Source organism: Pipistrellus kuhlii, unplaced genomic scaffold (assembly GCF_014108245.1).
Source record: "Pipistrellus kuhlii isolate mPipKuh1 unplaced genomic scaffold, mPipKuh1.p scaffold_m20_p_27, whole genome shotgun sequence".
NCBI classification, from domain to species: Eukaryota; Metazoa; Chordata; class Mammalia; order Chiroptera; family Vespertilionidae; genus Pipistrellus; species Pipistrellus kuhlii.
Window position 1 is genome coordinate 1,098,898 of NW_023425526.1, and position 265,916 is coordinate 1,364,813.

At 40.1% G+C, this 265,916-nt stretch overlaps 2 protein-coding genes and 1 long non-coding RNA gene across 12 annotated transcripts; 2 read left to right on the top strand and 1 right to left on the bottom strand.

The window, feature by feature from the left end:
- The first annotated feature begins 8,259 nt into the window (after window positions 1-8,259).
- LOC118727941 (testis-specific gene 10 protein) lies at window positions 8,260-100,400 on the top strand. Of its 2 annotated transcripts, XM_036454002.2 has the most exons (18): window positions 8,260-8,332; window positions 26,507-26,572; window positions 36,178-36,298; window positions 36,660-36,815; window positions 41,050-41,220; window positions 41,311-41,388; window positions 42,345-42,496; window positions 63,403-63,518; window positions 66,310-66,464; window positions 70,316-70,371; window positions 71,467-71,635; window positions 74,170-74,280; window positions 76,816-77,001; window positions 84,084-84,293; window positions 88,189-88,391; window positions 92,541-92,645; window positions 92,825-92,974; window positions 99,689-100,400. In XM_036454002.2, the coding sequence occupies exons 3-18, from the start codon at window positions 36,248-36,250 to the stop codon at window positions 99,711-99,713; spliced, it is 2,094 nt and encodes a 697-aa protein (XP_036309895.1). In that variant the 5' UTR covers window positions 8,260-8,332; window positions 26,507-26,572; window positions 36,178-36,247; the 3' UTR covers window positions 99,714-100,400. The 2 variants fall into 2 exon arrangements, with proteins under 2 accessions (XP_036309895.1, XP_045443203.1); XM_045587247.1 differs by lacking the exon at window positions 36,178-36,298 and having other exon boundaries at window positions 8,283-8,332.
- Window positions 8,277-230,306, top strand: LOC118727939 (testis-specific gene 10 protein). Of its 9 annotated transcripts, none has more exons than XM_036453995.2 (20): window positions 117,643-117,696; window positions 125,371-125,499; window positions 139,412-139,627; window positions 146,191-146,256; window positions 147,546-147,713; window positions 148,077-148,232; window positions 163,071-163,241; window positions 163,332-163,409; window positions 164,016-164,167; window positions 179,302-179,417; window positions 184,586-184,740; window positions 188,264-188,319; window positions 189,417-189,585; window positions 192,657-192,767; window positions 196,369-196,554; window positions 216,183-216,392; window positions 220,736-220,938; window positions 222,556-222,660; window positions 222,846-222,995; window positions 229,373-230,259. In XM_036453995.2, the coding sequence occupies exons 5-20, from the start codon at window positions 147,663-147,665 to the stop codon at window positions 229,395-229,397; spliced, it is 2,094 nt and encodes a 697-aa protein (XP_036309888.1). In that variant the 5' UTR covers window positions 117,643-117,696; window positions 125,371-125,499; window positions 139,412-139,627; window positions 146,191-146,256; window positions 147,546-147,662; the 3' UTR covers window positions 229,398-230,259. The 9 variants fall into 9 exon arrangements, with proteins under 9 accessions (XP_036309894.1, XP_036309888.1, XP_036309884.1 ...); XM_036453991.1 differs by lacking the exon at window positions 117,643-117,696 and adding an exon at window positions 117,839-117,935 and having other exon boundaries at window positions 229,373-230,306; XM_045587245.1 differs by lacking the exon at window positions 117,643-117,696 and adding an exon at window positions 117,839-117,935 and having other exon boundaries at window positions 125,371-125,457.
- On the bottom strand, window positions 28,142-42,517 carry LOC123653032. Its single transcript, XR_006742665.1, has 3 exons — window positions 42,508-42,517; window positions 38,880-38,882; window positions 28,142-28,255 (listed from the first exon to the last, which is right to left on the bottom strand). It is a non-coding gene; the product is annotated as an uncharacterized LOC123653032 (long non-coding RNA).
- Window positions 230,307-265,916: the final 35,610 nt, after the last annotated feature.

A 265,916-nucleotide genomic window follows, 5' to 3' on the forward strand; every position in this document is an offset into this window, starting at 1 on the left:
AAAGACATCAAGTGGATATACCCTTACTTAACCAACGTAGTTCCCAATTATTAGACAGTGAGATTGGATACTTTTGCTATTAAAAACAATACTGCATAAAAATCTTATATTTTTTTACTACTCCCTTAAGATACCCCCAGAAACATTTCTTAGAATGTTGAAAATAAAGTAAAATTCAATATCTTATTTATCCCTACAGTGAAAATCAATATGAACTCTATTTTGGACATTTGTGGTAAAAAAAAAAAAAGAAGTCAAATTCTGTGTGTGTTTTAAAGTAAACCACAATAAAAATAGAGGATGATTTTATCCTCAATTCACTGCAAAATACTGTATAATGTCCTCACTTGTTATTAAAGATGGATTCCAGTTAAGCAATTGATTAGTATACTGTTATCCAGGTTCACAATGAAAACTGGGTTTATTTTAAAGTGTTCTCCCAGAACATTTAGGTTTCAAATATCTGTGTGTTGATCTGACCATTCCAGGTGCTCTCTGGATAAAACAACTGGTGCGTTACATGGGTGAAAGATCATTTCTAGCAGATTAGAATGCATTTTTAAATGCTACATTTTACTGATGGAAGGAAGAACAACTGAGTTAATGTCCCTTGTTGTCACCCAGATCCATGGAACCTCCATTACAGTCGGGGACAAGCTTTTAGGAGGAAATCTCGGGGCATCCAGTCCAACCTCATCCACAATACTTTCCTATTGGAATCATCAGAGAAGTGTACCTGAAGCTGTGTGCACATATGAATCTGAAGCAACCAGGACTGAAAGATGTCTTTAAAAAAGAGCCATCTAGTAACTAATCTTTCAACAAAGCCCTCCTCACCATGCCAGACAGTTACCAGAACGTTTCTGAAGGATCTGCAGGATGGTGCCTGTACTTTCATCTTGGTAACCGTCCTTTCTCAGGTGTGAAGGGACTTCTGAAGTCTACCTAAATATCTCTCCTGAACTGAGTCATCGCTGGTTCACCCCTCCCCTTTGATCTCTCTATAAGGTGCGGGGTGCAGGGTGCGGGGGGCAGACAATAAATAGAACTCATGCTACCTAGTCAAAGACTCGTTTTTATCAATATTCAACCTAAATCTACAAAGTAATGAATAACCTGATTTTTAAAAGCAATTGAAGAAGAACATTTTTATGCACAATTTTTGAAAGTCACTGAGAGCACTACTAAATCCCAGCAACACCACCACCACCACCACCACCACCAAAAGCCCTCTTGGTCAAGTGAGAATGTTTACATTTTTTTATCCTCACCTGAGGATATGTTTATCTTTTTTTTAGAAAGAGGAAGGGGGAGGGAGAGGGGTAGAAGGAGAGAGGAGGGATGGAGGGAGAGAGAAAAGAGAATGGAGGGAGGGAGAAAGAGAGACATAGAGAAAGAGAGAGAAATATCCATGTGAGAAACATTGATCAGTTGCCTCCTGTACACGCTTGAACCTGGGATGGAAACTGCAACCTCCTTGGTGTTCAGGGTGTTGCTCCAACCAGAGCTGGCCCTAGTCCACGGCCCCCAATCCTCGTTACAACAGACTATTGCCAAGCTGGGAGTCTCTCTGAGGAAAAGAGGTCTGTTATTAGAAGAGCTGGGGCATCCCGTTAGAAGTACACCTATTTTGAGTCTATGTTAGCCTAAATAAAACTTAACTGCTACTCCACACCTAATTTTGAGTCTTTCAAATAGCGACAAATATGTTTCCTCTAAAAAGTTTGTTAGATATATTTTGGGGACTTAAATTCTCTATGCACTTTAATTTCTGCAAATTTCAGAAATTTGGCTTGAAGTATAGCTATATAATAATAAAAGCATAAACAACCATTCTGGTGGAACAACTAGAATGACTGGTGGCTATGATGCGCACTGATCACCAGGGACAGATGCTCAATGCAGGAGCTGCCCCCTGGTGGTCAGTGCGCTCCCACAGCGGGAGTGCCAATGGGCCAGAAGCCAAGCTCACAGCTGGCAATGCAGAGGCGGTGGGGGGCGCCTCTCCTGCCTCTGTGGCAGCGCTAAGGAGCAGCGAGCAGGTGGGCAGTAAGGAGTGAGGGGTCCTGGGCTGCAGGAGGGATGTATGACTGCCTGATGGCTGAGGCCCGCTCCCCACGTGGGCCTAACCAGCAGAAGGTCATCCCCCAAAGGGTCCTGGACTGCGAGAGGGCAGGGCTGGGCTGAGGGACACACCCCGCCCCCCACCCAGTGCATGAATTTCATGCACCGGGCCTCTAGTTGTACAGTGTGTGTCTTTGTAGCCTTTCCACTTTGCTTCTATTAAAAATACACACAACCGGCCCTAGCCAGTTTGGCTCAGTGGATAAAGCGTTACCTTGTGGACTGATGGATCCCCATTTGATTCTGGTCAAGGGCACATGCCTGGGTTGTGGGCTTGATCCTCAGTAGGAGGTGAGGAGCAGGAGGCAGCCCATCAATGATTCTCTCTTGCCATTGATATTTCTATCTCTCTCCCCCTCCCATCCTCTCTGAAATCAATAAAAAATGTATGTATTTTTAAAAATATATACACAACCCTTAAGAAAGCAATGAAAAAACCACCACCAAAGGTATATCAAAACAAACATGTGCAATATGGACACTATCTTTTCTGAGAAACTTCTAAAATACTATAAACTTTAAATAAGTCCTACCTACATGTCATGATATTTAGGGTAAGGTTATGATATATCTTGCTTGTTTAGTAACTTCACTAGTTCCTCAAACTCAAAAATCCCAAACTTTGTTTAGACTTTTCATTAGTTAAGCAGGAAAATAAATGTACACAGATTTAAAAGAAAAATTAAAACTTATAAATCATAATAATCTGGCCACTCGGTGTATATAGGGTTAAAATGCATAAATATGGGCATCTAGGTGGTGTGGGGAGACCTCCGTGGTAGTGACATGGCGCCTGCTACAGTGTCATTGCTGGTAACAAACCAGCACAGGACCTCGGAGCTGTTCCTGCCACTGATGGACACAGTTCCAAAAGCAGCTAATTCAGTAGCCCTGAAAGTGGCAGTGATTATCAGAGTTTTAATGTTCTAACTTCAGACAATTTTGAATATCACCATAGATAAAGTAGTATTAGAAAACATTTATTTACATAAGTTATAAATGTACATATGACTCTACTAAACCATTTGCATATCTATAATTGCAAGTATTAGGTGCAGTAACTTTCTGGCAAAGGGTGCTGCTGCTCTAGTCTTATTCTCTATCACAGCACTTTAGTAGGGGGTGAAGGTGGGGAGGGGAGGGGCTGAGAGCAGAACAACATATTCCAAGAAAAGGTAGTAACAATCACCAGGCACATTTATTGCTCCAAAATTCACAGAATAATTAACACATTTCTCACCACATTTAAAACCGCCTTTAGGGTTTTTATTCTGCATGATTATCTAAAATTTTTATCGTCAAGTCAATTTTTTAAAAAGGGCTTACAGCATAAAAATTTGCTAAACAGTAGGGGGAGCAAGTGGCCAAGGGATGTGGGAGGGGAGATAGAAGGAGGGCTCCCAATCCGGTTTTATCTGGTTCTCCCACTGACCCTAAAGCGGGTCCGAGCAGGTTGGTACGTATATTAAGAATTGTGTACAAATTGAAATGTCTGTGTATTGCCGAAACCGGTTTGGCTCAATGGATAGAGCGTCGGCCTGCGGACTGAAAGGTCCCAGGTTCGATTCTGGTCAAGGGCACGTACCTTGGTTGCGGGCACATCCCCGGTGGGGGGGGTGCAGGAGGCAGCTGGTTGATGTATCTTTCTCATCGACGTTTCTAACTCTCTATCCCTCTCAATTCCTCTCTGTGTAAAAATCAATAAAATAGATATATTTTTAAAAAATGTCTGTGTATTGATCCTCAAAACAATAAAACCTCAATTATGAAAGAAAAATACATTTGTTAAACAGTCAATAAAATTAATATAAACATTTCCATTTTCATAATTAAATATCCAAAGAAGATACTTAAAATTAATGTCCAGAATAAAGACATGCTAGAAATAAAGCTATTAGGGGAGATATTTGAACTATGAATTCTTTGCACTTTTACTTCAATCATCTATAATTGAATTAGAACTAAATAATTTCAAAATCCCTCTCTAACTTTAAATTCTTTGATTAAAAAAAGTTGAGCCCAGCTGGTGTTGCTCAGTGGTTGAGCATCAATCCATGAACCAAGAGGTCCTCATTCAATTCCTGGTCAGGCACATGCTCTGATTTTAGGCTCAATCCCCTTTAGGGGGTGTGCAGGAGGCAGCTGATCAGTGTTTCTCTCTCATTGATGTTTCTCTCTCTCTATCCCTTTAAAAACTTCAAAGATGTGAAGAAATTGGAACCCTTATACACTGCTGGTGGGAATGCAGAAATGGTCCAGTCACTTTGGAAAACAGTTCCTCAACAAGTTAAACAGTTACCATATGATCCAGCAATTCCACTTGTAGGTCTGTGCCCAAGAGAATTGAAAACATGTGTCCACACAAAAACTTGAACACAAAAACTTGCTGCATTATTCACAATAGACAAAAAGTGGAAGCAACCCAAATGACAACTGAGGAAGAGGTAGAAAATGTGGTATAGTCATACAATGGACTATAATATTATCCTATACTAGAGGTCCAGTGCACGAAATCTGTGCACTTGGGAGGGGGGTCCCTCAGCCTGGCCTGTGCCCTCTCACAGTTCAGGAGCCCTGGGGGGATGTCTGACTGACGACTTAGGCCCACTAAGCTATAAGGCCCACATCCTTAGCATTGCCACAGAGGCGGGAGAGGCTCCCACCATTGTTGCTGTGCTCACCAGCCACAAGCCTGGCTTCTGGCTGAACGGCACTCCCACTGTGGGAGCACACTGACTACTAGGGGGCAGCTCCTGCACTGAGAGTCTGCCCCCTGGTGGTCAGTGTGCATCCTAGTGACCAGTCATTCCACCATTCCACCATTCGGTCATTTGCATATTAGCCTTTTATTATATAGGATACAGTGTAGATGAGGCCCCCTAGAATCATAAGAAATGCAAAAAATTCACCATTATCTCATTCTTGAATTGCCCCCAGTTAAAACCAAATTGCCTCCCCACTCTCGCATGGGGCATGAGTTGCATCTTGGGAACCATTGTACTGGCCGTTTCGCAGCTGTACGTGCTGAGGGCAGGGCTCCAACCTCCTGGAGCGGGGGTGGGGGGGCAGGCCAGGGCAGGGCCAGGTGGGCTAGGAGGGCAGGTTCAGTCGTGGCCCGAGGTTCAGTGCATTTCCACTGCAGAGATGGCACTGCTGCTGCCAGGGGCAGGGGGATGGGCCTGACCCTGGGGTTTCGCTCAGGCCAGCCTCCACCTGGGTCTGGAGCTGTAGGGAGGAGATGCATGCCCGGCCCCAGTGGAGGGGGTGGACAGTGGTGGGCCGTGGGCCCCAGGTGCCGGGGGAGGGAGGGGGCTGACGGGTTGTTGCCAGCATGATATTGCTGTGGGCACCGCTGGTAGAGGTGGCAGGGAAAGAGATTGGGAGTCAGGGTACGGACTGCAGCTACCCCAAGGCTGGCTCTTCTCCTCGTCAGGTCAGCCTCCCTGTCCCCCGGGGGTGTGGGGTCTGGGATAGGGTGTTGTGCAGGGGGATTGGAAGAGCTCCCATGGCCGCTTTGTGGCTCCCTGCCGCCCCCTCCCGACTGAGCTCTCCCCGGCCACCGGCCTGTCATGAGGCTGCCGGGCACTCTGCCGTGGGCAGCAGATCCTGGGGCGTGAGGCGGGGGTGGTGAAGGTGTGGGGAGCAGCTCCAGTATAGTTTAGTAAACCCCATGTCTGCATCAAGATTTGGCTGCAGGGCGAGGGGAGTCTGCCAGAGCTTATGGCTGCGAGTGCAGCAGCAGTGGCAGGAGCCTCTCCCACTTCCTTGGACATCCCCTGAGAGCTTCCGGGCTGTCAGAGGGATGTCTGACTGCCAGCTTATGTCCAGTCCCCTGGGGAGTAGGCCTAAGCTGGCAGGTGGACATTCCCCAGGGGCTCCCGGACTGCAAGAGAGTCCAGGCCAGGCTGAGGGACCTCCAGGGTGCATGAATTCTTGTGTACTGGGCCTCTAGTCTTATATAATAAAAGCCTAATTTACAAAGTGTCCAATCATCCACTTTCAACCAATCAAAGTGTAATATGCTAATGATATGCTGAGGGTGCTCAACCACTTGATATGATGTGCACTGACCACCAGGGGGCAGATGCTTCAACCAATTAGGTTAGCTTACTGCTGGGGTCTAGCCCATTGGGACTAAGCAAGACAGGCCAGACACACTCTGGAGCCCTTTTGCGGTCCCTCCCCAGCTGGCTAACCTCCCGCTGTCCCTCCCAGCCCCGATCATGCATCGTTGGGGTCCCTCAGCTTGGCCTGCTCCCTCTTGCAATCTGGGACCCCTCGGGGGATGCCAGAAAGCCAGTTTCAGCCTATCCCACAGGCCAGGCCAAGGGACCCCCCTGGTGCACAAATTTGTGCACTAGGCCTCTTGTTCAGAAATAATAAAGAAATTCTGATATATGCTACATATCACATGGATGAACCTTGAAAACATTATGCAAAGTGAAAGAAGCTACATATTGCATAATTCTATATACATGTAATATTCAGAATAGGAAAATCTATAGAGACATAAAGGAGATTAGTGGTTGCCAGGATGTAGTAGGGGATGAATGGCCTTGATAAAAAAGATTCTAAAATTACATTGTGTAACTACAAAACTGGGTTACAGAACTCTGTGAATATACTACAAACCACTGAAATGTATACTTAAGTGGGAGAATGTTATGATATTGAATTATGTCTCAATAAAATTGCTTTCTAAAAAAGAAGACACTTAAGAACAAATGAAGTAAATGTCAACATTTTACAGAAGATTGAGGTAAAACAGGTTATTTTCCACTTAAACTGCATTCATACTCAGTGGCGATTACTTCTCATATCAAAATTTCCTGTGATGACATTAAGATGAAAATAAATAATGCTACTTTATAAGATGCTTTCTGAATATTAATAATCTCAAATAATTAATAATGAGACATAGAGAGATGAGAAGGGCATATTTCTTGAACAATCTACACAATATGTTTACCAAAATCTTAAGTTTATTCAACTCATGGATTAGAAGACTTAACATCACTAAAATGTCTACACTACTTAAGCAATCTTTAGATTCAGCTCAATCCCTATTAAAACACCAATGGCAGATCTAGAACAAATAATCCAAAAATTTATATGGAACCAAAAAACACATTGAATAGCCATAGCAATCGTAAGAACAAAGTTGAAGGGATTGCAAAATTTAACATCAGATTATACTGCAAAGTTTCTGTTATCAAAACACCTAGGCACAAGAACAGGTATATAGATCAATGGAACAAAATAGAGAAATCAGAAATCAACCCAAGACATTACAGTCAATTATTATTTGACAAAGGAGGCCAGAGCATATAATGAAGTAAAGACAGTCTCTTCAATCAATGGTATTGGGAAAATTGGACAGGTTCATGCAAAGAAATGAAAGACCACAAACTTACACCATACACAAGAATAAACACAAAATGGATAAGAGACTTAAAAGTAAGCTATGAAGCCATGAACCATAGGCAGTAAAACCTCAAACATCTCATGGATCAGTATTTTAATGGATACATCTCCAAGGGCAAGAAAAAAAATAAATGAATGGGAGTACATCAAACTAAAAAGCTTCTGCACAGCAAAGGAAACCTTCAACAAGATGAAAAGGAACCCATTGTGTGGGAGAAATATTCATTATTGACACATTGGCTAAGGGGTTAATTTCCAAAATATATAAAGATCATAGAACACAGCAACAGGAAGACAAACAATCCAATTAAAAAATGGGCAAAGGACAGGACGTATCGATGGCCAGAAGACATATGAAAAAGTGCTCAATGTCACTAATCATCAGAAAGGTGCAAATTAAAACTACAATGAGATATCAAAAAGCCGCAAGTGTTCCAGAGCTTTGGGAACACTGCACACATAGGCCTGCGCATGCGCGTTACATGCAAGTGCCCCCAGGGCTAGCCCCTGGTTACTAGGAGACCGGACGCTCCTGTGGAAACGCTAGGCGCTGGGGGGCATGCGCCTGCGCGGCGCGGATGGACCTAGAGGAGGCCTTCCCTAGGCACCTGCTAGGCCTGGCACGTGAACGTACGCGACGCCACGTGCGTGGCTGCGCGCGCAGGGCTCGTAGTCTCTGTGAGAGGGCGGGTCAAACCAGGTACGCGTGCGCACAGGGACTAGGGGCACGCGAGGCCACAGCGGAGCGAAGGCGCCAGGAAGATGGAGGACAAGCGCCCCTCAGGTACAGAGCGTGAGGGCGGAGTCGAAGGCGGCGCGGGGCGGTGCTAACCGCTCCGCCTCCTTCCCGCCAGGTTTCCTCTTCCACCACCTGCACCCCCGGCGGGGCGGGGCCGGGCCATTGCGGGTGGGAAGGGCGGGGAAAGGGGCGGAGGATGGGGATCGGGTGGGACTGGAGCCCCGGCGGGAGGCGGGGCCTGGCAGTCCAGGATGAGCTCCGAGGAGGCTGCGGGGCTGACAGGTCCAGGGAGGGACCCGGAGCTCCAGGTAGAAGCGGTGATGGCCGGGCCGGGGCCCAGCAGTGTCCGGGCCGGAAGGCTCTGAGGCGGCAGCTGCAGGAGGCAATGTTTGGGGTCGGGCGGGGTGACCCCGAGGCCGGCGTTCACCGCCCGAGGGGCGGCGGCGGGCGGAGCTGCGGCCCGGGAAGCCCGGGAGCCACCGTGGCTCCCGCTGCCCTGTCTCCGGAGCACAGGCTGAGCCAGTTCCTATGGTGACCGCTTCGCTGGCCGCCGCCCTGGCCTGGTTGTTGGGGGGACTGTTGGGTTTGGAGACGCTCTGGAGCTGAGCAATTGGAAGTCAGATCTGGGACTTCACCCTGGCTCATCCTGGTCCCAGCCTCCACTTCTAAGCTCTTTATAGACCGCGGAGGCCAAGGGCTGAGATGAGGTAGCTTTCCCCTGAAAATCTCATATAAGTTCGGTGCCCAGGAGAGGCAGGGTAAGCTGGCTTTTGTCTGAAAACTAGTGGAGGCAACCGAGTAACTGAGAGTCATGGACCTGATACCTAAATACGCTCAAGAATACTAAACAAACTATAAGCAACAACAAGAATAAATCTTAAAACAATTTCCAGTAAAGAAACAAAATGCAAAGGAATAGGAAATTTTCATTTATATAAAATGTCATAAACCAAACTAGAATGTGCATGTTGCTTATAGTTTGTTTAGTGTTCTAATGTAAGAATTTATCTACTCTTCTCTTTAAAAAAAAAATATTTTATTGATTTTTTACAGAGAAGAAGAGAGAGGGATCGAGAGTTAGAAACATCAATCAGCTGCCTCTTGCACACCCCCTACTGGGGATGTGCCCGAAACCAAGGCACATGTCCTTGACCGGAATCAAACCTGGGATCCTTCAGTCAGCAGGCCAACGCTCTATCCACTGAGCCAAACCAGTTTCGGCTATCTACTCTTCTCTTGAGTGAACACTCAAGATTTTACAGTTTTGGTGATGTGAAGAACACTATTGTGAAGTTGCTTATACATGTTCCCCATGATACCCTTTTCATTTATCCACGGTAATCTTTTGATTACTAGTTAGTAAGGCAATTCCATATCTTAGTTCTGCTATAAAATCACTTTATTTGTTATTAAATTCTTTTAGTTCAGAAAAGCCTTTTGAAAACAGCTATTTTAACCCCTTATGTTTCAAAGAGTTCTTGATAAGTGGTACCTCCCTTAAGGCCTTTTATTTATGAACTTTTAAAACACAAGTTATTTCTTTACAGTATAATTTGATTTGAAGAGAAGTGAGAACTTTGGATTTGAATGCAATGCCTAGGAGAGGTTATTTCATTTTCATAGCAAAAGTTAACTATTGTGCCTTTACTATTTTGTTTGAAGTGAATTCCCAAAACGTTTATTATAAACACAATTGTTTATAATATCTCAAAATTGTCATAAATTTTTGTGTGCTTTCTCTATATCTTTCTGTTAGTGAAGCTATTCCTACTTCAAAATGTCTGTATAAACATTTGGGGACAGTTTTTTTAAAAAACAAAACACCAAGTTGACCTTTAGCAAAATCAGAATCTCATATAAAATACTCCAGTATTTTTAATTCTATCAAAATATTCAGTAGAGCCGAAACCGGTTTGGCTCAATGGATAGAGCTTCGGCTTGGGGACTGAAGGGTCCCAGGTTCGATTCCGGTCAAGGGCATGTACCTTGGTTGAGGGCACATCCCTAGTAGGGGGTGTGCAAGAGGCAGCTGATGGATGACTCTCTCTCATCGATGTTTCTAACTATCTCTCTCCCTTCCTCTCTGTAAAAAATCAATAAAATATATTAAAAAAAAGAAAAAAAAATAATACAAAATATTCAGTAGAGATTTATTGAGCACATATTATATACCTGATATTTTGCTCAGCATTGATGATACTTTTTAGCACATGACCTTATCTCCTTTTTTACTGAAAAATTAAAATTCTACCAGGCAGGAACTTCTTAAAATTTCTACCTCTATCTTAATCTTTACCTGACCTTTTTTTTTGTTTGTTTGTTTTAGAGGAAAAAATTTCTACCCCTTATCTAACCTTTCACCTGAACCTCCTTTTCTTTTTCTTGTCTCAGAGGACAGTGCTGGTGGCTGTTTTTATATTGTTTCTTCTTTGCAGAGTGTCTAGGGAGGAGATGTGGCCACGGTTTCCAAGGCCAACTTCCAGGAGGCCTGTGGCATTATTGGGATTGTGCTGGGGGCACTGATCCATCGGTGCCTGGCCAGTTCTCTGGAAATTGGACCTGCAGGACTGAGGGACTGAGTGGCTGCCGCTGGGCTGGTGGGCTGCTGGGAAGGGTCAGTCAGCTGAGCAGCACTCTGCTGTGGGAGCACACTTACCACCAGGGGTAGCTTCTGCGTTGAGTATCTTTTCCCTAGTGGTAAGTGCACATCATAGTGACAGTCATTCACTCGCTTAGGCTTTTATATATATAGAAAATAGGCCTGAGACCCTGCATGTCTTAAAAGCTTCTCAGCAATCTTTATTTGGCTAGTACAGAGACTAGACCCATAAAAAGTTCCATGAAATGAGCAGTGAATTAATATTTACTCTTCATCTTATTTTAAAATAGGCCTCAGGCCCTAGCAGGTTTGGCTCAATGGAAAGAGTATTGGCCTGCTGACTGAAGGGTCCCAGGTTCAATTCCTGTAAAAAGCATAAGCCTTTCCAGGCTCTATCCACAGTAGAGGTCATGCAGGAAGCAGCTAATCAATGATTCTCTCTCATTATTGATATTTCTATCTCTTTCTCCCTCTCCCTTCCTCTCTAATATCTATCTATCTATCTATCTATCTATCCACACACACACACACACACACACACACACACACACACACACTTTAAATAGGCCTCAGCCCAAATTAATTCAGGGAAATCAAGTAAAGTCTAAACCTGCCTAATACTGAGTTCTTCATAATTCGATCCCTTCCTACATCTCCAAATTTATCTCCTCTAAGAGCTCCCCTGTTAAGGACAAACTATTCCAAATTACTTCACATATTCTTTATACATTCAGAATCATGTCATCTTTTATTCATAAGCTTTGCCCTTACCCCTTTCTCTATTTAATTAAAGATACTTCTAAGGTTCAGCTTGAATTCTATATTTTCTAGGAAGTTGTCTTTGTCTTCTCCATCAAATAGTAATCATTTCTTCAATGGTTCTTTGGTATCCCGACTACTGGCACAAAAGTCAGGGGGGTGGATCCCCGGCCTGTAAGGGCATCCCACCACCTGCCTAGAGGGCTGATTGTATCCCACACCCTTCCTCACCCCCTTGGGATGGGTGCCACATTCAGGGCTCGTGGCTGGTGAGTGCTGCTGCTGCTGAGGCATGAGTCTCTCGTGGTCAGGACTGACTGGGCACGAGCCTGCAGCAGGCGGTGCGGGACCAGGAGGAGCAGGAGTGGCAGGCAGGAGCACTGGCAGCGGTGGGTTGCCAGTCCCCACAGGCCATGTCAAAGGACCACACGCATGCATGAATTTGTGCACCGAGCCTCTAGTTGTGGGAAAAAATCTGCATTTTAACAAGATTCTCAAGTGACTCGTATATTCACTAAAAACTGAAAAATATGGCTATAGTGAGGAATCATTTGATTTTGTTATTCTAAGTGAAATATTTATAACATATTTTTCAACAGAAACTGTGTAAGGAATGGTAATTTGGATTTCAGCTAATGCCATAAAGGCCTAAATAATTCATAATTATAAATGCTATGTGGGAGCTAAAACTTAAGTTCCAAATGAGGCAGCAACTGCTGAAATGAAAACCAAAAAGCACACTTGTATTTTGCTTAGGAAAGGGAAAGAGGAAGGTTAATTTGTCACACTGCTAAGAGATTGGACAAGGTGTGACTCAAGGTCAGTGACTAGGGAATCCTGATCCTGTAAAACCTGGGGCAGAGGATAACAGCTGCATTGCTAGGAGAGACCTAGGACGCTTGTAGCAAATTCTCTCTTCCATAACATACAGGCAGCCTTGATTTAGAAAAAGAACTGATTATTTTCCTAAATTACGCAATCTCTAAGATACATTGTCAAGTAAAAACAAGCACAGTGCATAGTAATATGTATAATATGCTAAAGTGAAATATTTGGTTATTTTTCACATGAAAAAATGTACACACCAGAAAAAAATTCTAGAAATGGAATTATTGTTATGTTGCTAGATTTTATATAATTGTTTTTCATAAATTTTGTGTCAATTTACACTGCCACCAAGGACATATAACAATGCTACATTATATATCCAATTATTTTATCTTTGCCAAGGTGAGTTAAAAAATGGTATCCAATGTTGTTTTAATGTGTATCTCTCTAAATGGTGAGATTGAGTATCTTTAAATCTATTTAAAAGCCATGTATGTGAAATATCCATATTCTTTGTCACTTTTTCTATTCGGGTATTTCTTTTCCTTTCTTATTTATAGGAACTATTTATATATTAGAGAGAAGTCAGCCCTTTGTGATATGTGTAGCAGACTTTTTTGGGAAACACAGGCCTAGAGATAGACTACTTAATTTGCTGCTGACCCAATATTTTCTTAGTACAGTGATTACCAAGGGGATAGGTTGGGGTATGTCTGTTTTGAAAAGCGTGTTCATATTATAGCTTTATATTTGGAAAGCACACAGAAAAAGTTTTATAACATAAAGTGTTAAGAAGGTGAAGCTTGCTAAATACTCTTTGCTGGTGTGACAAGGTTAAAACCAATTGGAAATGTATCTAAGAATGTGGTTAAATTAAAAAAATTATTGACTGTTGTGAGAAATCACAAAGCTGTTTTAAAAAGTATGTCCTGGTATTATTTCTGTTTTTTCCACTAGGTTACCACCAAAGAACATGATTTTGGTCTAGGGGCTCCAGTTTCCAAAGCTGGAAAATACCACAATACTCTCCAGCTAGAACAACAAGTGAGAACTCAAGATAAATTCATCTCTACACTGAAATTACAGGTTACATTTAATTTACATATGTATTTATTTCCCTAAATTAATCTTGGCTGGGGCCTATTTTAAAATAAGAAGACGGAGAACATTAATTCAGTGCTGGCTTACGGTTTTTATTTTATGGGTCTAAAATCACTTCATTTTTATCTTAGCCATTTTGATGCACAGAGTCTGAGTCAGTGAGTGCAAACGGTGTGCCAGGTGCTTTATTATTTGGTGCTTTCAAGTACATCATCTTACTTCATCCCAACCTTGTGAAACCATGTCGTTACTTCTATTTTACAGACATGGAAGCTGAAGTTCCAAGAGGTTAAAGAATTACGATACTGGACTAATGAATGACAGAGCTAGGATTTCTCTGAATTCTTGAGTTAGTTAGGATTTGAATTCTGTTCTCTGAACTCCAAGTTCAGCATTGTTTCTCTTCTGGTGCCTAATCTGTGGGGTAGCTATTAATTAAGGTAATTGAAAGAAATTGCCTCTGGTAGGAAGAAGGAGTAGACTTACTTTTCTATAATCCTCTTACTAAGTACAGCTAAAAATCCTGAACATTATGTATAAAACAAGCATAGAACACTGAAAGGCGGGAAGAAGAAGGAAGACTGACTAGGGACCCCAACACACCAAGAATGACACGTGACACAAATTAAGTAGTCTATCTCTAGGCCTGTGTTTTCCAAAAACACAAGAATGACACAAATTTAGTGAGTTCCTAGATTTTCTTTTGGCCCCACATATTCCAGACAGAAAGCGCAGAAACAACTATGGGTGCAGACAAAGAACAGTCTCAGAAAAGCGGTCTGTCTCTAGCCAGAGGACTAGGAGAGGGACAGCCTAGTAAGGTAGACTCCTTTTAGACCACAACTGTCTGCTCTAAGCAACACAGTGGAAAACCTATAGCCCCATTCCTGCCCGCAAAGGCTGAGTAAAGAGCCTAGCCTGTTATCCTTGCCCGGCTGTAACAAGGAGCCCCAGCTGCGCCTCATACCGCCCTCTTCCCCACCCCCCCCAACTTCTCCACCCCCACAGGTGGTGGCAAAGAAGAAGGCTGGTGCTGGGAACCACAAGGCAGTAAGGGAAGTTCCCAAGCCCATTGTGTGTGTGAAACACATGGGCAGCCTCAAGCACCAGCCCCACCCCCACGGGTGGTGTGAGTGCCCCCTCTCCTCCCTGCTGCATGGTGCCCCAGGAGAATGTGCAGTTAGGGCATCACCGGGACCCAGCAGGAGCAAGCCCACCGCCCACAGGGGCAGTGGTGGACACATGAGAGCAGTAACGGGGCAGCTCTGCTCTTCCTGCTGCTGTGGTTTCAGCAGAGGCCTAGTGAGGAGCCTGAACGTCCATCCTGCCTAGCAGGAACAAGGAGCCTCACCTTCTCCAGGAAAAACTGGACCAACCCCCCACCCCCCCACCCCCAGCAGGAACAAAGCAGTGTCCCCCTTTTCTAGCTGGAGCAGTGTCACAGGAAACCCACTAGAACACAGGATCCAGAGTCTTAGAATGCCAGGTTTCAATTGAAAGAAAAAAAACCAAAACACTCCTTATCCTAAGAATCAGGAAGATTCTCAATTTCAATGAGAAAAGACAAGATATGCCAGGACCAATATGAGTTAGATATTACATTGATCTGACAAGCATTTTTAATCAGGTAAGAATTTTATGAGTGCTTTAGCAAGCAATTTTGGATATTTCTATGGCACACAAAGGAAAATAGAGGTAAAGGAGAACCAAATGGAAATTACCAAGTTGTTCTTCAGTAAGTGAATGGATAAGCAAACTGCGGTGCATCCATAGAATGGAATTATAAAAAGAGATGAGTTGTTAAGCCACAATAAAACACAAAGGAACATTAAAAGGAGAGAAAAGCCTATCTGAAAAGGTTACATATTCTGATTCCAACTATATGACTTTCTAGAAAAGACAAAACAGAGAGATATTATAGAAAGAACACCCACTGCTAGTGACTTGGGGGGAGGGAGAGATGAGTGGAACACAGGTGATTTTTATGACAGTGAAACTATTCTGTATGATAAAATAATGATGGATATATGTCAGTATTATTTGTCAGAACCCAAATAATGAACCCTAACATAAGCTATGGACTTAAGTTAGTGATAATGTATTGATTTTGGCTTATCAATTATAACAAGATGTAAATAAGAGGGGAGAATGGGTGTGCATCTTTGAGGTGGGGAAACAAAAGGTATGTGGGAAATCTGTAATTCCCTATCACATTTTCTATAAACCTAAAACTGCACTAAATTTGTGAGTACAAGTCTTCTACCTCCTTGGTTAAGTTTATTCCTAGGTATCTTACTTTTTTGTTGCAGTAATAAATATGTGTGTGTTTGTTTTTTAATTATTCTTTCTGATAGTTAATTATTGGTGTGTAAAATGCTCCCAATTTCTGAATTTTAATTTTGTATCCAGCTACTTTGGGAAATTATTTATTTTATCTAGTTTTTTGGTGGAGCTGTTTCTATGTACATCTAATGTGCAAATAATGGAAGTTTTACTTCCCCTCCTTTCCAATTTGGATGCCCTTTATTTCTTTTTCTTGTCTAATTGCTATGGCTAAGACTTCCAGTTATATGTTGAATAATGTGGTGAAAATTGAAATCACTGCCTTGTGGTACACTTTTAGTTTTTGCCCATTGAGTGTGATATTGGCTGTAGGTTTGTCATATATAGACTTTATTATATTGAGGTATGCTTCCTCTATTCCTATTTTGCTGAGAGTTTTTATCATAAACATGTGGCCCAGTGCACGGATTCATGCACATTGAAAGGAAATTAATTAGAAGAAATATTTTAATATTGTTATTTGCCCTTTCTCTATAATACAAGTGTCAGAAGTGAAAGAAAATTAGTAAAATATATATGAAAATAATATATAAATTGATTAATAATTAAACAATAACAACATGATATAACAACACAAAGACATGATATAGAAACAATAAAACATGATATAAAAATAACATTGATAAAACCCATGACTGATAAAAAAAAAGACTGATAAATTGATTAAATTTATCCTAATATCTCCCTGTATACCACATTAAGAGTAAAAACACTTCCAGAGTGCTTGACTAATTTCCCTTGTGATGAACTTTTACAACTTTAATTTTAACGTCACAGTTCTTTGAACTCAAGAAAAAGCAACATATAACTGACCATGTCCAAAAATGGGTTCAGGTAGGAATATTTCTACTCTGTCTAGATTGGCGCCAGTGAGAACTGTATATGTACCACAAATGAGTAATCAACTTAGCCTTTCATAGATATAGAATAAAAACTTGCTTAAGTAGACATGCTTTCTGATTTAGCTTAACTTTTTCCAGCCAGTGAAGCATCCCAACTTCTCTTTCAGGTATCAGGTAATTGTCAGAAACACAGCAATAAATATCAACATGAAGCAGATTATTATTGTAGATCATGCAGGGAAAACATATTTAACTGCAGCAGTGTTTGACTGTATTCTGCACAGTGAAAAAACTTGACATCATTTTCAGAGTCCACCATTTCTTACTTCTTTTCAGTCAGGTCACATTTCTAAGCTTTCTAAATCTCCATTTTCTGGCTAATGAAAAGAAAATAGGATTCCATTGAGTTTCCTATCTACCTACTTCAGGACTTCTGTGAGGAACAAATGAAATGAGGCAGGGAAAATGCTTCACAGACATTTGGTTGTAGTGTAAAATGTTCCCACCTGGCTATGAAGCAAGTCATATTCCTGGGCTGCAGAAACTCCAAGGAGGCTAGTTGCTAGGGACAGGAAGCTGGGCTTTGCTACATGATATCTACCCAGATAGACACTGAGAATATTAGCCTTTTATATATATTCTAGAGGCCTGGTGCATGAAAATTCATGCACTGGAGGGGTGTCCCTCAGCCTGGCCTGCCTCCTCTCACAGTCTGGGAGCCTTCAGGGGCGGGAGGCGTCCCAGTGATCAGGGGAAGGGATGCCCCATCACACCTCTGCTGCTACCACTGATGGGAGCATAAGCCTCAGCTGGCACTGGTTACTTGAGCCTTGGGAGGCTCTGGGCAGCTGGGGAGCCACCATCTGAGGCTTGTTTACACCTTGGGTGGGCCCTGGGCAGCTGGGCAGCCAACATCTGAGGCTTGCCTGTGCCTTGGGCTGGCCCTAGGTGGCTGGGGGACTGAGGGAACTGGGGGACTCCAAAGGCAGGCACTTAAGTGAGACTGAGGGGACTGGGCACTGCCATCTTGTGGCTGTGGGCACTGCCATCTTTGAGGGTGTGTCAGTCAATTACAATAGTCCCTCCTTATTGGCTGTGGGTGCCACTATTTTTGAGTGCAGAGCAGTCACTTAGCATATTCCCTCCTTATTGGCTATGGCTGCCACCATCTTTGCGATGGTGTGAGGGTCAATTAGCATATTCCTTCTTTATTAGATAGGATAGACTGGTGCTGGATTTCATCAATGTTTTTTCTGCATCTATTAATGTGATCATGTGATTTTTATTTTTCATTTTTTTTTACATGATGTATTACATTTATTGATTTGCAAATATTGTATCTGTCTGCATCCCTGTAATAAATCTTACTCGACTATGGTGTAGGATCTTTTTAATGTATTGTTGGATCCAGTTTGTTAATATTTTATTAAGGATTTTAACATCAATGTTCATTGGTGATATTGTTCTATAATTTTCTTTCATAGTAGTATCTTTATCTGGTTTTGGAATTAGGATAATTCTGGTCTCATTAAAAGATTGGAATACTTCCTTACTCTTGAATTTCTTGGAACAGTATCAGGATAGGTATTCTTCTCTGAATGTCTGGTAAAATTCCCTTGTGAAGCCATTTGCTCTAGGACTTTTGCTTGCTGGGAGTTTTTTGTTTGTTTTTTATTACTGCTTCAATTTCATTAGTTGTAATTAGTTTATTCAGGTTTTCTTATTCTTCCTAGTTTATTCTTGGAAGGTTGTGTGTTTTTAGGACTTTATCTATTTCATCCACATTGTCCAATTTGTTGGCATAATACCGTACTTTCTTACAATCTTTTGTATTTCTTTGGTGTCAGTTATTACTTCTTTCATTTTTGATTTTTTAAATTTATTTGTGTCCTCTCTCTTTTTCTTGATGAGTCTAGTTAAAGGTTTGTCAATCTTCTTTATTGTTTCAAAGAATCAGCTTTTAATTTTATTGATCTTTTGCATTTTTTTTTAGTCTATTCTGTCATTTATTTCTGCTCTAATCTTCATTATTCCCTTCCTTATATTCTAGGCTTTGTTTTGTGTTTTTTCCTAGTTCTTTTAGGTATAGGGTTAGTTTGTTTATTGAAGAATTTTCCTGCTTCCTCAGGTTAGATTCTAATGCTATAAACTTCACCTCCAGGACTGCTTTTGCTGTGCCCCAGAGATTTGGGGTTGATATGTGTTTATTTTCATTTGTTTCCATATAATTATTTATTCCTATTTCTCATTGTTTAATAACATGCTATTTAGAATCCATGTATTTGAATGTTTTTCAGTGTGTTTTTTTGTATTACAATTGAATTCTAGTTTCATGTCTTTGTGATCCAAGAAAATGCATAATATGATTTCAATCTTCTTTAACTTGTTAAGACTTATTTTGTGTCCCAACATGTTGTCTATCTTTGAGAATGTTCCATGTGCTCTTGAGAAGATTGTATTTTCTGCTGCTCTGGGATGAATATCAATTCAATTCATTTGATCTAGCTATCATTTAAGGTTGCTATTGCCTTGTTGATTTTTTTGTCTGGAAGATCTATCCATTGATAGTGGGGTTTTAAAATTTCCTCCTATGACAGTATTGCTATCAATCCCTCCCTTAATGTCTACCAAGATTTGCTTTATATATTTAGGTGCTTCTATGTTGGGATGCATATATGTTTACAAGGGTTATATTCTCTTGTTAGATCGATCCCTTCATATTATGTAATGACCTTGTTTGTCTTTTTTAAAAATATATATATATTTTTATTGATTTTTACACAGTAGAAGGGAGAGGGATAGAGAGTTAGAAACATGAATGAGAGAGAAACATCAGTCAGCTGTACACCCCCCACTGGGGATGTGCCTGCAACCAAGGTACATGCCCTTGACTGAAATCGAACCTGGGACCCTTGAGTCCGCAGACCAATGCTCTATCCACTGAGCCAAACTGGTCAGGGCTGTCTTTTTTTTTTTTTTTTTAATGACCTTTGTTTAGAAGTCTAGTTTGTCAGATATAAGTATTTTTTATTTCATTTTTTTATTAAGGTATTATATGTGTACATATCTTACCAATCCCCCCACCCCCACTCCCATACATACAGATAAAAGTACTATTACTCCAGTTTTGTGGTGGTGTTTTTTCTATTGGCATGAAATATTTTTTCCATCCCTTCACTTTCGGTCTATGTTACTTTTATTCTAAAGTGGGTCTTTTGTAGACAGCATATATGTTTTCTTAGTAAAAGATATGCTGTATCTTTTTATTGGAGTGTTTAATCCTTTTATATTTGAGTTTATTATTGGCTAGAGGCCTGGTGCACAGGATTCATCCACCAGTGGGGGGTGTGGCCTGCGGGGATCTGCCTGCTGTGGGAGCACAGCTCATCCTGGTCAGCTGAGCGGCTGTGGACCCGCCCTCTGAGAGGCTGCTCCTAGGTCTGGCATCTTCCATGGAACCAGAACACTTGCCTCTCCAGGGGACCCGGTCAGGACTGGGCTCAGGGACAATAGCACTGAGAGGAGATGGAGTAGGCCTCAGTCCCACGGCTGCCACAAGCTGCCTCCCAGCCCCTGGGGTCAGCTCTGCGAGTCTGGTGTCAGCACTGCACAGCCTGTGGGCATCATGAGGAGGTAGCAGGGAGCAAGGAGGAGGAGCCTGGGGTGAGAAGGTGATGATTGCAGCCTGGATTCCTGCCTGTTGGCCAGGGGTTTGCAGCAGGAGCAGCCACTCATCCTTGTCAGCTGAGCTGTGCTCCCACTGTGGTAGCACACTGATCAGCAGGGGTCAGCTCCTGCATTGAGCATTTGCCCTCTGCTGGCAGCATGCATCATAGTGACTAGTCGACGTCGTTCTGGTTGTTCCACCGTTCAGTTGCTGGGTTTTTATTATATAGGATAGCTACTTATTTATTGCCATTTTATTCTTTATACCTATGTTTCCCCTCTTAATTTTTTTCCTTTCTTTTTCTTAAAGTAGGCCTTTTACATTTCTTATAATACTAATTTGGTGGTAATGAACTTTTTTATTTTATTTTGCCTGGGAAGATCTTTATACTGACTTCAATTTTAAGTGATAGCCTTGCTGGGTACAGTAGTCTTCTTTGTTGGTCCTTGTTTTTTATCACTTTGAACATTTGATGCCAGTCTCTTTTGTTCTGAAGTGTTTCTGTTGAGAAATCAAGTGATAGCCTTATGGGAGCCCCTTTGTAGGTCTTTCTGATTTTTAAGATTATCTCTTTGTCTTTAATATTTGGCATTTTAATTATGATGTGTCTTGGTGTGGGGATCTTTGGGTTCACCTTGATTGGTATTTTCTGTGCTTCCTGAACTTATGTGACTTTTCCCTTCACAGGTTATGGAAGTTTTCAGCTGTTATTACATCAAATAAGTTCTCTATCCCTTGTTTACCCTCTTATCTTTCTAAGACCCTCATTATGTGGATATTGTTATGCTTGATGTTATCAGAGAGGTCACTTAGACTTTCTTATTTTAAAAAAAAATTCTCTTTTCTTTTGATGCTCTGCTTGGGTGCTTACTGTTATCTTATTTTCTAAATCATAGATTTCATCCTCTGCTTAACCTAACCTGCTGTTTATTCCTTCTAGTGTATTCTTTATTTCAGATAATTGTATTCTTCATTTCTCACTGGTTCTTTTTTAAGGATTTCTTTATCCTTTTTAATGCTTAGGTTTCTTTAAGTTCTCACTGAGATCATCCATTCTCCCCCTAAGGTCTTTGTGCATCCTTGTAACCATTGTTTTAAACTCTGCATCTAATGTTTTGGTTGCTTCTTTTAATTTAATTCTTCTCTGGTGATTTCTCTTGTTCTTTCATTTGGAACATATTTCTTTGTCTCTCCATTTTGTTTCTGTGTATTAGGTTGATTTGTTATGGCTCCCAAATTTGTTATGATGGCTTTATGATGAAGGTGTTTTGTCAGGCTCAGTGGCACAATCTTTTAAGTCACCTGAGCTCTATGTTTCTTGTGGGTTATGTGTATCCACCTATTGTAATTGAGTCTTGAATATTTTTGGGCCCTACATGAGTGGAGTTAATTCTTCAGGCTGCCTGACTGTAAGGGGAAACCTCAATCATCCTGTGTGAGACATTGTGCAGAAGTGTCCCTCTCAAAATAGAGTTGTTCCCTGTAGGTTCTGGTACCTGCCCGAATCCCCTTTTGTGTATGCCACCTGTATGGCTAGTTGGGACTTGCTCTGGTGTGGTCTGATGCTCATTACTGGTTGTGTTGGTCCTGGGTCCTCAGGCGAGGTTCACTTACAGGTACAAGTCAGACATGGTATATAACTGGCCTTGGTCTACCTGTCTGGAGTTACCACCCAGTTAACAGTTTGTGGTTGTGTCTACTGGGCCTGGGTGTGTATTGGAGGGGCCAATCTGAATATAAGGTTTGGTGTCCTTTAGTTTAGAGTTGGGGGCAGATCCGTAAAAGGCCTGAGGCTTCCTGAGTCTGGCTTCGCCTGTCAGTTACTCCAACTACTCCTGAGGTTGCCTTGTCTTCCTCCTGCCAAAGAAAGACTGTAGTGTGGGCTCAGACTGGCCACAAACTAGAGGCTCTTCCACAGATTGCAAGCCTGGTATGGTGGTGGGAGGACAGGACCAGTGGGTCCCCTACTTGGAGGTCATGAGGTCAGGCAACTAATGAGAGAAAGTGACCCTTCCTCCAGAGCCAAACCACTCAGTCCATACCAGAGTCTCTAACTCCAGTTCCCCCCAAAGGGGCATGCCACAAGTTCAGGTTGGATGCAGCCAACCCGCCCGCCCATCCACACGAGCAAACTGGACTCAGGGGGACAGATCAAAAGTCTCCCATTGGGGGTGATGCCAGCAGAGTCCACAGGAGGGATCTAAGCACATCATCCTGGTCCCAGATAACAGCCTCCAACTTCCTCAAACCTAGAATGTTCCAGCTCTGAACCATTCTCCCTTCCCTCATCAGAACTGAGACTAGCTGGGCGGGGTATCTAGGACTTGGCAGGGATGATCCAAACAGTCACCTTTTGGGGGTGGTGCCCACAAACCTGTAGGAGGGGGCAGGTACTTTTTCACCTTCTCAGGGTAGTGCAAGCTGAGCTAGTAAAGAGAGGGGAGTGGCCCCTGCCCTGGCAATGTGGTGTGTACCACAGCACCCAGCTGTCCTGTTGCTGTACAAAAACTTCCCCAGGAAGCATACTCTGAAGTTTCCAGCTCTGAATGGCACTCCCGTTTTCCCATGTAGGTAACTCAGCAGGACCGGACCCACCCAGTGATTCAGCATCCGGGGGGAAGGGCACCAGCTTTGCACTCCAGATGGGGAGACCTGCCCTCTTTCCAAAGCTGTACATTTTAGTCACTGTCTGGGTCTCCGCTGAGAACCCCCTAGAAAAAGAGGACCCTAAAGTCGGTGCTGGCTGCTGACACCTCCAGATGGCCTGAGTTTGGCAAAGTGCCGCAGCTAGCTCTTGGGGCCAGACAGTGCACTCCCCAGGCTAGTGCTGTAATAACAGAGGTTCTCATTCCTGGGAAGGTGGCATCTGGTCTCCCAGGCAGACTGAAGCCCCACTGGTTTTCACCACCAGATGCTATGCGTGCTCCTCTTCCCATCTTGGTTGCTCTGGGTTTGGGATCCCTGTGTGTGTGTTTGAGCGGGGGTAGGGAGTGGGGGGGGCGCATGCACAAGTTTTGCAACACAATATCCTCTGGCTTCTTACCCATCACACATGGGTATGGATGCTAGCCCTTTCCTTGCCTCTGCCCTTCTTACCAGTCTCTATGTGGCTTATTCTGTAAATCCTTGGTTATAATATTTCATTTGGTTATTCAAGTTTATTGCTCTACAAGTTAGCTGTAAATCTGGTTTGTGGCTGGGAGCAGGTGAATGTAGCTTCCACTTATTCTGCAGCCATCTTGGAATCCACTTTTAGTCATTTTTTAAAGGTCAACTTTTTAAAGAGTAACTTCTTCCATTATTTATTCCATAAAAATGTTTTGAATATTTATTATTGTGTTATCTATTACTATGTATCAAATATTCCCTAAACTTTAATAGCTTTAAATGACAAACATTTATATCTCGCAATTTCAGTTGCCACTTAGCTGAGTGGTTCTGGTTCATGGTTTCTTGGGAATTATCATCCAGATGACAGGACACAGTCATTGCTTGACTGTCCTGGAAGATTTGCTTTTACGATGCCTTACTCAGCTGGCCATTGGCTTGTGGCAGAAGCCTCAGTTGCTCACCAGGTGGACTCTCCCTCTGGCTGTTTGATATAGTCGTCACAGCGGCTGGCTTGTCTCCAAGCCTGTGATCCCAGAGAGACAGCAAGGAGGAATGGGTAATGCCTGTGCACCACACTCCCACCACATCCTGTTCGTTAGACGAGTGTCTCTGGGTGTAGCCCACACTTAAGGGGAGGGCAGGTAAGCTCCATTTTTTGAAGGAAGGAGTATTAGAGTTCATGGACGTTTGAAAACCATTACAACTATATGCCTCCTTTTATCTTCTCATTTTGAGGTGTTTGCCATTTATGTCTTAAAACAGTGTTTTCCAGATAAGTAAAAACACAATTTTTTGAAATATGGAAAAGCAGAATTGCAATTTCACCATTACTAGTTTATTTTGATACAATTTACATATATATATTTTAATATATTTTATTGATTTTTCACAAAGAAGAAGAGAGAGGGATAGAAAATTAGAAACATCGATGAGAGAGAATCATTGATCAGCTGCCTCTTGCACACCCCCTACTGGGGATGTGCCGGCAACCAAGGTGCATGCCCTTGACCGGAATTAAATCCGGGACCTTTCAATCCGCAAGCCGACGCTCTATCCACTGAGCCCAACCGGTCCCGGCACAATTTATATTTTTAATTAACTTAGGAGCCATTATTAGATACACACACACACACAAATATGCACAAGTCTCTTTGTCTTCTGCTTGCTTTATTTTTCTCTGTAGCACTTTCCTACTACTTTGTCCCTCCCTCTGCTCCAGCCACACTAGCCTCCTTATTATTCCTTGGAATTTAGTAGGTGTCTCTTATCTTTAGGACCTTTGCTGGAGGCTATATCTGGAGTTTTTTTGTTTTTTTTTTTTTCCCCCAGATTTTTATGTCTTTGCTCAAAGGACTCCTTTTCATGAGGACTTCCACAATCACCCTATGTAAAATTCCAACCTGTTCCTTCATAAACACCCCAGGAGCCTTAACTCTGCTCTTTCTATTGTACTATATAATTTATTTGTTACGTTTATTTTCTACCCAGCTAGAATATAACTTACCCAAAGGCAGGGATCTTGATTTATTTTGTCCACTTTTTTATATGTCAAGTGAAAAGAACAGATGTGAGTGCTCAATATATATTTTTTGAAGAACGCACTCACTATCTGACATATATTTTACCTAATATCTTTTGTTTTTCTCTTTTTAAGTAGAATGTCAGCTTCATGAGGACAGAAATTTCTGTCTATTTCATTCACCACTAGATCTAGCATATAGCAAAATGTCAAGCACATGGTCCTCATTAAACATTTGTCAAGTAAATGTTTTCATTTTGTTTTTCAAAGCAGAATCAGCATTATGTGTTTTATATGTAAAGTAATACGTATCTATTAAAATTTTTTATCTATATAAAATGACATTGACTGTAATCATACATTGTAATAACTAGATAAAATCCATCTTCCTTATATGTTATTAGTTTTCTTCCATCTGAATATGGGATATTTGTATATAAATTTATTTTTTACAAGCGTGTGTCATACTAAGTAAAACTTTTGGCCTTGTGGAGTTTTAATACTAATTTAGTATGGATATCAGTACACACAACTCAAATTATATCCTTTTTTTTAGTGTCTTCATAATAGTATAATTAAAGCACTGAAAATTATCTACACAAATAACTATACATAAGCTTACCCAAATTGTATATGATATGTCTCATACCACAACAACCCTTAATATTTCATAAAAATATGACTTCCAGAAACACCTTAGAAAAGTACTTTAGTCAAAAGAACAAATGAGGTACACTAATCCTAGAATATATTTAAAAACAGTACATTTAAAAAAGTTAAATAAAATATGGTACATTTAGAAATACACTTTAAAAATAGTACATTTTAGTTTAGAATAATGAGAGGTTTATAAATTGAGAAATAAATTTATTAAACTAGCTTACCATCTTTCAGCAGAGAGCTTTACAACTTTGCATAAAAACATAGTCACTGGCCTCTAGAAACATACAATTTAGTTATATACTAAACTATAACTATGGGGAACTATACCACGAGACTGGATATGTTTGATGTCATAAATCTACAGAAAGTTTTTGTGGGTTTGATTTAACTAAGCTATTAAGAATTCAAAGGAAAAGATAATCATTTATGAACATGGGTGATCTGGGAAAACTTTTGAAATCCTAGTCATTCTTTTATTTCTTCCATTTTATTATCTTCAGGATTAGTATTAACATTTTTTCTAGTTTGTGGGGAGTAATTTAAAAAATATTATCAATATTTTATACAAGACATTAGCTAATTCAAAGAAACTACTATACATATTCCTAGGTTCTTCTACCATCAAAAGTAGGTAAACAAAGCGGTAGAATATTGTTTCTTTTGTAAATTATTCACTGTCTGCATATTTTTATTTTTGAGTGGCTTGCTTTTTATATTCTCTTTTTCGAGTTAAATCAGTTTACATATTTAAAATCCAAATAACTTTTTTTTCTGGCTTGATTTTCAGATTGAACTCGTTTGCCAGCAAAATAATATAATAGTATTGGAAGATATAAGAAAAAGACTCAGATCTGTAAGTGCCTTTTATATGTTAGATAATTTTTATTTTTGTTAATATAGTAAAACTACAAAAAACTGTACATATGTCATGATTTTACGAACAGTCAAAAATGTTTGTGTTCTACAGTCAACCCTCTGCTTGGTGCACAGGGTACTCCCATGTGTAAAAGCAATGCTCTTCTTGCTCCATTTCATCATTACTCCTTGCTCTCCTAGAGAACTTATGGTTAGTTTTATTAATGCCCTTTGCTGTTAACTGATTTAAAATAACTGTGAGTAATTTAATTCTCAATATGTAAGATGCATTTGTCTACACATTTACTTTTCTTTTTCCTAGTAAGAAATATCTGTTATGTCAAATTTTGTTGTTTAATTCTAGGATATATATATATATATATATATATATATATATATATATATATATATATTTTTTTTTTTTTTTTTTAATTTTTATTGTTTAAAGAATTACATGTTTTTCCTTTTTCCCCCCACTTACTTTCCGCCAGCCTCCCCTACCCCTTGTCGCATGCCCTCAACCCATCTCCCTCCTCCCCCCGGGCAGTGTCTTGTGTCCATTGGTGTGCTTATATGCATGATATAAGTCCTTTGGTTGATCTATTTCCCTCCCTCCCCAACACTCCACAGCCTTCCCGCTGTAATTTGACAGTCTGTTCAGTGCTTTATTGCCTCTGTATCTATCTTTTTATTCATCAGGCTATAATGCTCTTTATTGTCCATAAATGAATGAGATCATGTGGTATTTTTCTTTCATTGCCTGATTTATTTCACTTAACATAATGCTCTCCAGGTCCATCCATGCTGCTGCAAATGGTAAGAATTTCTTCTTTTTTATAGCAGCATAGTATTCCATTGTAGATGTACCATAGTTTTCTAATCCAATCATCTGCTGATGGGCACTTAGGCTGTTTCCAAATCTTAGCTATGGAGAATTGTGCTGTTATGAACATAGGGATATATATATATATAGATATAGATATAGATATAGATATAGATATAGATATAGATATAGATATAGATATAGATATAGATATAGATATATAGATATATATCTCCTTTCTGATTGGTGTTTCTAGTTTCTTGGGATATATTCCTAGAAGTGAGATTACTGGGTCAAATGGGAGCTCCATTTTCAGTTTTTTGAGGAAACTCCATACTGTTCTCCCCTGGTGGCTGCACCAGTCTGCATTTCCACCAGCAGTGCACGAGGGTTCATTTTTCTCCACACCCTCGCCAACTTTTGTCGTTTGTTGATTTGTTGATGATAGCCATTCTGACAGGTGTGAGATGATACCGCATTGTCGTTTAGATTTGCATCTCTCAGATAATTAGTGACTTTGAGCATGTTTTCATGTGTCTCTTAGCCTTCCTTCTGTCTTCTTTTGAAAAGATTCTATTTAGGTCTGTTGCCCATGTTTTTTTTTTGGATCATTTGTCTTCGTTTTATTAAGTTGTATAAGTTGCCTGTAGATGTTGGAGATTAGACCTTTATCAACGATAACATTTGCAAATATGTTCTCCCGTACAGTGTTCTTTCTTGTTGTTTTGTTGATGGTTTCTTTTGCTGTGAAAAAGCTTTTTATTTTGATGTAGTCCCATTTGTTAATTTTCTCTTTAGCTTCCATTGCCCTAGTAGTAGTATCGGTGAAGAAATTCCTTTGGCATATATTTGAGATTTCTCTACCTGTGATTCCTCTAGTATTTTTATGGTTTCCTATTTTAGGTTTAATCCTGTATCCATTTTTGAGTTTATTTTTGTGTATGGTGTAAGTTGGTGGTCTAATTTCATTTTTTTGCATGTATCTGTCCAATTTTCCCAACACCATTTATTAAAGATTGTCTTGACTCCATTGTATGTCAATGCCTCCTTTGTCAAATTGAGCGTAGTGTTTTGGGTTGATATCTGGATTCTCTATTCTATCCCATTAATCTATATGTTTGTTCTTGTGCCAATACCAGGCTGTTTTGAGAACAGTGGCTTTGTAATACAGCTTGAAATCTGGTATAGAGATCCCACCTATAATACTTTGTTCTTCTTTCTCAGGATTGTTGTGGCTATTAGGGGTCTTTTTTTTTTTTTTTAATTCCAGATGAATTTTTGGAGAGTTCTTTTGAGGTCTGTGAAGTATGCCATTGGCATTTTAATGGGGAGTGCATTGAATCTATAGATTGCTTTGGGTAATATGGACATTTTAATGATGTTGATTCTACCAATCCATGAACATGGTATGTTCTTCCATCTGTTTATGTCTTCCTCTATCTCTTTTTTCAGCGTCTTGTAGTTTTCCACATATAGGTCTTTTACCTCCTTAGTTAAGTTTATTCATAGGTATCCTAATATTTTTGGTGCGATGGTAAGTAGGATTACATTTTTAGTCTCTCTGTAAATTCATTATTGGTGTATAGAAATGCCATAGATTTCTTGGCATTGATTTTTGTATCCTGCTACATTGCCAAATTAATTTATTAAGTCTATTAGTTTTTTATGGAGTCTTTTGGGGTTTTTATGTACAATGCCATGTCATCTGCAAATAAGGACAGCTTTACTTCTTTTCCAATTTGGATGCCTTTTATTTCTTCTTCTTGTCTAATTGCAATGGCTTATTCTTCCAGTACTATGTTGAACAGGAGTGGTGAGAGTGGGTATCTCTTTCTTGTTCCTGTTCTTAGGGGAAATAGTTTTAGTTTTGCCCTTTGAGTTTGATGTTTGCTGTGTGTTTACCATATATAGCTTTTATTATGTTGTGGTATAATCCTTTTATTTCCACCTTGTTGAGAGTTTTAAGAGTGTTTGGATTTTGTCAAATGCTTTTTCTACATCAATTTATATGACTGTGTGACTTTTATCTTTCAATTTGTTTATGTAATGTATCACATTTATTGATTTGTGGATATTGTACCATCCTTGCATTCCTGGGATAAATCCTACTTGGTCATGGTGTATGATCTTTCTGATGTACTGCTGGACCTGATTTGCTAGAATTTTGTTGAGATTTTTGTCATCTATGTTCATGAGGGATATTGGCATGTAATTCTCTTTCATTGTGTTGTATTTATCTGGTTTTAGTATTAGTGTAATGCTGGCTTCATAGGAGCTTGGAAGTGTTCCTTCCTCTTGAATTTTTTGAGGAGAATAGGTTTTAGTTCTTCCTTGAATGTTTGGTGAAACTCCCCTGTGAAGCCATCTGGCCCCAGGCTTTTGTTTACTGGAAGTTTTTTGATGACTGCTTCAATTTCTTCCATAGTTATTGGCCTATTGATATGTTTGAATTCTTCCTGATTGTGTTTTGGAAGGTTATACTTTTCTAGATATGTCCATTTCCTCCAGGTTGTCCAGTTTGTTGGAATAGAGTTGTTCATAGTATTTTTTAACAATTGTTTGTGTTTCGGTGGGATCTGTTGTTATTTCACTTCTTTCATTTCTGATTTTGTTTATTTGCATCCTCTCTCTTTGCTTCTTGGTGAGCCTGGCTAGAGGTTCATCCATCTTGTGTATCACTTTAAAGAACCAGCTCTTGGTTTTGTTGATCTTTTGTATTGTTTCTTTGGTCTCAATGTCATTTATCTCAGCTCTGATCTTTATTATTTCCTTCCTCCTGCTTACACTGGACTTTTCTTGATTTCTTTCTAACTCTTTGAGTTTAAGAGTTAGGAAATTTATTACCATTGTTTCTTATTTTTTGTAGTAGGCTTGTAGTGGTATGAACTTCCCTCTCAAGACTGCTTTAGATCAACAAAACAACAAGAAAGCCCACTGTATGGGAAAACATATTTGCGAATGTTATCACTGATAAAGGTTTAATCTCCAACATCTACAGGCAACTTATACAACTTAATAAAATGAAGATAAGTGATCCAATAAAAACATGGGCAACAGACCTAAATAGAATCTTTTCAAAAGAAGACAGAAGGAGGGCCAAGAGATGCATGAAAACACGCTCAAAGTCACTAATTATCCAAGAGATGCAAATCAAAACAACAGTGTGGTACCATCTCACACCTGTCAAAATGGCTATCATCAACAAATCAATAAACAAAGTTGGCGAGGATGTGGAGAAAAATGAACCCTCTTGCACTGCTGGTGGGAATGTAGACTGGTGCAGTTACTGTGAAGAACAGTATGGAGTTTCCTCAAAAAACTGAAAATGGAGCTCCCATTTGACCCAGTAATCCCACTCCTAGGAATATATTCTAAGAAACTAGAAACACCAATCAGAAAGGATATATACACCCCTGTGTTCATAGCATCACAATTCTCCATAGCTAAGATTTGGAAATAACCGAGGTGCCCATCAGCAGATAATTTGATCAGAAAACTATGGTACATCTACACAATGGAATACTATGCTGCCATAAAAAAGAAGGAATTCTCACCATTTGCAGCAACCTGGATGGAATTGGAGAACATTATGCTGAGTGAAATAAGCCAGTCAATGAAAGGAAAACACCACATGGTCTCCCTCATTTATGGATAAAAAAAGAACATTATTACCTGATGAACAAAAAAGATAGATAGAGACAGTAAAGCAACAAACAGACTGTCAGAGGGAAGATTAGGGAGATGTGGGAGAGATCAACCAAAGGACTTGAATTCATGCATATAAGCATAATCAATGGACACAAAACTCCGGGGGGTGGGGGCATGTATGGGAGTTGGGAGTGGGCAATGGTAAGATAAGTACACATATAATACCTTAATAAAAAAAAAAAATGGGGGAAAAAAGACTTCTTTAGCTGTGCTTCATAGATTTTGGATTGTTCTCTTTTCATTGTCATTTGTTGCCATGATGTTTTTTATTTTTTTCTTGATTTCTCTAGTAACCCAGTCAGTGTTTAATAGCATGCTGTTTAGTCTCCATGTATTTGCTTTTTTTTTTTGGATTGTTTTTAATGTAGTTGATTTCCAGTTTTATGCCACTGTGATCTGAGAAGATGCTTGATGTGATTTCTATTTTCTTGAATTTGAAAAGACTTTGCCTGTTTCTAACATATGATCTATCTTTGAAAATGACCCATGTTCACTTGAGAAGAATGTATATTCTGTGGCTTTGGGTTGAAATGTTCTGAAGATGTCAATTAATTCCAGCTCGTTTAGTGAGTCATTTAGGATTAATGTTTCTATGCTGATTTTTTGTGTAGAGGATTTGTCCAGTGGTGATAGTGGGGTATTAAGGTCTCTTACTATGATTGTATTGCTGTCATTCTCTCCCTTGATATCCTCCAGGAGTTTTGTTGTTGTTTTTTTAATGTATTTCGGTGCTCCTGTATTGGGTGTGTATATGTTTACCAGAGTTATTTCTTCTTGTTGGATTGCTCCCTTTAGTATTATGAAGTGGCTTTCCATATATCTTGTTATGTCCTTCATTTTGAGATCTAATTTGTCAGATATAAGTAGTGCTACCCCAGCTTTTTTTTTTTCATTTCCATTCGCCTGAAAAACCTTTTTCCATCTTTTCACCCTCAGTCTGTGTGTGTCTTTTTTTCTGAGGTGGGTTTTTTGTAGACAGCAGATATATGGGTGGTGTTTTCTTATCCAATCTGTTACCCTATGACTTTTGATTGGGTCATTTAATCCATTTACATTTTAAATTGTTATTGATAGGTACTTATTTGTCACCATTTTTATTCTTTACCCCTGTGGTGTTCCTTCTTCGCTTCCTTTTTTATTTATTTTTTATTTTTATTACAGCAGACCCTTTAGCATTTCTTGCATTACTAGTTTGGTGGTAATAATTTCCTTAGTTCTTTTTTGTCTGTGAAGCTCCTGATTTCACCTTCAATTTTGATTGATAGCCTTGCTGGGTACAGTATTCTTGGATTCAGACCCTTCCTCTGCATGACTTTGTATATTTCATTCCATTCACTCCTGGCCTGATGAATTCCTGTTGAGAAATCATTTGCTAGTCTGTTGGGGAATCCTTTTTAGGTAACTTTCTCTCTCAGGCCACTTTTAAGATTATTACTTTGTCGTTGGTGTTTGCCAATTTAATTGTAATATGCCTTGGTGTCGGTCTTTTGGGGTTCATTTGGATTGAGACTCTGTGAGCTTCTTGGATTTGTGTGGGGTTTTTCTTTCCTATATCAGGGAAGTTTTCTGTCATTATTTCTTCAAACAGGTTTTCTATTCCTTGCTCAGTTTCCTCTCTTTCTGGAACATGTATTATGCGGATGTTGTTTTGTCCCAAAGTTCCTTTAGGCTCTCTTCCCGCTTTAAAAATTTTTATTTTCTAGAAGCTGCTCTACTTGAGTATTTTTTCTACTTTGCCTTCTAGCTCACTGATGTGGTCCTCCTCTTCTTCTAGTCTACTCTTTATGCTTTCTATTGAGTACTTTACAGCAGCGATGTAATTTTACATTTCTTTTTGGTTCTTCTTCATTTTCTCTTGGTTCTTACTCCTATTGTTGAAAATTTGTCTTCCATTCTTTTCAGCCACCTTATGATCATTTCTCTGAATTATTTCTCTGGTATGTTGCTTGCCTCCACTTCGTTTACTTCCTTTTTTGGTGATGCCTGCTTTTCTTTTATATCAGGGCTGTTTCTTTGTCTCCCTATGGTCTCTCTTCTCCAGGTGTCTGGTTATGTAGTTCTCTCTCTCCTGCGTTGATTTAAAGGCACAAAATACAATACAACCAGGTACAACTCACAAGGCACTGAACAGAAATGTATTCATGATATTAATAACCCCAAATAAAGGTGATGGCCAGAGAAATGCAAATTAGAGTATAGGAGAGAAAGAAGAAGAGAGGTAGAAAAAAAAGAAGTGCAAAAGTGAAATTGGGAAAAGGAAAAAAAATAAGAGAGAAAATCAAGAGAATAAGAAAGAAAAGGGGAATAAACTATATATGAGGAGAAAACTACAATAGAATAGCCACTAATCCCAACAAATGCCAACAACAAGTACCTGGAGATGAATACTAACTACAGACAACAACTAGTATCAAGCGAGGTGAGGGAAAAGAGAAGTAAAAAAACAAAAGAATACGCAAAACAATCTCACAAACAAGCATAAAACATTGATATAATCAACATTCAAGCAAACAACAAAAGGACAGAGAGAAAAACAATTTTTTGGATAGTGAAAACAGGAGAAGTGTATATAGAATTGGAGTAGGGTACTGGAAATTAGATATATAAGTAGGGTGAAATTTTAACAGGGAGTAGAAAGAAAGAATAGGGAAAATCTAAAGGAGGAGAAAGGTAAGAGAAATAGGACAACAAAAGGGGAAAAGTTAGGAAGAGTGTGATGTCATAAAGGTAGAGTTGAGATAGAGTAAAATGATGCTGAAGGAAAGATGAAAATAGAATGTGGAACACTAATCCCAAAGTAAAATAAAGACAAAATAAAATGACACTTAAAAAAAGGGGGGGGGGGAAATAGTAGTAGTAATAATAATGATTGAAAATAAAAATGTATTAATTAAAAAGGTAAAATAAAGTGAGGCTAAAGAAAAAAAATAGTTTCTTAAATAAAAGATGAAAAAAATAAAATAATAATAATAAATAAATTAAAAATAATAAAATAAATTTAAAAATATGCCGTAGTAAAGGTCATTCACTTCCTCTATTGTTCTGTTTGGCATGCCTGTTTCCCAGTCAAGAAAATATTGCAGTTCCCAGTCAAGAAAACACTGTTCCTCAGTGTTGTAAGCCAGTCCTGATTTTTAAGCAGGCAGTGTGTCTTAATTTCTTGTATTCCTTTATTTCTGATTACACAAGAGTCATTTTGTGATTCAGCCCCTGGGTGGCAGTGTTTCTGGATTTACCTCGGGTGTATAGGTCCTCTCTAGCCTGTGCTTAGATCCTGCTTTCCCTGTGGCACTCAATACAGGTTTGTGGGAGTAGGTTGCCCCAAAACTGGTTCTCTGAATGTTATTCCCCTCTCTGATCCCCAGGTTCCAGAAAAATAACTTTCCCCTGCAGTCTCTTAGGGTTTCCCCATTTGTAATCCTATGTATTGGGCTTAGTAATCAGAAGCAAGGATTTAAAGAGGAAAAAGCGTAAGTATGCGAACTCTGGGGCTGTGCACAAGTCTGTACAGTCTTTTTCCCCCCTTGTGTCTAAGCAGCTGGCTCACTCTTAAAATTTTTATGCTGACCTTTTGCATCAGATCGAAATCAGTTGCTTTTTAGAGATCCCTTCTGTTAGCAGCTCTGAGGACCCCCTTCTATTGTACATTCACTGGTCATGCCAGCCCCAACAGCCACGGATTTTTCTAGGTGCAAACATCACCTGGTCTTCAGCTCCCACCATGTATGCGTTTCTCTGTCCTGTCAGGACCAGAGACTCACCTTATCCCAAGCGAAATCTGACCTTTCTGTGGTGGAATGTAGAGCTCCTCTGAATCCACATGTTTGCACCAATTGGGGACAGGTGTTCTAAAGTTCACAGCTGTTCAGTGGGTGCTGTAGATAGTTGTAGATTTTCAGGCTTCTGATAACATCCACTTTCCCCTTCAGGATGGCGTGGTCTCTGCATCTGAGCCAGTGGCTCCGGGAGGGAGACCAGCTGCAGTGGGGGCTGCCTGGTCAGGGGAGCCCCGTCCAGCAGTCCCCCACCTTCTCTGGCATATAGCTGTCCCTTAACTCACCAAAAAACACTCCCCATGCGATCCTCAGCTGTTCTCTCTATCTGCTCCAGGACAAGGCTCAGGACACATCTGTCTATTCCACCGCCATTCCCCCCACCCCCCCACTAATATATCAATATTTTCTTTATCTAAAAATGTGAAATGAAAACTGCTCTGTTTAGAAATTTTAATTTTATTATTTAAAATATTTGAAATCCCTTATCTGTAACTATATCTTTTATTTCCTTCCAATATAGCATTGGTAAAATAAATATTATAAAATAAATGTTTCTAAATATACTAAAGTGAATAGGAATGCACTTGAAAGTTCTTATAAGTATAGAATATCCAGTATTTCTTTAATTTAATCATCCCTTGAACAATTACTGCACAAAACTTAGATGCTATACAAGTTTTTCTAAGAAAATTAATTTTATTTTAGTATTTGTAACTACATCTTTGGACATTTCTGGCCTCTCTGAAATTTATTTCTTTATTTTTTTCCCCAAACTTATTGGGTAAATTTATGAGTACTTTTAGTTAAATCAAAATATAGAACATTCAGAAATGCTGGGAAAGAACGAAAGCTAACTGCTTTTTTTAAAGTGTAATTTTTAAATGTTATAATATTTTTAAAGCACCACATTTATTGCCTTACCTGGTTTGGCTCAGATGATAGAGCAATGACCTGTGGACTGAAGGGTCTCAGGTTCAATTCTGGTCAAGGGCACATGCCTAGGTTTAGGGATTGGTCCCTAGTGGGGGATGGGCAGGAGGCAGCTGATCAATGATTATTTCTCATCATTGAGGTTTCTATCTCTTTCTCCCTTTGCTTTCCTCTCTGTAATCAATAAAAATATATTTAAAACAACAACAAAAACAGACCACCTTGATTATTTTTAAGGATCCTGTGTATGTTCAACTTCATGTAGAAAATGTTACTGTAGTTTAGCTTGAAATATTGGCCTGATATTTTTCTCCCTAGCAAGATAATTTTAGAGATTAAAACATCACAAAATAAATCTCCTTTTAGACTTGACTCCTTTATCAAGACCTTATAAGCAGACAAAGACTACAAGAGTGAAGCTCAAAACTTGAGAAAGATGATCAGAAGTAGATCTAAAAGTCCAAGACGCCTATCACCATCTTCCCGGGTAAGTTTTGGAAAGTTATAAATATTTTGGAATTTGTGGCTCAAACACTGACATTTATTCTTTGATTTACCTAATCTGGAAACAATTCAGGTTGATTAGTCCATCAAAGAGGTTGTGGATAGAGGTCTCTTTGATGGACAGTGGACCGTTGAAATTGGTTCTTTATCCCTAGTATTTGTCATTGTTGGGAGGTAATCAGATAAATGTAGAGCAATTTTGGATGAAGCTGTTTAAAAGTGAGGTGATTTGTAAACTTTTTTTTCATCATTTCATCAATATACCATCATGATTGCTTAAATAGTGACTGTGAACAGCCATCATATCAAAGAAGAGCTTCACATTTCTTATCTAATAACTGTAGGTTACACACTGTGATGCAGAGCTTTTGAAGACCACGCGAGACCGTGAAGAACTTAAGTGCATGCTGGAAAAATATGAGCGTCATTTGGCAGAAATTCAGGGTAATGTCAAGGTTCTTACATCTGAGAGAGACAAGACCTTTCTTCTTTATGAACAGGTAAACTTGCCTATAAGGAAACAAAATATGTAAGTAATAACAGTTAACTCTAGGGATATGTAATTATTTAGGTATACTTAAATCTGCCAATCAAATTAATGTAACTACCAGTTAGGAATTACCTTCATTCTTAAGATATGTTTAAAGAAATATATTTCCAATACAGTATATGTGTGGACATACATTTGTTGTCCCCATACTCATAAAAGGTCACATACATGCATAGAAATAGTTTGATTTTTGAAATAAAAAAATGGGGAAAATGTTAAATAGAAAGATATGTTGAGTTTAAGGTAAAAATATTTGAATTTGGAGATTAAAAAATTGTAACATATCATTTTAATGTACTATCAATCACTTTAGAAACTGCTATATAATTTAATTTCAGAGAGTAAAATCAGTTTATCTCTATTTTTAGCTTAAAATTAATACCTCTATTAACCAAATAGTTTCTTTATTTCAGAAATATTAAACACCATATATTACTAGAATAATTTATTTTAAAAAATATAAAATTCAATTAAGAATTACAGCTGCTTTGTGCAGGGTGATGGGCTTGCCACTTTAAGAAAAGAAAAAAAACACACCATAAGATGGAAACATTGCCAGTTTTTTTTTTGTTCGTTTGTTTGTTTTTTAAGTTTTAAAGTTCTCCTTAGTGGGTTGTATTTTAATTAAGTCAAGCTTACTCATCGCTTTTTATTTTATTTTTTAAATATATTTTTATTGATTTCAGAGAAGAAGGGAGAGGGAGAGAGAGATAGAAACATAATGATGATAGAGAATCATTGACTGGCTGCCTGTTGCACGCCCCTTGCTGGGGATCAAGCCTGCAACCAGGGCATATGCCCTTGACTGGAATCGATCCTGGGATCTTTCAGTCCATAGGCTCTACCATTAAGCCAAACCGGATAGGGCACTCATCTCTTTTTAAATAACTACAGTGACTTTGGATACCATGATTATGTGGCCTGTTTGCTTCATTTAATAAGAGAAGGCAGGGCTAATAAGGTTAACTATTTTGCCCAAGAACAGCAGGAATCAGTCCAGATTGTCTGACTCCTATTTGGGTTTGCTCTTTGCCATTTAATTAAGCTTGTTTTAGGAGAATTGGCCCAGGGGGATATAGATCTGTTTGGGCATATATCTTAATGTATAAAATAAATGCCCAGTGTATAAAATAAATGCCCAGTGTATAATATACCATGCCCAGTGTATAATATACCATCGCATAAATCCTTTTGGTTAAATCTTTCTTTTCTTTTCTTTTCTTTTCTTTTCTTTTCTTTTCTTTTCTTTTCTTTTCTTTTCTTTCTCAGCATTGTCTTTTATTATGCTTAAAGCTTTAAACATTATATTAGCTATTTAATGGATGACACATGATATTCTCTTCCATAATTAGCTTTCTTGTTTTTAGTTTGGGCAGTTTAAATAGCAGCTACCACTTCTTAGTGTGTGGGGTGACTACTGGGCTTTGATTAGAATTCCCTGGCATCTGTGTCTGTGCCATGCAACCTGAGTCAGTGAACGTGCACATGATTATAAGCCAGGAGAGTCCTTAATGAGAATGCTGTGCGTATGAGTATAAGATGGGAGATTATTTTACTGAAACCTCTGCTCAGAAAGCCTTGCATAAGTATACTTTGTTAATGATCCTCAAATTTTTGCTCTATTCCTTCTCTTCAGACAATTTTATTTTATTTTAAATATATTTTTATTGATTTCACTGAGAAAGGGAGAGGATTAAAGAGATAGAAACATCAATGATGAGAGAGAATCATTGATCAGCTATCTCCTGCACACCCTACACTGGGGATCAAACCACCAAAATGGACGTGTGTCCTGACCAGAAATTGAACCATGATCTCATGGTTCATAGGTCGACAATCAACCATGAGCCAGGCTAACTGGGCATAGACAATTTTAAATTGAGATTTGAAGTGTAAATTAGTTAATAAGCTAGTGTGAGCTACTGCTCTACTTCATTAACTCAGGGAACACAGTTTAAAAAAGTTCAGATACTGTTTTCTACATTTGCAGTCTTATTGGGGAGATAAAGTAAACTGTCTTTATTTGCTTTTTTGTTATTTTAGCACAAGTAATCTAAAGATATTTTTCTTTATGGTGATCACTAAACTATGTAGAGTATGAATAGGGTTTCTGTTATCTTGAAAAGGATAAGAAGGAACATTTAGATTAAAGAAATGATGTGAGGCACATGACAAAGGTAAGTGATTCAGTCAAAGACTAGCATCAAAGGTGCGTGACAGGAGAGGAAGGGGGAGCTGACACTTGAGAGGTAGATTGAACTAGAGCAGCTGTCTGCAAATGTTTCTGTGAAGACCCAGGTAATAAATATCTTGGGCTCTGCAGGCCATGATCTCAGTCATGGTGAGTCAGCTGTTTTTGTGAGGTGAAAGCACCCACAGATGATATACAAATGAATATGTTTGCTCTGTTACTATAATATAACTTCATTTATGGACACTGAAATTTGAATTTCATATTATTTTACCCATTATGAAATATTTTTCTTCTTTTGATTATTGTCAAATATTTAAAATGTAAAAATATTATAAGCTTATAAACTTACATAACACAGGAGGCTTGCTGGATTTGGCCTGTGAGATTTGGTGTAGGTTACCAGCTTCTGGACTATATGGTGGAGCCTGTTCAAGGGCATTCCAAGGAGTTTATACTTTGCTTTATAAGCAATGGGCAGCTTATTTTTTTAAAAGCAGAAGAACTATGACTAAAGCCTAATTTTTTACAATTTTAATCTGATAAGAATTTTATATTTTCTTCTTTATCTCATACACAATTTTTATATGTTATCTTTTTATATAACAACTAGTGACCCGGTGCATAGATACATGCACATTGAAAAAGAAAATTAATTGGAAGGTGACTGATGGGGTGAGACTGGGTGAAATGGTCTAGATATGCCCTGGAGCCAACCTCCCTGGCATCTGCTGAATGAGCGGGGTCACTCCAGCAGGTGGTGTCTTTCGGCTTGGCCTGCAGGGATTGGGCCAAAACCGGCTCTACGACATCCCCCCGAGGGGTCTGGAAGTGTGAGAGGGCACTCTGCAAAGTTGCTGTTGTATAGATTGTGGAACATAAACACAAGTGTGCAGTAAACCAGTGCCCCCAAACAGCATCACCCATAGCCAAATGTGGAATCATGTGGCCCCAAGAGAAATCAGGCTCCCTCCTCCCTGGTTTTGGGGCATCACCCAAGAACTCCCGCTGCCAAGTCACTGTAACTCAGCAGCTCCTGCGTTGAGTGTCTGCCTCCTGGTGGTCAATTCTCATAATAGTAATGGTTGGACAGAGGGAAGGACGCTTCGCATATTAGCCTTTTATATATGAAGATTTCTCCTTCAAGAGAACTAGAGGAGGGAGAATCCATGGAATCTTTAAAAGGCTGTTGTAGTAATTCATGCATGAGGCATTTATGGATTGGGCTAGGATGCTGCCAAGGAAGAAGTGACAAGATTTTATTAGAGCCAAAAGGAGGGAGGAATGGAAATGTCTGAAGTTTTTGAAAGACTGAAGGAATGTGGTTATAGAAAAAGAAATAGGGAAGTCATTTGTGATTTATGGAAAAAATGTGGTTGGTTCAGACAGATGGAGTACATTCAGGTAGGAATCGCCATCAGGCAGTAAGAAATGTGGGACGGGAGTAGGGAGAAAAGAAAGAGCTGAATATTTTGATTTAGAAGTCATCTGCCTAGTGATGAGTTTGGGGCCTTCAGAGTGGGTGAGGTCTCTGAATGAGAAAGCTATATATAGGGGGTCTTGGAAAGTTTTATTGGATTGGAAAGAGAGAAAGAAGACAGGAAGCAAAGGCAGGGAAAGGGAGGGAAGTATATCAAGAAGGATGTTCAAAACAATGTCAAATGTTACCAAAGTATCAAAAACAAGAACTGAGGAAAAGGCCATTAGATTTGTTAAGGTCTTTAGTTGAAATTCTGCAAAATTTGGGAGCCAGGTTATAGTGGGGTGAGAAAGTGGGTAGAAAGGAACAGGCCATGGTACAGACACTTAAAACAAAATTTGGCAAAGGTTTTGGAAAGCAAAATTCTGTTTGTATATAGCATTTGCATTTATTTGGATAAAGTCAAAATTATAACATTATCCTACTCTATGGCTGTTGATAATAGGTTTGGATTTCAACCAGCTGTATATAAAATTGTATTTGTGTCTGTCTGTCTATGTATTTAAATAATAGGCACAGGAAGAGATTGCCCGGCTTCGCCGAGAAATGATGAAAAGCTGTAAGTCTCCTAAATCAACAACTGCACATGCCATCCTCCGGCGGGTGGAGACTGAAAGAGATGTAGCCTTCACCGACTTACGAAGAATGACCACAGAACGAGACAGTCTGAGGGAAAGGCTAAAGGTTTGAGAGAATTTTATCTTTGTGAACATTTGTGAAACCTGACACAGTGACATTGAAAGCGCTTTGTTTTGTTTTTGTCTTTTTAACCAGATTGCTCAAGATACAGCGTTTAATGAGAAAGCTCACTTGGAACAAAGGATAGAGGAGCTGGAGTGTACAGTTCATAATGTAAAGTCGTTTTTGCATTTGTAGCTATAAACTGTCAGTGGCTTTCCCTTTTTTTTTTTTACTGTGTTCAGAGAAGTTCTTTTATTTTTCTACGATAGGGTTTCTAATCCTAAAATACTGAAGGTTGGGTGTGTGTGTGTGTGTGTGTGTGAGTGTGTGTGTATTAAACTCTTTATTCCAAAATGTGAGTATAATATTTTTTATGTTAGGTTGCAAAATGGCTTTAAAAAAACCATTAGGGGTGTGTTCTCAGGGATTTTAGCATGATTTTCATCTCCCTATTTCATTAAAGAGAACATTTCTAGATATAGGAAAACAGGATTATTCTACCTAAAGAGTACCTAGGGTAGAAAAAATTATGGTGAAATGAAAATTAATGAGAAAAATATATGTAAACTGAATTTAAATGTGAGGCAATACCTTTTTTATTAATGAAAGATTTGAGATGCTGTATTTGAGATATTATGACTATATAAACAGAATTAATGGAATTTGACTTTCTGTTACAAATTTAATTTAATGCATTTATAAATTCATGTGTACCATGTTTATATGAGTAAAAAAAAAGCAGTAGATAGGGGGGGAAATAATTTATTTCATAATTCTACTTTATAGCTATAAATTGTTAGGTTGAGCAACAAATATGAATTTTTTTGCAAATAGAATATGTATGCGGAAGTCGAATTGAACCAGATTGAAAATGTAGATGGATATACTATTCCTTTTTTAAATATATATTTTTATTGTTGCTGGTATTTCAGATATCTCTCGTCCCCTTCCCTTAATCCCCATATATACTATTATTGTTCCTACTCCACAACACTTTGTCCATATAGCCTGACATAAAATTCAAGCTTAAGCTGATCATCTCATTGTATCAATCTTGTCATCTACCAGTTTTTACAAATAGAGGCTTTTTTAGTGATGGCAGTAACCTGGTCATTTCACTTGTATAGCTTGATGATGAACGTATGGAGCAAATGTCAAATATGACTTTGATGAAGGAGACCATAACCACTGTGGAGAAAGAAATGAAATCACTAGCAAGAAAGGCAATGGACACTGAAAGTGAACTTGGCAGGCAAAAAGCAGAGAATAATTCTTTGAGGTAAACTAAACTGCCTTTGAACAACAAATAGTTTATTATTAATGACTCTGCTTTTTGTAGTTTATTTTATAATGGTAATTAAGTTATTTGTTGACTTTAATTTTGGAGAGGATTATTACAAAAAAGTTGTAGAAGCTTCGGCACACATTAAATGATTTCCCGAAGATCAATCACTGATTGGTAATGCCGCACCTAACCAGGACTCATACTGAGTAATCTCAGTCTTACATATGGAGAAAGCCTGAATGTTTAACTAAAATAGCTTTTACAAAGCCATTCTGGGCACACTGCATGTTTGACTTTAGCATTTGATTATTAATTTAGCTTTATAACTTAAATTATGTTCTAGGGTCTGAACAGTGTATGAACACACAAAGCACAGGTTTTAGAGTAGCTTAGTAAAGAGGTGGTTTAGAATATAGTAAAAAGTCATAGCAGAGAAATTGGAACATGTAGTGGAACTTATTAGCTGAATGTCAACTACTGTGCTTAGCCCATCCTACATACTGGTACAGTAGCAGAAGACATTCCACTAAAGCAGCCTACAGGCAATAAGTATAATGGAATCAGTTTTTGAGGACCTCCATGCTAGTAGATGTTTTATTTTAATTTAATTTTAGTTTAGTTTAGTTTTAGTTTTGGTACTTATTGATGTGAAAAATAGCGATTGTACAGATTCAGCAAGGTTGAATTTCAGTGGATATATTTGAAAAAATAATAGTTCATGTGAGTGTGAAACAAATTATTAAGTTACAAATAATACTTGATTTGCATGAGCTCTCAGAGTCTTCTCTTTGATATTTCAACCCAGAGTATTGGGTCTGTGATGCCTACATTGGAATCATTTGTCAGAATAGATAATCACTCAAATTCTTCCCTTCACCTACGCTTTTATTTCCTGCTTAAAAAGACATTGCAATCTCAGGTAAAATCAAAATAATCAATTCCTGATGATGTGGCTCAGTGGTTGAGTGTCAACCCAGAAACCAAGATGTCCCAGGTTTTATTCCCAGTCAGTGTACATGTCCAAGTTACAGAATTGATCCGCAGTAGAGGGCATGCAGGAGGCAGCCAATTGATGATGTTCCTCTTTCATCGATGTTACTATTCCTCTCTCCTTCTCTCCCTCTAAAAATCAATAAAAACATTTTAAAAAATGATAGTCAAATAAAACAGCATCAACAAAGAAAGCCTTTGGAAATAGAGAAAAGTGTAAAGAAAATTTAAATCTCCCATGATTCCATAACCCAGGGAAGATTTTTAGTAACATACATCTGTTTCTAACCAGAAATATTTTTATCTGTGTACATAATCTTTCAATGTAATTGACATCATCGCATATTAAGTTATATATTTGAGCCATTTCACTTAATTGTAAACCATAAGCATTTTCCCAAGTCATTGGAAGTTCTTTGAAAACATTTTAGTAGATTATTAAAATATTCTAACAGATAGATGTATAATTGGAGATATTTTTGGTGTACATTTGTATTAATGATATTAACGTTTGGTCAGTTTTGACACATGTAGTATGTACCTCTAAAACGATCATCACAATCAGGATAGTAGCCCTAACCAGTGACCCCAAAAGTTTCCTCATAACCTTCCATAACCTCTCTTTACCTTGAATTCCTAGGCTACCACTGATTTGCTGTCTGGCATAGGAAATTGTTTGTATTCTTTAAAATGTCATATAAATGAAATCACAGAGTATGTTTTCTTTTGCCAGGATATTTTCACTCACCATAATTATTCTGAGATTTATGCATGTTGTCACATATAATCAAGAGTTTAATTCTGTTTGTCACAGAGTAATATTTCATCGTATGTCCACATTAGACATTTTGATTGTTATTTGGGACTACACAAATAAAAGTGTTATGAATGTTCTTCTGTGAGTCTTTGTATGGACAAAAGCTTTTATTTTTCTTGGATAAATACAGTAAATACAGTGACTAAGTCACATGATGGATATTTAACTTCAGAAAAAACTGTAAACTGTTTCCCAAATTGGTTGCACTATTTTATTTTACCTTTGCACCACCAGTGTATGAATGTTCTAGTTGTTCCATATCCTCACCAACACTTGGTATGCGGAATCTAATGTTAGCTATTCTAATAGGTATATATTGTGGTTAATGATTTGCCTTCTTAATGACTAATGATTTTATGCATCTGTTCATGTGCTTATGGGATATATATATATATATATTTTTCTTTTTCTTTTCTTAGTTTCTGTTCAAGTCTTTTTCACGCTCTTATTGAGTTGTTTATATCATTAGTAAGTTGTGAAAGTTTTTTTGGTATTTTAGGTATAAGTTTTGTCAGCTATGTGTTTTGCATTTATTTTTCTCCCTGTCTCTGGATTGCCTTTTTATTTTCTTAACAGTGTCTTTTAAGGAGCATATATGTTCCTGATTTTGATTAAGTAAAATTTATTGGCTTTCAGAAATTCACATCCAGCTTTCTATGTTCTTTTAAAAATATCATTAAGCTTCAGGTAACTGAGATTTTTCTCCCATATTTTCTTCTAGCAGTTTTGTAGTTTTAGTTCTTACATTTATTTTTATTTTTTTATTTTATTGATTTTTTACAGAGAGGAAGAGAGAGGAATAGAGAGTTAGGAACATAGAAGAGAGAGAAACATCAATCAGCTGCCTCCTGCACACCCCCTACTGGGGATGTGCCCGCAACTAAGGTACATACCCTTGACCGAAATCGAACCTGGGACCCTAGAGTCTGCAGGCTGACGCTCTATCCATTGAGCCAAACCAGCTAGGGCTAGTTCTTATATTTAGATCTGTGATCCATTTCAAGTTACTTTTTGTGTATAGTACTAGATATAGATCAAAGTTTACTTTTATGCATATGGATATTTAATTAAAAAAATATCCTTTCTACATGAAATTGTTTTCTACCTTTGTAGCAAGTCACTTGTCCATGTATGTGAAAGTTTGTTTCTTGGTTATCTCTTTTGTTTGATGAACATCCTACGTAATAAAAGAGTAATATGCAAATTAACCACCACTCAGCTATACTCACAAGCCATGCCCACCAGCCACGCCCACCAGCCAATCAGAGTGAGTATGAAAATAAACCCAACCAAGATGGCTACAGCCACAGAGAGCAGGAGGGTTTCCCAGGCAACAGAGGAAGCCAAGCTTTCCGCCTGCCCTTGCTGGCCTAAGCTTCCACTCAAGGCTACAAAGTTTCAATTATAGAAGGTAAACAAATACAAACAGAAATGGTTGCTGCCAAGGAGCAAGCAGAAGACTTGGCTCCACTCCAGGCTACAAAGTTTCAATTGTAGAAGGTAAATAAATTCCAGATACCAGGGCCTCCGCTTGCATTGCCAGGAGGCGTGGCTAGCTGAAAACCACCACAGGCCCCTCAGGCCACCCCATGCCCCAAGGGAACCCCCACCCTGATTCAGACACCCTTCAGGGCAAACTGGCTGGCCCCTATCCCTGTACCAGGCCTCTATCCTATTCTAATAAAAGAGTAATATGCAGATTGACCATCACTCCAACACACAATAGCTGGCCCCATGTGGTCAAAGATGGCTACCCCATGTAGACACAAGATGGCAAGCAGAGGAGGGCAGTTGGGAGACAGCAGGCCTGCAAGGAAGGGCAATTGGAGGTGATCAACACTGCAGGGGAGGGCAGTTAGGGGTGATCAGGCCGGCAGAGGAGAGAGGTTGGGGGCAGACAGGCTGGCAGGGGAGCAGTTAGACATCAATCAGGCTGGCATGAGAGTGGTTAGGGGGTGATCAGAAGGCAGGCAGGTGAGCAATGGGAGCCAGCAGTCTTGGATTGTGAGAGGGATGTCCCAGATTGGAGAGGATGCAGGCTGGGCTGAGGGACACAGACATCCCTCCACCCCCCGGCCTCATGCATGAATTTCGTGCACCGGGCCTCTAATATTTATATATCATGATGCCAGATATGGTACAGCACTCCTGATGACTCTGTTTTGTCTTCAAATTAGGTAATGCTAGTCCTCCAACTTTGTTCTTTTTCAGTGTTCTTTTGGCTATTGTAGTTACTTTGCATTTTTAATTTTAGAATTAGCTTCATACATATGAAACAGCCTGCTTTGGAATTTGATTGAAATTGGGGACATGACATCTAAAGAATGTCAAGTGTTACACTCATGAACACAGGTTGTCTTTTCTTTTCCTTAGATATTTAATTTCCCATAAGTTATCTTATTGTTTTTAGCGTAAAAGTCTTATACTTTTTAGTCAGATTTCCCCCTAAGTATTTCCTATTTTTTGATGCTATTGTAAATGGAATTTAAAATTTCATATTTTGATTGTCTGTTGCTTGAATATAAAAATACAATTTTATTCAAATAAACTTTGTATTTTAAAATATTTCTAGATTTACAAAACATTATGTGGATACTACAGAGTTCCTACATTCCTCATACCCAGTTTCTCTGTTATTAGTATCTTACATTAGCATGGCATATTTGTTTCAATTAAAGAAACAACAGTGATACATTAATATTAACTGAAATCCATACCTTATTCAGGTTTCCTTTGTTTTCCCCTAATACCTTTTTTATGTACCAGGACCTGATCAGGGACACCATATTATATTTAGTTGTCATGTCTCCTTAGACTTCTCTTGGCTGTGACAAAAATTCCCTTATTTTGACGACTTTGACAGTTTTGAGGAATACTAATCAGGTATTTGGTAGGATGTCTCTTATTTGGGGTTTGTCTGATGTTTTTCTTATGATTAGAGTGGGTAACAGAACACAGAGATAATATATATCCAGGGTATTATAAATACATATTATCAATATGACTTATCACTGTTTATTTTGACCTTGATAATCTGGCAGACGTAATGTTTGCCTTTCTAGAATGCCATATAATTTGTATCATACAGTGTATCACCTTTTCATTCTGCTTCTTTCACTTATCAGAGTGCGTTTAAGGTCTGTCCATGTCTTTTCATACTTTAATAGCACATTTCTTCTTAGCATTGAACAGTATCCCATCATATGTTTCTACTACAGTGTGTTTAGTCAAACACCATCAAAGGATATCTTATTACTTCCAGTTTTGGGTAATTATGAATAAAGCTGCTATAAACTTTATTGTGCAAGTTTTTGTGTGGACATAAGTTCTCCAATCACCCCAGTAAATACCTTGGAGCACAGTTGTGAGTCATATGGTAAAACTATCTTTAGCTATATCAGAAAGTGCCAACCTATCTTCCAAAGTGAATGTACCATTTTGCATTTCTACCAGCAATGAATGGGTTTCTTTTCCTCCACAGCCTTGTCAGCATTTGGCATTGTCAGATTTTGTATTTTAGACTTTATGGTAAGTGTATAGTGATAACTCATTGTTTTAATTTTTGATTCTCCAATGACAGATGATGTCATATATTTATTTGCCATCTTGATATCTTCTTTGGTGAGGTGTTTGTTTAGATTTTTTGCCCAGTTTATCATTGTGTTACTTATTGTCTTAAGATTTTTTTTTTGTATATTTTGGATACACATTTTTGTCAGATAGATATGTGCTTTGCAAATATATTCTCCTAGGCTGAGCTTTATATTTTCATTTGTTTTTAGCAGTGTTTTTGCAGATGAGAAATTTTAATTTTTTGTAACATTCAACTTGTTAACTTTTCTTTCATGGATTGTGATTTTGGTGCTGTATTTAAAAACTCATCAGCAAACCCAAGGACACATATTTTCCCTCTCTGTTTTCTTCTAGCAGTTGTATAGTTTTGCATTTTATACTTAAGGTCTGTGATCTGTGTTGTATTAATTTTTGTGAAAGAGGTAAAATCTGTATTTAGGTTCACTAATTTTCATAGGGACACCCTAAATTTGTTCCAGCATCATTTGTTGAAAAACTGCCCTTTCTCTATTGTCTTTGCTCTTTTTCCAGTTCAGTTGCCTATATTTGTGTGGGCCTATATATGGGTTCTTCTTTCTGTTCAATTGATCTGTTTTTGTTTATTCTCTTGCAAAGCTATGTTGTCTGAAAAAGTTGTTATTACTTTGACTTCTTCAATATTGTATTGGCTATTCTGGATCTTTTGCCTTTCCATGTAAGCTATATAATCAATTTATTGCTGTCTACAAAATAGCTTTCTGGGTTTAATTGGGTTTGCATTGAATTTTAGATCAAGTTGGGAAGAATTGGCATCTTATCAATATGAAGTGTTTCAATTCATTAATGTAGAATGTTTCTTAATTTATTTAGATTTTTATTGCTTTCATCAGTATTTTACAGTTCTCTGTACATAAACACTGTGCATTCATTTTGGAGAGTTCTAAGACATTGCTTCAAATATTTCTCGTTTATTTTCTTCTTTTTTTCCTCCTCCTGGTATTTCAGTTATACCCTCAGTTCTTAGATATTCTGTTTTATATGTTTTTATTCTTTTTTTCCCCCTCATATTTCAATTAGGATGTTTTTACTGACCTGTGTTCAATCTAAGTTTTTTTTTTTACTTAATAAATCTTTATTGTTCAGATTATTACAATTGTTCCCCTTTTTCCCCCATAGCTCCCCTCCATCCAGTTACCTCCCCACCCCCTGCCTTTACCCTCCCCCACTGTCCTAATCCATAGGTGTATGATTTTTGTTCAATCTCTTCCCATACCTCCCACACCCTTTCCCCCCAAGAATTGTTAGTCCACTCCCTTTCTATGCCACCGATTCTATTATATTCACCAGTTTATTCTGTTCATCAGATTTTTTTATTCACTTGCTTTTTAGATTCACTTGTTGATATATACCATATTTTCCGGCGAATAAGACGACCCCCTAATTTTACAGTTAAAACATAGGTTTAGGCCTATATTCTCTGTATAAGACTACTCCCCACTTCCGAGGCAACACCAGTTCTTTTTTTAATTAAATTTTTAATGAATGACATTTTTCAAACATACCGTAATATACCGTACATTGATACGATAAATGGAAGGTCTCTTCAGAAATGGCAATGCCATGAACTTGACCGAGAAACAAGAAATCCAAAAGAGAACATTAACAATGATGGCATCATCTGGAAAGAAAATTACATGAAGAACTTGCAGAAAACACTTGTTTGTGACTGACTGGGATGATAAGAGGTTTTCCTAGGCAGAGGAGCATTGTGAGCTTAAAACCCTTCAAAATCCTCATCATGTTCTTCTTCTGACATCATAAGTTCATCAATGACCTCTTGTGGTACATTTGTAAGACAGTCATCATATGGATCAAATTCTGAATCAGATGGTGTGGCTTCAGCTTCGGCTTCCCCTTCATCTTGCCACAAGAATTCATCATACTATCCATACCATCCAAAGAATTTGATATGCCACACTTCTTGAAAGACCTGATTACTGTTTCTTCAGTAATATCATTCCAGGCTTTTATGACAAAGTTACACAAAACATCCAATTGTGGCGCACATATGTTTCCTCCTTTTGTGAATAACTTTTCACCGCTAACCATCCACTCATTCCACTGTTCTCTAACGCGATCTTTAAATGGCTTGTTTAGGCACACATCCAGTGGCTGTACCAATGATGTCAATCCTCCAGGAATAACTGCCGCATCTGTGTTTATTCTTGCCAGCCTGTTCTTTGTGCTGGTAGTTAAATGAGCCCTGAACAAATCCCACACCAGTAGGCTAGGTTCTTGACGAAGTCCACCTGGTCGCCTACTCCATACATTATCAAGCCATAGCTTTACTCCTTCTTCATCCATCCATCCTTTTTCATTCACATGTACAAAAACTCCAACAGGGAACTTGATTTTCGGCATTGTTTTTCTTTTAAAAATAATCATTGGTCTTAGTTTGGCACCATCAGCTGTACATGCTAGTACCACTGTAAAACTGGACTTCTCATGTCCTGTTGTTTTAATTAACACTGTTTTTGCACCTTTTGGATTAACAGTTTTATTTCCAACCATATCAAAATTCATAGGAGTTTCATTTATATTTCTGATCTGACTTAATGCATAGCCATGTTTCTTGCGCTGTTGTATTACATATTGATGGAAAAGACTTACTTTGCCGTCAAAATCTGCAGGTAATTTTTGTGCAGTTTTGGTCTTTTGCCTCAGTACCAGATTGTGCCTTTCCAAGAACCTAGTACTCCAGGATACAGTGGCCTTAAATCCTTTGCTGTTATCTGGGTTAGATTTGGCCCACTGAAGTGCAAACATACGTATTTTGTTTCGTGTCACTACATAACCATTTTGACGATGCTCAAGAACCATGTCTGCTACATGCTTTTCGAGTTCTGGCCAATAAGGGGTGCCTCTTCTTAATGCACACTTACTCCTTGGCATACTCTTTAATGCATCTTCATTTGCTTTCCAGTCTCAGACCATCTTTTCTGTTACTCCATATTGTCTTGCTGCAGCACAGTTATTGTGTTCCTTAGCAAAGTTTACAACTTTCAGTTTGAAACTGGCTTCAAATTTCCTTCTTCTTGCTGGAGCCATGATGGGTTCTTTTCTACCAGCCATTTGTTGTACACCCACTAATCTTTTAGGCCGGGGTTATTACAGTACTGTAGCTTCAACTACACACAGAATGTTCTATTACGGTACCTTTTAACTCACTGTATGTGTTCTGATACAGCAGCTTTGGCTACACAGAACGTTCCTGTGCTGCAACAGTATGTACCACTGTGAGCCAATCACAACAAGCAAAGGTTCAAAGTCGGGAGCCTCTCTGTGCACTTCTCTGACTCTGGCCAATCTGAGCAGGCTTTTTACTAGAACACAGTGTAGCTTTGGGTACAGAACATGTATAATTTGCATGCATAAAAAGCCTGCTTGGATTGGCTGAGTTAGAGAGGCGGTCCGAGCAGCCTTGCAGTGATTGGTGCGGAATCGAGTTGGAAAATTCATTTAGCGGCATATCCAGATGATTTTTGGGATCGAGTTGGAAAATTCACTTAGCGGCATATCAAGACGTTTTTCGGGATATACTCGGCGTATGAGACGACTCCCGATTTTTGGTTGACTTTTTTTCATTTCAAAAGTTGTCTTATATGCCGGAAAATACGGTATGTATTTGATGTTCATAATTTTTATCTTTACCTTTTTCTTCTTCTTCCTCTTCTTAAAGAATACCTTTCAGAATTTCATATAATACTGGTTTGGTGGTGATGAACTTCTTTAACTTTTTCTTATCTGTGAAGCCCTTTATCTGACCTTCAATTCTGAATGATAGCTTTGCTGGATATAGTAATTTTGGTTGTAGATTCTTGCTATTCATCACTTTGAATATTTCTTGCCACTCCCATCTGGTCTGCATAGTTTCTGTTGAGAAATCAGCTGACAATCTTATAGGTGCTCCCTTGTAGGTAACTGTTTTTCTCTTGGTGCTTTTAATATTCTCTCTTTGTCTGTTGCTTTTGGCATTTTAATTATGATGTGTCTTGGTGTAATTCTTTTTGGATTCCCTTTGTTTGGGGTTCTCTGCACTTCCTGGACTTGTAAGTCTATTTCTTTCACCGGGTGGGGGAAGTTTTCAATCTATTTCTTCAAATAGGTTTTCAGTATCTTGTTTTTTCTCTTCTTCTAGCACCCCCATAATTCTGATGTTGGTACATTTGAAGTTGTCCCAGAGGCTTCTAACACTATCTTCATATTTTTGAATTCTCTTTCCTTTTTGCTTTTCCAGTTGAGTATTTTTTGCTTTTTTGTATTTCAAGTCTTTGACTTGATTCTTGCGATCTTCTAGTCTGCTATTAGATCTCAGTATAATATTTTTTATTTCAGTCAATGTATGCTTAATTTCTAGTTGGTACTTTTTCATATCCTCGAGGGTCTCATTAAATTTATCAGCCTTTTCTAGGAAATTCTTGAAAAACCTTATAACCGTGGTACTGAACTCTTTATCCAGTCATTTGCTTTCCTCCACTTCTTTCATTTGTGTTCTGTTTCTTTGTCTCTGCATTTTGGCTGCTTCCCTATGTTGATAGAGTGGCTTTGTGTGCTAAGTGTCCTATAGGGCCCAGTGGCTCAGCCTCCCCAATTACCTATGGTGGACACTCTTGGTGCATCCCTTTGTGGACTGTGTGTACAGTCTTGTTGTAGTTAAGCCTCAATTGTTGGTATCACTAGGAAGAATTAACCTCAAAGCCAATTGGCTGTGAGGATCAGCTATGTCTACAATGGGAGAACTTCTGTGCTGGAGACAAGACTTGCAAAAGCCTCTGTGCTCAGCTTGGATGGGGCAGAATCTCAGGGGGGAGCAGACAGAATTGGTTTCCTGTCAGCCCTGCCATAATAGGCCCCTGTGTCTTAGTGTCCCATAGTAATTGCTACAAGTACCTCTGAGAGAAAGTCACCCTCGAGTTCTACCCACTGCCAGACAGTCCAGTTTCTCCTTGAATGAGTCGGGGTCCCCAGAGTCTCGCCCGGAACTGTAGTTCAGTGTAGTCGGGAGCTTTTGTCTCTCTCCTGCTTGAGAAAGCCAGCTGCATACTCAGTTTCCCGCCCTCTCTGTGCACGTCTCAATACCTCTGTCTCCTGCAGCTCCTCTGAGTCTCAGTGTGCTTTTCTCTTTCCTTCTAGTTGTAGGATTTCCACTCAGCCAGCCTTCCTGTGGTTCTGGATGATGTCCGTTTTGTCTTTTAATTGTAGTTTTGAAATTGTTGTATGAGGCAGCAGTTTAGGTGTTTACCTATGCCACCATCTTGTTTTTTTCCAGACCACGCTAAGTGTTTTATTCTTGACTTTGTTCAGTCTACTGATGAGCCCATCAAGGGCAATTTTCATTTTTGTCACAGTATTTTGTTCTTTTTAGCTTTCTTAGTTATTCTCTCAGACTTCCTGTATCTCTGCTTACATTATACATCTCTTAGTGTATATTATTTACTTTTTCCAGTAGTGCCCCTAAGCAGTTAATCATAGTTACTTAAAATTTTTGGTTGGATACTTCCCATTCCATGCAATATCTGAGTTTGTTTCTGACCCTTCATGGTTCTATTTTTGCATGATTTTTTATGTCTTATAATTTTTTGTTGATTATAGTGGGTATTGGTTAATTGAGGTTAAATGTGAATGTTTATGTTACTTGGCTATAGTTGAGTTGTGTTCAATGTTTGGTGTAGCTGTTGGTTCCAGAGGCTTCAGATTCCTCGATTGTCCTGATTTTTTAAAAATATATTTTTATTGATTTTTTACAGAGAGAAAGGGAGAGAGATAGAGAACTAGAAACGTCGATGAGAGAGAAACATCGACCAGCTGCCTCTTGCACACACCCTACTGGGGATGTGCCGACAACCAACATACATGCCCTTGACCGGAATTGAACCTGGGACCCCCCAGTCCGCAGACCGATGCTCTACCGCTGAGCCAAACTGGTTTCGGCCTGATTTTTTTTTTTTTTTATCTCCTCTTGACTTTAGGTTTTCTACCTTCTCCTCCTCAATAAGACTGAAACCTGCAGCTTTTTCAGTTGTAATTCATGTGATTATCCTGGACTCCTATTAGTGTGCTTGTTAGGAGAGGGGGAAGGATTATCTATATATATAAAAGGCTAATATGCATAGTGTCCCTTTGGGAGTTTGATTGGGAGAACAGGAGTTTGATCACTTGCTATGACATGTGCTGACTATCAGGGGGTGGTGTGAAACATGGCAGGTGACCAGCGGCAGTGACAGTGGGGTGCTGAGGGAGCAAGGGGAGGAGGAAGCAGGAAGGCAGGGACAACCACATGGTGATGGGGCATGGGTGGTGAGGGACAGAGAAAGCTGGGATGTGGGGAGGCAGGGGGAGGGGAGAACCATACTGTGGTGGTGTGTGGGTGGTGAGGGAAGGAGGAAGGCAGGGAGGCAGGGAACCTGATGGGCCCTGATTGCTGGCCAGACTTAGGGACCCTACCCATTTACAAATTTTGTGCACCAAGCCTCTACTGTTCTATTGTCATGTACTTTAAATCACAGTCTTTTAGTGCATCAGTATCTCTGGACTCTGATATTTCCTGTGTTTTTCAATGATATAACTTTGTTTGTTTGTTTGTTTGTTTTGCAACTACTTATGTGAAACGGGAAGGCTAGAGGTGGTAGAGTGGAAGGAATACCCTTTCCCAGGTGGGAATAACTCTGGTAAAGTTTTTTCACTTGAAGAGTAAGCCTTATTATGGGGGATGTTCTGGGCATATTTTACAATAAATACTTATTTTCTATCAGAGACACAAGAAATCCTTTTTCAGTTCTTCACTATAAGAATCAAGTGTAGTTCCTGAAGGTAAATATGGGGCCATTCTAAGAATGTGGCCTCTACAATCTTCTCACTCTCATGTTAATGCACACTCAGTTTCCATCAATGTATGAACATTGTCATTTAAATGCTTTAATCATTTGTGATTTCAGTGGCTTCTGTTCCAGGTAAGCATACATTAGTTGTGACTCTCTGGATTTGCCTTTCTTCTCATATCTTAGGGGACCAACTCACTCTGTACCTCACTATTCTGATGTTTTCACAAAAAGTCTTTGATTTTCAGTTTAGTCATCTTTTTCTTGTTGAAACTATGGGAATGATGTCTTTTAAGTTTTTTACATGTCAGAGCTGAGACCAGAAGTTTTACAATTTTTATATATCTATCTGGTATTCTACAACCTTGCTAAATTTACATGTTAGTTCTAGTGGCCTTTTTGTAGATTACATTTTGTTTTCTGCATACTGAGTTAGATCATCTGTAAATAAAACAATTTTACTTGTTCATTCTGCATGTTTTTTGTTCTTTTCTTGCCTGTTGTGCTGGCTAGAATATCAAGTACATCGTTGAATGGAAATGAAGTGCACATTCTTGAGTATTTTCACGTCCAAGAGGGAAGCTTTCAAACTCTCAGTAATACATGATATTAGCTGTACATCTGTCATCTTTCATAGGTGACTTCTATCAAGTTGAATAAGTTTTGTTCTAGTCCTAAATTAATGGGAGTTTTTTTTAGTATATTTTTGTATTATTATTATTATTATTACTATTTTTTTTTTTTAGGAATGATGTCCTTTGTCAAATCAGGGTATATTATATTATGATTTTTATATATTTCTAGTCTCAATTAACTAATATTTTGTTTAAGATATCCACATCTATTTTTATAATTGAGATTGGCCAACAATTTGCCTTATTGGGGTTTTTAAAAATGAGAATTTGCTATAAAGTAGTGTAAACCTTATGATAATATTTCCAATTCATTTTGTTTTCTTTCAATACCTGGAACAATCTATATAATATTGGCGTTTTAGTATTTAGCAGTGAAGCCATTTGAGTCTGAACTTTCTCTTTGAGAGAAAATTTTATTTAATTAACTAGATGCCCAGTGCATGAAATTCATGCCCGGGGAGAGGGGATGGTAGTGTCCCTCAGCCCAGCCTGCACCCTCTCCAATCTGGGTCCCAAAGAGGGATGTCCAACTGCCCTCTCACAATCCAGGACTGCTGGCTCCCAACTGCTTGCCTGCCTGCCTTCCTGATTGCCCATAACCGCTTCTGCCTGCCAGCCTGATCACCCCCTAACCACTCCCATGCCAGCCTCATTGATGTCTAACTGCTCCCCTGCTAGCCTCTTTGCCCCTAACTGTCCTCCCCTGAAGGTTTGATCTCCCCAACTTCCCTCTTCTGCAGGGTTGATCACCCCCAACTACCCTCCCTTGCAGGCCTGGTCCCTCCCAACTGCCCTCCCCTGTTGGCCATCTTGTGTCCACATAGGGATAGGATCTTTGACCACATGAAGGCAGCCATATTGTGTGTTGGAGTAATGGTCAATCTGCATATTACTTTTATTAGATAGGATAAGAGGCCTGGTGCATGGGTGGGGGCCAGCTGGTTTGTCCTGAAGGGTGTCCTGGATCAGGGTGGGGTTTTCTTGGGGCGTAGGGCAGCCTGAGAGAGGGGCCTGTGGTGGTTTGCAGGCTGTTCACACCCACCAGCGACCCAAGCAGAGGCCTTGGTATCTGGAATTTATTTACCTTCTACAATTGAAACTTTGTAGCCTGGAGTGGAGCCATGCCTCCTGCTTGCTCATGCCTCATGCTCGCCTTTTCTGTTTGGATTTGTTTACCTTCTATAATTGAAACTTTGTAGTCTTGAGTGGAAGCTTAGGCCCAAGGGCAGGCGGAAAGCTTGGCTTCCTCTGTTGCCTGGGAAACCCAAGCCTCCCTCCTGCTCTCTGTGGTTGTAGCCATCTTAGTTGGGATTAATTTGTATACTCACTCTGATTGGTGGGTGTGGCTGGTGTTTGTGGCTTGTGGGTGTATTGGAGGTATGGTCAATTTGCATATATTCTTTTATTAGATCAGATGGATAAAGGAGCATTTAGAAATTTCTTCTTATGCCATTCAGTGTATTTTTTGAGGCATGTCTTCATATTCTGAAAATTAGAAAATATGTTTTTTATGTGACATTATCCTTTACCATTCTAATGTCCACAGAATCTGTAGTGATTTCCTCTTTCTAGTCTGTTGTTTTAAATAGTCTTTTCAAAGGACTAACGTTTTGCTTTGGTGATTCTCCCTTTTGTTTGTTTTATTATTAACTTTTGTTTTTTATTATTTCCTTTTATTTCTCTTCAGATTAATACAGTATTACTTTTCAGGTTTTCTTTTTTTCTCATATGTATATTTAAGGCCATAAAATTTTCTCTGTTCATTTAGCTGTTGGCCTAAAACCTATATTTTTATACACACATATCTTATCTAGTTGATCCTATCTTCAAAATGTATGTGAAGCTGAGGTTTTCTACCACTTCTGTTACAACCTTGCTGATATTAAGGGATATTTTGGTAGGTAGAGAATGCTAAAAGTTGGGAATTATTTTTATTTTAACATTTGGATAATACTCTGCCACTATCTTCTGACATTCATTCTTTCTTCTGAGAAGTAAGCTCCAAATTTATTTTTCAAATATCAGTAGCTTATACTTTATAATGCACTCACATTTATCATAGTTTTCCTATTTACATATAAAAAAGACAAAGTATTGCAAATAACCTACTTAGGAGCTGTAAAATCCAACTATTAATACATTCAATATAATAAAATATTGTTCTCTTTTTTGTCGATTGATGAGAAAATGGCTAATTTTATTCTACTTGTAAACTCTACTTATTAAAAGTTGAGTCTTGAGAACAGTTCAACACATGTCTAGATTTCAATATTCTAAATAGAGTGCATGTTCCAGGCCAAATCAGACAAAATGAAATGCATCCATTGCAGTTTGGGTTTCACTGCTAATAATAAAATCCCCAGGGTTTCAAAGCCAGTATTCATTATTTGTGTTTCAATACTGCTTATATAAACTTTGTAAATAGGTGTAGTATTTTAGTAGCAGAATTTTTCTGTTTGAATTTTCATGTCAGATAAATTAATACTTGTGAAAAGCTGGCATGTTTTGAGAATACTTACTAGAAGCAGATTATAAACAAAAACAAAACAAAAAAAAGTTCATGTTTCTGCATCTGTGCATCAAACATCTCAAGGCCAAGAAGTTAAAATTCTCCATATAGTTGAATGACTTACAGAGTTATCTGTTAATAAAAAGTTAGTTTGGGTCTCTGGTTTCAGTGATTTCCAGACAGGTTTAATTTGAGTTTGAGTACTTCAGCCTAAAAGAGATTTCAATATTACAATCTGTTCTAGGTAATATGATATTCTATGTAGAAAATCTAAAAGAATTGACCACAAAAATATGGAGCTAATAAGCAGTAATAACAAGGTTGTAGGATGCAAGGTTAATATACAAGGTCAATTGCTTTCCAATACCAGCAGTGAAGAAGTGGAATTTGGTAGCCCTGAAAATGGCTGGTGCTGGAGCATCAGGCCCATAACCTGCCATTGCTGGTTGGTCAGAGTGGAAGCTGGGGTAGCAAGGGTGCTTCTGCGTCCCTGCGGAACGCAAATGCACTCTAGGCCGTGAGGAGTAGAAGGACTGCTGAGATGGGCCTTGAAGCCTAGGGCATGGGCACGGGCAGAGCAGCTGCAAGTACAGATCTTGGTGAGGAATTTACCTAACCCAGCAGATATTGCAGGCAGGCCTAACAGCCACTGGATGGCATGGCTTCTCTGCCCGAAGGGCACATTGGATTCAATCATGGAATTCTGGCCAAGGCAGTCAGTAACTATTCTTGTTCTGTTTATGCAAACAATCAGGCCAAATTCAAAGCAATAGATACATTGGTCTTAATTTGTCTATTTAGTAAAATTATGAGTGATTTTGAGAAAAAAATCTATTTCAATAAGAAATTAGAACTGAAATGTGTTTTTTTTCCCCCTTCCACCAGACTATTTATTGTAACTCTTGCTGTCCTAATTGCTCAATAATACTAAATTTTATAGCACAGTTTGTCTCCATCAGGTCACAAGCCACCTCCTTCTATGCTCAGGCCTCATCGTCCCTCTGACAGAGAGCAAGGATCTCTTGGCTCTGAAAGAAAACTTTGCCCCTCCTCAGCATGGCAGCAGTTAGAGGAGCCCACTGATGCCCACTTTCCCTGAAATAATTCAGAGCCAAGATACTTGAGGAGATGTGTTAGGCAGTTAGACAGACATGAGCAGAGCAAGGACAATGGGCCAACTGGAGGAGAGATGGGATCATGAGATACGCTTCTCACTACGCCAATAGCTCTGAAGGCAGAAATGAAGAAACCTGTGTAGATTCTCTATTCCTTTTTCTAAGAGAGCCAACAGGTTTTAGAATAATTAATAATCAGTAAGTCCTGAAGCCCCCGATGTTACTGCAGACCAGATCTCTAGACTGCCATTACAAATCTGTTGGGTGATGAAGATGAAAAAGGCTCCAGCTGCTGAACGCCCTACTCCCTAGCTTTGAGTCTTCAATTGAATCTAAAAAGCTGAAAATCAGCTTGAGGACCAAGAGGAGGGAATGAGGAGGAATATATCTTGGCCCAACAGGGGTCTGGCCTAGAGTACTTTCCCATTTGATCTTTTAGTCTAAATAAAATTTGGAAGGCCCTTCTTCTTTGCCTTGCTGAATATGGAAGACTTTATTGAGGTTCTGATACCAGGGAGCTGCTTCCTCAACCCCTTTAATTATTAGTCCCCTGAGAGGTCTCTCATGTGTCCCTATGGGTCTTGTTAAGGTCCCACTGGAGCTCCCAGGTTTGAAATTTTATATTTACTGAAGCACACCAGGGTCAGCCAGGTGCTCCCTGTCCCAGATAGCCATAGCCAGCCCTCAACTAACTCCCCCTTCTTTTCCTGAGAATAGTATTCCCAACATAGACATTAACTTGGGTCTACGTATATACTTGTGGGCCCAAAAATGGGCCCAGCTGGTCATCTAAGCCACATGGGTCTTCCAGGAGAGGTTTTAACTCTTTTTTCCCACTGCTCCAACTCCTTTTACAACCAGAAAAGCTGGTTTAGGTGGCACAGAGGCCTTGGATGAGGGAGAGGCTGGGATTGTAAATCACCGTCTTGGCTGTTCCCTCAGATTGTCTCCTCGTCAAATAGGGAAGAGAAGGCAGGACAAGGGATCTCATTTCTCTGTGTGCCCATGTTCTCTTTTAGGCTTCTCTGCTTTTACAGGGAGAAGGATGACTGGCCCCTTCCTCCAACAGAGAGCACAGTCAATCTATTGAGTGACTGGACTTTTATTATTAACATATTTATAATTACTGAAAAGCTTTATCACAAATCCTTCGTTTTAGTTACATCTATTTATTATATCTTAACAACTTGGAAATTTTAAACCCAATTATTACCAAAAGCATTTTCTTGACCAGTTTTGTAACAGGGAGTAACTCAGTGTGAAAATACCATTGTATTTTATTTTCCTTATAAAACCAGGAGTGGCCCTGCTTTGAGCCAGAGGGTACTTCTACAGATCTGTTCCTCCCAGTGTTGGGGAAAAACAGAACATTGGGAACCAATTACAGTTATGGGAAACATTATTTATGCTGTTAAACATGATTGCCCTTTCTGTTCAAAGAAAGGACGTACTAATCTGCCCAGGAGTCATGCCCCCAGGACCTGGGAATCATCCATGAAATGTGGTACATCCTCATTCGAGAACTGCCCATTATCATGAAAGCATTAAACTTGTTGCCCAACCCAGCCTGCAGAGCTTATTTCCTTATGTAATTTAAAGTATATTGTATTGGTCTAATTTAGTTCAAAAATATTTCTTTTTAGGGAAAGAGAGTAGATCTTTGTGTCATCTCAGGGCCCTTTAGATGTCACAAAGTTATCTGTCACATAAATACCCAATTTAAAGATTATCAAAACTTAAACTGATTTTAACATTAAAAATTTGGTCTTGACCACAGAATTAATCTTTAAAAATATGGCTAATGTTATATTCTAGTAATTAATCTTTTTTAACATGGCTAATGTTATATTCTAATAATGCTACAGAAGTACAGAATATACTTTGAATGTTATAGAGAAAACGCTGGGAAGACACACCTACTGCCCTCCCAATCCTTTGCTGCCTTTCCCCCAAGGGTGCAGAAGTGGTAAAGCTGTGACGTCCTCATAGTGACCTCCCCTAAGTTCCATTTCAGCCAGCCTGGGCAGATTTGTGACGTCACAGGCAGGCACAAAATTACCTATTGGTCTGGCTTTTGTTTAAACTTCCTTGGGTTAACATATATGCAGCCTTCACAAATTTTACACTTTCAAATTAGAATCTTAAAACTTTAATGCAGCACAGCATAATGACCTTTGGTTCTGAGTGGCACAAAGCCTACACAGAGAGTTCCCTATATTCATAAACGAGGGAAGAGCAAACTAAAGTCCCTAAAAATTAGAAAGCCAAAATTACATTGTAGATATACAGGGGTCTCACCAAGAATAAGGATTTTTGACAGCTGCTGGGACATTCTTCAATCTCTGTCACGTGTTCAGCCTCACCACATACAACTGGGCTTCCCCCAAACCGGACTTGCCCCATCTTTAAACAAACAACAAAGAGAGATAAAATATCAACAAACACTAAAAGTTCATATCAAGAGCAATGTCTTCTGTCCCTGGTTCAGGAACTACCTTTCCCCAGAATCTCAGCATTCTCCCCAATAGACTATTTTGGGAGACTGTATCTCCTAGGCCAGGAATTTATTTCCTAACCTCTGCCATAAGCTGGGGCCCCTGATTTCACAGAAAGGAATCTGCATTGCAGGATCGATCTGGGCCCTTCTTAAAATTCTTTAGCATACATTCTAAGATAATGGGTTTAGAGAAACTACTTCCCATGTTTGAAGTTAAACCATGTAAACCCCCCCAGTTAACACAAGGTAACTCATTTCATGCAGATTCTTACATTCACGTTCACAAACCAGTCAGTCCAAGCTTTGAGTTCCACCCACGGAAAGTCCTTGAATTGAGGCAAATATTTTGGGTAAGTGGTGATCAGCCACTTCTTCTGTCCCGAATGACAAGCCTGAACTTGAACTGGTCCCCTGGGGGAAACTCACTGGTCAGATGTCTGGTTCCAGAAAGGGCTTTCCTGTCCTCCGTGGAGTACACTGGGTCTCGAGTGGGGGTCCAGGTCACTCAGGCCCGATGAGGACTGGGACCCAGTAAGTCACTGGAGACGCACCTCCCCATCATCAGGGGCTCAGTTGAGTGGGCCCACCCGCTGGTCTTGTGCAGCGGTGCCTCAAAGGGGCAACTTGGCTGTGTGTTTCTTGGTCAGGGAACAAAATTATGTTGCAGAATTTACCAGGCCACTGGGAATACACTACAAGTGCTTGGACATGCAGGAAAAACCCTTATTTAAAGCAGAGATGCTGGCTCAGGCTATTCCAAGATCCAAAGCCTGAACAATTGATACAATGAGATTACTATATATATATATATATATATATATATATATATATTCCTAAATTCTTTGTTTCCTTACTTTCAGGCTTTTGCAGCCCTACCTAGTAAGTTAGAATTTGGAAGTAAGATTACAGCTGAAGGCCTGGCCTGGGTGGTGCTAGTGACCTCCCCTCTGGCTAAGCTGTTAAATTCTTCGTTTGTGGCCCTTGTAAACTGGGAGCATTTAGGAAAATAGATTATCGCCTAAGGAAGGGGCAGTGACTTAATTATAGGCTAACCAGAATGTGGGCTAGGACACCAGTCACTGGCACAGACTCAATTGCTACCCCCCCACCCCCAGATTGCCCCCTATATTTCTCCTTATTGAGACAGGAAAACTCCAGTCATATCTAGCATAACATCAGTTCATAGTCTTATGGTTCTAATTTGGCTCCAGGGGGCTTCCCTTACAAATTCTTACAAGTTTAGCTATACATATAAAAGGATGCTTCTTTATATTGTAGGATCCTTCTTTATATAAATTATATATTTTGTTTATTTCTTTATTGACTAAATTTAATGAGGGCAAGACTGGTGCCCACCAAGTTTGCTATAGGTTCCTAAACATCTAGTTCCTGATATATATCAGACACTTAATAAATGTGGAATGAATGAAATGCTGTTCAGTATAGACTTATTTATAATAGTGACAAACTGAAATGAATCTAAATGCCTAATAGTAATAAAATACTGAAGTAAATGTTTATATTTACCTAAAAGTAAATGGCTATAGCTCATATAATTTTTTTAAGCAAAAAACGATGATTTGGAGGACTGTGTTATAGACAGAAAATTATTAAAGATTATGTGTAGGTGAAAAAATTGGATTCAATTTTTTAAATTTATAGTATGGTAACTTTAAAATATTATAACACTGGATATGAAAAATATGGAAAAACATTGAATAATGAACACCAAAATGCTAATAGTAGCTTATATTGGAGTGGTGGATTGAGGATCCCTTTTTACCCTTTATTCTTTAAACTTCCTATAATGTGGCTTTAGGAAGATACTAAAAAGAAAAATGTTTATTAGTGTTCTTTAAGTTTTTAGATTTAAATACACTAAGAGGTTGATAATAAAATGTTTACAGAGTTTTATATGAAAATACAGAAAAAGACCTTTCTGATACTCAGCGGCACCTTGCTAAGAAAAAATATGAACTTCAGCTTACTCAGGAGAAAATTATGTGCTTGGATGAAAAAATTGGTGAGTTATTTTTTTCCTGATACTACTTTCTTTACATCTGCTAGAAAAAAGCTTTCTTCTCTCAGTTATAACAAGATAAACTTGGAGATGGGCCCTTCAATTAAAAGTTTATGATTCCGATCATGGAAATATGTTTTTCTTTTGATAGTAAACTTTTTACTTAGATCTAGGACCATAAATACTTAGACATGGCTTCAGATTTTTCAGTGAAGTAATTACAAATTTTTATGTGATATTAAGCTATTGTAATGAAATGAAGTTCACATATATATTACTATCATTAGAAAGTGTTCATATATTTGGCTATATCTATGATATTTCTTGGATTTATAGAGAAAATTATTTTTATAAAGTCTCCTATTTATGTTAGTTGCCAGTGATCTCTATGAAAATATGGTCATAATTTACTCATTTTTAAACTGTAAGGTAAAACTTCTATTTTATTTTATACTAGAGGCCTGTTACACAAAATTCATGCATTGGGGGGTGCGGTCCCTCAGCCCAGCCTGCACCCTCTCCAATGTGGAACCCCTTGAGGGATGTACTACTGCTCATTTAGGCCTGATCCCTCTGGGCAGTCAGACACCCCTCTCACAGTCCAGGACTGCTGGCCTCCAACCGCTCGCTCGCCTGCCTGCCTGATTGCCCCTAACTACTTTTGCCTGCAAGCCTGATCACCCCCTAACCACTCCCCTGCCAGCCTGATCGATGTCTAACTGCTCCCTTGCTGGCCTGATTACCCCTCACTGCCCCCTCTGCTGGTCTGTATTCCCCCCAACTGCCCTTCCCTGCAGGCCTGGTCTCTCCCAATTGCCTTCCTCTGCTGGTCATCTTTTGGTGGCCATCTTTGACTTCATGGGGGCAGCCATTTTATGTGTTGGAGTGATGGTCAATTTGCATATTATCTATTTATTATATAGGATATTTTATTGATTTTTTACATATTGGAAGAGAGAGGGAGAGAGAGAAACATCAATGAGAGAGAAACATTAATAGGCTGCCTCCTGAACAGCCCCTACTGGGGATGTGCCTGCAACTAAAGTACATGCCCTTGACTGGAATCAAACCTAGGACCCTTGAGTCTGCAGGCCAACACTATCCACTGAGGCAGGGCTGTAAAGTAAAATTTTGATTAGGAGTAGAGCAGAGCTCATTTTTAAACAGAGGGAATATTGTTAACATTAGCTGTAATAGAGTTTTGAACTACAATTGAATGTTTACTTAATTGAATATTTTATTAAGATCTGTTACCAACTTATATGCAACAATGATTCTAGTTTAGAGAGAGGGAAAATTGGGGAAGGGGGTAATGGTGGTTTCATTATTCCACCCAACTTCATCCACCTATAGTCTGCCCCACAAAAATGTGTTAATTATACTTTTACATTTATGAGTCATTTAGGTGCTTTATATTGAGATGGGAAATACTAAAAGGTAAATATTAAAGGACATATTGAAGAACTCATTTTGAATATTGTAAGTGCAAGTAAAAATGTAAGGTAAACTGTTAAATAGATAAGTTTTTACCTCAGAAGTTAAAACCTAAGCTAAAGATATACATTTGAGACATATTGGCATATAAATGATATTAAAACCATGAAATCGCCTAGAGAAAATATAGAGAATGAGGAGAAGAGGATCCAGGACTAAGAAACCAAAGAATTAGGAAGAAAACCTATAAGTGAGGTATTTTTGTTGTTGTTTGTTTTGTTTTGTTTTGTCTTATTTTTTGAGGAGGCAAGCGAGCAAAATGTTTTAAGAAGGAGGGTAGAATCAAATATCAGATACTTTCAAGAACCTAAGTAAGATTAAGATGAAGAAATGTTGATTGGATTTAGTACTTTGAAGGTTTGGGAAACAATGACCAAGTTTGGATAGAGTGTTGGATGTGGAAAATGAAATAGTTGAGGAATGACTGGGCAGTGAGAAAGTAGAGACAGGAGAGAATAGAAGTCTGTTAAGAAGTTTGGCTACCAACTCTAGCAGAGCTTCCCTAGTAAAGCCCTAGACCAGAGGTTCTCAGACTGGGTGTGGTCAGAATCTGCTGGAGGGCTAGTGCAGACCACTGGGGCCAGCTCCTGGGGTAGCAGATGGCCAAGGCATGTGTGTCTTTTCCAGTTTGCTCAGGCGGTTCTCAAGCTGTTGTGCATTAGAGTCACATGGGAGGGCTGCTTGTTAAGACATAATTGCTCTGCCCCGTCAGGGTTTCTAATTCAGTAGGCTGGGGTTCCCAGGTGATGCTGATGGTGCTGGCTGAGACCACAGTTTGGGAATATAGCAGCCATTAGGCCTTCAGCATTGACATTGGCTTGTCAGTGTTTTCACAATCAACTCAGACGTCCTGGGATGGTTTTTTTTTTCCCTAGGAATTTTTAGGAAAAATTTAGAGAGATCAGAGTAGTAGAAGACATTTGTCTCTGAACATGATTTAATTAAATATTTTATTAAAATCTGTTACCAACTTATATGCAACAATGATTCTAGTTTAGAGAGAGGGAAAATTAGGGAAGGGGATAATGGTGGTTTCATTATTCCACCCAACTTCATCCACCTACAGTCTACCCCCCCCCCCAAAATGTGTTATTCTTTTACATTTATGAGTCATTTAGAATTTCATGATTCATCTTAGTTTTTAATCACTAACAACAAAAGCCATGCTTTTATTTGGGATACTATACTTAATTTTAGGCATTGAATGTAATATAGGAAAAATTACTTTGAAAAGTATTTCAATACACTTGAAATGGAAAAATTTATCTTGACTAAAAATGCCTTTATGTTACATATTTAGATAATTTTACAAGGCAAAGTATTGCCCAGCGAGAAGAAATCAGCATCCTTGGTGCAACTCTCAATGATCTGGTTAAAGAAAAGGAATGCCTGCAAGCATGCTTGGATAAAAAGTCTGAGAATATCGCATCCCTTGGAGAGAGTTTGGCAATGAAAGTATGTTCTGAAAACTGTGGTTTAAAAGAAGTGTTTGCACTGGAAGCTGAATAAAATAATAGGATTCTCTCAAATTTTTTTCTAGAGAGCTGAAACTTTAAAATGTGATTTTGAAATATTTCAGTATAGTCTTAAAAATGTGTTCTTTCTCTCATCACTGTGCAGTTAACATGCTGACAACTAATTCAAATATCCAATATTCAAATGAAAAAGAAAGCAGTGAGATTGATTTCTTTTTAAAAGCATACCAGAACTTATATCTCCAGGAAGCCACTGTGGGAGGCAATATGTTTATTCCATTAAAATTGCCTTTGTAATTGTGTTCAGAACTAGATTCAGGTTTTTACATCATGCTTAGCCATTGAGACTAGACCATATGGAGTTGGTAAGTAAAGCTGGGTGATAATCTCCCTTCCTCATTTTTTACTGTTCAAACAACAATATAAAAGCTGTAGCCAAAATGGCAGGAAAATATTCATACCCTCTTTTTTTTTTTTTTTTTTTGCTTGTAAAGTGGTTCTGAAGGCAGTTCCAAAACTATTTCACACAGATGTCATAAGCAAAGCAGCATCATTGAAATAAGGCCTTGTCTCTCTCTAAGGGAACCAATTCATTCATTTATCTATTCACCCATAAAACAAACATTTATTGACAAGTACCAGGTATATTATGTTAGAAGTAAGGAGGAGTGAACACGCCTTCCAAAGCCTGCAGTATAATTGGGAAACAGATAAGTAAAGGTACTTTATGATAGAATGTGCTGTGTATGCACAATGTGCAGTCTGGCAGACGCACAGTTGACTTAACTGTGGGTTGAATTAGGAGAGGAGAAGATCTAGAAAGCTTTCCAGGAGATGATAGAACCTGGACTGCCCTGAAAATTGACTAGGAACCAGCCAGGAAGAGACTTAGAGAAAGGCTAAGTGAGAGGAAGGGTGATTCAGACAGACAGATATCTATTAGAGAAAGGGAACCCAGATGGGTAGAGCAACTTAGGAGAGCCCAGTGGCATTCACCAGAGAGTGTCACAGGGTTTCTTGATAGTTTATAATGCCAGAGCATAGAGTGCAGAGAGGTAAGCATGGGGTAGGGTAGGTGGCAAAAAAAATGAGATGGATAGGTAAGCAACAAATTTAAAAATGTAATGTTGAGTGTAGAATATCATCATCGATACAGTGAATCAATGAAAGCATGTAAACAAAGCATTATAATTAAATTCTTATTTAAAAGAAACATTCTGGAGAGGGACACATGAATAAATGGAGATGACATATACCATGCACATGCACACACGACTAAACCATCCTGATGAACAGGAACTGAACTGGTTGGAAATATTGGTTTAGGTTTTCAACTTGATGCCTTGATTACTTAGAATTTCCAACTTCAAAGGACAAAGTGAAATCTACCATTTCCCCAAAAATAAGACAGTGTCTTATATTAATTTTTTCTCCCAAAGTTGCACTAGGTCTTATTTTCAGGGGATGTCTTATCTTTCCATGCGCTAGGTCTTATTTTTGGAGGATGTCTTATTTTCAGGAAAACATGGTAGTTATTTAGTGAAAGAACAGGACTAATGTTAGCCAAAGTGTCTGTGAATAGTATCTTTAACCATTTCACCATCAACAAGCATTTTCAAAGGAGGAAGTGTGGGAATAGTATTGATGGCATGAAGATAAGCACACCTATTTCAGCTTTGACTGACTCCTGAATCTCCCTCACCACACCCTTGAAAAGGGAGAAGAATATCAGTAGTTTATTTTATTCACTTTTTACTCTAGGTCTAATATTTACCTCCTTATTTAATTGACACCTAACTAAAAATATACTTTTATAAGTAACTCCATTTTAACAGCTTTTGGAAGATGTTATTGATGACTTTTAAGAAATTTAAGTATAATATAAATAATATACTTCAAGTTATTAAAAAAAAAAAAAATATATATATATATATATATATATATATATATATATATATTTCAGAGAGGAAGGGAGAGTGAAAGAGAGATAGAAACATCAATGATGAGAGAGAATCATTGATTGGTTGCCTCCTGCACTCCTCACACTGGAGATGGAGCCCACACCTAGGCATGTACCTTTGACCCTTCAGTCCGAAGGCTAATGCTCTATCCACTGAGCAACCTGGGTAGGGCTAAAGTTATTTTTAATATTCACTTTCCTGGGTTTTATAACGTGTCCTGAGGAAGTGAATCCGTCTACTCCCCATGGAGAACGCCCTGGTGCAAACAACTGGTCTGCCTCCAGGTACAGAGCCCTCTGGAGGCTCTGTTGTTGGGGGACAGCACAAAGCCTAACAGAGCATTTGACACATTGATCTCATATCAATACACCCAAGTGTAGTCTTAATGAACATAATTGATTGTTTTTGTCTAGTACAAATATTGGCATTGATATATCGGGTCTAGTAATAATTAATGTCGTTTTTAAACATTTGTTTAAAATCTTGCTTGGCGTTGACTTGTATTGACATAACCTTCAAACACGTGGTATCTACAGAACGTGTGAAGTGCAATTAACAAGTTTTGCTTGAAAAAGTTTGCGTTTGGTTTGGTTTTTGTTGCAAAACTAGGGCTAAGAAGATGGCGGATGAAGAGCATATTCGGCACTGCATGCTTTACGAGTTCCAATTAGGAAGAAAAGCAAGTGAGGCTGCAAAAAACATCTGTAGTGCTCTTGGTCAAGATGCAGTTAGCGCCAGAAAATGCCAGCGTTGGTTTGAGAAATTTCGCAAGGGAAATTTTTCGTTAGATGACAAGAGTGGTCGAGGCTGTGTGTCCAATTTTGATCAAGAAGCTCTTCAAGCTCTTTTGGTGCAAAATCCTCAAATTACCCAACAAGAGCTTGCGACAACTTTAAATTGTTCACAAAAAACAATTTCCAATCAATTGCGTGCACTTGGCAAAGTCCAAAAGTTTGGAAAATGGGTTCCTCATGAGTTGACCGACAACAACCATAATCAAAGAGTCACAATTTGCAGTTCGCTCCTCTCTGGTCAAAACCGTTTGCCGTTTTTAGAGCAAATTGTTACCGGAGATGAGGAATGGGTGCTGTATGTTAATTTGAAAAGGCGGCCTCAATGGTTGGACAAAAATGAGGCTCCGCAGCCCACGCCAAAACCTGACTTGCATGCGAAAAAAGTGATGTTGTGTGTTTGGTGGAATTTTAAAGGAATTCTTCATTATGAACTTTTACCATCTACCCAAACCATTACAAGTGCAGTGTATAGTGCCCAATTGGAAAGGTTAGCCCAAGCTTTAAGAGAAAAAGAACCCGCGCTGATTAATCGGAAGGGCGTAATTCTTCACCACTATAACGCACGACCGCAGACTGCAAGAATCACTGCTGAAAAACTGCGCCAGTTGGAATGGGAAGTTCTCCCTCAACCTGCATATTCTCCTGATATTGCCCCTTCCGATTACCATTTGTTTCGTTCTTTGCAAAACTTTCTTCTTGGAAAAAAATTTAATAATGAAGAATGCCTCAAAAATGCATTGACCGAATTTTTTGCATCAAAATCACAAGAATTTTACAACAGAGGGATTAAAATGCTTCCTGAGCGTTGGGCACAAGTAGTAGAAAACAACGGCAACTATATTGTTGATTAAATTTTGTTGTATTGTTTAAATAAATTCGATTTAAAAAAGTATTAGAAAACTACATTAATTATTACTAGACCTAATACTAGGCTTTAATTTTAACGTGTAGGAAAGATAAATAGAGCATAAATGTTTAAACCCAAATGTAAATGAAAATTGATTTTTGTTCATTCAGTTTTAACAGAAATAACAGTTTAAGATAATTTTTATGTCATACTTATATTACTTTTCAAGGAAAAGACCATTTCAGGCATGAAGAATATCATTGCTGAGATGGAACAGGCATCAAGGTAAACCACTCGTCAACAAGAATTTGAGTACATGTTTATTAAGGGCAAGGTACTATGTTAGGTACAAAGATTGTAAGAAACGGGGGCTTAGTGTTACATTTAGGGTGATCCCTTTCTGATGTTGGAAGGAGGCCTAAGACTGTGTAGGGAAGTAAAAGAGGATATGGCGTCTGCCAAGGAAAGGACAGCAGAGAACCACAGACCACATAAAGTTCAGGAGCCTGGTGAATGCAAGTAGGTGAGTGTTGGAACCCAAAGTGAGAGAGGAGGTGTGAAGGGAGGAAAGGCTAAACACAGAGGCCTGACTTATAGACAAATGAGTCTAGATTTTATCGTTTGGGAAATAAGAAATCATTAAGGAATTTGAAGAGAATGTTGTGTTAGAAAGATTACCCACACTGAAGAATGATGACAGATTGGGGTTGGCAAGTGTCGTCAGGGGTGAGGTGCTTCAGAGGAAGAAAATATAGGAAAATGCTAGGTTTTGAGGGATGAATCCTGGATGTGTAGAGACTATGGAAAGCGATGGCTTTCCTCTGAATTGGAAAAGCCTTTGAGACCTTGTATATCTGTCTCATACACGGTTAAATATGAGAGTCTGGAGAGTAAGGAGGAGGCCAAGGCTGGAGGTAATGATTTCAGAGTTTTCAGGGTATAGACGGGGGTGGGAGCCATGGATATGACTAGTACTTGTCTGAGCGATGGCAGAGAGTAAGAAACAGGAGACTGAGTTGAGCCCTCAGAACGCTTACATTTTAAGAGGGCAGAGGAAGAGGAACCTGCAAATGAAACTAAGCCATGGCAGCTAGAGGTCAGAGGAAAGCTTTCTTATATTTGAATGTCAGAAGTTTTGAAATACTTAGGTAATATTTAGACTGTTATGTGTATTCAGCATCCTTTTTCCATAGTGAAATGTTGGCAACACAGAGAAAATGGAATGCACTATTTTCACAGTATTTATTCATATAAATTTAAATGTGTTTAAAACTTCTTCAAATGTTTTTATGTTAACTGTCCATCTTCTGTCATGTGAGAATTTGTTTTTCTGTTTTGGCAAAATGACTCTTCTGACATACTATTTGATTTGTGCAATAGACAGTCTACTGAAGCGCTAATTATGTGTGAACAAGACATTTCCAGGATGCGCAGGCAGTTGGATGAAACAAATGATGAATTGGCTCAAATCGCCAGGGAAAGAGATATCTTGGCTCATGAGAATCACAATCTCCAAGAACAGTTTTCTAAAGCTAAACAAGAGAACCAGGTATATTTGTCCTAGTCTCTTTTTCTCCAAGAAAACACGTTTCCTCTGAGGCGCGATTCTCCTTTCATTCTGTAGAAAAGCTCAGGCTCTGGAAGCAGCCATTTTCCCCTCTATTACACAATATGCCACGTAATTTTTAAATGAGACTCTCAGGCATAAAATGTTAAATATTAAGGAGAGAGAGAGCAGGGAATATGATAGATGTATATTCAACCTTAGAAGTACTCAACAAATGAAGAAAAAGCTTCAGAAACTTTTAAGAAATAGTAGGTTTACTTCAGGGACTATTATTCTAAGTGTGAGTGTATGAACTATGCCACATTTTTTGGTTCTTTTGAGCACTAAATCTTTTCGGGAAAATTTCTTTTATAATAACTTCCTCCCTACATCAATATACTTTATCTACATTTCTCATTTCCAATATCATTATTTTAATTTCACCATTAAAAATAATTCTATTTGGAAGCTTTCCTCTCAAGTGGAAATTCTTCAGTCCAAATGATATCCCCCATGTACTATCACTCTCCATGTTTTGTTTGCATCATAAAAGTCTGTATTTTAACTGTTAAAAATTTTAAATTTATATGAATAGATACAGATACATTTTAATTATGAAAAATTGCCTGATAAGTTAAAATACTATTTCCAAAATTAAATGAATAATGAAATCCTGTAACAAAAATGGCTAGCATATAAAGATGAAAGAAGTCTGGGCCCTGGCTGGGCAGTTTAGTTGGTTAGAGTCTTGACCAGACAATTCAAGGTTACAGGTTAATTCTCTGGTAGGGAACAAACAAGAATCAACCAATGAATGCATAAATAAGTGAAACAACTAGTTGATATTCCCCAACCACTGTCCCTTTTCTCTCTTTTTCCAAAAAAAAAAAAAAAAAAAAAAAAAAAAGAGTAGTAAATAAAGAAATGCAAGAAATCTGAATAAAATATGTACTTCAGTTAATTATTTGTTGATTTTGGTTCATTAGTTGGGATAAGTATCCCTCATGTAAGATGTTAACAAAAAAGGGAACTGAATATAGAGTATGTGTGGGCTCTCTTTACTATTTTCACAACTTTTCTGTGTATATAAAAGTATTCTAGAATAAACTTTACTTTTAAAAGTTAATGAATAGCAATGAAAACTAATATGTGAATTTATAATTTTGTGTACTCTGTACCTACAGCAAATAGGCTAAAGGAAAATAAGACCTATATTTATGAAAAACTAGATTAAAAAACACATTTTGTACTGGTTTTCAGTGTATTTTAAAAATATTTTGTAATGATTTCCAATGTATTTTTTAAATATTTATTATTTTACATGAACTTTTTATGTAGCTGAAATAAAACCACATGCCCCTTTACATAATCATTTTTCTACATGAGGGGGCAGTAGAGAGGAGTGGTTTAGACTCACAAGAGTTTGAATCCCCCTGCCTAGCTGTGATAATATCACTTAACTTCTCCGAATCTCAATTCATCATCTGTAAACATGGAGAGTAAGTGAGAATATACCTAGAAAGCACTTATCAGAGAGTCCAGCATAATCATTTTATAAATATTTTGTAGGAATATTATAAGCATTTACCTGCATTTTAAATTTTTTATAAACATTTTGTACAATTAGAAGAAAATTGGTATCACAACAATTTTCATATGTTCAAGAGTAGTTCATTTGGGTCATGGACCCAAGGGTAAAAGATGGATCCTTCTTTGGACCAGAAATTAAGAATTCTATCACAGAAGATGTGGAAAACAGAATCCTACCGTAGTACCCCAATTTTTAACAAATTGGGATGAAGTATTTTTAGTATTTTTTCACTAACTATTGATGACATTTTCCTCTATAATTAAAAATTACTTCAAGCATTTCTTATAGAGGCATAATGTTGTATGTGGTCTTATCGTTATATAGATACTATTATTTGCTGCATCACTCAATGTGAATAAAATATTGTTGCCATAACGTATAATGCCTTAATGAACATTACTTTTCATTACATTTTGCTAGATTTAATTTCAAGTTAAATCACAGGTTATGAAGTTTTTTAAAATTAGGTGGACATTTTCAAATATAGTGAATACATACTTATACATCTCTCATCTTCAACAAAAAGCAACATATTTATACATCACTCGTTAGCAGACCACACATTTGCTGATTGCAAAATTACATTTACTCCAATGGTAACATGGAAATGTCCATTCTTTGCCATAACAAAATAGCTTCAAATACTTGCTAACTAATAGGCAAATAGTATCTCATTGTCTTAATTAGCATTTCTTTGATTACTAGTAAATTTTTAACTTTTTAAAGTATTATCCATTTGTGCTTCCTTTTTATGAATTATCTGTTTGGGTTCTTTGCCCATTTACAATTTGGACTCATACTTTCTCCCTGTTTTTATATGAGCTTTATATATTAGGCATATTAACTGTAATAATTATTTAAAAATGTATGATGATTTAGAAATATTAATATATCATTTTTAACTTTTTAATTTTTTTAGTCAATTTTAGCTATCTTTTTCTCATAGGCCCTGGCTAAACAATTGAGTGATACTCATAATGAACTTAATGATATAAAACAGAAGGTCCAAGATACTAATTTGGAGGTTAACAAGCTGAAAAATATATTAAAGTCTGAAGTACGTATATACATTTTTCCCTCCTTTCTCATGATACCTGAGTTTTCAATAAAGTTACTGACCAGTTACACTCAGGGGAAAACTGAAAGAAGTCTTCTTTTAAGGCACAGCTTATTTTAGTGTTGTCAATGATGAGTTAACATCACCAATGTCCAGAAAGATAACTCAAGAATATGCCCCTCTTAGTGTGCTATCAGCCATTCTAGATATGTAAAATCTTCCAAACTGGTAAAGGACAGGGGGCCAGAATCAACTTTGGTTCATTCATATTTGAAAATGGTAGAGATTCCAGGTGCAAACTTGGACAAAAGAGGCTCCACATTGTGTAGCAGATCAGAATTGATCACACTGTTATGGGACCATTTATTTCTTAGGATCGGAAGGCAGATGGCTCTTCTCGCCACTTCTCTTCCAGTAGCCATTTGTCCAGGTGCGTAGATGCTTAAAGTAAATTTCAGGGCATGTGTGACAATCCTGGAATAAACAGAAGCTTGATGAACGATATTAGATGTGTCCATTTAGTAAAATGTTATATAAAATAGTGTAGTTTGGTTGATTAAAAAGTATAATTGGATTATAATAGGTGTAGTGTTTGTTACCTACATACCACTGAAACCATTAATAGAAACTCACCCCAAGAAAATCTGTTTATTTTATTTAACATATTATTTCATACTAGAGGCCTGGTGCATTAAATTTGTGCATGGGGGAGGGTGTCCCTCGGCCCAGCCTCCACCCTCTCACAATCCAGGACTGCTGCCTCCAACTGCTTGCCTGCCTGCCTTCCTGATTGCCCCTAACTGCTTCTGCTTGATCACCCCCTAACAACTCCCCTGACAGCCTGATTGATGCCCAACTGCTCCCCTGACAGCCTTTTTGCCCCTAATTGCCCTCCCCTGCAGGCCTGGTCACCCCTAACTGACCTCTCCTGCAGGCCTGGTCCCCCAACTGCTCTTCCCTGCAGGCCTGGTCGCCCCTAATTTCCCTCCTCTGTCAGCCTGGTCACCCCTAACTGCCCTCCCTGTAGGCTTGATCACCCCCAACTATAGTCCCTTGCAGGCCTCCCAAGTGCCCTCCCCTGCTGGCCATCTTGTGTCCACATGGGGCAGCCATCTTTGACCACATGGGGCCAGCCTTCTTGTGTGTTGAAGTGATGGTCGATTTCATTTCATATCACTTTTATTATATAGGAAGGAGGATCAGTCCACAAACAAATGTAGAGCATGTTTAGGATCTTGAGAGATAGTGAGTGTAAGGCAGTGGTTCTCAACCTTTCTAATGCCACGACCCTTTAATAGAGTTTCTCATTTTGCTACTGTTATGAATCATAATGTAAATATCTATGTTTTCTGATGGTCTCAGGTGACCCTGCTAGTGGTTCTCTACCTGTGGGTCCTAACCCAAAGTTGAGAACCACTGCTGTAGAGCCTAAGACCATCGGAAAACACAGATATTTACATTACGATTCATTAACAGTAGCAAAATTACAGTTATGAAATAGCAATGAAAATAATTTTATGGTTGGGGGTCACCACAACATGAGGAACTGTATTAAAGAGTCGTGGCATTAGAAAGGTTGAGAACCACTGGTGTTAAGGACTCCTAAATTGCAATCTTTGTTTTTAGGCAATAGAGCAGTGAGCTTACACTGACAAAGCAGGCATTTCCACACTTCTTGATTTTAGAAGCCAGCATGTAATATCACGAATGGACAGGAGCTCTGGAATCAGATAGGTCTGACTCCTCTTCTCCTTAATGGCATGGACTTAGTGGGCTACTCAACCTCTCCTAGTCTCTGTCCCGCTGTAACTGGGAAGAACACCCAGGTCAGTCAGCAGATCTAGCCCAATGATCCATTTAAGTCTAATCTGGAACAGGACAGAAAATGAATAACTGAATATCTTAGCAACATTGAGCATAGTTAACTCTGAATTAGTGTAAATCAGCCCCCCTCTTCTCCCTACCCTGTCACATTAAGGATTGGGGCTTTTAGATTCTGGAGTTGTGTTTTCAGACATCACACATCAGGTTTCTCTTAGCTTTTAGCATGCTAGGATGAGTTCTTTCACTGGATTTCATTTCACAGCACCATTGGATGGATCCAGGCACCCCTTTCCCCAGAGAGCACAAAGCACGGGTGGCCTAGTAAGAACTGTCAGGTGCATTCTTCATTCACTCCTCCATTCAGCAGGCAGTGTGCTAGGTGCAGAGGTGCCAGAGATGAAAACTGAAAGGAAACAGAATGGCGCCCCAGGCGGTGGGGACAGCATCAGCAAAGGTGTTAGGGGGAGTAGTATGTCCTGTAGTAGAGTGGCGTGTATAGGTGGGTGATAGCAGAGAGGGAAGAAGGACTTGTTAAATGCCATTTTCAGGAAGCTTTTGTTTAAACAGAAGTCATTTGAAGAATTACTTTTTAGAAAGATTATTCTGGAGATGTTGGGAAGAATAAAACAGATGGGTAAGAAAATCACAAGGATAGAGAGCAGTTAGGAGAGGCTGTACCCATAATTCTACTACCTAAGATTTGCTTTTCAGGAATCTGAGAACCAACAAATGATGGACCAACTCCGAAAAGCCAATGAAGATGCTGAAAACTGGGAAAATAAGGCCCGGCAAGCAGAGGCAGATAATAATGCCCTCAAATTAGAACTTATCACTGCTGAGGCAGAGGGGAACAGATTAAAAGAAAAGGTAGATGCCCTCAGTAGAGAGGTCGAGCAGGTGAGTTTGGGAAAGTGTGCTTGTAGTAAATCTTGCATCCTTTTGAAGACTGTAGTTTGACTTTCCATAAATTAAATATATAAGCAAACACTTAAATTATTTAAATACTAGAGGCCTGGTGCATGGATTGGTGCACATTGAAAGGAAATTTAATTTGAAGGTGGCCAGAGGGGTGGGACTGAGCGAGAGGGATCAAATATGTCCGGGAGCCAACCTCCCTGGCTGGCTGTGTCTGGGGCAGTGCTGGGGCTTGGAGGGCATCAGCAAAGCAAGCAGGGTCTCTCTGGCAGGTGGGGTCCCTCGGCCTGGCCTGCAGGGATTGGGCCAAAAGTGGCAGTCCAACATCCAGCAAGAGGTCCCAGAGTGCAAGAAGGCACTCTGTAAAGGTCCTGCATTGAGTGTCTGCCCCCGGGTGGTCAGTGCGTGTCATAGCTACCAGACGGTCTCCCAGTCAGCAGGTTGCTTAGCCTTTTATATATATAGATACTGTGAGTTGTAGCCTGATAACTGTTCTTGTATTCACTCTGGTTCTCTTCTAATCTATTACCTGCACTACCAATAGAATAACCTTTAGCATTTTTTTAAAAAATAGAAGCTATCACAAACATATGAAAAAGTGCAAAAAACAAGTAATATAAAAGACATGCTTATATCCCTCCTCACAGGTTTAAGGATGCTAACATTTTGCCATAATTGCTTCAAGTCTCTATTTAAAAAAACAAAACATTACAGGATCCAACTTCTTATCTTTTCCCCTTTTCCCCCTCTAGTGTTTGGCATGTATAAAATTCCTGGTTGTATAGCTCTTTTGCATATGTTTATATTTTTCTACATATCTCTCACCCTCAGGTGATTCATAAAGTTGTTTTGTGCACTGTAAGTTATTACATATTACAGGTATCCATTGGCAACTTGCATTTTTGTTCAATATTATTTTGAAATTTATTAATTTTTATACAGTGTATATCTAAACAGTTGTATCTATATTCATTGTATAAATATTTTCTTTTTAAAAATTATTCTTATATTAAAGGAAGTTTAATTGTCTTCATTTTCTTTTTTATATATATTTTATTGATTTTCTTTTTAAAAAAATATATATTTCATTGATTTTTTTACAGAGTGGAAGGGAGACAGATAGAGAGTTAGAAACATCGATGAGAGAGAAACATTGATCAGCGGCCTCCTGCACACTCCCTAATGGGGATGTGCCCACAACCAAGGTACATGCCCTTGACAGAAATTGAACCTGGGACCATTGAGTCTGCAGGCTGACGCTCTATCCACCGAGCCAAACTGGTCAGGGCATGTCTTCATTTTCTTAATATAAAATGCTACAACATCCTTTTTTGTTTCTCTTTGGATATTTATTTCTGTAGGTTTATGACTAAAAGTGGAACAACTGTATCTATGTGCAATTTTAACTTTGTGCTGTCAGATTACTCTCTAAAGTATTACTCTTCTACCAGAAATCATGCAGTTATCATTTTCTCAAATATGAATCAGTACTTGATATTATCAGACATTTAATTTTTTTCATACTTTTTGTTTGTGTTTTCTTGATTACAAATGAAAGTCTTCATATTTCTTAGCCATTCAGAATTACTCTTTTATGAGTTTTCTCTTGATTTGCTGGAATGAATTTCTTAAACTCTCCTACTTTTCTATTTAGTTGTTTATATTTTTCATATTGATTTAAAGGTATAATCTATTCTAGATAATAATCCTTTTAAATACATTAACATTTATCTGTAGCTTGTCTTTTCACTGTGCTTGCAATATAAATAGAAATTTTAAATTCCGTGCTGCTGGTATTAGTCAATGCTTTACCTGTGGTTAATGATTTTATGTCTTCTTTAGGAAATCCTTTACTATCCCAAGAGCAGAAAGATGTTTTTTTATAATTTCATTTTAAAAATGTTCTAAAAGTATGTGAAAATTTGCCCTTTATAATTAGATCTTTAAGTTATTTGAGATTGATTTTGTATATAGCTTCAAATAGAGGGATAATTTCATATTTTTGTGGATAAATCTGCCAATCTTTTTTCACTGAATTATAAGTCTACTTTGTCATAAAAATAAGTCCCCATCCATTCTGCTCCATTGGTCAGTTTCTCAATCTGCTTCCCAAGAATACAGTCTTAGAGCTTCTATAGTTTGGTTAAGTGTTGATATTTGGTTGGATTCATGTTTCCCAAAATATAGTGACTATATTTTGTCCTTATTAAACCCTTAAATTAATTTTAGAATAAAGTGATCACATTCCATGATTGAACATATGTTTATCTTTTATATGCATTTAAGATTTATTTTCTTAATTTAAATATTATCTCAAAATATTTATTTGGCTATATCCCACAGTTTTGAGGTAATTCTGTCATTGCCATTCAGTTTTCAATATCACCCAATTCTATTATGATTTATTTTTGATCCCTGAAGTTATTTTAAAACTTTTCAGTGAACAGAGGACCTAAAATGATTATTCTATTTTTTATTTTGTTGTGTTTTATGATCAGATAAAATACCTTATGTGATATTAATTTTTGGTGTCTATGAAGACTGACATGGTGAATATTTGTATTCACTTATTATAAGCTATGTGAGTGTATGTATGTATGTATGTATGTGTATATATATTATGTATACGTATATACGTATATGTAATATATAAATAGTATACATTATATATTTATATACCTGATTATATTTGTTAATAGTGTCATTCAATTCTTATAAATCCTTACTAAGTTTGTATTTTTCATCTTTTAGTTAGTGGAAGTAATGTTTTAAGATCCTCCTCTATTATTCTTATTTGTCTGTTTTTCTCTGAATGATTTTCTTGATTTTTGCTTTATTTCTGAGCAGTCATTAGTTTCATACCAGTTTAGTATTTATATATTTCTAAAGAAAATATTCTAAATTTGTGTAAGGATTCACTTGGATAACTAACACTATTTATTTAGAAGTATGTTTTATATATTAATATAGCTATCTATGTTTTTATTGTTGACAAAGTACTGCTATATTTCATTTTTAGTCAATTATATTGAAGTACAATTTATAAGAAATAAAAAGCACTCACTTTAAGAGTGTGATTTGATGAGTTATGACAAATGAACACACTTGTACAATCATCACTACAATCAAGTTATAGGACATTCTATCATCTCCTTAATTCCCTCAAGCCTTTTTGCAATCAATCCATCCCAACTGGTAGGCAACTGCAGATTTGCTTTCCCTATTATTTTATGTAAATGGAATCACACAGTCAGTACTTGTTGTGTCTTGGCTTCTCTCACTCATCAGAATGATTTTGAAGCCATTTTTTAGTTCATCCTATATAATAAAAGCATAATATGCTTAATGTTCAGTCGACCCCTTGACCGGTCTCTATAATGCACACTGACTACCAGGGGCAGACTCTCTGACCATTAGATTAGCTTGGTGCTGGGGTCCAGCTGATCAGGACTGGGTGAGAGGGATAGACACTCCCTGGAGCCTTCCAATGGTCCCTCTCTGGCCAGCTGGCCCCCTTTGGCCCCAGCAGGGACTGGGTAAGATGGCTCTAATCAGCCCTCATCAATCACTGGCCAGGCCAAGGTACCCCAACTGTGCACAAATTTGTGCACTGGGCCTCTAATATTGTAATAATATACCACTGTCTAGCTATATCACAATTTGTTTACTCACCTGTTGATGGACAGTTAGTTTGTGTAGAGCTGCCATAACAAAATACCACAGATTGGTGGCTTAAACAACAGAGATTTATTTTCTCAAGATCTAGAGGCTAGAAATCCAAGGTCAAAGTGCCACAGGTTTGGTTTCTTCTGAGACCTCTCAACTTGGTCCACAGATGGATGCCTTACCTTTGTGTCCTCCCACATTCCTCTTTGTGTGTGCATCCCTGCTGTCTCTCTCTCTCTCTCCTCATTAGGACACCAGTTATATTGGATTAGGACCCCCTCCTTATGACCTCATGTAACCCTAATTGCCTCCTTTAAGGCCCTGTCTCTAAATACAGACACAGTTGGGGCTAGCCTTCTACGTGAGTTTTGAGGGGACAGGTTCTTTCTATTTTGGACCATTATGAATTAAATTGGAGTGGACATAGCGTGTAAGTCCTTGTGTGCACATGTGTTGTTATTTTCTTGAGTAAATAGGAGTTGAGTTGCTGGATCATATGGTAATTGTTCTCAACTTTGCAAGAAATCAACAAACTTTTCCAAATGTAAAGTGGTATCACTTCACACTCCTATTTGCAGTGTATGAGGGTTCCAGTTGCTCTACATCTTTCCCAGCACATGGTATTGTTAATAGATGTGTGCAGTTATCATACCGTAGGTTTAGTTTGTATTTTCTTCATGACTAATGATGTTGGGCAGCTTTCCATTCTGTTTTGATTGTCTGATCACTGTTATATCTCCTTTAGTGAAGTATCCAAATCCGTGGCCCATATTTTTATTAGGAGTCTTGTTATTCAGTTGTAAGAATTTTTTTTTTATTGCTCTAGATGTTCCTTTGTGTAATTTTGAATGTTTTCTTCCAGTGATTGGCTTTTTTTATTATTACTTAATTAATTCTTTTTAAGAGCAGGTTTGAAATTTTTTTAAGTCCAGCTTATCAGTTTTCTTTAATAATTTGCACATCTTTGTCCTATCTAATAAATCTTTACAAATACCAAGGTGCATAAGTTTTCTTCTGTTTCTTATAGAAATATTACACTTTTTATATTTATATCTAAGATATATTTTGAAGTAATATTTGTATATGATGTAAAATGGTTAAGGCTTATTTTTTAAATTTATTTTTCAGTTGACATACAATATTATATTAGATTCAAGTATGCAATACAGTGATTAAACATTTATGAAGGGATCTCAACAAATCTAGTACCCATCTGATATTATACATAATTATTACAATATTATTGACTATATTTTCCATCCTCTACTTTATACCCCTGTGACTATTTTTATAACTGGCATTTTTACTTCTTAATCTCTTCACCTTTTCCACCCATCTTCCCTCAATGCCCCTCCCATATGACAATCATCAATTTGTTCTCAGTATCTATGAGTTGTTTTGTTTGTTTATTTTATGTTAGATTTCACATGTAAGTGAAATCATATGGTATTTGTTATCTCTGTCTTATTTCACTTACATAATACCCGCTAGGTCCATCCATGTCAAAATGGCAAGATTTCATTCTTTTTTATGACTGAGTAATATTCCATTGTATATACTAGAGGCCCAGTGCTTAAAATTTTTCTTTCTTCCTTGAAAGCTCAACTATGAATTACATATATTCATTTATTTATTTGACTGATGCATGACTCCCCTATAGTCTAAAAGTTTTGTCAAAGAAGAGACCATTTTGCTTACCATTGGATATACATTTAAGCATATTGGCTGGAGGATGATTTAAAAAATAAGTGAGGCTTTAGCCAGTTTGGCTCAATGTATAGAGCATCATCTTGCAGACCGAAAGGTCCAGGTTTCTATTGATTCCAGTTGCAGGCTCCTCCCCCACCCAGACCCTGGTCAAAGCTCAGGAGGCAACCAATCGATGTGTTTCTTTCACATTTATATTTCTCTGTCTTTTTCACTCTCTTCCACTTCCTCTAAAAATCAATGGAAAAATATTCTTGGTGAGGATTAAAAAATAATAATAATACTTAAAAAAAAAAAAAAGAATGACTGAGAAATACAGTGAGTGAGAAGGAAGGGAGGGAGAAAGGTAGAAGTGAATTGTGACCAAATAATTTTTTCCAGGAGCAATATTTTAGTGCTTTGTACTTTTAACAGGAGCTATAAAAGTAGAAAAGTGTCTTTATTTGCCTCTCAGTTCTGTTATCTTCACATAATAGCAAACGCTTCTCTGTAGGTGGTAGTGTACTTAAGACTTTTTTTCTGAAAAAAAGGAGGCATTATCTTGAATGTTTGAAAGCATTTATATAACTTGAATGTCATTTATATAACTTGAATATCATTTTTAAAACATGCTCTTATTTCTCATAATGTGGATTTATTCTTAATTTGTACTTGCCCAGAGCCTTTTTCTTTAAGGTATTAGTAAGTGGTAGAGAGTTAATAGTCCTCATTTTATTATATTACTAGAGGTCCAGTGCATGAAATTCGGGCATTAGTAGGGTCCTATCAGCTGCCAGCTGCCAACCGGGGTCTCCCACTCTTCCCCTGGCCAGCCCAACCCCGGTTGAGCTCCCAGATGAACTCCTAATGGAGGGGACAATTTGCATAATATGCTTTTATTATATAGGATGATCAATATCAACATATAGAGGCCTGATGCACGAAATTCATGCTCTGCCTCAGAACCCACGTGCTGCAACTTTGTCTGGAAGGTCGTCTAGAACAGTGTTTTTCAACCTTTTTTGGGCAAAGGCACACTTGTTTCATGAAAAAAATCACGAGGCACACCACCATTAGAAAATGTTAAAAAATTTAACTCTGTGCCTATATTGACTATATATAAAGTAATTCTCTTGAATAGGAATCAAATAAACACAAAGAAAGTATTTTATAATTACTTTATTATGAAATACTAAGTAAACAAAATAGTGAAAAATTATAAAATTCTTGTCTTGTCTGCACCTACGGCACACCAGGCAACATCTCAGAACAGCGGTTGAAAAACGCTGGTCTAGAAAACATCTGGTCTAATTAGCATAGTACCTTTTTATTAGTATAGATAGTTTAAGAATTGGAAAATGAGAATTACGAGTAAATTAGTGGTTGTTTCATTTGTCACTTTGTGTTAAATACAATAATATTTATATTCTAGAATAATAGAAACTGTGGCACACAGACACAACTATAGATCAAACATATATCTCAACCAGCTTTGGAGCTGAGACTTTTAAGTGGGAAAAGTTGTTTTCCAAATATTTTGACCATATAACTCATGGGTATGTGTCATGGTGTTTTGTACATATATTACTACCTATGGCATCTAAAGTTCCTTATAATGTAAGTGTATTATCGTTAAAAGATTTGCCCCATTTAGTGCTCTATGTTGTAGTTTTTTTTCCAAGTTAAAAACTATAATAATTTTGTCTTTGTAGCACTTGAATGCAGAAAGGTCTTACAAGGCCCAAATTTGTACGTTGCATAAATCTCTTGTGAAGATGGAAGAGGAGCTTCAGAAGGTTCAGTTTGAAAAGGTGTCTGCCCTTGCAGACTTGTCTTCCACAAGGGAACTTTGTATTAAACTTGACTCAAGCAAAGAACTTCTTAGTAGGCAGCTGATTGCTAAAGATCAAGATATTGAAATGGTATGTAATGCATTTAAAATGTTTTATTTTTTCCATATTTCTAGTATATAAAATTACTACAGGATTAGAAAAAAGTTCTGTTTTTATTATTACACCAAGCCTGTCTTTCACCTTTAAATTTCTTTTCTAAGACCCAGAGATTAGCTTAACAGCTATATTCCAACAATTCAAGTAAGTTACATAACTCTTCCTTTGAGCATTTAATTTATATTTACTTTTGGCTAGAAGAATTATAAAACATCTTTACATACCAATCAGTAAAGAACCACAAGGTAAAAAATCAACAAAAAAAAAAAAACCCATGAGGTTGAGGTCTATCCAGCTAAATTATAACTTTAATGACATTCTTTTAAGCTAAATTTATTTACCAATTGGGTTGTTTTAAACTGTAATTTGATTGATTATATCTACCATGTGCCTGACATTGTGTTTGCCACTATGACTATAATGTTCAAAAGATACAGGCCCCTATTCTCAAGGAGAGGGAGACGAAACTCAAATCCTAAAGTATCTGTATCAAGTTGCATAGTGTAACTGAAGAATTAACAAATTTTGGTCATGTGTACATTTCTATTATTTTCAAATCCTATTGAAATTTTAGTTTTCTTAGTCTAAAATGTAGCTAGCTGGTTTCTATAATAATTCACTGTTTATATTTTATGAGTGAAGTATATGTCAGTATGTTAAATTCTTTCTTTAATTGTTTTTTTTTTATTTCAGCAAAAACATTTTAGTGATGAAAGTAACTCATAGATAACGATTCAAATAATATGTCCTTAATTTTTTCTTTAAAAATACTTTTTACTTGGTGTTTTCAAATTGGGAAAATAATACATGTAATAATTGAAACATTTGTTTTTTATAGTTTTGTTTTTTCTTTTCTTTTTTTTTTAATAATAGCTATTTTAATAGTTGTCAAGTGGTCAGGCTAATGCAGCTTTTAATATTCTCTCTTTGTCTTTCACCTTAGCTATTTTAATTAGGATGTGTCTTGGTGTGAGTTTCTTTGGCTCCATATTGTTTGGGGTTCTCTGTACTTCCTGGACTTGTATGTCTTTTTCCTCTACAGTTAGGGAAGTTTTTGTCATTATTTCTTTGAATAAGTTATCGATCCCTTGCTCTCTCTCTTCTCTGTCTGGTATCCCTATAATGCAGATGCTATTATATTTCATGTTGTCCTATAAACTAGGAATAGAAGAGAATTTAAATTAATAAAGAGCATCTGCAAAAAAAAAACCAAAAAAACAAAAAAAAAAAAACCCCACAATTGACATATACTTAATGGTAACAGAGTGAATAGTTTTCATTGTTCTTGTCAGTAATACAGCAAATATGTTATCCTCCCATCTTGCAGTCAATATTGTATGGAAGTTCTACCCTGAGAAATAAGGCTAGAGAAAGAAACAAAAGGAATCCAGATTGGTACAAAGTAAAACTATCTCTATTTACAGATGATGATCTTACATATAGAAAATCCTAGCATCTAGTTAAAAACTATTTTAACTAATGATACATTTATCAAGTTTACAAGATATAATATTAATCTACAATAATCAATTATATTTTTATATGAGTGATGAATAATTCAAAAATGGAAATAAGAAAACAAATACATCAAATGGTATTACATGAAAAAGGGTGGTGTCAAGAGAGGATAAAAAACTTAATAATCAATTTAACAAAGAAGTGCAAAACGTGTACTTTATAAGTCAGAAAATCGTTAAAAGAAATTAAAGAAAACTTAAATAAATAGAAAAACAACCTATATTCATTCATCAGAAGACTTAAATTAACATTGTTAAAATGGCAATACTAACTCAAATTGATTTTTTTAAAAAAAGATCAATACAATGCTTATCAGAATCTCAGCTGGCTTCTTTATAGAAATTGACAAGATGATATAAAGTTAATGTGGAGTGCAAGAGACTTAGAATAGCCAAAACAACCTTGAGAAAGAAGAACAAAGTTAGAGGACTAACAATTCCCAATTTCAAAACTCATTACAAAATTACAGCAATCAAGACAGTGTAGTACTAACATAAGGAAAGACATATTGGTCAATGGAACAGAATTGAGAGTCCAGAAATAAACTCTTATATTTATGGATAAATGATTTTCAAAAAATTGATGCCAATACAATTTAATGGAGAAAGAAGAGTTTTCCCAACAAATGGTACTGAGACAACTGAACATCTACATGGAAAATAATTAAATTTAATTCCTATCACATACCACATGCAAATAAAATAAAATATATTATAGGCCTGTAGTAAATTTTGTGACCTTAAATACATATAGGAAGCACAGCAACAAAAGAAAAAAAATAAATGAAAAGGACTTCATCAAAACAAACAACTTTTGTGTTGCAAATCCTACCTAATAAGAGTAATATGCAAATTAATCATACTCCACTACACCCACAAGACACACCCACCAACACACCCACCAGCCAATCAGATCAAGTATGCAAATAAACCAAACCAAGATGGCTATGGCCACAGAGAGCAGGAAGGAGGCTTGGGTTTCCCAGGCAACAGAAGAAGCTAATCTTTCTGCCTACTCTTGCCAGCCTAGGCCTCCACTCAAGGCTACAAAGTTTCAGTTATAGAAGGTAAACAAATCCAAACAGAAATGGCGGCAGCCACAAAGCTGGAGAGAGCAGCCTAGGGTTGCCCGCAGCAACAGAGCAAGCAAAGCTTTCCGCACACCCTGGCTGGCCCAAGCCTCTGCTTAAGGCTACAAAGTTTCAATGATAGAAGGTATATAAGTCCCAATAGAAATGGCTGCCCGCCACAGACAAGCAGGAGGCTTGGCTCTGCTCCAGGTTACAAAGTTTCAATTGTAGAAGGTAAATAAATCCCAGATACCAGGGCCTCCGCTTGGGTCGCCACAGGGCATGACTGGCCTGCAAACCACCACAGGCCCCTCTCTTAGGCCACCCTATGCCCCAAGGGAACCCCCACCCTGATCCGGGACACCCTTTAGGACAAACCAGCTGGCCCCCTCGCATGCACTAGACCTCTATCCTATCTAATAAAAGAGTAATATGCAGATTGACCATCTTTCCAACACACAATTTGGCTGCCCCCATGTGGTCAATGATCCTGCCCCTATGTGGACACAAGATGGCCACCACAAGATGGCCAGCAGGGGAGGGCAATTGGGAGCAATGAGACAAAGAAGGGCAGTTGTGGGCAATTAGGCAAGCAGGAGAGGGCAGTTAGGGATGACCAGGCCAGCAGAGGAGGGAAGTTGGGAGCAAATAGGCTGGCAGGGGAGCAGTTAGACATCAATCAAGCTGGCATGGGAGTAGTTAGGGGGTGATCAGGCTGGCAGGCAGAAGTAGTTAGGGGCAATCAGGAAGGCAGGCAGGTAAGCAGTTGGGAGCCAGCAATCCTGGATTGTGAGAGGGATGTCCCACTGCCCATTTAGGCCCGATCCCAGGAAACAAGCATTCGGACATCCCTTGAGGGGTCCCAGATTGGAGAGGGTGTAGGCTGGGCTGAGGGACCCCTCCCCAGCCTCATGCACAAATTTCATGCACTGAACCTCTAGTAATATCAATAAAGAAAAAAGGCATTGCACAGAATGGGAAAAAACATTTTCAAATTGTTTATCCTTTAAGACAGTAGTTCTCAACCTTTCTAATGCCACGACCTTTTAATATAGTTACTTATGTTGTAGTGACCCCCACTGTAAAATTACTTTCGTTGCTACTTCATAACTATAATTTTGCTACTGTTATGAATTGTAATGTAAATATCTGTGTTTTCTGATGGTCTCAGGCTCTACAGCAGCGGTTCTCAACCTGTGGGTCACGACATAAATCTTTGATAATCTGTCAGTTAAGTGAATGAATGAGAATAAGTATAGATATCTTCCTATTGTTGTACAGATGGAGAATGAGTTAGATTCTGCTCGGTCTGAAATAGAACTCCTTAGAAGTCAGATGACAAATGAGAGAATCTCCATGCAGAATCTAGAAGCTTTGCTGGTGGCCAATCGGGACAAAGAGTATCAGACTCAGATAGCGCTTCAAGAAAAAGAATCTGAAATTCAGCTGCTTAAAGAACACCTGTGTTTGGCAGAAAATAAAATGTGAGTTTCTTAGCAGTATCATAACAAAGTCATATTCCGTAAGTGTTTGATACTTTATTGGCTAGTAGAATTTTAAAGCTGGAATTTATATAATTTAAGCATCCATAATTAGCCATTAATTAAACTGAGCACCAGAAATATTGTGATTTGCCAAAACTTTAGTACTAGTTTCTATTACATGTTTAGCTAAATTGATTTAAGTTTAAGTTTAACCATTGTGTTGATTGTTTCCAATGGAGCTTTGGGTATAATGTCTAATTTATAATATTGCCTTTAGGAAATATTATAACCAGATTAGAAAAACAAAACACTTCTGAAACCAGAAGAATTTTTCTATATATGAACCCACCTGGTATTTCTCCTTAATCTTCCCACTTGTCACACGGTGTTTGCTTTTGTACCTATAAGGTACATACTAGGTACCTGGAAGGACTCCTGCATTCACAGAATACTGAAGACTTCCCTTAGAGCAGTGGTCGGCAAACTCATAATTCAACAGAGCCAAATATCAACAGTACAACAACTGAAATTTCTTTTGAGAGCCAAAATTTTTAAACTTAAATTTCTTCTAATGCCATTTCTTCAAAATAGACTCTCCCAGGCAGTGGTATTTTGTGGAAGAGCCACACTCAAGGGGCCAAAGAGCCACGTGTGGCTCGCGAGCCACAGTTTGCCAACCATGGCCTTAGGGCGTTGATTGTGGCTGCTGCTTTCAGCATCCCAGCACCATTAGCAGCTTATTCCAGGACCCTGCTGGAAGGGTGGGTGGAAATACCTGCCTGGATAGTGAGTGTTCTGTTGTTAAACTTAGTCTGTTGCTAACCTCTCACCAAAAACAGAAGCATGGGGACCGTCCCCCAGCCTCTGATCTGTTCTCTCCTCTAGAACACTTTTTCACCCAGCCTCAACTCTGCCCTTCTGTCTGAGCTTGGGGCCTGGGGAGGAATAGGAACCACGATCTCAGGAATCAGGCACTCACAGGAGCCCCTGACTGAGCCCAGCCTGCAAAGCCCAAGCCAGTTCCTTCAGAAAGTGTTTGCAGGTCATGGCAGCTGTCACTGAGTCCTTCTTAGTCGCTGCAGCTGGGCTGTTGTGCTACCTTTAACCGGTTCTGCCAGGTCACTTTCTCAAGCCGGAGTGGAAATCTCTTAAGAATGTAACCTTAAAGGCTGCCTTCTGTTCTAGACTGGCTGAGCAGTATTGTCCCTTACACGGGCAAACACGACCAGCTTGTGTGTCCTAGAGTGCCGTCCTGGGAACAAGCAGCGAGGGCAGAGCGCTCTTACAAGCAGCCTTCGTCTCCGTCGTTATCTTCCTGATGCAGGGCGCCATGTGGTGGGGTTTGTGGCATGGGTTAGCCCTAAAGGAGATCCTGTTAAATGGAGGAGAGTGTGTGCAGGAATATCAGATTTCATTCTGAGTGTACACAAAGCACATGGTTGATCTAATATATTACAGACCATTAGACTTCCAGTTTTGATTACTTGGTTATACCATTACTGAAGAGTATAATACTTTAAAGTACTTCTATGAAAATTACTAGAGGCCAGGTGCACAGATTCATGCACCAGTGGGGTCCCTCGGCCTGGCCTGTGGGGATTGGGCTGAAACCAGATCCCAAACATCCTCTGAGGGTCCCGGATTGCGAGAGGGCAGTTCTCCATTGACACAACCCAGAATCTGGTTCCCTCCTCTCTTCTCCCAATATTATGTCATTTTCTCTCTGCATCTGTCTCAGTCCTTTCATCTCACTTTATCCTAAGTTTAGTAGTAACTGATGACTTGTGGGAATTTAGCTGCAAAATGCATTAATTTAGCAAACAGGATTTACTTAGCCTGGAATCTAGTAGGCCTAGGGCAGGACTATGCTCAATGTCAGGCTCTGGTGCTGGCCCTTCCACCCAGGCAGAGTCCTGATGGGGTGGGAACCTCCTTCTTCCTACCTGAGCTTCTTCTCCCCCTCCTTCCCTCCTTGGTAGTTGCCTGCTGGCACTGCTGTTCACCTGGAAGGAGGGAAGCCACAGCCCCTTTCCCAGCCAAGAGTGGTAGTGGGAAAATTCACTGCCTCCACTGGAAATCAATATTAAGTGGATAGGCCAGTGCAGGCACCAGACAGTGGGGCCACAGCCAGTAGGTCCTGCATGTCTCATCATTTAGCTAATTGCGTCAAAAAGTTTCTGTTAGGGCCAGACCTCTGCAATGGGCTAGAGACCTGGTGTGGAGCCAGACCTGAAGTGGGGATCCAATTGGCCAGAAGCCCGTGCATGGATTCATGAGTTGGTGGGGTCCATCCGCCTGGTCTCTGGGGATCAGGCCAAAACCTGCTCTCCAACATCCCCTGATTGTGAGACGGCGGTTCTCAGGTGAAGCACCCCGAAATTGGGCTCTCTCGTCTCTGATTCTGGGTGCATCACCCAAGAACCGCAGCTGCCAAGTTACTGCAGCTCGGCAGCTCCTGCTTTGAGTATCTGCCTCCTGGTGGTCAGTGTGAGTCATAGCCACTGGTCAAAAGGTTGGGTGGTCAGTCAGTTGCTTAGGCTTTCATATATATAGATGTGCAGTAAATAGGTAATAGAGATAGATAATCCTATATAATAAAGAGCTAATATACAAATGGCCCTCATGCCCTTATGCCCTCATGCCAGAACTGCTCAGACACTCAACACTGGGGAGGACCAGCCAGGCACAAATGAGCTCACAAGAGAAGAATGGGGACCATGAGAGAGGAATGAGGACCAGCCACAAATGAGCTTGCGAGAGAGGAATGGGGACCAACCAGGCTGGGGCCTGGGAGAGGGACAAGCTGTCTGCCCCATGGTCCTGGGCACCTGCAGCCTGGCAGAGGGACAAGCCGCCCACCCCACTGACCTGGATGTCAGTACCTGCAGCTGTGGCCCAGGAGAGGGGCAAATCACCACCCCACAGTCCTGGGTGCCTGTGGCTGTGGCCCAGGTGAAGCCGCTGTAGCTGCAGCCGGCGTGGGCAAAGCTGGCCCAAGTCCTGGGTGCCTGTGGCTGGCCAGAGGGAGGGAAGCCCGGGTCTGGGTGCCTGCGACCAGCCAGAGGAGGGAATCCTTGGTCCCGGTTGTGGGACGAGGCAGAGGTGGTTAGGGATGATCAGGCCAGCAAAAGAGCAGTTAGGGACAATCAGGCTGGTGGAGGAGCAGTTAGGGGTGATAAGGCAGGCAGAGGTGGTTAGGGGAGATCAGGCAGGCAGGCAGGCGAGCAGTTAGGAACCAGCAGTCCCAGATTGTGGGAGGCAGTCAGACATCCCTAAAGGGCCCTGGATTGGAGAAGGTGAAGGCCGGGCTGAGAGACCCCTTGTCCCATGCATGAATTTTGTGCTCCTGGCTCCTACTAGATAATATTACTCCATATAAACACAAGGAAATTGACACGGAGAAAGTTTAACTAATTGAATGTAATTGGCATACCTTAAGCTTTTCAAGTAGGCTACCTTGTTCATTTACTACACCTAAATTTGGCATATCCTATCTAAGAAAGAGGGAATTTGCTAATTGACCCTCACACAGTCACAAAGGTGGCGTCCACACCCAGAAGGAGGAAATATGCTAATTGGCTGCCCCACCCTTAAAGATGGCAGTGCCCACAGCCAATAAGGAGGGAATATGCTAAGGGACTGTCCCACTCTCAAATATGGTGATGCCCACAGCCACAAGAAGTCAGAACCTAGTCCCCTCAGCCCCACCCAGTGGCAGGCACGTGGCAAGGCTGGGCCCAGCGTCCCCCAGGCCCCTCAGTCCACCAGCAGCCCAGGGCTGGCCCAAGGTGCAGACAAGCCTTGGATGGCAGCTGCCCAGCCGCCCAGGGGCCGCCTGAATTTCAGGTAACCAGGACCGGCTGAGGCTTGTGCTGCCAGCAGTGGCAGCATCAAAGGTGTAATGGGGACATTGCCTTCCCCTGATTGTCGGGTTGCCTCCTACCCGTGAGGGTTCCCAGACTAAGAGAGGGGGCAGGCCAGGCTGAGCCCCCACTCCAGTGCATGAATTTTCATGCACTGGGCCTCTAGTAAATCCATAAAGATCACAATTTGGCTTGGATCCAGCAAGGAAACATTGCCAGCATGGTTCAGAAAGTTCTAGGCTTTAAAAAAGTCTAATCACTCTCTCTCTTTCATTCTGCCACACAGGGCCATCCAGAGTAGAGATGTGGCTCAGTTCAGGAATGTCGTCACGCAACTGGAAGCTGACTTAGACATCACCAAAAGGCAGCTGGGGACCGAGCGCTTTGAAAGGTGAGTTGGTCTCTATGCAGCATTTAGGCTGGGAGCATTCTTTCTCAGATAACAACAGATTCTGGTTATTCCATGATGGCTAGGTTTTAAAGTGTGAATTGAACTTCAGTTTCACCACTGGATTAATAATGCCACTGAATACAAAATTCAAAAGTTCTATTTCAAACATTTTGCTTTAGGGATAGGGCTGTGCAAGAACTTCGCCGCCAGAATTACTCAAGTAATGTTTATCATTTGAGTTCTACACTAAAGCCAAATACAAAATGTCATTCACCGGAACGTGCTCTCCACCGATCTCCTGACCGAGGCCTGGATCGATCTCTAGAAGAGTGAGTGGTTTAAGGGTCCATTCTCTGGGGTCCATATAGCAGGATATACAGGAACTGTTTGAGGATGTAAGGAAACACAGTAACTGTCTGTCAAGAATAGTGCTATTGAAACATGATTAGTTATGTTCACATAAAAATGAAGTTTTTTTACTTAGTTTTATATAAATATTCTAAAGTGAAAGATCTCTATTTTATCTGATTACATAATTATATATTTTAAATCTGATTTTTTAATTTCTACATTAATTTGTATTAATTTTAATTGGTAAATTAATTTAATAAATTTAACTTTGATTAATAAAATATTGGTTCATTTTTATACCACCCTAAATGTGAACACTCTATGAAAGTAAAAAGTTAATATTAGAGGCAGAATTTTAGATACATTTCTATAAGTCACAAATTTGTAATAACATTTTTATTTGGAAATGATTTGAAATTTAAAATAAAATAATACAAAGGATATCTGTATACCATTTACCCATAATCTCTATTGTTAAAATCTTACCAAATTTGCTTTTTATGTGTTTGAGACAACGCATGTGCTGTCTCACGTACACTCTTGCACATGTTCCCTCTCTCTTTCTACATATACACATTTTTAAAAACAACAATAATTTAAATTCCAAACCATCCTCACCTTGCCTTCTTCCATTCTGTATTTGTAAGTCCGTTTTTCTACAGTGGGTACTCTATCTCATCAACACATTTACTCCATATAAGCATAGTTACTCCTTTGTTTAACCCCAGAATGCATAAAAAAAAAGTTTCGAAATTTCTCACCTATGCTATTACAATAAGCAGAGCAACATTTTTTAAAAGTTTGAGATCTAGCCCTGGCTAGTTACCCAATGGTTAGAGCATTGGCACAGAGACAGAAGGCTCACAGGTTTAATTTCCACTCAAGTGCATGTATCTTGGTTGCAGGCTTGATCCCTCGCCCCCACATGCAGAAGGCAACCAATAGATGTGTCTCTTTCATATTGATGTTTCTCTTTTCTTTCTCCCTCTCCCTCTTCTCTACTTTCTCTTAAAAAAATATATCCTGGGGTGAGCATGTAAAAAGTTCAAGATCTGTTTGCAACTCTTCCTTCCTATCCCCATATGTCTTATGGCCCAACTCTTCCAGGCATATAGTTAAATATTGTCTTAATAAATTACTCAATTACTTTTTCTCTTTCTCTGTAGTTATAGTACATATGTTTAAAATATCATTAGATTTATTTATTTCAGTTTGTTTTCATTTTTCCTCTTCTTATATTTTCCTTGATTTGATGTAATTTTTGAGTTTGTAGGTTGATATGCTTTCAAAAGTCAAGACTTTGCAAAAGTAACTCAAAGTGTCCCTCTCTCCTGTATGCTTTCTGTCCTGCCCTTCCAATGAGAAGGGTTTTTTCTGTGTTTTCATTTCATTTTTAATTTCTAGTTTTATTGCATTGGGGCCACTAATACATCTTATAAGGGCTTCAATTTCAAAAATATAAAGAATTTATATAACTCAGTACCTGATGGCCCCCAACTACCATCCCCAGCTGGCCTCATGGCCCCCAACTACTCTCCCCAGCTGATCTCATGGCCCCCAATTGCCCTCCTCTGCTGGCCTGAGAGCCCCTAGCCTCTGCCTCGCCCCCCACCACCGTGACTTTGTCTGGAAGGAAGTGGGATGTCTGAAAGATGTCCATTCTCCCTGTATAATTAGCATATTACCCTTTTATTAGTATAGATATGTTCTCCCATACAGAGGGCTCCCTTTCATTTTGTTGTTGATTTCTTTGCTATGCAGAAACTTTTTAATTTGATACAATCCCATTTGTTTATTGATTTACTAGAGGCCTGGTGCATGAAAATTTATACACTGGGGGTTCCTCAGCCAGCTGCACCATCTCAGAGTCCAGGAGCCCTCAGGGGATGTCCTACTGACAGCTTAGGCCCACTCCCCACCTTAGGCCTCCTTTTGCAGGAGGAGACTGTACTGATCAGGGAAAGGTGCTGCCCCCATCACACTGACACTGCTGCTGCTCCTGGCTTCCCTCTGTAGGAAGCAACCAGGCCAATCAGGGGAAGGCACTGCCTCCATCACCCTACTGCTGCTGCCACTGCCAGCTGCCGTGGCTGCCTGCCCTCTTTGGCCCTCATAGCCACTGTGGCTTTATCCGGAAGGATGTCCAAAAGACCTTGGTCTATCCAGTCTAATTAGCATATTACCCTTTTATTAGTATAGATTGATGAGAGCCATTATGAAGGTGTGAGGTGAAATTTCATTGTGGTCTTAATTTTCATTTCTCTGATGATTAGTGACATAGAGCATCTTTTTATGTCTATCGGCTATCTGAATGTCCTCTGAAGAAGTTTCTATTGAGATGTTTTGTCCATTTTTTAATTGGATTTTTTAATGGGTTGTCTGAGTGCCTTATAAATTTTGGATATTAATCCCTTATCAGCAGTATCATTGGTGAACATATTCTCTCATTCAGTGGGTTGACTTTTCACTTTGTTGATTATTTCCTTTGCTGTGTAAAAGCTTTTTAGTTTGATGTAGTCCCATTTGTTTATTTTTTCTTTTATTTCCCTTACCCAAGGAAATATGTCAAAAAATAAACAAACAAAAAACATTGCGATGAGAAATATTTCAGATTTTACTGCCTATGTTTTCTTCTAGGATTTTTATGGATTTTAGTCTTACACTTAAATCTTTATTCCATTTTGAGTTTATTCTTGTGCATGGTGTAAGAAGGTGGTGTAGTTTCATTTTATTTCATGTATCTGTTTAATTTTTGAACACTATTGAATAGATTGTCTCTATTCCATTCTATGTTCTTGCCTCTTTTGTCAAATATTAATTGACTATAAAGGCATGGCTTTACTTTAGGTTCTCTATTCTGCTTTTATGCCAGGACTATGCTGTTTCTATGTACTATGGCCTTGTAGTATAGTTAAATATTGGGTAGCATTATTCTTCCAACTTTGTTCTCTTTCTCAAGATTTATGATGCTATTTGGGATTTTTTTTTTTTTTTTTTTTTTTGCAGTTTCATGTTCATTTTTGGAATATTTGTTCTAGATTTGTGAAATATGCCATTGGCATCTTGGTAGGAATTGCCATAGTTTGCTTTCAGGGGTCCTTAAACTTTTTAAAATAGGGGCCAGATCACGGTCCCTCAGAGAGCTGGAGGGCCGGACTATATGAACTACTAATTCCTACTGTAACACCTTGGCTGCGCTCACTGCCCAAAAATCCTGGCGGGCCGGATCAGACTCCTCTGCGGGCCGCATGTGGCCCGTGGGCCGTAGTTTGAAGACGCCTGGATAGACATTTTAATGACATTAATTTTTATTATCCATGAACATGGTATATGCTTCTACTTTTTGTATCTTCTTCAGTTTCTTTCTTCATTTGCTTTTAATTTTCCATTATCATGTCTTTTAAATGTTTTGTTAAATTTACTAGTACATACATATTTTTTGATTAAATAGTAAATAATTTTTTTTTTTTTAGTTTCTCTTTCTGGTAGTTCATTATTGGTGTATGAAATGCAATTAATTTTTGGATATTTATTTTGTAGCCTGCTATTTTACTGAATTCGTTTATCAGTTCTAATAGTGTTTTGGTGGAATCTTAAGGGTTCTCTATGTACTGTATTACATCACCAGTAAAGAGTGGTCATTTTAATTTCCAATTTGAATACCTTTTTTTTTCTAGTCTGATTGATATTACTAGGACTTCCAATACAATGTTTAAAGATTTCTTAAACTGTCCTTATATAAAAAAATGATTTTGCTCTTTAAATTGGATATGTTCTGTTACCTTGTCTTCTAAATTGCTAATTTGCTTTTCAGCTTTATCCAATCTATTGTATATTCTTTCCCGTGTATTTTTCATTTCAGATATCAAATTGTTCATTTGCAACTGGTTATTTTTTATGGTTTCTACATTTTGTTGTTGATGTTTCAACGCTTGCTATTTCTTTGTTAAGTTATCACTAAGTTCCATGAACATCCTTATAACAATTTTTTTGAACTCTTCATCTAGTACAATGCTTGTTTCCATTTCATTTAGCTCTTTTTCTGGACATTTCTCTTGTTCTTTCATTTAGGTTTGTCTTTTTATCTCCCCATTTTGTCTGTCTCTTTGTATTTGTTTCTGTGTATTAGGTAGATCTGCTATGTCTCCCAATTTTGATAGGATAGTGTCCTGTGGAACTTAGTGGCACAGTCTCCTTGATCACCTGAGCTGGGTACTCCAGTAATATCTCCTGTGTATGTTATGTGAGCTCTTTTGTCATAATTGAGTGTTGAGTTTGCTATGGGCCTGTTTGTGTGTGTGCTTGATCCTCAAGCTTGCTGACTATGAGTATTGATCTTGACCACAGTGTATAAGCTGCTGTGCAGCTGCTGACCTCCTGAACCAGAATTTGCCTCAGCAGGATCTAATGCCTACTGAGAACAGCCTTTGGTTATGACACTTGTTAAGCTAATTGGATCCTGCTCTGATCTTGCCTGAATTTGGCCACTGAGTGTGTCTGTTCTGGTGCCTTTTGGGAGGTACACTGGTCAATATCAGACACTGTTTGTGACCTGCCCTGGACAACCTTTCTAGAGCTACAAAGCAATCCACAGTTTGTGACTAACTCTGCTGGGCCTTGTTGTGTGTGATGGATCCATACGTGCACCAAATCTGGCTTCCACCAATACTGAGCCTGAGGGCAGGTCAGCAGATGGCATAAGAGCCCAGAGATCCATCTCTGCCAGCCTTCACCTGCCAGCTGCTTATTAGGTTCAGTCATTAAAAGAGCCGCTAGGTAGGGGTGAGTGGTGTTCACCATATTGATATAGGTTGAAACTCATGCCAATGCTGGGTCTGAGGCCACTCAGCAAATGTCCCAGGTTATACCAAATCTAGCTACTCCCTGCCAGATGCCAATAGACCTTTGCAGTAGGTGGGGTGGTGTCTCAGGGAGTCATCAGCATGAGGATAGCAGATTTTATCCAGGCCAAACAGACCAAGATTTGGTCATTAAAGGAACGATTCTGGACCAGTTTGGAATGCAAGGGGGGTGGAAATGACCGTGTCCTAGAGCGACACAACACACAGTCTGTCCTAGATCCTGCCCAGACCTTCTCGGCAAGGTAGAGCTGCCTGGCATCATGGGAATGGGATCACCTGGAGTCTAGAGGGTAGGGCTAATGTATATGTTGTGAGAGGAGGCACTGGTCAATTTCATGGGAAAGTTGGGGGAATGGACCTGCCACAAAGCCACACAACTCAGTCCCTAAGTCAGCTCCTACATCTGCATCCTGGCCCAAAAAGATGACTTCTCAGAAGGGAATCCAGAGGATGGGGCTATTGTATACCCCAGACTGATGCCATAGGAGAGGAATCCTCCTCTGAGGAAAGATGGTGTCTGCAATGTGGAAGAGGGATTCAGCACAGAGATCCTGGTGGCTGTCCCGTCAGCTCTCTTCCCAGAGCCATACACCCCATTCTGTCCTCATGGAACTCTAGTCTGCTTTGCCCTCCCTTTATCAGTACTCAGGGTGAGTATCTGTGAACAAGATTTTATGTGTTGGCCCTTTAAGAGTGTACCTGGTCTGTTTCTTGTCCCTATAGTTTTGCCTTTTCCAGGATGTCATAGAAATGGAATCATATCATATGTAGCCTCTAGTGGCTAAATTTCACTCAACATAATATATTTCAGATTTTTCCAGGTAGTTATATGTATCAGATCTTTTTGAATATTCCTTTTACCCACCGAAAAGTATTCTACTGTACGGATCTACAAGTTTTATTTTCCTTTTTACTTAGAAAGAATTATGGACTTACCTGGAATTATAAAAATAGTTAAAAAGGGAGTTCCCCATATCCTTCCCTCGGCTTACAAAGTAATATCTTACAAACCAGGAATTTAACATTGGTAAAATATAGTTAATTTTATTTATTTATTTTTGAATATATTTTGATTTTGTATAAAGAGGAAGGGAGAGAGATAGAGAGTTAAAAACATCGATGGGAGAGAGTCATCGATCAGCTGCCTCTTGCCCTACTGGGGACATGCCCACAACCAAGGTACATGCCCTTGACTGGAATCAAACCTGGGACCTTTCAGTCCCCAAGCCGACGCTCTATCCATTGAGCCAAACCAGTTTCGGCAAAATATAGTTAATTTTAACTCACATTCAGTTTTCACTTGTTTTTTCATGTTTTTATTTATGTGTATTTATAGTTTTACACACCACCCATATTTCACCACCACAATCAAGACACCTACTTGTTCCATCAGCACCAAGGAACTCACTTTCTCATGATACCACTTTATAGTTAGTCAGAGAACACATATACTTTCCCCCAAGTAAATGTTAATTTCTGCTCTACCTCTATAATTCTGTCGTTTTGAGAATGTTATATAAATAGAATCACAAACACTATGTGACTTTTTGAAATTGACTTGTTTTTATTTAAGACATGTCCATGAGATCCATTCAAGTTGTATCTAATAATAGTTTATTCCTTTTTAATATTGAATATGATTCCAAGATATGGATGTATCACAGTTAGTAAACATTGAGCAAAAAAATATATTATATCTGTTTTTCTTCACAGAAGCTGGGGGAAAAATAGTATGTATTGCCAAAGTAATATTAGGATTTAATTTTGTACATGGTGAAATTGTGGAATTAAAAATGTTAACCTGCACAAATTTTTTTCTCTCTCTCATAGGAATCTTTGCTATAGAGATTTCTGATATGCGAAAAGATTCTTCACATCCTTGGGAAAGGTCAAAGTGTCAATCTGATTTTTTTGCTATATGATTGCATTTATCTTTTGAATCCTTGACAATCTTAAATGTATATATTAACTTTGTGCCTCTGAATCTCTGTTCTCATGTGCCATATTGCAGTGATCAGAGATGACTTACAAAAACAAAAATGCATGTGGCTCTTTCTACCCATACAGTAATAGTGAGTGTAAAACCCACTTACTTCACTATTGAACACTGTCCTGTTAACTCTCTGGTGTAAATAAAGCTTATAAAAAGAAGGAAAAGTGTTTTTTACAAAACTGATTTCCTTTCCTTTCTTGGTACCTCATATAATTGGATGGTTATTTTTCTTAGTTATTTATCCCTTCTTGGCTGGATAAGTTCTCCCAAAATAGGTACATTTTGCTCATACTGGCCTGGGTCCCAATATGCCACTTTGGACCCAGCCCGACTCAAATTCCAGGTCATAATCAGCAGATAGTAGGAGGGTGTCAGGATCTTAAATCCATAATATTGTACCACTGATTAACATACATTTCTGCAATTGTGTTTACCCATACTATTTTTAGAAAGGCAGGTGATGCTATATTTGTCAAGAATGTAAGATTTTTTAAATCTGTATTTTTAATAAGTTTTCTTTAAAACATTAAAGTACTGCAATCAACTTAATGGCCATTTTTATTTATTTTTTTAGTTTTTGCCTGTGGCAGGTGTTTATTATATATAGTAATAAATCCAGTGACTGTTCCTTATTTATTTCCACTAAAATTGCCTAAATCTCTTACCTTTTCTGTCCATTCATTTTGAATTAAGAGCCTAAATACTACTGCATTTTACTGACATTAGCTATTTGTATTCTTGCCATTTATTTAAACAATTATATCATTAATAGTATTTATAGAATATAGATAGTTTCTCACTGTATACAGTCACTATTCAGTATGACTACAGTAATACTGTACAGCAATACTGTTCAGTAATACAGTAGGATAGGGCCTTGATTTTTATCTTGTTTAATCATTAACACTGTGGTATTTTACCATAAGGCCATGCTACATATTTACTTTAGCTTGATTTTTAAAAACCTTGAGGTTTATTCATCTAGTTCAAGTTCTCATTACAGATTGGTTTAAAAATTGAATAATTTAAAATATGTCCTAGTATAAACATTTTAGATAATAATACACAAAGAGTTATTGGTAAAAGAAGTTGTTGGTGCTAATATTAAATAATGTATTAATAAATATGCAAATTTAACTTTTCTAGGTGATGCAATGACCTAAGCACTACGTCATTACAACATTAATTTTAATCTGTCCACCTCCTAGATTACTTGATAAGGAGCTGTCACCTGTCACTTGTACTTTACATGTTGTATGTGGAGGGCAGTATGTCAGGAAAAGGGCATGAGATAAATAAGAATGAAGTATGTAAGCAAATATTTCCATACTTGAATAAAAGTATACTATACTTGTGCCATTAATTACAGAATATTTAAAAGGAAAATTATTTGGTAAGTATAAAGGGGCCAATATTATCCAAAGGTATGGAAACCTCAACTTTATTCTATGTTAAAACTCAAAGAAAATATTTTTTCTTATAGTTATATTTAAGGACATTGATTATTTTAAATCAGATTCATGTCACATGACATAAATATATATTAGCCTATTGATAAGGTTGAGGTCACCTGATGCAATAAAATGCACAATAAAAAAACTATACCAAACATTATTTCTGTGATAACAAAGAAATCTGAAAAAGCTCTCAACTTTGAAATGCCATGTTTAATCCAAACATCCATTCTTACTGAAGAAAGGGTGTTTTGAAAGAGAATTGTTAACCCTCTGAGTTAAATATCTCACAGGCACTAAGTCTCAATACATCTAAACTATATTCAACAATGTGTCCTCTTGCAGTCTCTACCCTTGTTTCCCACATAGACACTATGTCAGATGCCTGAATCCTTAGCCCAGATGCCATTAGAAGTCACTCCCTTTCCTTCTCACTGAACAATTTAGTCAACCTACATGTCACTTCCTCCTACATATTGAACAAATTAAAGAAGATCTAAATAGTGGAAAGACATCCTGTGTTCATGGACTGGGAGCCAAATATTGTTAAGATGGCAATATTTCCCCAAGCCATCTTCAGATTAAATAGTTCTTTTTGAAATTCCAATGGAATCTATCTTTTCCCCACACACACACAGAAATAGAAAACCCAATCCTAATATTCATATGGAATTTTAAGAGATCCAAAATAGCTCAATCATGAGACGGAGAATAAAGTTGGTAGACCCACATTTCCCAATTTCAAAACTTACTGCTAAGCTACAGTTACTGAAATAGTGTAGTACTAATGCAAGGATAAACAAGGATCAATGGGATAGATTGAGAGTCCTGAAATAAACCTACTTCTATGGTCAGTTGATTTCAAGAAGGGTGCCTAGACCATTCATTCACTGGGGGTGCTGGGCCAATTGGAAAACCACATGCTAAAGAATGAAGCTGGACCCTTATCACACACAACTTATACAAAAATCAACTCAAAATGAAATATATATACCTACATTTAAGTGCTAAAACTATTAAACTATTCAAAGAAAACATACAGGCAAATCTTCATGACCTTGGATTTCATAATTGTTTCTTAAATATGACAGCTTCCAAGATAGATAAATTAGCCTTCATCAGAATTAAAAACCTGTGCATCAAAAGACACTACAAAGAGAGTGAATGAAGGACAACCAAATAATGGAAGAAAATATTTGCAAATCATATATCTGGTAATGGTGTAGTATCTAGAATATATAATTTTTATAACTCAACATTAAAAATGATTCATTTAAAAATGAGCAAAGGACTTGGGTAGACATTCTCCAAAGAGGATATACTAATGGTCAATAAGTACATGAAAAGATACCCAGTGTCATTAGTCATTGTGACAATTGAGATAAAAGTTATAACCTCTCACATAGTAAGATGGCTAGAATGGAAAATATGACAATAACAAGTATCAATAAGGATGTGGAGAAATTCATACATTGCTGGTGGAAATATGAAATGGTTTGGCCACTGTGGAAAAGTTGGGCAGTTCCTCAGTAAATTAAACAGAGTTAACATATGACCCAGCAATTCAACTCCGAGGTATGTACCCAAAAGAACTGAAAATGTGCCCAAACAACACTGTACACGAATGTCCATATTAGCTCTAATTTGAAACCACCCACCCAAATGTCCAACAATTGATGTTACATCCCTATGATGAAATATTATTCATTCATAACTGTGAATGAAGTACAGTATGGTTAGCCCTTGAAACATTGTGCTAAGTGAAAGTATCCAGACACAAAACCCAGTTTGTGATTCCATTCATTTGAAATATGCAAATAGGCAAATCCATAGAGGCAATGCAGATTAGTGGTTGCCAGGGACAATGGGGGCGGGGGGCTGCTTAGTGGGCACAGGGTTTCTAATTGGGTGATGAGTAAGTCCTGGAACTGTGTAGTGGGAATAGTTGTGCTGCATTGTGCTACTGAGCTGCACAATTTCAAATAGTTAATAAAATGTTAAATTTTGTTATTTTACCACAATTTATGAAAAAGTCATTTTCTCAAAATTTCTCTGACTCCTAGCATTGGTCTGACTGGGTCAAGTTCTCCTGCAAAAAGTATCTAGTATTTCTCCTTTGAAGGACTTACCAGAGTTGTAATTGATTATTTGTGTAATTATTTATCTATTATCTGTCTCCTTCTTTACTATAACATCCATCAGGGTAAGGGATCATATCTGTCTTCATTGTATCTCCTAGGGTATAGCACATGCTTGGTACATACTAGGTTTTCTGTATATACTATGGAACAAGTAAAGCAGGGGTGAGCAACCTTTTTTCTGCCAAGGGACATTTAGGTATTTATAACATCATTCATGGGCCATACAAAATTATCAACTTAAAAATTAGCCTGCTGTATTTGGTGAACCATTTAATTAACTCACCCCTACGGCCTTGGGAGGTCTTTCCTGACCAAATTATTTCTTGGGCCTTGTAGATATTTCCAACCCTGAAATGAAGGAACAAATTTCCCCCAATTCTTAACTATTATAGTATCTCCTAAATATCTCTGAAATAATCTACTTTCCTCTATTCTCACTTTAATCCAGACCATAGTAACATCTTAATCTAAAATGATGTGACAGTCTCCTATTCGCTCTCTCGGTCTAATTCATTCTCCACACTGTAATCAAAGAAGTAGTTTTAAACACTAATACAATCACATCTATCTCCACACATGTACCCTGTGAGTATGAAATTTACATTAGACTAAAGTCCAAACTCTTTATTTAGGCCTGGTGCACGAAAATGATGCTTTGGTGTGTGTGTGGGGGGGGGGGGGGGGGGTCCCTCAGCCCTGCCTCCACCCTCTTGCAGTCTGGGACCCCTTGGGGGATGTCTGCCTGCCAGCTTAGGTCCGCTTTGCCCCCCCCCCCCCCACCACCACCACACACACCCCAGGGAACGGGCCTAAGCCAGCAGGCAGACATCCCTCGCACAATCCCGGGCTCTCGCAGTTCAGTACCCCTCGCTCCTTACCACTCCCCTGCAGCGGAGGCGGGAGAGGCTCCCACTACGGCCCATGGCTGCTGCGCTCACCAACATGAGCCCAGCTTCCGGCTGAGTGGTGCTCCTCCTATGGAAGCACACTGACCACCGGGGGCAACTCCTGCATTGAGTGTCTGCCACCTGGTGGTCAGTGCGCATCACGGCAACCGGTCATTGTGACATTCAGTCAATTTATATATTAGGGTTTTATTATATAGGATTGCTTTCATCTCTCTGATTTGGTTCTTTATTTTTTTAATCTTTTCAGCCTCATACTGCTCCCTACCCACTTTACAAATATATATTATATTTATTCTGAATTGCATTTGATACCTGGAATAGTTTATTTTCTTGCATCTCTTGACCTTTACATATGCTCTTTCCTCTGCCTGGACCACTCATTTTTCTCTCCCAGTCTCCCTTCCAGCCTGGAAAAGTCTTGTTTGGCTAACCATTGCATCATCAGCACCTAGCACAGTGCCTGCCACATGGTATGTGCTTAATAAATTTTTGCATTTTTTTTAAAATTAAAGTCTTTTTATTTCTTGTCTAATTTCTATATATTCTTCTATTTGTTATAACTTATCCTGTGTGCTTCATTTCATTCTTATTGTATGGTCTTGTTTGTGAATCATACCTGTTAGGCAATGAACTCCATGAAAGATTGCTTATTTTTAATGGTACAGACAATACCAGACTCATGATGGCTTCCAGCTGATATATTTTCACTGAACAGGTATACAGTATAGGTGGTTAAGAGCATAGGCTCTAGACACCCATTGCTTGACTTTACATCATGTCTTTATACTTCCTAACCGTGTACTTGATTAAGTTAGCACTTAAGCTTTCTCTACATTATTTTCCTCATCTGTTAAAGGTATATATATATATATATATATATATATATATATATATATATATCTCCAACTTAAAATAGTATGTGGGTTATGCTCTGGTTTCTCTTCAGATCGTATAAATCTTTCACCTTTTACTAAAATAGTATGTGGATTAATCGAGATAATATACCTATAATACTTAGTCTTTGTATAGTGTCAGGTATAGAGTAGATAGTCAGTAGATATTTTTATTATTTCTGAAACTAATACAGAAACCTATAGGTTTGAGACTCAAGAGAGAGAACTTGGCTGGAGAAGAGTTTTGGTAGTCCTCAGCAGGCATGGTGAGGACAGTGGTCAGCAAACCGCGGCTCACGAGCCACATGGGGCTCTTTGACCCCTTGAGTGTTCTAACGCCACTTCTTCAAAATAGACTCACCCAGGCTGAAAACCGACTTCTGCGCATGGGCCACAAAGTTTCAATCGCACTGTACATGCACGCTCACACATGGTATTTTGTGGAAGAGCCATACTCAAGAAGCCAAAGAGCCACATGTAGCTCACGAGCCATAGTTTGCTGCCCACTGGGTTAGAGATCAAACAAATGAAAAACAAGATAGGGAAAACAAAAACCAGTTCAGGGAGGAAAAGATATCAAGGTTTACCAGATGGCTCAATTATGAATAGTGCTTCAGAGTCTTAATAATATGAGCACTGTATATACATCTAAGCAAAATTACAAAATTAATTGAGAGGATGAAGGAAAGGGAAAGCAGCAATATGTCATAAAGGCCTGGGAAGGAAATAAAGGTAAATTCTCTTCTTTCATAGTGGGGAATTAATTGATAATGCCTAGAATTGAAAAAGCAAAGCACAGTGATATAAGTATCTTACTTGGAGAAAAGGATAATAAAACAATCACATAAAACTGGTTGTCTCTGGGAGAGGAAAATGCATCATTGGGAATGAGGCTGGCTCAAAAATATTGTTTTGATAACCTTGTAGAATTTATTTGAATTTTTTTTACTTTTGATAAAGTTCAATGCATAAGTTTTCGTTTTAAGAGAGAATGTGAAAGTCAGGCCAGTAGCTAGAAAGGTTTTGTGTTTTCTCTAATCTCAACAATGCCAGATTATTTTATGCTTCTCTGACTTTCCATTAAAATGTTTTCCTTTTTAGGCATTTATCACACAATTCCTTGTAACATCTATTTGTGTACGTGCTTTCATTTTCTAATAGAATTGGAATGTTTTGAAATGAAGAAATATGAAGTTTTACCCATTTTTATGTTTATTTACAGCCTTCTTCTACTGAAAACAGTGCTTTGTACATGTGGCATGGATGACAGTATGTAGCTAAGTCCCCACTTCATGTATTTTTGCTTTTTTTTAATCAAACATAATACAGAGACCCAGTTTTTATGTTTTTCCTTTATTACAATGCTGAAAATATAACTAGGTGCTTAGTAAATGCTAAGTTGATTCAGAAGTACAATATCAGATCTCTCAACTTTGAACAAGATAACCGGATTCATCAGTAGATCAAACTAATTTTCCAAAGCAACCTACGGTATTCTAGTGTAAAATGGAACACATTTACACTTTTATAGCTTTACTACACTCTATTTAGTTACTCTCATTTATTTAATAAATGTTTTTTCTCTTATTTGTACACATCAGGTCTTATTTGTACACATCAGGGTCTATTCTCTGTTACTGAGAATACATGTCTCTCAAATCATTTACTTTGAGTGAAAACTCTAGTTCCTACTTCTGTCCCTCCTTTTCTTTCAATGGCTTTTTAAAGATATAATTCACATACCTTATAATTCACCAATGTAAAGATTTTATTATACTCACAGTTGTGCAACCATCACCACAACAATCTAATTTTAGAACATTTTGTCGCCCAAAGAGAAACAGCATGCACATTAGCAATTATTCACTACCATTCTCCTCTACATGCTTAACACCCTTCCCTTGGCAACTACTAACCAACTTTCTGTCTCTATGATTTGCCTACTCTGGAAATTTCACATAAAAGCAACTGTACAATATGTGGTCTTTTGTGACTGGCTTTTGTCATGTACATAATGTTTTGAGGGTTTTCCATACTATAGCAGATATTGGTACTTCATTTTGTTGCCAAATTAAATGCTATTGTGTGGACAGAATATGTCTTGTTGACCTACTCATGAGTTGACAAGCATTTGGTTTGTTTCTACTTTTTGGTTATTATGGATAATGTGCTGAAAGTTCATGGACAAGTCTTAGTATGATATGTTTTCTATCCTCATGGTTATGTACCTAGGAGTGAACTTCCTGGGTTATGCAGTATTATTTTTAGGAACCTTCAGCTTTCCAAGCATCTGCACTATTTTACATCAGCAACATACGAGGATTCCAATTTCTCCACATCCTCAACAACACTTGTTTTCTTTTTATTGTTGGCACTATTACAGATGTCCCCACTGCCTCCCCCTCCCCCATTTCCCATTTCTACCCAGCCACTACTACCCCCACTCCTTGCCCTGGTCTTACGCCTTTTTGTGTACATGCTTTGACTTGTCTGTGTCCATGGGCTATGCATATATGTTCTTTGGCTAATCTCTTCACCTTTTTTTTTTTTCCAGTCCCTCTACCCCCCATCCCTCTGACATTTGTCAGTCTGTTCATGTATCAGTGCCTCTGGCTCTATTTTGTTCACCAATATATTTTGGTCACTAAATTCCACATATTAATACCATATCATGTGTTACTTGACACTTCTGACGGGCTTAGTTTGCTTAGCATAATTATCTCCAGGTTCATCCATGCTGTTGCAAAGGTAAAAGTTCCTTCTTTTATACAGCTGTGCAATATCCCATGGTGTAAATGTACGACAGCTTTTTTATCCACTCATTTATGGGTGGGCACTTGTTGCAAATAATGTTGCTATGAACACAGGGGTGCATGAATTCTTTCTGAGTGGCATTTCAGCATTCTTACAATATATGTCCAGATGCGGTATCACTGTGTAAAAAGGGTGTTTCGCTTTTAATTTTTGAAGAAACTCCATACTGTTCCCCATAATGGCGTCACCAGTCTGCATTCCCACCAGTAGTGTTCTCGGGTTCCCTTTTCTCCACATCCTCACCAAGACTCGGTGTTTGTTAATTTATTGATAGTAGCCATTCTGACAGGTGGGAAGTGATACCTCATTGTCCTTTTAATTTGTATTTCCATGACTATTAGTCCCCTTGAACATGATTTTAAATGTCTATTGACATCTTTATATACTAGTACTCTTTAGAGAAGTATTACTCAGGTCCTTTGCCAATTTTTTACTTGGGCTATTTGTCTTCCTAGTGTGGAGTTATATATGCTCTTTATATAGTTTGGAAATTAACCCCTTATCAGATTATCATTAGCAAATATGTTCTCCCATAAGGTGGGTTCCCTTTTCATTTGCTAGGTTTCCTTTGCTGTGCAGAGCTTTTTAGTTGAATGTGATCCCATTTGTTTTTCTTTGCTTTGGTTCCCTTGCCCTAGAAGGTATACCAACAAAAGTAATGCTGTGAGAGATGGCTGAGGTTTTACTGCCTGTGTTTTCTTCCAGGATTTTTATAGTTTCGTGACTTACATTTAAGTCATTTTATCAATTTTGAGTTTATTCTTGTGTATGATATAATTTGGTGATTTAGTTTAATCATTTTTCATGTACCTGTCTAATTTTCCCAGCACCAATTATTACTGTATATATTAATTGACCACAGAGATGTGGGTTGATTTCTGGGTTTCTGTTCTGTTCCATTGATTTACATGCCTGTTCCCATGCCAGTACAAGGCTGTTTTGATTACTTGGCCTTGTAGAATCCTATATAATAAAACTCTAATATGCTAAGTGTCTGGTTGATGGGTTGGCTGTTCAACCAGTCAAAGCATATGCTAAGAAGGCTGCTCAACTGTTCACAATGACGTGCACTGACCACCAGAGAGCAGATAGTTGACTAGTCAACCAGTTGCTATAATGTGCACTGACCACCAGGGGCAGATTCTACAACCAGTAGGTTAGCTTGCTGCTGGGGTCCAGCCAATCGAGACTGAGTGAGATGGGCCAGACGTGCCCTGGAGCCCTCCCTCGGTTCCTTTTTGACTGGCCAGCCTCCAAATGGTGCACTGGTGGGTCCCCTGGCTGGGCCCGTGCCCTCTTGCAATCTGGGACATCTCAGGGGATGGCAGAGAACTGGCTTCAGCCCAATCTCCCAGGCCAGACTGAGGGGCCCCACTGGTGCACAAATTTGTGCACTAGGTCTCTAATAGTTTGATATTGGGTATTGTGACCCCTCCAACTTTGTCCTTTCTTAAGATTACTGAGGAAGGGATAAGGCAACATAGGTAAACACCTGAACTTGCTGCCACGCACAATCATATCAAAACTACAACTAAAAGATAAAACAAATATCATCCAGAACCATGGGAAGGCTAGCTGAGTGGAAATTCTACAACTAGAAGGAAAGAGAAAAGCATATTGAATCTGGTAGGAGGTGTGGAGGTGTGTAAGTGTGGAGGTATGGAGGCACTTACAAAAGGGCTGGCAACTAAGTAGGCTGTTGTCTTTTTCAATTGGGAGGGAGATACAAGCTCCCGACTGCTCTGAACTCCAGTTCCAGGAGAGATTCTGGAGACCCAGACTCATACAGGGAGAAACTGGACTGTCTGGCATCAGGCCAGAATACAAGGGAGGCTTTCTCTCAGAGATGTTTCTAGAAATCATTATTCTTGCACGGTACCTCAGGACACAGAGACCCAGAGGGCTCTTCGGGGCAGAGATGATGGGCAGCCATTGCTGTTTGCTTTGCCCTGGTGATTCCTCGAGACCCCACTCCACTCAATTTACAAACCCACCCAAGCTGTGTGCAGAGGCTTTTTCATATGAATGGCCTGGCCTTTTTCAATCTAAAATTACCTAACAAACTGCAGCTGGGTGATAGGGCACCAGAGATTCCAAAAGAAGGCACAAGGTTCCACAGCAGCTTGCAGTGCTTCACAGCTGGGCCTCATCGGTGCATCTCCAGACCCCAAACAAAGAGGAGGAATCTGCAGATCTCTCTGTAGCTCCTGCTTGGTGACCTCAGACAGTGGCTGACTTTGCACCTCCTTGGAGATCCAAGAGCCAGTGTACCCAGTGGTCAGAGTGAGACCATCCAGATTACAACTCTTCACATCCATAAGAGACATGCTTAGGGAGAAGAGTGCCAAAGCCCCACTGAAGCAAGTCCTGCCCCATAAAAGTGTCTCCAGCACAGAAGTTCTCACATTGTAAACACAATGGGTCCTTACAGCCAATTGGCCTGTAGGTCAATTCCTCCCAGTGATAACAACAGCAATCAAGGCTTAACTACAACAAGACTGTGCACACAGCCCACAAGGGGTGCACTAAGAGTGTCTACCTCAGGTAATTAGGGAAGCTGAGCCACTGGGCCCTATAGGACACCTAGCACACAAAGCCACTCTATCAACACAGAGAAGCAGTAAAAACGTGGAAACAAACATATCACAAATGAAGGAAATGGAGGAAAGCAAACTACTGGATAAAGAATTCAAAACCACAGTTATGAGGCTACTCAAGAATCTTCTAGAAACCTCTGAGAAATATAGTGAGACCCTAAAGGATATGAAAAAGGACCAACTAGAAATTAAGCATACATTGACTGAAATAAAGAATAATATACAGAAACCCAACAGCAGACTAGAGGAATGCAAGAATCAAGTCAAATATTTGAAATACAAAGGAGCAAAAAACACCCAACTGAAAAAGAAAAAAGAAAAAAGAACCCAAAAACATGAAGGTAGTGCAAGGATCCTTTGGGACAACTTCAAGCATACCAACATCCAAGTTATGGGGGTGCCAGAAGAAGAGAGAGAGCAAGATATTGAAAACCTATTTGAAGAAAGAATGATTGAAAACTTCCCCCACCTGGTGAAAGAAATAGACCTACAAGTCCAGAAAGCACAGAGAACCCCAAACAAAAGGAATCCAAAGAGGACCACACCAAGACACATCATAATTAAAATGCCAAAAGCAAAAGAAAAGGAGAGAATATTAAAAGCAGCAAGAGAAAAAGTTACCTACAAGGGAGCACCCATATGATTCTCAGCTGATTTCTCAACAGAAACTATGCAGGTCAGACAGAAATGGCAAGAAATATTCAAAGTGATGAACAGCAAGAACCTACAATCAAGATTACTCTACCCAGCAAAGCTATCATTTAGAATTGAAGATCAAATAAAGAGCTTAACAGATAAGAAAAAGCTAAAGGAGTTCCTCACTGCCAAACCAGTATTATATGAAATGCTAAAGGGCAATCTTTAACAAGAGGAAGAAGAAAAAGGTAAAGATAAAAATTATGAACATCAAACTGACAACAAATACATATATTTATTTGTTTTAAATATATTTTTATTGTTTTCAGAGAAGAAGGGAGAGGAAGAGATAGAAACATCAATGATGAAAGAGAAGCATTGATCAGCTGCCTCCTTCATACCCCACACTGGAGCTGGAGACCACAACTTGGACATATGTCCTGACTGGGAATCAAACTGTGACCTCCTGGTTCATAGGTTGATGCTCAGTCACTGAGCAACACTGGCCAGGAAGGATTCATACTTTTAACCAGAGCATCAGGTAAACAGTGTCTTCTATATGAGTCAGCATGGCCCTGACCTTGTCTGCTTAGGGCTCTCATCTCTAATGCTGACTAAAAGTGCACATCCCTGCCCCAACCCCTAGTATGAGCAAGCTGAGCAGGGTATTCTGAAGATCAGACACATGAGAAGACACTTCTTTGAAGAAAATCCATTGGCCATTTCACCTAGTTGAGCTTCAAAGTGTCCACAGAGTGGTCACCTGCGTCTAGGGCTAGCTTGTCATCAGCTTCTGCAGGTGTGGAAATCTCATCATAGCTTCCAGTTTAGCAGACTGGATTAAAGACATAAGGACACTCATTTATCAATGTGCAGTGTCTGATCTTAGGTACTCTAGTCCCAGGGTCAACTTCCTTTCGAGTCTAACTTGGTGTTGAATTGGCCCGAGAAAGGCAGAAATGCTCTGTGGAATGTTCTTGGTCTCCCTGTGCAGGGCCTGCCTTGCCAGTCTGTCTCTAGGGCATGCTGGATAAAAATAAATAGGGATATGACTCTTTATATTTTGGTTCTTTTGAATGTGACTGTATCATTATCTCTCTTTCTGTTGCGCGCCCCCCCTCCCCCTCCATCTCTCCACCTGGGTGTGACTAAAGCAGAAAATGCTGGCTGCCCTTGTGATGCAACTTGAGGAGGAGTGAAATGAGGAAAAGCAAAAGGAAAAAAGAATCCAAAAATATGAAGATAGTGCAAGGAGCCTCTGTGACAACTTTAAGCGTACCAACATCCGAATTATGGGGGTGCCAGAAGAAGAGAGAGCAAGATATTAAAATCTATTTGAAGAAATAATGACACAAAACTTCCCCTACCTGGTGAAATAAATAGACCTACAAAAGTTGGGGCTTGCCGAAACCGGTTTGGCTCAGTCTGTGGACTGAAGGGTCCTAGGTTCGATTCCGGTCAAGGGCATGTACCTTGGTTGCGGGGCGCATCCCCAGTGTGCAGGAGGCAGCTGATCGATGATTCTCTCTCATCGGTGTTTCTAACTCTCTGTCCCTCTCTCTTCCTCTCTGTAAAAAATCAATAAAAAAAAAATAAAAAAATAAAAAAGTTGGGGCTTGAGGAGGGTAGAAGCTTTGGAAGTCTGTGAGTAGGAGCAAACAGGACCAGAGTTATCACATTTATTATTTTAATTACAAAAGTGACACCTACAGAGCGTAGTAAGAAGAGAGAAACTAAATTTACACTATCTAGTGCCTGGGGCGGGGGGAGGGGCTGTTGCCAATAGCACCCTGTTTGCTCTCCTTTTAACACCTTGAGTCAAGTGGTGTAAATTTCTTTGCTGTTGAAATGAAATACCACTTTTTAACCAGAAGGTGGGGCTGGCTCCCTGGAAACAACTTCAGAGACCGCTCCTGGAAGGGCTCACTGAGAGGCAGGTGCTGGCATAATGTGGCATAAGGTTACATCCTTCACCACTGATTGATTCTAACACTGTGAGATGCCACAGGAACTTAACTCCTCTTTGTGCCCAATGGCCTGTGGTAAAACTGGTTTTGTTATATGCCGTGTAGCTTAAGAATCAGAGGAGGACATTAAGTGAGGACTTCGTGCACCAGTTTTTCAAATAGCTTCAGTCCATGGATATGAATCAGAATCCCATGGGCAGTCTTTTCCTGCCTGGCCCCACCCGGACATTCTGGCTTAATTGGTCTGGGGTGGGCGCTGGGTAGTGAGTCTCAAACTCTGCTGCACATTTAGTCTGCAAGCTTTTAACACTGACCACAACACCTGGGGCAGGAGCCCACCACCAGCATTTTCCAGGTGATTCTGTGTGCAGTCCACAAGGGGAGCCTCCCGGGTGATTCTCACCTGCAGCGGGACTGGCTCCTCTGCTGGAGAACAGACGTTCAGGGGCCTCTCTGGGTGAGGCTACCGAGGGAATGGGTGGGATAGGGTCAGATAGCAGGGTGACAGCCAAAAGACTCCACTGAGTCTCCCTCCATCTCCCTGCTTTCCATGCTGGGGTGGCCCAGGGGTAATGGATGTGATGTGAGCAGGGTCTTAGCAGAAAGGAAGGGGCCACGAACCGCCGAGAGCCAGGCATCATCCAGGACCCATTCCTGTCCCTGTCCCTCCAGCTTTGTGACAACCAGCTGGGCTCTGAAATTCTTGTTGGGCAGAATCCGACTTGGCCTTCCCAGCCTGGTTGGAACCTGGACAAGAACACCGTGGGCTGCCCACCCACAGTGGCGATGGGGTATCCAGTTGGCCATGAACACGAGTATTGCATCATCCGGGACACCAAACCAACCATTTCACTGTGGCCCTGCAGGTGAGGGTCACCCTGCCCAAAGCTGAGTGCCTCTGGGGCCCAGTGGGCGGTTCCGATCACTCCTACTCAGGAGTGTTGACAAGCCCAGGGTAACTGGGTTCAGTTATCCTAAAAGTCAGAGGCCTTTTTCACATCTTCTGGTGGGAGGAGCCCACAGAATCTGGGTGGGGGCAGCCTAGGTTGGGAAGTGACCCCCAAGCAGTGCTGTGCACTCAGATGCCACTTTGGCTGGGCAGGGGCAGGGGAAGTGAGAGGCCACCCTCAAGGGCAGTCTCACCAGCTGCTGCCATGCAGCAGGGCAGGCTCAGTGTTACAGACTTCATCTTCATGAGAAGCCAGATTATATCGACTCTATTCAACGTGCTGGAATAATTTTGTATTTCAGAGTAAAAGTCAAATTCTCTACATATTGTATCTTCATCATAGGCAGAATAATAGCCTCCAAAGATGTGTAAGATTGCAGATGGAATTAAAGTTGTTAACGAACTGACCCTGAGGGAGGGAGATGATATCAGACAATTGGGGTCACCAGAGTCTTCCTGAGTGAGAGGAATGTCACCGTGATGCCATGTGGGGATGACGTGTCTGGCTTTGAACATAGGAGGGGACCGTGAGCCAAATGAAGGCAGGAAAAGGGATGCTACCGAGAGCCTTCGGAGGGAATGCGCCCTGCTGCCCCCCCCCTTTTTTTTTAGCCCAATGAGATGCATTTTGAACTTCCAACCTCCGAACTGTAAGGTAATAAATGAGTTGCTTAAAGCCACCATGTTTGTGTTAAATTGTTGCAGCAGCAGTAGGAAACAGATATACAAAATGAAAATCTGTCACCTCAAACTCCTGTCTCTCTCACTCTCTTCGTCCCTCCCCCCGCCATGACCTCATCGCTGTTCCTCAAGCACATGCCATGCCAAACCCTCTGCTGTGTCAGGGCCTGTGCACTTCCAGTGTCCTCAGCCTGAAGCAAGGTTTGAATCACAAACCATTTCTGTTGGGGATGACTGATGACATGGGCTTGAGACTAAGAGGAGCCAGCTGATTTCTGCTTTCGGCCATGACACAGAGACAGGCACCAGATTTATCTTCATGCCCTGAACATGCTAAAAAAAAAAAAAAAAAAAAAAAAAAAAAAAAAAAAAAAAAAAAAAAGACAAAACACATGAAAGCATCGTTTTATAATACTGGACAGTAGGTGGTGCAGGAGAGTAATTCCCAACAGAAAGGAAATTAATAAGGTGAGCCCTTGAGTTTCCAGGCAGCGAGCAAGGAGGGGAACACAAAATGAGTCAGTTATTTAAGGAGTTTGGAAGATGGAGTTCAGAGTTTGTGGAGACTAAAGTGGCTAGAATTTGGAGAGAGGAGAGGAACAGTGAGGGAAAGCTCCAGAAAGTGGCAGCAGATTCCCCACAATTCTTTGTCTGAGTACTGGTCAGTGCACAGGTGTAAGGAAACTATGGCGACCTGGGAGCCAACCAGCAGAAGGGGAAGGCAGACACATGGCCAAGAACAGAAATCCCACCAGCCAGAATGGGAAGAACTCCTAATACACGGAGCACGACATCGAGTCCTCACAAAGATCTTGGCTTGGTAATGGGGCCAAACACTGTTTTGGACCTCACAAAGCTTAAAAGTCAGCTTCCAAAGCAGCTCTGACCAACACGTGGTATCTACAGAACATGTGAAGTGCAATTAACAAGTTTTGCTTGAAAAAGTTTGTGTTTGGTTTGGTTTTTGTTGCAAAACTAGGGCTAAGAAGATGGCGGATGAAGAGCATATTCGGCACTGCATGCTTTACGAGTTCCAATTAGGAAGAAAAGCAAGTGAGGCTGCAAAAAACATCTGTAGTGCTCTTGGTCAAGATGCAGTTAGCGCCAGAAAATGCCAGTATTGGTTTGAGAAATTTCGCAAGGGAAATTTTTCGTTAGATGACAAGAGTGGTCGAGGCCATGTGTCCAATTTTGATCAAGAAGCTCTTCAAGCTCTTTTGGTGCAAAATCCTCAAATTACCCAACAAGAGTTTGCGACAACTTTAAATTGTTCACAGAAAACAATTTCCAATCAATTGTGTGCACTTGGCAAAGTTCAAAAGTTTGGAAAATGGGTTCCTCATGAGTTGACCGACAACAGCCGTAATCAAAGAGTCACAATTTGCAGTTCGCTTCTCTCTCGTCAAAACTGTTTGCCGTTTTTAGAGCAAATTGTTACCAGAGATGAACAATGGGTGCTGTATGTTAATTTGAAAAGGCGGCCTCAATGGTTGGACAAAAATGAGGCTCCGCAGCCCACGCCAAAACCTGACTTGCATGCGAAAAAAATGATGTTGTGTGTTTGGTGGAATTTTAAAGGAATTCTTCATTATGAATTTTTACCATCTACCCAAACCATTACAAGTGCAGTGTATAGTGCCCAATTGGAAAGGTTAGCCCAAGCTTTAAGAGAAAAAGAACGCGCGCTGATTAATCGGAAGGGCGTAATTCTTCACCACGATAACGCACGACCACATACTGCAAGAATCACTGCTGAAAAACTGCGCTAGTTGGAATGGGAAGTTCTCCCTCAACCTGCATATTCTCCTGATATTGCCCCTTCCGATTACCATTTGTTTCGTTCTTTGCAAAACTTTCTTCTTGGAAAAAAATTTAATAATGAAGAATGCCTCAAAAATGCATTGACCGAATTTTTTGCATCAAAATCACAAGAATTTTACAACAGAGGGATTAAAATGCTTCCTGAGCGTTGGGCACAAGTAGTAGAAAACAACGGCAACTATATTGTTGATTAAATTTTGTTGTATTGTTTAAATAAATTCGATTTAAAAAAGTATTAGAAAACGACATTAATTATTACTAGACCTAATAATTTTATTAACAAAAACCGAAATAGACATATGTACTTAGTAGTTACTATTTTCAACAGGGCAGCTCTAAAGGATCAAAATATTTCTAAGTAAACTTACTGCATATCAGAACAAAGTCTAACTATATTTAAAGAAAAACAAAAACCTCCAAGCATGTAACAGTGTAAAATCTGCAATGTCTGGTAGCCAACAAAAAACTATGAGCTATGGAAACAAGCATACAAATATGACCCATAAATAGGAGAAAAAAGTCAGTTGATAGAAATAGAAACATATCTGGAAATGACACAAATGATATAATTAATGTGCACTGACCTACGGGGAAAGTGGTACAACGTCTTGGCAGCAAAGCTGCAGGTGTTACCTAGCTTTGGGAAAGCTGCAGGATGCGCATGCGCATTCCATCCAGGTGCCGCGGCCATGGAAAAGGAAACCCTGGTTACTAAGGAGACCGGACCTGGTTTCTGTGGAAACGCTAGGCGCTGGGGGGCGTGCGCCTGCGCGGCGTGGATGGACCTAGAGGAGGCCTTCCCTAGGCACCTGCTAGGCCTGGCACGTGAACCTACGCGTCGCCACGTGAGTGGGTGCGCGCGCAGGGCTCGTAGTCTCTGCGAGAAGGCGCGTCGAGCCAGGTACGCGTGCGCACAGGGACTAGGGCCACGCGAGACCGCAGCGGAGCGAAGGCGCCAGGAAGTGGAGAAAAAGCGCCCCTCAGGTACAGAGCGTGAGGGCGGAGTCCACGGCAGCCTCCTTCCCGCCAGGTTTCGTCTTCCTCTTTCTCCACCCCCGGCGGGGCGGGGCCGGGCCATTGCGGGTGGGAAGGGCGGGGAAAGGGGCGGAGGATGGGGATCGGGTGGGACTGGAGTCCCGGCGGGAGGCGGGGCCTGGCAGTCCAGGATGAGCTCCGAGGAGGCTGCGGGGCTGACAGGTCCAGGGAGGGACCCGGAGCTCCAGGTAGAAGCGGTGATGGCCGGGCCGGGGCCCAGCAGTGTCCGGGCCGGAAGGCTCTGAGGCGGCAGCTGCAGGAGGCAGTGTGTGGGGTCGGGCGGGGTGACCCCGAGGCCGGCGTTCACCGCCCGAGGGGCGGCGGCGGGCGGAGCTGCGGCCCGGGAAGCCCGGGGGCCGCCGTGGCTCCCGCTGCCCTGTCTCCGGAGCGCAGGCTGAGCCAGTTCCTATGGTGACCGCTTCGCTGGCCGCCGCCCTGGCCTGGTTGTTGGGGGGACTGTTGGGTTTGGAGACGCTCTGGAGCTGAGCAATTGGAAGTCAGATCTGGGACTTCACCCTGGCTCATCCTGATCCCAGCCTCCACTTCTAAGCTCCTTATAGACCCCGGGAGGCCAAGGGCCGAGATGAGGTAGCTTTCCCCTGAAAATCTCATATAAGTTCGGTGCCCAGGAGAGGCAGGGTAAGCTGGCTTTTGTCTGAAAACTAGTGGAGGCAACCGAGTAACAGAGTCATGGACCTGATACCTAAATACGCTCAGGAATATATTTTTTTTCTTTAAATAAAGTCAAGGATCGCGGCATCAGGAAAAGTTTGCAAAGATGACGAGGTCCGACTTTTCCTTCCTCCATACATGCCCTTATGCTCTGGTATTCGGTGTTTCAGATGTCCTCTACTGGCCATTCAACTACACTTTTTGTTTTGTTTTACCTGTAAGGAAATAGAACAACAGTCGGTTTTTAAGTAGAGGAAAATAGGTTAGTTATGAATATAAAAGTAAAGTGTCACATCATTCAAACCTGCCTCCAAGATAAAACTTTTTTATGTATTTTAATTAATCAACTAAATCCAAATTTTTAAAAATTTCACCCAATTTTTTTTGTGTGTATATATATATACATACATATATATGTATATACACATATATATCTATTTATATCTATCTATATATCTATATCTATATCTATATCTATATCTATCTATATCTAATTTCCTCAGAAGGATAAGTTTTTGATTTCTAGGGAGATAAGGGAAACATGGATGTGAGGAAGAAACATCAATCAATTGCTTCCCTAGGCCAGGCTCTAACAGGCGCCCTGATTAGGAATGGAATCCACAAAGGTAGATCTTCAACCAGCTGTGCCACCTGGCCAGGGCTAAATCAGTCTAGTGGGAAATAATTAGGAAGATACATTAATGAAATATTAATTTGAAATAATAAATTTTGACATTATTTAATGGCAGCTTCCCAAATATATCTTATTTAAAATGTTTCTTTTCTTAAAAAAAAAAAAAATAATCACTGCTTTAGCCCAGCGTATAATCAGTTGTAGAGATTTTCGTGCTGTCTTTCTGTCTTCTTCAGTTGCTTGGTACAGTTTGTTTTAGGATAATTTGCTCTTAAAGTACTCCAGATACAGAGGCAGTTAGAGCAGGTATTATTATACTTGTTCTTTTTTCTCATCACACACCCTTCTCCCCTGATGTATGCATTATGCTAGCCACTTCCTTGCTTTTTCTCCATCTTTGTATGTGAACATGCACATTCTAATTTGGCTTGCTTTTGAACTTATGTAAATGAAATTTTACTAAGTATTTATTTGAATTTTGCTTCTTTACTCAACATTGTTTTTAAGATTTTTCCTTGTTGTTGCTTATAGTTTGTTGTTCAGTGTTCTGATGTAAGAGTATACCACAACTGATCTACTCTTCTCTTGGTGGATGTTAAAGATTTTACAGTTTTGGTGAACATGAAGAACATTAGTATTGTTTTAGCTTCTTATACATGCCCCCCAGGATAATCTTTTTATTTCCCCACTAGAAGTCTGGTGCATAAATTCGTGGACTAGTGGGTCCCTCAGCCTGTCGACCATCAGGACCAATTGGGTTGGCCAGCCTGGGGGAGGGACCAAAGGAGATTGGCTATGGGAGCACACTGACCACTAGGCCCTAGTGACTAGGGCGCAGCCCCTGCATTGAGTGTCTGCCCCCTGGTGGTCAGTGTTCGCCATAGTGATTAGTCGACTAGTCATTTGGTGGCTTAGGCTTTTATATATATAGATGGTAATCTTTTGAAGTGAGCTAGTTAGTAAGGCAGTCCCATATCATACTTATGGTATGACATCAGATTATATATTATTAAATTCTGTAAGTTCATAAAAACCTCTTGAAAACAGCTATTTAACTCTTATGTACCCATGAGGTCTTGATAAGTGGTCCCTCCCCTAAGGCCCTTTATTTATGAACTTTTAAAACACAAGTTATTTCTTTACAGTATAATCTGAATGGAAGAGAAGTGAGAACATTGGATTTGAATGGAATGACTAGGAGAGGTTATTTCTTTTTTCATAGAAAGGTTGACTATTGTGGCTTTACTATTTTGTTTGAAGTGAATTCCCAAAACATTTATTCACAGGTTTTTATTATGAATACAAATAGCTATTTCAAAATTGTTCATAAAATTTTGTGTGCTTCTCTATATCTTTCTTTTAGTGAGGTTATCCCTTCCTACTTCAAAGTGTCTATCAGTTTAAACACTTGGAGACAGTTTTATTAAAGAAAACAAGTTGACCTTTTGTGGAACTAGCATTCAGAATCTCATATAAAATACTCCAGTATTCTTTTAAAATATTCAGTAGGCATTTATTGAGTACATATCATATACCTGATATTTTGCTCCACTAGTAATACATGTTAGCAAATGATTTTACCTCCCTTTTTACTGAAAAATTAAAGTTCTACCAGGAAGGAACTTCTGCAAATATAAATATCTACCTCTTGAAAAAAATGGCCCTGGCTGGTGAGGCTCATTGGTTGGGTTTCATCCCATGACTGAAAGGCCACCAGTTCAATTCCTAGTTAGGGCACATTCCCAGGTTCATGCTCCATCACTGGATGGATGGATGAAGGAGGCAGGCAGTTGATGTTTTGCTCTCACATCAATATTTCTCTCCCTTTCCCTTTTCTCTCTCTCTCCCTTCCTCTTTTTCTAAAAATCAATTAAAAAATCTTTAAAAACGTGTTTCTACTCCTTATCTTAATCTTCACTTGACCTTGTTTTTCACTTCCTTGTCTCAGAGGACAGTGCACAGCTTATATCTGGGTTTCTTGTTAGCCCAGCGGCCTTGCTCCATTAGTTAGTGTTAACCCATGTCTTAGAATCTTTATTGTGTTTACAGAACTGTAGGGTTTCGTAACATGTAGTACAAGAACCTAGGCAGTTCTTGAACCCCCTGAAATTGAAGTTGTGTATGTGTTTGCATTTAGGAGAGAACCCAGGGCTTTTGTTTAATTCTGGAAGCTTTCCTTGATATAAAGAGAATTAAGGAACAAGATTTTCTACTTTTGCCCTAGCGGGTTTGGCTCAGTGAATAGAGCTTCAGCCTGCAGACTGAAGAGTCCCAGGTTCCATTTCGGTTAAGGGCGCATGCCTGGGTTGTGGGCTCAGCCCCCAATAGGGGGTGTGCAGGAAGCAGCCAATCAATGATTCTCTCATCATTGATATTTCTATCTCTTTCTCCCTCTCCCTTCCTTTCTGAAATCAATAAAAAATATTTTTTAAAAAAGATTTTCTACTTTTGTAATGACTCTTCAACAACTTTGGTCTTCTAACCTCTTTTTACAATCATGCTTCCTTTAAGTGTACATTTGGTTTCCTTTTCCTTGGTACTATTTTATTAGTCCTCATCAAATTTGCTTCCACCCCATCCCTACCATTAAAACTACTTATTAGTTCTAGGGAACTCCAGAACTAATAAATCAGAAATTAAGAGTACAGAAAGATTAGTGCACATCAGAGGAATGAATGTGCATAGATGTTAAGGGAATACAGAGAAAAGGACTACAAAAGAGTATTTCTGAGTTCTACTTCCCTCCAAAAGACAGCATAGATTTTACATGTTCCCCAAAAATATGAACATAGCCTCCCTTTTTACTGCCTCCCTCTTTAGTGCAGGGAAAGTAGCAGCTCTAATGTGATAGTCTCTCGGCCTCTTCCTACTTTTAATTTTTAGATTAGTCTGATGGGTAATTTTATAGAACTCCCACTTGACTATTGAGTTTGACTATAACAAAAGATAAGAGCCTAGATCTCTTGGCACTTACCTTCTAGTAGGGGGGAATACTAGTGAAGAAATAAACGATATAATTTCAAATGACTAAAGTGTAAATAACCTAATAAGAGAGTGACTAGGAGAGAGGCTATTTATTTATTTAGGTAAGAGGTCAGGGAAGAGCCCAACAGCTGAGCTGGGGGTAAGATGGAGCCAGCTGTGGGCTGGGCCTTACCATGGAATGATATTGGTACAGTAGAGGAGCAGAAAGAAAACCGGTAAAGCTGGCAGGTGGAAAACGAAGAGATTATTAGGTCTATTTAGGAAAGTGAAGGCAGGGTCGAAATCACACAGGACCTTAAAATATATGGATTTTATTCTAATTGCATTGGGGAGTCATTGGAGTGTTTTTGAGGAGGATCTCATTGTTTTAAAGTGAGTCTTTTGATCTCCGTTTGGAAAATAGTTGTAAGGAGCAACATAGAAGCAGAAAGACCAGTTAGGAAACTTGTAGCAATCTGTGTGGCCAGATTATTATGATCTCTAAACACATAATAATCTGGCCACTCAGTGTGTGTGTGTGTGTGTGTGTGTGTGTGTGTGTGTGTGTGTGTATAATTTTAGCGGCCCAGTGCATGAATTTGTGCATGGGTGCAGTCTGACCAGCTTGGCCACGGGAAGGGGACATGGGTGGTCGGCCAACCTGCCTGCTGGTCAAACTCCTGGTTGAGAGGACAGTTTACATATTAGTCTTTTATTATAGGATATACACTGAGTGGCCATATTTTTATGCATTCAGAGATCATAATAATCTGGCCACTCGATGTATATAGACTTGTTTTAGCCAAGCACTTTCCTAAGTGCTTTACTTATATGAATCATCACTGCAGCTCTTTGAGGCCAGTACTGTTATCATTCCCATTTTATAGGTGAAGCCTTGGCCAGAGAAGTAACTTGCCTCTAGTCATACAGCTAAGAAGCAGCAGAACTAGCATGATGAACATGAACAGCCTGATGCTGATGAGCACATTCTTAACCACTATGCTATGTTACTTCCCAATTGAGAATGATTGTGGTTCTCACTTGGATGTTCATGATAACAATTTGCTGCTCACACAGTACTTTTACTTGCATTCTCTGATATCTGTACAGGAACACAAGTTCCATTCATCATCCTTTTAAAGATCATGGGAATGTTGAGAACATTCTGGGTGGCAGGCTAGACAAGGATATTTCAGATATATTAATTTCTCTCCCTTCTTACTGCCTCCTAAGCTAGTGCAGGGAAAGTAGCAGCTCTAATGTGATAGTCTCTTGACCTCTTCCTACTTTTAATATCTAGGTTAGTCTGATGGGTAATTTTATAGAACCTCCACTTGACTATTAAGATTTCCAAAGAACAGAAGGAATATTTAATTTTATCTGCTTTCGTATACTGCTTCTTTGTCACATCTACAAAATGTTATGATACCTTCCTATTATACAGACAGCTCTGTGCAGGTCGAGGCAGTACAGAGAGCTCTGGGACATTGCTTGTTCTTAACATTCTAATGACCGTATGAGGAAGATAATACATCCAGAAAAACCAAACAGCTACATAACTTGTTCTGTAACTACTATATACAAGTCTCATTGGAGAAATGATTACTATTTGATGGAGAAGACAAAGAAAAACTCCTAGAAAATATAGAATTCAAGCTGAGCCTTAGAAGTGTCTTTGTCTTTAGTTAAGTGGATGAAAGGGTGAGGGCAAGGCTTACGAATAAAAGATTACATGTTTCTGAATGTACAAAGAATGTGTGGAGTAGTTTGGAATAGTTTGTCCTTAATGGAGGGTTTCTTGGAGGTGTCAAGTAGGAGATAATTGGAGTCATGGGAAGGGACCAAATTATAAGAGCTCTGAATGCTCGGCAGGCTTAGACTGTACCTTATTTCCCTGAATTAATTTGGTCTGAGGCCTAGTTCACAATAAGGAGGTGGAGAACAAGTATTAATTCAGTGCTTGTTTTATGGGATGTTTTATGGGTCTAGTCTCTGTACTAACTCAATAGGGATCGCTGAGCAGCTTTATGGAAATTTAGTGTTTCAAGCATATTGTGAATAAAAATCTGCATTTTAATGAGATTCCCAAGTGATTTGTATATTCACTAAAAAAATTGAAAAGTACTCTAGGGAGGAGTCATTTGATTCTATTATTCTAAGTCAAATGTTTATAACTAGGAACATATTTTTCAACAGAAACTGTGTAAGGAATTGGATTTTAGCGTACCCCATAAAGGCATAAACGATTCATAATTAGAAATACTCTGTGGGATCTAATGCTAAGTTCCAAGTGAGGCAGTAACTGCTAGAATGAACAACAGAAACACAGACTTGTGTGTTGTTTGGGGAAAGGAAAAAAGGAAGATACATCTGTCACACTGCTAAGTGCTGGATCAGACAGTGTGTGACGTAAGGTTAGTGACTGGGGATCCTGATTTCAGAGTGTTACAGCTGTGTTGCCAGGAGAGATCTAAGATACTTGTAGGAAAATCTCTCTTTCTTAACATAAAGACAGCCTTGATTCAGGAAAAGAACAAATTATTTTTTTAAATTACACAGTTTCTAATACACTTTGTCAAGTAAAAATATACAATGTGGATTATTATGTGCAATATGTTAAAGTGAAATATCTTGTTATTTTGCACATGTACAGATATGTATGTGGGAACAAATCCTAGAAATGGAATTATTTGTACAGAAGCTATGTGTATTTATAATGTTTGTAGATTTTATTTAATTGGACTTCATAAGTATTGTGTCATATACACTACCACCAGTGATATATAACAATACTATGTTGCATATACAACTTTGCCAATGTGAGTTAAAAAAATGGTATCTAGGGTTGCTTCAATTTGTATCCCTCTAACTGGTGAGATTGAGTATCTTTAAATCTATTTAAAAGCCATGTATGTAAAGTACCCATATTCTTTGCCACTTTTCTTTTCTTGTTTATATGAATTATCTATATATTAGAGAAGCCAGCTCTTTGTGATATGCGTAGCAAACTTTTTTGGAAAACACAGGCCTAGGGAGAGACTACTTAATTTGCTGCTGACCCAATATTTTCTTAGTACAGTGAATAACCAGGGCATAGGATGGGGTATGTCTCTTTTGAAAAGCATGTTCATATTGTAGTTTTATATTTGGAAAGCACACAGAAAAAGTTTTATAACAAAGTGTTAAGAAGGTAAAGCTTGCTGAAATACTCTTTGCTGGTGTGACAAGGTTAAAACCAATTGGAAATGTATCTAAGAATGTAGTTAATTTAAAAAAATTATATACTGTTGTGAGAAATCACAAAGCTGTTTTAAAAAGAATGTCCTGGTATTTTTTTCTGTTTTTTCCACTAGGTTACCACCAAAGAACATGATTTTGGTCTAGGGGCTCCAGTTTCCAAAGCTGAGAAAAATCAGAATACTCTCCAGCTAGAACAACAAGTGAGAACTCAAGATAAATTCATCTCTACACTGAAATTACAGGTTACATTTAATTTACATATGTATTTATTTCCCTGAATTAATCTTGGCTAGGGCCTATTTTAAAATAAGAAGACAGAGAACATTAATTCAGTGCTGGCTTACGGTTTTTATTTTATGGGTCTAAAATCACTTCATTTTTATCTTAGCCATTTTGATGCACAGAGTCTGAGTCAGTGAGTGCAAACGGTGTGCCAGGTGCTTTATTATTTGGTGCTTTCAAGTACATCATCTTACTTCATCCCAACCTTGTGAAACCATGTTTTACAGACATGGAAGCTGAAGTTCCAAGAGGTTAAAGAATTACGATACTGGACTAATGAATGACAGAGCTAGGATTTCTCTGAATTCCTGAGTTAGTTAGGATTTGAATTCTGTTCTCTGAACTCCAAGTTCAACATTGTTTCTCTTCTGGTGCCTAATCTGTGGGGTAGCTATTAATTAAGGTCATTGAAAGAAATTGCCTCTTGTAGGAAGGAGGAGAGACTTTTCTATAATCCTCTTACTATAATAAGTACAGCTAAAACCCCTGAACATTATGTATAAAACAAGCATAGAACACTGAAAGGCGGGAAGAAGAAGGAAGACTGACTAGGGACCCCAACACACCAAGAATGACATGTTAGTAAGTTCCTAGATTTTTTTTTGGCCCCACATATTCCAGACAGAAAGCACAGAAACAACAATGGGTGCAGACAAAGAACAGTCTCAGAAAAGCGGTCTGTCTCTAGCCAGAGGACTAGGAGAGGGACAGCCTAGTAAGGTAGACTCCTTTTAGACCATAACTGTCTGCTCTAAGCAACAAAGTGGAAAACCTATAGCCCCGTTCCTGCCTGCAAAGGCTGAGTAAAGAGCCTAGCCCGTTATCCTTGCCAGGAGCCCCAGCTGCGCCTCATACCACCCTCTCCCCGCCCCCCCAACTTCTCCACTCCCACAAGGTGGTGGCAAAGAAGAAGGCTGGTGCTGGGAACCACAAGGCAGTACGGGAAGTTCCCAAGCCCATTGTGTGTGTGAAACACTTGGGGAGCCTCAAGCACCAGCCCCACCCCCACGGGTGGTGTGAGTGCCTCCTCTCCTCCCTGCTGGATGGTGTCCCAGGAGAATGTGCAGTTAGGGCGTCACTGGGACCCAGCAGGAGCAAGCCCACCGCCCACAGGGGCAGTGGTGGACACATGAGAGCAGTAACGGGGCAGCTCTGCTCTTCCTGCTGCTGTGGTTTGTTTGAAACAAATCCCCAAAAGATTGAAGCAGAGGCCTAGTGAGGAGCCTGAACGTCCATCCTGCCTAGCAGGAACAAGGAGCCTCACCTTCTCCAGTGTCCATGGAAGCCTCCGGGAAAAACTGGGCTTCCATGTCCCTACTCTCACCCCGGCCCCAAGCAGGAACAAAGCAGTGTTCCCCTTTTCTAGCTGGAGCAGTGTCACAGGAAACCCACTAAAACACAGGATCCAGAGTCTTAGAATGCCAGGTTTCAATTAAAAGAAAAAATCACTCCTCATCCTAAGAATCAGGAAGATCTCAATTTCAATGAAAGAAGACAAGATACGCCCAGGACCAATATGAATTAGATATTGCAATGATCTGACAAGCATTTTAAATAAACAATATTATAAATGCTTCCGCAAGCATTTTTTTTTACATACCTGAGATATACAAAAGAAAATAGAAATTCTCAGCAAAGAAGTAAAAGATATAAAGAGTTATAAACAAGAACCAAATGGAAATTTTAGAAGCAATCAAATTGTTCTTTAATAAGTGAATGGATAAACTGAGGTGCATCCATAGAGTGGAATTATAAAAAGAAATGAGTTATCAAAGGAATTTTGTGAAAAAAGCCAATCTGAAAAGATTACATATTCTGATTCTAACCCAAAAAAGACAAAAGATTGAGGCCTTGGAGGAAGAGAGTGATGAGATGGTATGTCAGTACACATTTGTCAGAACCAATAGAATCTACAACCCAAAGAATGAACCCTAATGTAAACTATTGATTTTAGTTAATCATAAGGTATCAATGTTGTTTCATCACTTGTAACAAATGTAGCATACTGTTACAATATGTAAAACAAAGGGGAACCAGTGTGTTTGTATGTTGGGGGGGGGGGGGACAAAAGGTCTGTAGGAAAGTTCTAATTTCTGATTAGTATTTCTATAAAACTGAAACTGCTCTAAAAAATAAAATTTATTAAAAATGTACAGAAGGGAATGTTTGTAAATTATATATCACATAAGGGATTAATAACTAGAATATTGATATATAGAGAACTACAACTCATCAGCAACGACAAAACCAATTCAAAAATGGATAACGGACTTCAGTAGACATTTCTCCAAAAATCTACAAATGGCCAATAAGCATATGAATAGATCACCAACCATTAAAGAAATGAAAAACCACAATGAGATATTACTTTACACCCATTAGGATGGCTATTATAAAAAATAAAAACCAACCAAACAAACAAAAAACAGAAAATGACAAATATTGGTGAGGATGCGGAGAAACTGGAGCCCTGTATGGTTGCTGGTGGGAAAGTAAAAATGGCGCAGCCATGTTGAAAAAAGTTTAGCAGCTGCTCAAAAAGTTAAATATAGAATTATAGTATATCCCCAGCTATCCTACTCCTAAGTGTATCCCCAAAAGATTAAATGCAGACCCTCAGCTGGGACCAGTTTGGCTCAGTGGATAGAGCGTTGGCCTGCGGATTGAAAGGTCCCGGGTTCGATTCCGGGCAAGGGCATATACCTGGTTGCGGGCACATCCCCAGTATGGGGTGTGCAAGAGGCAGCTGATCGATGATTCTCTCTCATCGATGTTTCTAACTCTCTATCCCTCTCTCTTCCTTTCTGTGAATAAATCAATAAAATATATTTAAAATAAATAAATAAATAAATAAATAAATGCAGACCCTCAGACAGATACTTGGACACCAATGTTTATATTGTAGTAGCAACATTCACAATAGCAAAAAGGTAGAAATAACCCAGATACTCATCAGCAGATGAATGAAGAAACAAATTGGTATGTACATACAATGTAATATTATTCACTCTTGGAAAAAAATGAAATTCTGATACAAGCTACAACATGGATAAGCCTTGAAAATGTGCTAATGAAATAAGGCAGGAACAGAAGGACAAATATTGTACAATCCACTTACATAAGGTACCTAGAATAGGAAAATTCATAGAGTTTTTGTTTAATGGGTACAGAGCTTCTATTTGGGGCTATGGAAAAGTTCTGGAAATTGATATGGAATGGTTGCACAACATAATGGATATACTTAATGCCACTTGTATACATAAAAATGGTTATAATGTTAAATGTTTGGTATGTCTATTTCATTACAACAAAAATAGTTAAAACAAATGTAGTAACTGAATTAAAAATTAAGTGTTCTCAAACAACAAAATATATAGGGAAAAAGGAATGAATCAGTGAACATGAGAACAGAAAAATAGAAATTACCTGAACAGTAGAGAGAAAATAGATTGAAAAAATGAACAGAGGTTTAGTACAGGTAGAACCATAACAAATGACACAACATTTGGATACTTGGAGTCCAGCAAGAAAGACAGGAAAGGGAGAGGCTGAAAAATGATTTGAAGGAATAATGGGAAAATATCCCCCAAATTTGGTAAAAAGACCTGGCAGATTAAAGAAGGTGAGTGGATGCCTAAAGGGATTCTCCCAAAGAAATCCATTCCAAGACACTTTTTATTTAAACTTGTGAAAACTAAAGACCACAAAAGTTCCTGAAATAAACCAGAGAATTCATTACCCAGAGGGGAGCATTTATTCAAATTACAATAGATCTGAAAACATGGGAGTCAGAGGAAGTGACACAACATTTTTCAAGTGCTGGAAAAACAAACTGTCAATTTAGTATTCTGTATGAAGGGAAAATCAAGACATTCTCAGAGGAAGAAACTAAATTGGTTGCCAGCAAAGAATAGCAATAGGGATTTCTCTAACTACGATGAAGACGATAAAAGGACATTTAGAAGGGTAGAAAGAAAGGACAACATTTAGAGCAAAAATATGAATAAATGTAATTTTCCTTTTTTCTAGTTTTTTAAAATATGTTTCAAATATAGTTCTCAAAGCATGCAGAGGATAATATTTAAGACAGTTATTAATAGAGGAGGATAAAGGAACACTTCACTCAAACTGGTAAAATGTAGGCTGTGATAAGTTGTGAATGTATAGGGCAGCCATTAAAAAGTTATACAGCCCACTCTGATGTGGCTCAGTTGTTAGGGTATCATCTTGTACACAAAACAGTGAACAAAAAAGCCACACTTGAATTATAACAAAAGTAATTACATTAAGTACATATACCCTATACCTAATTAAAAGATGGGAACTGACAGAGTGGGTTAAAAAACATGACCTAGCTTTATGCAGTCTACAAAAAATTCCCTTTCAGGATATAGCAAAGTTGAAAGGTTGAAAGGCACACAGACCTGAAATGAAGAAATAAAACTGTCTCTGTTTGTAGATTGCATGATCTTCTACTTTGAAAATCTCAAATGTACAATACAAAAGACAGAACTAATAAATGATTTTAGCAAGGTCAGAATACAAGACGAACATATTAATTACATTTCTATATATTTCTATATATAACATGTGACAATCAAAATTAAAAATGCATTACTATTTATAGTTACTCAAATAGAAAATAGAATGTTTAGTTGTAAATCTATTAAAAAACTTATGAGTTTGTATTCTGAAAAAACAAAATGCTAATGAAATCGAAGATCTAAACAAATGGAAAGGCATATGTTCATGGATTGGAAAGCCTCAATATAGTAAAAATGTCAGTTCTGTCTAAATCAGTCTATTGGTTTAATGCAATGTCTATCCAAGTTGTTAATCAGCAATAAAAAGGAATATTTTGATCCAAGTTGTTTTATTTATTTAACATTCTCAAATTACAGCAAAATCAATTTGGAAAAAAAACAGTCATTCCTTTTTTTTTCTTCTTTTTTTTCTTTTTAAAAAAATATATTTTATTGATATTTCTTACAAAGAAGAAGGGAGAGAAATAGAGAGCTAGAAACGTCGATGAGAGAGAAACATTGACCAGTTGCCTCCTTTCAGTCCGCAGACCGACGCTCTACCACTGAGCCAAAAATACGGTTTTGGCTTTTTTCTTTATTGATTAAGCTATTACATATGTGTCCTTATCCCTCTTTATTCTCCCCGCCCCCCACACACCCACTTATGCTCTCACTGCTCTGGTGTCTGTGTCCATTGTTTAGGCTTATACGCATTCATACAAGTCTTTTGGTTAATCTCTCTCTCTAACCCCCAACCTCCCCTTCCTTCCCTCTGAGGTTTGACAGGAGGTAAAAGACCTGTACTTGAGAAACTACAGGACACGGAAAAAAGAGATAAAGACATATACAGATGGAAGAACATACCATGTTCATGAATTAGTAGAACCAACATCATTAAAATGTCCATACTACATTAAAATACCAATGGCATATTTCACAGACTTAGGAACAACTCTCCAAAAATTCATCCGGAATTAAAAAAGACCCCAAATAGCCACAGCAATCCTGAGAAAGAAGAACAAAATAGGAGGTATCTCAATACCAGATATCAAGCTGTATTACCAAGCTACTGTTCTCAAAACTGCCTGGCATTGGTACAAGAACAGACATATAGACCAATGGAATAAAACAGAGAACCCAGAAATCGACGCAAACCACTATTCTCAATATTTGACAAAGGAGGCAAGAGCATACAATGGAGTCAAGACATTCTTCAATAAATGGTGTTGGGAAAACTGGACAGGTACATGCAAAAAAAATTAAACTAGACCACCAACTTTCACCACACACAAAAAGAAACTCAAAATGAATAAAGAACTTAAACATAAGATGGGAAACCATAAAAATATCAGAGGAATCCATGGGCAGCAAAATCTCAGACATATGCCAAAACAATATCTTCACCGATATAGCCCCTAGGGCAATGGAAAAAAATAAACAAATGGGACTACATCAAAATAAAAAGCTTCTGCACAGCAAAAGAAACCATCAACAAAACAACAAGAAAGCCCACTGCATGGGAGAACATATTTGCCAATGTTATCACTGATAAGGGTTTAATCTCCAACATATACAGGGAATTCATACAACTTAACAAAAGGAAGATAAACAACCCAATCAAAAAATTGGTCCATATTGGTCAAGTCATCATCTCCTTCTACACCAGGCTGCAGAACAAGAACCATGTGAATGAGGCCTTACACAGGGGCAGGTTCAAGTTCCCTGGCCACCAGAAGAGTCACATCTCCAAGAAGAAGAAGGCTTTACTGAGTTTAATGTGGATGAATTTGAAGATATGGAGGCTGACAAACGGCTTATCACAGATGACTGTGGAATCAAGTACATCCTTAATCATGGCCCCCTAGACAAATAGCTTCAGGCTGACCGCCCTTTACATCCACCAATAATCCTATTTCCTGTCCCCCAAAAGATAGTTAAAGATGGGGAGGGAGAGGATGTGACTTTAAAGGTGTTACAGGAGGGCGATCTTTGAGGTGATGGAATAGTTCTATATCTTATTGAGGTAGTAGTTACAACAATATACACGGGATAAAACCGTATAGAATAATATGCACACATTATACCAATGTAAAAATCTCTGAGTTTGACATTGTCTTATAATTAAGATGTAACCTTTGGGGGAAACTAGGTTAAGGGCATATAAGATCTCTCTATACATGTTTGCAACTTCCGGTTCTTCCGTTATCCTAATATATAAAGAGCCAGGGCCTGGAGCATCCAAAACAACCGAAGGACAACTGAATGGCAGACTGTGTGTGCAGCAGACTTGGGTGGGCGGGGACTGGCCAGTGGGCTGAACTGTTGATCACTTGGTCCCGCCTGGGTCACGGGTGCCATGACGACCCAGCACTGACTGCCCCCACTAAGACGGGTGTGATGCGATTGGTTGGGGGGGGGGTACCATTGACCCACAATTGCCCCACAGAGGGAGGCCCAGGCCACCAGCCAGGGGGCTCTGTGATAACCTCAAAGAGCTACCCAGGCGGCAGCAGTGGTCAGGGCCTCCATCTATGGGGCGATCAATTGCGGGGCTCCTGGCCTGCAAGAGGGCACAGGCTGGGCTGAAGGACCCTGCCCTGCAAGTGCATGAATTTTGTGCATCGGGCCTCTAGAGGTAAAATAAAAGGGTTTCCTTGTTTGTTTAGAAAAACTACTTTTTGAAATACGTATTACCTACCAGAAATTTTACTTGAACTTTATTTTTATTTTTTAAATAAATCTTTATTGTTCAGATTATTACAATTGTTCCTCTTTTTTCCCCACTTAGCTCCCCTCCACCCAATTCCCACCCTACGCTCTGCCCTTACCTCCCCCTACTGTCCTCACCCATAGGTGTATGATTTTTGTCCAGTCTTTTCCCACACCTCCCACACTCCCTTCCCCTGAGAATTGTCAGTCCACTTCCTTTCTATGCCCTTGATTCTATTATATTCACCAGTTTATTCTGTTCATCAGAGTTTTTATTCACTTGCTTTTTAAATACACTTGTTGATAGATATGTATTTGTTGTCAGTTTGTTGTCCATATTTTTATCTTTACTTTTTTTTTCTTTTTCTTCTTAAAGAATTTCCTATAATACTAATTTGGTAATGATGAACTCCTTTAGCTTTTTCTTATCTGTGAAGCTCTTTATCTGATCTTCAATTCTAAATGATAGCTTTGCTGGGTAGAGTAATCTTGATTGTAGGTTCTTGCTGTTCATCACTTTGAATATTTCTTGCCATTCCCGTCTGGCCTGCATAGTTTCTGTTGAGAAATCAGCTGAGAATCATATGGGTGCTCCCTTGTAGGCAACTAACTGTTTTTCTCTTGCTGCTTTTAATATTCTCTCCTTTTTTTTTGCTTTTGGCATTTTAATTATGATGTGTCTTGGTGTGGTCCTCTTTGGATTCCTTTTGTTTGGGGTTCTCTGTGTTTTCTGGACTTGTAGGTCTATTTCTTTCACCAGGTGGGGGAAGTTTTCAATCATTCTTTCTTCAAATATGTTTTTAATATCTTGCTCTTTCTCTTCTTCTGGCACCCCATAATTTGGATGTTGGTATGCTTGAAGTTGTCCAAGAGGCTCCTTACACTATCTTTATATTTCTGGATTCTGTTTTCTTTTTGTTTTTCTGGTTGGGTGTTTTTTGTTTCTTTGTATTTCAAATCTTTGACTTGATTCTTGCCATCCTCTAGTCTGTTGTTGGATCTCTGTATATTATTCTTTATTTCATTCAGTGTATGCTTAATTTCTAGTTGGTCCTTTTTCATATCCTTTAGGGTAGGGGTGTCGAACTCAATCAGAGAAGGGGCCAAAATCTAAAATCCAGCCTAAATCGCGGGCCGAATGGTTTACTGAACAGTCATAAACTGTCATTGTGATGGAAACGCAGCGGAGTGCAGTGATGACAGCGTGGTGCGGGCCACATTGCAAGGCCTGGCGGGACGGATTTGGCCCACGGGCCTTGTGTTTGACACATGTGCTTTAGGGTCTTACTAAATTTTTCGAAGGTTTCTAGAAGATTCTTGAGTAACCTTATAACAATGGTTTTGAACTCTATATCCAGTAGTTTGCTTTCCTCCACTTCCTTCATTTGTGATGTGTTTGTCTCTGCATTTTTACTGCTTTCCTGTGTTGATAGAGTGGCTTTGTGTGCTAGGTGTCCTATAGGGCCCAGTGGCTCAGCTTCCCTAATTACCTGAAGTGGAAGCTCTTGAAGCACCCTTTTGTGTGCTGTGTGCACAGTCTTCCTGTAGTTAAGCCTTGATTGCTGTTGGTATCACTGGGAGGAATTGACCAACAGGCCAATTGGCTGGGAGGATCAGTTGTGTCTATGTTGGAAGAACTTCTGTGCTGGAAGCACTCTTCTGGGGCAGCACTTGCTTCAGTGGGGCTTTGGCGCTCACGGAGTCTGCCCCCTGAGTGTGTCTCTTATGGATATGAAGAGTTGTAATCTGGATGGTCTCACTCTGACCACTGGGTGCACTGGCTCTTGGATCTCCAAGGAGGTGTAAAGTCAGCCACTGCCTGAGACCACCCAGCAGGATCTACAGAGAGATCTGCAGATTCCTCCTCTTTGTTTAGGGTTTGGAGGTGTACAGATGAGGCCCAGCTGTGAAGCAATGCAAGCTGCAGTCCAGCTTTGGGCCTTCTTTTGGAGGTTCTGGGGCTCCCTGATCCAGCTGCAGTATGTTAGATTTTAGACTGCAAAATGCCTGGCCATTCATATGCAAAAGCCTCTGCACACAGCTTGGGTGGGGTTGTAAGTTGGGTAGAGTGAGTCTCAGAGAATCACCAGGACAGAGCAAACAGCAATGGCTGTCCATCAGCCCTGTCCTGAAGAGGTCCCTGGGCCTCTGTGTCCTGAAGTATTGTGGAGGAACCATGCTTACTGCAAGCATCTCTGAGAGAAAGCCGCCATCATGTTCCTGATGCCAGACAGCCCAGTTTCTCCCTGCATGAGTGTGGGTCCCCAGTTTCTCACCAGGAACTGGAGTTCAGAGCAGTCAGGAGCTTGTACCTCCCTCCCAATTGAAAAAGGCAACAGTGTACTCAGTTGCCTGCCCGTTTCCAAGAGCTTTCGTACTTCCACACTTCACTTCCATACCTCTGCACCTCCTCCCAGTCTGAGTGTGCTTTTCTCTTTCCTTCTAGTTGTATAAATTCCTCTCATCCAGGCTTCCTGTGGTTTGGAATGATATATGTTGTCTTTTAGTTGTAGTTTTGAAGTGGTTATGCAAAGCAGCAAGATCAGGTGTTTACCTATGCTGCCATCTTGGTTCCTCTACTTGAATTTTAATATCTCTTTATATACATCCCAGCAAATTGTAGATAATATCTCCATTTAAGAGATAAGACTCAAGAGGCTTCTATTTATTTTTTTCTGAAATCAGGATGCACCTCTTAGGATCAAGAAAATATGGTAATTGCCTGATGTTAAGTTACTGGTAAAGGCTACAGTGGGATTTAAATCTGCCTGACTTAGTCCAAAGCCCACATCCTTTCTACACTGCCTCTTTCAAAGTATTTGTGTCTTGGAAATGTATGAAAGTAGAGCTTGATGTCAGAGGAAAGAGAAGAGTTTATGCATTTATAATTCATTTGTTTTATTTATTCATTTAACAGTAATTTGCTATGTGCTAAAAATATAATGATACAAAAATGAGAATTATGTTGAATAAGAAATTAGAGACACAGTCCATTTAAAGTTGCTTATAATTTAGTGGAAAGAACAGGAAAATAAAAATAATAATTATAATATATCTTGTAAAATACTAAGATAAAACTAAAATGCTTTATGAAAACACAGAGAGGAGAAGCATTTAATCTCTCCTGGTGCAGTGGATGGTTCGCCAGCATCTGTAGTGTGCTCTAATCATTCAGAAATCATGAGCAAAGACAGAAAGATACATAGAATAGATAAATGAAGTTCATCTGTTTATTTACCCCACATCCTCTAGTTAAAAATACTAATAATGAAAGTAGTAATAAGAATAGGGGGAAATAAACGGTGAAAGTGTGAGATGAGAATAGCAGACAGATTCATTGCACGGACTTCTGCATTAGTGCTCCAGATTGGCTTTGCACTTCTAAGAGGCAAAGGTGAAAAGGACTGTAAATAATTCACAGTCCACAGAATGGGAACAAACCGGGTATCCAGAAGAACTACATGTTTTTTTCTGAAATATCCAAAAGAACTAACAGTTTTCTCTGAGGATTCTCATAAAAAAGGGTTCAGTGACAGTATATCACATTTTCAATAATTTCCTTAATATAGGTTTTAAAATGAGTTTAGTGAGATTGTTTCCTGAGTGTGTCTGAAGCTTAGGTCTGTATAGGGGATGGTGGATAGGCCAGACAGGTCTGTAGGACTGGGATTACAAATGGCATTCTTTCATCTTATTCATTCGTAAGGTGATGAAGTACCATAGATAACAGGAGTTGCCTCAAATTTTCGTTTTCAAAGAATTTTTAGCTGTGTATAGAAGAAGGCCAAAAGAGAATAATAGAGTAGGGTGTATTGCTAAAAATTCAGGCCAGTGTGATAAGACTTAGCTAAGGAGATATGTGCATTTGCCATTTCCTTTTTTTTATTTTTTATTCTCCACATTTTTCTTATTTCCAGGATTTGATAATTCAAACTCTTTACCTCTAAATCTGACAAGTTAGTGTGTGCTTTACAAAATGCCAAAGGGAACCCGGCAGGTGTAGCTCAGTGGTGCAGGGTCAACCTATGAACCAGGAGGTTGCAGTTCAATTCTCAGTCAGGGTACATGCCTGGGTTGTAGGCCCGATTTTATGGCCCTTCTAGGTATGTATTGAGTATAATAAGTGCCATTGTAGTATAAATATAACTCATAATGTTTAAGATTTTTTTTTATATAGTGATGAATTAAATATAAAGATAAAGATTAAAGTTTTTTAAAGAGAACTGTTGATTTTCATGGATTAGAAGGAACTATATAATTATTTGAAAAGGGCAAGGTCAGAGCAAGAATAATGTTAGAACTAAGAATTAGATGAGGGATTTAGCCATTTTAGATACTCCTTAAAGACCAAGACTTTTTTCATTTGTCATTTCGCACATTTCAGGGTGTACTGAAACAGTGCCTTGAATATGTAGGTGTTCAATAAATATTGTTAAATATATAATGAGAGTCAAATATTATGGGAAAGCATCTTTGTTCCACTACTTTATCTCATAGATATGTCCTTTGTGGCAATTAACATATTGTGTTTGTATTTTCTCAAGTAAAAAGCTCTCTGAGGGCAAGTACCTACCTAGCTTTGTTTATTTTGGAATTTAACATAGCTCTCAGCATATAATCATTGTCCACTGGGTCTAATCAATGCATTTTCCCCTTTAAAAGCATTTGGACACCTTCATGATAGAAAGGCCCTTTTCTTCATCACTTGATGGTTTGAAGGTGGGCTGGGAAGGAAAGCTGTGGTCCTCTGTGTTAATCAGCAAATACTTGATTGATCGGATAGTTAGCTTAGTCAAGTAAGTTATTGATATGTTCAAAAGGACTTTTCTAAAGAATTAGCATATTTTTTATAACAATAAATAGAAATTTAATGGTAAAGAATGCCTATTAAGCCGAAACCGGTTTGGCTAGTGGATAGTGTCAGCCTGCAGACTTAAAGGTCACAGGTTGGATTCCAGTCAAGGTTATGTACCTTGGTTGCAGGCACATCCCCGGTAGGGAGTGTGCAGGAGGCAGCTGACTGATGTTTTTCTCTCTTCAATGTTTCTAGCTCTCTATCCCTCTCTCTTCCTCTCTGTAAAAAATCAATAAAATATATTAAAAAAAAGAATGCCTATTAATTATATTAATTATTATAATTAAATAATTTTAAGACTGTGGTTTCTTTTTTTGCAGATATAAATATCTGGCATTTTTTCTAATAGTTTGGTTAAAAATCAATATTAATTAAGTCCTTTTTTATTAAACTGTAAATTGTCTTGGAAGATACAGATCTTAACCTTTTGATTTTTATTTGTACTAGAGGCCTGGTGCACAAAATACATGCACTCAGGTGGGCGGGGGGGGGGGGGGCGTTCCTCAGCCTGGCCTGTACCCTCTCACAGTTCGGGAGCCCTTAGGGGATGTCCATCTGACAACTTAGATATCCTTAAAACTGCTGTAGAGGTGGGAGAGGTCCCGGCTACCACCACTGCGCTTGCTAGCTGTGAGTCTGGCTTCTGGCTGAGCAGTGCTCCCCCTGACGGAGGGCACTGACATCCAGGGTCCAGCTCCAGCATTGAGCGTCTGCTCCTTGGTAGTCAGGGCGTATAATAGTGACCAGTTGTTCTGACATTTGGTCAATTTCCATATAAGCCTTTAATTGTATAGCACTAGAGGCCCTGTGCAAGAAATTCGTGTCCCTCAGCCCAGCCTGCATCCTCTCCAATCTGGGACATCCCTCTCACAACCCAGGACTCCTGGCTCCCAACTTCTCACCTGCTTGCCTTCCTGATTGCCCCTAACTGCTTCTTCCTGCCAACCTGATCACTCCCTAACCACTCCCTAACCACTCCCCTGCCAGCCTGATCTTTGCCTAGCTGCTCCCCTGCCAGCTTGTTTGCCCTAACTGCCCTCCCCTGCAGGCCTGATCCCTCCCAACCCTCCCCTGCTGGCCATCTTGTGGTGGCCATCTTGTGTCCACATGGGGTCAGTCATCTTTGACCACATGGGGGCAGCCATCTTGTTGGAGTAATGGTCAATTTGCATATTACTCTTTTATTAGATAGGATTAGATAGGATAGAGGCCTGGTGCTCGGTTGGTGGCTGGGTAGTTTGCCCTGAAGGGTGTCCCAGATCAGGGTGGGGCTTCCCTGGGGCATGGGTCGGCCTGGGTGAGAGGCCTGTGGTGGGATGCCATGCCCCCCGGCAACCCAAGTGGAGGCCCTGGTATCTGGGATTTATTTATCTTTTATAATTGAAACTTTGTAGCCTTGAGTGGATGCCTGGGCCCTCCAGGGTGTGCGTAAGCTTGGCTTCCTTCATTGCTGGGGAAACGCAAGCCTCCTGCTCTCTCTGTGGCCCCAGCTATCTTGGTTCAGTTAATTTGCATACTCGCTCCTGATTGGCTGGTGGGCATGGCTTGTGGCTATAGTGGAGGCGTGGTTAATTTGCATGTTGTTCTTTTATTAGATAGGATATTTTTTCAGATAAGGAAAGTATTCACCTGGCACAAAATTCATAAAGTAAAGAAAGATACATGGTTAGGTCTCCTTGCCAGGGAAACAGACCTACCTTTTCCAATTCCAGTCATCTAGTTGTTCTACTCAAAGGAAAGCCAAGGACATATTTTAATGTGATTATTTTCTTTCTTATTATACAGATTGAAGATCTCAAGCAGACAAATCATGCCTTGAAAGAATATATTAAAAACCTCGTGAATAATAAGGAGGTGGTAAGCAATCAAATAGACAATTTAACCATCCACAATGAGCATCTTTGTAAAGAATTGATTAAAATTGACCAACTAGCAAAGCAATTAGAAAAACAGAAAAATTTTGTGGTGGATACTGCCGACAAGGAACTTGAAGAAGCCAAGGTATTAGACTTACCACTGATAGGATTTTTTAAAACATTGATGTATTATATAATTGACATATGTCATTAAAAATAATTTCAGGTGTACAACATAATGATTCAGTATATATATTGTGAAATGACTACAATAATTCTAGTTATTGTAGTTATCAAAGTGACTATTAATCAAGGTTTTAATTCTACTTTAAATATCATGTAATTATTAAATACAAAGGAAAAAGTGACATTCTCATATCATATAAAAAATTTTAGATTTGACATTATATTTAAATTTATGTTCTATGAATTGTTTTTTATCTTACATTTTTTTCTTTTAAAATTTTGTTGAGAAAATTTCCTAAATAAGATGTGTAATGGTAAAAACTTCAAGCAATAATAATGTTCTGTGTGTCAAATATTTCTCCTTCTCCCTAATCTTTCTCTCTACACAGATAGCTACAAACAAGATACATGTATCTCCATTCTTTTTTTCCTCTGTATCACATCCACTATATACTTCACACTTTAGAAAAAGTATTTTTAACCAAAGTTTAAAATTTCTTTGTAGTCATAGTTGTCAATATTTTTTAAAATATATTTTATTGTTGTTGTTGTTGTTTTTTACAGAGAGGAAGGGAGAGGAATAGAGAGTTAGAAACATCTATAAGAGAGAAACATTGATCAGTTGCCCCCTGCACACTCCCTACCGGGGATGTGCCTGCAACCAAATCACGTGCCCCTGACCAGAATAAAACTTGGGACCCCCGACACTCTATCCATTGAGCTAAACTGGTTTCGGCATCAATATTTCGATTGTTTTATTTCAGATGTTCCTTCTCCCTTTTAAAAAATTTGAATAGACTTTGTTAGTGCAGTTTTAAATTCATAGCAAAACTGCCTGGTTGGTGTGGTTTAGTGATTGAGTGTCAACCTATGAACCAGAAGGTTACAGTTCGATTCCCAGTCAGGGCACATGCCTGGGTTGTGGGCTTGAACCCCAGTTTGGGGCATGAAAGAGGCAGCTGATCAATGACTCTCTCATCATGGATGTTTCTATTTCTTTTTCCAGCTCCCTTCCTGTCTGAAATCAATAAAAATATATTTTTTAAAAATAAATAAATTCAGCCAAAGCAGGTTTGGCTCAGTGGTAGAGTATCAGTATGTGGACTGAAAGGTCCCAGGTTTGATTCTGGTCAAGGGCTTGTACCTTGGTTGCGGGCACATCCCCGGTAGGGGGTGTGCAGGAGGCAGCTGGTCGATGTTTCTCTCTCATCTCAGCTGGTCGATGTTTCTAGCTCTCTATCTCTCTCCCTTTCTCTCTGTTAAAAATCAATAAAATATATATTTTTTTTAAATAAAAAAATTCATACTAAGCAGAAGGTATATATTGTAGGTTTACCATATACTCCCTGCATAGCCTCACACATGCATAGCCTCCACCATCATTAACATCCCTTATCAGAATGGTGCATATGTTACCATGGATGAACCGACAAGACACGTCATCTCTTCTATAAAAGGTCTGTGGCCGTGATACTGTAACACAGTAACTAAATGAGCAGCAGCTCTCATGCAAGCTACTAGTGGCAGAGAGTTATGAGTGGAGGAGAGCTACTAGCGGTGGAGGGTGGGGCAGTGAGCTCTAGCGGCAATGGGCGGGCGGCTAGCTGATGCAAGTGGAAGTGAGCCACTCGAGCCCGATTTCATGTGCACTGGGTCTCTAGTTTTACATAGTTTACAGTTAGGTTCACTCCTGGTGTTGACCGTTCTGTGGGTTTGGACAAATGTAAAATGACATGTGTCCACCATTGTACTATCAAAAAGAGTAGTTTCACTGCCCTGCAAATCCTCGTGTGCTTCGCCATGTATTGAAGCTGGTCGGGAAGGCCTTATCACTTCAGAACTACAGGAATATTTTCTAAAGTTATCTTTTGATTCTTCTAAATTTTTTCAAAAGTTATAATCCTTTGAAATTTTTTTGTTCTAGTATGAGGTAGAGTCAACTAGTGCTTTCTTTAGTCACTGAGTTGAAGTGCCATTTTAGCAGCTGCTGAATTCACAAATGTGTGTGGACACAGTGCTGAGCTGGTTGGTCTCATTGATTCATTTGCTGTTTCTATTCCACTGGCATATTATTCTAATTGCTGTAGCTACTTGACATTTTGGTAACATCTCTCTTGATTGAGATTTAATACTCTGCCATGAAATTTAGAAACTGGGAATATCAACACTAGTATAAAATGAAGATCTTTTTGTTTCACTTTGCTGCCTGATGGTTTATAAGCAAAACACAGAGTGGATTTGAAAGCTGAAAAGCAACTTATCTGATTCTTAAATATCGTGTGAATGTGCTTGACTTGATTTTATTAGTCACCAAATTAGTAAACTGTGTTTGTAATAATATAGTTTCCCAAAGCTAAGTGTTATTACATGTTATTTATTTTTAAAAATATATATTTTTATTGATCTCAGAGAGTGAAAAGGAGAAGGAGGGAGAGAGAGAGATAGAAACATAAATGATGAGAGAAACATTGATGGGCTGCCTCCTGCACACTCCCTACTGGGGGTTGAGCCCACAACCTGGGCATGTGCCCTTGACCTTTAGCCACAGGCCAACACTGTATCTACTGATCAAAACTGGCTAGGGCCCTGTTATTTCTTAAACACCCTTTTAATGTACTCTTGGTAGCATACTATATACTCCTGTCAGTAGCGTATGATAAAGCACTTAATTAAATGATTAGGCTGAAAACATGTGTGTTATCAAAGGCATTATTTGTTATGGTAATTTGAAATATAAGAGCCCAGTTAATGAACTCTAGGACGGTGTTTGTTTATATGCAGTTACCACAGTTATTTAGAAAGGATAAGTAAGTCTATATTAGTGAAAAGTCTATTTAAATTGTTACGTTTATTCTTTTAATGTAAGAAAACAATCTTCTTTACCAATGCTTCCTTGGGGAGGTTCTTAGCACAGCTAATCAAGAGAGTAGATAAGAATGATATGCTTTTAATTTGTGAGTTATTTATCTTGTCATGAATTCTACTAAAGGATTTGAAGGACATTTAAAAGCAGCTTGAATATTTTAAAACATTTTTCAATAAATTCTTTTGTTTATATTGTTACTTTCTTTAAGAAAATTATTCTTTATTTACATTATAATGGTAGGTTGAGTTTAGACTCAATTACATAAATTATAAAATTAAAAAATGCTGGATCAGTGTTTTATTATGCCTTCTCTGCTTTTTCTTCAAATTAAGAATTTATTGCACTCTTTCCCAGGCTCAGGGCATCTCGGCTAAAATCCCATGAATTGAGTGCCCAATTTAGAAGTCATCAGTTTTAAAAGATTTTAGGGTCTGTGTTGTAGAGAGAGTGACTACTCTGTCAGGGTAAATGCTCTGCTATCAAAAGGAGAGTTTCAGGAATGGAAAAATGTCTAAAATAAAAGAGCTAGGATTTACTTAAAACTGAAAATATTAAACTCACATGTGGATATTCTGCCTTCCCCCTACTGAGGATTGAGCCCACAACCCTGGCAAAAGCCCTTGATTGAACCTGAACCTTAGGACACTTCAGTCTGCAGGCTGACACTCTATCCACTGAGCCAAACCAGCTAGGGCTCAATGTGGCTTCTTTAATTCTCTAGTTGTAGGGTTTATGTTCAGGTGGTTTTAAATGATGGCTGTTCTGTGGTTTAGTTTTAATTTTGATGTGGTGATAGGAGAAGGTGAATACCATGTTTAGCTACACTGCTATATTGACTCTTCTATTCTATATATTTTTAAAATAACATACTCACTATCTGACATATATTTTACCTAATATCTTTTGTTTTTCTCTTTTCGACCATAATGTAAGATCTGTGAGGGCAGAAGTTTTTGTCTGGTTTAGTGGTGACTAAAACAGACAAAAACAGTCCACTGGGCTAGGGGCATGTCCCCAGCCACTGGGGGCATGCCCCTAAGCCCAGTGGCCCCGTGTTCACTATGTCCTCAGAGCTGGGGGCATGAACTCGGGCCACTTGGCACAGGTACATATGCAAGTGGCTGTGGGGCAGAAGGTCTCATCCCGCCTTGCAGCCACTTGCACTTGGCGACCCAGATGCTTGCCCTAGGACCCAGCCTGCTTGGTGCCCCTGGTCACTCATCTTGGCATCCAGGCTGCTTGGCACCAGCACCTGTAGGCCACTTCTGGCCAGGGGCATTCTGGAACCCTGGCCACTTGAGGACCTACACATGGATCTACTTGTGTAGGCTTGGAGCTTCCTGGGTCTAAGGATATTTCCAGGACCCAGGCTACTCAGTGCCTGTGCATGCAAATTAACCTGCCATTTTTGTTGGGTCAATTTGCATACTCACTCCTGATTGGTTGGTGGGCTTCATGGAGATACGGTCAATTTGCATCTTTCTCTTTTATTAGTGTGTGTGTGTGTGTGTGTGTATGTGTGTGTATTATACTAGTGTATATACACCTATATATATAAAATGGTAATATGCTAATTGGTCCTAATGGTGTCCCAGTCACCACCAGTCAACAGGCAGGAGGTGGTGGGTGGAGACAGAGGCAGGGACTTCTACCCCCAGCAAAGGTGTGCAGAAGCCTGCCCAGTGCTAATGTCATGCTGACTCAATGGCAGAAGCCACTCTGACAGAAGCACACGTGGGCAGGACCTCCTGGGCAGGGATGAGGGCGGGGACTTGTGCCACCAGGACATGAGGCTGCTGCCCGGGCAGCCCCTTTGGTGGAGATGTGCACAGGCCTGAAGTGCCTGAGAGGGGCATCAGGACAGGGGTGGGGCCTCGGCAGAGAGCTCTCAGCACTCCTGTGCTGGGCTCTGAAGGCGCAGAGAGGAAGGGAGAGCAAATAGGCAATTAGGGGGTTTAGACCAGGAAAAGAGAGCAGTTAGGGCCATCAGGCCAGCAGAGGAGCAGTTAGGTCCATCAGGCAGGCAGGCAGGCGGGGGAGCACTTAGGAGCCAGTGGTTCTGGATTGCAAGAGGGATCCTAGATTGGAGAGTGCAGGCCAGGCTGAGGGCCCCCTCACCCTCTGTGCACAAATTTTATGCACTATGCCATTAGTGTGTGTGTGTGTGTGTGTGTGTGTGTGTATCTACCATAATCATACCTTGCTATAATTAAATGTAATCTATCTTCCTCAGTTTATATATTATTCGTTTCCTTCTATCTGCTTCTAGGATGTTTGTGTATGAATTTATCCTACTTAATAATAGAGTAATATGCAAATTAACCACCACTCTGCTACACCCACCTGCCAATCAGAGTGAGTATGCAAATTAACCCAACAAAGATGGTGGTTAATTTGCATATGCGGAGAGAGGGAGAAGTGAAGACTGAAGACAGCATAGAAGGAAGAGGGAAGGAAAGTGGAAAGCAAGTTGCCTGCGGCTGCTGGAGGGAAAGCTCTGGCAGTGAGTGTGGGGCGAGGCGGGGCGAGACGTGTAGTGGCGGTGGCGGGAGGCAGTGGAGGCCGTGAGCGCATCAGGTCAGGCATGCAGGGTGAGGTTACATGATCACCAATTCTTTTATAGCTTTTACTTGCTCATTCAGGTACTGTGTCTCAATGAAGTCACACAAATAAGGGTAATTTTTGTCAGTGAATCTGACTGATTCACATTTTTTTAATACACACTCCATTACATTCAACCCATTCTCCCAGTTGTCACAGACAGGTTTCTTAATGTCCTGAGGGAAGATTTAGCCACCTTATTGGTTTTGCAAAAAAAGAGAGAAATAAATTATTAAACTAACTTGCCAACTTTTAGTAGAGAGCTTTACAGCTTTGCATAAAAACATAGTCACTGGCCTCTAGGAATATACAATTTAGTTATATATTAAATATATAACTACGGAGAACTATACTGTGGCACTGGGTGTGTTTGATATCATAAATCTGATTTAAAAAAAAGGTTTTTGTGGGTTGAATTGAACTAAACTATTAAAAGAGTTCAGAGGAAAAGACAATCACTTGTGACCATGGTGATTTAGAAAAACTTAAAAAATACTAGTCAACCCTAAACCAGTTTGGCTCAGTGGATAGAGTGTCGGCCTGCAGACTGAAAGGTCACAGGTTAGATTCTGGTCAAGGGCATGTACCTTGGTTGTGGGCACATCCCCAGTAGGGGGTGTGCAAGAGGCAGCTGATCAATGTTTCTCTCTCATCAATGTTTCTAACTCTCTATTCCTTTCTCTTCCTCTCTGTAAAAAAAAATCAACAAAACATATTTTTTTTGAAAAATCCTAGTCATTTTTTTATTTTTTCCACATTATCATCTTCAGGATTATAATTAGCATTAACATTTTTTTCTAGTTTGTGGGGAGTAATTTATAAAGTATAATCAATGTTTTATATAAGGTAATTTAAAGGAACTGTTATATATCGTCCTAGGTTCTTTTATCAGCAACAGTAAGTACACATAAAGTGGTAGAACATAGTTTCATTGTAAAATATTCACTGTCTGCATGTTTTTATTTTTAAGGGGCTTGCTTTTTTTATTCTCTTTTTCCAGTTAAATCAGTTTATGTATTTAAAATCCCAATAATTTTTTCTGGCTTGATTTTTAGATTGAACTCATTTGCCAGCAAAATAATATAATAGTATTGGAAGATACAATAAAAAGACTTAGAAATGTAAGTACATTTTTCTTAAATATATATTCAGGAATAATTTTTATTCTGTTAGCATAATAAAACTACAAAAAATTGTATGTATGTTCTGACTCTCATGATTTTGTGAACAATCCTATATAATAAAGAGGTACCTCACACCCTCACAAAATAGCTACCTACGACCAGTTTGGGGAGGTTGCAGTTAGGGGTGATCAGGCTGGCACGCAGAGACAGTGAAGAGCAATCAGGCCAGCAGGGGGACTGTTAGGGACAACCAGGGAGGCAGGCAGGTGAATGATTAGGAGCCTGCAGTCCAGGATTATGAGAGGAATGTCCAATTGCCAGTTTAGACCTGAGGGGTCCCGTATTGGAGAGGGGTGCAGGCTGAACTAAGGGGACCCTCCATTCCCCCCAAGCCCCAGCCGCCCCATGCATGAATTTTGTGCACTAAACCTCTAACAAAAAATGTTTGTGTTCTACAGTCAGCCCTCTGCTTCATGCACAGGGTAATCCCATGTGTGAGAGCGATGCTGTTCTTGCTCCATTTCATTATTACTCCTTGCTCTCCTAGAGAACTTTTGGTTAGTTTTACTAATGCCCTTTGCTGTTAATTGATTTAAAATGGTAACTGTGAGTAATTTCATTCTCAACATGTAAGATGCATTTGTCTACACATTTACTTTTTTTTTCCTAGTAAGAAATATCTGTTATGTCACATTTTGTTGTTTAATTCCAAGTAATATGTCTTTTAATTTAACAATATGAAATGAAAACTTCAGTTTAGGCATTTTAATGTAACTATTTAAAATAATTTGGAAGAGCTTATCTGTAAGTATATTTGTCATTTTCTCCCAATACAGCTTTGATAGAATAAATGCTGCAAAGGAAATGTTTCTAAATACATAAACTGAATGGGAATGCATTTGAAAGTTCTTATAAGTTTAGAAATCCAGCATTCCTTTAATTTATTAGTTCCTTGGACATTTATTGAAAAAAATTAAACAAGTTTTTCTAAGAAATTTTATTTTTAGGATTTATAACTACATCTTCGGACATTTCTGGCCTCTGAAATTTCTTTACCTTATTTCTTTCAAAATTATTGGGTAAATATATGAATACTTGTAGTTAAATAAAAATGTAGAACATTCAGAAATGCTGGAAAGGAATGATATCTAACTGCTTTTTTTAAGTATAATTTTTAAAAGTTAATTTTAAAATACCACATTAATTATTTTTAAGGATTCATGTAGAAAATGTTGCTGTAGTTTAGCTTGAAATAATGGCCTAATTTTTTTTTTCTCCTTGGCAAGATAATTTTAGAGACTGAAAAAGCACAAAATAAATCTCCTTCCAGACTTGATTCTTTTATCAAGACCTTAGAAGCAGACAAAGATCACTACAAGAGTGAAGCTCAAAACTTGAGAAAGATGATTAGAAATAGTTCTAAAAGTCCAAGACGCATGTCGCCATCTTCCCGGGTAAGTTTTGGAAAGTTATAAATATTTTGGAGTTTGTTGCTCCAACACTAACTTTTATTCTTTGATTCACCTAATCTGGGAACAGTTCAGGTTGATTGGTCTGTCAAAGAGGTTGCGGGACAAACGTCTCTTTGATGGACAGTGGATCTTTCAATTTGGTTCTTTAGCCTCAGCACTAATCCTGGTTGGGAGGTAATCAGATAAATATGGAACAATTTTGGAAGAAGCTGTTTAAAAGCGAGATGATTTTTAAACTTTTTTTTCATTATTTCCTTTCATTATATTGTCATGGTTGCTTAAGTAGAGACTATGAATGGCCATCATGCAAAGAAGAGCTTCACATTTCTTATCTAATAACTATAGGCTACACACTGTGATGCAGAGCTTTTGAAGACCACGCGAGACCGTGAAGAACTTAAGTGCATGCTGGAAAAATATGAGCGTCATTTGGCAGAAATTCAGGGTAATGTCAAGGTTCTTACATCTGAGAGAGACAAGACCTTTCTTCTTTATGAACAGGTAAACTTGCTTATAAGGAAACAAAATATGTAAGTAATAACAGTTAACTCTAGGGATATGTAATTCTTTAGGTATGCTTAAGTCTGTTAATCAAATTAATTTAACTATCAGTTCAGAATTGCCTTCACTCTTAAGATATTTTTAATGAAATATATTTTCCATACAGTATATGTGTACACACACATGTATGTTATCCCCATACCTGTAAAAGGTCATATAGTCTGTTTTGTTTTGGGAAATAGTCTGTTTTGTGTGTTTTGTTTTTTTTTTAATAAGAAATGAGGAAAATGTTCAATGAAAGGATTGAGTTTAAGGAAAAATATTTGAGTTTGGAGATTAAAAAATAGTGACATATCATTTTGATTTATTATTAGTCACTTTAGAAACTGCCATAGAATTTGTTTAATTTCAGAGAGTAAAATCAGTTTATAGTTTATCTCTATTTTTTGCTTAAAATTAATAGTTTTATTAACCAAAAAGTTTATTCCACAAATATTAAACCCCATATATTACCAACATAATTTATTTTAAACATATTCTATTTAATTAAGAATTACATCAACTTTATGCATGGTGATGGGCTTGCTACTCTTAAGAGGGAAAAAAATGATAAAGATGGAGACACGGTTAGTTTGGTCTTTTTTAAGTTTTAAAGTTCAACTTAGTGGGTTTTATTATAGTTTGAAGTGAAACTTAATTATCTTTTATAAAATAACTACAGTCGCTTTGAATACTACCACGATTATATGGCCTGTTTCTTTCATTTTATGTATGGCAAGGCAGGGCTAATACAGTTAACTGCTTTGCCCAAGAATAGCAGGAATCAGTCCAGATTTTCTGACTCCTATTTGGGTCTGCTCTATTCCATTTAATTTAGATTGTTATAGATGAATTGGCAGAGGGGGAAATGGATGTATCTGGGCATATATGTTAATATCCTATATAATAAAGAGGTAATATACAAATGGTTGTTACACTGTGAGGTGTAATGACCAGCAGCAGGAGGGCGGAGAGCTACAGGAGGACAGGGCAGCCAGCTATGAGCAGCAGAGAGGTACAGGAGGGCAGGGCAGTGGGCAGAGTGCTACAGGAGGGCTGGGCAGCGAGTTACATGCTGCAGTGAGCAACTAGCGGAGGTGAGCCTGGGGCCAGCTGAGGCAAGTCGAAGTGAGCTACCCATGCACAGATTCATGTGCATGGGCTACTAGTATAAAATAAATGCCCAGAATATGTAGTACACTATAGAATCCTTTTGGTTAAATCACAATACTCTTTTCTTTCACTCTAATCTCAATCTTGTTTATTTCTTCTCAGTAGTATCTTAAGATTTTACTATACTTAAAATGTAAAACATTGTATTAACTACTGGATACTACCTGATATTCTCTCCCATAATTAGCTTTCTTATTTTTACTTTGAGCAGTTTACTAGTAAATAGCAGCTGCCACTTCTAAATGTGTGGCATGACTACTGGACTGATTAGAATTCCCTGGTGTCTGAAGTGTGTGTGTGTGGGGGGGGGTGATTACTGAGCTTTGATCAGAATTCCCTGGTGTCTGTGTCTGTAGCATGAAACCTGAGTCAATGTACTTACTCATGATTATAGGGCCAGGTTCTGCTAAGGGGCTAGAAAATCCTTAAATGAGGCGCCTGTGTTTTTGCGTGTAAAATGTGAGATTATTTTACTTAAGTCTCTGCCTTGAAAATCCTACAATTGCTTGCATATATTGTAAGTCAGTGATTTTCAAAATTTTGCCTATTCCTTTTCTTCAGACAGTTTTATGTTGAGATTTGAAGTGTAAAATGGTTAATGAGAAGCTGCTGTGATCCACTCAATTGCCTCATTAAACCATGGAATCCCATGGAACACAGCTTAAAAACATTCACAGATACTATTTTCTATGTTTGCAATCTTGTTGGGAGATAAGGTATATTTTGTGTATTTGGTGGCTATTTTTTGTTAGTTTAGCATAAGTAGTCTAAAGATATTGAAAAATTAAATGAGTGTGTATTTTCTTTATTGTGATCAGGAAATATTTACTAAGCTATATAGAGTTTGAGTCCTGAGGAATGTATAAATGGGGTTTCTATTATTTTGAAAGGGATAAGAAGGAACATTTAGATTAAAGAAATTATGTGGGGCACATGATAAGGTAGGAAAATCGCATGTAAGTGATTCAGTCAAACACTAGTATCAAAAGTGTATGACAGTGAGGAAGGGGGAGCTGACACTTGAGAGGTAGATTGAACTAGAGCAGCAGTCTGCAGACCATTCTGTGAAGGCCAAGGTAATAAATATCTTGGGCCACGCAGGCCATGAACTCAGTTAGAGCTATTCAGCGCTATTTTGTTTTGCAAAAGCATCCATAAATGATATACAAAGGAATACTTTCACTGTTTTATAACAACTTTATTTATGAACACTGAAATTTGAATTTCATATTATTTTATCTCTTATGGTATATTTTTCTTCTTTTGATTTCCTTAAGCCATTTAAAAATGTAAAAACATTATCAGCTTATATAGATCTACAAAAAACAGGAGGCTCACTGGATTGGACCTATGAGCCAGTGTAGTTAACCTGTTTCTGGACTATATGGTAGAGCCTGTATACTGAGCATTACAAGGGGTTTATACTTTGCTTTATAATCAATGGGCAGTTTTGTTTTATTTTTAAGCAGAAGAAATATGACAAGTACTGGTGAGGATGCAGAAAAAAGGAACCCTCGTGCTCTGCTGGTAGAAATGTAGACTGATGCAGCCACTGTGGAGAACAGTATGGAGTTTCCTCAAAAATACTAAAAATGGAACTTCCCTTTTGACCCAGTGATCCCAAAACCTAGGAATATATCCCAAGAAACTAGAAACACCAATCAGAAAGAATATTTGCAACCCTATGTTCATAGCAACATAATTTACCATAGATAAGATTTGGAAATAGCCTAAGTGCTCATCAGCAGATGAGGGGATTAAAAACCTGTGGTACATCTATACAATGGAATACTATGCAACACCATGGATGGACCTGGAGAGTATTATGCTAAGTGAAGTAAGTCAGTCAGAGAAAGATAAATATCATGTGATCTCACTTATTTGTGGAATATAATGAACAACATAAATTGACAAACAAAAACAGATCCAGAGCCACCGGACAGCTGTGAACCCGAGAACACCAATTGGCACAAGCACGTGGACTCAGAGGAGCTCTACACTCCCTCACAGAAATGTCAGATTTCACCTGGGAGAAGGAGAGAACTACATAACCAGATACCTGGAGAAGAGAGATCATGGGGAAACAAAGAAACAGTCCACATATGAAAGAAAAGCAGGCATCACCAGAAAAAGAAGTAAACAAAATGGAGGCAAGCAACCTGTCAGAGAAAGAATTCAGAGAAATGGTCATAAGGTGGATGAAAATAATGGAAGACAAATTCAACAATATGTGTAAGAACTAAGAGGAATTGAAGAACCAAGAAGAAATTAAAAATTACATCATTGCTGTAAAGAATTCAATAGAAAGCATCAAGAGTAGACTAGAAGAAATAGAGGACTGCATTAGTGATCTAGAAGACAAGGTAGGAAAAAATACCCAAGTAGAGCAGCTTCTAGAAAAAACTAAAATAAAAAGCAGGAGGAGAGCCTAAGGGAACTTTGGGACAACATGAAACAAAATGACATCCGTATAATAGGAATTTCAGAGGAGAGGAAAATGAGCAAGGAATAGAAAAGCTGTTTGAAGAAATAATAACAGAAAATTTTCCTGATATAGGGAAGAAAAAACCAACACAAATCTAAGAAGCTCACAGAATCCCAAGCATAATGAACTCCAAAAGTCTGGCGCCAAGTCATATTATAATTAAATTGGCAAAGTAGGAGACTTTAAGGACAAAGTAAGGATCTTAAAAGCAGCCAGAGAGAGAGAAAGTTACCTATAAAGGATCCCCATCAGACTAATGACTAATTTATCACCATAAATACATCAGGCCAGAAGGGAATGGAATGAAATATACAAAGTCATGCAAAGGAAGGGTCTGAATCCAAGAATACTGTGCCCAGCAAGGCTGTCAATCAAAATTAAAGGTGAAATCAGGAGCTTCACAAACAAAAAAGGACTAAAGGAGTTTATTACCACCAAACCAGCAATGCGAGAATTGTTAAAGGTCTTCTGTAAAAAAAAAAGAAATAGGAAGCAAAGAAGGAACGTAGGGGTAAAGAATAAAAATGGCGACAAACAAGTTCCTATTAATAATAACTTTAAATGTAAATGGATTAAATGCCCCAATCAAAAAATATAGGATAACGGATTGAGTAAGAAAACATGACCCATATATCTGCTGTTTATAAGAAACCCACCTGAGATAAAAAGGCACACACAAACTGAGGGTGAAGGGATGGAAAAAGGTTTTTTAGGCGAATGGAAATTAAAAAAAACAAACAAAAAACTGGACTGGGGTAGCAATAGTTATATTTGAAAAATTAGATCTCAAAGTGAAGAACATAACAAGAGATAAGGAAGGCTACTTCAAAATACTAAAGGGAGTAATACAAGAAGAAATAACTCTGGTAAACATATATGCACCCAATACAGGAGCACCAAAATACATTTTAAAAAAACCTCCTGCAGGATATGAAGGGAGAGATTAACAGTAATACAATCATAGTAGGAGACTTTAATACCCCACTAGCACCATTGGACAAATCCTCTAAATAAAAAATCAGCAAAGAAACATAAATCCTAAATGACTCACTAAACCAAATGGAATTAATTGACATCTTCAAAACATTTCACCCCCAAATCCACAGAATATACATTCTTCTCAAGTGCACATGGGTCATTTTCAAAGATAGACCATATATTGGGTAACAGGCAGTCTCTTCAAATTCAAGAAGATAGAAATCATATCAAGCATCTCAGATCACAGTGGCATAAAACTGGAAAACAACTACAATAAAAACAATCCAAAAAAATCAAACACATGGAGACTAAATAGCATACTATTAAACATTGACTGGGTTACCAGAGAGATCAAAGAAGAAATAAAAAAAAATCATGGCAACAAATGACAATGAAAACACAACAATCCAAAATCTATGGGACACAGCAAAAGCAGTCTTGAGAGGGAAGTTCATCGCTCTACAAGCCTACTATAAAAAAAAACAAGAAACAATGGTAATAAATCACCTAATCCTTAAACTCAAAGAGTTAGAAAGAGAGCAAGAAAAGCCCAGTGTAAGTAGAAGGAAGGGAATGATAAAGATCATAGCGGAGATAAACGACATAGAGACAAAAGAAACAATACAAAAGATCAACAAAACCAAGAGCTGGTTCTTTGAAAAGATAAACAAGAGTGATGGACCTCTAGCCAGGCTCACCAGAAGCAAAGAGAGAGGACCCAAATAAACAAAATCAGAAATGAAAGAGGAGAAATAATAACAGACCCCACAAAAATACAAAGGATGTTAAAAAATACCATGAACAACTCTATTCCAACAAACTGGACAACTTGGAGGAAATGAACATATTCCTAGAAAAATATAACCTTCCAAAACTCAATCAGGAAGAATATAAACATCCCAATAGGCCAATGACTGTGGAAGAAATTGAAGCAGTCATCAAAAAGCTTCCATCAAACAAAAGCCCGGAGCCAGACAGCTTCACAGGGGACTTTTACCAAACATTCAAGGAAGAACTAAAACCTATCCTTCTCAGAATATTCCAAAAATTCAAGAGGAAGGAACACTTCCAAGCTCTTTCTATGAAGCCAGCATAACCCTAATACCAAAACCAGATAAAAACAATACAATGAAAGAGAATTGCAGGCCAATATCCCTCATGAACATAAGGCCAAAATCCTCAACAAAATTCTAGCAAATAGGCTCCAGCAGTACATCAGAAAGATCATACACCATGACCAATTAGGATTTATCTCAGGAATGCAAGGATGGTACAATGTCTGCATATTACTAAACGTGAAACATCACATAAACAAATTGGAGATAAAAATCACATAGTCATATCAATTGATGCAGAAAAAGCATTTGACAAAATTCAACACCAATTTTTGATAAAAACTCTCAGCAAGGTGGGAATAGAAGGATCATATCTCAACATAATAAAAACCATATATGACACACTCACAGCCAACATCCTACTCAATGGGCAAAAACTAAAATCATTTCCCCTAAGAACAGGAACAAAATAGGGATGCCCATTCTCACCATTCCTGTTCGACATAGTACTAGAAGTATTAACCATTGTGATTAGACATGAAGAAGAAATAAAAGGCATCCAAATTTGAAAAGAAGTAAAACTGTCCCTATTGACAGATGACATGATATTGTACATAAAAAGCCCTAAAAACTCCATAAAAAAAACTAATAGACCTAATAAATTCTGCAATGTAGCAGGATACAAAATTAATGCCAAGAAATCTATGGCATTTCTATAAACCAATAGTGTACTTACAGAAAGAGAGACTGAAAAATCAACCCCATTTACTATTGCACCAAAAAAATTGAGATACCTAGGAACAAACTTAGCTAAGGAGGTAAAAGACCTATATGCAGAAAACTACAGGACACTGAAAAAAGAGATAAAGACATAAATAGATGGAAGAACATACCATGTTCATAGATTGAGAGAATCAACATAATTAAAATGCCCATACTACCCAAAGTAATCTATAGATTCAATGCACTCCCCATTAAAATACCAATGTCATATTTCACACACCTAAAAAGAACTCTCCAAAAATTCATCTGGTATAAAAAAAGATCCTGAATAGCCTCAGCAATCCTGAGAAAGAACAACATAGGTGGGATCTTAATACCAGATTTCAAGCTGTATTACAAAGCCACTGTTCTCAGAATAGCCTGGTATTGGCACAAGAACATACATATAGACCAATGGAATAGAATAGACCAGTGGTTGGCAAACTGAAGCTTGGGAGCCCCATGCGGCCTTTTGGCCCCTTGTTTTTAGTAAAGGCCAGCTTAGGCATTTCCTAATCCTATCTAATAAAAGGGTAATATGCAAATTGACCATCACTCTAAGACACAAGGTGGCCGCTACCATGTGCTCAAAGATGGCTTCCCCCATGTGGACACAAGATGGCTGCCACAAGATGGCCTGGAGGGGATGGCAGTTGTGGGCAGTTAGGAGTGACAAGACCAGCAGAGAACAGCAGTCGGAGGTGACCAGGCTGGCAGAGGAAGGCCGTTGAGGGAGATCAGGCCAACAAGGGAGAGCAGTTAGGGGACCAGGCCTCCAGTGGAGGACAGTTGGAGGGACCCAGGCCTACAGGGGAGGCAGTTGGAGGGAACCAGGCCTGCAGGGGAGGGCAGTTGGTGGGGACCAGGTCTGCAGGGGAGGGCAGTTGGAGGGAACCAGGCCTGCACGGAAGGGCAGTTGGGGGGGATCAGGCCAGCAGGGAGGGCAGTTAGGGGTGACTGGGCCAGCAGAAGAGGGCAGTTGAGAGTGAACAGGCCAGCAGGGGAGGACAGTTAGGGGCAATTGGGCCGGCCATGGAGCAGTTAGGCATTGATCAGGCTGGAAGGAGAGTGGTTAGGGGGTTATCAGACTAGCAGACAGAAGCCATTAGGGGCAATCAGGCAGAGACAGGCAAGTAGTTGGGAGCCAGCAGTCTTGAATTGTGAGAGGGATATCTGACAGCCCGTTTAGGCTTGATTCCAGGGGTCCCACAAGGGGTCCCAGATTGAAGAGGGTGCAGGCTGGGCTGAGGAATACCCCCCATGCATGAATTTCATGCACAGGGCCTCTAGTTAAGTTAATAACAATGTACCTATCTATGTAGTTTAAGTTTAAAAAATTGGGCTCTCAAAAGATATTTCAATCATTGTACTGTTGATATTTGGCTCTATTGACTAATGAGTTTGTTGACCACTGGAATAGAGAACCCAGATATCGACCCAAACCACTATGCTCAATTTAATATTTGACAAAGGAGGGAGAAACAAACATAGCGGCATAAAGTAAATACCTAAATGCAGCCTACCACAATTTTAAAATTACAACTGCAAAACAGAGCCAACATCGCCCTAAACCACCAGAAGGCTGGCTGAGTGGAAGTTCTACTATCTAGGAAGGGAAGAGAAAGGACACTGAGCCTCGGGAGCTGTGGAGGCGTGGAGATCTCTGCATGTGGAAAGGGAGGCTACTGAATATGCTGCTGGCTTACTCACGGCACACACAGAGAGGGTGGGCAGCTAATGTGCAGCTAGCTTTCTTGTTTGGGCAGAAAACAAAACCTTCCTATTGCACTGACAGCCAGCTCCAGTCAGAAAGAAATTGGACTGTCAGGCAGTCCAAATTGGGCAAAACTCTCTCAGAGGTGTGCGTGGTCAGCAGCCATTACTGCAGGACTCAGGAACAGGTCCCTCTTAGGGCGGGTTGATGGGAAACCAAAGCTTGTCTGTGCCACCCGGAGAATCCACCCCATCCAAGTGGAACACAGAAGTCCTCCCAGAGGCTAGCTTTCTTGTTCTGGAGAAAAACAAAACCTCCCAACTGCACTGATAGGCAGCTCTGGTCTGGGAAGAAACTGAAGGTCAGGGAGCAGGCAAAACTCGAGAACAGCCTTCCCCCAAGTGGTGCACGCGCCAGCAGCCAGTGTTGCGGGACTCGGCGAATAGGACCCTCTTAAGGCGGGGCTAATGGGAAACCAAATTTGTCTGTGCCACTCCAAGACTCTGTTCCATCCAAGCTGAGCACAGAAGCCCTCCTATATGAGACACTACTGATCCTCATAGCCAATTGGTATGGAGATCAACTCTCCCCAGTGATACCAACAACACGCAAGGCTTAACAACAAGACTGCACACACAGCCCACAAAGGGCTGCACCGAGACTGTCCACCTCAGGTAACTGGGAAGGCTGAGCTACTGGGCCCTGCTAGGATACCTAGCACACAAAGCTACTCCATCAACTCAGGGAAACAGTTAAAATACAGAAAAGAGGCAGGCCACAAAGGAAGGAAATGGAGGAAAGCAAAAGAATGGACATAGAGTTCAAAACCACAGTTATAGGTTTTTCAAGAATTTCCTAGAAAAGGCCGATAAAATAAATGGTACCTTTGAGAATATGAAAAGGGACCAACTAGAAATAAAGCATACACTGACTGAAATAAAAAATATTATACAGAGTCCTAAAAAGAGACTTTAAGATCACAAGATTCAAGTCAAAGATTTGGAACACAAAGAGCCAGAGGATACTCCTCCACAGAAGCAAGAAGAGAAGTGAATCCAGAAAGTTGAAGATAGTGTAAGAAGCCTCTGGGACAACTTCAAGCAAACCAACATCAGAATTACAGGGGTCCCAGAAGAAGAGAGAGAGCAAGATACTGAAAACCTATTGGAAGAAATAGTGGCAGAAAACTTACCCTACTTGGTGAAAGAAATAGACTTACAAGTACAGGAAGCACACAGAACCCCAAACAAAAGGGATCCAAAGAGGACCACACCAAGACACATCATAATTAAAATGCAAAGGGCAAAAGATAAAGAGAGAATTTTGAAAGCAGCAAGAAAAAAGCAGTTAGTTACCTATAAAGAGTACCCATATGATTGTCAGCTGATTTCTCAACAGAAACTATGCAGGCCAGACGGGAATGGCAAGAGATATTCAAAGTGATGAACAGCAAGAACTTACAACCAAGATTATTCTACCCAGCAAAGCTATCACTCAGAATGGAAGGCCAGACAAAGAGCTTCACAAGTAAAAAAAAAACTAAAGTAGTTCATCACTGCCAAACCAGAATTATATGAAATGCTGAAAAGTATTCTTCAAGAAGAGGAAGAAGATAAAGATAAAAATTATGAACAACAAATATGTAACTATCAACAGTGAATATAAAAACCAAGGGAATTAAAAAATCTGATGAACAATATTAATTGGTGAATATAATAGAATCAGAAGTGTAGAAAGGGAGTGGACTGACGATTCTCAGGGAAAAGGGGAGGGGGGGTGCGGGAAGAGACTGAACAAAAATTGTACACCTATGGATGAGGACAGTGGGAGGTGGGGAAAGGGCAGAGGGTGGAGTAGGAACCTGGTAGAGGGGAGCAATGGAGGGGAAAAAGAGGAACAATTATAATAATCTGAACAATAAAGATTTATTTTTAAAATATATATTTGACAAAAGAGGCATGAACATGGAGTCAGGACAGTCTTTTCAATAAATGGTATTGGGAAAATCGGACAAATACATGCAAAAAAATAAAATTAGACCACCAATTGGCACCATGCACAAAAATAAGCTAAAAATAGATAAAAGACTTAAACATAAGACAGGAAAGCTTAAAAATACTAGAGGCATCCACATGCAGAGAAATCTCAGACGTATGTGGAAGCAATTTCTTCACCGATACCACTCCTAAGGCAATGGAAACTAAAGAGAAAATAAACAAATGGTACTACATCAAAATAAAAAGCTTTTGTACAGCAAAAGAAACCATCAACAAAGCAACAAGCGACAAGAAAGCCCACTGTATGGAAGCACATATTTGCAAATGTTATCACTGATATAGGTTTAATCTACAAGCAACTTATACAACTTAATAAAAGGAAGATAAAGGATCCAATAAAAAAATGGACATTGGACCTAAATAGAATCTTTTCAAAGGAATGCCAAGAGACATATGAAAACATGCTCAAAGTCACTAATTATCTGAGAGATGCAAATCAAAACGACACACACTTGTCAGAATGGCAATCATCAACAAATCAACAATGCGGAGATGATGTAGAGAAAAAGGAACCCTCGTGCACTGCTGGTGGGAATGCAGACTGGTGCAGCCACTGTAGAGAACAGTATGGGGTTTTCTTAAAAAACTAAAAATGGAACTCTCATTTGACCCAATGATCCCATTTCTAGGAATATATCCCAAGAAACTAGAAACACCAATTAGAAAAAACAATATATGCACCCCTATGTTTATAGCAGCACAAATTACCATAGCTAAGATTTGGAAACAGCCCAAATGCCCATCAGCAGATGAGTGGACTAGAAAATTATGATACATCTACACAATGTAATACTACCCTGCTATAAAACAAGAAGGAATTCTTACCATTTGTAGCAGCATGGATGGACCTGCAGAGCATTATGTTAAGTGAAATAAGCCAGGCAATGAAAGAAAAATACCACATGATCTCACTCATTTATGGAAAATAAATAACTTTATAACCTGATGAACAAAAAGATAGATACAAAGGCAGTAAAGCACCAAACAGACTTCCAAATTGCAGTGGGAGGGCAGGGGAGTGTTGGGGAGGGGGGAAAGAGATCAACTGAAGGACATATTATATATGCATGCATATAAGCACAACAAATGGACATAAGAAACTGCGGGGGGCGGGGGGGGCGCGGTTGAGGGCATGTGACAAGGGGTAGGAGAGGCTGGGGGAAGGTCAATGGGGAAAAAAAGATATATGTACTACTACATGTAATAATTTAAACAATAAAAAAATAAAAAAGATTAAAAAAAAAGATCCAGACAGAGAAGTATCTATCAGACAGTAAACCCTCAGAGGGAAGGTAGGAGAGAGTGGAGTTAAGAGGGAGAGATCAACCTAAGGACTTGTATGCATGCATATAAGTATAACCAATGGACACAGACACCAGGGGGGTGAGGGCATGAGCAGGGGAAGGGGAGTATTGGGGAGATAAGACACGTATGTAATACCTTAATAAAGAAAATTTTTAAAAAGATATATGACTCAAGCCACATTTTTACAATTTTAACCTGCTAAGAATTTTATATTGTCTCATTTATCTCATGTACAATCTTTATATGTTATCTTTTTTTAAAAAAATCTTTATTTTTGAAAGTACAATATTACATATGTCCCCTTTTTCCCCCATTGACCTCTTCCACCCTCTCTCCCAGCCTCTCTCCCACCCATCTACCCCCATTCTCCCTCAGGCTTTCACCACCCTATTGCCTCTGTCTATGGTTATACATATATCCATTTGGCATATGAGTTCATTGGTTGATCTCTTCCGTCCCATCCCTTCCTCCCTTGCTTTCCCACTGAGGTTTGACAGTCTGTTCAAAGTTTCTACATCTCTGTGTCTATTTAAGTTCATCAGGTTTTTTTGTTCATTAGATTCCATATATAAGTGAGATCATGTGATATTCATCTTTCTCTGACTGGCATATTTTGCTTTTCATAATGCTCTCATGGTCCATCCATGCTATTGCAAATGGAAAGAGTTCTTTTTTTTCCTCCTTTTTATAGCTCCATAGTATTCTATTGAATAGATGTACCACCGTTTTTTAATCCAATCATCTGCTGTGGGAACTTGTGCTATTTTCAAATCTTAGGTATTGTAAATTGTGCTGTTATAAACATAGGGTGCATATATTCTTTTTGATGAGTTTCTAAAATCTTGGGATATATTCCTAGGAGTGGAATGACGGGGTCAAATGGGAGTTCCATTTTTAACTTTTGAGGAAACTGTTTTCCTAAGAGGCTGAACTAGTTTGCATTCCTACCAACAGTGTACAAGGATTCCCTTTTCTCCACATCCTTGCCAACACTTGTTTGTTGATTTATTGACAATAGGCATTCTAACAGGTAAGAGGTGGTACCTTATTGTCGTTTCAATTTGCATGTCTCGGATGATTAGTGACCTCAAGCATTTTTTCATATGCCTTTTGGCCTTAGGTATGTCTACTTTGAAGAAGTGTCTATTTAGTTCCTTTGCCCATTTTTTATTGGATTGTTTGTTAAGTTGTATTATTTCTCTATAAATTTTGGAATTTAACCCCTTATCAGATGTCTCATTGGCAAACATATTCTCCCATGAAGTGGGCTCTCTTTGTTATTTTGTTGATGGTTTATTTTGCTGTGCAGAAGCTTTCTATTTTGATGTAGTCCCATTTGTTTATTTTTTCCTTAGTTTCCTTTGTCCTAGGAGATTATTCATATACATATTGCTATGAAAAGTCTGATTTTTCTTCCATTGTTTCTTCTAGGATTTTTATGGTTTCATGTCTTAAAATTCATTTTTAGTTTATTTCTGTGTATGGTGTAAATTGGTGGTCTAATTTAATTTTTTTTGCATTACAGGTATATATTATCTTTTTATATAACAACTAGAGGGCTGGTGCAAAAATTCATGCATGGGTAGGCTCCCTCGGCAATCAGGGCCAATTGGGGCCTTCTGGCTGCTAGCTAGGACCTTTCTTGCAGCTGCTGGCTGCTGGCCAGGACCTGCCTTCATTCCATGCTGCCCCTGGTGTTCAGTGCACGTCATAGCAAGCGATCAAACTTGGTCTCCCAGTCAAATTCCCGAGGGGACACTTTGCCTATTAGCCATATATATATTTCTCTTTCAAAAGAACTGGAGAGAGGAAATCCATGGACTCTTTGGAAGAACGTTGTAGTAGTCCACACATGAGGCATTAAGGGACTAAGCTGGGATGCTGTCAAGGAAGACTTGACCAGATTTTATTAGAGCCAAAAGGAGGGATGACTGAAGGAATGTGGTAATAGAAAAAGAAATAGGAAAGTCATTGGTGATTGATGGAAAAGATGTGGTTGGTTCAGACGGATGGAGTACATTAGGTAGGAATCGCCATCAGGCAGTAAGAAATGTGGGATGGGAAAGGGGAGAAAAGCAAGACCTGAGTATTTTGATTTAGAAGTCATCTGCTTAGAGGTGATTTGGGGGGCTTCAGAGTGAGTGAGGTCTCTGAATGAGAAAGCTATATATAAGACCAGGAAAGAGAGAAATATCAAGGAGAGTGTTCAAAACAATGTCAAATGTTGCCTATATATCAAAAACAAGAACCAAGAAAAGGCCATTAGATTTGGCAAAGTCAGTAGTTGAAATTCTGCAAATAAGTGGGTGTGGGAGCCAGGTTACAGTGGGGTGAGAAAGTGGGTAGAAAGGAACAGGCCATGGTACAGATACTGAAAACAAAGGAGAGTCATAGGTTGGTAAATGGGCACAACAAAATTAAGTGACAGGTTTTCAAGATATGGGAGCCCTGTGCATGGCTGAAGGCAGGGGAGAAAGAGCCAGTGCAGAGAGTGCTATTCAGTGAGAGGAAATTATTAGTTGGGTCAGGGATATCTTAGAAGACACTTCAGGAGAGGAGGTCCACGATTCTGGTGAAGGCCTAGCTATGGAAATTGGGAAGAAACAGAGACTTGTAGACTAGCTGAATAGGTAGTGATTACAATCTAGAGGAAGGGAGATACATGCTAAAACTCCAAAATAGGATATGAAATCATGTGAAGATGTAGAATAGTTTTAGAACTGCGGATTGTTGAACAGTATTTACAAAGTATGTTGGGTTGTCATTAAGGATTAGTGGGCTTTCTGTCAAGGTAAAGAGTTGTCAATTCTTTATTGTTTATTACCTTCTAAACATGTGAGTGTAATCTTTTCTATGTTGTAAAGTGACTATCTGTTCATGACTATGGCATATACATTTATAAAGAAAAAGACTAGAACACTATTATATTTATTCTACTGAATTGTGCTGAATTCATGTTTATATCACAAAATGGAGTATATTACTTATATATATATTTGTAGATAATTTTCTCTTGTATTGACTTCCCCCAAATTAATTTTTAAGTTTTTTTTGGCAAAAATATTATATATCAAATGTCTATTTGTATACACCATTCTTATTTGTGGGCATCATTTGCATTTATTTGGGTAAAGTTCAAAGTTATACCAGTATTCTGCTTCATAGCTATTGATAATAGGTTTGAATTATAACTGGCTGGATATAAATAGCTATTTTATATCTGTTCTAAAGCTTGTTAAACAGGAGTCTGTCTATGTATTTAAATAATAGGCGAAGGAAGAAATTGCCCGGCTTCGCCGAGAAATGATGAAAAGCTGTAAGTCTCCTAAATCAACAACTGCTCATGCCATCCTCCGGCGGGTGGAGACTGAAAGAGATGTAGCCTTCACCGACTTACGAAGAATGACCACAGAACGAGACAGTCTGAGGGAAAGGCTAAAGGTTTGAGAGAATTTTATCTTTGTGAACATTTGTGAAACCTGACACAGTGACATTGAAAGCGCTTTGTTTTGTTTTTGTTTTTTTAACCAGATTGCTCAAGAGACAGCGTTTAATGAGAAAGCTCACTTGGAACAAAGGATAGAGGAGCTGGAGTGTACAGTTCATAATGTAAAGTCATTTTTGCTCTTTTGGCTATAAACTGTCAGAGGCTTTCCCTTTTCCTTTTTTACTGTGTTCAGAGAAGTTCTTTTATTTTTCTACGATAGGGCTTCTAATCCTAAAATACTGAAGGTGGTGTATATAGTGTAAATTGTCAATTCTTTATTGTTTACTACCTTCTGAACATGTGAGTGTAATATTTTCTATGTTGTAAAGTGGGCTATTTTCAAAAAACCATTAGGGATGCATTCTCAGGGATTTTAGCACAATTTTCATCTCCGTATTTTATTAAATAGAACATATCCAGATACAGGGGAACTGGATTATTCTACTTAAAGAGTAGCTAGGGTAGAGAAAATTATGGTGAAATGAAAAATAGTGAGAAAAATATATATAAACTGAATTTAAATGTGAGGCAATACCTTTTTTACTAATGAAAGATTTAAGATGCTGTATTTGAGATATTATGACCATATAAACAGAATTAATGGAATTTGACTTTCTGTTACCAAATTTAATTGTGGGCATTTATAAATTCATCTGTACTATGTTTTCATAATGAATTAAAAATGCAGTAGATAGGGGAGCAGTAATCTTGTCATTCCACTTGTATAGCTTGATGATGAACGTATGGAGCAAATGTCAAATATGACTTTGATGAAGGAGACCATAACCACTGTGGAGAAAGAAATGAAATCACTAGCAAGAAAGGCAATGGACACTGAAAGTGAACTTGGCAGGCAAAAAGCAGAGAATAATTCTTTGAGGTAAACTAAACTGCCTTTGAACAACAAATAGTTTATTATTAATGACTCTGCTTTTTATAGTTTATTTTATAATGGTAATTAAGTTATTTGTTGGCTTTAATTTTGGGCAAGTTTATTACAAAAACAGTTGTAGAAGCTTCGGCACACATTAAATGATTTCCCGAAGATCAATCACAGATTGGTAATGCCGCACCTAACCAGGACTCATACTGAGTAATCTCAGTCTTACATATGGAGAAAGCCTGAATGTTTAACTAAAATAGCTTTTACAAAGCCATTCTGGGCACACTGCATGTTTGACTTTAGCATTTGATTATTAATTTAGCTTTATAACTTAAATTATGTTCTGGGGTCTGAACAGTGTATGAACACACAAAGCACAGGTTTTAGAGTAGCTTAGAAAAGAGGTGGTTTAGAATATAATAAAAAGTAATAGAGAAATTGGAACATGTAATGGAACTTATAGCTGAATGTCAACTACTATGCTTAGCCCATCCTACATACAGGTGCAGTGGCAGAAGACATTGCACTAAAGCAGCCTACAGGCAATAAGTATAAGGGAATCAGTTTTTGAGGACCTCCATGCTAGTAGGTGTTTTGTTTGTTTTTGTTTTTTTTTACTTTTGATACCTTATGGGATATATATGATTTCAGGCATCTGTTCATGTGCTTATGGGATACATATGATGTGAAAAATAATGATTGTACAGATTCAGTAAGGTTGAATTTCAGTGGATCTATTTGAAAAAATAATAGTTCATGTGAGTGTGAAACAAGTTACTAAGTTACAGATAATACTTGGTTCTCATATGAACTCCCAGAGTCTTCTCTTTGATCTTTTAAAGGTCTGTGGTGTATACATTGGAATCAGTTGTCAGGATACATAATCACTCAAATTCTTTCCTTCATCTGTATTTTAATTTCCTGCTTAAAAAGACATTGCGATCTCAGGTAAAATAAAAATAATAATGAAGCCGGGCTGGTGTGCTTGAGTGTCAACCCAAGAACCAAGATGTTCCAGGTTCAATTCCCAATGAATATACATGCCCAAGTTACGGAATAGATCCACAGTAGAGGGCTTGAAGGAGGCAGCCAATTGATGATATACCCCTCTCATTGATGTTGCTATTCCTCTCTCTTTCTCTCCCTCAAAAAAATCAATAAAAATGTATTTTTAAAATGATAAATAAAACAGCATCAACAAAGAAAGCCTTGGGAAATAGAGAAAAGTGTAAAGAAAATTTAAATCACCCATAATTCCATAACCCAGGGAAGACTTTTAGTAATGTACATATGTTTTTAACCAGAAATACTTTTATCTGTGTACATAAACTTTCAATATAATTGACATCATAATATATTGTCATATATTTAAGCAATGTCACTTAATTATAAACCATAAGCATTTCCCCAGGTCATTAGAGGTTCTTTGAAAGCATTTTAGTAGATTATTGAAATACTAAGAGGCCGGCTGAGTGGGGTCCCTTGGTATGGCCTGCGGGGATTGGGCTTGGACAGGTGGCCGGAGAGGAGCCGATCCCAGGCTGGGCACCACGCTGCTCCCATTCATCCCGACCCCCTATGCCTGTTGCTGGCTAGTGCCTAGTGAGTCCTGATCAGGAGAGGTTCCTGAGCCCAGGCATCTGGTGCAGGTCAGCTGAGCTGAGGGATGGGAAGCTTCTACTGTGGAAACATTGACCACCAGAGGGCAGCTCCTGAATTCAGCGTCTGCCCTCTGGTGGTCAGTGAGCATCATAGCTTATATAGATAGAAATTAGATTATAGATATATTGTAGATATAGATATAGATATAGATATAGATATAGATATAGATATAGATATATTCTGATAGATTCATAATTGGAGATTTTTATTTTGTGTGTGTACATTTGTTTTACCGGTAGTAAAATTTCATCAGTTTTTACATCTTTATATATCTGTAAAATGATCCCACAATCAGGATAGTAACCCTAACCAGCGCTTCCAAAAGTTTCCTCATACCCTTCTATAACCTCACCCCACCTTGATAATCCCTAGGCTACCACTGATTTGCTGTCTGTCATAGGAAATTGTTTGTATTTTTCAAAATGTTATATAAATGAAATCACAGAGTATATATTCTTTTGTCAGGCTACTTTACACACCATAACTCTTCTGAGATTTGTCCATGTCATCACATATAATAGTTTATTTCTGTTTGTCACAGAGTAGTATTCCATTGTATGGATATACCACATAGACATTTTGATTGTTTGCTATTTGGGGCTAAACAAATAAAAGTGAATGTTCTGTGAGTCTAACTTTGGAACAAACTGTAAACTGTTTTCCAAAGTGGTTGCACTATTTTATTTTACATTGGAGCCATCAGTGTATCAGTATTCCAGTTGTTTCATATCCTCACCAACCCTTGATGTGCGGAATCTAATGTTAGCTATTCTAATGGGTATATATTGTGGTTAATTTGCTTTCCTAATGACTAATGATTTCATGCATCTGTTCATGTGCTTATGGAATATATATATATGTATATGTATACATATATATATATGTATATATATACATATATATATATTCCTTTCCTTAGTGCATGTCTAAATCTTTTACGTACTTTTATTGAGTTATTTATATCATTAGTAAGTCGTGAAAGGTTTTTTTTGTATTTTAGTTATAAGTCCTTTGTCAGGTATGTGTTCTGCAAATATTTTTTCCCAGGCTCTGACTTGTCTTTTTATTTTCTTAAAAGTGTCTTTTAAGGAATATATGTTCTTGATTTTGGTTAAATAAAATTTATTGATTTTCAGAAATTCATATCTAGCTTTCTGTGTTCTTTTAAATAAATCATTAAGCCTTAGGTAACAGATTTTCTTTCATGTTTTCTTCTAGCAGTTTTGTAGTTTTAGTTCTTACATTTAGATCTGTAATCCATTTCAAGTTACTTTTTGTGTATAGTACTAGATATAGGTCAAAGTTTCCTTTTTCCATATGGATATTTAATTTTATGGAGTAAAAGTTGAAATTTTATTCCATAAAATTGTAGAACGGATAGTTGCTACAAGTTTGTAGCAACTCAGTTGTCCATATATGTGAAGGTTTGTTTCTTGATTGCCTGTTTTGTTTGATGAACATATTCATATAGCTTGATGCCAAATACGGTACAACATTCCTAATTACTCTGTTTTAAGTCTTCAAATTAGGTAGTGCTAGTTCTCCAACTTGTTCTTTCTCAAAGTGTTTTTTTGGCTATTGTAGTTTCTTTGCATTTTAATTTTAGAATTAGCTTCATATATATAGAATTTAATTGAAATTGGGGACATGACATCTAAAGAATACCAAGTATTTCCACTCATGAACACAGCATGTCTTTTCTTTTCCTTAGATCTTTAATTTACCATAGGTTATCTTATTTTTAGTGTACAACTCTTACACTTTTTTGAGTCAGATTTTTCCCTAAGTATTGTATTTCCTATTTTTTGATGCTGTTGTAAATGGAATTTAAAGTACCACTTTCTGATTGTCTGTTGCTTGAATATGAAAATACAATTGTTTTTAAAATAAACTTTGTATTTTAGAACACTTCTAGATTTACAAAACTTTGTGAGGATACTACAGAGTTACTATATTCCTCATACCTGCAGCTCTTTCTGCTGTAATTCACTGTGTGTGCTGGTTAGGAGAAGGGTAGGGAACATGTTCCATAGTCATATACTTAAATCTCAGTCTTTTAGTGTATCTGTATTTCTGGGTCTGATATTACTTGTGTTTCCCAATGGTATAACTTTGATAAATTTTTAATCTACTTATGTGAAACTGGAAGGCTAAAGGTGGTAAAGTAGGAGGAATGCCCTTCTCCAGCTGGGATGAGCTCTGGTATAGTCTTTTTACTTGTAGAGTAAGCCTTATTATTGGAATGCTCTGGGCATATTTTATACTAATTCCTCTTTTCCTGTCAGAGGCACTAGGGATCCTTTTTCAGATCTTCACTGTGAGAACCAATGGGGTTCCTGGATGTAAACCCCCTGAAGTATGTGGCCCCTAGGACATTCTCACCCCCATGTTAATAATGCACACTCAGCTTCCAGCAATGTATGAACATTATCATTTAAATTTTTTAATCATTTACAATTTAAGAAGCTCCGTTCTCAGTGAGCATACCTTAGTTGTGACTCTCTGGTTTTTCCTTTCTTCTCATATTTTAGGGGGCCAACACACTATCTTGATGTTTTCAAAAAAAGTCATTGATTTTCAGTTCAGTCATCTTTTTCTTCTTGTAACAAAGGGAATGATGTCTTCTAAGCTCTTTATAAGTCAGGGCCGAAACCAGAAAGTTTACAACTTATTTTTATATTAGAGGCATGGTGCATGAAATTCGTGCATTCAGGGGGGTCCTTCAGACTGGCCTGTGCCCTCCCCCAGTCCGGGAGCCCTCAGAGGATGTCCAACCCTGTGGGAGTGCACTGAACACCAGGGGGCAGCTCCTGGGTTGAGTGTCATCCCCCTGGAGGTCAGTTCACATCATAGCAATAGGTCATTCTGCCGTTCAGTTGATTTGCATATTACCCTTTTATTATATAGGATCTTTACCTGGTATTCTATACCCTTGCTAAATTTACATGTTAGTTCTAGTGGCCTTTTTGTAGATTCTGTTTAATTTTCTACATAATCAATTGGGTCATCTACAAATAAAAACAGTTTTACTTGTTCAATCAGCATGTTTTTTGTTCTTTTTATTCCCAATTTCATTGTCTTGAAAATCATGTACATTGTTGAATAGAAATGAAGTGGACTTTCTTGAGTCTTTTCACATCTAAGGGGGAAGCATTCAGCCTCTCAGTAGTTAGTGTGGTATTATCTGTCCATATTTCATATTGTAGATGACTTCTATCAGGTTGAAGAAGTTTCATTCTATTCCTAAATGAGAGGGTTTTTGTTTATTTGGAGTATGTGTGTGTGTTTTTTTGTTTGTTTTTTTGTGGTTTTTTTTTTTGTGTGTGTGTGTGTGTGTGTGTGTGTGTGTGTGTGTGTTTTCAGGAAAGGATGTCCTTTGTCAAATCAGTTAGGGTATGTTATAATTTTTATAGATTTCTGGGCTCAGTTAACTAATATTTTGTTTGAGATGTTTACATCTATTTTTATAATTGAAATAGGCCAACAATTTACCTTATTGGGTTTTTTTTTTTTTTTAATATATTTTATTGATTTTGTACAGAGAGGAAGGGAGAGAGATAGAGAGTTAGAAACATCGATGAGAGAGAGTCATCGATCAGTTGCCTCTTGCACACCCTCTACTGGGGATATGCCTGCAACCAAGGTACATGCCCTTGACCGGAATCGAACCCGGGTCCCTTTAGTCCCCAAGCCGATGCTCTATCCATTGAGCTAAACTGGTCCCGGCCTTATTGGGGTTTTTAAAAATTAGAATTTAGTATCAAATAATGTAAAACTTATGATAATCTTTCCAATTCATTTTGTTTTCTTTCAATATCTGGAACATTCTATATAATATTTGAGTTTAGTACTTAGCAGTGAAGCCATTTGATTCTGAACTTTCTTTTTGAGGAAGATTTTATTTATTTAATGGATAAAGGAACAATTAGACATTTCTTTTTATGCCATTCACTATGTATTTTTTCATGTATGTGTCAATTTTCTCAAAATTAGAAAACATCCTACATAATAAAGAGGTAATATGCAAATTGACCGTCACTCCAACATGCAAGATGGCCACCCCAATGTGGAAACAAGATGGTCACCACCAGATGGCCAGCAGGAGAGAGCAGTTGTGGGTGATCAGGCCTGTAAGGGAAGACAGTTAGGGGCAACCAGGCTGGCAGGGGAGGGCAGTTAGAGGCAATTGGGCAGCAGGGGAGCACTTAGGCATAGATCAGGCTGGCAAGAGAGTGGTTAGGGGGTGATAAGGCCAGCAGGCAGAAATGCTTAGGGGCAATCAGGCAGGCAGGCAGGCAAGCAGTTGGGAGCCAGGAGTCCCGGATTGTGAGAGGGATGTCCCAGATTGGAGAGGGTGCAGGCTGTGCTGAGGGACACACCCCTCCATGCACAAATTTCATGCACTGGGTTTCTAGTCTTTAATAATAAAGTGTACTATGCTAATTAGACCTGACAAAGCCAATGTGGCCAGGGGCAGAGGCAGCAAAGGTCTCTGGCCACTACAGTGGGCGGGGACCGAGGCAGAGGTAGCTGCCCCAGCTTTGGGGGCCAAGGCCTTTGCACAAATTTTATGCATCAGGCCGCTAGATTTTAGAATAATGTTTACCACATCCTTTCAACATTTCAATATCACAGAATCTGTAGTGATATCCTCTTTTTCCTGTCTGTTTTTTAAAATATATATTTTATTGATTTTTTTTACAGAGAGGAAGAGAGAGGGACAGAGTCAGAAACATTGATGAGAGAGACATCGATCAGCTGCCTCCTGCACACCCCCACTGGGGATGTGCCCACAACCAAGGTACCTGCCCTTGACCGGAATGGAACCTGGGACCCTTGAATCCATAGGCCGATGTGAAACTGGTTAGGGCTTCAGTCTGGTCTTTTGTGTGTTTTTATAGATTTGTAGAAATGATTATTTTTTCCTTTTTTTATTTTTATTGATTAAGGTATTGAATATGTGTCTCTATCCCCTTATTACTCTCCCACATCCCCACTCATGCCCTCATCCTCCCCTCCCCCCGGTGTCTGTGTCCATTGGTTAAGCTTATTTGCAATCATATAAGTCCTTTGGTTGACCTCTCCTCCTTACCTCCACCCTCCCCTACCTTCCTTCTGAGGTTTTACAGTCTGATCGATGCTTCTCTGTCTCTAGATCTGTTTTTGTTAGTCAGTTTATGTTTTTTATTCTATTCCATAAAGGAGTGACATCATATAATATTTATCTTTCTCTGACTGGCTTATTTCACTTAGCATAATGCTTCCAGTTCCATCCATGCTGTTGCAAATGGTAAGAATTCCTTCTTTTTTACTGCAGCATAGTATTCCATTGTATAGATGTACCACAATTTTTTAATCCACTCATCTGCTGATTGGAATTTAGGCTGTTTCCAAATCTTAACTATGGTAAGTTGTGCTGCTATGAACATAGGGGTGCATATATCCTTTCTGATTGCTGTTTCTGATTTCTTGAGATATATTACTAGAAGTGGGATCACTGGATCAATTGGGAGTTCCATTTTTAGTTTTTTTGAGGAAACTTCATGCTGTTCTCCACAGTGGCTGCACCTCCAGTCTGTTATTTTAAATAGGCTTTAGCTTTGGATCTCCCTATTGTTTGTTTTATTATTTCATTAACTTTTTGTTTTTTATTCCTTCCTTCTATTTTCATTATATCTGTTTTCTTTTTTTCCTCCTAATTTCTTAAGATGAATGCATACATTATTACCTTTCGGGCTTTCTTTTTTCTCATATACATATTTAAGGCCCTCAAATTCTTTCAAAATGCTTCTTTGAATGTATTCTACGTATTTTATATACTTCTTGCTTTATAAAATATTTTCTAATTTCTATTATGACTTTTTATTTGGTTCATTGATTATTTATATGTGTAATTTTAAATATTAAAAAAGTAACAAATTTTTATCTTTTTGTGATTTCTTGCTTAATTACATTGTTTTTCAGAGCACATTGCTAGATTTCAGATTTCTGTAATTTATTGTCCTCTTCTTTTATGGTCAATGTTTTAGTATTGATCTATATATACTTCAGAAATTATAAATTAGGAAATAGTTGGCATGATGTTTTATACTTATCCCTTAGTTCAGATTTTTAATCATATCCTTTAAATATTCTATATTTATACTAAACTAGAGGCCCTGCCCACAAAATTCATTCGGGGGCCTGTGATCAACTTCCCCAACTGTCCACAGCTAGCCCCGCTCCTGCCATGGGTCGCCTCTGTGTGTGGGGTGACAAGCAGGGTGGGAGGCTTGGCCAGGTGCTGCCTGCATCCCCCGTCTCCCACACCTGGCTCCCCCTTCACCATCAGGCCATCGGAGCCTGCCGACCAGGGAATGGGACCTAGAAGTGGTCAGTATGCCTCATAGTGACTACCAGCAGTCGTTCTGGTCATTCTGCATTTAGGGTCAATTCGCATATTACCCTTTAATAATTTAGAATTTTGTGGCTCATTTATAGGAATTTCATGAAAAGAGTTGTCTAAACTTTTGGCTCCAATGTCTCACTTTTTGTTTGCACTTAGACCTACTGTAATCTACCTTTCTCCCCACCATTCTATCAAAACTGTTTTAAAAGGTTACATTTTCTTTCATGTTGCTCAATGCAGTGGACAATCCTTGATCTTCATTTTATTTGAGCTATCTGCAACAGTTGATCAGTTGTGCTGTCTTTACACACAACTTTCTTCATTTGGTTTCTGACCTATCATGCTCATTTGATTTTTTGTCTTTGTCTTTTTGGCTCTCCTATATCAGTCTCTTCTGCTATTTCCTCCTCCTGTCCACAACCTCCAAATCTTAGAATGTTCCTGAATTTAGTTTTTGAGAGGAGTTCTTCTCTCCTCTTTTGTATCTATCCTCATCCCTCAGTGATCTCATCCAGCCTCATGTATTTATTCTTGATTCTCAAAATATATTACTATAATTGAGAATTCTCTGTGGACTTCAAATTTGAATTTCCAACTATCTCATTTTCATCTTCACTATGATGTCTAATAGACATCTCAAACTAAACATTTCTGCTCTCCACTATCCTTTTTCCTTCAGTGCACAAAAATCTGTTGTCTTTTAGTCTTCCCATTTCAGTAAATAGAAACTCCATTCATATGATTCTTGGCCTGAAACCTGTATTTTTATACACTCTTATCCAAACCAATTGATCCTATCTTCAAAATGTATCCAAAGCTGAAAATTTCTACTATCTCTATTGCAATCTTATTGATATAAAGGATATTTCAGTAGGTAGAAAATTTGAAAGGTTTGGGGTTATTTTCATTTTAACATTTTGTAAATACCTTCCATTATCTTCTGACTTTCATTATTTCTGCTGAGAAGTCAGCTGTAAATTTATTTTTAAGGCCAATAGTTTATACTTTATAACGCACCCACATTTATCATAGGTTTTCTATTTATATATATTAAAAAAAGAATTACAAGAGCCTCCTTAGGAACTCTATAATCCAACTACATTTAATATAGTGAAAATAGTTAAAATATGATTGTTCCTGTTCTCCATTTTTTCAGTTGATAAGAAAATAAGTTTGATTCCATGTGTAAACTCTAGTTATTAGAAGCTGAGTCCTGACATAGTTCAACATATGTCTAAATTTCAATATCTCTAAATTGAGTATTCCAGGTCAAATCAGCCAAAAAGAAATGCATCCATTGCTTTTCACAGCTTTTCACTTCATTGCTTGATAAAGAACAAAAATCCCCAGGGTTTCAAAACCAAAACTCATTATACTGTTTAAATAAACATTCTTCCTAAACAGTGCTATTTTACAAGAAAAAGCTTTGTAAAAATGATGTTTGGGGCATTTGAAGTGATTCTTCAGTTGAATTACAGTTAAATTTCACTACATTTTAAATTTTAAATTTTATATATATATATATACATTTTATATATATATATATACATTTTAAATTCATATATATTAGTTTTAGAGAGAGAAGGGAGAGAAAGAAAGGAAGAGAAACACTGCTGTGAGATTGATTGATCAGTTGCCTCCCATACATACCCAGACCAGGGATCAAACCTGCAACCTAGGTACATACCCTGACCAGGGATTTAATCCACAACCTAGGTATGTGCCCTGACCAAATCAAACCTTCACACCTTTGGTGTACACAAAGCTCTAACCAGCTGAGCCAACTGGCCAGGGAAACTTTTTATTACTGTTGATTTATTATGCCTGCAGGCAGTGATTTTTTCCTCAGATGCATGCTGGATTAGGGGACTAGTAGGCTCCTGTAATAGCCCAGTGTAGTGTACAGGATATTGGTCTCCATTGTCCAGAACATCTCTCCACCAAAAGCCAAACAAGCTTCAGTGGGAGCACCGATGTAACTCCTATTGCCTTGCTTTCTTGACCCAGCGACACAGTGCTGGCTCTGCTAATAGCTCCTAATTGCCCATAGTGCTGCCTACTTAGCTCTCTGCTGCCACAGGAAAATTATATATTTTTTTTATTTCTTCCAGTATTTTAATCTCTCTATTTTTATATCTTTTATTTGGGGATATATGTTATTTAGATATTAGCATAGTTTTCTTGTTCATATTTTACAAATTTATTATGGTGTAATTGATATATGATATGTAACTTAACTGCATGTGTTGAAAAGGTACAATTTAATAAACTTTGACATATGAATATACCTGTCAAATTAACCCCATAATCAGTATAATGTAATTATGTATATATGTTTCCTTTGTAATCCTTCCCTTATGCTGCTCAGGCATCCACTGATCTTTCTGCCTTTTTTTATTATCTTGGGTTTTCTACAATTTTATCTAAATGGAATTGTTCACCATGTACTCTTCTATTGCTCTACTTTCATAGAGCATAATTACCTTCAGATTGATTAATCCATGTTATTGTGTGTTTCAGTAGCTGATTCACTTTTTGGGTCATATTGCATTATACTAGAGGACCAGTGAACGAATTTGTGCACCAATGGGCTCCCTCTGCTTGTCCTGTGGGATCAGGTCGAAACTGGCTCTCCGACATCTCCTGAGGGGTCCTGGATTGCAAGAGGCACAGGCCAGGCCAAGGGACCCCATCGGTGCATGCTAGGGGCCAGGGAGAGATGTGAGAAGTTAGCCAGTTGGTAAGGGACCCTGAGAGGGCTCCAGGACATGTCTGGCCCATTTCGCTCAGACCCATTCATTCGGACCCTAGCAGCAAGCTAACCTGCTGCTCAGTGCATGTTATAATGAGCAGTTGAGTGGCCTTAGCATATCATTAGCATATTATGCTTTGGTTGAATGAACAACTGGACAACTGGACACTTAGCATATTAGACTTTTATTATATAAGATACCAAATGGACATTTAGTTTATTTTCAGGTTTTAATTATAACAAATAGAACTGCAAATACAAGTCTCTGTGTATTTATATGCTCATTTCTTTTGAGTGAATACCCAGGATTTAAACTGCTGAGTCATATGCTGGATCTATTTTAACTTTTTAAGGAATTAAAAATTGTTTTCCAAAATGGTTTTGCTATTTTATATTGCCACCAGCAGTGCATGAGAGTTCTAGTTTCTTTATATTCTTAGCAACTTTTGATAGTGTCTTTTTAATTTTAGTGATACTAGAATTAGAGTGGGTGTTTAGTATTATATTGTGATTTTAATTTGCTTTTTTCTAATCAGTAATTATGATCAGTTGATCATGCATTCATTAACATCTTTGCCATCTATCGATCTAGTTTTATTGAAGTACTGTTCAAAATTGTCTGTTTTTAATTGGGTTATTTATTTTTTTATCATTAATTTATAAAAGTCCTTTATATGTTCTAACTACAAATTCATTGTCAGATGTTTTGAAAATATATGCTTCCAGAGTATGCTCTTGATAACAAAAGTTTTTAATTTTGGTAAGGTATAGTTTATTGAAATTAGTTTTATTTATAGCATGCTTTCATGTTCTATTTAAGAACTCTTTGCCAATCCTAAGGTCACTAAAATTTTTTGCTGTTTCATTCTAAAAGCTTTTAAAGTTTTAGTGTTTGTATTTAGGTTTATGATCCTTTTCTGAAGTAATTTTCTTGTAAGGCAAGCTTGTCAAACTCACGGCTGGCAGGCCACATGCCTCATCATGTGGCCCCATGGCCACGAGTTTGACATGCTTGGTGTAGATATGAGATTAAAAGTTTTGTTTGTATATATGGATAGCCATTGCTTCTTATTTATTATGATTATCCCATTCACCCATTGAATTGCCTTAGTACCTGAAAATTTAATTGACCATACATGTGTGAGTCTGTTTCTGAGCTCTATTCTGATCCATTGATATATTTTTTCATCTTTATGCTAGTATCACTTTGTCTTGATAATTGAAGCTTCATAAGAAGTCTTGAAATCAGGTACTATAAGTCCTCCAACTTTATTCCATTTAAAAGTTGTTTGGGCTTCTCGTAGGTCCTGCATATTTTCATATCAATTTTGGAATTATCTTTATTAGAATCATTTATCTATGAATTGTTTATTAGGATTTTTATTAAATTAAGTTGAATCTATATGTCAGTTTTGGAAGAACTGTTGGTGAACATATAGAGCTTTTTGGTCCACAGAATATCTCTCTGTTTAGGTCTTTAAAAATTACTCTCAGCAGTGATTTAAATATTCTGCTATTTATATCATGTGTTTTTTGTTTTGTTTTTTTTAATTTCAACTACTCGATTTCTCATATTTGTTATGTTTTTCCCTTGGTTCTCTTTCATATCTTTTAATATATTTACTAGTCTAATATTATTTATTTATTTATTTATTCCAATATATCTGCTACAGTTGGATTCTATAATGAGTGAGTGGTTGTTGTTTTTTTGGTTTTTTTGGGTTTTTTTTGCTTTGTTTTGTTTTGTTTTTTGCTTTTTTTTTTTTTTTTTTAAGTGGCTGGACTTTTCAAATGTCTTATAATTTTTGCCTGTGAACACATTTTTCCCCATGCTATCACTTTTATTAGTTTGGGTTTAAAAATATTTCCTTCCTTTAAATCTTCCTACCCTCCCGACTTACAATTGTCATAATAGATACTGATTTATTATTTGTTCTGCCCAGGACTTAAGTTCCCTTAATGTTAGTGTTCAGATTTTTTTTTTTTTTTTTAATGTTTTGAAAGAGAGAAAGAAAGGGAGAGGGACAGAGGGAAAAAAAACAAAACAAAACATGGATGTGAGAGACAAATATCTATTGGTGGCCTCTCACACATACCCTATCCAGTGATTAAACCTACAACCTGGGCAAATGCCCTGACCAAGAAAACAACAGGGGAACTTTCAGTGCAACCAACTGAGCCACACCAGCCAGGGCACGTTCAGATTTTTCATTGATGTTTGTTTAGTCTAAGATTTTATATATTAGCTATTAGAGACCTGGTGCATGAATTCATGCACCCGTCCTCGATGGGGGCCCATTGGGCCAGGCCGGTGAAGGGAAAGGGACTCGAGAGGTTGGCCAGATAGCCTCTGCCCCCCTTTGGGGTGGGGGAGCTGATCCAGGGAGGGGCCGGCTGGGGGGAGGGACTGCAGGCAGTTGGCCAGCTGGCCCCACCCACGATTGGAGTTAGGGGTCCAATTGGGGGTGGGGGGGCTGGCTGGGTAGAGGGGCTATGGGCATTTGCCTACCAGCCCCAATTCTGATTGGGATTGGTTGGCTGATTGGGGAGTGGGGCTGGCTGGGGGGAAGGGCAGTTGGAGCCTCATTGCATGTCATAGTGACCGACCAGTTGTTCCAGTCGCTTGGCTTTTATAGAGAGATTATTATTTGGAATATTGTGTTTATCCTCTCTTTCTAGAATTTTGATTAGGTGATTATTGGACCGTCTCATTCTGTTTTTTTGTTTTTGTTTTTTAACCTCTCTCTTTTGTTGTGCTTTTTAATAATTACTATGGGTTAGATTTTTTTCAATTTACTTATTTTATCTTCTGCTGTGTCTATTGTGCTCTTAAATTTGTCTATTGATGTTTTAAATTTTTTATTTCAATTGTTTTAGTTTAATTTTCTGAACTTTTCATTAGTTCTTTTTAAAAAATCTGCTCATTCTTCTTTCTTATGTATTTTATTACTTTATCTTTTAGTATTTAAGTACAACTATTCTTCCCCGCAGGCATGACTTAGTGATTGAAGGTCAATCTATGAACCCAAAAGGTTATGTTTCAATTCCACGTCAGGGCACATGCCTGAGTTGCGGGCACAAGCCCCACTGGGGGATGTATAGGAGGCAGCCAACCAATGATTCTCTGTCATTCCTCTCCCTTCTTCTCTGAAATCAATAAAAATATATTTTAAAAAATAAAACTATTCTTAATTTTCTATTGAAAATACTACAATCTATAGTTCTAAGGGATCTAATTTAGTTTGTGTATCTTTTGACTCCCACTAAGTTTGGATAATTACTTAATGTGTTTTTAAATTTTGAATTGTGAACTAATTTCCAACATGCATTTGTCTGAGGTTTAGTTCTTAGCCTGGATGGAGGGTATGTCCTTCCAGAGAAGTTTTGTGTTTATTTCTGCCAAGTGCTCTAGATTATACAAACATCCTAGAGCCAGATTTTATTTTGATTTATTGTCCTGAACACCAATGAATTAACAATACCCAGGAAATATTTATTTATTTATTATTATACCCTGATCCTAGCAATGGCTGGTTGACAAGCTGATTTTGTCTAGTCTGACCATTTCACTTTTGTTATAGTCCTCAGTGGCTTTACGTGGGAGGGCCTTAGTTCTAATTCTTGTGTTGCAGGCATCTCAATGACCTCATCTTTTGTTTCTGAGTTAAGACCCTAGGCTACTGAGACAGGCAAACCCCAATCATATCTAGCATAACATCACTTCATGGTCTTATGGCTCTAATTTGGCTCCAGGGGACTTCCCTTACAAATTCTTACAAGTTTAGCTACACACATAAAATGATGTTTAATAAATGTGGAGTGAATGAAATGCTGTTCACTACAGATTTATTAGTAATAGGGAAAAATGGAAATGAGATGTCTAATAATAGAATACTGAAGTAAATGTTTATTTTTACTTAAAAATAAATAGCTATTAATCATATATATTTAGGCAGAAAATGATGTTTTGGAAGACTATGTTATAGACTGAAAATTATTAAAGATTAAGTATAGGTGAGAATATCTGATTCAATTTTGAATTTGTAGTATGATAATTTTAAATATGCATAACATTAATATGAAAAATATGAAAAAACAGCAACACTGAATAATGAACACCAAAATGCTAATTATAGCTTATGTTGGAGTGGTGGACTGAGGATCCCTTTTTACCCTTTATTCCTTAAATGTCCTAATATGTGGCTTTAGGAAGATACTAACAAGGAAAATGTTTATTAGTGTTCTTAAAAGTTTTTAGATTTAAATACACTAAGAGGTTGATAAAACATGAAAATTTCAGAATTAGTTTTATTATTAAAATGTTTACAGAGTTTTATATGAAAATACAGAAAAAGACCTTTCTGATAATCAGCGACACCTTGCTAAGAAAAAATATGAGCTTCAGCTTACTCAGGAGAAAATTATGTGCTTGGATGAAAAAATTGGTGAGTTACTTTTTCCTGATACTTCTTTCTTTACATCTGCTAGAAAAAAGCTTTCTTCTCTCAGTTATAACAAGATAAACTTGGAGATAGGCCCTTCAATTAAAAGTTTATGATGCCGATCATGGAAATATGTTTTTCTTTGATAGTAAACTTTTTACTTAGATCTAGGACCATAAATACTTAGACATGGCTTCAAATTTTTCAGTGAAGTAAAAGCTAAACAAAGTAGCAACACTTTCTAATTTATGATGGTCACTTTTAAATTTACAAGTTTCTGTGTAAAAATGTGTCTTGTTCATAGCAATTGTAATGAAATATAGTACACATATATATTACTCTTGGTGGAAAGTATACATATATCTGGCTATATCTATGATATTACTTGGGTTCATAAATAAAATTATTTTCATAGTCTCCTATTTATGTTTCTTACCATTTATCTCTATGAAAATATGGTCATACTTTAATCCTATACAATAAAGAGGTAATATGCAAATTGACCATCATTCCAACACACAAGAGAGCTGCTCCCATGTGTTCAAAGATGGCCACCACCATGTGGACACAAGATAGCCGCCACAGATGGCCAAGAAGGAAGGGCAGTTGGGGGTGACCAAGTCTGAAGGGGAGGGCAGTTAGGGGCAATTGGGCCAGCAGCAGAGCATTAGGCATAGATCAAGCTGGCAGGGGAGTGGGTAGGGGGTGATCAGGCTGGCAGGAAGAAGTGGTTAGGGGCAATCAGGCAGGCAGGCAGGCCAGCAGTTGGGAGCTAGCAGTCCTGGATTGTGAGAGGGATGACCAACTGCCCATTTAGGCCCAATCCTGGTGGGCCTAAAAGGGCAGTTGGATTTCCCTTGAGGGGTCCCAAATTGGAGAGGGTACAGGCTGGGCTGAAGGATATTAACTCCCTTCTCATCCCACCCCCGTGCACAAATTTTGTGCACCAAACCTCTTGTATTTTTATAACTGTAAAGTAAAATTTTGATTACAACTAAAAAAGAACCCATTTTAAAACAGAGGGAAATAAGTATATATTTTTATTGATTTCAGAGAGGAAGGGAGAGGGAGAGAGAGAGAGAAAAACATCAACGACAAGAGAGAATTATGGACTTACTGCCTGGGAATTGCACCCACAACCCAGGCATGTGCCCTGACCATGAATCGAACTGCCTGGTTCATAAGTGGTTCACTGAGCCACACCAGCCAGGCAGAGGGAATATTTTTAACAGTATTTCAAAACTGTCTGGCATAAATAATTAGATGGTGGAGGTTCTTTTTATAGAGATCAGAAATATTAAAATATACATTTAAAACAGGAATATTGAAGAACTCATATTTTGATATTTTAAATCCAAGTAAAAATGTAAGGTAATCAGTTATTTAGATAATTTTTTATCTTAGAAGTAAAACCTAAGCTAAAAATATGTATTTGGTACACATCAGCAAATAAATGATATTAAAAACATGAAATCACCTAGAGAAAATATAGAGAATGAAGAGAAGAGCATCCAGGACTAAGTAAGAAGAAGCCAAGGAATTAGGAAGAATACCCATAAGTGAGTGTTTTGGGAGAGGACAGGAGAGCAGATGTTTTAAAAAGGATGGTAGTTTCAATTATCAGATACTTTCAAGAAGCTAAGTAAGATAAGGATGAAAAAATATTGATTGATTTGATACTTTGAAGGGTTTAGATAGAGTGTTGGGTGTGGCAGATGGAATAGTTGAGAGATGACTGGGCAGTGAGAAAGTAGAGACAGGAGAGAATAGAAGTCTGTTAAGTTGGGCTACCAAGTCTAGCAGAAAAATGGGGTGGTATGGAAGAGATCCAAGATGACGGCGTAGGTAAACATCTAAACTGCTGCCATGCACAACAATTTCAAAACTACAACAAAAAGATGAAATGTCTATCACCCAGAACCACGAGAAAGCTGGCTGAGTGGAAGTTCTGCAACTAGACAGAAAGAGAAAAGAACAATCAGGGCACAAGCACTGAAAAACTGAGGTATGGGGGTGTGCGCACAAAACGGGCTGGTGGCGGGCATTGCTTTCTTCAACCCGAAGAGAGACAAGCTCCCAAGCTCTCTGAAATCCAGTTTCTGGGGAGAAGCTGGACTGTCCGCCGTCGGGTTGGAAAGTGAGGGTGGCTTGCTTGCAGAGCTGCGTGCAAGAATTATTGTTTGCTGGGCTGGGGCATGAGATGCGGGGACATGGTCAGAGAGGCAGAGACAGCTGACTGGCAGTCATCATTGTTTGCCACGCCCTAGCCTAATGACACCCTGGGACTCCACCCTGCACAATCTACAAACACACCTAAGCTCCAAGCAGCAGCTTTTGCATATGAATGGCTTCTGTATTGCAGTTTAACCTAGCAAACTTGCAACCCAGTGCAGACAGCTCCAAAGCCTTCAAGCTCCAAGCAGGGAGGAGAGGTCTGTGGTTCTCGCTTTAGCTCCTGCAGGATGACCTCAGACAATAGCTGAATTGTACCCCATTGGAGATCCAGAAGCCAGTGTACCCAGTGGTCAGTGTGAGACACCAGATTTCAACTCCTCACATCCATAAGTGACAAGGCCTGCACCATAAGCACGTCTCCAGCGCGGTAGTTCTTCCATTATAGACACAGCGGGTCCTCACAGCCAATGAAAAGAAAAGGATCAGTCAGAAGTTAAGCATACACTGTCTGAAATAAAGAATATACAGAAACTCAACTGTAGATCAATGTACCACAGAGTCAAACCAAAGTTCTGAAATATGAGGGAGCAAAAAGCACCCAACCAGAGAGGCAGAAAGAAAGATGAATCCAAAGTGTGAGGATAGTGTAAGGAGCCTATGGGATGGCTTTAAGCGTACCAACATCTGGATTTTTGGGGTGCCAGAAGAAGAGAGAGAGCAGGATATTAAAGGCCTGTTGGAAGAAATAATGACAAAACTTTCCCTGCCTGGTGAAAGAAATAAACTTACAAGTTCAGGAAGCATACAGAACCCCAAACAAGAGGAATCCAAAGAAGATCACACCATGACACATCATAATTAAAATGCCAAGGGCAAAAGACAAAGAGAGAATCTTGAAAGCAGCAAGAGAAAAACAGTTAGTTACCTACAAGGGAGTACCCAAACAACTGTCAACTGATTTTTCAACACAAACTATGCAGGCCAGAAGGGAATGGCAAGAAATATTCAAAGTGATGAATAGCAAGAACCTACAACCAAGATTACTCTACCAAGCAAAGCTAACATTTAGAATTGAAGGTCAGATAAAGAGCTTCACAGACAAGAAAAAGCTAAAGGAGTTCATCACCACCAACCAGGATTACATGAAATGCTGAAGGGTATTCTTTATGAAGAGGAAGAAGAAGAAAAAAGTAAAGGTAAAAATTATGAACAACAAAAATACATCAAATACATACCTACCAACAAGTGAATCTAAAAATCAAGTGAATAAAAAATCTGAAGAACAGAATGGACTGGTGAATATAATAGAATCAGGGACATAAAAAGGGAGTGGACTGACAATTCTCAGGGGGAAGGGGGTCTGAGGGGTGTGGGAAGAGTTTGGACAAAAATCATACACCTATGGATGAGGACAGTAGGGGGAGGTAAGGGCATGTGGTGGGGTGAGGAATCAGGTGGAGGGGAGCTATCGGGGAGGGGGGGAAGAGGTACACCTGTAATCTGAACAATAAAGATTTTTTATTTAAAAAAAAGAAAGAAAAATTGGGTGGTAGCTTGAGTGGGATGTAAGGTGGAGGATTATTTTTAAAGCTAGGGATTCCTAGAGCTGTTTCAGAGCTTTCATTTCTTTAATGTATGCCAATGAGAATGGACTCATATATCAGAACACCCACAACATCTGGTTTGCCTGAAAGATACCCTGTTTCCCCGAAAATAAGACAGTGTCTTATATTAATTTTTTCTCCCAAAGTTGCGCTAGGTCTTATTTTCAGGGGATGTCTTATCTTTCCATGCGCTAGGTCTTATTTTCAGAGGATGTCTTATTTTTGGGGAAACACGAGTAGTAGCCTGGAAAAGGGAGTTGATGTATTCTCAGGTACTGTATAGATCATCCTCTTGGCATTGGATAGTGCCTCTCTTATATTGCCCTGGATGGTCGTTGGCAGAGGGAGTATCCTAGAGCAGTGTTTCCCAACCTTCTCTCATGATGAGAATCACCTGGTGGAGTTGTTAAAACACAGATTCCTGAATCCCAACGAAGAAGTGCTAAACTAAGACAGAGCACTAAGTTAGGTATGCAATTTTACCTATATGTTCTCAAAAATTCTAGTTTAGCACTTCTTCGTTGGGATTCAGGAATCTGTGTTTTAACAACTCCACCAGGTGATTCTCATCATGAGAGAAGGTTGGGAAACACTGTCCTAGAGGTTCTCAGACTGGGTGTGGTCAGAATCCGCTGGAGGGCTAGTGCAGACCACTGGGGCCAGCTCCTGGGGTAGCAGATGGCCAAGGCGTGTGTGTCTTTTCCAGTTTGCTCGGGCGGTTCTCAAGCTGTTGTGCATTAGAGTCACATGGGAGGGCTGCTTGTTAAGACATAATTGCTCTGCCCCGTCAGGATTTCTAATTCAGTAGGCTGGGGTTCCCAGGTGATGCTGATGGTGCTGGCTGAGAAACCACAGTTTGATAATATAGCAGCCATTAGGCCTTCAGCATTGACATTGGCTTGTCAGTGTTTTCACAATCAACTCAGACGTCCTGGGATGATTTTTTTTTTCCTAGGAATTTTTAGGAAAAATTTAGAGAGAGATCAGAGTAGTAGAAGACATTTGACTCTGAACATGACTTAACTGAATATTTTATTAAGATCTGTTACCAACTTATATGCAACAATGATTCTAGTTTAGAGAGAGGGGAAATTGGGGGTGTATGGTCATTTTAGTATTCCACCAAACTCCTGTTTGCATCCACCTACAGTATGTAAATCTTCTTTGAGAACTTGTAATTTAGAGCTTTCCTTTGCTATTCTTATTCAAATGTGTTAATTGTGCTTTTACATTTTAGATTTTAATTACTAACAAAAGCCATGTTTTTACTTGGAATACTATACTTATTTGTAGGCATTGAATATAATAGAGAACTTATTTTGAAAAGTATTTCGATCCACTTGGACTGAATAATTATCTTGATTAAGAAATGCCTTTATGTTACATATTTAGATAATTTTACAAGGCAAAGCATTGCCCAGCGAGAAGAAATCAGCATCCTTGGTGCAACCCTCAATGATCTGGTTAAAGAAAAGGAATGCCTGCAAGCATGCTTGGATAAAAAGTCTGAGAATATTGCATCCCTTGGAGAGAGTTTGGCAATGAAAGTATGTTCTAAGAACTGTGGTTTAAAAGAAGTATTTGCACTGAAATCTGAATAAAATAATAGGATTCTCTCAAATTTTTTTCTAGAGAGCTGAAACTTTGAAATGTGATTTTGAAATATTTCAGAAAAGTCTTAAAAATGTGTTCTTTCTCTCATCAATGTGCAGTTAACATGCTGACAAGAACTAATTCCAATATCAAATATTCAAATGAAAAAGAAAGCAGTGAGATTGATTTCTTTTTAAAAGCATACCAGAACTTATATCTTCAGGAAGCCACTGTGGGAGGCAATATGTTTATTCCATTAAAACTGCCTTTATAATTGTGTTCAGAACTAGATGCAGGTTTTTACATCATCCTTAGTCATTGAGATTAGACCATATGGCAGGGGCCATGTAAGACCCACAACATCGTTTGGTCTGGCCCTGCCAGTGCAAGTACAGGCAGACTCAAAATTCAATAAACACACGACCTTTTTTTATAGCAACATAGATTTAGTGAATTATAGTAAGCAATGTTATAAATATCCAAATGGCCCTTGGCAGAAAAAAGGTCTGCCCTCCCTGCCTTATGGAGTTGGTAAATAAAGCTGGATAATAATCTCCATTCCTCAGTTTTTGTTGTTCAAACAACATAAAAGATGTTGCCAAAAAGACAGGGAAATATTCATACCCTTTTCTTGCTTATAAAGTGGTTTTGAAAGCAATTTCTAAACTATTTTCCACAGATGTCATAAGCAAAGCAGCATCATTGGAATAAGGCCTTGCCCCTCTCTAAGGGAACTAATTCATTCATTTATCTGTTCACCCATAAAACAAACATTTATTGACAAGTACCAGGTATATTATGTTAGAAACTAAGGAGGAGTGGACATGCCTTCCAAAGCCTGCAGTATAATTGGGAGACAGATAAGTAAAGGTACTTTATGATAGAATGTGCTGTGTATGCACAATGTGCAGTCTGGCAGAAGCACAGTTGACTTAACCTGCGGGTTGGATTAGGAGAGGAGAAGATCTAGAAAGCTTTCCAGGAGATGATAGTACCTGGACTGCCCTGAAAATTGACTAGGAACCAGCCAGGAAGAGACTTAGAGAAAGGCTAAGTGAGAGGAAGGGTGATTCAGACAGAAAGATACCTATTAGAGAAAGGGAACCCAGACGGGTAGAGCAACTTAGGAGAGCCCAGTGGCATTCACCAGAGAGTGTCACAGGGTTTCTTGATAGTTTATAATGCCAGAGCATAGAGTGCAGAGAGGTAAGCATGGGGTAGGGTAGATGGCAAAAAAAAAAATGAGATGGATAGGTAAGCAAACATTTAAAAATGTATGTAATGTTGAGTTTAGAATATCATTGATATAGTGAACCAATGAAATAATATAAACAAAACATTACAGTTATATCTTTATTTTAAAAGAAATATTGTAGCACTTGTTAACCCATGTAAAAGATGAATTACAGGAAAGTGATAATGGTGACAAGGATACTAGTAAGGAGTAAAATGATAAGAACTGTGGCAGGAGAGTTGCAGGATCCATGCGAGAAATAGGTCGACAAAGGGAGTAAGATTGACATGACGTGCTTTCTGACCGAGGAACCATGTGAGCAGTTGCTATGCATGAAGCACGGGAAACAGGGCATGCTCAGAGAGGAAGGTGATCTACGTGCCTTTGGGACATGCTGAAATATTCTTAGGCTCTTGGATTTTCAGGTTTAGAGAGAAACTGGAATTGAAGTTATCGGATTTGAGAATCATGAGCCTAATGGAAGCCATCAAAGTGCCTGAGATACTGAATATTGGTTTACTTATTTAAAAGGCTGACTCATCTCTATAAGCTGTACTTTAATATTTTAAAAAATATTATGGCTTTGGGGATAGATGCTCCACTACTTACTACCAGTTAAAGTTAGAAAACTCATTAGGAAGTTCACAGGCTTTTTAGTAATAAAAGCCATAATTATCTGTATGATATTTTAGTTTATTTTTTTCTCTATATGGATTTATGACCATCTTTCCCAGGTTAAATTTTTAACAATTAACTTGAACCCATGTCTCTAATTGGACAAACATTGAAGTTGTACAGAAATGTTAAATTGACAATGATTGCATAAATGTCAATAGATGCTGATATTAGGGTAATACTGCTAATAGGATATATTACTGGATTTTACATAGTAATTTTGTTGTCCTGGATACTTTACAAAGTTCTTAGTATTATATAATCATACTTTCAAGATGAATTTCTATTGATAAAAGAAAGTCCTTTTTAGGCTTATAAATCATATTTAAGCTTTACCATGTAATGACTTTCAGAAATACTAAAAGTTCGATTTCTTTTTCAGAATTTAATTGTAAATGTATTAAATTATATTTCAAAGGCATGTATAAACATTCCATTTTAAGTGGTATTTTCTCTTTGAGTTTTTCCTTGATTGGCTTGGCTTCTTAAATGGGGGTTAACTGCTTTGCTAATGGATATGTTAACCACATTCCAATATCCATCTGCACCATTCTACCAGAAGCAGAATGGGAAACCAGAATTAAAATTACCCCAGAGAGGAACACATGAGTAAAGGGAGAAAACACATATACATGCATGTACGCACACAACATGTACATACGACTAAACTTTCCTGATGAACAGGAACAGAACTGGTTGGAAATATAGGTTTAGGTTTTCATCTTGTTGCCTTGGTTACTTAGGATTTCAAACTTCAAGGGGCAAAGTGAAATCTAATTATTTAGTGAAAGAACAGGACTAATGTTAGCCAAAGTGTCTGTGAATAGTATCTTTAACTGGTTCACCATCAACAAGCATTTTCAAAGGAGGAAGTGTAGGAATAGTATTGATGGCATGAAGATAAGCACACCTATTTCAGCCTTGACTGACGCCTGAATCTCCCTCACCACACCCTTGAAAAGGGAGAATATCAGTAGTTTATTTTATTCACTTTTTGCTCTAGGCCTTATGCTTATTTAACTCACAATTAAACTTAAAAATAGACTTTTATAAGTAACTCCATTTTAGCAGCTACGTGGATTTATGACCATTATTTATATTGATGACTAATATAAATAATATACTTAATCAAAGTTATTAGTCTTAGGAACTAAATTTAGGTTCACATCATTCACTTTCCTGGGTTTCATAACGTGTCCTGAGGAAGTGAATCTGTCTACTCCCCATGGAGAACGCCCTGGTGCAAACCACTGGTCTGCCTCCAGTACAGAGCGCTCCTGAGGCTCTGGTGTTGGGGGACAGCAAAAGCCTGACAGAGCATTTGGCACATTGATCTCATATCAGTACACCCGAGTGTAGGCTTAATGAGCAAAATGGATTGTTTTTGTCTAGTACAAATATTGGCATTGATATACTAAGCTTTAATTTTAACGTGTAGGAAAGATAAATAGAGCATAAATGTTTAAACCAAAATGTAAATGAAAAAGGGTGGGGGAAATTGATTTTTGTTCATTATCTTAAACAGTTTAAGATAATTTTTTTATGTCATACTTATATTACTTTTCAAGGAAAAGACCATTTCAGGCATGAAGAATATCATTGCTGAGATGGAACAGGCATCAAGGTAAACCACTCGTCCAACAAGAATTTGAGTACATATTTATTAGGGGCAAGGTACTATGTTAGGTACAAAGATTGTAAGAAACGGGGGCTTAGTGTTACATTTAGGGTGATCCCTTTCTGATGTTGGAAGGAGGCCTAAGACTGTGTAGGGAAGTAAAAGAGGATATGGCGTCTGCCAAGGAAAGGACAGCAGAGAACCACAGACCACATAAAGTTCAGGAGCCTGGTGAATGCAAGTAGGTGAGTGTTGGAACCCAAAGTGAGAGAGGAGGTGTGAAGGGAGGAAAGGCTAAACACAGAGGCCTGACTTATAGACAAACGAGTCTAGATTTTATCCTTTGGGAAATAAGAAATCATTAAGGAATTTGAGGAGAATGTTGTGTTAGAAAGATTACCCACACTGAAGAATGATGACAGATTGGGGTTGGCGAGTGTGGTCAGGGGTGAGGTGCTTCAGAGGAAGAAAATATAGGAAAATGCCAGGTTTTGAGGGATGAATACTGGACGTGTAGAGACTATGAAAGCGATGGCTTTCCTCTGAATTGGAAGAGCCTTTGAGACCTTGTATATCTGTCTCATATGCAGTTAAATATGAGAGTCTGGAGAGTAAGGAGGAGGCCAAGGCTGGAGGTAATGATTTCAGAGTTTTCAGGGTATAGACGGGGGTGGGAGCCATGGATATGAGTAGTACTTGTCTGAGCGATGGCAGAGAGTAAGAAACAGGAGACTACGAGTTGAGCCCTCAGAATGCTTACATTTTAAGAGGGCAGAGGAAGAGGAACCTGCAAAGGAGACTAAGCCATGACAGCTAGAGGTCACAGGAAAGCTTTCTTATATTTGAATGTCAGAAGTTTTGAAATACTTAGGTAATACTTAGACTGTTATGTGTATTCAGCATCCTTTTTCCATAGTGAAATGTTGGCAACACAGAGAAACTGGAATGCACTATTTTCACAGTATTTATTCGTATAAATTTAAATGTGTTTAAAACTTCTTCAGATGTTTTTATGCTAACTGTCCATCTTCTGTCATGTGAGAATTTGTTTTTCTGTTTTGGCAAAATGTCTCTTCTGACGTCCTATTTGATTTGTGCAATAGACAGTCTACTGAAGCGCTAATTATGTGTGAACAAGACATTTCCAGGATGCGCAGGCAGTTGGATGAAACAAATGATGAATTGGCTCAAATCGCCAGGGAAAGAGATATCTTGGCTCATGAGAATGACAATCTCCAAGAACAGTTTTCTAAAGCTAAACAAGAGAACCAGGTATATTTGTCCTAGTCTCTTTTTCTCCAAGAAAACACGTTTCCTCTGAGGCGCGGTTCTCCTTTCATTCTATAGAAAAGCTCAGGCTCTGGAAGCAGCCATTTTCCCCTCCATTACACAATATGCCACGTAATTTCTAAATGAGACTCTCAGGCATAAAATGTTAAATATTAAGGAGAGAGAGAGCAGGGAATATGATAGATGTATATTCAACCTTAGAAGTACTCAACAAATGAAGATAAAAGCTTCAGAAACTTTTAAGAAATGGTAGGTTTACTTCAGGGACTATTATTCTAAGTATGACTGTATAGTTTTTTGGTTCTCCTTAGCACTAAATCTTTTCAAAAAAATTTACTTTATAATAACTTTCTCCTTACGCCAATATACTTTATCCACAATTCTCACTTCCAATATTATTTTAATTTGACCATTAAAAACATTCTATTTTGGAAGATTTTCTCCAACTGAAAATTCTTCAGTCCAAATGATATTCCCCATGTACTGTCATTCTCAATTGTGTTTTGTTTGCATCATAAAATTTTGTATTTTAACCGTTAAATATTTTTAATTTTTATAAATAGATATAAAGATGCAACATTTTGTTAATTATAAAAATTATTTATGTTAAAATATTGTGTTCAAAATTAATGAATGATAGGATTTGGGAACAGAAAAGGGACAGCACATAAAAATGAAAAAAATCTGGCCCTGATGCTCAGTAAGAGCATCATCCTGATTCATCAAGATTGCGGGTTCGATCCCCAGTCAAGGCACATACATGAATCAACTAATGAATGCATCAATAAGCAGAACAACAAACCAGTACTTTTTCTCTCTTTCTGTTTCTCTAAAAAAATAAATAAATAAATAAATAAATAAATAAATAAATAAATAAATAAAAATTATTCTATAACAAACTGATGACCAGATCCAGAGTCAGAGAAGCATCAATCAGACTGTCAAACCTCTGAGGGAAGATAGGGGATGGTGGGGGTAAGAGGGAGAGATCAACAAAGGACTTGTATGCATGCATATAAACCTAACCAATGGACTTAGACACCAGGGGGTGAGTGAGGAGTTAAGAGGGCAAGGAGGGGATAAGGACACATATGTAATACCTTAATCTATAAAGAAAAAATAAATAAAAAGTATAATTATGCTAAAAAAAATAAATCAATGATTAAACAAATAAAAATGAAACAAATTGAATAAAATATGAACTTGAATTAATAATGTATCAATATTTTGATAGGTGTAGCATACTAATAGAACAAGTTAATGAAAGAGGAAACTGAATATAGATATATGTGTGGACTCTAGTATTTTCACAACTTTTCTATAAATTAAAACCTATATTTTAAAATTTATTTAATGGCAATGAAAACAAAAAATGTAAATTTATAATTTTGTGCTCTCTAAAGCTCTAGAAAATAGGCTAAAGGTAAATATAACCTATATTTATGGAAAAAATAAGTTAAAAACTCATTTTTACTACACAGCTTCCATTAACATATTTTTACTATTTTTCAATCTATTTTTGAAATTTTTCATATTTTACATGAACTTTTTATGTAGCTGGAATAAAACCACATACCCCTTTACATCATGGTTTTTCTACATGAGGGGGCGGTAGAGTGGAATGTTTAGGACCCACATGCATTAAAATCCCCCTGCCTGGCTGTGTAATAATATCACTTAACTTCTCCGAATCTCGGTTCATCCTCTGTAAACACGGAGAGTAAGTGAGAATATACCTAGAAAGCACTTATCAGAGTCCAGCATAATCACTTGATAAATATTTTGTAGGGACATTATAAGCATTTACCTGCTTTTTAAAAATCTTACAAACATTTTGTATAATCAAAAGAAAATTGGTATCATAACAATTTTCATATTTTCAACAGTAGCTTTTTCCTTCATTTGAGTCATAAGCTCAGTGGTAGAAGATGGATTCCTCTGTGGAGGGCAGATAAAGAACCCTTATCACAGAAGATGTGGAAAACAGAAACCTTAAAAAAAATTTCACCCTGCTCTAACTGGGTTGGCTCAGTGCTTAGTGTGTCAGCCTGAGCACCAAAGGGTTGTGTATTTGTTATTGTTGTTTTTAATAGATTTTTACTGATTTCAGAGAGGAAGGGAGGAGAGAGAGAAGAAACATCAATGATGAGAGAGAATCAATCATTGATCAGCTGCCTCCTGTACACCCACACTGGGGATCCAGCCCACAACTCGAGCATGTGCCCTGACCAGGTATCAAACTATAACCTCATGGTTCATAGTTTAATGCTCAACCACTGAACCATGCTAGCCAGGAAGTGTCTCAGTTTCTATTCCCAATCAAGAGCACATATAGTGGTTGCAGGTTCTATATCCAACCTGTAGGAGAGTATTCGGGAGGCAGCCAATGGATGTGCCTCTCTCAGATCCATGTTTCTCTTTCTCTCCCTCTCCCCTCCTCTTCAATTCTATCTAAAAGCAATGGAAAAATATCCGCAGGTAAGGATTTAAAAATTTTTTTTTACCCTGAATACCACAATTAAAAACAAATTAGAATGAGGTATTTTTAATGTTTTGTCCTGATTTTTTTTTCACTAACTATAGATGGATGTTTTCCTCTGTTATTAAAAACTAGAGGCCCAGTGCACGAAATTGGTACACGGAGGAGGGGGTGTGTCCCACAGATCACAGATTAGTTTTTTTGCAAATATACATTTACTCCAATGATACATGGAAATGCCCATTCTTTGCCATGACAAAATAGCTTTAAATTCTTGTTAATTTATAGGCAAATAGTATTTCATTATCTTAATTAGCATTTATTTGGTTTACTAATAAATTTTTAACTTTTAAAAGTATTATCCACTTGTGCTTCCTTTTTTTGAATTATTTGTTTGGGACTTTGGCCCATTTACAGTTTGGACTCACAGTTTCTTACTTTTTATATGAGCTTTATATATTAGGTATATTAATTTTTACTTATAATAAATATTTAAAAACTTATTCATGGTGGTTTTGATACAGAGCAATTGTTTATTCGTTTTGTAGTTAAATTTAGCTATATTTTCTCATAGGCCCTGGCTAAACAATTGAATGATACTCATAATGAACTTAATGATATAAAACAGAAGGTCCATGATACTAATTTGGAGGTTAACAAGCTGAAGAATATATTAAAGTCTGAAGTACGTATGTATATTCCCCTCCTTTCTCAAGATACCTGAGTTCTCACTGAACTTCTGATCACACTCAAAGGGGAGAGCTGAACCAAGTCTTCCTTTAATGCTTAGCTTATTTTAGTGTTGTCAGTGATGGGGTTATTCTGTATTTAGAACACCACCAATGTCCAGAATCCTCCTAACTGGCAAAGGACAGGGGGCCGGAATCAACTTTGGTTCATTCATATTTGAAAATGGTAGAGCTTCCAGGTGCAAACGGGGACAAAAGAGGCTCCACGTTGTGCAGCAGATCAGAATTGATCACGCTGTTGTGAGTCTATTTATTTCTTAGGATCTTCGCCACTTCTCTGCCAGTAGCCATTTGACCAGGTGTGTGAATGCTTAAAGGAAATTTCAGTGCATATGTGACAATCCTGGAATAAATAGAAGCCTTGATAAATGATGTTAGATGTGTCCATTTAGTAAAATGCTATATAAAATAGTGAAGTCTAGTTGATTAAAAAGTATAGTTGGATTATAATAGGTCTAGTGTTTGTTACCTACATACCACTGAAACCATTAATAGAAACTCACCCCAAGAAAATCTGTTTTCTTTATTTTATTGAACATATTATTTCATATCAGTCCATAAACGCATGTAGAGCATTTATGTGTGGTGTTCATTCGGTTATTTAGGACATTGAGAGATGGAGAGTGTGAGGACTCCTAAATCGCAATCCTTGCTTTCAGGCAATAGAGCAGTGAGCTTACACTGACAAAGCAGGCATTTCCACACTTCTTCATTTTATTATTATTTTTTAAATATATTTTATTGATTTTGTACAGAGAGGAAGGGAGAGAGATAGAGAGTTAGAAACATCGATGAGAGAGAGTCATTGATCAGCTGCCTCTTGCACACCCTCTACTGGGGATATGCCCGCAACCAAGGTACATGCCCTTGACCAGAATCGAACCCGGGACCCTTCAGTCCCCAAGCCGACGCTCTACCAATTGAGCCAAACCGGTCCCGGCCACACTTCTTCATTTTAGAAGCCAGCATGTAATATCACGAATGGACAGGAGCTCTGGAATCAGACAGGTCTGACGCCTCTTCTCCTTAATGGCATGGACTTAGTGGGCTACTCAACCTCTCCTAGTCTCTGTCCCGCTGTAACTGGGAAGAACACCTGGGTCAGTCAGCAGATCTAGCCCAATGATCCATTTAAGTCTATTCTGGAATAGGGCAGAAAATGAATAACTGAATATCTTAGCAACATTGAACATAGTTAACTCTGAATTAGTGTAAATCAGCCCCCCTCTTCTCCCTACCCTGTCACATTAAAGATTGGGGCTTTTAGATTCTGGAGTTGTGTTTTCAGACATCACACACATCAGGTTTCTCTTAGCTTTTAGCATGCTAGGAGGATTTCATTTCACAGCACCATTGGATGGATCCAGGCACCCCTTTCCCCAGAGAGCACAAAGCACGGGTGGCCTAATAAGAACTGTCAGGTGCATTCTTCATTCACTCCTCCATTCAGCATGCAGTGTGTTAGGTGCAGAGATGCCAGAGATGAAAACTGAAAGGAAACAGAATGGCGCCCCAGGCGGTGGGGACAGCATCAGCAAAGGTGTTAGGGGGAGTAGTATGTCCTGTAGTAGAGTGGCGTGTATAGGTGGGTGATAGCAGAGAGGGAAGAAGGACTTGTTAAATGCCATTTTTACATTTTGTTACAACAGAAACACAGAAGTCATTTGAATAACTTCCTTTTAGAAAGATTATTCTGGAGATGTTGGGGAGAATAAATCAGAAGGATAACAATATCAGGAGAGAGAGCAATTAGAAGAGGCTATATGCATAAATCGGTCCAGAAGGACAAGGGTTCCCATGGAGGCAGTGAGCTTTGCTGTGGTTGAATGTTGTAATGAGCACAGGGGACCACGAGAGGGAGCTGTGGGATACAGGTTTGGAAGTAAAGACATTTGAAAGAGAATTGGAGAATACCCAGCAGTTCCACTTTCTTTATGCTGCTGCCTATCTTGGGCCCCACACTGCTCTTACTTCTCTGGACAGATATAAAAAAGGGTGAAATATGGCCTCTTGGTTGCCATAAGGAAGGGGCCCCCGATGGTTGGAGGGAAAGACGTTTTATGCCAATACTTTTTTACATTTAAACTTGAACCTGTACAGTATCACCTAGTCACAAAATAAATTTAATATAAAAGTTGGTTCCTCTCTTTAAGGAATCCAAGTTGTTATTGGGGAGATTGTACATATGCATCTAATTTCCTAAAGCTGTAAGGCAGTTTTAAGGGAACGGCATAGACAGTGAGTGCTGCAGAAAATTAAAGAGGGTAAAGATTGGTGTGGGTAACATCTAGTTTATGTATATTGTACCATTTACCCAATACACAACTATTCTTTTTAGTACAATCATGGAAAACCCACATCATATCCCTCCTGCCACATTTGGTATATCTGAATCTCAAAAGACAGACAATAGTTTGGCTTGTGAACTTGTTAACTAACACTCTGCAAAGATCTTTCAAATTAGTCAAAGTACCATCAGCCACAATGTGGTAATATTAACTAATTTCAACCAAAATTATGCTTAATCATATTGTGAGGACTTAAATCTGACTTGAAAGCCTTCCAGTGTGAGACATTATTTATTGTAATTTGGTCATTTTATTTAGTCCAATGCTTCTAAATATGCACTGTTTATTAACAGGTAGGAGAGAAAAAGATCTAGTGCCTTCTTAATTAATTACCAAAATTATAAATTATTGTTTAAAATGAGTTGGCCAAACCATACTACTAAATATGTTTTTAAATATAGCCTCAAAATGATTACTAAATATAGTATATTATTTGTGGAGCTGACTGCTTTCCTCTAGAAATAAGACCCTACTTTAGCCTATCTGTCTTAAGGTTTTGAAAGTGTGGTTCCATATTATATGCCCAGTACATACCTGGATATATAGTCATGAATTGTATTTATTGGCATAGATTTGATATGTAATTTCAGAGCCATTTCAGACAAGTTATTAGGGCAGTGAGCAAATGTGGGTCATAGCACAGTCCATGATGGAGAAACCTAAGGATAGGGTTCTGAATGAAAATCCAGAATCAGACAGGAAATGTGCCAATCCAGAAGAAGTATCAGATGTTGTTGCTTACTATATGCCATCAGTCAGAAGCTCTGTAACCAGTACAACTCAGAAAAGTGGTCAGGAGGAAGGGAATAGACAGATACAAAAGGCTAGGCCAAGCCAGGCCAGCAACTCGCCAGTAAGCAGACACATGGGACATTGAAGCAATGGAAGATTCTGTTTGAACAAAAGCAAATATAAGAACATATTCACCCATGTCCTAAAGATGAGAGTAAGCAAATTCACGTGACTGGATGGGAGTGTGACTCAGGAGCCAGGGCAAATGCTGGTCCCACCCCCTTTTGTTAATGACAGGATGACCAATTTCCCAAACAGAGTGCGGGTGGGATTCCTCAAGGTTATGTTACCAATGATCCTTGTGGCAAGAAAATTACCAATGACCTGACAAATAATGTTTAATTATATGTTGAACATTTTACATCTTTTAAAGTATTACCTAGGGTTTGCTTTTCAGGAATCTGAGAACCGACAAATGATGGACCAACTCCAAAAAGCCAATGAAGATGCTGAAAATTGGGAAAATAAGGCCCGGCAAGCAGAGATAGACAACAATACTCTCAAATTAGAACTTATCACTGCTGAGGCAGAGGGGAACAGATTAAAAGAAAAGGTAGATGCCCTCACTAGAGAGGTCGAGCAGGTGAGTTTGGAGAAGTGTGCTTGTAGTAAGTCCTGCATCTTATTGAAGAGTTTAGTTTGGTTTTCCATAAACTAAATATACAAGCAAACACTTAAATTATTTAAATATACTGTGAGTTGTAGCCTGATAACTGTTCTTGTATCCACTCTGGTTCTCCTCTAACTTATTACCTGCCCTACCCCTAGAGTACTCTTTAGCATTTCAAATGTACCAAGAAAGTGCACAAATCAAGTAAAATAAAAGACATGTTTATACATCCCCAATCCCAAAGTTAAGGCTTTTCACATTTTGACATATTTACTTCTAATTTTTCTTTATTCAAAGAAGCAAAATATTACAAGATCCAGCTCCTTAACCTTTCCACTTCTCCCTCCCTAGTGGTTAGTGTGTATAAGGTTCCTGGTTGTATAACTTCTTTGCATGTTTATACTTTTCTACGTATTTCTCACCCTCAGATGATGCATAAAATTGTGTGGGGTTTTTTTGTGCTGTAAGTTTTTAAAAGTGGTATTACACTATAGGTATACATTTGCAACTTCATTTTTTCTCAATATTATAATTTTGAAATTTGTTAATTTTGATACAGTGTATATCTAAAAAGTTGCATCTCTGTTCATTGTATAAATCTTTTTAAAATGTATTCTTATATGGAGGAAAATTTAAGTGTCTTCATTTTTTAAATAATAAAATACAACAACATCCTCTTTTGTTTCTCCTTGAATATATATTTCTCTAGATTTGTGCCTGGAAGTAAAATAACTGGATCCAAGATATGTACAATTTTAACTCTTCTTGGTATTATCAGATTGCTCTCTAAAGTATAACTCTTCCACCAGAAACCATGCAGTTATCATTTTCTCAAATGCTAATCAGTACCTGATATTATTTATCAGACATATAATTTTTCCCATACTTTTTGTTTCCTTGATTACAAGTGAAATTGAAGATCTTTTCATATTTCTTCACCATTCAGGATTCCTCTTTTGTGAATTTTCTCTCAAGTTTCTAGAACAAATTTTCTAAAGCTTTCCTATTTTCTATGGAGTTGTCTAGCTTTTCAATATTCATTTAAAGGAATTACATATATATTCTTTTTTAATTTTTATTAAGGTATTATATGTGTATATATCTTTCCATTGCCCCCCCACATCCATACATGCCTTCCCTACCCCCCCCCCCGAGTTTTTCGTCCATTGGTTTTGCTTATATGCATGCATACAAGTCCTTCAGTTGATCTCTTATCTCCCCCATATCTCCCTATCCTCCCCGCTGTGATTTGACAGTCTGTTGCTTTACTATCTCTGTATCTATCTTTTTGTTCATCAGTTTATAATGTTCTTTATTATCCATAAATGAGTGAGGTCGTGAGGTGTTTCTCTTTCATTGACTGGCTTATTTCACTCAGCATGATGTTCTCTAATTCCATCCAGGTTGCTGCAAATGATAAGAATTCCTTCTTTTTATGGCAGCATGGTATTCCATTGTGTAGATATACCATAGTTTTTTGATCCAGTCATCTGCCAATGGGCACCTAGGCTGTTTCCAAATTATAGCTATTATAAATTGTGCTGCTATGAACATAGGGGTGCATATTTCCTTTCTTTCTTTTTTTTTTTTTTAATATATTTTATTGATTTTTTACAGAGAGGAAGGGAGAGGGATAGAGAGTTAGAAACATCGATGAGAGAGAAACATGGATCAGCTGCCTCTTGCACACCCCCTACTGGGGATGTGCCCGCAACCCAGGTACATGCCCTTGACCGGAATCGAACCTGGGACCTTTCAGTCCGCAGACCGACGCTCTACCACTGAGCCAAACCGGTTTCGGCAGCATATTTCCTTTCTGATTGGTATTTCTGGTTTCTTAGGATATATTCCTAGGAGTGGGATTATTGGATCGAATGGGAGTTCCAGTTTCAGTTTTTTGAGGAAACTCCATATAGTCCACCACAGTGACTGCACCAGTGTGCATTCCCACCAGCAGTGCAGGAGGGTTCTTTTTTCTCTGCAACCTCACCAGCACTTGTCGTTTGTTGATTTGTTAATGTTGGCCTTTCTAACAGGTGTGAGATGGTACTGCATTGTTGTTTTGATTTGCATCTCTCGGATAATTAGTGACTTTGAGCATGTTTTCATGTGCCTCTTGGCCTTCCTTCTGTATTCTTTTGAAAATATTCTATTTAGGTCCATTGCCCATTTTTTAATTGGGTCGTTTATCTTCCTTTTATTTAGTTGTATAAGCTGTTTGTAGATGTTGGAGATTAAACCTTTATCAGTGATAATATTTGCAAATATGTTTTCCCATACAGTAGGCTTTCTTGTTGTTTTGTTGATGATTTATTTTGCTGTGAAAAAGCTTTTTATTTTGATGTAGTCCCATTTGTTTATTTTCTCTTTAGCTTCCATTGCTCTAGGGCCAGAATCAGTGAAGAAGTTCTTTTGGCTTATGTCAGAGATTTTGCTACCTGTGGATGCCTCTAGTATTTTTTATGGTTTCCCATCTATGTTTAAGTCCTATATTCATTTTGAGTTTATTTTTGTGTATGGTGTTAGTTGGTGATCTATTGTAGTTTCATTTTTTTTGCAAGTGTCTGTACAATTTTTCCAACACCATTTATTGAAGAGACTGTCTTGACTCCATTGTATGTTCATACCTCCTTTGTCAAATATTAATTGAGTATAGAGGTTTGGGTCGATATCCGGATTCTCTATTCTATTCCATTGATCTATATGTCTGTTCTTGTGCCAATACAGGCCGTTTTGAGAACAGTGGCTTTGTAATACAGCTTGAAATCTGGTATTGAGATCCCTCCTACTTTATTCTTCTTTTTTAGGATTGCTGTGGCTATTTGTATTTTTTTGTTTTGTGTTTTTTTTTTGTTTTGTTTTGTTCCAGATGAATTTTTGGAGAGTTCTTTCTAGGTCTGTGAAGTATGCCATTGATATTTTTATGGGGAGTGCATTGAACTTATAAATTGCTTTGAGAAGTATGGACATTTTGATGATGTTGGTTCTACCAATCCATGAATATGGTATTTTTTTCCATCTGTTTACATCTTCCTCTATCTCTTTTTTCAGTGTCATGAAGTTTTCCACATATAGGTCTTTTATCTCCTTAGTTAAGTTTGTTCCTAGGTATCTTAATTTTTTTGGTGCGATGGTAAATGGGATTGCTTTTTTAGTCTCTGTTTCTGTAAGTTCACTGTTGGTGTATAGAAATGCCATAGATTTCTTGGCATTTATTTTGTAACCTGATACATTGCCAAATTCATTTAAGTCAATTAGTTTTTGATGGAGTCTTTTGGGTTTTTGATGTGCAATATCATGTCCACTGCAAATAAGATAACTTTCCTTCTTTCCCAATTTGGATGCCTTTTATGTCTTCTTCTTGTCTAATTGTAATGGCTAGTACTTCCAGTACTATGTCTAACAGGAATGGTGAGAGTGAGCATCCCTGTCTTGTTCCTGTTCTTAGAGGGAATGGTTTTAGTTTTTGCCCATTGAGTATGATGTTTGCTGTGGGTTTATCATATATAGCTTTTGTTATGTTGAGGTATGATCCTTCTATTCCCACCTTGTTGCGAGTTTTTATCAGGAAAGGGTGTTGGATTTTATCAAAAGCTTTTCTGTATCAATTGATATGACTATATGATTTTTATCTCTCAATTTGTTTATGTGATGTATCACGTTTACTGATTTGCAGATATTGTACCATCCTTGCATTCCTGGGATAAATCCTACATGGTCATGGTGTATGATCTTTCTGGTGTACTGCTGGAGCCTATTTGCTAGAATTTTGTTGAGGATTTTGGCCTCTATGTTCATGAGGGATATTAGCCTGTAATTCTCCTTCATTGTGTTGTCTTTTATCTGGTTTTGGTATTAGGGTGATGCTGGCTTTATAGGAGTTTGGAAGTGTTCCTTCCTCTTGAATTTATCCTTTCAAAGAACTAGCTCTTGGTTTTGTTGATCTTATGTATTGTTTCTTTGGTCTCTATGTCATTTATCTCTGCTCTGATTTTTATTACTTCCTTCCTTCTGCTTACACTCGGCTTTTCTTGTTGCTCTTTTCCTAACTTTTTGAGTTGTAGAGTTAGATAATTTGTTACCATTTTTTCTTGTTTTTTGCAATAGGCTTGTAGAGATATGAACTTCCCTCTCAAAACTGCTTTTGCTGTGTCCCATAGATGTTGGATTGTTGTGTTTTCATTGTCATTTGTTGCCATGATGTTTTTAATTTCTTCCTTGATTTTTCTGGTAACCCAGTCCTTGTTCAGTAGCATCCTATTTAGTCTCCATGTGTTTGATTTCTTTGGATTTTTTTTATTGTAGTTGATTTCCAATTTTATGCCACTATGATCTGAGAAGATGCTTGATATGATTTCTATCTTCTTGAATTTGAAGAGACTTTGCCTATGGCCCAACATGTGGTCTATCTTTGAAAATGACCCATGTGCACTTGAGAAGAATGTATATTCTGTGGCTTTGGGGTGAAATGTTCTAAAGATATCCATTAATTCCATCTGGTCTAGTGCGTTGTTTAGGATTGATATTTCTTTGCTGATTTTTTGTTTAGATGATTTGTCCAAAAGTTATATTGGGGTATTAAAATCTCCTAATATGATTGTATTACTATTAATCTCTCCTTTAATGTCCTCAGCAATTTTTTTTTAATGTATTTAGGTGCTCCTGTATTGGGTGCATATATGTTTACCAGGGTTATTTCTTCTTGTTGAATTGCTCCCTTTAGTACTATGAAGTGGCCTTCATTATCTCTTGTTATGTCCTTCACTTTGAGATCTAATTTGTCAGATATACCATATTTTTCAGACCACAAGACGCACTTTTTTCCCCCCAGAAGTGGGGGGAAAAAGTCCCTGCGTCTTATGGTCCAAATATAGCCTACACATATACTTTAAAAAAAAAAAAAAGTTTTTTTACTTGCCCGGCTCTGTGTGGTCTCTGTGCTTGCCCGGCTCTAAAATGGTTCTAAATGCTGCTGTTTACTTTACAGGGTTGATTACATGTGTTTATGACTGTGATGTTGGGTTTTAATGCACATAAAATATTTTAGGACACTATTTGTTTCAGAATCTTTTTTTCTTCATTTCCCTTCTCTAAAAACTGGTGCGTCTTATGGTCCAAAAAATACGGTAAGTATTGATACCCCAGCTTTTTTTTTCATTTCCATTCGCCTGGAAAATCTTTTTCCATCCCTTCACCCTCAGCCTGTTTGCATCTTTTTTTCTGAAATGGATTTCTTATAGACAGCAGATATATGGGTCTTGTTTTCTTATTCCATCTGTTACCCTGTGTCTTTTTATTGGAACATTTAATCTATTTACATTTAAAGTTATTATTGATAGGTACTTATTTGACGCCATTTTTATTCTATACCCCTGTGTTCTTTCTTTGCTTCCTATTTCTTTATTTTTACAGTAGACCCTTTAACATTTCTTGCATTGCTGATTTGGTGGAGATAAATTCCTTTAGTCTTTTTTTGTTTGTTTGTGAAGCTCCTGATTTCACCTTCAATTTTGATTGATAGCCTTGCTGGGTACAGTATTCTTGGATTCAGACCCTTCCTTTGCATGACTTTGTATATTTCATCCCATTCCCTCTGGCCTGATGAGTTTCTGTTGAGAAACCAGTTGCTAGTCTGATGGGGGTTTCTTTATATGTAACTTTCTGTCTCTCTCTGGCTGCTTTTAAGATTCTTACTTTGTTGTTGGTGTTTGCCAATTTAATTATAATGTGCTTTGGCGCCAGTCTTTTGGGATTCATTTTGCTTGGGACTCTGCGAGCATCTTGGATTTGTGTGGGTTTTTTCTTCTCTATTTCAGGAAAGTTGTCTGTCATTATTTCTTGAAATACATTTTTCCATGTCTTCCTCAGTTTCCTTTCCTTCTGGAACCCCTATTATTCTAATATTGTGTTATTTTATATTGTCCCAAAGCTCCTGTAGGCTCTCCTCCTGCTTTTTTAATTTTTTTCTAGAAGCTGCTCTAATTGGGTATTTTTTTCCATCTTGTCTTCTAGCTCACTGATGTGGTCCTATGCTCCTTCTATTCTACTCTTGATGCTTTCTATTGAGTTCTTCATAGTAGCGATGTCATTTTTCATTTCTTCTTGGTTCATCTTCATTTCCTCTTGGTTCTTCTTCAATTCCTCTTGGTTCTTGCTCATTTCTTCTTGGTTATTTCTCATATTGTCAAATTTCTCTTCCATTCTTTAGCCATCTTATGATCATTTCTCTGAATTCTTGCTCTGGTAGGTTGCTTGCCTCTAACTCATTTACTTTTTTTCTGGTGATGCCTACTTTTCTTTCATGTGTGGGCTATTTCTTTGTCTCCCCATGGTCTCTCTTTTCAGGATGTCTGGTTATGTTGTTCTCTTTCTCCTGCATTGATTTAAAGGCACAAAATACAACACTACCAGGTACAACACAAAAGGCACTGAACAGGAATGTATTTGCGATATTAATAACCTCTAGTAAAGGTGACCACTAGAGAAAGGCAAATTAGGGGATAGGAGAGAGAAGAAAAGTAAAAAAAAAAAAAAAAAAAAAAAAGGAGGGGGGGATAAATAGAGAGAAAAGAAAAAAAAAGTAGTGTCGAAGTGAAATTGGGAAACAGGAAGAGAGAGAGAGAGAGAGAGAGAGAGAGAGAGAGAGAGAGAGAGAGAGAGAGAGAGAGAGAGAGGGAGAGAAACAAGAAGCAGACTAAGAGAGAAAGGGAGAACAAACTTTATATATATTATATGTGGAGAAAATTCCAATAGAACAACCACTAATCCCAGCAAATGCCACCAACAATACTTGGGGATTAATACAAACTACAATACCCACTATTATCAAGCAAGGCTGGGATAAACAGAAGTAAAAAAAAACAAATAAAAACAAAGCAATTAAAAAATACTAAGCAACAATAACAACAAAAGAATAAGCATATCAATCTCACTAAAAAGCATAAAAATTCAATATAATCAACATTCACGCAAACAAAAACAAAAGGATAGAGAGGAAAACTGTTTGTTTGTTTTTAATAGTTAATATAGTGAAGAGAGTGGAATTTATGCACTTGGAGCAGGGGGTTGGAAATTAGGTCTACAAGTATAGTGAGAATTTTAGCAGGGGGTATACAGAAAGAATAGGGAAAAACTAAAGCAGGAAAGGGTTAAGAAAAATAGGACACAAAAATGGTAAAGGTTAGTAAGAGAGTGATGGCATAAAGGTCAAGTTGAGATAGGGTTGAACGATGCTATAGTAGAAATGAAAATAGAATGAAGACTAATCCCAATGTAAAATAAAGAGAAAATAAAGTGGTATTTAAAAAAAGAAAAAGGAAACAAAAAATGCAAAATAGCAGTAGTAATAATGATGATTGAAACGAAAAAATGTAATAATTGAAAAGGTAAAATCAAGTGAAGAAAAAAGGAAAAAATTTGTTTCTTAAGTAAAAGATGTAAAAATGAAAATAAAATAAAAGATGTAAAAAATGAAAATAAAATAAAAAATAGAAAAATTAGCATAAAAATGTGCAGTAGTGGTCATTCACTTCCTCTGTTATTCTATTTGGCATGCCTGTTTCTCGGTCCAGACTGTATTGCAGTTCCCTGTGTTCCACTGCACCTCAGTTTTGTAAGCTAGTCCTTAATTTTAAGTAGGCTATTTCTTAGTTATTTGTGTCCATTTATTTTTGATTAATTAAAAGTAATAAAAATTTTAAAAAAAGAAAGGAAAAAAAGGGGGGGGGGAGTCAGTTTGTAATTCAGCCCCTAGGTGGCAGTGTTTCTGGATTGACTTCCCCATCTTTTTGGCTGCTCTAGCCTTCTTTCTCTATGGTTTGTCGACATAGGCTGCCTGGGTGTTGGCTTCCAGATGGTCTCTTCTCACTCTGATCCCCTGTTTCCAGGAAGGCAATTTCCCCTTGCAGTCTCCCAGGATATGCCAAACTGGGCAGTCCTTTCCTAGTACTCAGAAGCAAGAGGGTGAAGGGGATCAGGAACAGGATGGGTCTGTGCCAAGGTGTCCAGATGTTCCGCTTTCTTGCAATATAAACAGAAGTTTTACATTCCTGTGCTGCTGGAATTAGTCAACCCTTTACTATGTGGTTTATGCTTTTATGTCTTCTTTAGGAAATCCTTTGCTATCCCAAGACCAGAAAGATTATTTTCTTACATTTTTATTTAAAAGTTTTTCTAAAAGTATGTGAAATTTTGCCCTTTACATTTAGATTTTTAATTTACTTGAGATTGATTTTGTATATAGTTTAAAATAGGTAATTTTATATTTTTGTGAATGAATCTCTGCCAACCTTTCTTCACTGAATTATAAATCTACTTTGTCATAAAAATGTCCCCATACATTCTGCTCCATTGGTCAATTTGTCTATCTCCTTCCCAACAATATATTCTTGGAGCTTCTATAGTTTTAAGTCTTGATATCTGGTTGGATTCATGTCTCCCAAAATATATTGACTGTACTTTTCCCTTACTAGACTCTCAAATTTTATAATAAATTGATCCCATTCCATGATTTAACATAGCAGTGCTACACAAACTGTCAACAGATGAATAAACAAATTGTGATATAGCTAGACAGTGGAATATCATGACAATATGAACTAATGAATGACTTCAAAATCATTGTGCTGAGTGAGAGAAGCCAAGACACAATGAGTACCAACTGTGTGATTCCATAAAATTCTAGGGAAAGCAAATCTATCATACAGAAAGCAAATCCATATTTATTTGTAAGGACTCACTTGAATAACTGTCATATTTTACTTAGGACTGTGTTTTATATATTAATATAGTTACTTAGTTTATTGTTGATGAAGTACTGGTGTATCTAATTTTTAATAAATTGTATTGAAGTATAATTTACATGAAATAAAAGCACTCATTTTAAGAGTGTGATCTGATGAGCTGTGACAAATGAATACACTTGCACAGTCATCACTACCAATCAAGTTACAGGATATTCTATCTTCTCCCTAATTCCCTCAAATCCTTTTGCAATCAATCTATCCCAATTCCTAGGCAACTATGGGTTTGCTCTTTGTCATTCTGAATTAGATTTGCTTTCCCTATTATCATATGTAAATGGAATCATATAGTGGGTACTCATTGTGTCTTGGATTCTCTCACTCAGCACAATGATTTTCATTAGTTCATATTGTCATAATATTCGACTGTCTAGCTATAACCCAATTTGTTTACTCACCTATTGATGGACAGTTAGTTTGTGTAGAGCTGCCATAACAAAATACCACAGATTGGTGGCTTAAACAACAGAGATTTATTTTCTCAAGATCTAGAGGCTGGAAGTCCAAGGTCAAAGTGCCACAGGTTTGGTTTCTTCTGAGACCTCTCAACTTGGTCCACAGATGGATGCCTTACCTCTGTGTCCTCCCACATTCCTCTGTGTGCGTGCATCCCTGCTGTCTCTCTCTCTCTCTCTCTCCTCATTAGGACACCAGTTATATTGGATTAGGACCCTCTCCTTATGACCTCATGTAACCCTAATTGCCTCCTTTAAGGCCCTGTCTCTAAATACAGACACAGTTGGGGCTAGCCTTCTATGTGACTTTTGAGGGGACAGGTTCTTTCTATTTTGGACCATTATGAATTAAATTGGAGTGGACATAGCGCGTAAGTCCTTGTGTGCACATGTGTTGTTATTTTCTTGCGTAAATAGGAGTTGAATTGCTGGATCATAAGGTAATTGTTCTCAACTTTGCAAGAAATCATCAAACTTTTCCAAATGTAAAGTGGTATCACTTCACACTCCCATTTGCAGTGTATGAGGGTTCCAGTTGTTCTTCCTCTTTCCCAGCACATGGTATTGTTAATAGATATGTCAGTTATCATACTGTAGGTTTAGTTTGCATTTCCTTCATGACTAATAATGTTGAGCAGCTTTCCATTCTGTATCATATATATGATCACTAATGTATCTTCCATTATAAAGTATCCAAATCAGTTACTCAAATTTTATTAGGAGTCTTGTTATTAAGTTGTAAAAATTATTTTGATTAGATGTTCCTTTGTGTATTTTTTAATATGTACTTCCAGTCACTGGCTTGTCTTTTTACTTACTTACTTATTTTAAAGAGTAGAAGTTTGAGATTTTTTTATAAAGTCCAATTTATCAGTTTTCTTTTATACTCTGCACCTTTTTGTCCTATCTAATAAATCTTTGTAGATTCTGAGATACATAGATTTTTTTCTGTTTCTTCTAGGAATATTATGCTTGCTATATTTAGAGCTGTGATATATTTTAAATTAATATTTCTGTGTGATGCAAGATGGTCAAGTTTAATTTTCTAAAATTTATTTTTCAGTTACACGTGATCTGCAATATTATATTAGTTTCAGTTGTGCAACACAGTGATTAGACATTTATATACTTTATGACATGATCTCTACAAATCTAGTACCCAACTGACATTATACATAGTTATTATAAGCTTATTGACTGTATTTCCTATGCTGTATTTTACATCCTTGTGACTAGTTTTATAACTGGCAATTTGTGATTCTTAATCTCTTTACCTTTTTCACCCTTTCCCCCAATGTCCCTCTCATCTGGTAACCATCAGCTTGTTCTCTATGAGTTTGTTTCTGTTCTGTGTGTTGTTGTGTTTTAGATTAACATATAAGTGAAGTCATACAGTATTATTTGTCTTTCTCTGTCTGACTTATTTCATTTAACATAACACCCTCTAAGTCCATTCATATTGTTACAATGGCAAGATTTCATCCTTTTTATGGCTGATTATATTCCATTGTAGATCTGTACGGCATCTTCTTTATTCATCTATTGATGGACAGGCTACTTTTATGACTTTGCTATTATAAATAATGCTAGAGTGAACATAAGGGTGCATATAATTTTTCAAATTAATTTTTTGTATTTCTTCAATAAGTACCCATAAATGGGTTTTCTCGGTATATGTAGTTCTATTTTTAAATTTCTAAGGAACATCCTATGGTTACACCAATTTACAATCCCACCAATAATGCACAAAGGTTCTCTTTTCTCTGCATCCTTGACAACACTTTTTGTCTGTTGATTTATTAATAATAGCCATTCTGACAGGTGTGAGAAGATTATCTCATTGTGGTTTTAATTTGCATTTTTTATGATGATTAGTGATATTGAGCATTTTTTTTAATATGTGTATATAGTGGGTTTCCTTTTTATTTTGTTGATGGTTGTTTTTCCTGTGCAGAAGCTTTTTAGTTTGATATAATCCCATTTGTTTATTTTTTTTTCTTTGTTTCTCTTACCCTAGAGACATCAAGATATGTCTGTGATTTAAGTGCATATGTTTTCTTCTAGAATTTTTATGGTTTCATGACTTGTGTTTATTCTTGTGTATGGAGTAAGTTAGTGGTCTAGTTTCATTTCTTTGCATGTACCTGTCTAATTTTCCCATTTATTGAAGAGACCATATTTACTCCATTGTATGTTCTTGTTTTCTCTGTTAAATATTGATTGACCATAAAAACTTGGGCTGATTTCTGGGATTTCTGTTCTGTTCCATTGATTTACATGCCTGTCCTTAGCAGTATGAGGCTGTTTTGATTATAATAGCCTTGTAGAATAGTTTGATATCAGGTATTGTGATACCTTCAGTTTTGTTCTTCCTCCAGATTGCTGAGGCTATCAGACAAGAAGAAGAAATAAAGGTGTCTTTTTTGTTCCATATAAAGTTTTGTAATATTTGTTCTATTGATAGATCTGTAAAATAAGCCATTGGTATTTCAATAGGAATTGCATTGAATCTATAGATTGGTTTGGGTAGTATAGACATTTTAATGATGTTAATTCTTCCTATCTATGAACATGGTGCATATGTTTCTATTTATTTGTATCTTCCTCTATTTCCTTTTTCAATGTCTTATAGTTTTCCGAGTACAGATCTTTTACCTCCTTGGTTAAATTTATTCCTAGGTATCTTATTTTCTTTGTTGCAATAGTGAATGGGATTGTTTTCTTAGTGTGTCTTTCTAATAGTTCATTTTATACACACACACACACACACACACACACACACATATAAAAGGCTAATATACTAAGTGTGCAACCATCCGACTAATCGCTATGATGCACAATGACCACCAGGGGGCAAACACTCAATGCAGGAGCTGCTGTGACACACATAGAGAAACAGCACTTGTGGACCTGGCACCCACAAAGCAACATTCAGCTTCCCCCAAGTGGGACACATGCCCCACCACTACCCCGGAGTGACAGCCCCCTAAATAAATCACAGCTGATGCTGCCTAGACCCCATGGCACAAAATGCAGCCCACAGCACAGCACAGCCCGGAAAAGGGTGACTGTGATCCAGGTAATGACATCATGTAGTAAACTGCCCACCTTCCTCTACCTAGAGATGACTAACATCCTTGTAGTTTCTTCAGCCCAGGAACATGACTTGCTTTATAGCCAGGTAGAAACATTTCACACAACCAAATGTCTGGGAAGTGTTTTCCTGTGCCTCATCTCATTGATCCTCACAGAAGTCCTGGAGTAGGTAGATAGGAAATTCGGTGGAATCCTATTTTCTTTTTGTTGGCTGGAAAACAGAAATTTAGAAAGCTTAGAAACTTGACCTGACTGAAAAGAAGTAAAAAATGGTGGACATTGAAAGTGACTTCAGGTTTTCTCACTGCACAGAATATAGTCAAACACTGCTGCAGTTAAATGTTTTACCCTTTGTTCTCCCTGTGATGTACAATAATTGCTTCATGTTGATATTTACTGCCGTGTTGCTGACAATTACCTGAAAGAGAAGTTGGGGTGTTTCACTGGACTGGAAAAAGTTTAGCTGAATTGGAAAGCAGATCTAATTAAGCAAGTTTATTCTATATAAGGGTAAGTTGACTTGTACATGCATAATACATACAAAGCTCTCGCTGGCATCCATCACACACGTGTATTTCCATCTGTCATTATTGATCATGAATTTGGTTGACACATATTATAGAGAAAGGGCAAATAGCAATATTAAAATCTTTCTTCTAATTAATTTTATTTCAATGTGCATGAATCCATGCACTGGGCCACTAGTTGGTGTATAAATATGCAATCAATTTCTGATTATTAATTTTTTAGCCTGCTACTTTGCCAAATTTATTCATTAGATCTAGTAGTTTTTGGTGGAGTCTTTAGAGTTTTCTCTGTGCATTACCATGTCATGTGTGAATAAAGACAGTTTACTTCCTTCTTCGCAATTTTTATGGATTTTATTTCTTCTTCTTGTCTGATTATCTTAAGGGATATGCTTTTAGTTTTTACCCATTGAGTCTGTTGTAGACTGTAGGTTTTCATATGTGGCCTTTATTATGTTGAGGTATAATCCCTTTATTCCCATTTTGCTGAGAGTTTTTATCATAAGTGGGTGCTGGATTTAATAAGATGATTTTCTGTATCTATTGATATGGTCATGTGATTTTTATTTTTCATTTTGTTTATGTGATATATCACATTTGATTTGTGAATATTTTACCAAGCTTGTATCCCCAGAATAAATTCACTTGGTCATTGTGTATGATCTTTTTAATGTATTGCAGATCCAATTTGCTAATATTTTGTTGAAGATTTTAGCATCTGTGTTCATTAGGGATATTGCCTATATATTTTTTCTTTGTATTATCTATCTGGTTTTAAAATTAAGATAATGCTGGCCTCTTAAAAAGAGCTGGAGATCTTACCTCCTCTTGAGTTATTTGCAATAGTATGAGGATCATTGGTGTTAGTTCTTCTTAGAATGGCTAGTAAAATTCACCTGTGAAGACATCTGGTCCAAGACTTTATTTTGCTGGGAGTTTTTTGTTTGTTTAATTTTAATTTTAATTTTAATTTTAATTTTAGTTTATTTTTTAAATTATTGCTTCAATTGCATTAGTTGGAATCTGTCTACTCAGGTTTTCTGATTCTTCCTGATTGAATTTTGGAAGATCATATGAGTCTATGAATGTGTCCTCTTCACCCAGGTTATCCAATTTGTTGGCATTTAGTTGTTCATAGTATTTTCTTGCAATCCTTTGTATTTCTGTTGTTACTCTCCTCTTTCATTTCTAATTTTATTTAGTTAGGTTCTCTCTCTTTGTTTCTTGATGAGTCTGATTAAAGCTGCATCAATGTTGTTTATCTTTTCAAAGAACCAGCTCTTGGTTTTATTGATCTTTATATTGTTTTTATAGTCTCTACGTCATTTATTTTCACTCTTATTTTTATTATTTTCTTCTTTCTACTTACTCTGGGATTTTCTTGTTATCTTTCTAATTATTTTAACTGTAGTGTTTGAATGTTTATTTGAGCTTTTTCTTGTTTCTTGAGGTAGGCCTGTGACACTTTAACCCTTTAACCTCAGGACTGCTTTCACTGTGTCCCATAGGTTTTTGCTTGTTGTGTGTTCATTTTCATTTGTTTCCAGGAAGTTTTTGTTTGTTTGTTTTTTTCCTTGATCTTTTTGGTAACCCATTCATTGTTTAATAGCAAGCTATTTATCTTTCATGTATTTTAATGTTTTTAAGTTTTTTTATTGTATTTGATTTCTAGTTTCATTTCATTGTGATCTGAGAAGATGCTTGATATGACTTCAGTTTCTTATATTTGCTAAGACCTATTTTGTGTCCTAACATGTAGTATATCTTTGAGAATGTTCCATGTGCACTTGAGAAGAATGTTATTTTACTGTTTCCTTTAGCTTTTATAATACACTTTTTTTTATCTTTTAGCCCGATTGTTTATTAATATTTTTATCCTACATTTCAGATGTTTATTTATCTGTTGTAATCCATCATCTAGTTCATTCTTTCCTTTCATGCTGTACCATTATGTTTTTTTTAATTCATTCATTAATTTTCATTTACTTTTTCTTTCTAAAAGTTCTATTTGATCCTTCTTGAAATAGAAGAGGAATCTTTAAAATTTTTCTTTAATGTCCTCTTTAAAATTTTTTCTTAATGCCTTTAAAACTTTTAAACATATTTTCCACGCCTTCTAAAATATTTTGTTCCATAATGTGAGTTTAGGACTCTGATCCTGCTCTGTGCTGAGTTACTCGGATTCTCACCATTTGACTGTAATCTCCGCTTGAGAAGGACGTTTTTTTCTCCTATAGACTTGCATGGCCAGGGAGCTGGGTGGGCTTCTTCAAGCTTTATGTTGACGTTTAGAATTTGGAATGTGTAGTGTAAAGTCTGACTTCACATGTGAGTGAAGGCAGACCTGAGGTTTCAGTTTCTTATAGAAGACAGTTTTTCTCATATCCAGAGACTAGGTCAAGATAAATTTTTGTTTGTATCTGTGAGGTTGAGTGGATTTTTCCCCCCTCTGGAGCCTCCTCTCAAGGGTCCCAAATTATGTACATGTCTCAGTTCCAACTCTCCATTAATTCTGCATTCTTGTCTCCTATCCTTGCTTGAAAGTTGAAACGTAAGTCATTCACCGTTAGTGGCTCTTTCTACCCTCACTCTTAGCTTTAGGCTTTCATTTGCTTCCTGTTCTGGCTTTGTTTTCGGCATGTGAGAATGTTTCATTCTTCCTTGAAAGCTCATCTATGAATTACAAAAATCTTTTTTTGTTCTATTTTATCTTAGCCTTTAAAAGGTTTTCCTCTTAATCACTACCTTACTGGAATCTGAAACATAACAGAGTGACCTTTTCCAAACAAAACTAATTGTATCACCTCCCTCTGTAGACCTTTCAGCAGATAAAGACCTAATTTTTAACCCACTGACTAGGCTCTATTTTTTTTTAACTCTTTATTGTTCATATTATTACAGATGTTCCTCTTCCCCCCCCCCCCTCCAATGCTCCCCTCCACCAGGTTCCCACCCCAGCCTCTACCCTTTCCCGCACCCCCCATCATTGGCCTCATCCACAGGTGCACAGTTTATGTTCAGTCTCTTCCCACATCCCCATCTCTCCTTTTCCCCGAGAATCGTCAGTTCACTCCCCTTCCATACCTCTGATTCTATTATATTCAACAGTTAATGTTGTTCATCAGATTTTTTAAAAAAAATTTTGGTTTTTAGATTCACTTGTTGATAGTTACGTATTTGTTGTTCATAGTTTTTATCTTTATTTACTTTCTCTTCCAAAAGAACCCCCTTCAGCAATTCATATAATTCTGGTTTGGTGGTGATGAACTCCTTTAGCTTTTTTTTTATTGGTGAAGCTCTTTATCTGGCCTTCGATTCTGAGTAATAACTTTGCTGGGTAGATTATTTTTGGCTGTAGGTTCTTACTATTCATCATCTTGAATACCATATTTTTCGGACCATAAGACGCTCCAGACCATAAGACGCACCAGTTTTTAGAGAAGGGAAATGAAGAAAAAAAGATTCTGAAACAAATAGTGTCCTAAAATATTTTATGTGCATTAAAACCCAACATCACAGTCATAAACACATGTAATCAACCCTGTAAAGTAAACAGCAGCATTCAGAACCATTTTAGAGCCGGGCAAGCACACAGAGACCACACAGAGCCGGGCAAGTAAAAAAACTTTTTTTTTAAAAGTATATGTGTAGGCTATATTTGGACCATAAGACGCAGGGACTTTTTCCCCCCACTTCTGGGGGGAAAAAAGTGCGTCTTATGGTCCGAAAAATACGGTATTTCTTGCCATTCCCGTCTGGCCTGCATGGTTTCTGTTGAGAAATCAGCTGACAATCATATGGGTGTTCCTTTATAGGTAACTACCTGCTTTGCTCTTGCTGCTTTTAATATTCTCTCTTTGTCTTTTGCTCTTGGAATTTTAATTATGATGTGTCTTGGTGTGGTCCTCTTTGGATTCCTTTTGTTTGGAGTTCTGTGCGTTTCCTGGACTTGTAAGTCTAATTCTTTCACCTGGTGGGGGAGGTTTTCTGTCACTATTTCTTTCAGTATGTTTTCGATATCTTGCTCTCTCTCATCTTCTGGGACCCCCATAATTCTGATGTTGGTTCGCTTGAAGTTGTCCCAGAGGTTTCTTACATTATCTTCAACTTTCTGGATTCTCTTGTCTTCTTGCTTCTGCGGAACAGTGTCTTCTGGCTCTTTATGTTCCAAATCTTTGACTTGATTCTTATGATCTTCCATTCTGGTTTTAGGACTCTGTATAATATTTTTTATTTCAGACAATGTATTCTTTATTTCTTGTTGATCCCTTATTATTTCTTGTTGGTCCCTTATTATTTCTAGTTGATCCTTTTTCATATCCTCATAGGTCTCGTTTAGTTTATCAGCCTTTTCTAGGAGACTCTTGAACAACCTTATAAGTGTGGTTTTGAACTCTATATCCAGTCGCTTTTTGTCCTCCATTTCTTTCGTTTGTGATATATTTTCTAGTCTCGGCATTTTCTCAGTTTCCCTGATGGAGGGAGTTTCAGGGTGGAGCCTACAGGCTTGACTTCCGTCAGCCACGCCCTATGATCTCCAGGGTCCTTCAGTACTCGTTGCAAGCACCTCTGAGAGTGAGGTGCCCTCAAGTTTCGCCTGCTACCAAACAGTCTAGGTTCTCCCACAATGATCCTGGAACTGGGGTTCAGTTCAGTTGGAAGTGGGGTTGGAGGTGGCGTTCAGAGCAGTCTGGAGCCCGTCTCCTTTCCACCAGGGCAATCCTGCGGCACAGCCAACAGTCCCTTCTCTGCGCGCAATGTGCACACCTCCAGGACCTCCTTTCGCCGCTCCCCCGGGGTTCCGCCTTACAGCCCAGCTTCCTCTGGATGAGCCTGGGTCCCCGGGGTCTGGCCCAGAACTGAAGTTCAGAGCAGTCAGATCTGGGGTTCAGCATAGTCGGAGCTTTTATCTCCTGCTCCATCCTCTCCCCACACACCACGTGTCTCAGTACCTTAGGCTTTTACAGCTCCTCTGCTCTTCCTTCTGGTTTTCTCCTTGCTTCTCGTTGTAGAATTTCCAGTCAGTCGGCTTTCCTGTAGTTCTGGGTAATGTCCATTTTATATTTTAGTTGTATTTTATTGAAATTGTTGTGTGTGGCTGTGGCTAGGTGTTTACCTGTGCAGCCATTTTGGATCCTCCAGGAAACCCCCTAGGCTCTATTTTGTATACCTTCTCAATGGCATCCCCTCCCACTCTTCCCTGTGGTCTCTGGGCTCCTGCAATACCGGCCTCCCTCTTTTGTTGGAGCGTGTCATTTCCCTCCTTTCACACACACCCTCCACAGCTTTGCCCTTAGCATTCCTGACTTGGAAAGATGCTCTCTCCAACACACGCTGAATACACCTGCTCACCTTGCAGATCTCATTCACCTCAACTGGCATTTGCTCAGGAAAACCTCTCCTGACTCTCAGTTTAAGTCACATTCATTTATTACACACACCTTTCTCCAGAAGTGTTTGCTTAATCTGTATTAATATATTCATTGTTTATTTGATTGATACATGACACCCCCACAGTCAGAAAGCTTTATGAGAGCAGAGACCATGTTGTGTATCATTGGTATGCATCTAAGCACATTGACTGAAACATAGAATATACAATAAATATAGAATAGATGGGTAGAATATTTAAAGAATAAGTGAGAAATAGAGTGAGTGAGGAAGGAAGGGAGGGAGAAAGGTAGGAGTGAATTGTGACCAAATAATTTATTCCAGGAGCAATTTTTGTGTACTTTGTACTTGTAGAAGCAGAAAAGTGTCTTAATTTGCCTCTCAGTTTTGTTATCTTAAGTATAATAACAAATACTTCTCTATCAGTGGCAGTGTAATTAAGATTTCTTTTTTTCTGGAAAAAAAAAGGGAGGGCATTATCTTGAATGTTTGAAAACATTTATATAACTTGAATCTTTATTACCAGTTTTTTGTTAATCCTCACCTGAAGATATTTTTTTCATTGATTTTGTTCATTGAAGGGAGAGAGGAGAGTAAGAGAGAGAGAGAGAAACATTGATGAGAGAGAGTCATATCAATTGGTTGCCTCCTGCACGCACCCCAACTGGGGTCAGGGATCAAACCTGCAACCCACGTACCTGCCCTTGTCTGGAAACCAGACCTGCAACCCTTTGGGCCGTTGCTCTGACCACTTAGCAACATTGACCAAGGCTCACATTATCATTTTTAAAACATGCTCTTATTTCTCATAATGGATGTCTTCTTAACTTATACTTGCCCAGAGTCTTTTTCCCTCAGGCACGACTAAGTGCTAGAGAGTTGTCATCTCATTTTACGATATTATTGATATCAACAGACCCTTTAAGAATTGGAAAAAATGGTATTGCGAGTGTAATAGCGGCTAATGTTTTCTTTGTCGCTTGTTGTTAAAAACAATATTTATATTATGGAATAATCGAAACTGGCAAATATGGACAGAACTATAAATAAAACATGTATATATTTCAACCAGCTTTGGGGCTGACACTTCTAAGTGGGAAAAATTGTTTTCCAAATATGACCATTTGACCACCTTACTCATGGGCTTTGGGTATAGAAACTTGAAACCCAAATGTATTTGTCAGAGTGTTTTGTACATCCATTACAATCTGTAGTATCTAAAGTTCCTTATAATCTAAGTGTACTATCGTTAAAAGATTTACCCCATTTTATGTCCCATGTTGTAGTTTTTTTCCAAGTTAAAAACTAAAATAATAATTTTGTCTTTGTAGCACTTGAATGCAGAAAGGTCTTACAAGGCCCAGATTTGTACGTTGCATAAATCTCTTGTGAAGATGGAAGAGGAGCTTCAGAAGGTTCAATTTGAAAAGGTGTCTGCCCTTGCAGACTTGTCTTCCACAAGGGAACTTTGTATTAAACTTGACTCAAGCAAAGACCTTCTTAATCAGCAGCTGGTTGCTAAAGATCAAGAAATTGAAATAGTATGTAATGCATTTTAAATGTTTTATTTTTTCATATTTTTAGTATTACTACAGGGTTAGAAAAAAGATCTATTTTTAATATTATATCAAGCCTGTCTTCCACCTTTAGATTTCTTTTTTAAGTCTCAGAGATTAACTTGACAGCTTTATTCCAACAATTCAAGTAAGTAACATAACTCTTCCTCTGAGCATTTAATTCATATTTACTTTTGATTATGAAACATCTTTATATACCAATCAGTAAAGAACCATGAGGTTGAGGTCTATCAGCTAAATTATAACTTCAATGACATTCTTTTAAGCTAAATTTATTTACCAATTGGGTTTTTTTAAACTGTAATTCGATTGATTATATATATTATGTATGACTATATGTGACTATAATGTTCAAAAGATACAGGCCCTTATTCTCAAGGACCTTTCAGTATTGAATTGGGATGAATGTTATACTAATAAATACTCACGGTTTCTGGGAGGGAATTCCTATTCAACCCGTAGGTGTCAGGAGGGGGTGGACATGCTAATAAGCACAGAAGAGGTGAGGTGTTTCATTCAGAGGGAACAACACAGGGAATGTATGGAGGTAAAAGCAATTTCTTGAGAGAATAGTAAGAAATTTTCAATGGCCAGTATAGCATGCATGGGCGAAAATGGCTGGAGATGCATCTGGAGAGAGAGGAGGAACCCTGATCCTAAAGTATATGTATACAAGTTGCGTAGTGTAACTGAAGAATCAATAAATTTTGGTCATGTGTACATTTCTGTTATTTTCAAATCCTATTGAAATTTTAGTTTTCTTAGACTACTATTTGTTAGGAGAATATGTTGCATTTGAGAATCATGTATCTAGCTCTGGTTTCTGTAAGAATTTACTGTTTATATTTTATGAATGAAGTATAATGCCAGTATTGTCAGACTCTTCCTTTAATTATTTTTTATTTCAGCAAAAACATTTTAATGATGAAAGTAACTCATACTCACTGTAAAAATTTAAATAATATGCCCTTATTTTTTTCTTTAAAAATACTTTTTAGTTGGTGTCTTCAAATTAGAAAAATAATACATGTAATAATTGAAAAATTTTTTATTTGTAGTTCTGTTTTTTCTTTTCTTTTTTTACAATAGCTATCCTAATAGTTGTTAAGTGGTCAGGCTAATGCTCATTGCATTTAAAAATACTCGTGACAATCTTTTTGCCTTGAAATTTAGTTATTTATGTTTATATGTTTTTTTCTATAATCTTATATAGTAAAAGCCTAATATGCTAAGTGTCTAGTCGTCAGGTCGTCTGTTCAACCCATCAGAGTGTAATGATATGCTAAGGCCACTCAAACACTCACTATCACAGGCACTGACCACCAGGGGGGCAGACAGACGACCAGTTCCTATAATGTGTACTGACCACCAGGAGGCAGATGCTCTGAGGTTAGCTTGCTGCTGGGGCCTGGCCAATGGGGACTTAGCAAGATGGGCTGGTCATGTCCTGGATCCCTCCCATGACCCCTCCCCAGCTGACCAACCTCCCCAGCCTGATGATGCACTGGTGGGTTCCCTTGGCCTGGCCTGTGCCCTCTCATAATCTGAGACCCTCAGGGGATGTGGGAGCCAGTTTTGGCCCGATCCCGCAGGCCAGGCTGAGGGACCCCACAAATTTGTGCACCGGGCCTCTAGTAAGCTATAATTTCAAGGGCAAGGACCATCTTACTTATCTTTATATTTCTTTTCTTTTTTGTTAATTTTTCTCACTGAAGGATATTTTTCCTTTCTCCTTTTTTTTTTTTTTTTAAGAGTAAAAGGAAAGGAGGGAGGGAGAGAGAGAGAGAAACATAAGTTTTGAGAGAGATACATCAATTGGTTGCTTCCCACACGCACCCTAACCGAGACTGGAGATTGAACCTGTAACCTATAGGAGTGCAGGCCAGTGCTCCAACCACTGAGCGACAATGGCCCAGGCATCTTTGTATTTCTTTTTCTGTATTATGTGCTCAGTGGACACAAATACTTTTTAAATTTTATTGTAGTGACTGGTTAATAAAATTATATGAGTTTCAAGTGTATAATTCAATGATATAGCATTTGTATATTGCATTGTCTGATCACCACCCAAAATCAAATCTTCTGTCACCATATATTTGATCCCCTTTACTTTTTACTATTCTTCAATCCCCTTCCCCCTGGTAACTACCATACTATTATTTATGTCTATAAGTTTGGGGGGGGGGTGTGTGTGTTATTATTTATTGATTAGCATATCATTAGCATATTATGATTTGATTCGTTGAACAATGGTTTAACTGGACACTTAGCATATTAGGCTTTTATTATATAAGATATGCATAACCAATAGACACAGACAATAGTGTGGTGAAGGCCTAAGGTGGGGCAGGGACCGGGAAGAGGGGTGTAAAGGAGGGAAGAAATTAAGAGACGTGTTTAACACTGTCAACAATAAAAATATTTTAATGTTTTTATTAGTGAAGTACTGATAGCTGCTAAATCATGGATGACTCTTGAAAACATTAAGCTAAAGGAAGGAAGCCAATCACAATAGACCACACTCATGTTGTGTTATTCCATTTACATGAAATATCCAGAATAAGACAGATCATAGAAGAAGATTAGGGATTGCTCAGGCAGATGCTGGGGTGGTGGACAGTGGGTATGTGGGGAGATTCTAATGGGTACTGGGTTTTATTTGCAGATGATAAAAAATTCTAACACTAGATTATGAGATTGTGGTGTTATTGCACAACTCCTTTAACATACTAAAAAAATTAAATTGTGCCTTTGGAATGGGTGAGTTTTGTGCTATGTAAAATATATTCTAATAAACCTTTTACCAAAAAAGGTGATACTCCACTTGGTATTCCTGACAGCAGAGTGTATGAAATTATAATTGCCCATTTTAATGTTAATCAACATACACTAAGAAACCTACCAATTTGTTAAACTGAAATAATGGTTCAACTGAAAGAGATTTTGCCCCCCAGTGGACATCCAGCAATGTCTGGAGACACTTTGTGGGTGTCACTGCTGGGCTGGGAGATGCCACTGGCCTCTAGTAGAGGGCAGGGGTGTGTAAGCATACTGCAGGCATAGGCAGCTCCCTATGTCACATACTCATCCAACCCAAAAGGTCCTTCCTGTCAAGGTGAAGATACCCTGGGCTCGAAATAGCATCTTGTTTTAATTTACATTTCTTTGATTATTCATAAGAGTAAATTTTCCCACATGTTTCCGAATAGCTATATTTTATAAATTTTCTGTTCACATTTCTCTTTAATTTGTATGAGTTCCTTATATTAAGATATTAACTCTGTATTTTATTTACTGAGTTTGTTTTCTTTTAGTTGTTTTCTGGCAAATTTTAGTTTATATTGACCATCACTATATTTTTGTTTGGTCAGACATAATTTTTTAATTGTATCTAGTCTAGAAAGTTCTTCCCCTAGCTGCCTCCCCATCCACCAATAATCTCATTTTTAAAGATATGTTTCTGTTTATTTCAAAGAGGAGTGAAGAGGGAAAGAGTGAGAGAAATATCAATGGTGAGAGAGACTCATTGATCGGCTGCCTCCTGTATGCCCCCTACTGGGGATGGAGCCTGCAACCTTGGACATGTGTCCTGACTGAGAATCAGTTGGTTTATAGGTAGACACTCGATCACTGAGCCATGCTGGCTAGGCAATAATCTCATTTGTTTTTCTTAACAATGGAATGCAATGATACTCCATAAGTCACTCGCCTCACACAGTAAAAGCAGTAGTCACAGGTTTCACCATGTCAGTCTTGCAGAAATATATAAATAAAATCAAAGCTGGAAATGGAAATTGTTTGCAGTTTGGGATTAATAACTCATTACTTAATGAATTTTTTAATATGATCAAAAAGTTGATAGAAATGAACTGTGTGTGTGTGTGTGTGTGTGTGTGTGTGTGTGTGTGTGTGTGTTTGATAAGAAGGATGACAATATTTCTTATCAAGAAATTAAAAGGGCCATGGCCAGGTGGATCAGGTGGTTAGAGCGTCATCCCATACACCAAAAGGTTGTGGGTTGGATTCCTGGTCAGGGCATATTCCTAGGTTGCAGGTTTATTCCCTTTGGGGGTGCATATGGGAGGCAACTGATCAAAGTTTCACTCGCACATCAAAGTTTACCTCTCTCTCTCACATTCATCTCTCTAAAATCAATAAAAAACATATCAATTGAGGAATTTAAAAAAGAAAAAATTAAAGGGGGTTCTTATTTTATTACATAATACAAAAATTTTATAAGTCTTTGATAATCTGTCAGTTAATGAATGAATGGGAATAAGTATAGATATCTTCCTATTGTTGTACAGATGGAGAACGAGTTAGATTCTGCTCGTTCTGAAATAGAACTCCTTAGAAGTCAGATGACAAATGAAAGAATCTCCATGCAGAATCTAGAAACTTTGCTGGTGGCCAATCGGGACAAAGAGTATCAGACTCAGATAGCGCTTCAAGAAAAAGAATCTGAAATTCAGCTGCTTAAAGAACACCTGTGTTTGGCAGAAAATAAAATGTGAGTTTCTTAGCAGTATCATAACAAAGTCATATTCCGTAAGCTTTTGATACTTTATTGGCTAGTAGAATTTTAAAGCTGGAATTTATATAATTTAAGCATCCACAATTAGCCATTAATTAAACTGAGCACCAGAAATATTGTGATTTGCCAAAAATTTAGTACTCGTTTCTATTACTTGTTCAGCTAAATTGATTTAAATTTAAGTTTAACCATTGTGTTGATTGTTTCCAGTGGAGCTTTGGGTATAATAAGATGACTAATCCATAATAATGCCTTTAGGAATTATTATAACCCGATTAGAAAAAAACAACAACAACAACAACAACAAAAACACTTCTGAAACCAGAAGAATTTTTCTATATTTGAACCCACCTGGTATTGCTCCCTAATCTTTCTATTGTCACACAGTGTTTGCTTGTGTACCTATAAGGTACATACTAGGTACCTGGAAGGACTCCTGCATTCACAGAATACTGAAGACTTCCTTAGAGCATTGATTGTGGCTGCTGCTTTCAGCATCCCAGCACCATTAGCAGCTTATTCCAGGACCCTGCTGGAAGGGTGGGTGGAAATACCTGCCTGGATAGTGAGTGTTCTGTTGTTAAACTTGGTCTGTTGCTAACCTCTCACCAAAAACAGAAGCATGGGGACCCCCAGCCTCTGATCTGTTCTCTCCTCTAGAACACTTTTTCATCCAGCCTCAACTCGGCCCTTCTGTCTGAGCTTGGGGCCTGGGGAGGAATAGGAACCATGATCTCAGGAATCAGGCACTCACAGGAGCCCCTGACTGAGCCCAGCCTGCAAAGCCCAAGCCAGTTCCTTCAGAAACTGTTTGCAGGTCATGGCAGCTGTCACTGAGTCCTTCTTAGTCGCTGCAGCTGGGCTGTTGTGCTACCTTTAACCGGTTCTGCCAGGTCACTTTCTCAAGCCGGAGTGGAAATCTCTTAAGAATGTAACCTTAAAGGCTGCCTTCTGTTCTAGACTGGCTGAGCAGTACTGTCCCTTACACGGGCAAACACGACCAGCTTGTGTGTCCTAGAGTGCCGTCCTGGGAACAAGCAGCGAGGGCAGAGCGCTCTTACAAGCAGCCTTCGTCTCGTCGTTATCTTCCTGATGCAGGGCGCCATGTGGTGGGGTTTGTGGCATGGGTTAGCCCTAAAGGAGATCCTGTTAAATGGAGGAGAGTGTGTGCAGGAATATCAGATTTCATTCTGAGTGTACACAAAGCACATGGTTGATCTAATATATTACAGACCATATGAATTCCGGTTTTGATTACTTGGTTATACCATTACTTAAGAGTACAATACTTTCAAGTACTTTTCTAAAAAATAATGTGCTATAAACAGATGATAGACACAGATAACAGATAATATTACATCATGTAAACACAAGGAAACTGATGCAGAGAAAGTTTAACTAACTGAATGTGATTGGCACACCTTAAGCTTTTTAAGTAGGCTACCTGTACATTTACTACACCTAAAATTGGCAAATATGTCTATAACGATCACAGTTTGGCTTGGATCCAGCAAGGAAACATTGCCAGCATGGTTCAGAATGCTCTAGATTTTAAAGTCTAATCAACTCTCTCTCTTTCATTCTGCCACACAGGGCCATCCAGAGTAGAGATGTGGCTCAGTTCAGGAATGTCGTCACGCAACTGGAAGCTGACTTAGACATCACCAAAAGGCAGCTGGGGACCGAGCGCTTTGAAAGGTGAGTTGGTCTCTATGCAGTATTTAGGCTGGGAGCATTCTTTCTCAGATAACAACAGATTCTGGTTATTCCATGATGGCTAGGTTTTAAAGTGTGAATTGAACTTCAGTTTCACCACTGGATTAATAACGCCACTGAAATCAAAATTCAAAAGTTTTGTTTTAAACTTTTTTTTTCTGCATTAGGGAAAGGGCTGTGCAAGAACTTCGCCGCCAGAATTACTCAAGTAATGCTTATTATTTGAATTCTACGATAAAGCCAAATGCTAAATGTCGTTCACCAGAACGTGCTCTCCACCGATCTCCTGACCGAGGCCTGGATCGATCTCTAGAAGAGTGAGTGGTTTAAGGGTCCATTCTCTGAGGTCCATATAGAAGGATATACAGGGACTGTTTGAGGATGTAAGGAAACGCAGTAACAGTCTGTCAAGAATAGTGCTATTGAAACATGATTAGTTATGTTCACATAAAAATGAAGGTTTTTTTTTACTTAGTTTTATATAAATATTCTGAAGTGAAAGATCTCTATTTTATCTGTTTACATAAATTTTATTTTTTAAATATAATTTTCTTTTTATTTCTACATCCATTTGTATTAAATTTTAGTTGAATTTTTAGAGAAAGAGATGGGGGAGAGGGGAGAGAGAGAGAGAGAGAGAGAGAGAGAGAGAGAGAGAGAGGGAGAGGGAGAAAGGAGAGAGAGAGGGAGAGAGACAACAATTTGTTCTTCTACTTATTTATGTTTTCATTGTAGATCAAACCCACAACCTTGGCATATCTGAGATTTTACTGCCTATATTTTCTTCTAGGATTTTTATGGTTTCGTGACTTACATTTAAGTCTTTTATCCGTTTTGAGTTCATTCTTGTGTATGGTGTATGTTAGTGGTCTAATTTAAATTTTTATTTTTTTTTTTTGCATTTAACTGTCTAATTTTCTCAACACCATTTATTGAAGAGACTGTCTTTACTCCATTTTATGCTTTTGCCTCCTTTGTCAAATATTAATTTGGATTTATTTCTGGGCCATCTGTTTTGTTCTATTGATCTATACACCTATTCTTTGCCAGAACGAGTCTTTTTAAAAATTGCAATGGCATTGTAGTATAGTTTGATATCAAGTATTGTGATATCTCCAACTTTGTTCTTAAGATTTCTGAGGCTATTTTGGGGTCTGCTTTGTTCCGTATAGTTTTAGAATGTTTTTTTTTTCTAGATCTTTAAAATATGCCATTGGTATTTTAATAGGAATTTCATTGGATCTATAGATTGCTTTGGATAGTAAGGACATTTTAATAATGTTAATTTTCCCAATACATGAACACAGTAAATGCTTCCACTTATTTGTATCTTACTCAATTTTTTTCTTCAATGTACTATAGTTTTCAAAGTACAGATTATTATATTTTTTGTTGTAACAGTAAATAGGATTATTTCTTAATTTCTCTTTCTGAGATTTCATTATTGGTGTATAAGAATGCTACTGACTTCCTGATATTTTGCCAAATTCATTTATTCTATCAAATAATTTGGTGGAGGGTTCAAGGTTTTCTATGTACAATATCATGTTATCTGAGAACAATGAGTTTTACTTTCTTCTATTTGGGTGGATGCCTTTTATTTCTTCATCCTATATGATCCCTGTGGCTAGAACTTAGTTGAATATGAGTGGTGAAAGCAGACATCATGGCTCGTTCCGATATGAAGGAAAATGCTTTTAGTTTTTGCCCATTGAGTATGTTGGGTCTGGTTTTGTCATATGTGGCCTTTATTATGTTGTGGTATTATCCCTCTATTGCCACATTGCGGAGAATTTTTATCATAAATGGGTGCTGGGTTTTACCAAATGGTTTTTATGCATGTATTGATATAATGACATGATTTTTATTCTTCATTTTGTTTATGTACTATATCACATTTATTGATTTGCAGATATTTTACCAACCATCATCCTGGAATAAATCTTTAATGTACTGCTGGATTTAGTTTGTTAATATTTTGTTGAGATTTTTAGCATCTATGTTCATCAGGGATATTGGTCTATAATTTAATTTTTTTTTGTAGCGTCTTTATCTCGTTTTAGAATTAGATAATGCGGATCTGTGGAAGTCTTCCCTTCTCTTGAATTGTTTTTAATAGTTTGAAGGATAGGTGTTAGTTCTTCTTTAAATGTTTGGTAAAATTCACCTATGAAATTATCCAGTCCAGGACTTTTGTTTGCTGAGAGTTTTATCATTGCTGCTTCAATTTTATTAGTTATAATTATCTACTCAGGTTTTCTGATTCTCCTGATTCAATTTGGGGGATTGTATTTCCTAGGAATTTATTCATTTCAATTTGTTATTCAATTTTTGGCACATAGTTGTTCATATTATTTTTCTATAACCTTTTATAATTGTTACTTCTCTTTTATTTCTAATTTTATTTATTGCATTCTCTCTTTTTTATTATTTATTTATTTATTTATTTATTTATTTATTTATTTATTTATTTATTTTTGTGGTCACTCTGGTTAAAGGTCTGTCAATCTTTTTTTATTGTGTCAAAGAACCAGTTCTTTGTTTCGTTGATCTTTTGTATTTTTTTTAGTCTCCATGTCATTTATGTCTACTGTGATCTTTATTATTTCATTTCTTCAGTTTACTCTGGGCTTTTTTGATGTTGCTTCTTTTCTAATTGCTTTGAGTTAACAGTTAGATTGTTTATTTGAGATTATTCTTGTTTCTTGATGTAGGCTATCTTTGAGAATATTTCATGTGTACTTGAGAAGAATGTATATTCTGCTGTTATGGAATAAAATATTCTGTAAATATCAAGGTAGTTTTCAACTACCCTATGTATTTTGATTGGAGTATTTAAGCCACTTATATTTAAAGTGATTTATTAATACATACAAATTTATTGCCATTTCATTCTCTATCACCTCTTCCTCCTCCTCCTTCTTCCTTCTCAGTCTCTTTCTCTTCATTTTTCTTCACCTTTAAGAAACCCCTTTAACATTTCTTATAATATCAGTTTATTGGTTATAAACTCCTCTAGCTTTTTCTTGTCTTTGAAACTCTTTTTCCTTAAATTTTAAATGATAACCTTGCTGGGTAAAGTAATCTTGGGTATAGGTCTTTGCTTTTCATTACTTTGAATATTTGATGCCAATCCCTTCTGGCCTGAAATGTGTCTGTTGAGAAATCAGCTGCCAATCTTATGGAAGCTTCCTTGTATGAAGCTAACTGCTTTTCTCTTGCTGCTTTTCAGATTTTCTCTTTGTCTTTAACCTTTGCCTTTTTAACTATGATGTGTCTTGATATGGGCCTCTTTAGGTACATCTTGTTTCGGACTCTCTGCGCTTCCTGGACTTATGTTATTTCCTTCACCAGGTTAGGGAAGTTTTCACCCATTATTTCTTAAAATAGATTCTCAATACCTTGCTTTCTCTCTTGCTCTCTCTTTTATTTTTTTCTTGTACTCTATGATGTGAATGTTGTTATGCTTCATGTTGTCTCAAATATCCCTTAATCCTCATTTTAGAATTATTTTCCTTTGCTGCTCTAATTGAGAGTTTTTTACTACTTTGTCTTCTAAATTTCAGATTCAGAATCTACTTCATCCAGCCTACTGTTTGTTCCTTCTAGTGTATTCTTCATTTCAGATACTGTATAATGCCTTTTTGACTGATTCTTCTTATGGTTTCTGTATGTATTTTTATGCTTGCTATCTCTTTGTTGAAGTTCCTTTAGCATCTTTATAAACATATTTTTTAACTCAAATTGCTTGCCCTCGTTTTTATTTAGCTCTTTTTTTTTTTTTTTTTTTTTGAGATTTCTCCTGTTCTTTTACTTGGGGCATGTTTCTCTGTCTTCCTATTTTGTCTGTCTCTTTGTGTTTGTTTCTGTGTATTAGGTAGAGCTATATCTCCCAGTCGTGGTAGGGTGGACTTACGTAGCAGGTGTCCTGTGGGGCTCAGTGGTGCACTCCCTTTCCTCACCTGAGCTGGGTGCTCTAGTAATGTCCCTGTGTGTGTTATGTGGGCCCTCCTGTTGTGATTGAGTCTTGTGCTTGCTATTGGCCTGTTCATTAGTGAGTTTGACATTCAGGATGGCTGAGTATGAGGATTGTTCTTGATCACAGAGTATGAGTGCTGTGCATGTGCTAACCACATAAAGTAGAATTCGCCTCAGCAGCGTCTGGTGCCTGCCGAGATCTTCCTTTGGATACACCACTTTTGCAGTCAATTGGATCCTGCTTTGATGTTGTCTGAAGCTGGCCCCTGGGCATTTTGAGAGAGACTCTGGTGCAGGTCAATGTCACACACTGCCTGTGACCAGCTCAGAGCTACTTGTTTGGAGCTACAAAGTGATCCATAGTTTGTGGCTGCTTCTGCTGGGCCTTGATGTGCTTGGGAGACCAAGCTGCATACCAAGGCCAGCTTCCACTGGCACCAAGCCTGGGGACAGGTCATCAAAAGTTAAAAGGCATCTGCAGTTTTCCTTTGCCTGCCTCCATCTGCTGACTGCCATCAGTCACTGGAAGAGCCTCTTACAGAACTTAAATTGCATGCAGTAGGTTGTCAGTGAGTCACCAGATAGGAAAAGTGGTGTTCACCAGATTGATACAAGTTCAAACTCTTACCAGTGCTGGGTCAGCAAAAGTCCCAGGATATGCAAAGTCTAGCTACCTCCTGCCAGGTTCCTGCAGACCTTTGTAGTAAGGCTGAGTCTCAGGGAGTGGTCAGTCAGGGCAAGGCCAGCAGAGTTTTTCAAGACTAAACAGACCAAAATTTGGCCAGTTGAGAGAGGGCCCTGTGAGAGAAAAATGGACCTCATTCTAGAGCCACACAACTCAATCTGTCCCAGATTCAGTGCACGCCTCCTTGGCAGGAAGGGACCACCAAGAGTCGGGATGAGGCCACCTGGAACCCAGAGGTTGAATCTAGTGTATCTCCCTTGATGGGAAGGCACCCACCAAGTTCACAGGAAAGTGGGGGGATTGACCCCATCTCAAAGCCACAGAACTCAGTCAGGGATACCCCTGAGTCTGCTAGGACCTCTATTCCATGGCCCTGTCAGCTGACTCCTCAGCAAAGCATAAGCTCTGCAGGCTGTGGCAACAGGGAATTGAGAGGATGGGGCTTTCAGATTTCCCCAGGCTGATGCCATAAGGAAGGGAGTGCTCCACCCCCCAAAAATGGCATCTATAGTTTGAGTATGGGACTCAGCACAGGGATCCTGGCAGCTGCCCCTTTGACTCTCTCCCAAAGTTATAGACCTATCTTTCCTCACAGTTCTCTAGTCTGCTCTGCCCTCTCTCTGCTGGAATACAGGTGACTGGCTGTGAATAAGATTTCGTGTGTTGCTGCTCTAAGAAGATGTTTGGTTCTCCAACATACCCCTACCTCTTCCATGCAGGACAGAATCCCTGCTGGTTTTCACAGCCAGATTTTATGTGGGCTCTTCTTCCCAGGTCTGGTGCTCTGAGCCAGGGAGCTAGGTGAGGGTTTGAGACCCCAAACCCCCTGCAATTGAGGTATCCCTCCAGAACCTCAACTGCCACCTGTGGGTGCAGATTGGCCTTTTTTGGTGTCTCTGCCCTTCCTCCCATTTTTGATGTGGCTTCTTCTATTAATCCTTGGTTATAAGACTTCTGTTCAACTAATTTTTACTTGATTATTCAGGTTGTTCTATATTTAGTTGCAATTCCAGTTCTCCTTGGAGGAGGTGAGTGTAAATTCTACCTACTCTTCCATCATCTTGAATCTTCTTACTTAACTTTTGCTGTTAGTTTTAAATGGTATCCTTTGATGGCCACCTCTTATTTAGACAATAAATTTACTTAATTTGCTTTCCTACTACCACTGGTCTGTTTCTTATCCCTTTGCCTTTTCCAGGCTGTCATATAAATGAAATCTTATCGTATGTAGTCTATCATGTCTCACTTTCACTCAGCATAACATGTTTGAGATTTCCTCAGGTTTTCATGTATTTCAGATGTTATTGCATATTCCTTTTAACTACTGAGTAATATTCCATTGTGTGGATGTACCAGTTTGGTTTTATTTTACTTTTTATTTGTAAAGAATTAAAGTATAACTGGTAGGTGCAAAAATAGTTATAGAGAGTTAGCCATGTTCTTCCCCCAGTTTACCAATGACAATATCTTACAAACAAAGAAATTAACATTGGGTACAATGTTAATATAGACCTTTTTCAGTTTTTACCAGTTTTTGCCTGCACTCATTGTATGTACAGCTTTTTTTACACACCACCCATATTTCATCACCATAATCAAGACACTGAAATGTTCCATCAGCAACAAGGAACTCAATCCCTCATGATATCCCTTCATAGTCAAAGCACACACCCTCCACTTGGCAAACACTAATTTCTTCTACACCTGTATAATTCTGTCATTTTGATAATGTTATAGAAATGGAATAATAAATACTATGTAACTTTTGAGAGATATATATTTTTCATTTAGCACAATGTTCTTTCATTTAGCACAATATTATTATATTCAAGTTGTATATAATAATAATCCATTCATTTTTATTGTCGACTATGATTCCAAGACATGGATGTATCACCATTTGTAAAAACTGAGCAAAAAGGTTGGTAAAAATCTTAAGTATTGCTGAAGTAATATTAGAATATATTTTTATACATGGTGAAATCTTTGAATTAAAAATATTAATCTGTACAATTTTCTTCTCTCTCATAGGAATCTTTGCTATAGAGATTTCTGACATGCGAAAAGATTCTTCACATCCTTGGGAAAGGTCAAAATATCAAACTGATTTTTTTTTTCTATTTGATTGCATTTATTTTTGAATCCTTGACAATGTTAAATGTATATATTAACTTTGTGCCTCTGAATCTCTTTTCTCATGTGCCAAATTGCAGAGATCAGAGATGACATATAAAAATAAAAATGTGTGTGGCTCTTTCTACCCATACAGTAATAGTGAGTGTAAAACCCACTTACTTCACTATTGAACACTGTTAACTATCCAGAGTAAATAAAGAAGCTTATAAAAAGAAGGAAAAGTGTTTTTTACAAAACTGATTACCTTTCCTTTCGTGGTACCTCATATAATTGGGTGGTTATTTTTCTTAGTTATTTATCCTTTCTTGGCTGGAGAAGTTCTGCCAAAACAGGCACAGTTTGCTGATACTGGCCTGGGTCTCAATATGCCACTTTGGACCCAGCCCAATGCAAATTCCAGGCCACAATCTGATTTCAAAGCAACAGATAGTAAGAGATTGTCAGGATTTTAAATCCATAATATTGTACCACTGATTAACATACATTTCTGCAATTGTGTTTACCTATACTATTTTTTAGAAAGGCAGGTGATGCTATATCTGTCAAGAATGTAAGATTTTTTAAATCTGTATTTTTAATAAGTTTTCTCTAAAACATTAAAGAAATGTACTACAATCAATTTAATTGCCATTTTACTTATTTTTTATTGTTTTTTGCCTGTGGCGGCTGTTTGTTTTCAGAGTAACATCTCCATTGGTGTTTTCTTATTTCCCCTAAAATCCCCTAAATCTCTTCCCTTTTCTGTCCATTGATTTTGAATTAAGAGCCTGAACAGTACTGCGTTTTACTAATATTAGCTATTTATATTCTTGCCATTTTAGTAAAAAAAATAAAAAATAAAAAGTTCTGTCATTAACAATTTTCATAGGATGTAGACAGTTTCTCATTGTATATAGTCACTATTTAGTATGACAACAATAATGTAGGGTGGGGCCCTGATTTAGGTCTTGTTTAATCATTATCACTCTGATATTTTGCCATAGAGCTATGCTTCATATATACTTTAGTTTGATTTTTAAAAACCTTGAGTTTTATTCATCTAGTTCAAGACCTTAATTATAGATTGGTTTAAAAATTGAATAATTTAAAGCATGGTATTCTTTTATAAACATTTTGGACAATAATATTAAAAATGTTTTGGGTTAAAAAAAAGTTGTTGGTGCACTGACTGCTGAGGGGGCTGCAAATCAGGCCCAGAGAGAGGCCTTAAGAGAGAAACAGGGTCTGATCCGTAGCCTCTGAGGCTGCTTTTGATCAGCACTTGCCTCTCTCTTTCTCTCTGGGCCTGGCCAGCAGCTGCACCTCCATTTCTCTCCAGGCCTCCACCAGGGCTGCTGATAAGCCCCACCTTTCTGATCAGGCCCCATTGATAGGCCCAGAGATGCTGACTGGCATAGAAACCGACCAATCAGAACCAAATCTGGGTCAACTGTGAGAAGCCAATGGCTTCCTAGGAGGAGGAGCTTTTGATGCTAACTGGCATAGAAACTGACCAATCAGAACCAAATTGGCCAGCAGAGATGGGCAGTAGTAGGGGACTAGGCCTGCAGGGGAGGGCAGTTGGGGGCCATCATGCCAACAGCAGAAGGCAGTTGGGGGTGATCAGTCTGGCAGGGAAGGACAGTTGGGGGTGAGATCAGGCCAGCAGAGTTTGTTTTTTGCAGTTTCTTTCTCTTTTGCAGTTTCTTAAAGTAATGTTAGGTTGTTGATAAATCAGAAGCCTTTTTTAAGAAGGTGCTTATAGCTATGATTCCCCTCTAACTATATTGTTTAATATAATCACTTCTACAATTTTATTTATTTATTTTTAATTGTAATACAATACACATAACATAAAATTTACCATCTTCACCATTTCAAGATGATGGTGTAAGTTGTTGATGAGTGGTGAAAAGGATCAGGTCTTATAAAAGTACATGCACTTAATGGCCACAAAAGAAAAAGAACCCAAATTCATTAATAACAGGAGTTTATTTATGTGGTGGGAAGCTCATCAGTATTTCTCTGTTGAGGTTCGAAGAGAGATGTGGAAGATGAACCCAGCAAGTGGCCAGAGCGGGTGGGCCGAGCTCTGAGGCAGAGGCTCAGGCAGAGGAACACTCTCCTCATGAGAAAGGCGAGCTCTCCGGCTGAGAAACACGCTCCTGCTGCCCTTTCCGAGTCTCATCTTCTTCTATGTCTCTAGGTTACGATATTGGGGGAACCCACTTCCCCCTGTTTTGCATGGAGGCGTAACTGACATACACATTATATTAGTTTCAGATGTATAGCATACTGGTTCAATATTTGTATACATTGTGAAATTATCCCAATAAGTCTAGGTAGCATCTGTCACCACACATTGTTGCTCACTTTTTCCCTGGGATGAAAACTTTCGAGATGTACCCTGAGCAACTTCCAAATATGGAACACCGTGTTGTGAACTACAGGTGCCGTGTTGGACAAGACCCCATGATGTCTGTATTAGACACGAACTGTAATCGGCAGCTTGTGCCCTTTGACTTCCTTTGCCTGTTTTACTCATCCCCCAACCGTATCTGGCCACCACCAATGTGTCCATGGTATCTGTGCACTTGGTTTTATAAGCGAGATCATGTGGTGTTGGTCTTTGGCTTATTTCACTTCGCATAATGCCCTCAGGATTCATCCCTGTTGTTGCAAAGGGCAAGATTTTGTTATTTTTTATGGCTGAATAATGTCCCGTTGTATGTGTCCCTGTGTGTGATCACATTTTCTTTATCCATTATTCACTGATGGAACCTCAGTTTGTCCTTTAATTTACAAATCTTCGCTATTGTAAATAAGGCTGCAGTGAACATGGGTGCATGTATCTTTCTGAGTTAGTGTTTTCATGTTCTGCAGATGAATACCCAGAAGTTCAATTGCTGGATTAGATGATAGATTATGTTTAATTTTTTTGCAGAACCTCCACTCTGTTTTTCATAGTGGCTTTGCCAATACTTGGTAACATTGCCAACAGAACACAAGTGTTCCCTATTTATGTTCTTTTCAACACTTGTTATTTGTCTTTTTGGTATTAGCCTTTTTAGCGGGTGAGAAGTGATATTTCATGGTGTGTGTGTATGTGTGTGCGTTTAAATCCTCATCAAAAGTTATGCTTTTGTTGATTTTAGAGAGAAGGGTGGGGGGGAGAGTGAGAGAGAGAAACCTCCATGTGAGAGAGACACATCAATCTGTTGCCTCCCAGATGCACCCTGAATGAGTGGGGATTGACCCCACATGCGCCCTGCCTGGGAATTGAACCAGAACCCTTTGGTGCAGAGTGATGTCCCAGCCAGTGGAGCCATACCGGCCAGGGTCGTTGTGCTTCTGATTTGCATTTTCTTAATGATTTGTGATGTTAAGCACCTTTTCATATACCTGTTGGCCATCTGTATGTCTTCTCTGGGAAAATGTCTATTCAGATCCTCTGCCCATTTTTAACTCACATTGGTGTGTTGTTGTTTGTTTGTTTTTGCTATTGAGTTGCATTGAGTTTCTTTTATATTTTGGATATTAATCCCTTATCTGACACAGATTTGCAAATATTTTTCTCTATTCAGTAGGATGCCTTTATATGTTCTTAATAGCTCCCTTTGTGCAGAATCTTTTTGTGCTTTAAATTTCTTGTTGCTATGCTCACAGGGAAATTTTGCATTTTATTCTTAAGCTTTTAGAAGATGAAAGCCAACTCAAACAGCTTCAACAAATAAGATAAAATATATAAATTCCCACTTTTGTCCTTATGGAAATGAGGAATTATTTTATGTTTATTTTGCTTTTTTGGGTAATGTTAATTATATGTATGTAACACTGAGCTGGTATCTATTTAGGCAAGACAAATATAGGGTCCTGTTTTAAAGCATTAAGGAAAAAATCCATCTTCTGCTTAGTAGCAATGTACTTTTGTTTTGTTGAGCTAGATTTATACCAGATTTATCTCAGTAGAAAGCAGATATTATGGTAATTATTTATGCATTGCATCATCTGAAATAATAAAAATGTCATTTTATAATACTGAGAAATGGGAGACTTTTGACTCCTTGATATGATAGAAATCTCTTCTGCTTCCTCATTTTTCTTAACAAGTTGTGGTATCCCAGATTGTTATTAAAGGTCCAGTTTCAATCGGAAGTGAGCCCAGCTCAAGGGCAGCGGGTTACTCCATCTGTACACGGGTGTGCTTCAGGATAGCAGTGTCTAGACAAACAGGCCTGCGGTTCGGATTGCTTCTGGTGAGAGTAATGGAGAGAATCAGGATCATGACTCATGGTTGTCTTGTTTCTGACTCTATTTTCCAACGAAAATGTGCGTGTGTTTTAGTATAATTGACATTATGTTCATTTTCAGACATGCAACATGGTACTTGTATATGTCACCAAGAACAGTGTTATCCCTACTTAAGTATAAGCATAAGCTGGTGTTTATTTTCATAATGTTCTTGCCATTCTCTTGGTGGACTGTTGCAACATTTCACCAATTTATCCTCAAGCACCTTGACTTTATAATGTTCAATAAATATGTGTTGAACAAACACATGCATGAAACCTATTTTTGTATCCATGAGGATGAAATTTTTCCCTCCGTACTTTTCTGTGACCCCAAGAACTCACTGACCAGGGCAGCCCGTCTTCCATGATTTCCAAGGCCATGAACCGGCTGGTACCATACAGGCCTGCCCACTGGCAATACCACTGCTCCACCGAGGGGTTCTCCTGTTCACATTTTTAAACATGGCCACCTCTCTAGCTTCTAAAAATGTCTAACTAAATGAAGCATCGCTCTATGTAATGATTTATATAATCGTTTCTTCGGGAAATAAAGAGCAAGGGTCTTTGCAAAAGCGAGTTAACGGCAGATCTGAAGACGGTCACAGGCAGAAACAACTCGAGAGCTCTAACGTGGAACACAGAGCTGTGAGGTTCAGAGACCAGGTTAGTCCCCGGTGCAGCAAGGCCCTGTGGCCATTCTCAGGGCTTCTGTTTGGACAAGGACAGTTACTCCTGGGGCTTGTAGGCCTTAATACAAGGACCTGATTGCCTGTATTTGGGGAAACCCATATTGGCTGCCTTTTTTAAAACATGCCTCTTAATGACAACTACACATACTGCTGAAAACTTTTATAATAGGTGATTAAAACTCTGGCTTTATATACCCACATAAGCCCAAAACTTTTGGTATCCTATTACAAAAAAATGTTGATAAGTTAAAAAATTTCTGAATTGTATTTGTAACCATAACCTCACATTTGCTCCAAGAGAAAAAGAAAAAGGTATTTTTCTCTTAAATGTACTTTTAGTAAATCATGGCTACTGCTACAGCTGAAGGACATTGACTGTTGCAGCCCCCATTGTAACACTTTTCAAATCCCTCTGCTTACCCACCAACCTCTGTTATCTGTGAGCTTTGAATTGTTCAGAGACAAAGATTTCCAGGAGCTCAAAAGATAAATGGCTTCAGGTTTCCCCCAAGCCCCCATCTGGCGTTGGCCTAGCCTTCAGAGGTTTTGAAACAAACACCTTGGCGGGGGAAAGTGAGTAATTCATGCATGCAGCAGCAGAATAGTATCTCCCTTTGTAGCAGTGAATGGCAGGTTTACACAGGTCAGTGCTCCATGAGGGAGAATGAATAGGGAGAGTCTATCTGAGGAGCTTCCCCAGATCAGCAAAACCAGCCAGGCCGGCAGCCGTCCCTCCGGCCTCGGGCCTTGTGGAGCTCCCGGAGCACACAGAGCAGACTTCTCCGGGCCCCACATGGGAAGCAGGAGTTGTCCTTGTTTTCTGGCAAACAATGCCTTTTGCCCAGGATCTCACAGGATGGCAGACCTGATAGCTCATCTGCCAGAGACCCTGCAGCAGACTAGAGAGAAAGCTCCCTGTAGGGACGAGGGGAGAAGTATGTGATCTCAATGTTTTATATTTTATTTTTAGAAAACAATCTAATAATAAATAAATAATGAAATCTTAGCAGCATCTCATAGAATGCATGTTTTGTTGTAAAGAATTATCCAAAAAAGTACACAATGGAAATGCTTATTAAACTTAGTGAGTTATCACAAATACCCATCAACCCACTGCCTGGATCAAGGTATGGAGCCCATGGAGTATCTCAGCATTTCCCTTGGTGCCCCCATGTCAGTCACTATTCCTGCCCCCCAACCCTGTTGCCTCCAGGTAACCAGGGTCCTGATTCCTAAGACTTAAAACTTAGTTTAGTTTGTTTGGAAAGTTCTATAAAAGGAATCATAGTGCGTGTATTTTTATTTCTTTTTTTCCACTCGATATTCTGTTTTTGGAATACATCCATGTTGCTCAGTGTGCCTCTGATTTCATTTTGTACCTTTTTGCTATGGGGTATTGCTTTACTGTGTACATATGACACAATCTGTGTTCTTCTGGTAATGGGCATGGGGTTGTGTCCTGGCCTGGGCTCTTCAGACAGGTGCTACTGTGAGCATTTGTGTGCACATCTCTTGGTGCACAAGGGACATGGCTGGACATGGAATTACCGGATTAAAGAGCGCCGTGTGTCCTCTGTAAGCGCCGCCAAACTGCTTCCCACAGCAACTGCACTGCTGCACGCCCACCAGCCCAGGCACGTGCAGGCTGCTCCCGGGAACGCTTGGCGTTGCCACTCTTGTTTTTTACCTTAAGGTGGGTGTGGAGTGGTGTCTCCCAGGGGCTGTGATTTGCATTTTGCTAATGCCTTAATGCTTAGTTCCCAACTGGCATCATAATTGGAAAGTTCATAGTCAAGTATTTTACTTATCTGTTGGTTTTCCTGTCTTATTAATGTATAGATCTTATGTATTCTGGGTCTGAGCCCAATAACCTTGCCCTGAGCCTTGCTTTTTCATTCATTTAATGATGTCTTTTAATAAACAAGTTTTGCCCAGCCTGTGAGCTCGTGGTTGCACATGGAGCCAGGCATCAAGAGGTCACCGGTGCAGTCCCAATCAGGGTACAGGCCCTGGGTGGGGGCTCGATCCCCGTGGGGACCATGCAGAGGCAGCCAGTCGATGTTTCTCTCTCATACATGTTTCTATCTGTCTTTTTCTCCATGCCTTTCTTGTTAAAAATCAATAAAAACATTTAAAAATAAGCAAATTTTAATTTTAATAATGTCCAATTTACCAATAATTTTCTTTGTGAATATATATTTTTTCTGACCTGAATAAAAAAGTTTTTCCTACGTTAAAGTCATAATACTGTCTCATATCATCTTCAATAAATTCTTTTGTTTTTCTGGTCAACTTTAGAAATACAGTCCACCTGGACTTGATTTTTGTGTGTGGTGGAGGTAGGCACTGAGATTTTTTTAAATTCCATAGAGATGCCCAATTAGCTCAGCACATTTATTGAAGACTGTCATTTCCCCAGAGGTAGGCTTTACTACCCTGTCCTCTCCAATGTCCAAATACGTGTGGCTTTCTATTGGTCACTGTCATTGTGCTGCTTGTAACTAACAAATACCTCAGTGTTTTAATTACTGTAGCTTTAAGTCTTGCCGTCCACTAAAGCAGGTTCTTTCATATTGTTGTTCTTCCAAAATATCATGGCTATTTTTGCTGTTGCATTCCCATAGAACTTAAATCATTTTGTAAAATTCCATATAAAACTTATCATGATTTTCACATATTGGATCAAATTTATGCATACATTTGGGAAGAATTGATATCTTTATAATATTGAATCTTCCAGCCCACAGATATTCTTTTATTTATTTTATTTTTCTTCATAATATTTCATAGTTTTCTGCATGAGGGCATTGACCCAAAAATTTTAAAATATTTGTTACTAAATATTAACTTTTTGATGCTGTCAAATAGTTATGTATCATTTTAAATCATTATTTTTTATTGTTGCTTCATATAAGTCATTTGAATTTTGTATTTTGACCTTGTACTTACTATATTTAGTAACCGTGACAAAAGTCACTTATTCATTCTAATAATTTAGTGGTGAAGTTTTTTAGACTTTTTACATATTCAATCATATCACCTGTTGAAAATAACATTTTAATTATATCACAGTTCTTATACTTTTTATTATTTCTGTGTTCAGTACACTGGCTAGTACTATAATACACTGATGAATTTGAGTAATGAATACGGATATACTTGTCTTTATCATTACAGAGGGGAATTCTTCAACATTTCACCATTAAGTATGGTACTTATTCTTTTAAAAAAAAAAAATAGAATTTATCAGATTAACAAAGTTATCTTCAATTCCTAATTTAAGAGATTTAATCCTGAATAGATGTTGAAATTGATCAAATGTTTTCCTGAATCTATTTTGATGATCCTATTACTGTATCTTTTATTATATTGCTATAGTTAATTTACATTGATTTTCAAATGTTTATTTAACATTATACTCCTAGAATAAAGACAACTTGGTTTTTACACATGTTAAGTTTTTTATATATTGCTACATTTGATTTGCCAATATATTTTTTAATATTTTTGTTCATGAATGAAATGTAGTTGTGTAAATTTTCATTCTCATAATGGCCTTATCAGGTCTTGGTTTTAAGATTAAGCCAGCCTCAAAAAATGAATTAAAAACTATTTTCTAGAAGAATATCTTTTAAACCATTTTTAGTATTTTAAATATTCTTTAAGAATTTGATAATTTAATTTAAACTTAAATTTTGTATTGCTAATTTACTTTATATATATATTCATATGGATCTATTAAAAGATAAGTATTATACTGATTTATGTAAAATATGGTACAAAGAATAAAAGAATTCAAAGTTGTAGCATTAAATCTTTTTACTTTCCTGATAACATACTTTGAAACAGAAAAATTTATGATTTTGATGAATTCCAACTTATTTTCTATTTTTATCACTTGTGCCTTCTTCAGGTGTAATATAGAAGAAATCAATGCCTAACTCAAGGCCACAAATATCTTCTTCTAAGAGATTTATGGTTATAGCTCTAACATTGCTGAGGTAAATAAAGAATCTAAAATTATTCTTTGGCATGTGGACTTCCAGTTGTTTCAGCAGCATTTCTTAAATCCCTCCCACTGAGTCATCTTAGTGTCTTTGCCAAAAGTCAACTAACCATATATGTAAGCATTTATTTTTGTGACATTAATTCTCTCCCTTTAATATACATGTCTATCTTGTGCCAGTACCACACTGTCTTGAGTTCAGTAACTTTGTAGTAACTTTTGAAACTGGGAAGTGTGAGTCCCTCATCTTTGTTTTGATTTTTCAAGATTGTTTTGGCTACTATGGGTTTCTTATATTTCCATATAAGTATTAGGTTTGTCTTGTCAATTGCTGCAAAACAAAGTGAGCTGGGTTTCTGATCAGCTTTATATTAAATCTGTAAATCAATTTGGGAAATATTGCCATATTAATAATATTAAGTCTTCTGATCCAATGGTCATGGGGTATCTTTCCATTTACTTAGGTTTCCTTTAATTTCTTTCAACAATGTTTTGTACTTTTCAGTATATAAATCTGATGCTTCTTTTGTTAAAATTTGTTATATATTTTATTATTTTTGATGCTATTATAAGGAGGATTATTTTCTTATCATCATTTCAGATTATTTATTGTTAGGGAATGGAAATACAATTGCATTTTATATCTTGATCTTCAACTTTTCCCAAACTTCTTTATTAGTTCCAATAGTTTTTAAGTGACTTTCTTAGGATTTTCTAACTACAGGATCATGTCATCTGCAAATATTATTTTACTCTTCCTTTCAAATCTGATGTCTTTTTCTTTTACCTGTCAATTACTTGGGCTGGTACTTCCAGTACAATGAGTGGAAGTGGTAAGAATACATTTTTTTGTTATGTTCCTGATCTTGGGGGGAAAGCATTTAGCCTTTCATCAGAAGGAACTTCCATTCCATTCCTAGTTTGTGAGTGTCTTTACCATGAAAAGTGTTGGATTTTGTCAAATGCTTTTTTTCTCCAAGTATTGAAATGTTCATGTATTTGTCCTTTATTCTATTCATATGATTTATTGCCTTGATTTTCAGATGCTAAATCAGCCTTGCATTTCTAGATAAATCCCACTTACTCATGTCATATAATCCTCTATATATGTGGCTAGATTAATTTTGTTATTATTTCATTAATAATTTTTGCATTTTTATTCATATTGGATATTGGTCTTCAGTGTTTCTTTCTTTTTATGTCTTTTTATTTTTTATATAAAGATATCACTCACCTCATAGGTCGACTTGGGAAGTGTCTCTCCAGGAATTGCCCATTTCATTAGACATTCAGTTTGTTGGCTTACAGTTATTCATACTGTTCATTTATAATCCTTTTTATTTCTGGTTGTGAAACCCCTTTTTTTATTTCTGATTTTTAAAAAATATATATTTTATTGATTTTTTACAGAGAGGAAGGGAGAGAGATAGAGAGCTAGAAACATCGATGAGAGAGAAACATCGACCAGCTGCCTCTTGCACACCCCCTACCGGGGATGTGCCTGCAACCAATGTACATGTCCTTGACCGGTATCGAACCTGGGACCTTTCAGTCCGCAGACCTATACGCTCTACCACTGAGCCAAACCAGCTTCAGCTATTCCTGATTTTAATTACTTGATCGTCTTTATTTTTTCCCCCCTGGTCATTGTACCCAAAGATTTGTCAATCATATTGATTTTTTCAAAGAATTAATTTTTGGTTTAGAGAGTTCATCAAACTTGGCAATTTTGAGGCCATTATTCCTTCAAATATATCTTTAAAATTTATTTTCTCTATCTGGCACGCTCAAAGAACATTTGATCTGGTCCTACAGGTCCCTGAGGCTCTGTTTAATTTTATTTTTAGTCTAATTTCCCTGAGTTTTATTTTGAATAAATTCTATAGGTATATCTTAAAATTTGGTCATTCATTTATTCCACAATATTTAATCTGTTGTTAAACCCACTAGTGAATTTTTAATTTCAGATAATGTTATTTCCAATTCTAGAAGTTCTATAGCCATACCCACAATGAGCAATCTATAGATGAGACAAGATGAAAACAAACAGCAAGATGGTAAGTTAGTTCTCATCTATCAAGAATGAATGAAAGCTAGGCTTAGTCTTCTGTCAGAACTATTGAATGTATCAATCTGAAATCAAACACATTCCAAATGATTCCATTTTCTCATTTTATCGGTAGAAAAAAACTAAAGTTCAGGAAGTTTCTGAATTTTGCCCACAGGCAACTACTTCAGAACACAGTCAAGCCTGGACAAAGGCTCTTTCCACTATGCCAGCACCACTTCCATCTATTTACCTTTCACCATGTAGGCATCACCCGCTCATGCTCCTTGGTCTTATTTATTGTCCTGTGAAGAGAGCATTCCCCCTATTTGGGGGGAGAATCTTGGGAGATTTTTCAATAACTGTTTCTCAGAATTCCTCAGCTGAAGCTATACCTACCTTAAATTTTAAAAAATTATAGGAGGAAAAAATCAGAGCACATCTTGTTCTACTGCTGGCCAAACATTGGTAATCACAAGGAATATTTTGGGAAGTCCCATACTCTTTCAACACTCAAGGGCTCAGAGAGGTTTTATCCTACCAAGGGGTCTGGGCTTGCTATTGGTTTACTCTTTAAGGAATCGCATTTTGAGGAGGAATGGCAAGGTCAGTTAGCCATTCTGCATGTAAAGCTTAGCATGAGTCCTTCAGAGTGTAAAGAGTAAAAGCAATTCATTTCGTTCTCGACTTTTTCTTCTTCTTAGTTTTCTACTTTGTAAGTTTGTTATCTTAAAGTATGTGTCTGTAGATGTTAAAATTTTAAGAGAGAGCATGTGAGGCAGTAAACCAAACGGAATATGCCAAACAGCTCCTCGGACAGTAAACACTGACACCGGCGGGATGGGGAAGGCGGGTTCTTTTCATGCAGCTGCTGCAGGCAAGGCAGCTGTCAGCAAAAATGAGAACGGGAGAGACACGATACCAATTCAACTGCAGAACAAAGCTGGGACTCCCAGCTTTTAGAGTATTTAAAAATGGCTGGTCCTCAAAAGCGTTTCCTGAGTGGGCCCTGGAGAAAAGGCCTGCTTTGGTCTTTAGCTCCCTGAGCTGCTCTGGGCAGCGGCTCACGGAGACACCTGCTGTGGGCGCAGATACTCGGCCTTCCCCAGCCCGGGCATAGATCTGACCCCACGGATGGGAACACACCCGGGCTGGCTTGTTTGGGGCCCACCTGTTAGGCACTGGGTGAATATCCAGTTTATAATCTCCCCAAACTACGACATGGTCTTCAAACATACAATACTCCTTTAAAAATGTCCAACATCTCTTCTGCCAGTCCTTCAGAGAGGGCCTATCTAGAGACACTTGACTTCCTGAAGTTTCTGTCCTCCTCAGATTTATCAAATGGACATTGGCTTTGGGGTGTTTAGAATTGGGGGAGGCAATGCAGGCACAAACTGGCCATGCCCCGTCTCCACCTGCTTCAGGTTGCTGTATTTCTAGGGTTCGGCATTACTAGTTTCCTGGTGCCACACCTGGGGGCTCAGACAGCAGGAATGTGTTGCCCCGGGTTCTGGAGGCTAGACACCTGGGGTCAGGGTGTCCGCGGGCGGTCCTTCCGGGCAGTGAGGACTGCCTCTGCCTAGCTTCTGGGCGACAGTCTGTGATCCCCCTGGGTTTGCAGAGGCGTCACGTCACCATGGCCTCTGCCTTTATGTGCACACGGGGCACTGCCTGTGTGTGCACGCCACGTCCACGTGTCCTCTGTTTACAAGGACACGCAGGTGTGCTGGACTGGGGCCCATTCTACCCCAGGGTGGCCTCATCTTAATTACATCTGCACGGACTCTTTTACAAGGAAGGCCGAATTCTCAGGCATTGAGGAGCAGGTCTTCAACATGTGCATTTTGGCAGAGACACAGCCAGCCCCATAGCTCTTTGTTGGAGGAGGATTAATCCAGGGAAGGGTAGCTCCATCACTAAGGTGCGACCTAGCTGGGTTGTCCCAGCTCTCTCCTCCGGCTGCTCAGCGCTGGCCTGTCCCTCCACCTCTGCAGGCCCTGGGACTTGCTCAGTCTCAGCCCTCAGACTGGCCGTTACCCAGCCCTGGAGTTCACTCTGCAATGTGCAGCCTGCTCCCAGGAGAGCGGGTTCCTGAGCCCTTTCCCTATGGCTCTCCTTCCCAGAACTGTGCCCTACAAGTTCTGGCCTCTTCAGCCTCCCGAGTCCCAGGCCATTTCCTCTCTCAGGAGCCTGCCCCGTCTGATCCTTTCTCTCTGCCCACCAGCCGAGCAGCTCTGATCCTTTCTCTCTGCCCACCAGCCGAGCAGCTCCGCAGCAGGAGGGCGGGCGATCAGGGATCGCAGTCCGGTGCTGCAGTTAAAGGCCTGAATGTGATTGTAGGATCTTTGTGCCGGTTTCCTCGATGTGAGGTCTGGTCCTCCAGGCACCAGAGACCTAAGGGACAGACGTTTAGAAAGAACTCATCGAAGCTGAGCTATACATTCATCCGTGTTGATGCAAAACCCATGATTTTAAATGCCTCGGGCACGGAGTGCCCATGCCGTCCTCTTCACGCTCAGCTGCAAGGAACGCACACCCTCCGAGGAGACTCCCAAAGGCCGCCCTGACCTTCACCGCAGGCTTCCGCCGCGGCCCATGTGGACGGTGAGCAGGAACGTGTTAGTAGCTAAACCTGCCCTCGGGCCAACGTGGGAGACAAGGGGTGCATTCCTCCGCATCAGGCACCCCCAGAGCAGCCTGGGAGTCAACTTCACCATGGAGAGCTCGCTGGTCTTTTTTTTTTATTTTTTTTTTTATATATATATATATATATTTTATTGATTTTCCACAGAGAGGAAGTGAGAGAGATAGAGAGCTAGAAATATAGATGAGAGAGAAACATCAACCAGCTGCCTCTTGCCCACCCCCTAATGGGGATGTGCCCGCAACCAATGTACATGCCCCTGACCGGAATCGAACCCGGGACCTTTCAGTCCCCAGACCGACGCTCTATCCACTGAGCCAAACCAGTTTCAGCAGAGCTCGCTGGTCTTAATGTTACGCCCCACAGTCTGAAAAGAAACACACATTTCTGCCAAACATTCGAGTTCAGAAGCACCAAATCACCTTGACCCAATGATCAGAATTTCTCCAAATTCTTTACAATAAAGAGGAGGAGAAAGAAAAAAAGGGGGGGAGGGAGGGAGAGAGGCAACTTGTATTTGAGTTCAGGTGTGTTAGGCCCTTACTAGGTGCTTTGAGGTCACACCAAGGTGGGTCTGAGTTCTGGCTTCTCCGGTCACACGCCCTGTGACTCCAGCACCTCCTCCCGGTGGTCCTTCCCGGCAGAGACATCGGCTCAGGCGCGCTGCGAGCAGGAAGCAGGAGCACGGGTCTGCCACCGGAGCGTGCAGCTGGCTAAGGGCGGGCAGGTGGGGTTTGGTGTCGCCATGGGAAGTTATAAGAAGCCTACACCCTAGCACCTGCTCCCACAATGCCCTGTCCTGTGCCTTGTACCACCAGGCATGCATTTTCTCTCTGAGTCTTGTTCTTCATGGTTTAAAAAGTTACACACATCCCTGTTAAATGGTAACAGAAGCAGGAAACAGCAAGTCAGAGCTTGTCATCTGAACGGGCAGTTTTACCAGCATGTGGTGTACTAGCCAAGGTTTATATGATGGTATGTGTGAGTGAGGCTGGGAGTGGGGGTGTGAGATGGGGCTTTGCCTGGAGAAGGCAGGTCTAGGGCATCTGCCAAACGGGTTTGGCCTGCAAGAGGACGCGGTGCGTAAAAACAAGCTTCAGGACACCCCAGCTTCACAGAGGGCCAGCCACCCCCTGCCGTTTGGCACAGAACCTTCCGTGTACGCGGAGCCAAACCGGAGTCCCGGTGCTCAGCACGGGAGGAGCCCAGACGAGGCGGGAGAATGAGGAGCAGCGGTTTCGGGAGGGACGTGTCAGCATCCCCGTCCCATCCTTCCCGCGGGTCTCCGAGCCCGGCTGAGGCTCGGGGCTCCGTCAGTGAGACCTCCCACTTGCCTGCTTTTCCATGGAAACAATGAGGAAATTATTCCTCCTCCTCCTTGCACTCCGCACACTATTTTTAGTGCCAGCATTTGCTACAGAAACATTCCCTCAGCTCCTTCCCCTCCATGTCACTTCCCCGCATGACGGACGGGGAGCAGTGGCCGGGCTGACGGTTTTCAGAGGAGAGCTGGGTCTTGGGCACCAAACATATCCTTGTTCATCATTCAGTCAGAAACAAAGAACCTCCCCGAAAGGACAATTATACAATCTTCCTGTGATTAGGAAAGATTTGATGTTTGATGTTTGCATCTCTTCATTTCCCTTCTTTTGCTTATAACACCAAGTGGATAAGATTCTGCATCCTATCAGAGGGGTAAGAACGTTGCTAATTTGTCCTACAAAAAGAATACCTTGTTCTGCACATGTTTGCAGGTGGTCACCAGCGGGGCGGGAGGCCCGGGCCCCATGGAGGGGGCTGGACCCCATGGGAGGGGGCTGGACCCCATGGGAGGGGGCTGGCAGGTGCGTGTGAGGGGGGGTGCTCAGCCTCACGGTGTGACGTGGGCCAGTCCCTCTCTGGTCCCGGTAGAGGTGGGCTGAGGAGCGTGGTCTCTGCCTCCCGCAGTGACCACAGTCACGGGCACGCGCTGCGGGGGAGACGGGCCCCAGGAAGCGCCTCCAGCGGAAGCCGGAGCGGCGCTCAGCGCACAGCAGTGCTCGCCGGCAGGACTGCGCTCCTATTCAGAGCCTCCCGTTTACACGCCCACATGTGTTCTCCTTGCTTCTAAATCCGTCCGCGTGAAGACTTTTAAAAGATTAGCTGATTTAGAGCCACGTTTGCAGAAGCAGCGATGCGAGCCAGCATGGAAATGAGATGCAAACGTGCTCCCTCAGCCAGGCCGCGGTCTGCACACGCGGAGTCGGGCGGGCCCCTGGTAGATCCTGAGCTGTGCAGACACGGCGGGCATTGCTGGGCCTGCTCCACAGCCGCCCTCCTGGCCCCCGTCCGGGGGCTGATGGCTTCCGACAAGCACACGCCTGTGAGGTTAAGTGAGCGTTAAACACGACAGTGCACGGTTCTGTGGAAACAGCATCATTTGCTAAAAAGCAACAAATCTATGATCTTTAGATGGAAAGCAAAAGAACACTTCTTTTAAAGGAGGAGCTAACGGGTGATAAATAGTATAAAAGTTGGGCAGGGTGAACGGAAAGCATTATTGGAGTTGCCAGAGAAATACCGTTGTGGACATTCCTGGTGAGATCTAGAAGTTTCTGAAGGTTATTTCAATGGTTGCCCAAGGGCCCCAAATTTCAGACTGCCAGTGTTTGGCATTTGTCAAAAAAAAGAAAAGAAAAAAGGAAAACGGTGCCTAGAAGAGACTTAACTAAGAGTGTGAATCCATTAGAGCAGTGTGATGGATAACCTCTATTTAAAACATGGAGCGCATTCCGCTGGGGCTGGGACAAGGCATGCCTACTAGGCCCTGCTGTGGACGGGCCGGGGGAGGGGATGGAGAAAAGGGGTCGGCAGCAATCAGTCCATGGAGTTCTAAAATCTGTTAATTTCCTATTGTGGTAACAATTACCTCAAACTGGGTATGTGAGCTAAAAGCAAGGATTGCGTTCCTCCTGGAGCCTGAGGGGGGCGCACATCCCGGCCTGCCTGAGCGCCTGAAGGCCTCGCTTTCTCTGGTCTGTGGCCCCCCTCACCTTCCAAGTCAGCCGCACTGGGCTGCCTCCCCCGTCCGCTCTAAGCATGAAGGGCTCACCAGGAAAACCTCCCTATTTTAAGGTCAATTGCTTAGCGAGCTTACTTCTATGCCCAAAAACATTAATTTTCTTTGAAAAAAGGAACAAAACCGTCTCTTGGGAAGAGTGTGATGGGGACCGGAACACACGGTACCTAAGGGCCAGTTGCTGGAGGGGCGGGAGGAGAAGCTGCCGGGGCACAGGGAAGCATTGCCCACGTGTGTCCTTCCGGCCACAGAACCAGCCACGCCTTCCCAGCTCTGACTGGTCCAGAGCCTTAGACCACTCACAGTCTCCGACCGGGAACCCCTCCTGGGGACGCCCCGACACATGCAGACAGATCATGTGCACGGGCGTTTGTCAAACAAACGTGTGTGATACCTGCCGATTGGAAACAGTGCGGGAGGGAAATGGTGAGAGAAACCATGATCTGTCCACATAATGGACTGCAGCCAGCTACTGAAATCTGCATCTACGGAGACCTGATCATCACATGGGGAATTACTATGCTATAACGCAGGTGGAAAAACCAGGACACAAAATTTTACATTTGGCTTCATTTCAACGACATGGAATGCATTCCCGTTAGCGGGCTAACTCGGCCTTCTTTCAAAAGAAACAGTGGAAGGAAAAACAATAAAATGGCCACAGGGATTCCTCTGGGATGGATTATTGGCGATCGTTCCTTCTTTCCTATTGTGTGTATTTCAGAGAATGTCTAAAAGGCATTAGGGCTTAAAGGAAGTTGGAGACTGTTAACTTTTGTGGCTTTGGCCCGCACGGGTCTGTGATTCTCCTTGGCGGCACGGAAAGGCCTGGCTGTGGGAGCAGGAGGCTGGTGTGGGGGTGGGGTGTGGGGGGTGGGGGTGGGAGTGCCAGTAAGATAGTAATTTGGGTGATGACCCTGAGGATACAGGCTAAGGAGGAAGGCGGGGAGTGATGATCGGAGGTAAGGGAGCAAAGAGCAGAGGGTTCCTGGCAGGGAAAGAGCAGACATTTGGGGAACAGGGAGCAAGACCGGGTGGAAAGAGTGGGGAAGGGAGAGAGAGGTGCAGAGGAACACACCTGAGGGAGGTGGAGCAGTGCTGGGTCAGAAGGTCATGGTGGAGCTTCACTGATTAATAACTGTTTCTCACGCAGCTGCTAGTGCCAGCCCCAGACCTGTGCTGCGTATGCAACACCAATGCTCACATTGGTACAGCTCTGCCCTCCTGGAGGGGGGGATTCAGAAACCAAAAATACACCACTAGAAAGGGTGAGGAGGACTCTAAAGGAAAGGATGGGGCGAGGGAGGAATGCAGGCCAGGAAAGAAGACCGAAGCAGTGACAGTGAAGCTAGAACCTGAAGGAGAGGCAGAGAGCCAGGGGAAGGCGGGAGGAGGAGGGCAGTGAGCAGGCTCTGCAGGGAGCGGCTGCTCGGGAAGAGGCCCTGAGGCAGGAGGGGGTGGGTGTCCAGGAACGGGAGGAGGGGCCTTTGGCTGGAGCGGAGTGAGCTGATGGTGGGTGAGAGGAGGCCAGAGAGAGGGAAGGGACAGGTTAGGCCCCGACTACACGGCCGACAGGAGAGGGTTGGGAAGAGGCACGTGGCACGGCCGTCACATTAGCGGAGGAGGATGGAGGGACCCGTGTCTGGGTACCCCGCCTTCGGGATCCTCAGGAGCAGGTGGGTGGGCGGGCCTCGGGGAGGGTCAGCTCTGGTCCAGCTGGCACCAGGGCTCCCTGGCCAGGGCCTGCCGTGTGAGGGTGCCTGTCATTTCCGCTGGGCCCTCGCCGGTCCTCGGCTCAGTCCGCTGCCATGGAGAGGCTCTGTGCCCGTGGGCCTGTGTTTTCGGCCCCCAGAGGAGCTGGCAGAGCGAGTGAGTGTCTCAGGAAGGAGGACCAGCGCCTGAACAGCCTCCGTGCCGGCCTGCCTAGGAAGCTGCTGCCTTCGGGGAAACCCTGTGCACCCCATTAAAGAAGAGTCAGGAGGGTGGAGACCGGACATCCTCATTCTTGCTTTCTGCTATTCCGAAGGGCACCTCATCCTGAGTGTGGGAAGATTCTCATTTCTCGTCTAAACTAAAGGCGCTTTTCCGTTTGCGGGATTAGATGCGGTTCTTGGGACGGCAGCTGCCCGCACTGCGAGTGCGGTCTGTGGTTCAAACCCGTCTCTGTGCTCCCTCTGACAGGAGCGCGGGATGCCTCTGGCCCCGTGGGTGCCTGAGCCCCTCCGCCCGCACATGGAGAGCCAGCAGCCCTCACCTGCGGGCAATGGCGGGGCCTCGCTGGGGGCCTGCACACCTTGGCCCGTTCCCACCCGACTGCGAGGTCCGGCCCAGAGGCTTCGGGGGGAGCGCTCCCTGGGAGGCTGCAGGCAGGACGCTGGGGACCGCGCCCTCAGCACTGGGGGCCTGAGGAGGGAGGGGAGGGACAGACTTCCTCCCAGCATGTGAGAGCAGGAACCTGCTTGCTCTCCAGGCTGCAGGCCACCCCCACTTCCCAGCCTCGTCCCCTCTACCTGCTGTTTGGGCTGTGGCCACCGTGTTCTTCCTCAGCCTTAGCTCATCCCGGAGAAATCGAGTCTCTCCTCTCAGAGCCTCTGGGACTCCAAAGCCTCCGCAGCACACACAGGTAGCGGCGCCCGCTTGAGACGGCTTGGAAACAAATGCAGTTCTTAGGTGGAAAGGCAGGGTAGGAGTATACGTATTTAGTTGTTACAACAACAAACACAAAGGCGGTTTGGAAGGCAGCAGCAGAGGCTGGGGTGGGAGGGAGAGGGTGGGCTGCTGGGAAAGGGGAGGCTCCCTCTGTGGAGAGCGCACACAGGCAGCACAGCCCTGCCCCTGCCTGCCCCTGGCGGCCGCGGGCTGGGACCCCGGCTGGGACCCGGGCTGGGACCCGGGCTGGGACCCCAGGCTGTGACCCCCGGCTGTGACCCGAGCTGGGACCCGGGCTGGGACCCGGGCTGGGACTGGCTCAGCACACTCCTGTTCTCTCACAGAGAATTAAAGCCAATACCTGTGCCCAACGGACCCTATAGGTCACATAGGAAATGGAAGGGGAACTTCTCTGCACCTGCTTAGGAAGTGAGCTCTGTCTTTTGCCTCTTTCCCTTCTTCTACTTGGACTTTGGTCCCCAACAGTGGGGTTGCTTTTGATCCCATTTGCAGCCGGGGTGGAGGTGAGGGTGGGCGTGAGGGTGGGGATGGGTGGGGGTGGGGGTGAAGGTGGAGGAGAGGGTATGGGTGAGGGTGAGGGTGAGCGTGGGAGTGGGGGTGAGGGTCGGGGTGGGGGTGAGGGTGGGAGTGGGGGTGAGGGTGGGGATGGGTGGGGTGAGGGTGGGGGTGGGTGGGGTGGGGGTGAGGGTGGGGTGAGGGTGGGGGTGAGGCCCCTCCAAGGTGTGGGCTCTGATGGTTGTGCTTCTGCCCTCGGTGCGCACAGAGCTCCTCGGACCCACCTGGGCTCCCCTGTCTCGGGGTCCCCGCACACACGCGGCAGTCAGACTGGGGTAATTGGCCTCGGCCTGTCTCTCAGGGGCACGCGGTTCTCCCCTGTGAGCGGCTCCCGCGGGCAGTCCGCGCTCACCCTCCGCCGGCTCTGGGCCGTGTTTGGGGGAGACGCCAGGCCTCGGCGGGGGCTCCGGGGTTCCCGCTCCCGGCCAGCGGTTAAGCGCGGTCTCCCGGGAAGAGGGGCGCCGCGCGGCTCCCCCACCCCCGCGGGTCACCGTGAGCCTCGCGGGCGGCGGAGCTTCCTCACGGACCTGGAGGCCGGGGCCGGGCTGCGAACACCCGCTTTCCCTCTGCTCCCTCCCGGCCCCCGGCCCGGCCGCGGAGCCCGGGACCCGGCGGCTCAGGGCCTCGGACGGCGGCTGCGCCGGGCGGGGGCGCGGGGACCGGCCTCGCGCTGCGCCCGTCGGGCTCGGGCGGACCGGGCGGCGGAGGTCAGGCGCCCGGAGCCCGGCAGCGCCGCCCGGCGGGCGGGTGGGAGCGGCTCCCGCGCGGCCCCGCGAGCCCGGGCTTCCGGGAGCGGCGGGGCGGGAGCGCGCGGGGCCGGGAGCGAGCGGCCGCCCCGCGGAGCCGCGCGCGGGCCGAGCGGCGGGGAGCGCGCCGGGACGGAGCCGCCGCGGGGACTGCGCGCGGGAGACCGGCCGTCCGAGGCGCCACCTGCTGCGGGGCCCGCGGGGCCGGGAGCCGGGAGCCGGGAGCCGGGAGCCGGGGTCCGAGGCGCCACCTGCTGCGGGGCCCGCGGGGCCGGGAGCCGGGAGCCGGGAGCCGGGGTCCGAGGCGCCACCTGCTGCGGGGCCCGCGGGGCCGGGAGCCGGGAGCCGGGAGCCGGGCCGGGCCGCCGCCTGCAGGTACCGGGCCGGGGGCTGGGGGCCGGGAACCGGGAACTGGGCGCCGATCCGGGCGGGGGCAGCGGCGGAGCTCCGGGCCCCGGGGCTCTGTCCCTGGCAGCGCGGGGCCCGGAGGAGGCGCCCGAAGTGTCCGGGCTCCGCCGGACCGGGTCCGAGGCAGAGCGGCAGGTGAGGCGTGGGAACGGGAAGGTTTGGGCGGGGGTGCGGGTGCGGGTCGCGGGTCTGGGAAGGGTTTGCCTCCGGTAACCAAGGCCGTGGCAGGGGACATTGCGGACAGTTACTCGCCGTCTTCCTCATGCCCAGGCACTGGGTTATGTGCGAAACAAGTTTTAGGTTTGAGTCCAAGCCAGCAGGAAGGGATTCTGGGTTTGACCTTAGAAATGTTTAAAAATTGAATCCCGCAAATATTTGTGGAACGTTCGCTTCCTATCAGACAGGCTGTATGTGCGGCTAACAGGCACCTAAGGGGTCGCTCAGACGGGCTGTGGGCGCCGCGCTCCGAGCCGGGACCCTCGGGGGGCCGTCGCGGTGGGGCCTGTCCGAGCGCCCCGCGCCCCAAGCCCTGTCCTAGAATATCCTCCGCAGCAGCCCGCAGCTCCCGCGTTTCCCTAGGACACATGGGGGAGCGGACCGGTTAGACCCCGCTGCCCCGGGAGGACGGCAGGTGCTCGCTCCTCACGCCGTCAGGGCCCTGAGACGGAGCGGGCAATCCGGGTCCCTGCCTTTGGGGGCTGGCGGGGGCGGGGGTGAGCAGCGCCGGCTTCCAGGGCTGTGCTCATCCACCTGGAGCCTGAGATCAGTGAGTGAAGCTTCGTGTTGACTTTGGTGTTTGAAAAGAGCATTGCTCTCACCGAGCTTCTTGGCGCCCTTACGTTTTGTGCCGGGGGTGAATGCCTTGTTTGCTCATCCCAGTTCCAGACTTAACCTGCGAGTCCAGTTTCTCCACCTCTCTGGGCAGGTCTCCTCGTTCATACAGTAAAGCAGCGGGCCCTCCAGGCTGCTGCACGGCTGGTGCAGGGCAGCTGGCTGCTGCTGCGGGACCAGGCGGTGGGCTTGCTGAAGGCGGCTTCCTGGTCCCGAATCTTGCTGAGTCTCATTTGGCCGCTCAGCGGGAGGGGAATAGTGACAGCCAGCTCGCAGGGAGGCTGTGGGGGTAAAGGAGAGACTGTTCCGGCAGGCCCCTGCCCTCCTGGTGGGCAAGTTTTCTGTGTTGGCCCCGGGGCCTGGATCTGCCTGGCGAGCAGGCAGCTACCTGCTATCCCTCGGAGATGAGCCTCGAGCCTTTTGCCTTGTCATGCACAGACACGGGAATCCGCATGGGGACCCCCAGGAGTGACTGAATCCCAGTCCAGCTGTTTCCTGTCAGGCTTATCATGGAAGGGGGAGAGCTTACCAGCCACCCGTTGTGGTGTGCAGCCTTTGCTTTGTTTTAAAAGAACTTAATTTTGCTGCTTCCTTTGGCTGTATTTGGGCCTACCTTACGATTGTGATTCCCCTGAACCCAATCCAGTGCTGCTGTCTCAGTCACTATCTAGTTTAAAGCCGCTGGGTCCCTGGAGAGCCACCCTCTCAGTCTGCGCAGGTGGTCTCGCTGTGGTCACGTGAGGGTGTTGGGAGAGTGTCCTCTTGTTGGTCACCTGATCCTCTGGTGCGTTTCCCACCCACCACCGCGCCTCCTCCTGTTTCCATTGAGGCTGTCCAGCCGGCGTCACCGGCGAGCTGCCGCGGGGCCCTGCCTCCTGCCTCCCGGCCCTGAGGTCCGAGCACCCATCCCGGCTGTGGGAGCAGGCTGGGCTGCCATCCCTGCCATCCTGAGTGCCCTCCTGTTCCCAGCAGGACACAGGACAAAAGCCCCTGTGCTTCCCACGTCCCCTCTGCCTCGCCCCCTCCCCTCCTCCAGGCGGGTGCACAGGTCCCTCCGGGACACCCCTGTCCCGTAACTAGGAGAGCTTCTTACCGGTGCCTCTGTCCTCGGTAGAATGTGGCTTAGCGTAAATATCTGTTCCTATTCCCCATCCCTGGGGAAAGCAAGTGCGGCCTGGTGCAGGCAGCAGCAAGGGGAAATAGAGGCAGCTTCCTCCCCTCCCCTTCTCCCTCTTTCTGGGCTCCAGCCTGGGTTGCGTGCTGGGCTAATTGCCTGAAGAAGACTGCACAGCTGGGGTGCGGAGCTTCTGGGGAAGCCAGCGGGGCTGGGAGGAGGAGGAGGAGGAGGAGGAGGAGGAGGAAGGGCTGGTGGGGAGAGGGGGGGAGCAGACAAACGCTTTCCGCTTACCCAGTGGAGCCCCCCCAGCAAGTCAGTTTCTCGTAGATTAATGTCTTCCCGCCATCCTGCCTGTTCATGCTGCGGCTTCTCCATCCTCGGAATGGTCTGCTGTGCGCCTGGCCTCCTAAATGCAGCGGAGACATACGGAAGAGGCCCGGGCGTACCTGCCCTTCAGGGAGCTCAGGGCTTACTGGGAGCCCACTGTCGGCCTTGTTTGAGGCCCCCTGCCGAACCCCAAGCCCTGGGTGCTGCTGACAGTGAGTGGACGGTGTGGTGGTCAGAGAAAGCTTCTCGGAGGAGGCGGGACTTCCGGAGGACATGAGATGAAAGGGAATCTCCGGTGAGAAGGAGCTTTGGAACCCCTGGAGACAGAAGGACCGGCCGAGGGGCCTCCGGGCCCCAGCTGTGCCTGACTCTCCCGGCCCCGGGGCGCTCCTGTGTCCCAGCGGCTGTCAACCCGGTGCCCGCAGTGCCCGCCGGTGGGACCCCCCCTAAATCCCTGTGCTTTCTCCTGACGGAGGGAAGTCAGAGGCTTTTCCACTTAATCCTGTTTTCCTTAAAATATCTGCAGCTGGAAAACCATTCCAAACTTTTTAGTTAGGGAATCAGTCCTTCAGACAGGTTTGCGCTTCTGAGGAATTAGTTACCTGGGGATTCTGCGTGTGGCTTCAGTGTGCTCTAGCCCTTAATCCTGAGCTCAGTGGGTCTCAACCAGAAGATGCCACGTGAGCGCTCAGCAGACTGACAGGAGGCGATGAGACGGGCATGGCCGGGCCACGGGGCCACCCCTCACCGTGCGGACCCCGGCCCTGCTCCTGCGCACAGTCCTGCAGGCAGGGCGCTCCCATGTGTCCTTCTGCTTGAGGTGCCTGAGGCCAGCAATCACAACAGATCCTTTTGAAAGTTATTTGTTTGCTCAACCCTCCTCCTGGCCCCGGTGTGTGGGGCTGGATTTTAAAAGTCGTAGGTTTGAGAACTTCCAGGGACTTGCCTGCCCTCTGAGGTGCGTACACCATGCCCTGTGGCTCCTCCCTGAAGTCTCACACCGAGGGAGGCGGAAGCATTCGCTGTGGTGACACGTCTCCCCAGAGCGCTCTCTATGGCCGCGGTGGTGTGCGCTGTGAAAAGATCAGGGGTGTTTTGCTTTCTTAAAGCAGGTGGTCCAGCAAAGGGGCAGGCGGCCAGTCAGGGCTCAGTGCCAGCTCTGCCACTTAGAGGCCCTGTGACCTCAGACACCCCCCCGAGTGGGGCTGGTCACACACACACACACACACACACACACCCCTGAGATACTATGTCAGCAGAGAAAATGTTTCATAAATTATTTGTAGCTATTAATCTTCCATTGTCTTCTCGGATGACGAGAGAGCATTGTTATAATTCCCAGTGAGGAGCCCCTAGAAAGGCGCCTGCAGCAATGACAGTCTGCAGAGGGGATCCGATGGCGTGTAAGGAAAATGAGCAAATGTGCTAGGAGGCGCTCCCGAGCAGAGCTATTGGGAGGTGTCAGGTGGGCGATAACCTTGGTGCAATTAACCAATTTATTTATTTATAAAATATTGTATTGGTTTTTAGAGAGAGCAGAAGGAAGAGGGAGAGAGAGAGAGAAACGTTGATGGGAGAGGGGAACATTGATCAGCTGCCTCCTGCACGCCCCCTACTGGGATTCAAGCCAGCAACCCAGGCACTGAGCCCACAACTACCCATCAAGTCTTCGGCAAGAGCCTGGAGGGGGATTTGAACCGGCAACCTTTCAGTGCATCAGACATCACCCAACCAACACCAGCCAGGGCCCTGGGTGAGTTTAAAACAGACAGTGGGGAGCGCAGGGAAGGAGGTGACAGACAGGAGAGGGTGCCTGTTGGCGGGAGGCCCTCAGCACCGCGTCCAGGGGTTCACAGCATTGCATGCTCCCTCTTGCTCTGCAGCATCGTTTTTTCTGCCAATTCGTGGTCTCGGGGACCAGAACCAAAGGACTAGCAGTGGGGCCATGGCCGGGTGGGGCCGGGCCGGTGAAGACACACGTGTCCTCCTGGCGAGCACCGGGACCGTCTGGCCCGGCCACCTCCGCGGCTTGCCGGAGACTGGAGGCCCCGAATGAGTGTCGCTGGTGGGTGGCTGAGTTAAGACCTGAATCGGGCTCCTCTTGTACACTTAGTCTCATGAGCATGATCGTCGGAAGGTCTGCATGGGCTCCTGTGGCTTCCCTGCTCCCAAGGAGCCGAGAGCAGAGCCCACCTGCGAACCGGAAGAGGGTGTGAAGGAGCCGCGGAAGCCTGTGCAGGCCTCCCGGTCCGAGCTCAGCACGCACGCAGGCTCACCGCGTCATCGGGACAGCGGCCCTCGGAGACGGTCCCGGGCTGGACACTGGCGTAAGCGGCTAACTGAGCGCTCTTCTGTGATGTGCTTGGTTGTCCATTCTGCGGAGAAGACAGGACAGGGAATGATGACTCTCATAAGCTGTGTTAACAGAGATAAACCCTCGGGAGGCAGAGCACTGCACAGACAGAGAGAGGGAAGGACTCGCGGTCAGAGCCCGCTGGCCATGCTGCCGTGAGCCCGGCGGGCGGCTCCCGTGCTCTCCCTGGGCTGCGGCCTGGGGGCGCGGTGTCTGCGCTGCAGGGCAGGGAGGGGCAGAGGTGTGGGGGCCCCACCTGGTGGCAGGGCAGAGGCTCAGACCCCGGTCTCTCTCTCTTCACTGGGCTCCTGGGCTGACCGTGGTTAGCAAAGCCACTCAGGTTTCAGCGTGCAGCCCCGCACAGCGTCTTCCTCACGGTGGCCTGTGCCCATCGCCCGCAGCCTCTCCGTGCCCTCTCCTCCCTGCTTTCCCTCTCCCTCCTCCCAGCCCCCTTTCCCTCCAACTATCAGTGTGCTGTTGTTTGTGCTTGTCTGTGTGTGTGTGGGGGGGATTTTTGGCTTAATTCCTTCACCTTTTTTTCACTCAGCCCCCAAACCTCCCTCCGCTCCGACAGCTGTCACTCTGTTCTAGTGTGTCTCTGTGCTTCTGTTTCTAGTTTATTTTTGTTCATTAGATCCCACATATAAGTGAGCTCCATGGTGCCTGTCTGTCTCTGGCTGGCTTATTTCAGGGGCATGATCCTCTCCCCAGACCTGAGTCTCCAGAATTCACTGCTCTGCGCGGCATGGGGCGTGCAGGCAGCCGCTCTGAGGTCCGTCTCCGCCCCGCCCCGGCTGCTCCGACCCGGGTCTGACTCCTAACCGAAGTGCTGAGGGCCTTCGTGAGTCAGTCCTTAAGGACTCATGCTTTCTCTCACGCCCTCCTCGCACAGCTCTGGGCGCGGTCCGCCCTGCGGGAGGCGGTGAGCCTCAGGCTGCAGGGCCCGAGGCGCTGGCAGCGCGGAGCGGACGGGTTGTTGGCAGGTGAGGCCCACCGCTCCCCCGGTGACTCATTCTCTGTGCGCTGGGACCGTATCCACGGCAATAGGGCTGGCCACGTATTTTTGGAAGGTGGTTGGGCGTCAGCCGCAGGCTCCATCGGAAGTCAGATATTTAAATCACCAGGGACCAGCCTTCCCAGGATGCTCTCCGGGCGAAGTGGGCTCCTGACAGAAGAACACACGCGCTTTGAAGACTGAGTCACCCGTTTTCCAGGGCTTGGCCAGCGTCGTCTTGTCTCTGTGGCTTTCCTGAGTCTTGGGGCTGAGTGGGCAGGGCCTACCTGGTACCACATGTAGAAGGGCAATTACTGGGTGAGTTTCCTGGGCCCCGGGGCAGCCCGGGGGCGTCGCTAGGTGGCGGAGGAGCCCCTGTGGACGGGAGGAAGGTGAACTCGGTGCAGGGCAGGCCTGCCTACCATCTGGGGCTTGGTCAGAGTGTGATTTGGCTCATGCCATCCAGCCTGCTCTTTATCCAGTCCCTCGTGTGGCTCAGGACCAGGTGCCACCGTCACAGACGGTCTCTGTGCCCAGCACCCCTGGGGCCGGAACGTGAGCAGGTGTCTCGGAAACATCGGGGCATACCTTCCAAATGTCCGTCTGTGCTGTGCCGAATCGTCACACGTGCCTGTACGTACGAAGGTACATGCTCAGGTATGAAGAGGTCGCGCCTGGCTGTGTGGCTCCGTTGGTGGGGACGTCCTCTCATGCACCAGAAGATCGCAGGTTCGATTCCAGGACAGGGCACATGCCCAGGTTGTGGGTTTGACTCCTGGTCAGAGGGTGTATGGGAGGTGGCTAATCGATGATTCTCTCTCATATTGATGTTTCTCCCTCCCTCCCTTCCTCCCTCCCTCCCTCTTTCAAAATCAACAAAAACATGTCCTCAGGTGAGGGTTAAAAGATAAGTAACTGTAACAAAAGCGGTCGTGTCTAGGTTGTTTTGTGGTTGCCTTTCACAATTACAAGCGCGTGTTGAGTCCCGTTTCCATGTTGTTAGATAATCTTCCGTAGCAGCGGGCCCCGTGGCTGCCAGGAGCGCCGTGCGGGGCGGCCTCGGCTGCTCGCCCACGCCCTGGGATGCAGGTGTGGGAGCTCATGGCCTCCTTTTGCCGGTTAGTGACAGCGGCAGTGAACACCCCTGTCCCTGCCCTTCCGTCTGGCTGGTTCCTCCGGAGATCTGTATAAAACGCCTCCTCCTGGCACAGAATGTGCTTCCGGAAATAATCTCTTTCACACCGAGGTGTTCCCCAGGAGAGTCCTGCATCTGGCTCTGCAGCATTCCCTCGAGCTCCTTTGGGCAGATGAGGACCTAATGTGCAGGGAAGCTGGGGAGTGGAGTCCGGGGCGCCCCGGCCTCCAGCAGGCAGTGAGCAACCCAGGCGGGAGGAGCTCTCAGCCTTCCTCTCGCCTCTAATGTTGTACTTTTTGTGTTACACTAGAGGCTCGGCGCGCCTCAGACCAGCCTGCACCCTCTCCAATCTGGGACATCCCTTTCACAATCCAGGACTGTTGGCTCCCAACCGCTCACCTGCCTGCCTGATCACCCCCTAACCATTCCCCTGCCAGCCTGATCGACACCTAACTGCTCCCTTGCTGGCCTGAGTGCCCCCAGCTGCCCTCCCCTGCAGGCCTGGTCACCCCCCAACTTTCTTCCTTCCCCTGCCGGCCACCTTGTGGCAGCCATCTTGTGACCACATGGGGCAGCCATCTTGTGTGAGAGCATGATGGTCAATTTGCATATCACCTCTTTAGTATATAGGATTAGATGCAGCAGAGGTGAGAGCCACCACCTTAGCCATGGGTACGGTGGCCTGGTCCCCGTCTCACTGTGTCAGCCTTCGGTCGTCCTCAGAGCTCTGTGACGGAGTCCCAGTCCTTTTCTCTGACAAACCAGTTCGGAAGCTTCACCCGCCTGAGCTCCGAGCAGGCAGAGGCGTGCAGGAGCCCAGGCAGCAGTCTCCGCAGCTCTGCCCGGCCCAGACCCTGGGGACAGCCAGCCCGGGCCTGCCCCCGCGGGAGGGCCTGGCGCCGGGTCCGCGTTCCCCTCCCCTTTCTGGGGGTGCCCTGTGGATGTCAACAGTCCCGTCACCAGGCCCGGGTGGGAAGCCAGAGTTACCATCCTGCTAAGTGTAAGTTAGCGGCCAGTGTTTTTCCTGAGTTACAATTGCTCATCGCCAGTTTGTGAGCAGTAGTTCCCCTCAAACAGGCTTTTGTGCAGAATCACTGTGAACCCAGGCGCTTCTATGGTCCAAGCGCCCCCTCTGGGGGATGGCTGTGTTTGCGGGGTTCAGGAGCGCACTGCTCAGGAGGGGGTCCAGGCAGCAGAGCCCACGGTGGGGGTGGGGGGGAGGTGCCGGTGATCCTGGGGAGGCCACCACCAGCTGATGGTGCAGGTTCTCCTGGCCCTGCCAGGCCTTCGCCCGCACAGTGAGGGCACTCTCAGAGATGGGCCGTTTGAACCTCCCTCACACCCACTTGCAGCTCCGGGGGCTGTGGTGGGTCAGGAGGAAGGAGCCAGCCTCCTCTAACCGTAGGTGGGGCAGCCCTTGGACTAGGGCTGGAGGGTCCAGCAGTTCCTCCTGTAAGCGAGACCCACCAAGGAACTCACGTCTCTTCATAAGGAGAAAGTGCGGACGGGTGACCCCTGAACAGCACGGCTTTGAATGCCTGGGTCCACGAATGTGCAGGTTTCCTTTTCAGTAAATACGGTAAAAGCATTTTCTCTTCCTCTGGTTTCCTTAGTTCCATTTTCTTTCCCGTAGCTTACTTATTGTAAGAATGCAGTATACATACACATAACAAACAAAACATGTGTGAACCGGGTGTTCATTTTACACGCAAAGCTTCCTGTCCAGATAAGCAATCGGCAAAGTTTCGGGGAGCCCAGCGCTACCTGCAGATTTCTGGCTGGGCGGGAAGGCGGGTGGTGGATCGCCTCTCTGGGAAGTAAAACAGCACCTGATTTGTATGTGACAGCAGTTCCTCCTCTTTACTCTTGGGGCTGTACATGCATTGTATATTATGAAGTAAACTGCAGTAATTATTTTAACAGCAATAGCAGTTCCTTTCAGTTCTTCTAACCATGGAAAATGAGGTCCTGCCTTTTGTCTGCGTGGGACACATAAACACAGCTAACTCAGCTGCCTGTGGCATTACTGCCCTCCCCTCCCCACCTCCACATTGTGCTTTAAAACGGTTTGTAAAATGCGAGTCTCTGTGTGATTGGAGTCTACGTCCCGCCCAGAGAGTGGATGCTGTGAGAGCCGATCCCTGTGCTCTCCGCTGTTGAGCACTACGCATGCTTTCAGCGATTTCACCTTCCTCGCTGAGTGAGATGGTTGTGGTCTCCCTGTGCCTTTTATCCATAAGAAAGCTGCCCTAACCGGTTTGGCTCAGTGGATAGAGCATCAGCCTGCAGACTGAAGGGTCCTAAGTTCAATTCTGATCAAGGGCATGTACGTTGGTTGCGGGCACATTCCCAGTAGGGGGTGTGCAGGAGGCAGCTGGTCGATGTTTCTCTCTCATTGATGTTTCTAACACTCTGTCCCTCTCCCTTCCTCTCTGTAAAAAAAATCAATAATATATATTTGAAAGAAAGGAAGGAAGGAAGGAAGGAAGGAAGGAAGGAAGGAAGGAAGGAAGGAAGGAAGGAAGCTGAGACCAGAAAAGTCAAGTCACTGGCTGGAGCCCTCAGCTGGTGAGCGACAGGGCTGCGAACCCAGCTTACCCCGTTTCTCTCGGGACGATTTCCCCTTGAAACAGCCTCTGCTCCTCGGTGTGCCGCCCTCCGAGTGGCCGATGCTTTCACCCGGTTCCCGTCCGCTGACACGCCGGGCGCTGTGGCTGGTGATTGCTTTACCCCTCCCTGGATGTCCCCTTTGCACAGAGGAGGGCCCTGAGGCCAGAGAGGGTAGGACCTCCTGTCACCAGTGCTCAGCGGAGCGGGGTTTGAACTGGGTCCTTTCCTTGTCACCTGCGTGCCACCTGTTTGGAACTGTTAGCTTTGGAATGCTGGGAAGTATCTGCATAACGCGGTGGGAGTGATGGGCGTGGACACTCTGACATTTTCCTCCCGGTGTCCGCAGGGCCTGGGCTCCTTACGCTTGGACTCTTCCCCCCCCCCCCCCCCCTCGCCCCCGAGACCTCCTCCCTGACTTCGGCCCCGGGGTCTGTGCAGAGCCCTGCCCTCCCTCTGCCTAGTCCGCGGGGAAGGAGGGAGGGGAGGTCACGGCCCTGGGCTCTCCTTAGTCCTCTGCGCATCGGGTGCTGAGAGCCTGCCCCCCAGAGGCGGGAGAGGCAAAGGCAGTGCTTTCTGTGGAAGTGACCCATGTTCTGTAGCTGGTGTACAAGCTTGAGTTCAAAACATTTCATTGTAGTTGAGCCTTACTTTCTGCCTCTCCCTTTTTTTGTTGTCACTGTTGTAGTTACAGTGGAACAAGGCCTGGCCCTCCTGTTCCTGCCGTGGGGCCTCTCACCACCTCCAGCCCCCAGCCGGGCCTGGCTCTCAGCCGCCGAGGCCGGGCCCAGAGCGTGGCTGTGGGCGATGGGAGGGAGGATGGTCTGAACAGCGTGAGCCCGGAGTAAGCCGTCATTAGCCCCTCTCACCTCCGGGGAGCAAGTGTGAAACGGCTGCCTTCCGTCCCTGAGAATAAAGCGAGTGGGACTTGGGGAGGAAGGTTTGGAACCGGTGGCCTGAGCTTGTGTGTGTTCCAGCCGCCATTGGGCACTGAGGAGGGCGTTATCCCGCTGATGGTTGGAATCACCTTCGGAGGTGAACGGTGTCGCTGTGGGAGGAGAGGACCTGGGCTCAGGGAGTGAAGGTGACTTGCCGATCCCCAGGAAGGTGACTGAGGCGGGCGGAGAGGTGGGTGGCTCCCGAAGGTCCCTGCGGGCGGGGTGGGGCCCAGCTACTGGCCTCGCCCAGCGTCTGCCCGGCTCCTGCCTTGGCATTGGATCAGCGGTCGTGGCACGAGGGTGTGTGCGATCCTGGATGAGCACGATCAGCTGAAGGAGCAGATGCTCCCCAGACATCATCTGTTCTTGTTTCTCCCCAGCTCCCAAGTAAGCACGGCTGCTGTACAGCAGCTCTTGTCTCTCATGATGGGCGGACTCAGTCTCTGTACAAGGTCACAGCGGGAGCTCCCGGCAGCCAGACGGAAACCCCGTCTGATTCACCGTGAGGCCCGTCCCCAGCGGGTCTGCCTCTTGCTTGTTTCTCTGAGGCCGTGGCCCTCCCTAAGGCCTAGTCTGTCTGAGTGTGAGGGTCCTTGTAGCATCAGCAGTCTGGGGAGCCTTTCAGTGAAAGTGGTTATATCTTCACAATCTACCAAGGAGGAAAGATATGTGAACAGAAAGACACTGAATTTTGAGGATCTTCTAGATGACATCTACACATGTTGAAAGATAATAACCTGCCAAAACCGGTTTGGCTCAGTGGATAGAGCGTCGGCCTGCAGACTGAAGGGGTCCCAGGTTCGATTCCGGCCAAGGGCATGTACCTTGGTTGCAGGCACACCCCCAGTGGAGGTGTGTGCAAGAGGCAGCTGATCGATGATTCTCTCTCATCGATGTTTCTAACTCTCTATCCCTCTCCCTTCCTCTCTGTAAAAAATCAATAAAATATAAAATAAAAAAAGAAAGATGATAACCTGCCCAATCTGGTGTCTGTGACATCAGATTGATCCCCTTTCAGATAATGATTGTGCATCAGGGGTTCGCATGTAAAAAGCTAAGGATCTGTGCTTAGAGATTGAATATTTGTAGCCCTTCAAAAATATGGGTGTGCCCTTTTGCAGTTCGCTGTTTCCTCCAGGGCACTTTGCCTGCAATTGAAGCAGGTTCCACCAGGGGGTGCTGGGATTGTACTGCTTCTGCAGTGAGGCTGTTTCCAGGGATGAGACCAAGTGTGGTTTCTACTCTCAGATGTTTTCTTTTTAGGACAAAACTGTAACACAACACACACACACACACACACACACACACAACACCCCATGTGAGTGAAGAGAACGTGGTCCAAAAAGTAACCAACCTGTGTCCTGAGGGGCTGCCTGTGGCTCAGTGGTTGAGTGTCAACCCATGAACCAGATCACAGGTTCAATTCCCAGTCAGGACAATTCCCCAATTGGGGGCGTGCAGGATGTTTCTCTCACATCAATGTTTCTCTCTATCCCTCTCCCTTCCCCTCTCTCTCTGAAAGGCAATAAAAACACATTTAAAAAAATGGTAACCAAACACAAAGACACATTTAAAAGATGTAGCAGGGTCAGCGTTCCGATGACTAGTGACGGCCTGATTTTCTCTAATTCTGCATTTTTTCTTAGCTTTCAGGCACCAAAAGCATCCTCAGGCATCAGCACTCCTTACAAAGCCCGTGAAGTGCCCTCCCCCCTCGGAGCCATGGCATTCGATGCCACAGGCTGTGTAGCCACGTAGGGGCCGTGGGGCACTCCACGCCCTCTCTTCCACCAGGACCCTCGGATAAGGCTCCGAGACTCAGGCATGTCCTCCCCCGGGAGCGAGTCTCCCCTTGGCTTCCTCATCGCCAGTGAGAGGGAGCTGGTGTGGAGTCGATCCGAATAGGAGATATATGACGGCAAGAAAGCCAGACGAAAGCCCCTCACAGACCTGTCAGATCACCCCGTAGTTTCGCCATAAAAGCTCATTCCGTTCCTCCTGTCGGTTTTCTCAGCACACAGAACCGCGGTCCCTGGGGGACTCACATCTGAGCAGTAGCTGCAGACGGATCGTCACAAGGGCAGCTAGTGTGACGGTCAGGGCAGCAGGTTCCCGGGTCATAGAGGTACGGCCAGACCTGGGCTGGGTCTGCCATGGCGGGGGCGGTTCTGGGGACCCTTAGGGCGGGGCCGAGGGCAGGGCCAGCAGGGAGGCACTGTGCCGAGGGTCCATACTCGTTTCAGGGACCCACAAACGTGTTTTCATTTACTGCAAAATGAGAAGGTCAAAGAAAGTGTCTTAGTATATAGGAATATGTTAATCTGTGTACTGATGCAATTGTAACACACGCTTTTTATTTTTAATGGAAGAAGGGCCCATGAAGGCAGAGTGCCCAGGGCCCAGCCAAGTGTGGCCGAGGGTCCTCCCGCCTGTGGGACTGTCTGAGCGGCCACAGTGGTAGCCACGGGGGGCGGCGGTGTGTGGAGGGGGAGGGACACTCACTGGCGTGGCTGGCAGTGCCGGGCGCAGGGCGGCAGGAGAGGCCGGGAACTGAGAGACTCCAGCTAGCGTGGTGCCGCTCAGTGAGGCGGGCTCAGGACCAGTCCCGGGGTGCCTCGGGCTTAGGCTCCCCTGAGAGGGGCATGCTGGGAGATGTTAGGACCTTCAGAGTCTTAGCTAAACCAGCCAAGGTTGGCTTTCTCAAATATGGGTGCTAGTTTTTGTTTTGGGTCCCAGTCCCAGCTGGTCGCTGGGCGATGAGACTTACACAGCTGTGCGTGTCCCCCGCGCTAGGTTGGAGTCGTAATTCGTCCAGGTTTGCTGAGGGGATTAGATTGTATGTGGCAAGTGCTTTCCCAGTCCAGTCCTGGCCTCGAGCCTTTGCCAGATGCCGGTTTCCTTCTTAGCTCGTCGGCACGCATTGCACAGGGAGGGCCTGGGAGGTGGAGGCTGGTGCCTGGGCCCCCTGCCGTGGCAGGTGGCAGGTGTGTCTCTGTGGCTCCGGGCCTCCTCCCAGCTCCCCCAGGGGGCTGGACGGGACTGCAGTTTGTGTTTAACAAGCTTGGCAGGCGGATTGCTGTGTGGCCGGGCTGACCGCCTCGGCCTTCCCCTGAGTGCTTCGGGCCGGAGGCAGTTTTGATTCCTGAGGCTGGGCCTCCCTCCTTCCTGTGGAGGGAGGAGCCCGAGACCTGGTCGGGGAGATTCCGAGGGCGCGGGGCTGGGCTGGCTCTCGCCCATGGCACCGGAGGCACAGTCGCTCCTTTGTCCTCCGCGCTGGGCCTCGCCGTCCGCCGGAGCACTTCCTCCTGGTGGCTCGGAGCGGGCACCACCCTCTGTGTCCGCGAGCCTGCCAGCCCTGCAGCCAGGCTGTCAGAACGCACTGCTGCAGCCGGGGGCGCTGCCCCGCCACGGGAGCCGTGGCCCCGGCCTGGGGGGGCCTCACAGCCACCCTCCGACGTGCGGAGCCTAATCTTCTCATGATTAGACTGGGACCGGGCCATCGGGACAGGGGATTTGGATGGCCCGTGTGCGTGGGTCTAGGAGAGTGCGGTCATGGCTACAGGCAGGAAGCGGGAGAGGCGTCTCCAGGAGGGGTCTGGCCTGCGCAGGACAGGCCCTGTCTGAGGGACAGGCCATGCCGGTGAGGAGGGCTTTCGGGGCAGAGGGTTTCAGAGGAATGGGCTGCCGCTGGGCCGCGGGAGGTGCCGGCGCCTCTCCGGGGTCAGGGCCCTGGGGCCCGCAGGGGCGAGCACTCACGAAGGCCCTGAAACCACTGTGCTCAGCGGGGGGCGCTGCAGAGACCGCTCCACGCCCAGTGTGTGCGGGCACCTCTGCCGTGAGCGAGGCGGGAAGTGTGGGTGTGATGTGGAGCTGTCGCTCCGGCAGACCCAGAGCTGGGCGGGAAGGTGCTGCAGGGGCACACAGAGCGTGGTGAAGGGAGACATTTCGCAGGTTCCTGGGTGGGAGGCGTCAATATTTTAAATATTTAGGTCATTCCCAAATTAATCCATGGATTTAACGCTACCACCCACCATAACCTACCAGATGTAAGGACATACCATACATTTATAATAGGATAAACATTTTGGTGTTGGGATGGGAGTAGAAAGCCTATCCATGGAACAGGCTAAGAAGTCTGGAAGCTCTGGCTGGTTTGGCTCAGTGGATAGAGCATCGGCCTGCAGACTGAAGGGTTCTGGGTTCAATTCCAGTTGAGGGCACAGGCCCAGGTTGCAGGCTCCATCCCTGTGGGGGGCATGCAGGAGGCAGCCAATCAATGATTCTGTCCATCATTGATGTTTCTATCTCTCTCTCTCCCTTCCTCTCTGAAATCAATAAATCAATATATATAAAAGTCTGGAAAATAGAAGTGAGTAGATTTGGTTAATATTTAACCACATGGGAAACCATCAGGTTTCTCAATATCTAACCCCAAAATATATTCCATGTGCATTAACATTTTAAATGTAAAAATTAAATCACTAAGTTTACTTTAGGTAAGTATTTAAGACCCTGTGGGGTGAGAAACATGGTACGGGAGGCAGAAGCCACAAGGTCAAAAAAGTTTTGATAACTCATCAGGGGGAATAAGACCTTTAGTATGCAAACGAAAACCCCAAACACAGCCAACAGTCCCTTGATCAGATGCAAAAAATAAATAAACAAAAATGCCTGCAACCTTTATGGCAAATCCCCTCTCACCCAAGGAACTCTGAAAATTGATGGAAGAACTGTCACAGGTGAAATCCCAGTGGGAGGGGAGGGAAGGTCCTGTGTGGATCACAGAGGAGACGGGCAGTGAGTGAGGAAGCCATCGTCACAAACAGGTGCGCGTCCAGGGAGACGCCGCCCCCGCTCTCGGCTTATCGTTCTGGGATGATGGCACTCGGTGCCAGTGGGAGGCCGGCGAGGACGCTCCTGAGCCCGCCGGAGTGGAGGCACAGCCCTCGGCCAGGCAGTGTGGCTAACCGTCCCCACATCCTTACAAGATCATCTCTCTCTCTCTTTTTTTTTTTTTAATATATTTTATTTATTTTTTAC

Excerpts from the sequence above, each read along its gene's own strand:
- LOC118727941 (XM_036454002.2), top strand. The coding sequence starts at position 36,248 with ATGATCAGAAGTAGATCTAAAAGTCCAAGACGCCTATCACCATCTTCC. Across the intron at positions 63,519-66,309 it reads GTGCTTGGATGAAAAAATTG|ATAATTTTACAAGGCAAAGT; the intron begins GTGAGTTATTTT and ends TTACATATTTAG. Across the intron at positions 92,646-92,824 it reads GGGACCGAGCGCTTTGAAAG|GGATAGGGCTGTGCAAGAAC; the intron begins GTGAGTTGGTCT and ends ATTTTGCTTTAG.
- LOC118727939 (XM_036453991.1), top strand. The coding sequence starts at position 117,879 with ATGAGCTCCGAGGAGGCTGCGGGGCTGACAGGTCCAGGGAGGGACCCG. Across the intron at positions 146,257-147,545 it reads CAATAAAAAGACTTAGAAAT|ATAATTTTAGAGACTGAAAA; the intron begins GTAAGTACATTT and ends CTCCTTGGCAAG. Across the intron at positions 196,555-216,182 it reads TCACTAGAGAGGTCGAGCAG|CACTTGAATGCAGAAAGGTC; the intron begins GTGAGTTTGGAG and ends TTGTCTTTGTAG.